The sequence below is a fragment of the Amblyomma maculatum genome, chromosome 3 (genome assembly GCF_055883805.1).
Source record: "Amblyomma maculatum isolate TAMU_Amacu chromosome 3, ASM5588380v1, whole genome shotgun sequence".
Lineage (NCBI taxonomy): Eukaryota > Metazoa > Arthropoda > Arachnida > Ixodida > Ixodidae > Amblyomma > Amblyomma maculatum.
Genome location: NC_139346.1, coordinates 71157305 through 71445662, shown reverse-complemented (window position 1 = coordinate 71445662; position 288358 = coordinate 71157305). Strand labels below are relative to the sequence as shown.

Below are 288358 nucleotides of genomic sequence, written 5' to 3'. Positions count from 1 at the left end.
TGCCGAGCGCCAGCTCGCAATCGGCGGATCACGGTGCGTGCCTCCCAAGCCGAAACGCAGAACCACATTGTCTTGACTCGCTATCGGCGTCAGCGGCATCAGTTAGTGGCTGCTATCTCTTCGCGGCGCAACATTCCTATGGGCCCACGCGCTGTATCCCGCAACCTCCCTATAGCTTGATTACACTCTTTATTTCTCCGACCACAATGCTTCTTTTATGCTAGTCAAGAACTGTTAGTGGAGTGTTTCTTGAAGGAACATGTGTGAAAAATAAAAACGTTGCCTGTAATTGTACATACACGTCTTGCAATAGGTCTCATTCTAATGAAACTGTGAAACAGCTGATGAACTGCACTCAAATTTCGCATTAGTAGGTAGCGCAGTCCTCGGCAAATTTTGTTTTAAATATTTCTTGGGTAGCGATTCGCACAGTGTGTGGCTTTACAGTGTATGCTATGAAAATCTGTGCGAGAAAAGTTAAGGGCTTGCTGAATAAGCAACATGCAAACGCGTATGTAGGCAGACGTGTACTCCAAGGAAAGCTGCAGATAGAAGCCATTACTCCTTTCCTGTGGGCTTGATATTTTACAAATTGAGTGCTGTTATGTCTGGGTGAAAGGTAAATGCTTACAAAAAACAAATAGTATTGAAAGCACATATGATCTTTGGCGGCTAAATTTTTGGAGAATACAACACAATGTGCGGTGCATTCTGATTCGATACAAACTCGCACTTGCTGCTTAAAAGCACTCATTAAGTAAACAGCTTCGATAAAAATAAAACCCCAACATACTAAATTCTAAGACAGTGTTAAGCACGTTTGAGCAGTTAGTGCTTTATTTGGCATTCAGACAGCAGAACATAGTACTATAATACATTTAGGAATGTTTCGTAACATTAAGGAAACATCGTGGATCCATAGGTGGTCTCGCATTCAAATTATATATCAAATTCAAGCCCGGTATTGTAAATTTTGTACAAGAGAAATACAATTTGAGATTTTGCAACACACTTTTACTTTGCCTCTATACGTACTGCTTTGATGCGTGGGCTTGCTACTTTATATTTCGGAGCCGCAGAGCCCGAAAATAAATCTCGGCGAAGGAGAAGTAAGATAAATTAGATTTGTTTGTCATTCTCGTACAGCGTTACTGTCGTTTAATGACGGTACTGCTTTAAAATTGTTCATAAGAGGACCCCAATAAATTCGCCAATTTGTCGTACATGAGTACCGCCGTAGTGGCTTTGTGATTAGGAAGGTCGACAGTTGAACTGAAGCATGAAGGTTCGATACCAGCTGTGGCGGCCTGTTTCTTCGTGGAGGTAAAAATCAAGACCGCCGTGTGCGGTACGAAATCAATGAAACCTAAATAACCCCAACTCGTCGAAATTTCCGGACTCTTTAAATATAACTTCCCTCACAGACTGAGTCGCTGTAAAACGCTGAGCACTACAGACTACCAGCACCAACATCATTACCATCATCATCATCGCTATACTCCAACTACCGTGGTCCTGTGCTTGTTGCATTCACTCGACCCCTCCGATTAACTCATCCGTCCACCTACCTTCTGCCTCCCTTTGCTAGGCTTTAGTTCCCTTAGCAAAGCCCTCCCTTTTCGAAACAGCCCTGCCGATCACCATTTCTTGTTTTTCACTCGAGTTATTTCTCTCATCTACTCTACATGCTTATCTCTTAACGTTACACCTACCACTTTCCGTTCCATAGCTCTCTGCATTGTGCTCAACTTAAGTAGATCAAGTTTCCCTTGCCTCTATGTTCCAGCCCCGTACGTGAGTAGAGGTAAAATGCAAATGCTATATATGATACTCTTGGGTGATACCGGTAACCTGCTAGTAATAATTTGCGAGTACTTTCCCAATGCGCTACATCCTAATCTTATTCTGGCCATTTCTTTTTTATTGCCCGGATCTGAGGGTACTACCTGTCCCAAGTAGATATATTCGCTTACCACCCCCAGTGATTAGCTACCTTTGCAAACTGATGTTCATTCCCGATGCAGTTTAGCATGATCTTTGTAATTTTTTTACTGAGTTTTATGTCTACCTGTTCGAATCTCATCCATAGGTCCTCAATTATTCTTTCCAATTCATGTCCTGAGCTATTTATCACGGCAATGTCATCAGAGAACCAGAGAATACTGAGGTATTCTCCATTAACCCTTACACCTAGCGGCTCCCATTTCAAGCCTTTGCATAGTTTTACAAATCAAGTCAAGAATACAACCCAGGAGATTGTGAGCATTGCCTAGCACCTTTCTTTATAGGGAATTTTGTTACTTCTTTATTGAGAACTGTGGATGCAGCGCAGCCGCTATAGATATCTCCTCGTACTTTCACATATGGCTCATCTATACCCTAATTTCCAAATGCCTGCATGAGGGCCGAAGTTTCGACTAAGCCAAGTGCTTTTTCGTTGTGAATAAATACCCTTTGGTTTGGTTTGGTTTGGTTTGTAGGGTTTAACATCCCAAAGCGACTCACGCTATGACAGACGCCGTAGCGGAGGCCTCCGGAAGGTTCGACCACCTGGGGTTCGTTAACGTGCACTGACATCACAAAACATATTTACCTAGCTGTTCGCCCCCCCAGAGACAAACGGCCGGCGGGGCCGGGATTTGATCCCGCATGCTTGGGCACAGTAGTCGAGCTCCCCAAGCACTGCGTCTTCCCGGCGGTGTTGAATAAATACTGCGTATAGAGGCTTGTTATATTCCTAGCAATTTTCTATCACCTGGTTGATAGTATGGACATGATCGGTTGTAGAGACTCCAAAATACTTTCTGTAGAGGACCCTCTTCGAAACTCTTTTCTTTTTTTTTTGAAATCTAAGGTCCTGATCCTATTAGCGATTATCCTTGTAAATACCTTGTACGTAACGCATAAGAAAATTATTTGTCTGCAAAATTTAAACTTCTTTGAATCCCCTTTCTTATTAGGATAATGTTTGAGATCTTCCATGACTGGTACAGCCGATGTCACCGGGCATGCGTGTTCAGGGTGGCCAGTTATTCTAGCATGATACCCCCCATCCTTCAACAAATCTCGTTACCTGATCCTCCCCAGTTGCTTACTACAGACCATACCGAACCTTGTATATGAAAACAAACCTAGCTTTCGGTAAGTTTCCAGTTTGTGTTCTTGACAGCGATGCGTTGGTGACCGGCTATCGAAACTATTATTTATGGATTTGCTGTAGATTTCCATACAAATCTCGTCTTTGTGGCAGCACCATTTTTGCTCAGCTTCCTAATATTCCGTACCGATGCTTTCATGGATCCGGTTAGAATATTCGAAAATGCTTCGCTTAAAGAGGCGAGATATTAGTTTACGCTGCGAAAAGAAGTAATCGATACACCGCTTATAGAAGTGCGTCCTAGAACGAGACGCAACTGTAGTCGCAGCGTATACAGTTTGTTCGGTCGAAAACCTGTAGGCGTAGCAGTAGTCGGCAAGACCTGTCGGCAACATTCCCGCGGAAAACGTCTAATTCGTCCACAGTGTTATGAGGTCACAACCGCATGGCCTGATACGGGAATTTCAAACACCCCACGTTCGAAACAAAGCTGTGTAACGAACATAGAAAGGGCGGAAATGAAAGCAAAATTAACGAGCTGGTTTTTCTATTTGTGGCCCTTTATAATTAAAAATAATTCAATAAAATTTCTCGACATTCTCTTTCGAACTCACTTGCTCTTACCAAACGGGCAAGCAATGCGTAGTCCAGGTATGTCTCTTCTTAACTTTATTGCCTCATTTGACAATAAAATACAGGCTGGCCTATTTTTCAAAATTGAGCCGGCATAGATGCAATGTATGTATGTATAACTTTATTAGGGAGCTGGCAAACGACTGGTTAAAGCGTCGTGACGATGGCCAAGCGTCTACCCGGGGTTAAGCCCTACTCTGCACTACCTCATTTGGCCCGTTTGTGGTGGGTTGTGAGGCTTGCGCTTTTCGAGCGCACTCCGGGCCTGCTGGACGGCCCATAGTTGCATGTCCTTGTCTGTATTCTGCACAGCACTTTGAAGTTCCGACTGGTATGTCCTGGATGCAGCTTCGGTCGGGAACCTGGCACAGTACCACATGATGTGCCATTGGGCCGCCGGACTCACTTGACATACACTGAGGTGCAAATGAACGAGTTGCCAAATAATCAATTTCTTTTCGGGCGGAAACCCTAAATTATCACAGATAAATCTGTGATCACCATGGCGAATAGCCAATAAGCGCCTAATGATGCTGTACAAAACTTATAGCACTATCATATCACACAGATATCACACCGTCATCATTTTCTGCGGCTACGAACCGAATTCGTGGGGGTTTCAAAGGAAATATTTGCGCAAAGTTTGCTGTCAGACATTTCAAAAGGAAAACGTCATCTCAGGAGTCTATAAACACATGTTTAGCAGCCTCAGTCTTTCTACACAAAATGCAGTTCACACTCCCTGGCACAATGTTTCTTTTCCGCCAAACATGTCAACACAGAGTAAACTTTTACATTCAATTTAAAAAGAAAGTTTTCACAGAAGCTACACAGGCAATATTTTTAGACGTTTCAATCGATTTTGCCGTGACCCAGAAGACTATAATGACCAGTACACTGTTAACAGGCAAGGCTACTTCAATAAGATCTTTGTAAGCTTTTTCTGGTGACATTCATTAAATCTATTATTGAGAGCAAGCGGCATAATATTGGTGCTTCTTCAACAATTTCACAAGAACACCTACGTATTCTACCAGCGGAGTTACAAGCAGTTGATACAACGAACATTGGCAAAGCTCTTGCCAAGCATAATTAACAAACAGTACGTAAAAAAATATTCTTTACATCTAATAAGTGCGGCAAAGACAATTCACCATCGCCTACGAGACGAAAAATGCTCTTTCGACATTTTTCTTATCACTTGGAGACCGGATTAAATGTACAAAGACCCTGTGTACCTTTATTTATCCTTGAACAGTGTAAAACCTACATAACATACTGCATTTTGCTGCCAAATAAAAGTCGCATGCGGTCGCGTGAGCAAATACTGGCTTGTTTTACCCGTAATGTTTCAGCTCAACAGACATTGTTACTAACATTAAAGTAGCCAAGATAATACTAGAGTACTGTGATTGTATGAGTGGAGCTGTAGCCATGCTTCGAATTGCTCTAGAGAAAGTATTTTAGCAGGTCCCAGTTTTTGCAGAGATGTACCCGCATGTAATTTAATTAATGGGTATGTACTGCAAACATGTGAAGTAGGAATCTTAGCAATATTTTGTGCAGACTTGGGAAGTGTTAGTACATCAGTGAACAGTTTTAAGGGATAAGGCGTATTGAAAGCGCTGTTATTTGGTATTCGCCGCGAGATCGACCTAGAGGTGGCGCCACAGTCACTCCGGCTGTGTGGATTGGCTGCCGGCGGCGCTCGCAGAAACGCACGCTGCGTATGTCTGCTTTCGAGTTTACGGCGGGTTTGTTGGCCATGAAAACGTGTCTTCTGCTGTATATCTGCAATACTGCAGAAACAAATCCAAGGATTTCGCCAATGCAACAGAAGAAGAGCGGATTTTAAGAAAACAAAGCACGCAACCACCAGTCTTCTAGATTTACTTTTCACGTTTCTTGCGCTGTACCGCGCTCACGCGCCTAATGCTTGGGCCTGCCTAACGACAGCTTTGTTTTTCTTATCGACTTTTAAACAGTTTGCGCGTGTCTCATGCGAGCCTGCCTAACGACAGCTTTGTTTTTCTTATCGACTTTTAAACAGTTTGCGCGTGTCTCATGCGAGTGAGACCGGCGAATTTAGTGTCAAGCCCACACAGATAGAAGGTTCGTGCTCTGACCTGCAGTAATTTAGATTGTATCGAGAAATCCTGGATCATTATATCGTACTTGACTCGAGGATTAGGCAGGGTAAATATAGCATTGGCAGTGCACTGCATGTCGAGTTGCTTTAGACTGAATGCACATCAACTCTGGCTGAGACAACCACGCACAAGTATTCACCAAAAATGAGATCACGCCGACACTGTACAGGAAACCTCGCCGCACAGGAAAGCTGATTGTTCACGTGTACAGCGCTGAAGGGACTGAATTTGCCGAGATGCTTTCGGCAAATTCTGCTTTCGGCAAAAATTCCGAGAGAAGAAAGCAGTGTGAAGCTAGTTCAAGCAGCGCTATTCGCCTCAAGAGCCGGATTCGGCTCTAGGCCGCACGTGTTCTCACACCGGAGCGCTCTAGAATCAACCACAAAAAGCTGGCGTCACCGCTCCTGGCGGCTTATCGCGGAATCTGTGTCTGCCTAAAGTGGAAAGGCGCATAAACGCTTATCGAGGGAAGCTCAGAAATAAAATACAGAACGAGGAATTCCTCTGTGGCCACCGTGCAAAAAATAACACAATACTAACCACTAGACGTATCTCCTTTATGCCTATTTTTTCCTCACAATTTGCAGCCCGCGTTCAGATTGGGTGGCCCCGACAATGTAAAGGAAATGCGCCCAGAAAACAATATGTTTTCTGCGGTTTGCCGGGTCTACCTTCCGAAAGTGACTCAGATTATGAGTGACGCTGTTGTGGAGTCTTAGGAAATTTCGAGCACTTGGGGCTCCTTAATATGCACTGACATAGCAAAGCGCATCGAGAGCAAAATATGAATGTACATGAGCTTAAGGCGCTCAACTGCTGTGCGGGATAGAATCCAGGCCGCGTGGTCCACGTGGTCTAAAGTTCTGTAGCCCTGTATTCGGTGTCTCGTCCCCTGTGTCGCTTTGGGAAGTTAAACGTCTTAAAGCCAGGTCAAGCAAGCCGAAAGTGCATGCAAAAATGACGATGGGACGATCAACATAACAAGGAACGAGAACGTTCTCGGGACAGTCCCATATGCACTCACACATCCTGCAAATAGCATATAATTTATCTAATAACAACACCTCTCGTTTATACCTAAAACAAATAAATGTGTCTCAGCATGGTCCTTTATCTGAAATTACGTGATGCGATGACACGCAAGACGCGATTCTTGCTTTTTACATGTTATCGGATCTTGTGTAGAGCAAATTTGGAGCATTCGATATGGAGTTAAAAGGGGCATGCACTTAAGGGAGAAATACAGTAAACCAGCGGATCCTTGTCCAATAAGGAATATGCGTGAAATTCTTGTCGAAAGCTATCAGGGGGATGCCGCAAACTAGAAATGTGTCCTACGATATTGTCAGTTCTAACCTAAAGGACGTTATACACGTACATATCACAGCCTATCAAAGTGGAGTCAGCCACAAGGATCCGTAATGACTGTACACCCCTACTTCGTACCTAACACGCTATAATTGGCAGTACACTCCACTGTGTTGAGCAATGGACATACAATATTATTTTCTTCGCACGAGGAGTAGAATGAAACATTATATATATATATATATATATATATATATATATATATATATATATATATATTTTAAATGTTTACTTGGATAATCACAGAAATTAGTAATGTAATCTGTTTAGGGGAAAGATAACTAAACACAAAGTAGAAGAAAAAACAACGTGCCGATGGTGGGAACCGAACCCACGACCTCCGAATATCGCGTCCGGTGCTCTTCCAACTAAGCTACATCGGCCGCTGTCCCCCCTGCTACTTGCTTGGGTATTTATGTTGTCTGTATACGAACCTTGAGAGTGTTCACCAGCGCCACCCTCAGCCATAGCGGCGGACGTGGAACGTCCTTTGTTACCACCAGCGTCACGTAAAACGTATTCAAGAGCGAAGGCGAAAGCTGTGCTAGAACCCTCTTACGCTACCTATGGCTTCAAGACTGCCAGAACCGAGACCCCCGCAAGCTACAAGCAGATCAATTGAGGGGAAATGAGGGCGCTCGTTATAATACACGAAGGAAAGAAGCCAACAGTCGGCGAGGCCAAGGAAAGCGTTGGGGATGGTACTTTATGTCTTTTTTTTTAATGTTTACTTGGATAATCACAGAAATTAGTAATGTAATCTGTTTAGGGGAAAGATAATTAAACACAAAAGTAGCAGAAAAAACAACGTGCCGATGGCGGGAACCGAACCCATGACCTCCGAATATCGCATCCGGTGCTCTTCCAACTGAGCTACATCGGCCGCTGTCACCCCTGCTGCCCAAACAAGTAGCAGGGGGGCACCCTCATTTTCCCTCTATGTGTGTGTGTGTGTGTGTGTGTGTGTGTGTGTGTGTGTGTGTGTGTGTGTGTGTGTGTGTGTGTGTGTGTGTGTGTGTGTGTGTGTGTGTGTGTGTGTGTGTGTGTGTGTGTGTGTGTGTGTGTGTGTGTGTGTGTGTGTGTGTGTGTGTGTGTGTGTGTGTGTGTGTGTGTGTGTGTGTGTGTGTGTGTGTGTGTGTGTGTGTGTGTGTGTGTGTGTGTGTGTGTGTGTGTGTGTGTGTGTGTGTGTGTGTGTGTGTGTGTGTGTGTGTGTGTGTGTGTGTGTGTGTGTGTGTGCGTGCGTGCGTGCGTGCGTGCGTGCGTGCGTGCGTGTGTGTGTGTGTGTGTGTGTGTGTGTGTGTGTGTGTGTGTGTGTGTGTGTGTGTGTGTGTGTGTGTGTGTGTGTGTGTGTGTGTGTGTGTGTGTGTGTGTGTGTGTGTGTGTGTGTGTGTGTGTGTGTGTGTGTGTGTGTGTGTGTGTGTGTGTGTGTCAATACGAGATTCCGATCATCTGGGTGTTCTGTTCTACGCGGCTGCCGTCGTTTCCATCACGCAGACTGTTCGCACGCACCTCGTCTGCCTGGCTATGTGGGCTCACTGTAATGAGAAGCCAGGGCATAGTATTGTAACGAAGCGTTCACAAGTTGGACTTCCGTGACGGCACGATGGCTCCGCCGCATTGAAGAAAGAGACCAGGCGATTCCGATTGATGACATAAGTTAACCTAATTTAATAAAGATGAGCACAAGAATAATTAAAGCGAATACAGTGGTACCAATTAAACAACCAACTCAAATTAACAACACATCAGTCACTCATACGCGACATCTTCTGAGCAGGGGTCCTGAGCAGCAGCTCGGATGGTCGTCGTTCTCCTTCACCGGCCGCCAAAACCCCTCTGTCCAACGTTATTCAGGATTCTCGAGGCAGTATTTGTTACCAGGCGGAAATGCGCTTATCGGAGCCAACGAGACGACTTTCTTTACAGCTGAGGAACCAATAGGACGCCGGTGTCCACGAGGTTGTTTCCTGGCTAGAGGCAAGAACCGCGTGAATTTCGAGAAGACGCGGCGCATCTCCGCCTGGCACCCAAACACACAAAAGGTCAACCAAACACACATGGGCAGCAATGACACAGACGGTACAGAACACAAAGCTCCGTCCGCGCTCTCAGCCGTCGCCCCCAAACCCTCTGGTGTCAACCGGCTGGGACGCGAGCTTCCAACAGCTCGCCTCCTTCAAAGCCCATTAACCATTTTCCGAACGGCGTGGATCGCGAATACCCCCCAAGAGAGGTCAAGGGAGGGTGCACCACGCCCCGGCGTGAGCAAGGCCATCCGCACAATGGCGCGCAACCCCAACAGAAAGGAGAAAGCACAGCCATGCCGCGCAGGCAAGAAAAGAGACCGCTCCCCGGCTGTGCACGGGTTAGGAAAATCGGCGCGCGAAATGGACATAGCTCGCTATGCGACAGTATGTTGAGGAGAGGAATTGACTGTATAACACTAGTGAAGCCCCCCGAGTGGTCCTGCCCTTGCGTCTCGAGGGTTCCTGCTCTTGGCGGCCAACTAGACAGGTCACTGGGCCGACGTGCTAATTTCGGTTACATAGCTCCTTCCACGTAACCCAAAAGCGGCCCATGTGTTTTAAGAGTGTGAGCGCGTTTCAAGGTTGGCGATTTCGCGTCGGTTTTTCTGGGTCTCTCATCTGACTACCAAGGGCTTGAGTTAGAATTTCTCTATTTTAAAAGCAGTGTTCACCATGGTGGATTGCCACCCTAGCCGCCCAAGATGGCCGCCACACTAAGGTCCGGGTTCTGGTAAAAACGTCCCCCAAAAAACTGTTCCCGAGTAAATGGAAAATGGCCCTGTAGAAAACGTCCCCGGAAAAGAAAGTCCTCATTTTTGAAGTAAGAGAAAATGTCCCAAGACTGGTGCAATCAAACGTACTATAACGTTAAGCTTCGCCTCAACTGCGGTCCTGCATATTAGTGCTAAATTGCTGTTACCCCCCCCCCCCCATTTATTAATTTACTTTTTCTACTTTACATCGCTAGGAGTTCTATGGCCTCAGCTTGGGCCCTGTTTGTATTTTGTTTCCTCCGTTGTTTTATTTCCACTCGCTGTAGTGTTTATAGTACTATAAAGCGAAGATTGCGTTTCCTCCAGGCGGGCTGCAGTACTGTATGACACCGTGCTTTACCCCGTGAGATTTGAAGGGACCAAACGGCGAAGCATCATACCAGGGCGGGACAATGATAACAAAAATATTGACTGCATTCGGAAGTTATCGGCCGCGGGCAAAAGTCTCTCTGAACATGAATAATTATGTGCTTCACGACATCGCTGATTGATGTGTAGTGTGATCTGCTCTGCGCTGCCGTCCTGTTAAGTAGTAGTCTGCGGCGCTGTTGGTAGCGACCTCGTTTTCGCTTGTCTTTTCACGAAATAAAGGCTGGCCTAACCACTGTTTTCTGTGAGCCGGTCGCTGCGAACAGTCGTTCAGGAGGGCATTGTCGACTGGTTAGGCTATTCCTTCCGTCTCTATTGACGTTATGCAAAACCTGCCGCGACGTTGCGCTGACTGCGGGCTTTCCGCCCTGTTGAGAGATTCTGGATACCGCTGCATATTATCGCAGTACAGCAGTAGTGACGCGCAAGTTTGCGTTTAACGTCGTCTAAGGTACCCAAATGTTGTGCAGCTTGGTGTACACAAAAACGAGTTAGATAACCAGGAAAGTAAAGAGAGGGTGGGAGCGTTTTACAGTTTATTTATTCATGCGCAGCATTTCCTGGCTCATGTGCGCATTTTATGAAATGTGCGTATAGATCTAATATAGAGGATGTTTCTGTCGTATCTCTATAGATTATGCTAAGTTTCGTGCAAGTTTTCCATCGCTCTGTCCGCCCGTATATCCGTCCAGCCATCCGTCCGCCCACCCATCCGTCCATCCATCCAAGCATCCGTCCGTCCGTCCATCCGTCCGTCCATCTATCCATCCGTCCATGCATCCGTCCGTCCATTCCATCCAATTCAGTCTCATGCCATCCAATCCAATCCAATTCCATTCCATTCCATTCCATCCCATCCCATCCCATCCCATCCCATCCATCCATCCATCCATCCATCCATCCATCCATCCATCCATCCATCCATCCATCCATCCATCAATCCATCCATCCATCAATCCATCCATGCGTCCGTCCATCCATCCGTCCGTCCATCCATCCGTCCGTCCATCCATCCATCCATCCATCCATCCGTCCGTCCGTCCGTCCATCCATCCATCCATCCATCCATCCATCCAATAAAAGGATCATGACACCAATTTTGGAATATAAACTGTTTATTGTATCTTATTCCTGACGTACCACGAAATTCAACCCTAAAGTTGCAGCTGCATCGGAGCTGCATATATATTTAAAAGTAGTACTTTCGTTTCTTCGAGAACAGCTTGCTGATATGGGAATCGGCGCAGTCGGTGAAGACAGGCCGATACCGCGTCGTCTGCTGCATCTGTGCACGAGCAGCGTCCACCGCGGCTACGCGAAGCCAAATGTCGGCCAAACAGCAGTTATTCTGCTTACTCAGGTTAGCGCAAACTGAGCTTTTTGGCGATCTCTGTTAACGCTTTTAACTTAAGGAATAGCGGCATCTGCGGGCGGGATTAAGGTGCGACGCAGCACCCGAGTACGAAAGGCGCACGAGCTGACCCACTCGAAAAGCGTACAAATTGTTCACTGAAGTACGTCCCAAAAGCAACTCATACAATGCGCAATGCATATAATGCCATCCGACGGCGCTTCTGTATGGGTGCATGCCGTAGAGCGCAGTGTCAGTGCATAGGGCGCGGCGCACTACATCGAGGAACCCGATACCCCGGACGTCCCGTCTCAGCAGCGTCGTTTACATGGCTCGTTGTCAGACCCAAGTCTGGCCCTAGCCGCATCATGACTGTAGACGATAAGCTCAGGAGGCTTGCAGCGTGCACCGGATGCCGCAAGGTTACAGCAACGGCGCCCGCGAGCGCGAAGGGCGACAGCGCTCTTGCACTACTTCTTCCTAATCGTCGCTAGGCCTACAATACTTCGATCGCATCGAAACCACAGTGGACGGCTCTTTGTAATAGATAAGTGAGGCGTTTTAGTAAATGGACCACTCGATCATGAAACTTCCTTACTCTGAACCCCACTGTTTTGAACGAAAGGAAATGAGAACTTTCGGCTACGCCTTAGCAGCGCGCTATCGCACAAGAACACGGGCACCGCACCGAGGCTGTGAGCAAAAACTCCTACCACATGATTACGCATTTCACAAGAAGTATTCATTTTTCAAAATTCTTTTTTAATGGTCTATTACTATTACGAGAAAAACAACTTTTAGCATGCTTTTCTGACGCTGACGCGAGGGATCCGCTGTATATATATCGCTGGCACGGACGACATGAGCGGAAGGCACGGCCGGCATGGCCGGCGCGGTGGTGTTAACAGCGGTGGGGGTAGTACCATGGCGGCTGTTGCGACAACGATGGGTGCCTGGGCATGGCCTGAATTGCGCTTCACTATAGTATGTGTTCTGTTTTCAGAAACATGCTGGTATAGTGAACTATGCGAGGATATTACAATGACGAGATTGAAATATGCGAGGATATCAAGAAGACGAGGATAAGAACGACGAAGTGTCGCTGCGCTGCTCGAGCTCGCTTGTGGATGCCTAGATTGGCTGTGTTCTTGTATGGTTCGCGGTGCAGCTTAGAGAGGGCTATTGTCACTGTTAAAACACAGTAAAAACCCATTACACTTGGATGAGGTGAGGATTTTCTACCGCACTGGAGTTCCGCAGCCTCACACTACCGATACCAGCAATGACCGATGCTACCGTCGCTAGTCCAACTGGCCCCTCATCCCCCGTGTTCTGCGCTGGAAATTTGCGCCAGCGTGATCCTCCTATCTTCAGCGGAACCGACGACCATTACATGGAAGACTGGCTGGCCTCATATGGGCGGGTCAGTGCTCACAACCACTGGGAAGACAGCCAAAAATTCAATAACGTCATATTGTACATAACGGACGTTGCAAACCTATGGTTCCGCAGCCATGAGGCCGATATCACATCGTGGTCTACTTTCAAGGCTAGTTTTGCCGATATTTTCGCCTGGCCTGCAGTGCGCGAGCTGCGCGCTGAGCAACGCCTGCGCGGCCGTGCACAGCTTCCTGGCGAGAATTTTACAAGCAATATTGAGGATGTCGTAGACCTGTGCAAGCGCGTGGACGCTTCAATGTCAGAGAGCACGAAGATTGGTCAAATTATGCAAGGACTTGATGATGACGCGTTCTAGATGCTTCTGGCCAGAAATCCAGCAACCGTCGTCGACGTTCGCATGCCACAACTTTGACGAATTACGCAAGCACCGTAACATCACTCGTTCTTCGCTCTCATACCCAGCCCCTCCACCAAGTGAAAGAGGGTTTTTACTGTGTGTTAACCGTGATAATAGCCCTCTCTAAACTGCACGGTTAACCATACAAGAACACAGCCAGTGTATAGGCATCCACAAGCGAGCTCAAGCAGCGCAGCAGCACTTCGTCGTTCTCATCCTCGTCTTCGTGATATCCTCGCATAGTTGATCCTCGTCTTCGTAATATCCCGCATAGTTCATCCTTGTCTTCGTAATATCCTGGCCTAGTTCACTACATTGGGTACACTTATTAGATGCCATGTTAGCTAGCGCGAACACAGTACGAATCAACAGCTTATAGAGACCGGCCGCCCGTTGTATGGCGCCACCGTCGCATGGGCGGAACAGCGCCGCCCGCGGCAGAGTGCCGAGGCAGTTGAGCGGCGCAGTCGTTTCCGTTCTGCGAGGCGTTTTTGAGCATGTCCCTACCCTTCGTTTTGCGGTGTGGCTTTGAGAGCTTTCAGCTACTTTGAGTAATCGCAAAGAGTATTTTTCGACTGGGGAATCTTGAAGAAGGAAAGGGCCCTCCACGGCAGGGCGTGCGTGTTTTTTTTTTTCGTTTTTTTGTTTTTTTTTTGAAACCGCCCGGAGCGTGGTATTTCTGTTATATACTCGAAAATGTTGCGGCGTGATTTCGCCATGCGTTAGGAACACCTTCGTTAGATGCTTGTAAAAACGACTTCGGAGACGGGAATTTCCCCTGCACTGCGCGTTCATCTTATATTAGTTCTAGTCAAAATCAAATGCCGCCGAGCCGTGTATTCGTGGCGCCTTAGTTGTGGTAGTTATAATGGTCAGCGTTCATGTAAAATTAAAAAGATGCTGCATCTCTCTCTTTTTTTCTGTAATAACTAGGCTCAAACGATTCAGAATCGAATAACAGCAAATGACATTCCAGTTTCAATCTTGCAACGAGAGCTGGAAAAGGAGAAAAATAAACATGCAAGCCGAAAGTTGGATTTTATTTATGGTTGGAAAAGCAAGCACACATACTTTCAGGACTTCCTGCAGAATTACGCTACAATAGCTCACGGAACCAGGCCTTGGGACTGTAAAACTTAATCATAATATACGTTGGTTCGATTGCGGTGTTTAACGTCCCAAAGCGACTCAGGATATGAGAGACGCCGTAGTGGAGGACTCCGGAAATTTCGACCATCTGGGGATCTTTAACGTGCGCTGACATCGCACAGCACACGGACGCCACTTTGTTTCGCCTCCATCGAAACGCATCCGCCGTGGTCGGGTTCGAACCAGGGAACGCCAGCACAGCAGTCGGGCGTCTTACCACTGCACCACCTCAGCGGGGCTTAATCATAATATAAGCCAAATGAGTAATACGACCTCAGCATCATTTTTACATATACGAAAATGCTCTTGTTGAACACGTCGGAGTTGCTACAGGTAATTGATTTCAAAAATATTATACTAAAACTACGTTTCTCTGGACATGCTCAGGAGGTTATGAAAAGAAAAAAAAAACTTTCCAGCTAACAGCGGCCCTATTTTTTTCGGAGACATGCTATACTAGATATCTGGTATTATTTGGCTTTTGCTTATTTAGGCGCTTTCTCAGCGCTGGAAGTTCAATGCGATTGACCGCAGCTGCCTTGAGCATGAGTCCATTACTATCAAACTGTTGAATACAGCCGAAACACACACACACACACACACACACACACACACACACACACACACACACACACACACACACACACACACACACACACACACACACACACACACACACACACACACACACACACACACACACACACACACACACACACACACACACACACACACACACACACACACACACACACACACACACACACACACACACACACACACACACACACACACACACACACACACACACACACACACACACACACACACACACACACACACACACACACACAGTGTGATGCGTTGTAAGATAAGCCACTGACAACTAAGAGGGCGTTCTATTGTTAAATGAATCTCTCTGATGGTTCGTTCGCTAAGGTGTTCTACTTTCTATAGCGTACAACAAACTTGCGGGGCCGCCCTACTGAAAAACGAACAGTTCTACGGGGCAATAGCCTCACACAATCTTATCAAATAACAAACTCTCATACGGCGCACATCATTATCATAAAATATCTTCCATAATTTATGTTAGTGTACAAGAAACTATGAGATCTTACGCAATTATATGCGATTTGTATGCAATTTCTTGCGTGAACTGAGTGAGAATTTGTGAGAAAATGTGAGGTTATTGCCACATACAATTTTTTCAGTAGGGCGATGCCTGACCGTGATACCTAATGAGGGCGAAGGGATACGACCATGTAGGTAATTTTCTGTTTATTTATTTCTCTATACCCTCAGGGCCGTACAAGCATTTCAGGGGGGAGTGGGCTAAAAGAAATACAAGAAAAAACTGTAAAAAGCGGGTACATAAATAATAGATCCTATATATACAATATTAGCTATGAAATCGGCAATAATTGTATTAGAAAACAAAACTAGTAGTACTTATACAATGCAGGATAAAACTTTGCGAAAGGTCTTTGTAACAGTAACAGTATTTTATTACAAACATCGTTCCATTCTTTGGAAGAACATGGAACAAATGAGCGTAAGAAAATACGTAAAGCCGTGTCAAGTGCAACGTGAATGCGAAATAAAAAAAAATATCTGCTACTCGGCCTTCGAAATCAAACAAAAAAGTGATACATTCATGCTCCTTTCCGTAAACTAAATTGTATTTTTTTCTTGTTCGGCTTTTATATGAAGCCGATAGCAGATTTGTTACCATGCGGTATTGATTGAGCTGTGAAATGAGTGATTTAATTAGGCGAGATGAACATGCCACAAACAAATGTTAAATTCTAAGAGCATCAACGCAGAGCTCTCAGCACATTTTCATTGGTTGACAAACGAAGAGAGGGAAACGTCAAGATCATGGTAATAGGAAATGTTCATGTCTCCTATCTGCGCTTTCTGTTAAGGGAAAAAAGTAAATTATCTATAACTATATGTCAGCGAAAGTAGCTGCACAAACTTTATCTCTGCCCATCACTGAAGATCGTAAAGCAGCCTGAATGACGATGGTGCCTGCCTTTTCTTTTTCCGTACTGGGGTTTTCTTGTACACAGGCGGGGAAATGCTAGCGTTGTAACTTATGCTGTTGGGTTCCTTCGATTTCCAATAGTCAATAAAGTGACAACAGATGAAGGAGTGCGGCTTCGGCTCCGATACTCTCGTGCCGTCACTCCTGAGGAACAGAAGGCACAAAGCACCCGGTTGCAACCCGAATTAAAAAAATTCGGCACTTTCCATGACCACACAGTAACCAAATACGTAGATCCGTGCCTCTATCTTTCAAAGAACCATGCTTAGGTCACCCGCAACTTATGCTTGTGCGAAAGCCCGTAGAAATGAATAGACTTAAAAGCGTCCAACGAGTTTGCGTAGCTGCCAGTGCAGCCAACAACGCACCACGTTTTCCCAGCCTTGCTTGGTCAGACTTCGTTTCACTGGACATATTCACACAACTAGCTGAACTCTCTGCTCTCTTGAGGATATATTCATGCACAACATCATCTAAACCTTAGGATTTTCAATTTCCACACAAACCAACGACAAACAGCACGCTCCAATGCGCTGGCAATGCGCCGAGAGGCAGTGCCACCCGTTCAGCTGTCCCGTCTCTATAGGCACCGGCTTAGACGCAGACAACGCGGTGGTCGGTGTCGCTCTCTGACGTCACTGATCGTCTCAACATGGCGATGGCGGTAACTGGGAGGATCTTCGTGGCGTCAACTTCAGCCACTTATCTCTAAATAAGGAATGCGCCTATGGCGCTCAAATTTTGGAAATAGAATAAGGTCCAGTATTGTGCGCATGTCAACAAAACAGAAATATATTGAATGACCTGGCGTGAGCCCTTTAAGTCGCTAACAATGAAGAAACAATATCAGACAGCATAAAGGAAAGGAGCTTACAATTGACAAATCCTAACTGGAAGAGAGCTGAGACAAAAATTCCTCTATGTACAACATATAGGGATGTCGAAATTGCAATCAAGGTAAATAATAGGCTTGGTAAAAGTATTAAGGACGCGTTAATAAAGTTCATTGGAAAATGGCATGACAAATGAAGAAATTTCGGACAGCTGGCGATTGAGTAGGATGAGTTTATTCTATAAAGGAAAAACAGATAGGAAGAAGGTTTAATTATTTAAACCGATCACGGTAACATCATTTACGCGCAGACTGGCAATGCAAGCAATGAAAAAAAAGTGCGGCATTGGTAAAACGTAATGACGTATTGGGCTATCTGAAGTCCGGTTTGAGAGTTGGTAGGCGCATAGATGGTAGCATTTTCGTAATAACCCAACGCACAGATTAAACAGCCAGTTCAGAAACAGACCGCAGTATTTAGTCGTTCAGGATATAACTGGTGAATGCGAAAATGTAAATAGGGAACTCCTATAGAACATACTCGAATCTGAAGGCTTCGTTGAAGAAGTCTTAAATTAATAAGAGAAATTAACATAGGTAATAAAGTTCAGATTACACGAAAGGGGTTAAGTATACAACTACTGTCGAGATATGCAAGGGACTAATGCAACGATGTCCTCTATCTCCGCTGTATTTCACCACTTATATGAACAAATTGAAAAAAGTTCGCAAGGCAGTCATCTTGGTTCTTACCTCTGGTATAAGCTAGGTGGAAAAGACATTGAATCAAGGTTTCCAGGATTAATCTATGCGGATGGCTTTGCTCTGTTAGTCAATAGCCAGGAAGAATTACAAGAATCGGGTAATATATGTGGATACGAGGAAGATGAAGTCGGCTTTACTCTGAGCGCAATTAAGTCGTGTGAAGTATTCAACTATTTCACTCACAAAGAGCTTAGATTTAAGCAAGCGCGATAGCATGATTGGCAGAATATAAATATCTCCTGGTATGGATAAACGAAGGACAAGCATACATGGAAAAACACGAATATTCTGCAAAAGCGAAGGGACGAAGGAATGCGGTGATAAAGAAGCACCGGAAATTGAGAGGGCATGCAGATAGATATAAAATACTTAAAGGTATTTGGAAAGGTATAATGGTTCCAGGGGTTACCGTCAGGAAAGCGGTTTTGTGTTTAAAAGCTGAAGCGCAGTCGGTGTCAGAAATAAATCGGAGATCTGTTAGAAGTTTAGCGTTTGAAGCGCGGCAAAATACAAGCGAAGCAGGAAAGAGAGACATGGGCTGGGCATGTTTCAAGGCACGACAAGCTGAGAGCAAAATATTTTACGAAGAACGCCTCAGGAAAATAGACCACAGGTGGGCAGGCAAAGTATTTAAATATTTAGACCGAAAGAGCATTGGCTCACAGTGACATAAAAAAAGCCAAGAAAACTAACCAATAAGTATGTATAAAATCAGAACGGAGAAATAAAGACCAATAAACAAAAGATGAAAAACACAGAGTCTAAAAGCAGGAATAACTCAATGAAAAACAAGCCGAATCTAGACATTTATGGAAAATGAAAAACCGGGATTAAGAACGAAGCCTATGATATAAGGAGGCAGCAGCCTTCTTTGAAGGTACATCAGGACGTCTCAAAATTCGAAGTTATAAAAGGAAGTTTCGTCAAGAAGCTGAAACTTGTGCTATTGCTGGGTAGATGTAAAGAAACAATTAAACATCTAATACTGTAGTGTGGCAGTATTCATTCAGATGTCGTTGCGAATATTGACACTCTCGCCGAGGCCTTGGGATTTAGAGATAACAAAGGAGGTGCGAACGAAAAGGCGGAGAGGGCATGTAAAAGTAACCTGTAAGGTGTGGGGAAAAGGGTATACAGGGAAAGTTTCAGTCCATAAACAGCTAAGATGCGTGCAAACCATGCTGCAATCTCATATTCTGTAACCACTAAAAAAAAAAATGAGCTAACTATCTTGCACTTAGACGATTATCAGACGGCGTCGTCAATTCTTTACCGGTGAGCTCCATTCAAAAGACGTCATAAAATCCACGACGCGCTTCGAATACACAAGACAACGTAACAATGATATGCGGCTTGCTTATTAAAGGAATCAGGCTTAAGCGCAGAAAAATTGGGGATAACGTCGTTCGATAAGCGGAATTTATCGCTCTTGCTTAATCTCTTATTTCTCTCTCTTTCATTTAACTTTGGTGCCGGGCAGCTGCACGACACCAAAGGCTGCATGCGCATTTAGGCTGCATGCGCATTCCGACGTTTTACCAGAAATGTTCTGTTCTGCAAATTTGGAATGGAAACTAACTCACAAATTCAGAATTGATACTAACACACAACTGATTTCTGCACGAATGCGTCCATCCATATTGAAGCTTAACTTGCGGTATTAAGATATAATGAGTTCAACATTAGTGCGGCGTTCTGAGCCACGCCTTATGCACTTTCACTTCCTGGTACAAGCCTTGACGTAAGCCGCCTCTTCACAGAGACTCTTACCCGCACATGAAAGTCACTTTCACTTATCGTTTGCCTATTAACGTCAAGTAGCATGCCATTTTGTCTCCTCGTTGAACAATATATATATATATATATATATATATATATATATATATATATATATATATATATATATATATACACTCTCAAGGTTCGTATACAGACAACATAAATACCCAAGCAAGTAGCAGGGGGGACAGCGGCCGATGTAGCTCAGTTGGAAGAGCACCGGACGCGATATTCGGAGGTCGTGGGTTCGGTTCCCACCATCGGCACGTTGTTTTTTCTTCTACTTTGTGTTTAATTATCTTTCCCCTAAACAAGATTACATTACTAATTTCTGTGATTATCCAAGTAAAACATTAAATAAAGACATAAAGTAACATCCCCAACGCTTTCCTAGGCCTCGCCCACTGTTGGCTTCTTTCCTTCACATATATATATATATATATATATATATATATATATATATATATATATATATATATATATATATATATATATATATATATATATATATATATATATATATATATATGTGTGCATTTGTTCAGGCTCTGACAAGGAAAATAGCCTGACTGTAAACGAGAAGACATAATGCATTACTGGATATGTTTGCATGCAGTTGTTATAGCTTTCCTTTATTTAGAGATACTACCAGCCAAAGTCAGGCAAAATAGTAGGATTTGCATACAACCTAATATCGGGAAAGGAAGAGAACTAAACAATAAAAAAACTCCGCAAGCAAAATATCAATGGGACCCGCAAGATGCTCATGAACCGAAAACCTAAGCTTGGAGTATCAAGTACAGTTTATTGACACTAGCACATAAATTCATTGATTCTAGAAATACAGCAACATATGCGGCAACGACGGGTTTCTGGTATATATATTTGTTTTTTAAAAGAATGCACAGTATGTCTAGCACATTTAGCGATACTATGTTCGCGCGTATTCGTTGGCGTGAAGTAGTTCAATGTCTATGAAGTCTGCACACAATTACTTTGTCTTCAGTTTCCAAACTTCACAATACCTGATTTTTGGTTTCTTATCACAAGAGAACGCCTCTCGAAAAGGCGGAAAGTTTAGTAGGGGTATATTTACTCTCCGCTTCGCCAAAGCCACCCCCAATCCAGTCTGTTCGGTACAATATGTGATTGCGTAGTTGTAGAAAAATAGTTCTTTTGCGGTGATATTTTTATGGGTAGTAAAGTAGTGCTTTTCTGACCAGTTATACCTCAGCAGTGCAGCCTCGTAAAGTTTGTAGAGCGGCCACAGCATGGCGTTGTCCAAGAAATCTTGCTCGAGACGAGACAATGTGGTAGCATTTGGCTGTTGAAGGGACGCCTGGTCTCCGACACTCTCCGCTGCATCATAATCTCGTCGCAGACACTGAGATATCTTCTTGTAGGAATGGAGCGACTCGACACGCCACCACTCTCGAGGCTTCATGTGCTCATCGATGCGAGAGTTGCTCAAAACAATCGCCTGTAGAGTGGAACGAACAACGTGCTGAGCAATAGCCGGGTATAGTTGCAAGGGAATTCTGTTCGATATTGCGCTCAGGTAGCCCACTACAGAGTTGGGAATGAATATGTGGTTGTTTGTCGGCTGGTACTCGCTGCCCCACTGGAATACGGACAGCGTGTAAGCGTTGTCGTACGCTGCAGGCCTCTCGCTATTGTTTACATAGGCATCCCAATATACGGCAGACGTGTAGAACATAACTGTGAGGACGGCATCTAAAACTGTTTCATTAGGTGACACGATAATATCTGAAGTTTTCCTGTATTTTTCATAATCGATGAAATTATCTTCCGTTCCGAACTCGAGTGTCATGCTGTCCAGTTTATCCTGTGCTCGCCGGGCATCCTCGGAGTGAAACCATGATTCACCAGACTGCAACAGATGTTTAATAATGGCACGTGTATCTTCAAATAGTGCTGCAAATTCTAGGTCCCACTGTCTCCTGTAGGTATTAGCGAATTCTCGGCCGGTGCTAAGCTTTGCAGCGATGCCAATGCCGTAGCGGTACATCTTTTCCAGAATCTCTGTGCAGGCAATAACGCGCTTGTCCACCTGTCCTGTGGTGGTGGCGTCTACGCCTAATCCTTCAAGGAATTCGAACGAGCTGGGCATGTAAGGCCAAATAGTGACCATCGCCTTGAAGCCAACGTAGTTCGCAATGGTAGTGGAATAGTGCTGGTCGAATAACGACGCAAACGCCGCAAAGAATGCGGGGTCTTCAACGAAAACTGAAGTCGAATTGAGGACCAAGTCCTCTGTTCCGAACAAGAGTTTTAGGTAACGCCCCCAGTCCCATCGGGAGCTTCTTCGCAACTCTCCAATGGTAATGAACTGTTTAACTGCAAATGTTGTCGAAATTGCCCGGAATGTGTTCGCTATTACAAGAGCTTCTTCGAGCTTCAACATCTGACGTGCAACCTGCGACACAAATGACGTGTTACGATACGTACTGAGAGCACGAACTATAATTTTCTCGTACTCTTTTATGCCATTTCGTATACCAGCTGGGGCGAGGTAACGTTTCAAATACGTTTTTGGCGCTCTAAGCAGGATGTGCGGTTTTCTACCTTTGTTTTTACCCCTCAGGACATGCACTTTGAAGAGAGTCTGCAGCATCAGACGTCGATCCCCGGTAGACACGACTGTGACAATGTTGCCAGTGAACCTTTTGTACGGCCAGTCGCCAATATGTAAGGTATCCAAAAGGTTTGCAAAGCCGTTGAGTATGGCTTCATCGTCGCTAAAGGTAGGACGTGCCCTGCATCTCTTGTAAAACCACCTAGCCTGAGCGAGCATATTATCATTGACCCCAGTGCCGATCTTCTGGTCAAGGAATGCTCGAAAGAAATATTCCAAGTCTAATATAAGTTGTCTGGTGCTTAGCTCGGCGTAAGAGAGGTTCATTGGCTGGACTCTGTTTCTGTTCAGCCTGAAAAGCAAGGGAAATAGAACTAACATAACTGTAGACAGTCTATGGACACTACTAATATAAAAGCTGCTATTGGCCGCTGTCACCATTATGGTACAATGAAATTCGCATCAATTTGTAATTTATCTTACGGAGGTATCTTACATCTAAACGTTCTTAATTGCGTTAAATAGCAAATCTCAGAAACTGTCGTGGATTCAAGAGGCTTATTAAACACGTTCCGCCCGGATAAAAGGTGGCCAAAAGCAAGCAAAAACGTATAGTACTGCAGAATAATTCCCACCGTACTTAAATATGGATAGCACGAGTATTCATGAGAAAGGGCAATACTGTAACAGCTGTTGTAGAAGGCATCTCGCGTTGTTGAGGTGAACTAACTGTTCCCGAAAGGCAGCTTTATTGCGTATGTGAAAGGCTTGGGCGGCTGCATTGGAGTGAAGGCATCAACTTCTACTAGTACAAATGCTATCTACATAGCAGCAAAAACGATTACATTTTCTACGCGTGTAATGAAAGTGTCACCTGCTTATATGTTTTCATTTTTATACATCGCTGTGGTTTGAAAATAGAGACTATGGATACCTGCGTTTGCTCATGCCTTACATATTCTCTTCCTTAAACAAAATCACGAGAAACATATGATCCAAGTTTTTGAATAAGGTACCATGATCTCGCATGGTAGAGTAATCTCGTTCTTTTGTTTTGTTATTAGAAAATTTGGTCTTAAGGAGCTCTCCCTCCGATGAATGGAAATGGGAAGTCTTGGTGTCGCCGTTGGTGTCACTCAAATAACATGATTAGGTTTGCATATGTGAATATATTTACTTGAAACTTCTTAGGGATTCTGGGGATTCCGAAATTGCAAGACAATCTACCCTGAGAATGCCAATATATAGGCTATGAATAAGCGGATAGACGATTATTTTCTAAACGTTCCTGTATTTTTCTAGTTGGTCACAACAACAGTCATCTATATGTGCATAACACATGGTTGACTATGCAAATATCTTGAGGCTCCGCGTGTTTGTAAAAAGCGAATCAAAGGGCGAAACAACTCACTGGATTGCTCCACAGACATGGTCGTAGAAGTCATTGCAGGGGTATCGGTTCTGCTCTCCCACGTGATGCAGGTATGCTGCATTCCAGAGGCACACTTTCGACGAACAGTTGTTGTCCCGACGGAGAGTGTACCACAGGTGGGGATCTCTGGCCAAGAACGCTACACGTCCGAGCAGCGATGCATCGAATGGCGAGGGAGTGTTGATCCTCTGCGCAGAATGCGTTCCTTTGTGTTCATAATGCGCTCACGAATGGGAGAAGCTAAGTATTCCAGCATCCTAACATAAAGATACTCGGATATGAATCTCAAATTAAGGCCCAGCAAGATATAAAAAAACGTTTTAAGGGTACAATTAATGATAGAAAGCGACATTCTCCAATAGCCAAGAGCGATAGAACAGACTTACACACACGTAGTTCCATGCTTTCAACCCTTGAGCATACAAAGGTTCCAAAAGTAATTCAAAAAGTTTACTGTGTAAGTCAAACATACAGTAAAGCCACAAATATGTGCCGTCTGAAGCCTTCTTCCAAATGAATGCTTTAGTTTGGCAGTCAGTTTGGTACCTGTGCACTGTGACTTAATTTATGTGGCGGTTTTCTCCTCACAATGAGAAAATCAATAAGATTAGGCCCCGGCGAACAAAAATAACGCAACTATTTCTTTTTCAGCTGCTCTTTCTCTTTCAATAACAATGCACCCATCTCGTCGACCAGGACATTGTGCCTGGTGCACTAAGTAGTCCCCGAACATTTGAGGCCCCAGTTGACGTTCTTTATTTTGTGTGCATCCCTGAAAGGAGACAGGCGGAGCCTGGTTCATACAACTTCGCGATGAAAACTGGCGCACTATAACTAACAGGATTCCCTGACTGCGCAGGCACCTGTAACAGCTCTACATGGACGAACAGGTTGGCGGCAGGTTGGCGACCTGTGAGCTCAGCAAGATGAACGCAGAGACGTGGAACGCAGAGAGGAAGCTGACAGTGAAATAGAAAAGAGAGAAAGAAGTGTTGCAGTGGATGGCTGCAAGTAATTTTGTCCACCTATAATAGATAATCTTAACGTGTCCTGACATCAAACAGCACATGGACGCTTCTCCTTTTCTCCCTCATCAAACGCACTGCGCAGCAGTAGTCGGGCACATAAACCAATGAGCTACCGCCAAGGGAGGGGGGAATTGAGGCGGTTTTGCGGGTGCGGTTGAGGTTGGCTGGAAATATATTTTGAATGATATTAAATATGAAGTCCCTAAAGAAAGCCCGCGAAATGCAAAACATATCGCGTGACTGGCGCACTCGTGCGCCACGATTGTGGTGCTCTCAATCGTGGTCCGAGTGAACAAAATCAGCTGCTGCCGTGACTTGATAGGCCAGTCCCAGCGCTAGGCTGATATGTTGGCGTCGGTTGCAGCCGGCGCGGTGAGCTCTTTGCGACTTGCATCGCAACGCGCGCCGACTGCGTGAAGCGGACGAAGAGCCAACGCAGATATATCGGCCTGCCGCTAAACGGGTTCGTGGAGTTAATGCCGCGGCTAATTTTGTTCAGTGAAAGCCAGGTTCAAGGCAGCACAATCGTGGCGCACGAACGCGCCGGTAACGTGATATTTTCGTATTTCGCGGGCTTTCTTTAAGTCTTGGAAAAACGATACACGTCGTGAGATCTTTCTTTAACGGAAATAGATGGAATAGGGGTTTTGGAAGATGCTCTCCAACTCTGCAAATTACATTTGTTGTCTAAAGCAATATTTAGTAAATTAGAAAAATATTTTATTTAATCATTAGTCAATTGCAAAACAAAAAACTGCCTGCGGTGCACCAGATGGCTGGCACCTGTATACAGGTGGTTTCTCTGGCCTATATTGAACGTTTCATGTTTTAATTCTTGGCTAAAGTTAGCTCGAACACCCTTTATATAGCAAACCCGCACTGATGTGGGTAAAAATGACAGCTGATATTTCCAGAGAACTTCAATTCAATTTTTTATGTAATAATGAATTTATCCTAAATATTCAATAAAAGTGATAAGTAGAGCTTTTTATTTATTTCCAGGAAAATTCGTCGCCACAAGATATGCGTGAGGTGAATGCAAAATTGAACTATTTCTTCACGTGGGCTTGAGACCAAAATAGGTTTCCGACCAATTACGATTACTTAGCTCTCCAAAGCCTTCGTTTAATAAATAAAATATGCATTATGTATCCTAAACCACTGCGCATCATGCTATGATGCATGCTATTTAATATCGTTTTTATTTGCAAATCGCCTTCTATATTCTTTTTCTTCAGGGTTTTTGAAAAATATAGATAGCTAAAAGAACTGTAAATGTTGTAGTAGATACGTAATGGCCAGGTATATTCTGCGGGATATTGATGGACATGCGCATATATCGATAAATGGTATTATCAACGTCTGTTCACATTTTGCGTGTGTTTTGTAAATCAGTTCCGTTCAGTCGTTCAGTCGTGTCCGACTCTTCGTGACTCTATTGACCATGTCACGCCACGCTTTTCGGTCTCTCACTATCTGCCTAACATCACATAACTTCATCTGCAGTGCCTCGAGGATGCCATCTAACCATCACGTTCGGTGCCTACCCCTAGCAGGAAAATATAGATGGGCACAGGTTTATGTTAATGACCCTTGAGTTCTTGAAGTCAATTAGAGAGTAGAAACTTTAGAAATCTTCCGCAATCGCACTGCACTTTGAGTGGAATTTGTCGACGTTATTCCTGTTCTGGGGAAGTCATAGCGGAAAAGTTGCCAATTTCGCCGATGTAAAACGGTGGACTTCCAATTAGGGTATTCTAAGACGAATATCGGAGCTCTTGCCTTTTATGCGCTGTCTTTAAGGAAGGCCAAAATGACGCAAGGATTGGCGACAATTTGAAAGACACATGCAATAATTCCTTCCAAACTAGATGGTCGGACTTTTCGGTCCTTCAAAATGTAGAAAGGTAAGCGAGCTGTTTCTTTGGGCTCACGGTCTACTGCTCTCTCTTCTTGCTTTCAATTTAGCAGCGCACCAAGCTTAGAAGTAAACCTTCTGCCACCGCGACAAACATAAGCCATCTAGTTTTCCTCCCACTACTCGTACCACAGTTCAATTTCAGAGCAGCAGGTTCTTTTGGCTTTCACCAGTAGAGTGAAGACTATGACAGCATTACACGCTGCAGCATAATCTCGGCTAAAATATTTTAGTTCGAAATGTGGGTTTGTGTGCAGTGCGCAAAAATGTTAATTGAGGTCCTGTTCTTTTAATCCACTTCGACAACCGTGCCCCCGTTGCATACTATGTATCCTAAGAGAAACTCTGATGGCTTGGTGAATAAACATTACGTATGTGAAAAACACTTTTAATGTGCATTTTTAGATACTTGCCGAACACTTATTCATGCAGTGGACTAATACATTGAGGTTCTTGAGGAACGATTGAAGTGAGTTTTGCATTATCATCAACAACGCGGGGTGAACCACCGCGACCTAAAATACCCGTCTTGCTGCTCTTGCCCTAGAAAAATTTCTCATTCGGAGGTAATGCAATGTTTGTTGAAGTTTTGCAAGTATTTTCCATTGCGCATGCTGGATGAGTACGCTAAATTGGATTGGTATCTGCGTTGTCTCAAAAGTTGTTTACAGAATCAGGTAAGTGGGATCTGGGCCCACCAGGAAGATGCGAACATCATTGTGCATCATCCTTCGGTGCCACCGTCAGTTACAAGTGCGTGGAGGATGCTAAGGTAGGGGGTGCTTCTAGCACGACTTCGAAGCAATACCAAAAAAAAAGCCATGATACATAGCAAAAAACGTCTGGTTTGTTTTGTGGGGATTAACGTCCCACACAGACTCAGGCTATGAGTGACGCCGTAGTGGAGGACTCCGGACATTTCGACCCCCTGGGGTTCTTTAACGTGCACTGACATCGCACAAAATGCGGGCGCCTTGCTTTTCGTCTCTATCGAAAAGCGGCCAAGACCGAGATCCGTTTCCCTATCCTTGAATTAGTAGATCGCTGTAACCACTGCGCCACCCCTACGGGGCAGAGCAAAAATGTTAGTCGAAATGTACACTGATCAGAATTATGCATCTTCCATTCCTCTAAGAGCAATGATAGATCGATTTGAGAGGGCCAGCATGCCCTCTTAGTACGAGGATTGCGACCTTGTCGGAGTAAAATATAATTTGAGTTCCTTAATAACAATAATTGGTTCACAGGAAAGGAAAGGCGCAGTAGCTGTCACACTTGCTCCGTGGACACCCGAACAGCGCCGTAAGGGAAGGGAGGAAGGTGGAAATGGCAGTGGAAAGAGAGAAAGGGGAGCCGTATGTCGACCACCTGGGGATCTTTAACGTGCGCTGACATCGCTCAGCACACGGACGCCACTTCGTTTCGCCTCCATCGAAAAGCAGCCGCCGCGTTCCTTCGTAAACAGTCTCAAGCAAAAAAAAATGCCCACGATTATGTTACTTCCTAATGCGAAATTTGAGCGCAGCTCATCAGCTGTTTCATCTTTTCGATAAATTGAGGCAAAACGAAGAGGCGTCCGTGTGCTGTGCGATGTCAGGGCACGTTAAAGATCCCCAGGGGGTCGAAATTACTCCGTAGCCTTCCACTACGGCTCCCCTTTCTTTCTTTCCACTTTCACGCCCACCTTCCTCCCTTCCCTTACGGCGCGGTTCAGGGGTCCACAGAGCAAATGTGACAAATACTGCGCCTTTCCTTTCCCGTGAACCAATATAGAAAAAAAAGAGGCAAGGATTTCGAGCAAGGCACATAAGCACAATTACATCTTTTTTTTTTTTAATTTTTCACACGTATTCCTTCAAGAAACACTCCACTAACAGTTCTTGGCTGTCATGAAAGAAGCTTTGTGGTCCGAGAAATGAAGAGAGCAATTGAGTTATCGGGAGGTTGCGGGAGGCAGCGCGTGGGTCCATGGGAACGTTACGCAACGAAAAGATAGCAGCGACTCGCTGACGCCGCTAGCGAGTGAAGCGAGCCTGGAAGCGAGTGAGAACGGCATGCACGCACCGTGATCCGCTGCTGTACGGTTGCTTTCTGCGGATGAAGGATGCGAGCGCTATTGTATCCCCCTCCGGACCGGTCGTCTCGGTGCGCCCGCATAATTGCGGAGCGGATCGGCGTTTCCGCAACCGGAGAGCACCCTCGCCTCCACTCAGGAAGAGGGGGGGGGGGGGGGTCTCCTGTTTCTGCATGGCGGCGACGGTGTTCTACGCAGCAGGTTGTGTTGACTAGCTAGCGACGTCAGTCAGTCGCTGCTAGCGCTGCCTCCGGCGACCCCCTTTTTTTTTCTCGTGTGCTCCGGTAGCTGCGCGCGCTCCTGCCCCCATCATTCGGCGCTGAGTGTACCCCCCCCCCCCCTCTCCTCCTGCGAAGCTCCGGTGGCCAAAGCGCCGGCTCGAACGGGGGGGCTGAAAAGGGGGCGCAACCGGTTACGAGGCCGACGCCGACGCCGCCGCCAAACCCAGGAACGGCCGCCAAAGAGCTGCGCTCTAAAAAAAAAATGCAATGCCTGATCACGCCGAATGGAAGTAGTACACATTACAGCAGTGCGCATGTGTTAACGCACATGGTGGCTAAGGAGATTGGGTTGTAGTATACCGAGTTGCCAGTGAGCAGGCTTGCCTATTCTGGAAATCCACTTCTTCGACATGTTTCCATACAGCAGAAATATTTACTGAGATGTCCGCGAAAACTGAAAGAATGTCTTACTGATCTTCGATCCTCGACAAATATTCATGGAAGCAGCAGTGCAACTTGTGGAAAGTATGTGCGCACATGTTTTACTATGCCATGGATGATGTTCTGGAAAGTCCACACGGTTCAGTTACTAGGTTATTGAAGCCAGCTTTTCTCCTGGAGTTATATCCGCATATACCTAAAACCGCGTGGCACCTAGAACAAGATCCAAAAGAGGCTACTGACAGGGCTCGGTCATCAATGAGAATTTTTGAACCCTTATACACAAGGGTGAAGCAGACTGTTGTCTACGTGACGACATGCGTGCTACTGCAGGTGCAGAGACGGCGTATGTCGGGTTACGGAGGTGACGCACAAACCGTCACTGAGTGCTTCCACAAGGCACACTTGCAAAACTGAACACTCAACTGAATTTATTGATCTCCGGCTATGCACAATATTTCTGTTGTCAAGGGCGCTCATCTCCCGCTTTCCGCAATTTTCCGTTTATTTCAGACGCTTTGCAGGGCTGGTACACACGCATGCCCTGACTGAACATTTTGTCTCCCTGGATGCGCGTCACCGACGGTTGTTCTTGTTGTGGCTATAGGAAGAAGGTCAAGAAAATGCACTGATGGTTGGTTGGTTGGTTCATAGGAAGGGAAAGGCGCAGTATCTGTCACACTTGCTCTGTGGACACCTGAACCGCGCCGTAAGGGAAGGGATGAAGGTGGGAGTGAAAGTGGATAGAGAGAAAGGGGGGCCGTAGTGGAGGGCTACGGAGTAATTTCGACCACCTGGGGATCTTTAACGTGCGCTGACATTGCACAGCACACGGACGCCACTTCGTTTCGCCTCCATGGAAACGCAGCCGCCGAGGCCGGGATTCGATCCCGGGAACTCCGGCACAGTAGTCGGGCGTCTTACCACTGCACCCTGCTACTGAATTTGTAGCGAACACCTAACCCTCCCCTACGGCACCCCTTTCTTTCCGCTTTCACTCCCACCTTCCTCCCTTCCCTTACGGTGCGGTCAGGTGTCCACAAAACAAGTGCGACAGATATTGCGCCTGTCCTTTCTTGTGGACCAATTGTTAACAATTAAGTGTTCCACGGGGAACCCGACCTCGGCGGCTGCGTTTCGATGGAGGCGATGGTGGTGGTGGTGAAAAACTTTATTTAGTGGAGCCGCGAAATACTCGTTACAAGGGCTGGGCCGGCTCCTGATCACGGGTGGTGGCCAGCAGGCAGTGCCTGACGGCGACCGCTTCAGCCCAGTCGACCAGTCTCCTTTGTGGAGCCGGTTCTGAGCTGGAGACCGCGATCTCCCAAGCCTCGTTGTCCGTAAGGCGCAATTCGGCCGGTGGTTGAAACTCCGGGCATCTGAACATAATATGTTCGAATGTAGCTCTCGGGGCCTCGCAGAGGGAACATTCGGACTGATGAGTAGAGGGGGAGAAGAGTGCCAGCAGTGCTGGGGAGGGAAAGGTACGGGCTTGAAGGTGTCTCCATGTTACTTGTTGTGGTTTAGTTAAGGAGGGGTGTGGGGGAGGGTAGTGAAGTCTTTCAGACCGGTAGTGTAGTGTAATGTCGTTGTAGGTGATCAGCCGATCTCTGGCACTGCCTAGGTCCTCGGTATCTGTTGCTCGGTCGACGTATGCTCGAGCAGCAGCATTGGCCGCTTCGTTACCGGGGTTGCCCGAATGGGCTGGTACCCAGACAAGGTCTATGGGTCGGGGGGTTTGAACGTTGGTAGTTAAGATTTTGTGAGAGGCAGCATGTAGCTGGCCTCGGGCGAAATTTTGTATGGCAGTTTTAGAATCGCTGAGGATAAGGGTGGCAGTGGAAGAGACTATCGCGATGGCTATAGCGGATTCTTCCGCTTCTACGGACGTTCGGGTAATGATCGAGGCTGATGTGATGTGTTCGAAGCGGTTGGATACCGCGCATATCGCATAAGCTGAGCGTTGTGGATATTCTGCGGCGTCCACGTAGACCGTGTCGGGTTCGTTCGCATGTGCTCTGTGTAGGGCACGTGCTCTCGCTTTTCGTCTGGCCTGGTTATGAAGGGGATGCATGTTTTTCGGAAGTGGGTGGACAGTGAGGTGATCGCGGACTGTCTTTGGAACTTCATAAGTTTCTACTGGAGGGGGACCTAATGGTCTAAGTTGGAGAAAGGAAAGAATGTGGCGACCAGTTGGGGTAGTGGAGAGCCGTCCTAGTTGGGCGATGCGGTGGGCTTCCACCAGTTCGCTGAGGGTGTTATGAACTCCCATGCCTAAGAGTCGATAGGTTGGGGTGCGCTTAGGTAAGCCGAGAGCTGCCTTATAAGCGTGTCTGATGAGAGCATCCACCTTGTCTGTCTCTGTTTTTGTTAGATATAAATACGGAATCGAGTAAAGAATGCGGCTTATAATAAATGCCTGTACTAAGCGTCTGAGGTCATGCTCGCGCATTCCACAGTGCTTGTTGGCTATACGTTTGATTAGGCGGGTGATCTGATGTGTTGTGTTAGTCAGTCTGGAGAGTGTATCCGTGTTAAGGCCGTTGTCTTGTATGAACATACCTAGTATTCGAAGTTTGTGAACTTGTGGTACTGGCTGACCATCTACGGTGATGAGCATAGGGGGTTGGTGGTGTTTCCGCGGGCTTGGGTGGAGTATCAGGAGCTCGGATTTGGTGGAGGAACATGCAAGGCCTATTGAAGCTGCGCATCTTGACACCATGTCTGCCCCCTCCTGAAGAGTTTCTTCCATGCTACCTACATTCCCAGTGGTGGTCCACAGGGTGATATCATCTTCATACAGAGAATGGGAGAGGTTTGGGATCTGTGACAGCTTTTTAGCCATGGGGATGAGTGTGATGTTAAATAAAAAAGGGGAAAGGACTGATCCCTGCGGGGTGCCTCTATTACCGAGGGTAAAAGTGGGGGATTTTAGGGGACCGAACCGAATTTCTGCTGTGCGATCCCGGAGAAAGGCTGAAATGTAAGCATGTGTTCGGTTTCCCACATTCAGAGTGGATAGTGCATCCAATATAGAGGAGTGATAGACATTGTCAAATGCCTTTTGCAAGTCTAGAGCCAGCAATGCTCTTGTGCGTTTGCAGTGTCGGGGATGGAGAATTTCTTCTGATATCTGTAGCATAACATCTTGGGTGCATAGGTGGCTGCGGAAACCCAGCATTGTGTGAGGAAAAAGGTCGCGGGTTTGCATGTGTGTATGTAGCCGATTCAAGACGACGTGTTCAAAAAGTTTACCAAGACATGAAGTTAGCGAAATGGGCCTAAGCTTTGAAAGAGTGAGCGGTTTGCCGGGTTTAGGTATAAAGGTAACCTGAGCGTGCGTCCACTCTGAGGGAAGCGTTCCCTCTTGCCAGTGTTTGTTAAAGAGTTCCGTTATTGCCTGGATGGAGTTTTCATCGAGGTTTCTAAGTGTTTTGTTCGTGACCTGATCGGCTCCTGGAGCAGACGTAGTGCGGAGTTGGAGCATGGCTGCTCTGACTTCATACTTTGTGATGTCTTCGTCTAGCTCATGGTTTTGGGTTCCAAGGTACTGTGGTAAGGGTGTCTTCGGTGTGGTTGTGAGGTATGTATCTTTTAAGGATTGAATAATGTTATCGTTGTCCATGTCTATGCCATGGATAAGACGCGTCACATTTTTCTGCTGTACATTCTTGGTGTGATCGGGTTCAAGAAGGCATCGTAGCAACCGCCACGTGTCCTTAAGTCCTAGGTTTCCAGCAAGGCGGTCGCATACTTGACCCCATTGCTGGTGACTGAGCTGTGCCGCGTTTGTCTCCATTTCCCTTGTGAGAGCGGAGATGCGTAGCTTCAGGGCGCGATTGTGTTTGTTTTTAAGCCATCGCTTCTGTAAGCTCGAGTGAGCTTCCCACATGTGTAGTAATCGGCTGTCAATCACCTCCGAGGTTTGTGTGCACGGCATTTCCGATGTGGCCATGTTCACGTCCTTGTTGAGGTTAGCCAGCCAATTTGTAAGGTGGTCTATCTGCTTCGGGGCCGCGGTACGAAGATCGCGAAAGCGATCCCAGTTGGTGATTTTGAGTTTCCTCTTTACACGGGGGGTTAGGGAGGATAGTGAGAAAGAGGTCTCAATTATATAGTGATCGCTACCAAGAGAGGTTTGCGTGTTTGTCCAGTAGCATTGTGTTATGTTTTTCGTGAGTGTAAGATCGGGGTTGGTGTTGTTCTGTACACTGTTGCCGATGCGCGTGTGCTGTTGTGTATCATTGACAAGGGTTATGCCCTCATTTTGGAGAAGTGTCCAGAGTCGGGCGCCTTTACTGCAAGTCGTTTTGTATCCCCATGTGATATGGCGGGCATTAAAGTCTCCTGCCACTATCAATGGTTGGTTAGCGCTGATCTGAAGGGCTTTTTTCATGGCCGCCATTAGAGGAGCAGTTTTCCCTTTCGGGGGGCTGTAGATATTCAGAATGAATAGACTCGTTCCTTTCCGCTCTTTGGGAAGCAGCTCTATCAAATGGAAGTCGATATCTGCAACGTCCATGTTGTGATCAGTTGCTGTGTAGTTGCGGTGAACCAGCGTCGCCACTCTGTACTGAGGACAGTTTGTTGGTGTATGAGGAGTGTAATTGAGCAGTTTTACAGGGGAGTTTGCTTCCTGCAGTGCGATTACCGCTGGTGTTTCATCGGCCGGAAGGGACTGAATGTAGAGCTGCAGATTACTACGCTTGGAACGAAAGCCTCTGCAGTTCCACTGCCACACCTTAATGTCCTGTCGACGTCCTGCCATTTTGGGGCTGAGATTCGGGTGGGATCATTTGAGATACTGTGGTAGAGAGTAGCTTTTCTAGAGCAGTTTGAATCTGGATCTGTTGCTGCTGCATCTGCTGCTCGAGCATCGCTATCCGCGCGTCTACTCCAGCTGCCCATGCGTTCGTGCTGGTGGTCATAGATTCAAATTTTTCCGCAAGCTTCTCTTCGAGTAAAGCTATGGAGGCGACCAGATCAGGCTTTTGGGAGTCGACCACTGTAGGAATGTCTTGGTGAGGTGCCTTCCGTTTGGCGGGTGTATGAGTTTTAGTTGTAGATTCTGTGTTGTTGCATGTGGGAGGAGGAGGCGGAAGTGGGGTGGAATGACCTGGGAGGGGAGTGGAAGAACTTTCCATTCCATCTGCGGGGGAGAGCCTGTGAATTAGCGTTTGCATTTGCTGAGTGAGCTTTGCAATATGATCATTGAGTTTTTTTATTTGATCATTCTGTTGTTGAATTTGCTTGCCCTGAGTTTCTAGCTTTTCTTTAAGTTGCTTATTTTCTCGGACAAGGGAGGAAGATCGTGGGCCCCAGCTCACCTTATTTTCCGGCGGAGGCTGGTCGGTCAGGGGCGGGAAAGATGGCGAGCGGTTCCTGGCGTTGGTCGAAGCGGCGGACGCGGCGGACCTGGAGCGGACGCGGTTAGTGGAACTCGTCCGGTGCTTACTTCGGGATTGCCGGGTTGTTTGCTCGGCGTCTGCACCAGCTGTCGAGCGTGTCAGTCTCTTGTTGCCCGGTCTGTTGAATCGCTCCGAGCAATCGCGGGAGCCCGTAAAATGGGGGCCGCCGCATAGAATGCACTGGGGTGGACACGTTGGAGGGTCGGTCGGTACATGGGTCTCCCCACATCGTTGGCATAAGTCCTTTTTGGGTGCCGTGCACACGTCGCTGCGATGTCCCGGACGACGGCAGTTGAAGCAGGCTTCTGCTTTGGCGATGAATGGATGGCAGTGGTAGACCGCTCCATAGAAGCGCAGCTGTTTAGGTACTGATTTGGTATTTATGAAGGTGACCAGAATTGATTTGGTTTGGCCGAGTCGGCGTGCATCGGTGATGAGATAGGAGGGGCTTTGGTTGAACGTTTTTAGCTCTGTAAAAATTTCTTCAGATGTCTGGTCGTAGATAGCATTATAAATGATGCCTCGAATGGCGTTGTCCGGAGGAGCGATATACGTTTTCATTGGGTAGACTTGGTCGATTATCTTTATGGATTCTAGTTGTACATATCTGCGGGCACGGTCTTCGGCTGGCGTGCTGATCGTGAATGAATTGTGCCTGGGGTTGATTCGGATGGCGTCTTGTGTTCGCACTGCGTCTATTGGTAGCTGCAGAGCGCTGGTGACTAGAGACAGCATATAGCCCCCGTTGTGTTTACTTAGGTCGAGGCCTCCACCGGGACGGAACACGATTTTAAGGTCTCGTGTCGGGAGCTTGGGCAACGGTGGCGGACGCTTTAGAACGGTGGAAGACTTGCCTTGCGTAGGCTGCGTTGGTGTGGCTGTGCCGGCCGGGGGCTGATGAGTCGAGCTCGTGGGGGCTTGCTGGGCAGAGAGGACATCGGGGTGAGCCATACGTCGAGCCTCCATGGCTCGGTCCCATCTTGATGCAGTATCAGTAGTCCCATCTTCAGTGCGTACCATGCCGCTGTTGGTGGGCCGTGAAGTCGGGGGAGTGAAGGGTTAGGCCTAGGCCTAATGTGGCGGTGGCCGGCTCCCAGAGCAATCTCAAAGTTTATCCGCAAATTCGGGAAGACGGACCCGAAGAGAGGGTGGACAGGTGCTTAACACCTTCATGCGTCGATTGCGGCTATTCGAAACATGAACAGTCAAGAATTCCGCACTCACGGTCGAAAATTGGAGGAGCTGATGCGAACACCAAGCGTCCGTGTCAAGCTCCAAGCCAAGACCCCGATGGAGGCGAAACGAATAGGCGTCGTGTGCTGTGCGATGTCAGCGCACGTTAAAGATCCCCAGGTGGTCGAAATTACTCCGTAGCCCTCCACTACGGCTCCTCTTTCTCTCTTTCCCCTTTCACTCCCATCCTCCTCCCTTCCCTTACTGCGCTCTTGCGGTGTCCACAGAAAAACAAGTGAGACAGTTACCGCGCCTTTCCCTTCCTATAAATAAATCAATCAGTCCACGGGGAAGCTGTTCACTTACCGCGGTGACAGCAAGCGCCCCTTTCCCACTGGGCGAGTTCACGCCAGGTATTCGTTCGCTATAACAGAGCGGTGCAGTGATGGCTGTTCCTTTTATAAGACACGGGACATCACTACTCTAATGCATAATTTTGTGGTATTCGCACTTTCGTTCGTAATACTAGGGCATTCATTAAAACCATGTGTATTATAAATTAAATGTATCTTACGTGTCAGAACATTGGTGATATGAAAGAGCACAGAGAGGCTGATGGGGAGCCTCAGTGCACTCGTACTATTAGGCGTCTTCTTTCGCTCGTTCCACTTTGAAAATGTGGGATAGGAATTTGTTTTTTTTCGGCTTCCTTGAGAAGTGTGCCCTCCTAAGCGACTCTGTTCAACCTCTTCCCTTCAGAAATATGCCGCTGCCATATACAAAGAATGCTCTAGAGGCTTCAAGAAAACCTGAAGCTTCTGATCGACCAACAGTTCTTCGAAACGCAAAACGCACAGAAGAGGTCTGGATTTTCACTTATTAGTTTCTTTTATAGTCATGATAGAATTGTCAGAGCGAGAATATTATTATCGCCATCTCCAAGTGAAAGTCGATGCCTTGGATACCCACCCAAAAATTTACTTCGGTAGGTGTGGAAAAGGCGAAAAGTGTGGCCGGCAAAGTATAGTCTTTGCTCTCATATTTGAGCTGTTGCTCTCTTTAATATTGCACACACTACAAAGCACACTTTTCAAAGGTGTGTTCAACCATGCCTCCCTCGCTACAATCGACTCTTGAAACAATGTCTGACATGTCAGGAGCATTTTTCTACGGGATGTGTGCCTTGCCAGGAACGAACGCTACCGAAGGCATTCGAAACCTTGGCAGCAGAGCTTCCCGTTTCATGTACGACATGTCATATGGACAAAATACTTCCACTTCTATGCCAGCTCATCATGCCTAGGAATCATTTTTGGGTGTCTTCTATATACTATAGCATATATATTCCTTCTACTTGTAGGTCTTTATTTAATCTCTATTATTGTGTCCAGTGGTAGCTGTCTTCAACTTTGGTATAGAGAATGGCTGAAGGTTTACATTTCTCCGCCATTTGGTTGTGGAATGCTAGTTGCTTGTTTTTTTTTTGTGATTATTTTTGCTTTGAGAAAATACAAGTCTTCCGTTGGGAATTGTGTTGCTGCAATATAGTTCAGCATCTCACTGTAGTTTAGACAATCGTAATGATGCGCGTTGTACAGGAAAGCATCGCCTTGCCGATCACTTACGTATTGCATCGAAAAGACTTGGATTGATATATGACCGCAAGAAATCATTTCATATGTCTGACATTTATTTGTGAAAGAAAAAGTTTCAGACTATTCTGAATTCTTATTCTGCTTTCTGCTATTCTGCTTTCCATTAGACCGTCTAGGAGTGAATGCAGTGATCTGCTAAAGTGAGTGAAAGCTGCCCCCATTCTAGTTTTTAAGAACAAAAGCCTTTTCCAGAATACATGCAAACTATTGAGCAGCTGCTCTCCATATTCGCTACTAGCACACGAAAGTGGAGTGTTATTTATCGTTTACGACAATCGTTGCCAATACAAACACTTCTTTAAAATTCATATTTATTCTAAGATTCATGTGTACACCAAATTGTGGGAGAAGTATCGCTTTATTTTCAAGTTTCCTTAAAAACTTGATAACTGAGCAAAAAAAAAAAACTTTATGGCCGCCCTCTATCAGAGGATACAGCTATGGATTAGTAGAAGGCCTTGTTAGACCCGAACAACGTGGGGACAATTCCGTGAGGACGAAGAGAAAGGCTCGCTTATGCCGCGCAATGTCAGTAAAGGTTAATGAAGCTAAGGTGGTCGAAACTTTTCGCATTTTTCGTCTACAGCGTTGGGGAAATTTTAGTCGAGGCACTGTTTCTCGAGTGTATCTCGCCAATGACGAACGCCGTCTCAGGATAATACCTGGTTGTCTTATATGCGTGTTTTATGAATTCGTTTGCAAACGATGGCTTCATTCAAAGTAAAATTTCTAATGATCTAAAAAGCGAACAATGTAAGTAAGTATAAAAAGTTAACGGCTGAAGAGACTGTTTGGGAAAGGTAACAGTGCACATGGTGACAAAGAGATCTTGACGCGGATTTGCCAGGATTGAATTTAAAAGAGATCTGTGGAGAGCTTTATATGCTCACAGCAGCAAGAAATATATGTATCAGAGATTGTTCAAAATTTTGAAATTGTGCGTGCAGACGAGCATAACTGAGGATGCTTTAATTTACTCGCAAAATAAATTTAAGGTACGCCTCGCACATTTGCAAATGATTCTGCCAACATAAACATATTTATGGCCACGCTGTTCTTGATATTATAGAAACTGGCAGGTGCGATGGAGCACACGATAGCGACAGTGAAGCGGCCCTACCGAGTAAGAGTTTTACAGATAAATATACGTGGGCTCTCCTAGTGCTCGTAGCTTACGCTTTGTGCTCATGCTTGGGATGAGCACCAAGCCTAAACTGTACTGGTAAACGACTCGTCACTATGTCGCACACAGACGGTGGCCTGCTTGCGAGAAGCTTGGATCGTGAGTTAAGTTTCTTCTAGATTTAGCTCGCACTTAGTGCATTCCTTGGAGTAGCTGGGGCTGCTTTGCAATTCGCACGAATCTCTGGGTGAAAAGTGACGCAGTGATTTACTGCTCATTTACCAAACATGAAGAACTTCGCTAAAAATTATTACTTCAACTCTGACGCTTAAACTGGTTCCTGAGTTTAAAAACGAATGTTCACTAAGAAATTCTGGGTAATACGCAGACCAGGTTTCCAGAGCGACTAAGGGTATTAGGGACGATCTAGTGGTTGGTTTCAAACATTCCGGCCAATTTGGGCCTTAAAGGTCACTGGCGTGATACAGTACACGAGCGCCTTGCTTCCACGTCCATTGAAAAGGTACCCACGCACGCGGGATGGGATCCAGCGATCTTGGGTGCGGTGATCAGGCGCAATAACCTCTGAGCCACAGCGGCGGGGCGCTAAAAACGTATCGCACTGGACTGTTACCGAAATAATAAGTACCCAATGGAGCAGTTTGATCTCGCCAATATCAGGTGGTGGTAGAAACTGGATGCTATGCTGAATATTTCCCACATGCGTCCTTTTATCTCTCAGAAACACAATCTTTCATATTTCAATGATGACTGGCACTGAATGCCTTTGCAACTACAACGACCTCGTAGGAGTTGGTAGTATGCTACATTCATCGTTTTAGTATCAAAATGCATGTTGGATCTTGGCTTTTGCTGTCGTGTTGAAACGCGTTGCTCTGCGTTCCCCCTGCATCCCGTAAATCGGGAACAGCCCCCAACGCTGTGACCTCAGAATACAGAAGATTGCTCTTTTTAAAACTAAATGTTGATTCCTCGCTGCCACTGTAGAACGGAGCGAAATCCCCGATTCTCCAAGGTACAATAGAAGATGCGAACAGTGATTCTAGTCGATTATTCGTTAAACCGTCCAGCTGAAGGCCGGGTAAGTATAATTCCGAGGATGCGAGTACGCTTCACGAATGGCCATTATTCAGAAAGGTAGGCCTACCTCTTTGGTCTCCACAGTCGTCTCTAGATCCTGTAGCCCTGGTACTTCATAAAGGCCAAAGAAGACCAGTGAAGTCAAAAGACCGACAGCGCCTAAGATGACCAAGAGCTTGCAGATAAAACCTGGAATAAATTGGGAAGGCTCTTTTCTCATGATCTGCCCAATTTCTTCATTATTCATAAGCGGAAAGGCACGCATCTCGTGAAACTGGAACGCCCTTTCGGGCCCCGAGCTGCTATGCCAAACACTCATGATGCCTATCTCGATTTTGATTTCGTCATAGCCACCTTAGACTGGTGTCCTTTATATGCCATACTGCGCCATCAAGAAGCACGCGGGTGAAACTCATAGCTGCGCAAATATTTTCCCTTACCTATGATCACATAGGCACATTTTTCGATGCTAAACAAACTTACGAAGCCGCGCATTCAAGGTTCCTTGCCGCAAACACTCAAAGCTAAATTTGACTGCACCAAAGCTCACCACGCTTGCCTGGCGAAGCATATTCTTCGTCGTTTTCGATCTTAACCTCTGGAGGGTCAGTGATCAGTGCGAAAGATTACACTTAAGCAGCTAATGAGGCACATATGTATAGGGCACATTTTACATGAACTGCAACCAAATTTGCAACGTTTCCTTAGTTTTACATCTTCCAGGTACACGTTAAGTAGGCTTAGGGCAAGCAGCAAAGGGGCCGATTAAAGGCAGGTAACGGGAGGATCGCGCGGAGGTAAATGCTAACTAAGCTTTGCAATAAACTTCCGAACCCAACTTGGTCAGTACTGAGCTACAGGGGACGATACCAGTACGCTTTTCTTCAGCTCACTGATCCCATCGCACCGCTGGCCGAGAGGCAGGGCCCATTTACTTCGTTCAGTATACTGCCCACAGGAATGCTATGTCCACGTTGTGAGCTCTTTTTATCAGCGGGCATGACAGACCATTTTTACTTTATCAAAAACATCCTTCGTCACCATCCCCCTCATGGCATTGACTACAACCGCACCAGGGCAAGTTACCAATTTACAGTTTGCTAATGAATCGGGTCGTGTAAAATCTGCGGCAATGATATCTCCATAAATCATCAAATATGGCATCCCTATCTTTCTAGTGTCCAAGGTACAGTTGCTTTCCTTTGAATCAACTCGCTAGTATCATTACATCAGTGACTTGCCTAATTGCGTTTCTTCTAACATACACTTATACGCGGATGACTGTTTTATATCGCGAAATGTACACCGAATACGACAAACACTACCTCCTGACTGATCTCAATAACATTTCTCTTTGGTGTAAAAAATGGCAAATGCAACTAAAACCTCGCAAGTGGACTTTAATGAGAGTTTCCAGACAAGATACTACTACCTCCGCTTACACTTTGGATAATATTCCGATTGCATCTCTAACATCATACCGGTACTTGGGTGTACTCATATGTTTGTCACTAAACTGGAAACCGCATATCGAACTAATTATAAGCAGCGCTAACCGCATGCTAGGGTATTTACGTCTTAACTTCATCAAAGCCCCTGTCTCTTTAAAATTACTACTTTATAAAACACTTGTTCTTCCTAAATTAGAATATGCCACCCCTATTTGTCACCCTCGTCACGTTTCGCTTTGCGCTTTACTAGAGCCTGTTTAAAATAATGCAGTTCGTTTTATACTTTCTAATTTTAAACGGACCGCGAGTGCCACAGCTATGAAATCTAATCGTTCCTTATCGTCTCTCGCACAACGTATAACATTTTGACGCCTATGCTTCTTCCATAAAATTTATCATCACCAGTTACAGCACTCTTGTTTTATCACTGCACTCATCTATCGCACTTCTCGTGTCGACCATAAACATAGGACTGGATATATTTTTTGCCGTACGGACACTTTTTTTCATTCTTTCATTCCTCGCACATCGAAAGAGTGGAACCCGCTGCCGTGGTTTGTATACGGGATTATGCTGCCTATCGTCAGTCTCTGATGAGGCCGCTTTAATCTGATGCGAATAGGTAGCTCTTTGTGCTTTGGTATTTTCGTCATTTTTTATTTTTACTGCTAGGATTGTTCACTTTCTTGCGTCGCATTTGTTACAGTCGTTGTTTCTGTACTTTTTTCCGAATTTCCTTGACTGCTTGGAATATTGAATGCTCCTACATTTTAACTACGTTGTCGTATCGTCTTTAACAAAAAAAAAAAAGAAACATTTTCTTGCGTTGTGTGCTTGCCCACTGTCCTCAGTAATACCTCAGCGCTTGAGGAGATCGAAAATAAATAATTAAATAAAGACTTCAGCCATTCTGCCTTCGCACTGTCTGCCCTGTCTGTCCCATTTTTTTTTTATTCAACATCATTCAGTCGCGTTTTCTCGTGGTCCCATTTTTGTTTTTTATTCATATTAACGTTGCACCTATCATTTCCCGCTGCATAACTCGCGGTGTTGTCTTCAAGTAAGAGTGAACTCTTTTCTTTAGCTTTTCAGTTTAGGCCTCGTAGGTGTGTACTAGTAAGGTGCAGCTTTACTTTCCACTTTTGAAGTATTGGTGAGCCACCATTCCTGACTTAATACGATATCTCTCGGCCGCCTCAATTCACCCTCACTTTTGTTATTGCACTCAGGAAGGCCGCGTCTGCGCTCAGCAGTGGAGATCAGTGGTCTTTACTTGAGGCAAACATGTGCGTTTTCCTTACCTTTGCACTGCAATGCTACTATTAATCAGGTGGGTTCCAGCCTCTGCACCCCCCCCCCTCTCCTCCGCTCATGAAGCTGGTAAACAATATTTGACTTTCAGGCTGTTTATATTGATGCCCGCATACAGGTATGCCTCTGCAGGCCATTTATCATACTTTGAAATGTAAAGTAACATTTGTTGGCCTACTTTGCAACTTCTTTGCTTAGGTTATTTAGCAAAGTTTGGCAATCAGCAAATCGACAGGTACTAAATTATTTGCTGCAAACTCTTATCTCAAAATGTTTCCAATCGAGGATTCCGAATGACTCCGAATACCATCTGAGAGCCAGGGACGGGGGGGGGAGGGGGGGGGCTGTTCCGGTCTCAGAGGGGTTGCCCTCGACTTGGAAAGCAAGCTCAGCTGGAAGTGAGCTACGTGTAGTGACAGAGGGTAGTGGCATTTTGGTGCCCAGCTTTCGCTGGCTGAAGCCAAGGAAATGGCCGTTGCCCGAGTTAACAAACTAACCAAACTGTATGCACAGCAAGAGACGATACAGAGGGACTCACACTGACACATAAAAGCACAGGTAAGGTTCACAAAAGGGCAATGCAAAGGCTACAACTTAAAGAGGCTTTCAACAACACACAGGATTGACAACAATAACCAATGAGAGAGAGTCAGAACAAATAAACACGAAGTTGTTCACCTGGTACTGTCAGCGGAACGATGCCTGAAGAGTCACGTTGTGACCGTCACGTAGACGCCATAGAAGCCTCTAACGTCACATGACGACTTTCATGCCAATGGCCCCATGAAACTCATTGAATCATTGCAACTTACATCTTCATCTGATGTTGACGGCATAAATCCTAAAATTCTAAAAATACTAAAAACATTGTAAGTGTTATATTAGGCCGCCCTTTTCAGCCGTCCATATCAACAGGTGTCCTTCCACAAGATTGGAAAGTTGGTAAGATCATTCCTGTCCCCAAAAAAGGCTCACCTGTTTCATGTAAAATTACCGCCCCATTTCCCTCACAACCGTCTGTTCGACTGGTCAAATTCCTTGTCTCCTTAAAGTTTTTTCGTACTAACCAGCATGACTTTTAAAAAGGACGTTCATCTGACTCCCAATTAGCTTTATTTATTAACGACCTAAGCTAAAACCTTGGCCGAATCGTTCCTACTGACACTCTCTTCTTTGATGTTAAAAAACCTTTCGATAAACTCCCACATGAAATGCTGCTACTAAAGCTATCGTGCCTAAATCTTAACCCGTTAGTATTGGAATGGCTGTGTAACTTTTTGACTAACAGAGAGCAATTTGTCTATGCTAACAGTATTTCTTCTCCGCGTAGCCCGCTCATTTCAGGCGTTCCCCTCTACTATCCGCTTATTTGCTGACGATTGTATAATCTACCGCCCAATCACTAACATTACTGACGTTGGCATTCACTAAAAAGATCTTAACGAAATCGAAGCTTGGTGCAAACTTTGGTTAACGTCTCTTAATATTTTCAAAACATGTTTGATTTCGTTCCTTTGTCGGCAGACGCACACTCCTCCTATATACGTTTTTTTGGTTCTGAAGTGTCGTCCATCTCTTTCTGTAAGTACTTGGGTATTACTGTAACGCAAATCCTAACATGGTCACCTCATGTCATGAACATCGTTAATGAGGCTAATTGTACCCTTGGTTGCATACGGCGCAATCTACGTTTTGAAAGCCCATCCGTCAAATTATTAGCATACCTAGCTTTCTCCGTCCCAAACTAGGATTCGTGTCAGCACTATTGGCTCCTCACCTGTCTAACCTCTCTTTATTCTTATAAAAAATAAAAAATCGTGCTATCCGTTTTATTTATTTTGATTATTCATACTACACCAGTGTGTGTGCTTTAAAATCTAGAGCCAATTTACCTATAGCCTTGAAATTCGACGGAAAATTTCTCGACTGTGCGTCTTTCATGTAGTTTATCATTCATATTTAGGAGAATCAGTCCTATCACCTGCTTATCGCCTCTCAAGCCGTATTAATCACCATAAGACCGCAAGAACTACCGCTGATTGTCGACCCTTTTTCGTCACGTCAACCCGGGAGTGGAATGATCTATCACAGGACGCCGTGCATCATATCAATGCTATCCATTTTAAGAACGCTATCAAGACCATTGTTGTTTAACGCTCATGCCATCCCTCATGTAATTCCTAATACCAGGGGCCTTTGAGGTATCAAATAAAATAAATAAATAAATAAATAAATAAAATCACTGAGCTTGCCGAACAGCGGGTTGACCCCGGGAGTAGAGCAGTCGCACTTGATTCACTGGAACAGTGACTTGCTTGCCGAATTGTGTTTGTGTGTGTGATGTTGAACGAACAAAAATTACCGTTTTAGCGGCGAGGAGGAAAATCGCCTCATGCCGGAGCGCCCACCGCCACTCCTCCTCTCTCGTATGTGGTGACGCGATGTTAGCAACGGAGGCGCCGGTACAAGTGCAGAAAGCTGACACGCTTGCAGTCTTTTGCACACAAAGCGTCTTGAAAAGCTTAATAGTGTCTAAACTGCTCAGCTGATGCGAGAGATGCGCTTTGTTTAGTCTTTTTATATTCTCTACGATGTTATACGTACTTCTCTACTTTCTTCTTTTCGCCCTTCCTTTCCCTTTCCCCCCTTATCATTTCATTTCTGCCGGCCGCAGCTTAGCTACTAACAAGTGCAGCGGCTAGCAAAATCTTTTGTTTTAACCCTTTGTTCGAATTAGCGAGATAACAGAAAATAGGGGAATTGCAGCGGTGGTATGGGCGCGTGTCGTTGTACGCTGCTACAGTTGTAACTCTTCCAAATTGGGCGACGGCGAGCGGCCTTTGAATTTCAAGCGCCAACCGAGAATGGTTCGCATTGGCAGCCTTTCGTGCAAGTTCCAAATGCTGTGTTTGTAGAGAAGGAACAGGAAAACCTTGATACCCATGAAACAGTGGTATGGTAAACAGGCGGATCACATTCTTTGCGGGAAAAATTACAATACGCCGTCTCGCGGAGAAAAACAATTTTGGAGCAGTCACCTTTCATTTATGAAAGCATGTGAAAGAACATGTCCCATTTGAAGACAACTATGCGTAATAATAAATTGGTTGCTCACTAATTGTTTAGTGCAACAGCTTTACAATGTTTTTATATTCTGAAAACATCCATCACGTAAGCTTTTTCTGCAGATAAATGTCATGAGAAAAACAGCCATTAATAACTAAGCGAATCTTGCGACAAGAAATGGAATTATAATAATTGCTCTTAAAAGCAACTTTCGCTTAGGTTATTATGGGACATTATTCTGTAAGGTCGCTGCTCCATAGTATCAATTCTCCATTTTTTGTTTCACCTGGCCAGACGTCAGCATGACGGCGGCATCAGATAAACGCAGTTAGCTGTAATTGAAATAAATTCCAGGATAACAGCTCCTGCCGCTGTCGACAGTCATCGCCACTTCCAGACCGCACGGGCAAACAGTTTGTTGAGTCTTGGAAATCAAACTAGCGCACTTCAAAACAAAGACACAGGAAGAGAACGACAACACAGCGCTGACTTCAACTGGTTTTTATTAGAGAGTGACACAATATATATGTACGAAAAGTGGGCGTGAAAGAATTGATGACTGCTGAGTTTGCACGTGCGTAAAAAACCGAACGCAAAGTTAAAAGGCGCACGATAACAATATAGGTCAAAGCAAGGCAGAACGGCAAACTCAGCAGTCATCAATTCTTTCACGCCCACTTTTCGTACATATATATTGTGTCACTCTCTAATAAATACCAGTTGGAGTCAGCGCTGTGTTGTCGTTCTCTTCCTGTGTCTTTGTTTTGAAGTGCGCTAGTTTGATTTCCAAGATGAATTACCAACTAGCCCGTTCTTCCACCCTTGCTTGTTGAGTCTTGAAGGCAATGCTGAAATTCGATCATCAGGTAGTGAACGCTTAAACGCCCCGACTTTGTTCCCGCCAACTAAAGTAAGCTAGGGTAGTATAAATTGATCTGAAATTGATAATAAATCCTTATGAATGGAACACCCGTGGCGGTGTGAGAACTATACGCCGTAGCCGGTCAAGCAGTAAACAGTATATGAATATCCGGTTTTGCTGCAGATAAATGTAAATTCAGTGATGGGAACAGAAGCCATTTTAAAGTAAGCAAATTTTGCGACACCAAATGGGGTATATATTAATTGTTCTTAAAAGCAACTTTAAAAGCGCGATAGCATTACTGAAAAAAAATAACATGAAACGGCTACATTCGCTTTCTTTCATAGTTCAAATCGTTAAGGCAACCCGGTCAATGCAAATCATTCAAGGATAAAAAGTTGATGGAAGGCTGCCCTGTATTGCTTGCACCACCGCCTCTGTGTACCACATAGAAGTTGCACACTAATTGTAATCAGGCTTGTATTCCTCGGCCGATCCGGTGAGGTCTGTAAAAGTCGGTAATTTCTGGCCGAATGGCTTGACTACTCCTGAAAAGCCTTTTTCTTTCAGCCAGGTAGTTTTAGAAAGCAAGAATTTGCATTCGACAGCTACGAAATCCTGATGTGTGCTACTTGTATCCTGTTCCACGAATCCGACAGCAGTTAATACCATGGTTCCTCCCAACGTAGCCGCTAGATGGCGCCACCTACGCAAAATTGCAGCGCCCACCATGCAGCGGTCTATATTGGCCTGTGACCGACGTTCGTTTCAGCGTCACCGCCACTGCTAGCATGTAGATGGGAGGAGAAGAAAGAGCGGAGAATAGGAAATGAAGCTTTTCGAAGCCATCCTGTCGAAGAGCCGCGATCTTAATAAATAGGACCTGCCGTGTCTGTCTGTTACACGACACCAAGGCAGGCGCACGCATAAACGTAACATTTACTGTAGAAGCATCTTTTCCTCGCATGCCGAGGTGCGTGTCGGCATTGGTCAGCTTCGGCGGATTTTTTTTGTAGGCGACTGGATGCGTCATCGTCGCCGCCGAGTAATGAAGGCGGGGGGGGGGGGGGGGTGACAGCCTAGGCAAGCAAGGTTAGAGGATCTTCACTGGTGGAACTGATAGGTTTCTCCAAATTCTGGAAACCTCTACGTGATGCCACACGCGCGCTTCTTTTGTCCCGCGTTGGCTTAGCGAAAATATGTGCCGATTTTGTGACAGCAGATGAGAGTTTCGTATTCCAGTAGAGAACAAAATATTTGATAGCTGAGGTTTCCGGCAGGAGTTCCATTACTATTACGTTTTAGATACCATAACGCCCGGGATGCTGTAGCTGTTACTTCCTGCACGTGACTGCACCACCGGAGCTTATTCGAGAAATGAGCGCCGAGGTATTTTTGCGAACTCGTGTAGAACATTAATGTAATATTGGCTGATTTGATGTGGTTTATGGGGTTTTACTTCCCAGAACTAAGGCTATGAAATATGCCGCAGTGGAGGGCTCCGGAAATTTGAACTGGTTGAAGTTCTGTAGCCTGCACTGAATTTGGGCAGCACACGGGCGCCTGCTTTTCGCTTGCACCAAAAACAGACCGCTACAGGATTAGATTCCACAAACTTAGGAAAAGTGGTCGAGCGCCCTAAGCATAGTGACTCCCGGGAGAGGTATGTATTATTGAGTAAGTAACCAAATATGTTATTAGACTTCTTTCCGTCTGAATAACATCAACCTGTATTTTCCGGCGTGTTACATTTGCCATGATGTGCACCAGGCCTTTATGCGAAAGAGGTCCCTTCGAGCTCTGAGCGATCGGTACAGAACGCATTTTCCGATAAATGATGCAGTCATCTTCGAGAAAGCGAATAGTTGAATACATTTTAGATGGTAGGTCGCTGATGCAAAGGAGGAAGAGTAATGAGCGCAGGACGCTACCTCGAGGTACACTAGATAGGAGTCGCTAAATAAATATCGGTCCCCGTTGACTACTGGAAACTGCATGGCAGTTAAAGAAAGGTTTCTTATTCATAAGGTCGTTTTTAAATGTAGGATAAGACATATGAGTTTAACTATTAAACGTGGAAGTGGGTCGCGGTTGCATATTTAGAGAAGTCTAAAAAATATGCAGTCTGTGAGGCAGTTCTTGCATATATAATGTAGCAGTTTAGTAGCAAATGCCATTAGCATAGTCCTATATAAGAAGCTTTTCCAGAACACATGCTGATTAGTAATAAAGAAATTGTTTCCCATCAATGGCCTGTACAACGCCTGAAAGAATAGTGGACGAAGGATCCTGCATGAGACAGATGCTAGTGGTTGGTAAAGGGAGGGTGGGGGGATGGGGAGCGCAATTACGCGAATGTTTTGTTCCCAGAGTTGAATAGGGGGGTAATTTTGCCAATTCTGTAATTGCGCCAGAGGACAGTGGTTGAAGTGCTATAAGAAACCGAAAAGCACTTGAATGCATAGTGGCCACTTGAATGCATAAGAGAGTTTTAGAATTATCATAATAATAGTATCTAACCCAGCGGAATCGACGGTAAATTATTGCTGCTAGTTGGTGCACCTATTTCGATGAGGCCCATCTGTTGGTAATCTACATCCGCTAAATGTGCAGCACAGGGAATGGCCTTCCTGCGTGAATACTAACCTAAAATACGTTTTAATACAAGAGGGCTATCATCTTGAAAAAGAAATTTGCAGGACGCTTAAGCTACGCCTTTAAGAAAGGAACGCGGTAGCGTTATCGCACCCCGTTCGCACCGTCTACTCATTTGCTTGTCGCGCTTTTGAGTGACACAAAGATTTAATTCACATGATACAACACCCGTTAACTTGTACAAAGCGTGACTGCTTGGTAATTACTTGTTCTGAAACGTGATTTTTGGACGTAGAAGCGCTGCCAGCCACCTTGCCGAAACGCGCGGGCCTCAAGTTGCAGTCGTAGTTCGTCGGCACATCGTTGCCGATCCGAGCCGGCGCGACGAAGATCTCGGAGGCCATGCCCTGTCTATCTTATTCCGTGCGCCACACGCATGATGGCGCTACGTGCACGCGAAGCGAGGAAGTACAGCGGAAAAGTAATTTGCCACTCGCTTAACTGCGTGTTCTGTAATTATGTAGTTTACGTGCTCATACGCAAAATACACTTCTCTAAGGGACATTTCTGAGATAACACCGCAATCAATCGACGCTCCTCTGACCATTTCAAACTATCTAGCTGGAGTGGCAGAGTGATTAGTGTGCCGGAGGCCCACGTTCGATTACTCAGGTCGGCAATTTTTCCTACTCCTTTTTATTTATTAATGCTTCTGAGATTTTTCGCTCACGGCCACCGCCGGACGACGTGGGATGACGACACCGACGTTTCTGCGACATGGGGCCCTTAACGCTACCGCGTTAAAAATCAGAGGGTGTCTTAGACGTCTCTTAAGAGGAGAATGGTGAAAGCCTACCCTTCCTCTCCTATCATTTGGCTCTCATCATCTGCCTCGTGCACCGCCGGGGTGGCGCAGTGGTTACGGAGCTCGACTACTGTTCCCAAGGACGCGGGTTCGCATCCCGGACTCGGCGGCCGCTTTTCGATGGAAGCGAAAAGCAAGGCGCCCGTGTGCTGTGCGATGTCAGTGCTCGTTAAAGAACCCCAGGTGGTCGAAATTTCCGGAGTACTCCACTACGGCGTCTCTCATAGCCTGGGTCGCTTTGGGACGTTAAACCCCGCAAGTCAACCAAGCAACCGTCATCTGCCTCGTATCGGCGTTCGTTGCAGTGCTACATAAAATCATAATTGATTTACAGGAAAGCAAAGGCTCATAATCTGTCACACTTTCTCAGGAAGGTGTGTTTGGACGGTAGACCATCGCTTCTGTCGCGTGACGTTCCTTGATGAGCGTTCAACTGTAGGATTGCTGATTACAGGAAGCTAGACGAGAAAACATCGCGCGGAATCTCGAAATCTCGCGCACAACTTTCCCGCACGAGATTTAGTTTCATCAGCCTATCAAGGCTGTCGCCAGCCACTTTCGTCCGCCGCCCCACCATGGGAGTTGATTGACTTAGTAGATGGTATACCATTACCAAAGAATATGAGTTCGGCTAATCCTCAAAGGCGCAAAGCTGCCGCCAAACGTCATAGGAAGATGTCACACAAGCTAGCCCAGGAAGGAGCTATCCAACTATACACAGACGCCGCTCAGTTTAAACACTGCGCAGCTATAGCTTGTCACGACTCTGTGTCAGATACCTCGGTAGTTCAACGGCTTTCCGAGGAACACACTGTTACCAATCTCGAACTCATTGCCATGCGACTTGCCATTACTCGAATAGTAGCAAGACAGGATCGGGCTCCTTGCACCTACCATGTTTACACAGATTCACAAGTAGCGTACACTGCATGCCGCGCAGGGGGAGCAGACTATGCCATTCAGAACACTATTCGAACACAAGCCCGTCGCCTGAGAGAGGAGGGCTACACCTTAATTGTCAAATGGATTCCTGCAAACGAAGGAATCACTCTCGGTGTCTGGTTCAATGAACACCTATCCTGGAATACACATATTTCTAAACTTGCCACAGATCTTAGCAGAACTTTTGGCTGTCTCTAAAGGACCAGTGACCTTTTACCTGTTTCATTAAAAGTATCTATGTATTATGCTCTATTTTTTTCTAAGTTATCTTATTGTGCACTGGTGTGGGGAACCACAACAAATAGCAATTGTCACAAGCTTTTGATTCTGCAAAGAAAGGCACTCCGGGCTATTGAGGGTTATCATGGAAGACCGGAACACTTACCAACATCACCTCTATACCAAAAACATAACCTACTTCAAGCTAACCAAGTCTACACATACCGCTTGTAACAACATATGCATAGCAATAGGCTTTTCTACGTCTCTCCTAATCTATTTCCTACTAAATACCCTCTCAGACAACACAGAAACCTCGTCCCAAAAACAAGGGCAAATTACGGTAAACAGAAGCTTAATTACCAGATTCCAACTATTCTCAAAAACCCATCCCTATGTTCAATGTTCAATCTCTCTAAACGCAGATTTAAAAGAGACATAAAAAAGCAGTTGATACTCTCCGAAGTGGAATAATTGTTTAGTCTGGTTTTGTATTTGACAAATGCAAATTTTCATCATGTTATGTTACTGTACAATTTCTTTTCAGTGTTTTGTGTGCCATATGCTGTTGTTTCTTTTTGAGTGTACAGTGTACACTGTTTTTTTTTTTAGGTTTTGCTCCAGTATGTCTAATTACCACGTTTGCTGTAATGTTCTGTTGTCGTTTGTTTTCCGTGTTGCGCGCCGCTGTGAACTGTATGGAGGACTGTGACCCCGTCAGGCCTAACCGCCTTTTGTCGCAGTTCCTTCTTTCATTTTTTGAAAGAGAAATAAAGAATATCTGAATATCTGAAACGAAAAGGCACACCAGGCAGCGCGCGCAGCAGCTCTTTCCGCACCTTTGCCTGGATCCACATTCGTTTCCGCTTCGTGGCCCCCTGAGGACGTTACGCATCCGTCGTCGCCTCATGTGGATAGGGCGGAGACATGGCAGCGAGCACAACGCTATCGTCGAAGCATACTTCAGCACTTGGCCAACCCTGAGCAACTATATCGCGGCTGTCGTGACGCTGGGCCTAAGTCGACCCGGCCTTCACTTGGTAGCGTGCAGAGACTCCGGGTTGATGAAGGATTCAATCTTCGAAGTTGGTAAAATATATACAAGCTGGTTTAATGGCACTTTCAGAAAACTTATTTACATGAAATAAAAGGGTATATCAGCAAAATGGCAAGCGTTAAGAGTTCATAGTGAGAAGCGTCTGGATGAGCCGTTTCGTGCTCTGCAACGTCCTTAAAACCCCCTACGTCCAGCCCCTCTCTGAAGATGCTGACCAACCAGTTCCAGGGCACGCCACTCAGATATCGGCATCCAATCGAACACATTACTGCACTGATGGTCTGATGCACTGACTGGTCCGGTATTGTTTCGTTGGACGTGGTCACTTGTTGGCGGGTAGAGCTTGGGAACGAAGAGGAGGTACATTTCTCTTCTTCAGCAAAGATCCGATATGATGGTTCCGGCAAGTGGATCTCCTTCTCAGAAACCCAAGTGCACGTGCGCGCCACATACTGCTCCCAGCATTGTTCCTTTCCGACAATTGCAACTCTTTCTTGCGTTCCCGGGAAATCCTCTAATGGCCGTATTCGTCATGCTCCTTTCTTGTCCTTGTACGTCAGCGGACGTGTCACTCTGTCGTCTCCTCTGCACAATAGGCATTTCTCACTTGACAATAGCGCTTCTCGACCGGAAGGGTGAACAATTGAACAAAAGCACATCTGGCTATTTCTCACAGGGCGACGTTTCTTTGTATTTTTATTGACGTCCCTTGACAGGGCCTATTTGGCATTTGCAGGGTCTCGACAAAGCAAAGCAGGCTCACTTAGAGCCCTTGCACCAACAGCACATATCCATGCCCCCCGGCGAAAAATAGTGCGCGCAAGTGCGGATCATGCACGGTCATAACAGCCTCCTCCCCCGCCAGAAGAGTCACGGAGGGCAGCAGTCGCAGCTGCTGCATGAAGAGATGACTTATTGGCCTGTACATGAACGCTTGAAGCTCGCTGTTGCTTGTCGCGTTGTCTTGATTTCCTTCGGCCAAATTGCTTGAGCTGTCTCTGAAACTCAACCACATGTCTAAACAAGCACTCGGCTCCCGTCTGAAGAGACCAGGTGAAAAGAAAACTGCCATCGTTGTCCGAGAAAAACCCACACTCAAGACGTTCAGGACCCACGTATGCCTAGAAAACCAAACGTGCTGCTTTACATAGTCACACATATACAAGGGCACGAAAAAAAAAGAACCTGAGTATCACTTTGGATACATGATGAGGAGCACCTCGGACCGCTTAGAAACAGCGGCTAAGCGCGTCCGCATTCCCATTTAACTTCCCCTTTTTGTATGTTATTTCAAAATTGTACTGCTGTAAAATCAAGCTCCACCTCAGAAGGTGACTGTTCTTCGATGTCGCAGTTTGCAGCCAAGCCAGGGGACAATGGTCCGTCTCTACGGTGAATTTGGCCCCTCCAAGATAGCACTGCAATTTTTGAATGGCCCATAGAATGCAAGCGCACTCTTTCTCTGACGCGCAATAAGCCCTCTCTCTAGAACTCAGTTTTCTACTCAGGTAGAGCACGGGGTGCTCATTACCGTCGTCTCTCTCTGGCAGAGAACAGCACCTAGCCCTCGATCACTTGCATCACACTGGACCGTGAATTCTCGGTCATAGTCTGGAGCTCGCAATAACGGACGGCTAATCAGCACAGCCTTCAGCTTTACGAAGGAGGCTTCCTTTTGTTCGTCCCAGACTACATTTGTCTGGTGTGTCTTGCGGAGAGCGTCGGTCAGAGGGCTAGCCAAAGCTGAATAGTTAGGGATGTAGTGATTGTAGTATCCCGTCAGCCCCAGGAATGCTCGAATTTCCGTCTTCGTGCTCGGCCGCGGGTAGTCTGCTACCACAGAAATCTTAATCTCGCTGGGTTTTCTGAAACCTTCACCTACACTGTGACCCAAGTAGTCCACGGTCGCCCTTGACAGGCAACATTTCTCGGCCTTTACGGTTAGCCCAGCTTGACGCAAAAGGCTCAGTACAGCTCTTAGATGTACCATATGGTCCGCCCATGAGTCGGAAAAAACCGCAATATCATCTAAATAAGGCACCGCGAATGTTTCACACCCCTTTAAAACCCTATCCATGAGTTGGGAAAAACAAAATGGAGCATTTTTGAGCCCGAAACTAATCATTGTTGGCTGGTAGCTGCCCGTCGGAGTGACGAAAGCCGCGTATCTGCTGGCGCGTTCAGTGAGCGGTACTTGCCAGTATCCTCGAGTAAGGTCCAACGTAGTCACATATGCCGCTCTACTGACCTGTTCTACTCTCTCCTCGATATTCGGAATAGGATACACTTAATCCCTGGTGAGAGAATGTAGCTTTCGGTAGTCTACCACAGGCCTAGGGTCGTTACCTGGAGCTTCTACTAAGATCATAGGCGAAGCATAATCGCTTTCCGAGGGTTTTATTACTCCCTATTCCAGCATGCGAGTTACGTCCCTATCCAGAATTTCTCTTTGCCTTGGAGAAAATCGGTAGCACCTTGATCGCACTGGCACGTCTGAAGTCAGCTCAATATCGTGCTCAGTCAAATCAGTCCTGCCTGGCCTGTCCACGAAGCAGGCCTCAAACTCTGTTATTATCTCGCCCAGATCGGACAGCTGGGATTTCTTTAGTTATCCTCTCTGCTCCGTCTTTTTGAGAAGCTCCTGAGCGTTGCTTTCTTTTCCGCTGAGGCAAATCAAGTTGTCCCCCATCTCCTCGGGAAGGTTTAGCGTTAGATTTACCACGGCTTCCCTCTGCACATAAGGCTCCATAAGATTGCAATGATAAATGCGCACTTCTTTACGCCTACCGAGAATTTTCACTGCGTAGTTAGTATTAGAAAGCTTTGCAACGACTTCAGCAGGTCCTTCCCACTGTACTTCGAGCTTATTCTGCCTAGAACCTCTCAGCAACATCACCTGGTCCCCGATACGAAACGTCCTTTGACGAGCTGACTTATCATAGTACACTTTGGAACGAGCCTGGGCTGACTTCATGCTGGCTTCAACGAGTTCCTTAGTGTTATGTAAGCGATTCAAGAGGTTTAGAATGAATTCTACTACTGTTGGGCCTTCTCCGCGCCCTTCCCAGGCTTCGCGCACCATTCGCAAAGGTGAGCGCAGTGACCTTCCGTACACCAACTAAGCTGGGCTAAATCCAGTGGATTCGTGCGGCACTGACCGCAAAGCGAAAAGTGCTGCAGGCAGGCAGGTATCCCATTCGCGCTTGTTTTCATAGCATAGTCCCCTCAAGACTCGTTTGAGAACAGAATGCCATCTTTCTACGCTGTTGCTCTGCGGATGGTGGATCGAGCTATGCCCTACCTTAATGCCGCATCGCTCGAGAAATGAGGTGATGAGGACACTTGTGAAGACGCTACCCTGATCACTTTGGACCTCGGAAGGGAATCCAACTCGGGCAAACACTGACAGCAGCGAATCCACTACACTCTCGGACGTCACCTCGCGCAGCGGAACAGCTTCTGGAAACTTTGTGGCGGGGCATAACATAGTGAGGATATAACGGCACCCTGACTCTGTCACAAAGTGGCCCAACTACATCTATTACTAACCGGTGAAACGGCTCGGTAATGATTGGTACTAACACCATTGGAGCTTTCCACTTATCTTGTGCCTTTCCAACCCGCTGGCACGTGTCGCATGACCGTAAAAAATTTTCCGTGTCCTTTAAACATCCAGGCCAATAGTATTCTTGCAACAGCCTCTGCTTTGTTTTCCTTATTACAAGGTGACATGACCACGAGCTGCCATGGGAACGTCGCAGTAAGCCTTCGCGGTACTTTTGGAGAACGACTAATTGCTCCCGCTCTACTCCGCGCTTATCATTGAATAAGCGATACAGCACTCTCTTTCTCATCTCAAAAGCAATATTCTTTGCTGTCGTAGTGGCGCGGTGGCGCTCACTTATCTCCTGTATCTTGCGATCATTGCCTTGCTCCATAGCTAAGTCCTATCGGGTCACACTTAAAAGTCTCGTGAGATTACTAGACACTGGCGGCAAGAGGTTACTCTCAAGAACGTCCTCATTCCGCGTCTCATCAAGCTCACTTTCAAGTTGACTTATCTGAGATGCCTCGCTCTCAAAGTTTTCTGACCTGCTATCTTCCGCATCGACCACTGTTTTAACTGCCGTTTCCTCCGCTGTGGATTTTTCTGGAATGAGCAGTGTAGCTAGTTCTCGCGCCTTTGAACGTGTTAAGGCTCGCACAACTCTTTCTCCGAAAAGGATGCCGCTCTTTCGCAGTAGCATGTCCAATTTGTTGGAAAACAAATACGGATAGCACTTAGGAAGCTTTCCTGAAACTGCAGCCTCGGTTTTTAACTCGCCGAAAGGGCCCTCGATGACCACGTTCGCGATTGGCAAGCACACACTCTCTTCCTCCACTACCTGGCGGATCCATGCACACTGTCCTGTATAGTCGGAAGGCGACACATACGCCGGATGGACATCATCCATCGTTGCGGCCGAATCGCGCAGTACCTTGCAAGGCTTCCCGTTGACTACTAGGTCATGCAGGTAGGGCTCCAAAAGCTGCATATTTTCATCGCAGTCACTGACATGCGAGAAAGCAATCCTTTCTTTCCGGCAGTTGACGGCAATGTGACCCTGCGCATTACACCTAAACCATGTGAGCGGCTTCCTAGCCTCAAGCTTATTCTTTGTGTTCTGCGCGTTGGTCACTTCCCCACTATTCTCACTGCCGTCCTTTCTAGGGAGTTAGCCTCAAGAAGCCTTCCTTTCTTCGTTTCCAACTCTAGCAAAGTGCCTTTCCTAACGGTTATTCACACTCAACTTGGGATTGCGGGGCCTATCCACTGCTGGGTTGCTGAATTGTCGGCGCGAAGCATACTCCTCAATGAGTTCGGCAGCTTCAGTTGCCGACTTAATGTCGCCTCGGTCCTGTAACCAATTTCTTTCTTTTTCTGGGAGGCAGTTATAAAACTGCTCCAAAAGAATTCGCTCAACTACAGCGTCCCTATCACTGTAGGAATCTGTGCTCTTTAGCCACTCGCCCAAATTGACTCTTAAATTGTACAGGAATTCAGGGTAACTCTCGTCCCTGGACTTAGTAGTGTTTTGAAAACGTTGTCTGAACGCCTCGGCGCTAAGCCTATACTTTCTCAGAAGGCAAGCTTTGACCTTCTCGTAGTTGTCCATGTCCTCCTTGCTAGCCGCGCGACAACCTCCGCTGCCTCGCAGGGCAGAACCGTCAATAATCTCTGAGACCAAGTGTCTCGCTGGAAGGACAGTTTTTCGCAGGTTCGTTCAAAGTTAGCCAGATACAGACCGATATCCCCTGATATCACATATGGCTGCATGTACTTTGACATCTTGAAATCTGCCTCCTTGTTGAGAAGAGGTACCGCTAGCTGGGGACAATTGCGCGACCTCTTGTTCAACTATAGTTCTAATTTCCGGAGCTTAATTTCTTGCTCCAGCCTTTTTGCTTCTCTCAGTTTCACGCCTCGTTTCCTCTTTTTCCCGCTCTTTCTGCTGTCTGAGTTGCTCCTCCTTTTTTTGTCCGATGAGGTTCCATGCTTCACTGAGCTCCTCATCAGCGGTTCCCAAATCAGTGATTGTCTTTAAAATCAAGGGTTTTCGTGCCAAACCACTTGTATCAATTCCCAATTCCTCACACAATAGCAACAGTTCCGGTTTCTGCAGCTTTTGTAGGTCCATGATCGCTCCGAGTGTCGGCTACTTCCAAACCAACTGTGCAAACTACCAAACCTAAGGCGTTTCAACACTCTTTACTAGTTCTAAAATCTAACCCTGTTCTAGAACCTGGTCCACATCAGAAGAAAAGCCAAGCACTCACCCACACATGCGATCGATGTTCCGAGCTGCTCTCTTGTTGGCCGATTGTTGCTGCTGCTTGTTGCTTGAGATGCCACCTCCGATCACCAGATGTTGTGGCTTGAAGATTTTGATCCACCTCTAATCACCAGATGTTGCGGCTTGTAGATTCAGATCCCAACGCTGGTCACCAGTTGTCGTGACGCTGGGGCTAAGTCGACCCGGCCTTCACTTGGTAGCGTGCAGAGACTCCAGGTTGATGAAGGATTGAATCTTCGAAGTTGGTAAAATATATACAAGCAGGTTTAATGGCACTTCGAGAAAACTTATTTACATGAAATAAAAGGGTATATCAGCAAAATGGCAAGCGTTAAGAGTTCGCAGCGAGAAGCGTCTGAATGAGCCGTTTACCCAGGGCTCAGAGCCTCATTTCGTGCTCTGCAACGTCCTTAAAACCCCCTATGCCCAGCCCCTCTCTGAAGATGCTAACCAACCAGTTCCAGGGCACGCCACTCAGATATCGGCATACAATCGAAGACATTACTGCACTGATGGTCTGATGCACTGACTGGTCCGGTATTGTTTCGTTGGGCGTGGTCACTTGTTGGCGGGTAGAGCTTGGGAACGGCGAAGAGGTACATTTCTTTTCTTCAGCAAAGATCCGATATGGTGCTTCCTGCAAGTGGATTTCCTTCTGAGAAACCCAAGAGCACGTGCGCGCGACATACTGCTCCCAGCATTGTCCCTTTCCGACAATTGCAAATCTTTCTTGCGTTCCCGGGAAATCCTCTAATGGCTGTATTCGTCATGCTCCTTTCTTGTCCTGTACGTCAGCGGACATGTCACTCTGTCGTCTCCTTTGGACAATAGGCATTCCTCACTTGACAATAGCGCTTCTCGACAGGAAGGGTGAACAATTGAACAAAAGCACATCCGGCTATTTCTCACAGGGCGACGTTTCTTTGTATTTTTCTTGACGTTCCCTTGACAGGGCCAATTTGGCATTTGCAGAGTCTCGACAAAGCAAAGCAGGCTGACACAAAAAGATTCATGGAAACGGGCTCACTTAGAGCCCTTGCACCAACAGCACATATCCACAGCACATATCCATGCCCACCGGCGAAAAATAGTGCGCGCAAGTGCGGACCATGCGCGGTCATAACACCGCCCAGATAGCTCATTCCGGAGAGTGGAGGCAGTACTCCTTCGCCGAGCCCAGATTGGTCAGCTTCTGTCATCCGCGAAGCTGCCCCTCATAAACCCGCAGGTATACCCTTCTCCTCAGTGCCCGACATGCCCGGCCAGAGGCACGGCCGAACATCACCTGTGGAGCTGCCCTGCTTTTGACGCAGTACGGGAGAGAGCACTCAAGTCCCTGGGCGGGCTTCGACCTGCAACCCTGCAGGCATGGGTCGATCCCCCATCGCACATCGGGCCATCAGACGCAACCCGGCTCTGGCGAACTTTACTTTCTTACTTCAAGGGAGAAGAAGGACCAGGCCCTTACTTCGCGGAGCCGACCTCGGGACGACCCTACCTCGAGGAAGAAGTGAACACCGGTCCCTCATATCTATCCCAACCTTCACCCCCACCCTCACCCTTAACCGCACCCCCACATCTACATCCATGAAGCAACCTAGTTCTGCCGCAATGTAAACGCCTACCGTAAGCAGAAGTAAAGACGTAATAAAATTAAAAAAAAAAACATTTCTCTTTTATTCTTTTTATTCTTTTTTGTGTGTTTGTGCGTGCTCATTACGGCTGCTTGATCAAGTTTATTCTGTACTGGACCGTCTGCTAGCCCCGCGGCTATCGGTCCAAATATTCGTTATGTATTTCATTGCATAAAAATAAAGATCACTTTGATTGATTGATTGATTGATTAATTGATTGATTGATTGATGAACACCAAGAATAAACAACGAACGAACAGCAGTAAAATGAGTGCTCAAAATGAAGCTAATATTGAGTATTGAAGCGAAAAGCTTCACTACGAGGGTCAGAGCCGAGCTTCGCGTATACCGCATGTCGTATGCCGTGATGTCACAGCCAAGGCCAGCTCCCTCACCAAGCTCTACCGGGGTTGCCTAGCAACGCTCAAGCAATATTTACAAGGTTTGCAGGCTGCTTGCAGACCGCGAACAATGCAGTCTTTTTTTTAGTCGATATTTATTGCCTCAGGGCATCAGTAGGTTATGAGATGAAGGATGAATAAATGATTAAATGAATGGAAAAAGGTTGGCTGATTTTATGAAGTCCAGAAGTGAGCGATGATGAGGTCCCTGCGTCCAAGTGACGTATGAGGCAGGATTGGTTGCTGAAAGGCCAGCTATGCTCAGGTGCCCGATTCGTGTTGGCTTGAGTGCTGGGCAGTCCCACAGCAAGTGGTGGATGTCGGCCTCGACATCTTCGTTGTTACAGATCGGGCATCCTGGGCGAGGATATAAGTGTTGGAAGTATGACCACGTCCTAGTTACAGCTGGTGTAAGGGCAACACCGACCCGGATCCTCCTAAGCGCTACCTCCTCTGCACGGGTGAGACCGCGGGGAAGGGATATCGCGCACGGAGGGATAAGTGCACGTGTGCGGCGCCGGAGGTGCTCCTTTCTTGACAAAAGGAGGGTAGCGTTGTCGACTTCGAGAAGCCGTGGGAATGATGCGTCTTGGTTCACGAGGCGGGTTGCAAAATCAGCTTGACTTTGGGAAGGCAGCAGATACCGTGGAACCCACTCAATGCGTATCGATTGTGGGATGCGCGCCGCAAGCTGGTGGATGTCCTGGCAAATTTTAGGGCAGCGGCTGACACGTCGGAGCAGACGTACTGCTTGAAGTGCGTCAGTGCGGATGACAACGTGGGCTGTTGGGAGCATGGTTATAGAAGTCACGGAGCAGAGCGCCTCCTGAACTGCCACAAGCTCAGCGCAGAACGATGTACGTGGTTCCGAAAGCTGAAACGTAGTTGTCTGATTCAGGCTAAGTCTCCGTGGACAGTAGATTGCCGTTTTGGCTTCACAGCCTTGCAGGCTTCCATCTACGTACACTACTATGGAATCTTGAGGCAGGTTAGTATCTTGCTCTTCAAATCTCTGGCATAGCAACGATGCAGAGTTGGCAGACGTCGGTCTGCGGATTTCCAGGGAGGGAGAACTGGCGCAGGTGGCTGAAGAATAATGTGTGACGTTGCATACGCCCTCAGTGCTTGCGTGAAATGTGACAAAGTGGCCTTGAGTCTGCGAATATCACGGCGTTGCTGCACCAGTTCATCTATGGTGTTGAGCTGCGCATTCTCCTGCAACGCTACGACCGGTGTGATTCGTGGAAGGCATGTTATGGTCCTCATAGCTTCTCGATTTACGGCTTCAAGGCGATCCCATTGTGCCCCTGTAAGATGCTGGAACTGGGCCTGATAAACAATACGGGGCTGCAGAACCGCCCTCACTAACTGGCGTGCAACAGACGAGCCAGCGCCACCTGTTTTAGGTGCAATTCTTCTTATTAAACTTATAGTTTGAAGTGCTTGCTTTTTGCCTGAGAGAGCCAAGCAGTCGCTGATCTTGATTGGTGAATTGTTAAGCCCAGAATTTTCAGGCTCGAACTTCCTTGTATTGGGGTGCCTGATAGAGAGAGACGAATTGGATTTGAGGCAAGTTTACGGTGTCCCCAGCGGTTGGCGACTGACGTGTATGACGCTTTACACACAGAAAGTTGAAGGCCAATGGAGGATGCGTAATCAGAGATTACGTCTAATGCTGACTGAAGGGCGGCCTCTTGAGTGAGAAGATCATGGTGAGTGCTCCATACCGTGATATCATCTGCTTACTGCAAAAACTTGATTTCAGGGATATCATGTAAGCGCCACGCCAATGGGATGAAAGCAATATTGAACAACTTCGGAGACAATACTGATCCCTGGGGCACGCCACGTAGTGAAACGAATGAACCAATAGTGTCACCGCTGAGGCGTATTGCAAATTTTCTTCCATCCAAAAATGATGCGACAAAAGTGCGTACTCTCGGAGGGAGATGAAGCATGTCAATTGCATTCAGGATTGCAGCATGACTGATGTTGTCATATGCCTTTTCAACATCCATTGCTAATATGGTACGTACATTGCGGCTGCGGTTGATGACAGAACTGCTGATGCCAAGACAGCCAACCCGTAGACTTTTCATTGGCGCAAGACGTCTAAACACCACCATTATAGTGATCTAGAATATCATCTAGTGGTGCGAACGGAGGCGCGCGCCAGCGGAACGGCTGAAGCAAAACGCCTCTCCTACTGCAAGGGGCGCTGCCGTGCCTTTTACTTGCAACGCACCGCTTCCTCTGTGCTGCTGAGGGAAGTCGAAACGGCTCTCGAACCACGTGCTCGGATGGTCAATCTGCGTTTCGGTGTGGCTAACGAGGACGCGGTTTGCGGACGCGATCTGCGAACAGAAATCTGTGAAGATAATGAAGTAATGCTATCGCATTAATACATCGTGTCTTGCGAGCTGTTGGTCTGATTGTAGTGTTATGTAGCTCCTTCTTGGTAGCAGACAACACAGAACGACGCAATTTATCATCGCTGCTGAACTGCTCAGAAAACCAAGGTAAGAAGAAAACTGCTTAGATAATTACACTGAAGCTAGGTAAAGCCAGCGGCATGCAGCATTATTTACTAAAGAGGCATAAATGCAGCACAACGGGACAACGGCAAGAAGGTGGTGGTGGTGAAAACGTTTATTGCATGTTTGGAGGTTTGACGCAGAGCTTTAAGGGCTTCGGCCTTACATGACTGGGTGGACACCCTAGTCAGGGACCCCATTCTCTCCCCGCTGCTTTTTAACATTGCCATGATGCGTCTGCCGGCGCAGGGCAGTGCGGGCGATATTGAAACCTGCCTGCAAACAGCGGCGAGCATAGTGGACCGCTATGCCGGCGCTGTGGTCTTCATTGTTCCCCCCAGAAATCATAGTTTGTGCATCTCCGCCCCTCTCTGAGATGCAGTATACAAATCTCGCTACCGCTTGCGAGCGGTACAATTCATGAATCAAAAGAGATCAGAGTACTCGGTCTCTTCATCCATCACCAAAGACGCCCTGACACAACACTAGCCAAGCTCCGCCAGGTGAGGAACCAGGTGAGCCGTATGGTCCGCCGGGTGTTTAGCAAACGCGGGGGGTTGCGAAGTAAGGATGCCTTGTGGCTGACAAACGCCTTCGTAACCAGTCGAATCTTGTATTCGACTAATTACCTCCACATGCGGAAGCACGAGGAGGATACCCTCAGGGTGATCCTCCGCAAAATCATGAAACGTACGGCAAGGAGAAACACGCACAAGTGTCAGAATCAGCAGCAATGCCTCCGTAGAAGAAATAGCAGTTGCGCCACTCGTGGCTTCTACGCCAAGGAGCACGCCTGAGCCTCTCCGTTCGCGTCACTAGGACAATATTCTAGTTCACTATAACCACTAATGTGCCAAGTCACGGGTCGTCAAACGGGCTTCATAATTCCGCTCGTCTACGGTTAGGATGACTGCGGTATTACGCGCGTGACAGATACTGCGATTGACGCGCAATTTTAAAGTTCAGTTCAGTTCAGTCGTTCAGTCATTTTCTACTCTTCGTGACCCTATGCACCATATCACGCCACGCTTTCCGGTTTCTCATTATCGTCCTAACATCACATAACTTCATCTGCAGCGCCTCGAGGATGCCATCTAACTATCGGTTTGCTGCCTACCCCTTCTCCGGTGACCCTAAACCTTTCCCAACATCAAATCTATCTCTAGCGACTCCTCCCTTCTCATCAGATGACCGAAGTAGCTGAGTTTTAACTTCAGAATTTGACTCTGCAATGAGCAGTCACGATTTATGGTCGACAATCTCGACTGATTTGATCTTCTGGCAGTCCAAGGAACTTTCAATAGTCTCGGCCAGCACCCCAATTCAAACACGTCCATTCTTCGGCGGTCAGTCTTCATCACAGTCCCACTCTCGCATCCATACATCACAACTGGAAAGACCATAGCACGAGTTATACAGAGTTGGCAGTCTTGGTTGGCAGTGTAACGTATCTGCTCTTTACTAGGCGGTCAAGGCAAGCCATTGCTCTCTTTTACTGAAGCAGGCGTATCCTAATTCCATGGCTGCAGTCTCCTTCCGGGGTAATCTTGGAGCCCAAGAAGAGAAAATCTGTCACAACTTCCACTTCTTGTCCATTGATGCTCCAGGACATGATAGGGCAAGATGCATGATCTTTGACTTTTTAATGTTCAGTTTAAGCTCAAACTTCTCACTCTCCTCTTATACGCGCATCAGCAGTCTCTTGAGTTCCACTTCACTTTCTGCCATAAAAGTGGTATCATCCGCATATCTAAGGTTGTTGATACGTTTTCCAGCAATCTTCACTCCAGCTGAAGATCGTCCAGACCGGCCTTTCTCATGATGCACTGAGCATATAGGTTAAATAGGCAGGGCGACAGTATGCTGCCTTGTCTCACCCCTTTCTCAATCGGAAACTAATCAGTAAGACCATGCCCAGTTCTGACTGTGGCCTCTTGCCCTTCATACAGGTTCCTGAAGAGACAGAGAAGGTTGCTTTTTCCATGATCCACCGAAGGTTGGCAATCTGGTCTCTAGTTCCTCTGCCCTTGCGAAACCCAGCTTGCACGTCCGGAAGCTCCCGATCCAAATACTGCGGCGGCTTGCCTTGGAGGATTTTCAACATCACCTTGATAGCACGCGAAATAAGCGCGATCGTACGGTAGTTCGAACAATCTTTGGCGGCCCCGCCGGGGTGGTGCAGTGGTAAGACGCCCGACTACTGTGCCGGAGTTCCCGGGTTCGAACCCGACCACGGCGGCTGCGTTTCGATGGAGGCGAAACGAAGAGGCGTCGTGTGCTGTGCGATGTCAGCGCACGTTAAAGATCCCCAGGTGGTCGAAATTACTCCGTAGCCCTCCACTACGGCTCCTCTTTCTCTCTTTTCACTTTAATTCCCACCTTCCTCCCTTCCCTTACGGCGCGGTGCGGGTGTCCACAGAGCAAGTGTGACAGTTACTGCGCCTTTCCCTTCCTGTGAACCAATTTAACAATCTTTGGCGCTGCCTTTCTTTGGAATGAGGATGTAAACAGACCTCCTCCAATCCTTTGGCCACTGCAGGATTGTCCAAATTTGCTGATATAATGTATACAGTACGTTAACAGCGTCATGGTTGAGGTTTTAAAGCAACTCAGCTGGAATGCCATCAATTCCGCTAGCTTTTTTCTGAGCAAGGCTGGCTAAGACCCTTTCAACTTCACTCTTCAGGATGCCCGGCTCGAGATCAATAATCACAACCGTCTTATGTTGGGTTTGCACATTCGGGTCCTTTATGTAAAGTTCTTATGTGTATTCCTGTCACCTCTTTTTTATCTCTGAGGCTTCAGTGAGGTCCCTGCCTCGTTTCTCCTTTATCACGCCCAGCTTAGCACAGAAGCTTCCTTTGATATCTTTGTTTGTCTTTCACAGAACTCTTGTGTTCCCCAATTGGCTGTTGTCCTCAAGTGCTTGGCACTGTAGGTTCAGGAAGGCAATCTTATATATCCTTGCTATTTTCTGAAAATCCGCGTTGAGAACCTTGTATCTTTCTCTTTCTCCCATAACTTTTACCATCCTTCTTTCCTCAGCTATTTGCAAAGCCTCTTCAGATAACCAGTTCGCTTTCTTGCATTTCTTTTGCTTTGGAACTACCTTAGTAGCAACTTCTTCTATTATATCACGAACATCAGTCCACATCTCTCGGGCTCTCTGTCGTCTAGATATAATTCTTGAAATCGATTCCTAACTTCCACAGCATATTCTGATGGAATTTGATCCAGATCATACCTGAAAGGCCTTCTAGTTTTCTGCGTTTTCCTCAACCGAAGCTTAAATTTGGCAACAAGAAGCTGATGATTGGTGCCAAAATCGGCCCCAGGCCTTGTTTTGACAGCTTGTGTAGCGCTTCGCTATCTCGGCCGGCAAAGAATATAATCAATATTATTCTTGTACAGACATTCCGGTGAAGTCTGTGTGTGCAGGCGCCTCTTGTTCTGTTGAAAATGAGTATTCGCTATGGTCAGGTTGTTTTCTTGACAAAACTCTACTAGCCTCTGTCCAGGTTCACTTGGCTCACCAAGACCAAACTTGCCTGTAACTCCGTATATTTTTCACTCCCATCATTGCATTCCAGTCTCCTATGAGAAAAAGGGCGTGTGATAATTGAGTGCTGTATAAAAGGCAATGGAATGTCAGCATAAAATCTCTCAACGTCAGCTTTTTCAGCAGTAGTGGTTGGTGCATAGACTTGGATAACTGTTATGTTGAAATGGTGACCTTGGATCCGAAGTGAAATAATTCGGTCGTTTTTGGGGTCGTACCCTAGTACTGCTTTGCCCATTCTTCTGTTTACTATGAGAGCGACCCCATTCCTTCCCCTGGATTCGTGCCCACAATAAAAGTCATAATGGTCGCCGGAAATCAATTCTCCCATTCCGGTCTACTCGAGCTCGCTGATACCCAAGATATGAATGTTCAATCTGTTCATTTCTCGCTTGACGACGTCAAGTTTACCTTGCGTCATAGATCTTACATTTCATGTTGCTATGTATATATATCTCCTTGCAACACCGGCCTTTCCGGTCGCTTCGCAACACATCCGCAACTGAGCGTCCTTTTGGCTTTAGCCTAGCCACTTCATTCGCCCTGGAGCCACTATGAATCGCCCTTTGTTCATCCCCAGTAACATGTGGGCCGCCTTCCAACCTGGGGGGCTCATCTTCCGACGCCCTATTATTAATGCTATTGTGACTGCCCATATGGCTTTCTTGGCAGGAAATACTGGAGTGGGTTGCCATTACCTTCTCCAGTGAATCACATTTTGTCATGACTCTCTGCCGTGACCTGTCTATCTTGGGTGGCCTTACACAGCAGAGCTCACGACTTCATCGAGTTTCGCAAGCCCCTCCGCTACGACAAGGCAGTGATCCATGAAGGGATACCAATTTTTAGGTCATTCAATTAGGATGACGTCAAGGAGGTGATGTCACCCCTCTGCAGTCAGCTATGAGAACCAAGAGGGAACCAACCGCCGCCGGGCGGCGCTTCTTGACTTCCGCGAGTGACAGATACCGCGCATTTGCTTTCCTGTAAAGGAATGATATAATGTCTGTGAACGTAGACACGCTCGAAATTAAAGCCAAGGAGAGTTTAGCTGCGGGCGAACGGCGTAGGTACTGGCGAAATTAACTCCTTCTTATGACGTGGTAGTCGCTGCTTTTCGCTACTAGACCAACACAGATGTGTGACATAAGCGCGATGCGGCGACGCTTCTGTCGCCAGGCTGGGCCTACTGGGGGTGAAAATAAAGGTTAGCGGCCATAGGAATATATGGAACCAAAACATTTCAAAGCAGATGTCTGCTTTCACGGGGCACCTATGATGCCGTTATCTCGCACAGAGCAACCATGAATATCCTAGAACAGATAGTGAAAGTATGAAACCTCATTACTGAGGCGAAGTATTTTTAAAACGCCGCGAAACGTAGGGGGTTGTGAGTTGCGAGGGCGACCCGTAAAAACGCTTGTAAGCACAACTTACCGCAACATTGTTCTCGTTTCGGAGAGCACCAGAAGTGGTAGCCGGTCGTTAAACGTTGAGCGGTGCTTTGAAGTGGTGTTTGACAAAGTACGCTGCGTCATTGTGGAGGCAATCTACTTTTAAAACACCTCGTTGTCTAGAATCCGAGTTAAAAATGCATTGCGGTAGCGTGGCGCATATAAAATATAGGTATAAAATGGTTCGCAAAGAAGCTGACTTTTTCGACTACGAAAGGTGTCGTTTTTAAGAGCGGATGCATTTTTTTAAAGCCATGAATATACGTATGCAACAACATTTCGCGTCTGACATTTCTGAGAAGCATATTTATCAATACATATGTGCGTCGCGTTTTCAGACGAACCCCCACGTCAAGGAAACGAGTCGCCCAAGCGGCTTTTCTTTTGCTTTTTTTTTTTGGTGAACGCCTTGTATCACGCCCCTACCTCGTGTTGTACGGCTGAAGCAAAAAAAAAAAACCTTGCAAGGGCTCGGTTTGTTCGAGCCGCGCAGTCGAGGCAAGATTCATTTTGGAAATTGAGAGGAAACAAAACGCAAAATAACAGGCACGACGTCATTGCATGATGAAAACATCGAGTGTGGCTAAGTAGACGGAAAGTATTAAAATGAAATACGTAGTTGCGTCGCGATACGTGAATGTGGTGAGCAAGTTGTAAGCAAACATTTTGACAGGCTCTATATTCCGATGCCGTGCACGCGCTGCATGGTCTGCGCCGTACGGAAAGAAATGAAAATAAGACCCGGAAAACGCGCAGAAAGCACAGACCACGACAGTCATAGCGATACCACGGGGAAAAAGAAAAATAAGCGAAAAATATTTAGCCAGAATATATGCCCGTTGATGACCTTGCGCCCACCCACCTGATTCAAAATAAGTGTATGCCTGCAGGGATTTCTATGCCTGGACGGTCTCTGAAGTTAAGCGACTCGGAAAAAAATCACATGCACTGCTATGTTTGCCATGCCATATAGTGTAAAAGCACCCGCGTCGGCCTAGAGGACTTCCCAATCTGTTTCAGACGTAACAAATAGGTCCGGGTGCCCAACGGCTTCAGTGTACAGCTTTTCATTGTAGTGCTGTTTATCCGATTCCGACAAGCTTCTCACGTAGTCCGACATTGCTGCATCACACACTGCAAGCACTGCAAGCAATGAAAGTCTGATAATTTACAGGCCTCTTCACAGCACAATAAACTGAACGCGAACAGTTGCAGACGACCGTGAACCACCGGTGCCGTCGCTAGCAGACGCCAGGAGACGCTCCAGACCTGGAGGCGGCTTCCCTGTCGTCTGCTGGAATGCGTGATTCTCGTTCGATTTCGATGGAGGCGAAACGAAGTGACGTCCGTGTGCTGTGCGATGCCAGCGCACGTTAAAGATTCCCAAGTGGTCGAAATTACTCCGTTGCCCTCCACTACAGGCTCCCCTTTCTCTGTTTCCAATTTCTTCCCTTACGCCGGTGTCCACAAAGTAAGTGTGATTGATACTGCGCCTTCTCCTTCCTGTGAACCAAGTATTTATTATTATATTATTGTATGGCGTTTGACAGCTGCTTTTTAAATTTAATTCTGGCTAGGCTGTAATCACTTGGGTGACAGTATATCAAGCTAACTTACCCATGCGGCAGCATATCAGACTAAACAAAACTGCGCGATTCGCTACACCCAGCTTTCTTTTTGGGAGTGTTCGGATTCACAATACATATTATTCGGGCAGTTTTAAAACTAGATGCCTCCAAAATGACGCTGCATACTTTGTCATACATTTCTTCGAAGCACTTGCCAACGTTTGCTCTGCAAAACGAAAAAAAAAAAAGTTGCGGTAAGCTGTGTTTACATGCGTTTTACGTGTCGCCCTCCCAACTCGCACCTCCATACGTTTCGCGGCGTTTTAAAACTACTTTGCCACGGAAATGAGATTTCGTACTTTCATGGTCTGTGTTACGATGTTCATAGTTGCTTTGCAGCGAATAAACATTTCATAGGTACCCCGTGAGATGAGAAAACTGCTTTAGAAACTTCCGATTCGATCAATGGAAAACGGCAAACATAATACTAATACCCAAACCGGGAAAACCCCCGCAATCGGAAAATTTGAGACCAATTTCCCTAACATCATGAGTAGGGAAGTTGCTGGAGCACGTAATACAGACGAGTTTAACGTCCTTCATGGAGCAAAACAACCTGTGGCCGCACGAAGGGGTCGGTTTCCGTCCACACTTGTGCACGCAGGACGTAATGCTCTGAATAAAGCATGATATCATAGACTCGCGATCGTGAGACGCCAAAGTGATCCTGGGCCTAGACCTCGCCAAGGCCTTCGACAATGTCAGACACTAGGCTATCTTCGAAGGGCTGGAAGTGCTCGGAGTAGGGGAGAGAACGTACAAATACACAAAAGACTTCTTATCGGGCTGAAAAGCCTGCATGATATTTCAAAATTTAGAATCTCCAATAATACAGCTAGGAAGCAAAGGCCTTTCCTATTCAACGTGGCGATGAGAGGCCCCCGGGTAAACTTAAACAAATCAGGGGGCTAAATTTTAGCATGTCGAATGCAACCTCTGGATTAACCATGGGAGCGATGCGAGTACGGAGGAACGCCTGCAGGCAGCGACCGACATCATTGTCGATTACGCGGCTAAAAGGGAACTTTCGTGCTCCCCGCATAAATCTGAGTTGTTCGTTTATAACCCAAAGTACCTCCGCTGCAAGAATAGCGGGGAGTTTCATATTCAGGTGGAGGGCAAACCGGTGCCAAAAGTAGATCAGATCAGGATTTTGGGGATGGTCATTCAATCCCACGGCCATAACGGAGAGGTCCTGAAAAAAATTAGAAAGTTACGCGATGCAAACCCTCGGGCTCTTGAAGAGGGTTGCCACTAAAGGAAGAGGCCTCAAGGAGAGAAATTTACTCAAACTAATTCAGAGTACGTAATAAGCAGAATTAGTTACGCCACGCCCTACCTGGACATCAAGACTGGCGAAAAAGAGAAGTTAGATTGCCTGATTCGAAGATGCGTTAAGAAGGCGCTAGGACTGCTCATGGGTACTTCGAGTGAACGACTACTCGAACTCGGGGTGCATAACAAGTGGGCACAATTGGCGGAGTCAGTGCAAGTCTCCCAATTAGAGAGACTAAGCACGACCGAGACGGGCAGGGTAATCCTTGCAAAAGTAGGCCTCAACCCAGACAGAGGAGTTCAAAAAAAGTCACAATTAATAGCGAAATCAGGAATGCCTTGGCAGTCTTCTCCTTTCCTAGAAATATGCATCCAGAATTTAATGTCGAAAGAAAGGCCAAACGAGCCGAAGCTCTACAGCGACGGTTCAAGAACATGGTAGCAAAGGAAGTAGTCTATGTTGATGCGGAAGGCGGCAGAACAGGTGCGGCGGTAGCTTCGGTAATCGATGGCCGAGGGGCACCGGTATCCGCAGCAGCCATCAGAGTTGCGAAGTTGCGATAGCGCTAGCTTGCGTAGGAACGGAAACCAAGTTCATAGTTAGCGACAGAAAAAGTGCCATTCAAAATTTTAGGAAGGGGGGGATATCGCTGGAGGCGGCTTAAATCCTCACCCAAAGAACGCTGAATAGGAAAATTCTGTTAATTTGGACACCCGCTCACGCTGCCGTCCCTGGTAACGAGGCGGCTGATCGAGCTAGCCCAAGCTCTCTACTTCCGGGTAGCCGTCGAGCCCCCCGAACACTGGGCATACGACGAGCGGCTGCAAAATTACGGGGAAATCATCGACCATTATAAATTGTGACGTAGACTGGTACCCCCGCCACATGTTAGACTAAATAATAGAGAAGCTGTCGCGTGGAGGCGGCTACAAACTAATACGTTCATGAAACCGGTCTGGGCGTTTCACGCGTTACCAGACCTTAGGTAACGCGTGGGGCAAACACTGTGGGGCGAGAGGGACCCTCGACCACATAATTTGGGAGTGCCCACAATCTCCAGGGATAGGACAAAATATTACAAGTAGAGAAGCCTGGTATACCCTGCTGCGAAGCGCGAACCCTGCGATCAAGCACCGCACCGTCCATCTGGCGGTAGAGGCCGCAACAAACCAAGGGCTACCTGCCTGCCTCTAATCCGCGGGCGCATGACTGCCCGTCTTCGCCGGCTTGCGTGCCGGAGGCGGGTAAGAGGACGTCCATTCCCGATGGAATTAAAAGTTGTACAACCAACCAAGGTGGCTGCCGCCGACTCCGTCACAAGAAGAAAAAGGCGCAGTGTCGCTCACACTTGCTCTGTGGACACATGACCGCGCCATAAGGGAAGGGAGGAAGGTAGGAGTGAAAGTTAAAAGAGAGAAAGGGGAGTCGGTAGTGAAGGACAACGGAATAATTTCGACCACCTGGCAATCTTTAACGTACTGACATTGTACAGCGCACGCTAAAGATCACGAGGTGGTCGAAATTACTCCATAGCTCTCCACTACGACTCCCCTTTCTCTCTTTCCACTTTCACAGACAAGCATCCACAGTTTTTAGGCACGAAAACATAGCGCCATGCTAGCTTTAAACATGACATTGAAATAAAAGTAGACGAGAAGCATCTTTAACATGCCGCCGATACGGGATTCCGTTCCCCCAACGGTAGGGTCCTCTGGGCAGCGTCACCTGGCGACAGATAGCGGAAATATTGGAAAAATAAATAATAGCGGGTTTAAAGCTTGCCACATTCGTTGCTTGAGTGTCACAATGTGACGAGAACCGGCGTATTCACGGTACCTACGTGCACAAAATGAGGAGGGGGTTCCATATGATTCAATGATGCTAATGGGCCTCCACAGTATATGGCGTTCACGCATGGCAGGATATCACTGCGATATGATGCGCGTCCTGCACGAATTTTTTTTCGCGAGGCTCTCCATTGGTTTATTGAGATTGTGAAGTTTGACGATGATAATGCTGAGTGGTTGCCAAAGGTAGAACCTTTGATGGATCTTAAGGAATTTTAGAAAAGCCAGCCCCTGGCAGGCTTATTATATCAATGTCTTGTGTGTGTTTGCTTTGCCTTGCAAAAGTCAGGAAATAAAGAAAAAAAAAGCTTGAGTGTCGCAATGGATTGACACTACTTACCTCACTACTAAGCGATTAAAACATCTGATCGAATCCTGTATACAAGTAACTTTTGTTCTTTTAACCGCAACAATAAAATAAGCTACCGTTGCGGAGACTGAATTACGCATCGGGGCTATACCTTAGCTAAGCCCCAGCCAATTTTTTTTTGCCATGACCGCTATGTCGTGGCAGTTCCTAAATTTGATAAGTAGCTTTTTTCTTTGTATTCTGCACGCAAAATTCGGGTAAACTACAGTTAAGTGGTGCTTTTGCAAAAGAGCGTAATGCTATAGGACAGTGTACGAATTACGGTAAGCGTTACTTTAACATATGCCTGATATGTATTCCAAAACTTATTTAGGCAATATAATTGCATTGTAGTATGCGCATGTCAATAAATAAAAATACGCTTATGCGTTAAGGGACGTGTGCATGAGAAAACAAATAGGTAATGAAAGCAGCACATGATCAATAAATTCATCAATATAGTTAAATGGCCCTGATACTATATATAAATGGCGCAAAGATAAGGTCAAACATGTTGTTTCATGGCTGAGAGAAAATCTAGAGCTAATTGAAGATAAATATTTAATGACGAATCAGTAGAGTAACGCAGTCATCGGTCTCACCCTGGCCGCCACCAAGCCTCAAGGTATTCCGGCTGATGGGTAGGGTAATGATTTCGGGTGTAAGCTAACATCTTTCCTGTCATTTTTGACGGATGGGAATAGACGTTATTTCTCTCTCTCTCTTACTGCTGAGCGATCGAAAGTTAAGGCTAGGCCTATCAGTTTTTGATGGGGTGAAGGCGCCAAGTAGACATATAGTTGTTTAGAAAATTTAGCTTTTATACCAGCAAAACTTGCATGCAAATCGTAGATGAATGATTGAAGCCTACCTGGCGGTCAATAACCGACTCCGATAAGATTTATTTTGCCGCGAAAGTTACACTAGGCTAGCAGATGTCATTTTGCGGCATCCGTCTTCAAGGTCAGGAGCTGCTGGATTCGGTGACCAGTTCTCAAGTTAAAGTTAAATTGGTTCACAGGAAGGGAAAGGCGCAGTAACTGTCACACTTGCTCTGTGGACACCCGAACCGCGCCGTAAGGGAAGGGAGGAAGGTGGGAATGAAAGTGGAAAGAGAGAAAGAGGAGCCGTAGTGGAGGGCTACGGAGTAATTTCGACCACCTGGGGATCTTTAACGTGCGCTGACATCGCACAGCACACGACGCCTCTTCGTTTCGCCTCCATCGAAACGCAGCCGCCGAGGTCGGGTTCGAACCCGGGAACTCCGGCACAGTAGTCGGGCGTCTTACCACTGCACCACCCCGGCGGGGCACCAGTTCTCAAGTGCACACTGTGTTTTCCGAAACAACATTTCTTAATGCACCCCGCTGCAGTGGTGCAGTGATAAGACGCCCGACTACTATGCCGAAGTACCCTGGTTCGATCCCGACCGCCGGCGTCTGCATTTTGATGGTTGTTGTGTTTGTGGCTGAAGGAAGATGGAAAATAAAGTGCACTCGCCTGACACTGGCTCTGTAGCTGAGCCAGTGTAATGAGGTGGCGAAGGGTGGCTGTTCCTGGCTCTACGGGGCTGGGAGGGTAGGTCAACGCCGCTTGCTGCGAGGGCTAGCCAGCCACCGAATTTTTATCTCTTGTAGGCCGTCATTGCACCCGCCATCCCTTAGGCGGTGGACGACGGCTGTTGCGGCGCGCGTCTTTTTCTCTCTCTCTTCTTTTTCTCGCCTCATTTTCTGTCTTCTGCTTGACTACTGTGCCGGAGTACCCGGGTTCAAACCCCGGCGGGTTTCGATGGAAGCGAATCGAAGAGGCGTCCGTGTGCTGTGCGATGTCAGAGCACGTTAAAGATCCCCAGGTGGTCGAAATTACTCCCGGAGTAGCCCTCCACTACGGCTCCTCTTTCTCTCTTTCCACTTTAACTCCTACCTTCCTCCCTTCCCTCACGGGGCGGTTAAGGTATCCACAGAAAACGAGTGAGACAGTTACCGCGCCCTTCCCTTCCACTGAACCAATTATTATTAAACCCCGGCGGATATCAGCGCACGTTAAAGATCCCCAGGTGGTCGAAATACTTCGTAGCCCTCCACTACGGTCCCCTCTTTCTCTCTTTCCACTTTCACTCCCAACTTCCTCTCTTCCCTTACGGCGCGGTTGAGGTGTCCACAGAAAACAAGTGAGACAGTTACCACGCCTTTCTATTCCCATAAATCAATCAATCAATCAATCAAACCTCGGCGGCTGCGTTTCGATGGAGGCGAAACGAAGAGGCGTCCTTCCTCCCTTCCCTTACGGTGCGGTTGAGGTGTCCACAGAAAACAAGTGACAGTTACCGTGCCTTTACCTTCCTATAAATAAATAAATAAATCTGCTCCTCGCACGAGGCAGCGGAGGTGGCACAGCTACGGAGCCAGTAGCAGGGCCGTGCATTTTTGTTTCCTTCTTCATACAGCCACAACCGCTGAGCCACAACCTCCGCAGCCTTTTTTTGTTGATTTATAGGAAGGGAAAGGCGCAGTAACTGTCTCACTTGTTTTCTGTGGACACCGCAACCACGCCGTAAGGGAAGGGAGGAGGGTGGGAGCGAAAGTGGAAAGACAGAAAGAGGAGCCGCAGAGGAGGGCTACGGAGTAATTTCGACCACCTGAGGATCTTTAACGTGCGCTGACATCGCACAGCCCACGGACGCCTCTTCGTTTCGCCTCCATCGAAAAGCAGCCGTCGAAGTCGGGTTCGAACCCGGGTACTCCGGCGCAGTAGTCGGGCGTCTTACCACTGCACCACCCCGGCGGGGCCCTCCGCAGCCTCGTGCGGACAGAAGAGAGAAAAGAAGAGGGAGAGAAAGGTGCGTGCCGCAATAGCCGTAATCCACCACCGATGCAATGGCGCGTGCAATGGCAGCCTATACAGATAAACATTCGGTAGAAGGCTAGCCCCCACTGCAAGCGGCGGTGACCTATCTGTCCCAGCCCCATTGATGAAGGTTGGTTGGTTGGTTGTACAACATTTAATTCCATCGGAATTGGGCGTCCTCTTCCCTAGCCCCGACACGCGAGCCGGTGAGGACGGCAAGTTGTGCGCCCGCAAGGCAGGCAAGTAGCCCTTGGCTTGCTGCGGCCTCTTCCGCCAGATGGAATGTGCGGTGCTGGGTCGCAGGGTCCGCGTTTCGCAGCAGGCTATCCCAGGCTACTCGTAATATCTTGTCCTATCCCTAGAGATTAGCGGCGCTCCCAAATTATGTGGCCGATGATCCCTCTCGCCTCACAGCGTTTGCACAGATCATTGTCCCTAAGGTCTGGTAGCGCGTAAAACCAACACCCTCTAAATACTTGTAAAACGCCCGCGGCGTCCTCGATAGTGGGTTCACCCGAAGTTTACGTCGTCCAGCATATTGGGGCCCAGTCTTTTCAAGTACCAGTGACGAGCATTTCATCCATGCCTCTAATCGTTGACGCCGGCTGCCTCGTCATTGGCGGCGAGCGTGTACCAATCGTCCCTGTTGGGCCTCAAGTTACCACCGTGGCCCTGCCTTTTCCTGCCGTCTTGCATTGCAAATGAAGCGCTCGTCCAGGTCCTGAGCCAGCATGGTAAAGTCCTGTCCGTCACTGTGGGCCAGATGAGCTCCCGTAAAGGTGTGCTCACTGGGACACGGTATGTGCGGATGGAGATGGCTGCGTCGTCACCAGTACCTAACTATCTACGCGTCGCTGGGCATCGCGTAACCTTTGACTATAAAGATATGCAGCGTTTGCCGGCGATGTGGCTCCTCGGGTCACTTTCGGGCGCAGTGTTCAGCGCTTTTCTGTGGAGGCTGTGGTATCCACGGTCATCAAGGCGAAGGCTGCACTCTACCCTGCCGACGCTGCAGTGATCACCACCCGACGGTGGCGTGCCCGGTGCGCCGTTCCTACTCGGACGCAGCGGCAAGTGCGTTTCCACCGCTTACACCCATGAAGCCTAAAGTGCCGGCTCCGTCTGCCAAGCCAGCTGAGTCGGCTAAAGGCAAGAAGGAAGTGCAAATGGACTCCGTAGAGGGCGCGACATCAAAAACGTTGACGAATATGCCTACTGGTACAATGCCAGAAGGAACGGCCAGCAGTGATGATGTGCCGTTGGACAAGCATACTACTGGTCCATCCCAGCCTGATATTTCTTTCGCGACGGCATCTGACGTCGTGGTGGCCCTTGGATTGTTGTGTGAGCCTACTGCTACCGGGGCAGCTCCTGCCACATCGTCACCGGAGCCTCCGTGCTCGGCTAAAGTTCGCGGCGTCCAGGCCAAGCATGGAGTTCGCGGAAAGAAGGTGCAGTCGGCGTCTAAGGCTTTGACTCCACCAAAACACCAAGCTGCGCTCGGAACGCAGGAGGTCGTATTATGAAGCTGGCGGCGACGCCGGCCACTACTGGCGTTTCTAAGATTCGTGGAGCTTTGGAAAAGCAAACGGGGCGCGTGAAGAAGCTGCCGGCATTACGAAAGGATTTAAAAGAGTCATCTGAGGTTGTGAGCCAAAAACAGGATGTGGACGATTCCAGCAGCTCTTTCAGCCTTGGTGTCGGACACTCCCCGTCGCTATCAACGCTCAGTGAATGTGATATGGACATAGAGCTCCAGCGAGCAGGGAATAAGGGCTGTGTTTCATCACCGACCTCAGGATCGGATGCGGCACGAGTAGGTCGCCCGGAGGAACACCATCCCAAGAAGTCCCGTGCTTCTTCAGAAGGGCCGGGAAACTCTGCCTAATGTGAGTGCAAAGCACTTTCGTCGAGCTACCTAAGGGCGCGCATCTGCCTTAGTGGCGTTGCACATTCAACACCCGATATGGCATTACGTCTGAAAATTATTTCTTTAAATGCTGAGGGGTTTCGTAATATGCGAAAACAGACAGAAATTGTAGATTTGGCTTTCAGAACAAACTATGATATCTTATGTCGTCAGGAAACAAATTTTACTACTCTTTCTGATGTATTGGCCTTTAAGCGCGATTTTCATTTGGAGTGCTTTTCTTTCGCCAGATCGCGCTAGAGTGGCGTAAGAATTGTGGTGCTAAACAGATCCCTTTTGCGCGATCATAACTTCACTTACGACGGGTTTGGGCGAGTGTTAGCGTTCGATTGCTTATTTTCGGCTGTGAGGTTGCGCATCTTGTGCATTTATGCTCGGGCGGACTCCAGCCTTAGTAATAACTTCTTTAAAGGGTTTTATGTTTACTTTTTAGACGGCCGCCAAGTAATAACAGTGGGCGATTTTAATTGTGTCATAGACACACATGTTGATTTTCAAGGCCCTGGTCGAGGGCGACCGAATTGGAAGGCCCGTGAACTGCAGCGCTTAGTTCATCATTTTGCGCTTCTTGATGCGCACGAACTAATTGCATGGGTTGCGTTTCTACTGGACATGGTGCCGTGGTTCATCTGCGAGCAGGCTAGGCCGCTCATATGTGCCGCAGTCCTTTAAACGTATGTGTCGGCTATGGATGCTGTGACCTTGCTTCAGACGCCCATTCATATTTCTGACCACCGGCCAGTCATTCCCAGCCTTCCCTTTCCTAGTGCTGGCTCATTTCGTCCGTGGCGTTTTGATGTGCGCGTACTACACGATTTGCATTCGCGTGAGAGCTTGTCGCGAGCTTTACTCGTTTCGGTTTCTGACAGTGCTGAAAATGAATGGGACACGCTAAAATAAATTTGCGCATGCACAGTTCGGTAGAGGGTCGTGCACTACGTCGTCGAGTGTCTCTGGAGCTGGTAGAGACGGCTGCGAAGATCCGCATCGCACACAGAGCGGGTTGGCATACCCCTCTGATGCGCGACTGGTGCGAGAAGTTACATAGCCGATATCAGTGCCTTATTGGAGCCTCGTCCCTTTCACCGGCAGCCTGGCGTGGAAGGCGCAGTCCATCTGCACATACTGAGGTGCTTCGAATGGCGCGAACTTACATCCATAGCTCAGCATTGAGCGGAGCGTCCCACTCTGCGTCCTATCAAACTAGGGATTGTATGCGTTTCTTGACGCACTTCCAACTAATGGCGTGCTCAGATGCTACGATTGATGTAGGAGCTGTAGAGACGCATCAAATGTTAGCTGGGTTGCCGCTGGTCAGCCCGGAGATGCATGATGTGCTTTGTGCACTTCCCTCTTTAGAAGAGGTAAAGACAGCTTTAGATTCAATGAAACGCCGGTCAGCGCCTGGGCCTGATGGCTTCCTGTGGAATTTTATTTGGTTTTCTGAGCAGTTGTCGTTCCAGCACTGAGCAATGTCCTTCGACAGTGCTTTGAGCATTTTGATTTTCCGGCCAGTGCTCGAACAGGGAGAAGAGTTTTGATCCCAAAACGGGATCCTGGGTCATCTCGTCCAGAAGAGTGGAGGCCGATCACCCTTCTAAACGCAGACTACAAAGCTCTCGCAGCCATCGTGGTTCGGCGCTTGAGGGGTGCGATGGCCTCCTTTATTGGTTGTCATCAGGTGTGCTTAGTTCCTGGCAGGAAAATACATAGGCTGTTGTATGCCACTCGAGACATTATTGATTACACACAGAGACACTTAGCTACTGGTATCCTTGTTTCTTTAGAGCAAGAAAAAGTTTTTGACAGGCTAGAACATGGCTACATATTCGGCGTTCTAAATGCTTTTCAGTTTCCGCAAAATGTCATACGTTTAATTAAAAGCATGTATGATGGCATTCAAAGCACACTGGCGATGGATAGGTGGGAAAGTGCCCATTTCCCTGTGACCCGCTGTGCCAGGCAAGGTTGTTCCCTCTCGCCTCTTTTGTTTGCTCTCAGCTTAGAGTCTTATTTGAGGGCAACAATTACAGACCAAAGAATCCGTGGCCTCCCTCTCCCAGGCTGTTAAACGCTATGTGTGACTGCTTACGCGGATGATATTACGTTGTACCTACGTGATGAAGCGAGCCTGCTGCGCTGCCTTCATCTTTTTGACAGATACGGCAAGATGTCTGGGGCTGCTCTTAAGTTTGAAAAAGTAAATATCTTTTAATTGGCAGGCCAGAAGCGCGCCTTAATGGTGCCCTACCAATTACGCACAGTGACACCATCCGCATACGTGGCATTGATTATTAGACACGTGGGATAGCAGCTCCGGTGTGGACTACCGTCTTAAACGAGGTGCGCAGCAAGGTGACCACAGCCAGTGCCTTTGAACTACCCATTTTTGAGAAACGCTAACTTGTCCATGCTGTTTTTTGCGGGCGAATATGGTACCTCGCACATGTAGCGCAATCTACCTCTAAGAATTTTACGTTCTCTTCAGTCTCTTGTAAGTTCATTTCTTTGGGCAGGTCGCACGGAACTAGTATGCCGTGCGGCACTCGGCCAGTCACGTTTGAAGGGTGGGTTTGCCTTCCCTTCTTTGTCAGCCTGCTGTCGGCTGCTGGCTCTACGCTACCTTCTTCGTTTGCTGCAGGGTGGTGAGTGCCCAGCACGGGCGCTTGCTTTCTATTTTTTAGGCACAAGTGTGAGGCAGCTTGTCCCTGACATACCACTCAACAGGGGCCCTCAGGCTTTCCGGATGCGTTTTTTATTCTTGTATAGTGGTATTTCGTCGCCACGCCCGCCACGTGAGCCCTGACTTAGACATCTCGGCGAACTGAGTAGTGGAGTCAATGAAAGCGTTACTACTTACGCTGGTGTCTGCGGAACGTAGGCGAAGGGTGGACTCCACTTGCTGGTTACCACTCACAGCGTCGTTTCTGCCAGGGCATTTACGTGGCTTTATGTGGCAGTTGCATCTTACCTGTACTCACCTATGGGGCTGAAACGTGGAGGCTAACCAAAAGAGTTCTACTTAAGTTAAGGACAACCCAGAGGGCTATGGAACGAAAAATGGTCGGAATAACATTTAGAGATTGAAAGCGTGCACAGTGGGTCAGAGAAATAACTCAAGTTACCAACATTCTAGCGGAAATTAAGAAGAAGAAATGGACATGGGCAGGACATATAGTGCGAAGAGAGGAGAACCAACGGTCGCTTAGGTTAACAAACTGGATTCCAAGGGAAGGAAAGCATAGCAGGAGGGGGCAGAAAGTTAGGTGGGTGGATGAGATAAGTTCGCAGTGGTCACGTGGATGTAGTTAGCACAGAACCGGGTTAAGTGGAGAAATATGGGAGAGGCCTTCGCCCTCCAGTGGGTATAGTCAGGCTGATGACGATGATGATGATGATGATGTGGCTTTTGGAGGGGGGGGGGGGTTGCCTACACGAGATCGGCTACAACGATGGGGCATTGTGCGGACCGCGCAGTGCCCCAACTGCCCACTTCAGAAATCCAATCGTCACATGGCCCAGCAATGCGTCGTTGCTCGTTTTTTTGGAGGGCAGTTGATGCCGGTTTCAGAAGTCTAGGTATTAACCGATTTTAGGTAAATGGTAGATGTCCTCGCGGTCGCTTTGCACGATTGCTGATTGTAGCTGGCGCTTTCGCGTTATGGTGCAATCGTTGTGAGGCTGTCGCATCGAGCCGGCACCGACATGCGATTTTCCCTGTCCTGGCGCGTCAACGAAAGGATATCGTAAGCTTTCTGGCTGAGGAACTTTTCTACCTTGGGGAGCGAGAGTTCCTTCGTGAAGGGTCATGCCCTCTTGTTTCCGTGTCGCTTGGACGTGTCCGGGTGGTTTTTGTCCCACCTTGGTACCTGTAATATAATGTAAATATTTATGTTAACATCGCAACCCCCATGTGCAATACATACTGTATATGCGATTGTTGTACATGTTTATATCCATCTTATTTGGCTAATTATTCTACACTGTTTATACCTTCATGTATATTGCAATTCATTGTTGTATATGTCATCATCACGAACTGCAAAACTTTGTTCTGAATGCAAATACTGATTTGTGATGTATTTGTTCCTTAGGATGTATCTTATGTGCACTTTCCTTTGTGGTTAATCATGTGTATTTCCTGTTTTGGTTATTTGTCGCCCCTCATGTGAATGTCTATTGTGAACGTCTAATGTCTAATAAACATTTTCTAAATAGGAAAAGTGCTGCTTCGAGGCTTGCCAGCTTCCTATATTGGGACACGTTGTTTTGAAAGATGGTGTTCGTCCAGATACTGCAAAACTGCGTGCAGTAGCTTAGGTTCCACACCCAACTTTTCTAAAGGAGCTTCATAGATTTATCGGCTGTGCTCGTTTTCGTCGCTTCGTCCGCAATTTCGCTTCGATCATCTCGCAGCGGACTGAGCTCCTTGCCGGTGACGCCATTCTTTCGTCTTGGACGTCGGACTGTGATGAGGCCTTTTCGACGCTTCAGCGCCTTCTGGTGTCGCCTGCGATTCTCCGCCATTTTAACCCTGCGGCACCTACAAAACATCACTCTGATGCCAGCGGTGTAGGTCTCGGCGCTCTTCTTGCACAACGAAAGCCCGGCTGCCCAGAGTATGTTTTTGCGTATGCCAGCCACGCCTTAATAAAGGCAAAAAAAAATATTCTTTAACCGAATAGTAGTGCTTGGGCATCATTTGGGCCATTGGGAAGTTCCGCCCATATCTCTACGGTCGTCCCTTCTCTGTTGTCACGGACCATCACGCACTCTGCTGGCTGTCCATCCTTAAAGACCCATCCGGCCGTCTTGCTCATTGGGTGCTCCGCTTAAAAACGTGCGACATTCAGGTGGCATACCTGTCTGGCCGTAAGCATTCTGATGCCGACGCCCTGTCTAGGTCACTTCTTCAATGCGGTCTGACTCGACAGCTATCATCGTAGGTGAGTCATCTTTGCTAGAAATTGCCGATATGCCCAATGAACAAAGGCAAGACCTTTGGCTCGCTTCTCTTCTCACGCTTTTATCTAGACCTTCTCTGCGCCCAGCTTCTCGAATGCTGCGTCACAAAGCGACCGCCGAAATTACCTTTCCGACGGGCGCAAGTGGCTCCTTGTCATCCTCGGCACCTCCGTTCGGAAATATGCGCCGCTTTTCACGTCAGTCTTCAGTGTGTCTACGCCGGAGTGTTGAAAACTTACACTCGTCTTCGCCTCCGCTATTACTGGCGGGGTATGTACCGCTTTGTGCGTCATTACGTCCGCGCATGCCAGGAATGCCAACGTCGCAAAAACCCTCCGCACCACTCCACCATTCCGATACAGCCCTTTTCCTGCCCTAGCCGGCCATTGGACAGTGTGGGTATTGATCTTTACGAACCACTGCCAGTCACTCCAGCTGGTAACCGTTGGGTCATCGTGGCTGTTGACCACCTTACCCGCTACGCAGAAACATCTTCTTTGCTTTGCGATGTCCTTGAATGGTTCAGTGGATTCTCAGATTATCAAACTTGCTGTTAGAGCCGTATGGTGACAATCCCACAGTTATTTGTATGCCTTCGTGATTAGCGCATTAACTTTGTTCCTTTCCGTTTTGGCTTCTATGAGATATTAGAGGCACGGCGAGGCGCAGGATGACGAGCGCTACCACTATCCGTATTGTACCATGTTTCTTGATTCCCATTCTTTTGTTTGCTATACCGCTGATCATCTTGGAGGTTTATTTGGTTATAGTGGTAAGACATTTGATCGTGTGATCGCGCTTGCCTCGTTTCTGTAACCACAGTCCCAATACTCATTTTTCCCGCCTGACGAATCGGGTGCTCATTCATGATTGTATCGATGTCCGATGTCCACTCGTTTGTATCTGGTAGAGTGTAGTCGTAGTTATTGTGACATCTCTTGTGAGCACTGCATTTCACTCGAGCGGGCGCAGTTTTCACGTTCACACACGGCGAGTTGTAGCCGTTCGTCTGTTTCCCGGTAGACGTCTTGTGAGTCTATACTATTACATCGACTGCGTATATTGGATGTTATATACATTGTATGTTCCTGGGTATTTTCGCTATTACTATTATGTCAATACTAGAGAGTATTGAAAATGAAGCTGATCCTTGTGGTGCATCCTTGTTGGCGGTTTTATCGTTTCTGACGGTATGGTATTAATCTCAATTTTCGGTGTTTTTTTGGTTAGGAAATCCTTGACATACTCGAAGGCCATTTCTTTGCAATATGTTGCTGAGAGTTGCTTGAGTATCGCTTCATGGCTGATTTTGTAAAATGCGCCCTTCATGCATATAGCCAGTATGATGCTTCATTTCTTGCAGCTATTCTGTTTATGGCAGTCTCCTTGGGCTGCACTAGGATATCTCGTGTAGAGCCTAGGCCTGAAGCCGAACATCGTGTCCTAAAACAGGTCATTGTCTTCCAGATACATACACAGTCTTGACTGGATAGCTTTTTCATAAAGCTTACCCACGCAAGAGGTTAGCAAAATGGGTCGGCGATTATCCAAGCTCGGTGGTTTTCCTGGATTGGTGTCATTATGATCTCTGCATGTATCCATTCTTCGGGAGCTGTACCGTGGTCCCAGTGTTTGTTGATTAAAGCCGTTAGCATAAGGATTTGCTTGTGATTTATGTGTCTAGTTATCGTCTTGGTAATTTGATCCTTGTCTGGGGCTGTATTCTTGATATATGGTCTGGCCACTGTGTGTTGTTTGGGCGTCTAGATTCTGCATGTACTCTCCCGTGCATTGTATCGAGTATGCAATGTGCGGGCTTGTGTTTCTCATACATCTTGACCAAAAGTAGTCAATGACTTGCTCATCTGTTGTTTGGAATTGATGCGTTATCCTTTCGTCTGTGTTGCTCTGTTCTCTGAGTTGTTTGGGTCAATAAGGTCATAGAATGCAGTTGGTTGATTTGATTTATATACACACTTTCTAACAATCCCCACCATTCGTGTGCGCAAAGCACACCCTTTGCCGCTCGTTGACATTAAAACATCTCAAATTTCCTGTCACAGAAGTTAGGCCTGCGTCATAGAAGATCGAATACCACGTGACCCCATTTGTACGTCACCATTACCCGTCCCAGGCTATTTCGACGTTTTATTGACCTAGTTGGCGCTACCTAATTACATATTGAACACGAATGCATCAAATTATTTCGACAGACATTTTTTGGTCTTCTATCTAATGCAAATCTTCTTTTTCCTATAACTCGCTGCATTCGAACGTAATGGTGATGACAATTCTGGTGACACGAAACTGCTGAATAACTGAGTGCTTGCGCAATAGTATTGTCGCAGACAACAGGTCATGATGTTACCAAATGACAGGGCGAAGCTTTAGGAGCAGGCAGAGTTCCGCACACGGCATGCGATCATTGTTGTAGCGGCGTGCATCCATGCCATGCTTTTGCTGAATGTGAATGCGGGTAAGGGGACGTGCTTCCTCAGCGTGCTGAGAAAACTGCTCAGCGTTTGGCGCGATTGGATGATCGTCAGCGCAACACGGAAGCATTGCTTCCAACATCGACGTTCGTAGGCATATGTAATGTAAGGAAGAATCTCATCACAGGTTTTATGCTGCGAGTCTATGTCCATTGCGATCATATCGGCAATTGTTTTGTTGAGTCTCTCCGTGAGGCCATTCGTCTGCTGGTGATATGCAGTGTTTTTGTGGTAGCTTTTATGACTGAGCTCGAACACTTCGTGCGTGAGCTGTGCCATAAACGTGGTGTCTCGATCGGTGATGACTAAGGACAGTGCGCCATGACGCAACACGATTTGCTGCACCAAGAACTGAGCTACCTCAAGTGATGTGCCCAGCTGCATTGCCTTGGTTTCCGCATACCGTGTGAGATAGTCGGTCGCAACTAAAATTCATTTGTTACCGGCCGATGTCAACGGAAATGGGCACAGAAGGTCGATGCCGACTTGGTCAAATCGCGCCCGAGGTGGCTTAATAGGTTGGAGCAAACCCGCGGGGCTTGAGTGGCGGCACCTTTAGACGTTGACACTCACGGCAGCCTCTGACGTAGCGATGGATGGCGTCAGAAAGTTTAGGCCAATAATACGCTTGACAAACTCGAGCGAGTGTGCGTGCGAAGCCCAAGTGGCCGGAGGTGGGCTAATCAGGGCAAGAAAAAAGGATATCGGCGCGAAGAACGGCCGGAACGACGAGGAGGTGCACTCGGTCAACAGTGCTGGAGTTTTTCTTCAATAAAATGTCATTGCGAACACAAAATGCAGAGATGTTCCTTCTAAACTGGCGAGGGACGTAGGCAGCGCGACCCTCCAGGTGGTCAATGACAGGTCGAAGGTCTGGGTCAGCTCCCTGTCGGTCATTATGTCTAAAGCATTCACTAGTCCAAGAAAATCTCTGTTGTCATCCGTAACGTTAACTAATTCGACGGGCGCCCGCCAGAACGCGTCATCATCTTTGTGCTTCTGACCAGGTTTGTACACAGTGGTGTAATTAATGTCCTGGAGGCGAAGGCTCCATCGTGCTAGGCGCCCCGATGGGTTGCAGAGATTGTCCAGCTAGCCCAAAGAATGGTGATCCGTAACCACTTTAAACTCGCGGCCACAGAGGTGAGACCTAAATTTCATAGTTGCTCACACAACTGCGAGGCATTCCTTTTCCGTAGTGGAATAATTTGTTTCAGCGCGGAGAGCGTGCGGCTGACATACGCAATGAACCTTTCCACGCCAGCTTGGTGCTGAACGAGTACAGCGCCAAGGCCGATGTTGATGTTGTCGGTGGGGACTTTAGCGGCAGCGTCTTCTCAAAGTGCGCAAGAACAGGGGTAGATTGCAGTCGTTTGCGCAGCGCCGCAAAAGCCTCCTGTTGCTCGGCGGCCCACACGAAATGTGTACCATTCCGCGTGAGGCGGGTAAGGGGTGAGGCTATTTTCTAAAATCCGGCGATGAAGCAGTGGTAGTACGCATATAGACCCGGGAAACGTTTCAAACTCCTCATCGTAGCAGAAACGGGAAAATTGGCGATAGCGGCAGTTTTGTTGGGGTCTGGCCTAACGCCTGCGGCGCTCACAATATGACCAAGCAACTTCAACACTTTGCAGCCAAAATGGTACTTCTCGGGCTTGAGCGTCAGGTCAGCTGACTAGCGGGAATCTAACACTGCGCGCATGAGCTCGAGGTGTTCTCTGAAGGTTTCAGAGAACATGACAACGTCGTCGAGATAAACTAAACAGATTTGCTATTTGAGGCCGGAGAGAACGATGTCCATTATGCGCTGAAAAGTAGTCGGCGCTGAACATAGGCCGAAAGGCAGCACTTTAAATTCGTGCAGTCTATCTGGGGTGACAAAAGCTGTTTTTTTCCCGGTCCCGCTCACTTAACTTAAACTGCCAGTGCCCGCTCTTCAAGTCGATGATGTTAGGGCGTCTTCTCGCTTCTCGTACCAAGTAGGAGCGCCACCTTTCAGGCAGAAGAAGAGGTTTCTATGCATGGCGGCGGCGTCCCACTGATTAAACGAGGCGACCCATTCAAACTGGATGAGCCAGACTTTGACGACTTCGGTCTGACTGCCATGGAAAGACTGAGGCAGTCGTAAGTTCTGTAGGGTGTAGTAACTAAAAGCTTGCATGGCAGGTCGAGAGGCAGCTGCGATGTTGACTTCCAACGGCCTATGCTCAGGGGGAGGCCTTGATTTCTCCGGCTAGTACGGCGCACAGGGGTGTCAGTTGGCACAAACGGTGAGTCCTGAGCGTGCGATGATGTGCAGGACATGTGCGGGGATCGATGCTCAGCACCTCCACCAAAATATGTCGCTGACAAGAGGGTTAGTCGTAAATAAATAACAGGGTGAATCTTTAGGAGCATGCAGAAATCCGCAGACAGCACACGAGCGGCCCCCGCCTGCCTATCCTACCAACGACCCTCAAGCCCCAGGAAGTGCGACGCTTGGAGGGCAGCGAAGAAATGACCATTATGCTTCCACTGCGATGAATCAGGCCACATTCTACGCCACTGCCCGTACCTACGAATTGGCCTCCACGGACTTGCAGTCGAGGCTCCACGGCCCCGTCCCGGTGAACGACCGCAAGAAATCGAGAACTGTCCGCGTAGCGCTGCGTTTGCGCCACCTAGCCGTCGGATCAGGTCCCCATCGCCGTACAGGGTCTGCTTTTCGTCCCAGGTTCAGCTACGATGGCAGTGTGCGAGAAATATCCCCAAGTCCCTGAAGGGAAAACTAAGTTAGCAACCTTTGGAGGGCAGGTTGCTATAAAGCTAACTAACAAAGAGTCTCCGCCGCCGACGGCGAGTAACGACGACGCCGACATTACTTGAGAAGGCATCCTCGACACGTCCAGACTTCAAATTGACATCGCCGCAACATCCAAGACGACGAGACCAGACTCCAAGCTACCACCGGCCGCGACCTCAGCAAAAGAAGAAGTAGAGATCAAACATCAAAGCCAACATACAATACGAGGACGAAAACGAGTGACCTCGAAGTTTCTGAGTACGTTCGCACGGTTACCGCCCTAGTGGACACCGGGGCTGACTCTGTATCAATGGAGTGTTCACGGCCCAGCCAAGAAGGTGACGACCGCTTCGGTAGGCCCGTACCGTACCGCTGTCGTTAACCTTAATTATTACGCCGTCGGGGCGATGCACCGCAAGGGTTATAGTAAAAGGACGTACCTACCCTACTAGCTTCTTCGTCCTACAGCAGTGTTCGCACGACATTCATTTTGAGCATTGACTTCCTAAATGATCATAGACAGATCATCGACCTCTGATCCAAGCTCATCAAGCTGTGGGCGGAAAGCCATACCTACTACGACAACATCGACACAACGCGTTTCTCTAAAGGTCCTCGATGAAGACTTGACCGTCCTGCCCCGAACAAGCTCACCACCTGTGTGGGCAACGCAGATATCAAAATCTCCGAAGGCGTCGTCGAAGGAAACACTCAGTTGCTCTTGGAGCGTGGACTGGGAATCGCAAGAGGTGCCGCTCATTTCCGTCATAAATAAGCTGAAGTGCTGGGGACGGACTTCACCGAAGAATACCGGTACCTGAACAAGGACACAAAGATCGCTTTCCTAGAAGAGCTAGAGGACACCCGTGATATTTTCGCACTCCCCAGCCAACCTGTAGATGGTGCGACCAACAGGCCACAGCTTCCTACGTTCGATATCAACGCAGCCCTACCCCAAGACAGAGAAGACCGGATTCGCATTCTGCTTGAAAGCGTCAAAAGTGCGGCAAACTACGTAAGCAACACATCACATCATTACGGCAGAAAATGCTCGAACGCTACGTCAAAGCTTATAGCGTGTATCGCTCCGAAAACACCAGGCCATACACAGTCAGGTTGAGGAAATGCTTCGTAATGACGTCATTCAGCCATCGAAGAGCCTCTGGGCGGCACTAGCCGTTTTGGTGAAGAAAGACGGGACACTTAGTTTCTGCGTCGATTACTGCGCCCTAAATTGCTTAACGAAGAAGCATGTGTACTCTCTTCCTCGCGTTGATGACACAATTCACCGGCTCTGCAAGGCAAGGTAGTTCTCATCGATGGACTTGAAGAGCGGCTATTGGCAAATAGAGGTGAACAAGAGTGATCTAGAGAAGACTGCATTCATCACATCGATTGGCCTATTTTTGCTCAAGGTGATGCCATTTGCCCTCTGCTCCGCACCAGCCACGTTTCAGCGAGTAATGGACAAAGTCCTGGCTGGCTTGAAGTGGCAAATTTGTTTGGTATACTTGAACGACGTCGTTGTCTTATCGTCAAACTTCGAAGACCACCTAAAACGGCTCCAGACAGTGCTGGATGCCATCAAGTCATCGGGACAAACGATAACATCAGAGAAGTGCCACTTTCCTACGAGGAACGGTGGTTCCTAGTTCACATCGTTAGCAAGGATGGTGTTCGCCCAGACCCGGAGAAAACAGCTACAATCGCACAGTTTCCAACGCCTGTCGACAAGAAATCTGTACGCAAATTGCTTGGGCTGTGCGCTTATTATCGACGATTTGTCAGAAACCTTTCGCGTATCGCCGAACCGTTGACGCACCTTTTAAATGGGAAGCGCCGCTAGGAGAACCCTTCGACGGACGTCGGCGCCGCCTGCAGTGCCCTCCGGTACTTCGCCACTATGTTGAAAACGCCGAGACCAAAATTCAGTAATGTGGGCTTATGAGCCGTTTTCGTTCAGAGGAGCACTGGAAGGAGAATGTAATCGCCTGCACTAGCAGGTCCCTGACAAAATCCAAAGTAAATTACTCAACGACCGAAAAAAAGTGCATCGCGATCATCTGGGCCCCTTCTAAGTTCTATCTATACGTATACGGTCGACCATTCAAGGTGGTAAGCGACCACCACGCGCTCTGCTGGCTGGCTAATTTGAAAGACCCCTTCGGCCGCCTTGCCCGATGGAGCCTACGAAGAATTTGATGTGAGTGTAGTCTATAAGTCGGGCCGCAAGCATTCCGACGCAAACTTTTTATCCCGCTCTCCCGTCGACGCGCACCAGAGGGACGATGACGACACCTTTCTGGGAACAGTAAGCGCCAGCAATTTTGCGCAACAGCAGCGATCTGATCCTCAGTTGAAAGACCTAGCCGATTACCTGTCAGGCCAGACCGCTTTCCCTCCTGGTGTGTTTACGCCTCAGTTGTCGTCGTTCGCCTTAAGCACAGACGTCCTTATAAAGAACTTCGATCCCAACAAGACCGCACAGCTTCTTGTCGTAACTAAAAGCCTCAGGCAGGAAATTCGTCATGCATTGCATGATGAGCCAACAGCAAGGCATTTCGGGTTTGCGCGCGCGTTCCATCGAATTCAGGAAAAGTACTACTGGCCACGACTGCCTGCTGACGTTACCCATTACGTGAAAACGTGCCGTGAGTGTCATCTACGCAAGAAGCTGCTGATCAGACCGGCTGGGTTACTGAATGTGATAACGCCCCCATCTCTGCCCTTTTAACAAAAAGGATGGATCTCCTTGGCCTCTTTCCATATTTATCGGCGGGTAACAAGTGAATCATCGTGGCCACTGACTATATTTCCCGCTACGCCGAAGCAAAACCACTGCCCAATAGTACTGCGGCAGACGTACGTTTTTACGTACGCGGCAGACCATAAGTATTTTGTCGAACAAATTATCTTGCGACACGGCGCCCAGAAGTGCTGATCACGGACAGGGGAACGAGATTTACGGCAGAGCTGACACAAGACATCCTAGAATACATTCATACAAGCCATCCACAAACTACTGCGTACCATACTCAGACGAATGGACTTACGGAGCGTCTTCAGAAAACGATTTCGGACAAGATTGCCACATACGTCGACGCAGAATACGAGACATAGGACGCCATTCTACCCTACGTCATCTTCGCTTATAATACCGCAGTACAGGAGTCAACGAGGTCGACCCCGTTCAGCCTTGTGTATGGCAGGGCGCCTACGACGACGCTCGACGCAATGCTGCCGCACGGAACCGACGAGGATAACCTGGACGTCGCTGCCTGCCTTCAACATGCAGAGGAAGCTCGAAGGCTCGCCCAAATGCTCATTAAAGATCAGCAAAGAGCGAGCGCGCGAAGTTACAACGTACGACGACGCGATGCTGAGTAAAAGCGGGCAGGTCACGTCTGGGTTTGGACGCCGATTCGCCGCAGCGGACTGAGTGACAAGCTTCTAAACCGATACTTCGGCCCGTACAAGCTGCTTCGCTGACTAGGACAATTAAACTACGACGTCGTTCCCGACGACGCTAATGCATATCAGCGGCACAGAGTGCACCCAGAAATTGCGCATGTTATAGGCCTTAAAGCCATATTATTCGCGCTAAAGGCTATTGATGTATTTTTTTCTTCGCAATGTTTCTGTTCATTCATGTCTGTTTATTTTGAAACATCGAGGTGATCTTTTTTAAGGGTGAAGTGACGCCGCGAACTATTTAAATCATAATTTGTTCTTCGGCAGCCGCTGGCAAGAGGCCTTATCATTATGATTCAAGCACGCTTATCGATTGTGTATTCCGTGTCTGTTCATGCTCCTTGTCGCGAAGTGACGCTTTATCATTTTCCTTGTCGCGAAAGATGCGTCGGGTAGTCGCTACGTCAAAATTCAATAGAGCGTTCCCACCCCGACATATTTCAATACTAACTTTACAGTTTCCACTCTCGCGCATTTTGTGTTTTTGCGGTTGTTTCGTATTTTAATGCTTGAGGTGATGATGTGTCCCGCATAAGTTTCACTTTTATTTTGCCTACTGTCAGTGCGATCCTCTTCATTTGGACGTTTCTCTATCTCCTGTCGAGAACACAAGCTCACACAATATGCAATAAATAAGCAGTTCACCTTGAGCTGCCGTTCTGCCTGTTCGTTCCCTCTGTCCCGACACCGGAAACCACATTTTCATTATTTCCGTTCTATGTTTATTTCTTCTTCTTTCTGTTTCATTCATTTTTGTCCTTTCTTCTTCTTTGTATGGCTGCCTTCATTGGTATGTTTTTCTGCCTGTTCTATTTTTATTGCTCAGTAGAGGCTTCATCGTTTTCTTTTTCACTTTTATTGACACAGTGGAGCGCTGACTGAAAAAGCCGCCATTCCTGCTTCCGTATGGTAGGCAGGATGATCCATTAGTACCTTTACACTGGGCCGGATAACATTAATATTTTTCCTATTTTATTTCACTTATTTCCCTTAACTTATAAGGAAAGGGGCTTGGAGAAATCGTCACAGGACAACTTTATGCACCCACCACCCAGGGTTACATACGGCAGCATTGGCAAGCAGACGTACATGAGTAGGCAGAATCTAACCAGCGATAGAAGTAATTTGCAGAAAATATTCGTAAAAGGTTTTCTACTCGAAAGGTTTAGCGAAATTTGGTAAGAAAATAACAAATGCATGTTGGCGGCATTCTTCTAATAGACTAATGACAAGATATTGGCAGCCTGCTGCTGCCTTTCTTGGTCATCAATGGCGTCTCATTTTCGCCATTTTTCTTGTGTCGAGTAAGCCTGCTTAGTAAATTATTCTCGTTTAGGGAGGACGCTCCAACGTCTCTTTAAATTGTGCGGTTAAAAATACAGGGTTCCTAAAGTTTGTTGCAGGCGGTGTTTGTTATGAAAAACATTTTGGAACCTAATAGCATCCACAGCCAACGAAATAACCTGTACGATTTCTTAAGATAAATGAATGCTCTGTATAAGGGCTAATTATATCCCGAGATCATTGATTGTCATAATCGTGATAACTACTCGTGGTACTTTCGATTCTTCAGTAACGTGCGCCACTGCAAAGAAATGGTACCATATATACGATGCTCAAAAATCGCCACAACAGCAGAAATGAATTTTGTTGGACTTGCAGCCTCATGGCTTCAATAATATATCTCAGACATATTTGTCCTAGAGTTATCGCCAACATGCCTACCCCTATAATATCCGTGATACCTGCTTGTAGCACGATTCAACTGAATAGAGATGTCACAACACAGAACGTGCACATTCTCACCGAGACGCCAAAACGAGCTGTTGAAAATCCAGAATTTGCCTGCCGCTCAAGACTTCTCGGCCATTGATGAGCCAGCCACTCTTACCTGAATGATATTCCAAACCAGTAACTTTCATTCAGATCATTTTTTTTTTCAGCTTTTATCTTGGGCCCAATACCTCCGTTAGGCTTCTCGGAATTATCAATGCGGATAATAATCAGATAACTCTTGTTTCATTGTTGTGCACAAGGTGGAGCTTATGGAAAGCTTCTTTCGTTTTCTGGACGTACTGGGCAGTCCAATCAGCCCGCCCTGCTTTGTCAAGATGATCAGTTTTTGACAGATTTTCTTGATCAAATTTTGTAACCAGGTCACTCTTCCAGACACATGCCAAGGCCGTACATTAGGCCACACGATAAGTTTTCAAACTATTGTGCTCGCCGCACCAAATACACGCCACAACTGGACTTCACTAAGGCAGATATTAGGGTATGTAGCCGCAGAAGGTTATTTATAGGTGCCAAAATACCAGCCGAAATTTATAAAGGAGGAGGAAAGCTGTAAGAAATAGGATGGAGGTTTGTCATTATCATCATCAGCCTGACTATACCCACAACGGGCGAGGGCCTCACCCATAATTATCCAATTAACCGGCCTTGTGCTAGCTGCATCCGCTTAACCCCTGCGAACTTAACCTTATTCGCCCACCTCACTTTCGGCTGCCCCCTGCTGCGCTTTCCATCCCTTCGAATCCAGTTTGTTACCCTAAGCGACCATCGGTTATCCTCTCTTTCCAGTACATGTCCTGTCCATACCCAGTTCTTCTTGATTTCCGCTAGATTATCATTGACTTCAGTATGTCTGTGAGCCACTCTGCATGTTTGCTATTCCTTAACGTTACCCGTACCATTTTTTGTTACGCATGTGCTCTGCGTTGTCAACTTACGTCGAACCCTCTTCGTTAGCCTCCCAGTTTCAGCCCCATAGGTGAGTAGGGGTAAGATGTAATTGTTGTATACTTTCCTCTTGAGCGAGACGGGTAAGCTGCTACTCATAATCTTCTAGAGCTTGGCATATACGCTCCACTACAATCTTATTTTTCTTGACATTTCCCTTTGATTGTCCGGATATGCGGGTACTACCTATCCTAAATAGACATACTCGCCGATTACTTTCAGTGCCTATCGTAAACTGCTGCTCCTTCCCGATGCTGTTGAACATTACTTTACTTTCAAGCCTACATTTCTTCTTTTCCTGTCTAGGTCATCAGTCATCCTTTGCAGTTCATCCTCAGAGTTACTTTTCAGGGAAATTCATGAGAAAATCGCAGATTACTGACGTATTCTCTATCAATCCTTATTCCTAACTGCTCCCATACCACGTCTTACCATTTTATCTAAGCAAGCTGTGAATAGTACTGGGGAGATTGTGTCTCCTTGCCTACCTACATTTTTTATAGACATTTTGTTACTTTCTTTACGCAGAACTATGGTTTTCCGTGCAGCCACTATATATAACTTCCAGTACTTTCACGTGCGGCTCGTCTACACCAGAATTTCACAATGCCTGCATGGCGGTATTTTGTTGTACTAAATCAAATACTTTGCGTAATCAATTAATGCTACTATGTGGAAGGGTTGATAATATCCGAGAATTTTTCTATCACCTGGTTTGTGGTATAGATATGATTGATAGTAAAGTTCCCTATCCGAAAACCTGCTTGATCTTTTGCATGGCTGCAGTCTAAAGTTGTCCTGATTCTATTGGCGATTACCTTGCAAAATACTTTATACGTAACAGTAAGCTGATTGCTCTAACTTTTCAGGTCCTTAACGTCACCTTTCTTATGATTTAAGATACTGTTTGCGTTCTTTCATGTCTCCGGTACCGATCACTTCATGCACTGCGTGTATAGTGTGGCGAGTTTTCCTACCACGATATATCCCCGTCCATCAATAAAACTAGTTACTTCACCCTCTATAGCTGCTTTCCCCTCTCCATAGTCTTGAACGCTTTCTTAATATCGTGTTTCGTCGCAGGTGGAACGTCTGACTGCTTTTCCCCACTGCCGATCTCAGTATTGTCCTGACTACTTTGGTACCGTAGAGATCAGTATAGACCTCCTTGGCTATTTTGGCTATCTTTTCTATATTCGTGATGACATTGCCCTCTTCTCCTTTAGCGGATACACCTAATTTTAGCCAATGCCCAATTTCTTTAAATCGACCACTTTGTGCTTATTGATAGCTTTGTTATCTCTGCCAGATCTCTCTGGTCTGTTGAATTGGAAGCTTTCATACTTTGGCGTTTCTTAATCAAATCTTTCGCCTCCTTAGACAGGTTACCAATATTCTCTCTAACTCTTATACTGCCTACTTCTGCCAGGCACTTAGTAATATCTCTGAAAGTATTGTTCATTGCTTCATGGGCTAATGTCATCCTCAGTTAGCGCTTAATATCTTCTCTGTAGCGAGATCCTGAACTCTTCTGCCGTCGTCCTTACCACTAATTCGTTGATGAACTTCTTTCTTACTGATTTGTTTAGTTCGAGGATGGAGGTAAAAGAGTAAAGTGTACGAGAGTACAAGATTGAGACGACATCCTTAGCGCAAAAAAACACACGCACACGAGAGAAAAGGCGGGACAAGGGACAAGCGCTACTACATCTGGTTTATTGCACTGAAAAGACCTGCAATATATAGGAAAGACCAAAGAGAGTACAAGAAATGGGCTGTCTATCTTCCCCTGTGAAAAGGCCTGGGACATGCAGCTATCCCTCGACGATATAGAATAAATGTGGTGTTTCTCTCGGCTCAGGATGATTCGTACTCGGTAGAAAGAAGTTAGTGGAATTCAGCAAGCCGAAAACTTCTTAGCAAGCTGTCGAATCTGCAGTACAGAAATGCTAGAGCCTAAGCGTTACTAATGCACACGGTGCATCATCTCATTATATGTCATTCAGTTTTTCCACCAAATGCACAGTCATTGTGATTGCTAATATAATCATTGTAATTATTGCTAATTGCAGCGTCATTGTCACCGCTACTCTCACCCTCACTGTAGACAAGGAGAATTGTGATGTGCGTTTCAGGATCAACAGAAGATAAACATCATTATAACACTGCACATTCCCAGCCCTCTTTATGCTTCGTTAAACTAGACGGAATCAATTCTAAACGCGCCTAGTTTGTTCCTATTTGGACAGCTGGGATTCGAACATTTTAGTAATAAAAAAACGTGCCTTTATGAACAGATTGTTGACGACCAGGCGACGGCATCTGCATAACCTCACTATCTTTCATAACCATAGTAGTGCCAAAAGGTGCTGGGAGGTGCTGGGGCCGTACCCAGCGGAGGTTCCTTTCGGGAACCGTTCTTTTTCAGGATGATGTCAATTTGATACCAGCCAGACAGCACACGCCATCTCGAGAGCAGGACAGGAAAGGGAGCGGCCAATCAGCGTTGGCGCCTAACCGTAGGCGTGTCCGCCATCAGCAGGCGGCTTTTTCTGGGACCAAATACTTGAAGTGGAAGTAAGCACGAAATAAATCTAATAAATAAATATTAACGCAAACTAGTTATTAACAGATTGATATATTGTTGGACACTTTCAGTCAATAACTGCCGAGCAAGTTTCATGGCGCGTGAGTACCTTTTTGGCCACTAGATGATGTCGCTTGCGAGGCGGCGTCGTCTGCTTCCACGCGCACAGTGAAGATTTTATAAGTTGTTTTTCGCTCATAATGGCAAATTTCCTATGACTTAGGTCTACAACACCCGTAGTGATGCAGTCAAAATAACGCTACCTTTATGACAGGAATTGCAGCCGTCGCGGGTTCGAGCGAGCTGTTTGATAAGGGTACCGGGCCGGCGCGACCGCTTGCCCAGCGGGGCAGCCTCCTCAGCCTTATCTGCCGCTCAAGCTTCGCGAATGTGTGCGAACTTACCGTGAACAGCTGGCAATGTAGGACGCAGCCGAATGACATTGGAAACTCGACCATAGAGAAAGAGATTGGTAAAGAGCGGTCACTCGGCGAAAACTGGCCCCAGGAAATGACACGCGACTTTTTGCGCTGCCGCCGATTGATGGATGGCGGCACCAACATGCGCGGACGCGCGCGCGACGGCACTCGCTGCAGCGGTAGCCCGCCGGAGCAGACGAAAAAAAGCTGTGGAAGGGAACGAACTGCTGTCTGCTCGTGCCTCGCCGCGCCTGTGCGGCACAGACGGCATATTTTATCTCTCATGGGCTGCTAAGCGGAACAACTGCGGTTTGAAACGACGTCAAGATGAGCAACGTTTTTTTTTTTTTTTGCTGAATTACGCTGCATTTGAAACAGTTTCCATGACCACGCCGGCCGGTGCCAATTAAGTTTCGTAGCTCGTGAACAAGCGAGCCGGCTGTTCAGGCATAAAGAAGTGCAGGCGCAGTTCGTGACGCTCCGGCAGATTCCAACCGCGGCGAGGATTAATATGTTGTGTTCCTGCGAAACTGAGCTGCATTTCGAACAGTTTATCTCAGCATGCTGGCCAATGTGGCATGCGAAGCCCCAAGGCACGCCGTTGCGCCAACATGGCGTAGCCGGCCGGTGCGGCCTGACGCGGTTTGCCGAACGACTAGTTTTCCGAAGTGTCGCGTTTAACAGGGCGACGGTAAGGTGAGAAATGTTGCATTCTTGACTTTCTTGTGAAACTGTGCAGAATTTCCAGCAGTTTAGCTCAGTACGGCGGCGACTGCGCTTCACAAAGTCGCGCGTGAAGCTAACAGGCATGACAAGGCGTGCTGGCCGCCGCGGGTACACGTGACATGGCGTGAGGCGGTTTTGCGAACGGCTAGTTTTGCGTGCTGTCGCGCGTTTAGCAGGGCAACCGCAAGGTGAGAAATGTTTCATTCTTGTCAAACGGCGAGGCATTTCAGGCAGTTTAGCTCAGCACGGCGCTCTGCGTTTCACAAAGACGCTTATGAAGGGCGAGCAAACATGGTGTGCTCGCCGGCCGCGGTTTTACGGACGGCTAGTTTTGCGTGGTGTCGCATTGCATTTAACGGGACAACGTTAAAGTGAGTTGTTTTTTATTATGCTGCAAGCTTTATTGCTTCAGCTGTTAAGTGCTTTTGAGAAATATTGTTAGTTTAGTGGCGGTTATTTCACTCACTGTAGAAATGCATTTTCAGATAGGTTCGGTTAGCCTGCATTTTCTGACCTCTACGTTGCAAGAGTAGCTTTTGTATCAATTTTAAGAATGATAGCTTTTCTGTTCTGGACCATAACTGCTGCTCACAAAGTCTTCAGTACGCACCCACATGCATAGATGTGTGAGCGGTGCACTGGCCTTACAGTTCATTGCAACCTTCTGCATGACGTTCATTCCTTTTCCAGCTGCACTGCGTGGACCCACGGACTGTAGCCGAAGCACGGCAGATGCGACGAGTGAACGGTGTGGCCTTCCCCCAAGCGTCAGCACTCCTCTCTTCCCTGAACAATACAAGTTACCCTTACTAAGGTAGCCGCTACTGGGACTGTGTAGTTAATGTATAATGCCTGTTTTGCTACATATCATTGGCCATAATGCGGAAATCAACGTTATGCTATTTTTTCTGTTTCTCGCCTTGGGTATTTTTATTTTTCTGTACTGTGCACATTGTCTAATGTGTGCCAAGTTTGTCAATGCATCCGTCTACATCTGTTGCATCTCTTGTGTGTTTTATATACAGCAAAATAAATGTTCATTTCACACAGCACTTCGCGTCTTTTCTGCAATACTGTTTTGCAAAGGCTGTGGCGCAGCTGCGTTGATGGCCAGTGTAGAGAACTGGGAATCTATTTTTCATGTTATTATGCATGCTGAAAATAAATAGAAACACTAGCAGACCATGTAAAACCAAAATAATGCGCCAAAATGGCAGGGAAGGGCGCAGCGCATGCTAACATTCAAATCGCGCGCCTTTCAGCAAGGCCGGAAGAAGTTGCCGCCGGCCGCTTGGTGCACTACAGTCAAATGGGCCGCTGCGCCCTATGGGAGTGTCCGCTCTTTACCAATCTCTTTCTCTATGACTCGACCGCACTCGGTCGAGTCGGCTATCTTCTGCTCGCTGTCCGCTGATGCAGAAAAGGAAAAATTAGTTGTGGTTTAACTCTGGTTACCGATCGGTGAATTCGGATAGCAACGACGGATGCTTCGTTTGCCTGCTACATTATTCCGCTTTCACGCTCTATCACTATAAGGTGGTATATTATTGGGGACACTTAATCTAATCCTTTAAGAATAGGATGCGAGAGCGTAAGCTACCATCCCACATATAAATCTAATTCAGAAGGGCTCAATGCTGCTGAACTGAATGTGGAGTGAAAGCATTACCTGCCGGTAACCGAGCGTTCTTCTTCTTACTCGCGACTGTTCAAGGTCAAACGTGGCCCTTCCCGGGATGACGCGACGGGCCGAAACCTGCCGCAGTATTGTTATCGCAATATAAAAAACCGGATGCGAATTATTTGTCTCTATCCCCGCGGTACACAAATGGTCCCACTGCTGCTGGCCGAGCGCTCACGATCACAAAGTAGTGATATAAGCGCGTAGAGCACTTTCGCACCTGACTGTAGCCCGGCCTACTCCATCATCCCCACTTCCCTTCACTATTGACTCACAGTCTTAGCTATACTCGTAGGAGGTGACTATTTTTTTTTCTTTGATGTATTTTGAGGTCTCGTAAATCCTGGCAATGAATTTATAAAATTACAGTCGGGCCTCTCTGCTTTAATTCATCCTCATAAAGTGTTGTCGCAAACCCTCCGCAGACATGTAGAAGGTGTCGTGTCTGTTTTTTTTTCTCGCGTCTGTTTACTACAACCGCAAAGAACAAAGAAGAAAAAAGGTACCGTGGCCGGACTCAAGCGGCTGCGGCGGGAGCCGCCGTTCCAGTACTGCCGTAAGGACGTATACGTGGAGCGATTTCCTCTCGAAGCAAAGCAACTCTTGGAGGCTCCTACGCCGGCCGCAAAACGGTTCCTTTTGGAGCGGTGGTTACGCCCTGTGACGTAGGCGAAATACGCGTGGCCGCCTCCCGATGTTTTGCGTCCCGGCGGACATGACGACAGGCAGCCAGCTATGAGTGGCGAAAGGAACCAATTCCTGAACGGTACCGTTGCTGTATCTAGACCCTGATTGCCATAAATCACATATAGCTTCTTTTCAGTTGATATTCCATTCAGAAATTCTGTGTGTTTGCGCCACATCGTCATCTTGTAAAAATCAGCAGTTGCCAGCTAGGTCAAGTATACTTGGCTAAAGTGGGGCAATTCCAGATTCATCGCACACAGCATACACACGTTCCTTTCTTAGTTCGGCAAAGACTCCGCGACTTGACGCCGTTGCTTAGGCAGATGCATGCTGAGCCCTCCGTGCTTCATTCGCACGCTGTCGAGCGGCTTAGCGTCATGCAATGGCTTCTAGGACCGTCGACACCCCTTTTCGCACCCTCCAATACGACCTTCAGAGTACATGCGCTCGCATACAGCCTCTGCTTCCATGGCGCATATGATAAGAGAGCGCAGAATCGGCGCTTATAGGCTCACCGGTGCGGTAATCAGGCAGTCGTGCGGACAAGGCGCGACGGCGCAGCGGGATAGGCCGGCACATATCAAGTGCCGATGTTATGCGCCGCACCCAAGGTATATGTACTATGGTAGCGAAAGCTCCATAGAAGCCCATACGCAAAAAACATGGCGGCTCATGGGCTTCAGCGACCAATAAAAATTGGGGGGCCATGACGTCAAATGACGTCACGCATACGTTCATTTTGATGCTAATTATAGTGTTTAAAAAAAAAAACGCCGCGTTGCATTGACGAGCCTGCATCTTTTGAAGGTTGTTGCCTTTCAGCGCGCGAACCTTTGCCATCTACAAGAACTCGAGTTTCTGTTGTTTACGCCCTTTTTTATAAGCAGTTGCTCCAGCACAATGAAAGTGGTTGGCAAAGGTAGCGACATTGAAAGGTAGCAATATTTCCAAATAGAGACCACGCATGCAAATTCATAATACAAATACTGCTGCAAGTCATGCAAGTACTTTCGCCATTTACTTTGTCCCTCAGCACAGTAAGGTGCGGTCCAGAAACACTGGTGCAACGGGGCAGTCGTGCCCAGTTCGCAACAGAGTGTACCAAGCGAACAATTATGGTTTTTGTATTCATGGTTTATTGCATCAACCAATAACATACAGCAACAAATCACAACAATAAAAATGCATGTCGCAAACAGCACAAACAGTAGCGCTGTTTAAGTGGGCTAATCATCTCAACGATCACAGCCGAGGCATGAAAAAGGTTTGAAGTGCCTACCACAGAACGAAACATGCATGCACAGAAAACAAAGCTATGAGAGCTGCAATTGAAATAAAAATGCCATGAATTAGTAGCTGCATCAAAACATACGTGGAGCATAGAGCACTGGGATCACTCTTCACATTTAAATGCTTCGGCAGAAAGTATACAGCAGTTTTCAAGGCAATTTCAAGGTTGCACAAGTCCAGACAGCTTTAGCATCAACAAACGTGCTTAACACAGGAGCATTAGAGCATACATTAAGTCTGTGTGCAACCTCCAGATCTGCTCACCGGTGAAAGTCAGCAGGGAAGCGGTAAGACACCGACGGTTGAGTCCACGCTGTCGCAACGTGCCACAGAGCATCGCTTCCTCACTTTGTGCGGGCTCATCTTGCGATAAAACGATAAGCGCAATACAGTGCTGCAAAAAGACTTCGAACTGCCAGCAACACGACGAGGATGAAAGCACAACACTGCTGCAGGGGATATTAAATCTCGCCAAACGGCGACAGAGCAGCGACCAGCAAGAACGTCGAAATCTTCGCAAAAGGGACAATTGCGAACTAAATTACGCTTTCCCGGGCGCACCAAGACCCGCACCACAGCAGACAAGTAGCAGACAGCGATAAGAAACCGTTTCTTGCTTCGTCACCTTCGTTACCTCCTGTCCTTGGTTACATCTGGCAGCACCTCCTTACCGATTCAACATCAAGGGGGTGGGGCGATAAGAGCGTTGCAAGATTAAAAAAAAAAATAAGAATGTATTTACAAAATACCTTCCCCAGTGAAAATATTCTACAAGTCACAATAACCTCATACAAACTTCTCATGCTAAACTCGGACGAATCTCATACCATCTCTTACAGATATCATTCAAAGTATGAGAGATATATGAGATTGTATGAGATTTGCATGAGTTTAGTACGAGAAATCTATATGAGGTTATTGTGACTCATACGGATTTTTTGCTAGGGTTACCTCATTCACAAGCGAAGTTATCAAAATGCCTATTCTTTTTATGCTGATTAATAGTTTTTAATTTGTAGTAGTATAATTTCTTAATCTGAGTGGTTGGCCCCCCGACCTGTGGCTATGCTGCGGTACCGCTGAACCGCTTTTGGGCCCAGCCTTCGCCACCATTCTACTTCCGCCATGCCGCACCGCGAAAAGACTAGATGAGGAACACCTGCGGCTCGGCGCAACAGATAGTCATAGTAACGGCGCATGCGCAGTTGTGGTCCTTTTCAGCACCTCCAATTAACATTTGCTTGCCTAATGTAGCTTTCGCTGCGGAAACCTTACTCGAGTCTGTTACAGACCGCAGGGCAGTCCGTAATCATTCGTCTCTGATCTACAGGTAACCTAGCTGGAATGCAAGCTAATGAAGTAAGTTTGGTGACTCCACCTACCCGGAAATTTATTGGCCTTTCCCAAAGTTTCAAACGCGTGTCGGCAGTGATACTAACTTTCGATTTCTTTCATGTCAACTAGTTTATCAGCTTACCCGAGGAAATAAAATGCTTCGCTTCGTCTTTTCGGGAGTTCCATAGAGTATAAGCGTTGTTTACTGCTCTGAGGAATTAAGTGATCATGTGCTAATTACGTTCACAGTTTAGCCGTCCTCTTGGACAGGTGTCTTATCACGTAATCGTAATTTTGTTTATAACCATGCTGACTATAATGCAATTCCATTACCTTACAATGTTTTAGCAATACATACCGGTCTTTTGTTTAAACAACGTTTACTACGTTACTACTATACCGCTAAATTCGCAAAAACGCTTCTACACCGTAGTTGAGCCGGATGATGTGTCCATACACAAAAAATGAAAAAGTGAGTTTTCAAATCTGCGAAACGGCTTTGCAAACCGGCATCAATGCGAACATACAAAACTGTCAATAGGGAGTATTGCAATGCTGTTCGTAATGCCGACATTAAATATTACTCCCAGAGACTTCAATCGCTAGGACGCACAGGAGCAAAATAGTTTGGAAAGCCGTATTGTCCTCTGACGTTACTGGGACAACACTGGGATTTCCTTGTTGAATGACACTCGTGTTCATATTATTCAAGATGATTACCCTGCTATATTAAAAAATAGTTTACTTCAGTATTCACATATGAAGACGATTGCGGTATTCCTCAGTTAGCAGATTTAGGTTACCAATACATGAGCCCAATAGAAATAAGTGTCCCCGGTGTAGCACCATTAATATAGAGCCTCAAGATATCAGCGTCTGCTTGTGCCCAGAGTCATCATCATCATCATCATCAGCCTGATTATACCCACTGCAGGGCGAAGGCCTCTCCCATATCTCTCCACTTAACCCGGTTCTGTGCTAGCTGCATCCACTTGACCCCTGCGAACTTCTTAATCTCATCCGCCCACCTAACTTTCTGCCGCCCCCTGCTACGCTTTCCAGGGTAGCAGTGCCCAGAGTATTACTGCGAAATATCTAAAATCAATGTAATCCATTGAAGCACTATACTGTTTTTTATAGTTCGCCAAACACTGTAGTCTGCAGCAATTTAAGAGAACTCGAAACTTTATAAAATTACCCACATTTTCAACAAGGTAGCCAAACAAATTCACCTAATTACACCCCTCCCCCTGATCACTGGCATCTGTCCTATGCAGGATCCTTGAACATATCATTCTATCAGGCCCTGCTCATCTAATGGATGGTAACAACTTATGGTTTCCTAACTGGCATATGCTAAGGAAAGACTTGACATATGGGACACAGCTATTGCAATTTACTAAACTGCTACACAATATATAGACGAGAATGGTTAAGCAGACTGGATAATGTCACACTTCTCAAAATCATTTGACCGCTTTGCGCATCCACGTTTAATAGATAAAATCATCTGAATAAATCTAAACTCAACAACGACCTCTTAGATAAGGATTTTTTTTTTATCTTGCAAGCAGATTGAAGTTATAAAGGATCACCTATCTCCTTTTAGCGACGCCCTATGTGGTGCAACTCAAGGTGTAAACTCTAGAACTGAATATTTTTGAACAGAAACTAAGGCAGCTTTGAGATGCTTTTATGACAGAACGTATATAGCACACACCTAAACGACAAAGTACTTTTTTCGTAAAGAACACCTTTGCGCTTAGCGGAGAATAGAGATGTGCTTATATGAAGGGGCGTACACACTAAACACGAATCCACTCAAACCGGAGTAATTGGCTTTTCCTCTAACGTCCTCCCTAAACAATGTCCGATTTATAACGCTGGATTAGAGTACAATTTTACCACAATAAAAACGGAGCACTTCCAGGTGACCGCGGGAGCTTATTTGGGGAAGACTTTCACTCTGCGAAAACGGAGCAGCTACGGCATGCAGCGGGAGGTGATGTGGGGTAAATTTTCACTCCCATATATGCGGAACACTTACGGTTGTTATAGGGAGCAGATTCTCACTGCGTTCATTTATGCTTATAGGAGACGTTTTTACCGCTGCCTTTACCAATGCTTTTATGTTCGATTCAATTTCGCAGTTACAGAGCGCACATCGCCGACACTTGTAGCGGTTTGTTTCTGTCGAGTAAGGGATATGCTGTGCATGCCGGCTTCATGTATGCTCACGGCGGCATGATCTCTCCCCACCGACGTCCTCAAAGGGGTAAAGGCAGCGATCTGACGCGCTTGACCTTTGGCGTTCTCATCGTGTTCGTAAATTTAGGCGAAACTGCGTTATTTGGTAAGACTTTGTTTGCACTAAAGAACCTAGAACGTGGTGCATATCAACTTGATATATTTAGCCAACATCTTTAAAAAGCAGTGGTACAAGGAACCGAGCGAAGATGTCAAAAGAAAAGCGCTTCGGATCGCTGCCTTTGCATCCTTTTGAATGGTGGCTTTTCTACATTGTGATGCCGAACATACCAACTACTTCGCAGCTACGTGCAGCCTGTCACCGTATTCAGCGGACACAAAACGAGGCCCGTGATGAAAGTTTAGGCTTTGTAATTACAAAATTCTATCAAACCAAGCAGCAGTGGCATTGGCAGCTGTCTACACATCCCATATTAACCTTCGATTCCGCTCTACCGTGTTTACTGCCCGGCTGTAAAATATACAGAAACCATACAAGGAACAGAGTAAATAACATCAGAAACCATATAAAATGGTTTTATTTAAAAAATCATTCACAAAAAAAAATGTAAAAAAAAACTACCCCACAGAATAAGTGCAGGGCCGGGCTCAGCATGAAGTTTCGCGACTTAGAAAGTTACATTAGCCTTCCATTCCAAACAGCATTCATAACACAAGAACAAAATAATGAGAATACATAAAATGAAAAAAAATATATATATATACTGAAAGCGCAGGCAAACATGAAAAGTTGTGGCGAAACGTTTAGGCACCACGCTTTGTCATTGGAAACTTTCTTGCGCATTGCGCACAGAAAATACGTTTCTTTTTTTTTTTTTTCACGCACTAATGTACAAGCCGCATGAGGTAACAAATATAAGAAGTGCTTCATAATTATTGTTCGAAAAGGCGCAACAACAGTTTGATAGCTAAAACATGTTCGCTAATGTCATGCTCGAGACTGGGGACTTGCATTTCAATAAACGAAATCAATGCCTAATGCCCAAATACAATGAGGTAAAACGGAACGACGAGTGTGAAGAAGGTACAGGGCAATAAAAATGCAATTTTGTTTGGCAGAAAACCAAGACATTGATAATTTTCATTCATGACAGTGATGTGTATTTCATAAAAGCAATTTTCAAATGGAAACAGTCAACTTGAAACTATGGTGTATAAAAAGCTAACTGAATTTGGCCACACGTGGGCATGGCAGGTTTTGTTTTAAAGCCAAAGAAAACGCTTCAGAAACATCTGGCGAAACAAAAAGCAGTTCGGGTACGCACACAGACGAAACATTTTTCCCCGAAGAATGCAGCTTAAAAAAAATTTGCAATGTTCAACGCTGCTGAACTAAATATTGAGTGAAAGCATTAGCTTCGGGTGTCCGAGCGTTCTTCTTCTCTTTTTCTTTTTCCTCAGCCCACATATAAAGCCCCGCTTTAACCAAGCCATATGAACGTGCCTTAGTAGCCTTTATGAGTACGTGAATTCCAAGGCCCTAACAGGCTGATTCTCGAATTGCCGTCCCATGCGAAACGAGAGACCCAAGCTGGCATCTCCTGCGAGCCTATCTCTCGCTTTTGTGACACGTGGGGTGTGACGTCACGCGATGCGCCACGGCTGCGACCGCGCTACGCCCACCGCTTGAGTTGGTAGTCCAGCTCTCACCCTAGTATCAAGTGGGGTGTGACGTCACAGAGTCACGTGGGTGCGGCCGCGCTACGCCGACTCGTTGAGTTGGTAGCCCAGCTCTCACCCTGGTGTCACGTGAGGGGTGACGTCACAGCTTCACGTGGGTGCAGTCGCGCCACGCTAAAGGCTCAAAACCTAGAGTAGTATTGCTTTCGCAATAAAAAAGTGATTAGTTCAAAACAATTACGTGCCCCCAGTTAGGCGATTAGGCAGAAGGTTGCGAATGGCTGCAGATTTTATGTGTATGCACAGAAACAAAAATGATAGGTATTCTTTATCTTATTTTTTTTATTATCAATACCTCAAATGCCCCAGGAATGAGGTATTACATGAGGGATGGGCTGCTATTTCATTTGAAATTAGATTAAATGGCTGCCTTGAATTGAGATGGATTGGAGTGGTGCACGATGTCGACTGGCAGATTGTTCCAGTCCCGAGCAGTTTTTACGAAGAACGAGCGAAGATGAGCTGTAGTCTGTGCTGGGGGAGGGTAGACAATTTTGGGATGGCTGGTGCGGTTTGAGAAGCGATGTGCTGGTAATATCACTGAAACATCAAGTGGTGTGTGATAAAATTTATGAAAAAGGCAAAGCCTAAAGATGCAACGTCTCAAATTGAGATTAGTAAGGTGAGCCTTAGATTTAAGAGCAGTTACGCTGGAGTGATAAGAATGGTCTGAAAAAATAAATCTTGCTGTGCGATTTTGAACTGATTCGAGGATGGTACAAAGGTTAACTTGATGAGTTTGTTAGCGTACACAAATTGCTTCCGGTTAGTCAAAAAATTACGTATCCATTCCAATACAAGAGAGTTAATGCGTAATCGTGAAAGTTTAAGTAAAAGTCGCTGATAGTGAACTTTGTCGAATGCGTTTTCGAAATCTGAAAAAAGAGCATCTACAGGTACATTTAAATCCAGGTTAGAACGTATGTCATTGATGAATAAAGCTAGTTGAGTGTCACATGACAGTCCTTTACGAAAACCATGTTGATTAGGATAAAAAAGGCTATAGAAATTAGAAATTTTACCATGTCAGAGTAAAGCAGATGCTCCATTAGTTTTGAAGAGACGCTTGTTAGTGAAATAGGACGATAAGTAGAGCATGAAGATGGAGGACCTTTTTTCGGAACTGCAACAACCTTGCCTATTTTCCAGTCTTCCGGCACCACTCCTGATGACAACGATTGCTGAAAAATATGGCATAAAATGACAATGACAACATTTTTGGTGCGTTTTAGTACTTTTGAGTTGATACCACCGACACCTGATGAAGATGCAGGTTTTAGCGAGCCTATAATTTTTGCGATACCGGAAGGATTGAAAATGGTATCAGGCATGACTGCGTGATCATAGCTAGGAAAATCTGGTAAAGTGTTGGCGGGTTCTTGCGTAAATACAGATGTGAATGTGTGGTTAAGCTCTTAAGCTATTTTATTGTCAGTAATTGGATGGTTCTGCTTATCGCATAGTTGTAACGGTTGCGAGTGTTTGGGGCAAATCGTACTCCGAAACTTTTTAGGGTTATTTTTTATCATTGTTGGCAAGACTGATGAATAAAAAGGGCGTTCCCAGTCGAAAAACAACTACAGAACTATGTCAAAAATACGACAAAATATCCTGTAGTTCTGTCGTTACCATCAGATTTTTCTGTAGTTCTGTAGTACTTTTCTGTAGTTCTGTAGATTTTCTGTACTATATTTCTGTTGTCTGTAGTTCTGTAGCACTTTTCTGTTGTAACTACAGAAATTTCTGATGTTACTACAGAATGTTCTGTTGTCACAACAGGTTTCCCGACAAAAACCGCACAGAAATTCTGTCGTAACGTCAGAAAATTTTCTGTAGTTTTTTCCGACTGGGTTTAGTTTTGCTAGCAAGTGATTTCTTAATTGAATAAAAATGCTGAAAAGGTATTTCCACTAGCAACAGCATACACCAATGCAGACATACATGAGAAGACTGGCACAGGGTGCGCGATTTGTTTCATGCAAAATTTAAAGCTGGATATTCATTTACAATGCAATTACGATGCGTCGTTAGAACGCATGCGTTAATACATGCGATTGACAAAATCAACGAGTCCTTAACACAGTATACCTGCTCTAATGCGCCCCTTCCGTGGCACCCTCAAGCTCTCTTGACTGCCGGCTCGACGCGATTAAGACGCAAGACGAAAAAAAAAAAAGATTTTCCCTCCAAACAGACAAATGTAAAATCACTTGCGATGATATTTTCAGCCCACAAAGACACAATACTGGGTTTCAAGTTCAGGCGCACGAAGTACACACGAGACCTTATATCGGTGCGCACGCAACGACGTCGAGTCAGAGCGAAGCTAAAGCCAGCACATCGTTCAAAACATCATCTCAAGTGAACAACTCGCGCAGGCGCCTTGTCATTCTCAGTTCGCACTTGAAAACCGTTGGAGACTCACGCGAAGGCGCCGCCGCTCACGTATCCATTTCAACAGCGGCCGCAGGAAATTAGGACGGTTAGCCGAGCTCGCCGTGAAGGAGCAATTTGAGGAAGTTAGGCCTGCCCCCCTACGCAGCATCCGCTTCACTTGGTGAAGCACGATTCACAGCGTCCCTTGCGCATGCGTCTTTACAATCCCAGTCTGACGTCAAACTCGGACGAAAACATGAAGGCGCCGCTCACTATACCCGTTTCAACACAGGCCGCGATCAAACCGTGCAACCCGGCCGGGCCTTATTCAGCGGCGCAATTCGAGGTGTTGGGTCTACGAGGCTTGCTGCTTGCACCGTCGCCACCGTTGGCTTCTCTCGCTGTGCAACACGATGCTTGTGCTGTCTGTTGTTGAGTCCATTTCTTGCCGAAAACAAAACTAGCCGCTTCGAAAGAGAAACTGATAAAACAAATACGCAAAAAGGCGTATACTTTCCAATGGCATATGCTTACGGAACACAGCGTCACTCCGGCCTTTCTCGATCTCATTTGCCATACCTACTTTTATTATACACCGTTAGAATTTTGGACTGAGAGCTCCGTTAAACCTCCGCCAGACCTCATCGGAAGACCAGATGGAGTTGCTTCAAGGTTGAGAAAGTTCAGTGCTCCGGTTAACCGGAGTTCGTTCCCATGACATGGACCTGAAAAGTGGATGGCATGCCGTTAGAGCTCCCTTTTCGGGTATTTCGTCTTTAGTGTGCACATCACATCGTGATAACAGTAACGATCGCCATTTTATGTGTAGTGCACCCGTACAGATACCCCCGTTCCAGTATTTGCTTTAGCGGCAAAAAGAGATAAGGTGCTGCCGTTTATACTGTTATAGAAATGCCGTGGGTCAGAAGCTAGTGCCCAGAGGTATGTCTTCTTTTACTGTGCCTGGCCGCTTGTAAACTCCGCAGAAGGCCTGGACGATAGGACGAATGAAGGGTGAAACGCCCAGATCGCGGGAGCACCTAGTTAGCTTTAGTTCGCTTCTGTCGCATTCTTGCGTTCGGGATCTCATAAGTGTATATATACCGGCAAATGGTGACGTAGTGAATTTTTACAGGCGGAAGTGCGAATAACCCCCGTTGGTTAGGCTGCATCCTGAGAAGGGAGGTCACATACCACTTCTGCAGAATGGGTAAGCTCCAATCACATGATGTCTGACTCCTTCCTTCCTTTACTTCCTTCCTTCTATACTTCGACTAAAGTCGACGAAACGCCATCTCGTCAGAATAGAACATTGTCTTGGAAGAAATGAAAGTCTATATGCTCTTCAGGATCCTCGGTTTTCCCGCAGTTATGACGAAGCGTGCGTTGATTCTTCGCTGAACATGAATGGAACGCTTCATCATGCCTATGGCTCGCTAAATGTCATTTCCACTTTTGACTTGTTCACTAACACACTTTCTATAACTTAATTATTATTCTTTATTTTCAGTGCGATAGCGTCAACGACAACATGCTCCTGAAATTATCGCGTTGCCTTGCTCTAAGTCAACTTTGTGAGGTAACACCGTCATCGCTCTGGCCGCTTATAGTTGCTCGGTGATATCGGAGTGCAGTGGCTAGTCGTCGGGTGGTGTAGGTCATCACGACACCATATGACATGGCAGAGTTCTTAGGCGCTGTAGACTCGCGCTTAGCATTTCAGATGGGATGCTGTGGTCGGAAGCCAGATTTACGAGATGCTTCAATCACAAGTTAGACAATTCGTGACTCGCGGTAAGGTTCATACCATTTGGTGAAAGAGAATCGGCACTTTAACTTGTTCGAACTCAAAATTGTAGAGCTATTGTACATATTAGAGTTTCACTGGGCAAATGAAACCCCGTTTGAGTTGGTAGCTCTTTAGGCATTTTTTACGCTAACCAAAACAGTTGCATTTTAGCGCTCATCAGCACAAGTAGTATTGGTACCGCGTTTTAGAAAGGCATCTTCAGTCACGTGAGCCATAGTCATCCTAATATGGGCAATTTAATGTGACTACTATTTATGTTTATGCGTTTGTGCCACTCACGAATCGATGATATAAGGAGGAAAACAGCTCAAAATATTAGGTAATTGCCAGTGATAAAAAAAAAAAACAGCACATCAGCCCAGTGCTGTATTTCACATATATTAAGCTCTCCATCCCGTTCAGTTCAAATATGGCAGTGCATGCTGCGCGAAGGCTAGAGGGCGTTCTTGTCTGTCCACACTAGCTACCGGAACTTTTTTAAGTTAATGCATGACATATAGCTAATACAAGATATTGTGGCCTTCCTCGGATAAGATTTGTTTAATCCTTCAATGAAAATAAAGACTACTGTGCAAATGTGTGACAACAAAACTGTTACACGTTGAGGCTAGCGCGAAATCACCGACAAAACGTGAGGGGTGTAGTCAAAACGTTGCCTTACTAATTTGTAGGGTTTTCCACCTAATATCATTAGTTTTATAAAAAAGAACACCGAATGTCATAGCCGTGTGATACCCCTTTTACGTTGTTTTTAGGGTTAAAAGTGATATTTTCTCATACGTTAACTTTTCATTGAGCGCAACGATATTTAAAATCGAAATACAGCAAGCAGTCTTGATACGTTGCTCGAATACCTACTCCCCATATTGGGTATTGTAATAATATGATTACAAAATGTGAACTTTCATTTTGCCATTCAGAGGCTTGATGAAATATGTTCAGGGCGGAACATACGAGTATAACAAGAAAAAATTACACCTGAGTACCCTTCTGAACCGCGATATTCGGCGGGGCTTTAAGCTTTGCATGGACCCAGTAATACAAGTAAAGGTCCGGTGATGCTTGGCTCTGCATGATTCAGCAAAGTTGCATACGGCTTGATGATTTGAATTTAGGGGGCTAAGCTGACTGGGGTGAAGGTTTTCTTAACCCAACGAGGCGAGATCCGGAGATCCGCTCGAAGAGTTAAAACTGTGCTTTGAAAAAGATCGTTCTTTCGTTTCTTATCTTTCCTCAGTGTTATAGAGTTATCACTGATGGCTCACCTCGAGCTAAAAAAGAAATATTTTCTGCTTCAGAAAAAGGTCCTGTTTTATCGAGGCCTTTACACTTAAACAAAATACTAACCATTTGGCAAATAAACTTCTCTCTCTGTCCATAATCAAACATTTTACTTAATTGCAAGAAGTCTCAATCATACATACAAACGTTAGTGTTGTGCTGAACGGAAGGTACTTGGGAGCAAATACGAAATTGCCATATAGTACGAGATATTTGTAGGTGATCTCACGTTCAGACGCGCCATTTCTCTGTCCGATTTACTAAATTACCTTTTGCTATTTCAACTTATTGTGTGTCATTTGGTCTTAAACATGTCAAATATTGTTCTGATTTATTTCACGAGCTACTCGTTGTACAGGGTTTGGCTGTCGCTTTGTGCTGAAGAGAGCGTAGGACATTTACGGGGTCGCAGCAGAGCACCAGTACAAATTGACCAGCGTGGCAGGCTTTTGCAACCATGGTGGTCGCGCCGTGCGCACGACGTTCAGCTTTATTTTCTTCTTTCACCGGCTTGAAACGCCCATCTAAGCGCCTCCGCTTTGGAGAGTCGATGTGCGCTACAGGCCCCCCGCCCAGACGGAACGGCGAAATTTAAGCGCTGACGAGACTTGGAGGGGGGTTTCACGGTGGCAGGAAGGTCGGCAGATAAGCCAGCAACATCCGAGGGAAGGTCCTGGGGAGGTGTCTCAATACATACGGGTTTGAGGCGGTCTAGGGAGATTATCCCTTCACGACCATCCAGCAGGTTAGTCGCCGACGTTGTTGTATGGCGAGGGGGGGGGGGGGGGTGTTAAACGGCGCTTTTACAGCGTCTCGCCGTACAAAAACATGCGTCGAGGACGCAAGGTCAGGGTGCATGAAGACCCGACGGCTAGGCGCTCGAGGCGGGACTGGGCGCAGGTTTTGAATGCAGTCCTGAAAGCGTTTAAGATATTGCAATGGCTAAGACGAGGGAGACGAAGGTACGAACATGTCTCCTGGAAGCCGCAGGGGTGCACCGAATTCGAGTTGCCACCGAACATCCAAGGTCACTACGACGAACGGCGCTTAAGCCAAGAAGTGCCACAGAAAGGTGGTCAGCTCAGTGCTCACGATCAAGCGGAGCAGTGAGAGGAGCCTTGAAGTGACGAGAGAGCTGCTCGCCCATGCTTTTGGCACAGGGATGTTAGCTGGTTAGAGCCTAGCAGACGGATGAGGGCAGTGAAGAGCATTAAAACTGGTGGCCGCGATCCGTTATAGCAATGCCGGTTCAGCCGAAGCGGGAAACCTATGCTGAAAAGAATGCTTTGGCAACTCTTTTCCGCAGTTATGTCAGGATTGGGCACTGCTTCGGGCCAACGAGTGAAACAGTAGATTGTCCCCACAAAGCAGAAAGCCAATAGAGGGAGGTAACGGTCCACCCAAGTCCAAATGAACATGGCGAAAGCGACAACCAGGTGGCAGGCTTCTCTAAAGGTGACATTCATGACTTGTGCACCATGCACGTGCTGTTGAGCCGAACGTAGCGCCTCTGCTTTACAGCGTCGCTGTGTGCTACAAGAGTCTCACAGTAGTCTAATCTGCTTTGAATAAAGATGTATAATTTTGTCGCTCGATGAAGCTTTCCCAAAGATATGCCTGAATTGAGAAATGTTCAAATAGCCATTTACCATGCAATTAACGCCAGAGCAGCAAAGTCTAAGTAAGGGTCAAAGCATGCATCTGTAATGACACAGCGTTCAGAATGGCCCCCGTCGAGGACGAATTTAATGCTTCCGCACTCGGCACTGTCGCTGCTGGTCCTATCTATCACGCAGCTCCGGTACATTCATTGCGTCCCACCGTGGTGGATCAGTGGTTGGGACGCTCGACTACTGAACCCAAAAACGTGTGTTCGCGTTTTGCTGGAGGCGAAAAGCAAGACTCCCGTGTGTGTGCGATGTCAGTGCACGCTAAAGAAAGCCAGGGAATTACGCTTCAGACGACTTCCACAGATCCGTTTCTCACAGCCTGAGTTCATTTGAGGCGCTAAAACCTACAGACCAATTTCTACCAAACAAATACACATATATACAAATAGGCTTTTGCAGCCAGCGGCGCTCGGAAGTCAACTAAGCCCTTCAGAATCTGAAGTGCGTAGTAACCAAATAGACCACCACGGCATTTTTTATTTCGGAGATCTATCTTAAGCTGATTAAAATCCTGTACAGATTTGGTTAGGCTGGCACGCCTGGCTTTTACGACTTCAGGTGCTCGAAATGCGGGCATTCTGCATCGCAGGCGTCACGTGGCCTTATTCAAGGAAGCTAAACACAATACCAATGGTCACATGGTTTCTAGGAGAGATTTACACTTTCTTTTTGAGCGGATTCTAGCCATAATTTCTCTGTTCACAGCACATGTTTCTCTTTCTCCTCTTTACCGGTTATGCGCTCTGAATATTTAAGCGCAAAAAATATAAAATAATCGACCGAAAATAAATAAAAGGAAATGTTTTGTTTTCGACCTTATATTTGAGGTTACCGGCATTTGCTCAATGCTTTTTCGCTCAGATTGGGTATCCGCACACACTTAATCTTGTCTACTAAATTCTTAGTGCATTTAGTTAGAAGCGTGGTTCCGCAATGCCGCTTCATCAGTTATTGATGCGATTGGTTTCAATGCGCCCACAAAAGCAAAGCAAAGGACATGGAAGGCGAGAGGTGCGATGTACTTGAAGTGATTCTTATGGTCTCTGAATTGGTGTAGTACACAAACTGTTTGGATGCGGTGGTCAGTTTTGAAAGGAGGCGAAAAGCCTCGCGCCCGTTCACTGTGCGATTCCCATGAAAGCCAAAGAATAGCTGATTGGCCAAAATTTCCAGGGCAGTCCGATGGGGCTTTTTCATTAGCTAAGTTGTTTGGTAATGTCAGACTTCATCACATAAAGCCAACATGCGTAAAAAACGGCGGTATTGCTCTCCTCCACTGCATTCCTGCTTTTGGTGTCCAACCGTAAATAAAACAAGTCCCGCGATGGGAGACGGTTGACAGTTTCGGCCACGATAATGAAGTGGTTATGTCGAAAACCATAACCCGGGTAATGAACGTCACTCTGAGGCTCGTTCCTAGTACTAGTCGACAAGACAATTAGGTCAAAAATAAAAGTTATGAAATCACCGAGCAGTTTTTAACACAGTCATACCTGACAGTTTGCTACGTTCCCTGAGAAAGGTTTCGCACTGATCTTTAGTACATATATTATGGTGAGGCTACCAAAAAAAAAATAAAATAATTTGCCTCTGACCGTGTCACTAGATATACGGGCTGGATCTTTAGTAGTCTCGCACCTTCATCCTGTGTTTCTTTATAAAGGTTCTTATTTCTCAATGCTTAAAAAAGCGGCTCATTGTACATGTCGGCCAGCACAGCTGTAGCTTTGAAACAGCTCTCGATGTGTACGGTCACAGCTGGCCCATGAAATACAGATTGATTGAAAGCGAGTTCACCATTTATGACATTATAGAGATATGAATATACGAAAATAAAGTAAAGCACTGCATTTTCTTGTCTTCCATGCATTTTAGCTCCACCGGACGTCTCTTTATATGCTGAAAGCAAGTCAAGAATTATTGCTAATATTGGCAATTTCAAACAGCTTGGGTGACGGACAATTGTTAAATCGGTCTCACAGCAGTTCCGCGATATTGTGGCGTCAACCCATCGGGTGAACACGGCACTCAACAAAAACAAAACTGTAAACGAAGCAGATCACGCAACCACTATGCTATAAAGGAGGTCGGAGAGGCGCCCACACACTCACTGATCATAATCTCTACTTCACTAAGTCTGAACAATGCCTTAACTTAAGCAACCACTTTACAGCCAGTGGCCTAGACATGGATTCACCTGCGTAAGCTTCAGGACATGATGCTTTACCCACTTGTGAGTATCGGCTTGAATATTGGATGCTGAGCAGCACACGTCTTCTTTGGAAATGGTTTGGAACACGCAATCAACGACGGTTTCTGTCGGAGGAGACGTAAGTACCGGAATAAGTTGATCATATAGATATTTCAGGGAACTCTTGTATTAAAATGATGAGCTGGTATATGATTCTTCCACGTTTACTTCCTCGTTTCTTTTGTATAGTTAAACAAGGAAGCCGGCATCATTGAGAGGAGTGTTAAAGCTGAGCATCAGAAAGCTCCTCAAGACAGGTCCTGGCATGTGGCCGTCATCGCCTGCCTGCTTATCTGCCTTGCCGCTGCTCCTACGCGGTCATCAGGATTTCTTTACGTCGGTATCATGGACCAGTACGGCGCAGGACACCAAGAAGCGTCCTGGCCCATTTGCCTATCAGCCGTGTTGAATAATATGGCAGGTGAGAAGGACAACAGTTCTAAAATATGAGACTACTACAAGAATGTGTGCAAGGCGAATAGCAGTGAATACTTGGTGAATGAACAGAGAGATTCCACTGGGTTAGACTAAGCAGAATTATTTGTTATCATCCAAAACAGAGCAGAATAATATCTGTTGGATGGTGAGTTTATCATGAACACATAAATGATTTCTTTGAATATCGACATACTGAAACTGTCTTGCACCTTCCTTTCAGATCATTATGACAGAGTGAAATGAAGTATGAAATTATTTCTCATCGACAAAAAGTTGTTTGGTCGTTGTGATCTGAAATAGCGAGGGAGAAAGAGCAGAGTTGCTTCAGCAGGTATTTTTATGTCGCTTTGCAAGACCTTCGCATTAATGGAACCTCTATATAGACCGTGCAACTTTTTCCGCCGCAAGCACAGAACAAGGAAGGAGGTAACAGTGTGATGGTAAGAATGGGCACAGGCACTTTGTACCACCATGGGAGAAAAATAACAGGAAGGTAGTTCTGGATACACACACACACACACATATATATATATATATATATATATATATATATATATATATATATATATATATTGTCACGTACACGGTGACTAAGGATACCAATGATAGCAGGGGGTAGCCCAGACACAAGAACACAGCAGCACAGACGCAAACGTGCAAGCGACACTTTGTTGTCCTCTTCAACTTCGTCCTCCTTTCACACCTCAGTCATGCGCCACCTGGCAACGCTAGGTGGCATTACCCCCTGCCTCCGAAAAAAAATGAGAAGGGCCGGTAAAAATGGTGTGAAAAGCAAGAGAGTGGTCACAGCGGGTGGCCATACGCTATCGGTGGTAGTACGGCTTCAGTCGCACAATGTGCACAATGTCCGAGCTGTGCTTTCGACGTTTTGGTTGTGTGGCACCGTCTGGGATAACTTCATAACTAAGGTCACTCACACGGCGCAACACTTTGTACGGCCCGAAGTAGCGGGAAAGGAGTTTCTCTGACAAGCCTGGACGGCGAACTGGTGTCCATACCCAGACTTGATCTCCAGGCTTGTAGTCAACCTGGCGGTGCCGGAGGTTGTAACGGTGCGCGTCAGTGGTCTGCTGCTGCCCAATGTGCACACGGGCGAGCTGGCGGGCTTCCTCAGCGCGGATGGCATATTGCTGGGCATCTGAGGATAGCTGGTCATCATCTGGGCACGGGAGCATGGAATCGAGCATGCTCTGAACTTCGCGTCCGTAAACAAGTCGAAATGGTGTAAAGCGCGTTGTCTCTTGTAAGGCTGTATTATACGCAAATGTAACGTACGGCAGCACCTCGTCCCAGGTCTTGTGCTGCACATCGACGTACATTGCCAACATGTCCGCAATCGTCTTATTCAATCTTTCTGTAAGGCCATTGCTTTGTGGATGGTACGCTGTGGTTTTGCGATGGGTCGTGCAACTCAGCTCAAATATGCGGTCGATCAGCTGTGATGTGAAAGCTGTCCCTCTGTCGGTAATGACGTAGGAAGGGGCGCCATGCCGCAAGACTATGTTGTGCATGAAAAACTCTGCTACTTCGGAAGCTTTGGCATGAGGGATTGCCTTTGTCTCAGCGTATCGAGTCAAGTAGTCAGTAGCGACTACTATCCATTTGTTTCCGGCCTGCGACAAAGGGAAAGGGCCAAGGAGATCCATTCCAATTTGGTCGAACGGAATGCGGGGTACTTTAACGGGCTTGAGAAATCCGGCTGGCTTCTGGGGCGGTGTTTTACGGCGCTGGCATTCGCGACAGCTTCGTACATAGCGTTTCACTGCTGCGGAAAGTCCTGGCCAGTAATACATGTTGCGCACTCGAGCAAGAGTCCGTGAGCAACCCAAATGACCAGACGTTGGTTCATCATGGCAAGCAAGGAGAATATCCTCACGGAGCTCGCATGGCACTACCAGAAGGTAAGTTCTGTCTTGGCTCTGGGAGTTTCTTTTATACAATACGCCTTGCCGTATGCAGAAGGAACCAAGGTGCCGAGATAGGTGTCGAGGCGGAATCGTATCACGCCCTTCCAGATAATCGATGAGTGGAAGGATGTCTGGATCAGCTCTTTGTCGATCCCTGAGCTCAGAAGCGCTGAGGGCTCCTAGAAAACCGCTATCGTCATCGGCTGTAGTATCGCCAGTGTCAACGGGTGCTCGTGACAGCGTGTCGGCGTCTTCGTGTTTGCGGCCGGACTTGTAAACAATGGTTATGTCAAACTCCTGAAGACGTAAACTCCAGCGTGCAAGTCGTCCAGATGGGTCTCGCAGATTTGCCAGCCAGCGCAAACAATGATGGTCGGTGACGACTTTAAATGGCCGGCCGTAAAGATAGGGACGAAACTTCATAGTAGCCCATACGACCGCCAGGCATTCCTTTTCTGAGGTGGAATAGTTCATTTCGGCACGAGAGAGAGTGCGGCTGGCATAGGCTATTACTCGCTCAAACCCGTCTTGATGCTGAACAAGGACCGCGCCAAGACCGATACTACTGGCGTCAGTGTGTACCTCAGTGTCAGCCGCTTCATCGAAGTGCGCCAGAACAGGGGATGTTTGAAGGCGCTCACGAAGCAAAGAGAAGGCCATCTGCTGCTCAGAGTTCCACACAAAGGAGGTGTCCTTCCTTGTAAGGCGCGTCAGAGGTTCTGCGATCTGAGAAAAGTCCGCAATGAAACGCCGATAATATGCGCACAGGCCGAGGAAGCGCTGAACAGCCTTCTTATTAGCTGGAACGGGAAATCGTGCGACGGCAGCAGTCTTATCGGGATCCGGGCGCACCCCATCAGCGCTCACAACATGGCCGAGGAACTTGAGTTCTGTATACCCGAAGTGGCATTTCTGGGGCTTCAGCGTGAGATCAGCAGAACGGAGGGCTTCCAGGACAGCTCGAAGGCGTTCGAGGTGTTGATCAAATGTTTCGGAAAAAACAACTACATCTTCCAAGTACACAAGACAGATCTGCCACTTGAGGCCAGTGAGGACGGTGTCCATCATCCTTTGGAATGTAGCTGGGGCAGAGCACAATCCAAATGGGAGTACTTTGAATTCATATAGGCCATCTGGAGTGACAAATGCGGTTTTTTCTCGGTCTCTTTCGTCTACTTCGATTTGCCAATAGCCGCTTTTTAAATCAATAGATGAAAAATACTTCGCACGTCGCAATCTGTCCAGTGAGTCATCGATGCGCGGCAACGGGTATACATCTTTCTTTGTCACATTATTCAATTTCCGATAGTCGACGCAAAATCGAAGAGTGCCGTCTTTCTTTTTGACAAGGACTACTGGTGAAGACCACGGACTTTGTGAAGGCTGCACAACACCATCATCCAGCATCTCCTGAACTTGCGTCTGGATCACTTCTCGTTCTTTGGCAGACACACGATAAGGCTGCTGTCGTATTGGGCGAGCGTCGTCATAAGTAATGATGCGATGTTGTGTGATGGGCGTTTGACGAACCTTCGAGGAAGAAGCAAAGCAGTGCTTGAAGTCTAGCAGCAGTTGCTCTAAAGCCCGCCGTTTCTCCTTTGACAAGTGACAGTTAATGTCGATGTTGTCAAGAGATGGCTCGTTAGTTTCTACTGCCGTGGATGCAAAACAGACCGGATCATGCGCAACATGGTCAGCAAAAGCGATAGCAGTCCCCGGGAACAAGTGTCGGTACTCATTAGAAAAATTTGTAACAAGGAGTGCAGCCCGGCCATTGTGAAACGACAATAAACTTCGGGGAGCGCAAATGCCATGAGCAAGCAGGAGTGTATGGTTCGCCTCCGCTACAGCATCACCGGTACGGAAATCGTCACAGGTAACTTCCACAAGAGCACTGCTTCGCGGCGGCAGCGAGACGCTCTCAGCGGAAACACGAAGTGCGTTATTGCAAGGACTGCTACTATCTTGTTCGGTAGATTGTCCCATCGAAAACGTGACGAGTCTATTTCGCAGGTCGATAACTGCTCCGTACTCCCGCAGAAAGTCAATGCCGAGGATAAGGTCACGGGAGCAGTCACTTAAAACAACGCAACTAACGACGAACGTACGTCCGTTAATCTGAATGCGAGACGTGCACATCCCCTTTGGAGTAACTATATGACCGCCGGCGGTTCGAAGGTACACACCTGGCCAAGCAGTGAGCACCTTCCTCAAAACAGTCGCCATGCGACCACTCAAAATTGAATAATCGGCACCGGTGTCCACTAAAGCATTGACCGTAGTGCGACCGTCTAAAATAACCGGAATGTCCAGAGAAACGCTTTTTGCTTCCCTAGGTGACGGTACCAGCAGCTCGCGGTCGGATCGAAGCGGCGACGACGGGAGGTCTTCAACGCAGCGACTACCAGCGGCCTCGCCCCCGAAGGTCGCTGTTTTCAGTTTTCCCGACCAGGGCTAGACGAGCGGCCTTGGTCCTCTCGCGAGGAACCGTGAGTGAACGAGGAGGAGCGCCTTGGCGAAGGGGAGCGGGGCTGACGCTGCGAACGAGATGAACGCTGCTCCGCCAGGTACTCCTCAATAACTCGAGGCCGTTGACCAAACCGGGGAGGAGGCGAGTCGATGCGGAAGCCGTGGAGACCGAGGCGTCGATACGGACAATCCCGGTAGAGATGTCCTGGTTCACCGCAGTGGAAGCAAAGCGGACGGCGGTCAGGCGTGCGCCAAATGTCGGCTTTGTGTCGGGGCAGCGGGCGATTGTCGAAGTTCTGCACTGGCTGCACCGAGGGCAGCGGAACTGTAGGTGACGTGAGAATGGGCGGTGGTGAAGGGGGAGCCTGACTCTGCAGAACTTCCGCATATGTGGGACGATTGTCGGTCCCCGACAGCAATGGCGGGCTCGGAACTATAGGCGAAAGAGGGCTCTTGAGTGCCTGCCGCACCTCCTCCCGCACTATAGCAGAAACGGAAGATGGCGATTGCTGCAGAGGGCTCCAGAACTTGCTTAGTTCTTCGCGCACGACGCTGCGAATCAGTTCGCGCAATGCATCGGGATGCCGCTCTGAAGATGCAAATGATTCCGCGGTTATGCGTGTATGAAAAGGTCGGTCATAAGCCACGGCACGTTGGTGTAGCACCTTTTCCATTGTGGTGGCCTCCGCAAGGAATCCGTTTACAGTCGAGGGTGGGTTTCGCACAAGGCCTGCGAACAACTGCTCTTTCAAACCCTGCATCAAGTGCCTGACCTTTTTGTCCTCGGACATGGCGGGATCGGCTCGCCTGAAGAGGCGCGTCATGTCCTCGACGTATGCTTGGACACTCTCATTCGGCCTTTGGATGCGAGAGTGAATGGCACGTTCTGCATGCTCGCGACGATCTGCGCTAGTGTAAGCCTCGAGCAGTTGACGACGGAATTCCCGCCACGAAGTTAAAGCTTGCTCTCGCTTCTCGTACCAGATACGGGCGCCGTCCTCAAGGCTGAAGTAGACGTTCCTTAGTTTGGCAGCATCGTCCCACTGGTTGAATGCAGCGACACGTTCAAACTGAAGGAACCAATCCTCCACATCCTCAAAGAGGTCCCCATGGAAAGTCTTCGGTACCCGAGGGGCCTGCAAGGTGTAGTTACAGGCCGGTGCGAGGCCCGTCACCTGCTGCGCAGGAGCACTAGATGTCATGGCGGCGGGTGCTGGCTGAAACTCCGGAGACAGTCCCTGGAGCCGTCGACTGGAGCGATGCACGGGGGTTTCCAATGGTACAGGGCTGGCGCGACGTATTGTAGATGGAGATTCTTGCATAGGCGATCGTTTTTACCCAGCAGCTCCACCAGAATGTCACGTACACGGTGACTAAGGATACCAATGATAGCAGGGGGTAGCCCAGACACAAGAACACAGCAGCACAGACGCAAACGTGCAAGCGACACTTTGTCGTCCTCTTCAACTTCGTCCTCCTTTCACACCTCAGTCATGCGCCACCTGGCAACGCTAGGTGGCAATATATATATATATATATATATATATATATATATATATATATATATATATATATATATATATATATGAAGGAAAGAAGCCAACAGTCGGCGAGGCCAAGGAAAGCGTTGGGGATTATGTTTTATGTCGTTTTTTTAATTTTATTTTTTACTTGGATAATCGCAGAAATTAGTAATGTAATCTGCTTAGGGGAAAGATAATACACAAAGTATAGAAAAAACAACGTGCTGATGTTGGGGACCGAACCCACGACCTCCAAATATCGCGTCTGGTGCTCTACCAACTGAGCTACATCGGCCGCTGTCCCCCCTGCTACTTTCTTGGGTGTTTATGTTGTCTGTATACGAACTTTGAGAGTGTTCACCAGCGCCACCTTTGTGTATTATCTTTCCCCTAAGCAGATTACATTACTCCTTTCTGTGATTATCCAAGTAAAAAAAAAAATTAAAAAAAAGACATAAAACATAATCCCCAATGCTTTCCTTGGCCTCGCCGACTGTTGGCTTCTTTCCTTCCTGTATTATAACGAGCACCCTCATTTCCCCTTCATTTATCTGCTTGTAGCTTACGGGGGTCTCGGTTCTGGCAGTCTTGAAGCCATAGGTAGCGTAACAGGGTTCTAGCACAGCTTTCGCCCTCGCTCCTGATCACGTTCTACGTGGCGCTGGCGGTAACACAGGACGTTCCACGTCCGCCGCAATGGTTGAGGGTGGCGCTGGTGAACACTCTCAAAGAGTTTATACAGACAACATAAATACCCAAGAAAGTAGCAGGGGGGACAGCGGCCGATGTAACTTAGTTGGTAGAGCACCGGACTCGATATTCGGAGGTCGTGGGTTCGGTCCCCACCATCGGCACGTTGTTTTTTCTTCTACTTTGTGTATTATCTTTCCCCTAAGCAGATTACATTACTCATTTCTGCGATTATCCAAGTAAAAAAAATAAAAAAAGACATAAAACATAATCCCCATATATATATATATATATATATATATATATATATATATATATATATATATATATATATATGTAAACACATTACATTACTAATTTTTGTGATTATTCAAGTAAACATTAAAAAAAAGACATCAATACTATTCCTAACGCTTTCCTTGGCCTCGCCGACTGTTGGCTTCTTTCCTTCATATATATATATTTTTATTTATTTTATTTACAGAAGACTGCTGGCTTTATTGCAAAGCCTTAAGCAGGAGTGGGTGTAAAATACACTTTGACAAAAAGAAAACCTCCCTGAGGTACACGCAACTCAGCACACAATACCGAAAAAAATGAACGACGAAAAGAAACAACATTATACAATATTAGACGACGCCTGGCGTCAAAATGAGCACCGGGGAAAAAAAATGAAAATGTTGAATGCTGCAAAATTGTTACGAATTCCTAAGCGACTCCGTAAATGACTCCACAGTAGAAGCCTCTGCAATATTCGCTTTGAGGAGATTCCATTCCCGCACAGTACGGGGGAAGAAAGAATTGTTGTATGTTTCAGTGCGGCATGAGTATTCCTTCACTTTTAAAGAATGGTAGGATCGTGTCGAACGACCCGGGACAAGCTCAATGTACTTGCTGCTGTTAATTCCTAATTTGTTGTGAACAATCATGAACATATATTTAAGCCTCTCGCGGTATCTCCTGAGCTGCAACGAATCCAAATTTGCTTTCTCAAGTAGCATGGTAGGGGACGTCTGCCAGGTTTATGAATTATAAATAAATCGCACTAGCTTTCTTTGAATATTTTCGAGTGTATTAATGTTTTATTTAGTATAAGGGTCCCACACAACAGAGGCATATTCTAAAACAGGTCGGATAAAAGTTTTGTAAGCTAGTAACCTAATTTCCTGCGTAGAGTACCGGAGAGATCTTCTTAAAAAGCCAAGTTTTTCAAAGCTTTATTTTTAATATTAGAAATGTGTTTGTTCCACCGTAGGTCAGAGCTAATCGTTAATCCCAAGTACTTGTAGCTGTCCACGGTAGACAGGGGATGGTTATTAATTGTATAGGCAAAACTTAATGGCCGCTTCTTCCGCGTAATAGACATTGAAACTGTTTTTTTAGTATTAATACTCATCTGCCACGTTGAGCACCAATCATGAATTTTAGCCAAGGCGTCATTAAGAAGAAGCTGGTCAGCAGGAGTTCGTATTTCATGATATAATACACAATCGTCGGCAAACAGCTTGATTTTGACAGGAATTTCTTTAACAATGTCATTTATAAAAATTAAAAAGAACAATGGTCCAAGTACTGAGCCTTGTGGGATACCGGAGCTTACCAAAGCTGGGCTCGAACATGCATTGCCGATTGATATGTACTGATATCGAGACGATAGATATGTTTGTATCCCCGTCAACAGTACATAATTTTTAAAGATAGTGTTTAGTTTTAGCAAGAACTTTCTGTGTGAGACCCGGTCAAATGCTTTTTCGAAATCTAAAAAAATGACATCAATTTGGCACTGGTTATCAATGGCTGCGGCAACATCCTGCATCGTCTCTAGAAGTTGGGTCACTGTAGAGAAGCCTTTGCGAAAACCGTGTTGCCGGTCGTCAATTACGTGATTGGTTTCCAGGAAGGCTAATATATGCCCAAAAAGTTTATGTTCAAGTATTTTTGAAGAAGTACACAGTAAAGATATTGGCCTATATGAGCTAAGTAGAGATGAATTTTCAGTTTTGGGAATAGGAATAATTTTTCCGTGCTTCCAGTCCTCCGGGAGCTCGGCGTTTAACAGAGACTTCTTAAATATGAGCGTTAAGTACTTGGAACACCATTCGGAATATCTCACAAGAAATGTATTTGGTATGTCATCAATTCCCGGCGTCTTTTTTGCGTCACAACTGAGAAGCAGACAGAAAACACCTTCTTCAGTTACAGAAACATCAGTAATAGGCGGACAAGTTGAGTTAAAATGAGGCTTTCTACCATCATCGTGCGTAAACACAGTACAAAAGAAACGGTTGAAAGACGAAGCAATCTGTGTCGCATCAGTAATCAGTTCGCCGTCAACGACAACGCTATACACAGGTTTCTTTTCCTTTGATAACTGCCGCCAGAACTTTGCAGGGGACGAAACAAAAAAGTTTTTCATAGATACGCTAAAGTGATACTCTTTTGCTTTTTTGATACTGTGTTTTAAGTTCAAGCGCATATCAGACAGTTTAGCAGCATCAACTGCCGACTGGCTTCGTCGAAGTTTTTTGCGAACTTTCTTAATCTTTCGTCCCACGCGTACAAGTTCCCTCGTCATCCAAGGGCTGCTGGCGCGTAGCGTAATTACCCGAGTAGGCACAAAACGCGAAATGCAATTCAGAGCAAGGTTCTTAAAAAAAAACCAGAGATTTTCTACTGAGCAGTCGCAGGATTCGTAAAGAACCACAAAATCTGAGAATGAAATATCAAGTAAGTCTAAAACTGCAACATCATCAGCACGCAAGAAGTTTGGCACAACACGCACCTCTTTCTTTTTATTTTTTGGAAGAAGCAATGGAATGTTTAAAGATACCATAACATGGTCAGATATGCCTTCGAAATATTGAAGTTGAGGACCGCGACGAAAGACACTGTTACTAACGAAGAAAAGATCAAGAATGGATTTCTTATCCTTTTGTATACGCGTTGCTTGCTTTACTAATTGAGTTAAATCGTGATCAAGTACGATGTCTGCAAGAAGTTCGGCTGATGTGCAGAGCGGCTCTGGAAACTGTTTGTCCCAGTTGACGAGCGGCATGTTAAAGTCTCCAGCCAATAGTACATTACTTGATTGTGTTTTCGTAGTACATAAGAACTCATTTAGTTTCTCAAAGAAAACAATGTCACCTCGTGGTGGGCGGTAAAACGCGCCAATAACAAGACTAAGTTCATTTAGAATTAGTTTACAAATGACGCATTCAATTCCTTGCACGTCAGGTAGCCTGATTACTTGGAAAGATTCTTGAAAAAGAATTGCAACACCACCGCGAGAAGTCCTGTCTTTGCGCATAATTCTGTATCCTGGTGGTGTAATTCCTTCATCAGTGATATCAGAGTGCAGCCAGGTTTCGGTGATTATAATGATATGCGGTTTATGCGCCACTACTATACTTTCCAAATCCTCAGACTTATTTTGTTCACAATGCTCCGGGCGTTAAACTGAATACATTTTAGCCATTTAATTTGACTGTTCTCGATTCATTGGTCACTTTGTTTCCGATTCCGGCTGCCATGCTCTAGGACTCTTTCTTTGCTAGTGTCATCCCAAACAGATCGTCACCAATTTTTATCTTGTTGTAGATTAGCTTAACCTTCTGACCGGCTTTTCGAATTTCTGCGGTGATTTCCCAGAGATTCTTCCGTATCTGCCGCGTGGTATACGAAAAGTCTTCTGAAATAGAGTAATCGGTGTCTTTTAGTTTCGAGCAGTTTTTCAGTATGTTAACTTTCTCACGATGATCCGTCAGCTTGATAATAACAGGTCGATGCTTGTTAGGTTGCTTGCGACCGATTCTATGAATTCTCTCGGCTGAAACAACTTTCGTGTCAATTTTGTCACAGACCACGCCTTTCAACACACTCTGTGACAGTTCTTCTTAAGTTTCATTCAATTTTTCAGGAATTCCGAACACGATTACATTATTTCGTCTGCCCCGGTCTTCTAGGTCGACAAGCTTCCTTTCTAAGCCTTTAACTCGTGATTCTAGCTCCCGGCTTAAATCTCTGAATTCATTTATAGCTGATGTGAATTCTTCCACTTTGTGCAATTTGGCCTCAATTTCGCCCAGTCTCCGCTGAATATCTTTCTGGCCTTCAAGGAGCTGGGTCAGTAGCTGTTCAGTGGGTGGCCCAGGGTTGGACTCAATGTCGCCACACACCATAAGTAGAGACAATACGAAGTCACGACCAATAAAATAAACTTCAAGCACTCTATGTGGGCATGTCAGCAGGATAAGGCACATATTATTGGATTTGATTGTAGAAACATTTCTACTAACCTGCATGAAAAACAAGAATGGATTTGGCATGGTGTCGACTGGATGCCAGCTGACATGCCCACAGAAGAAGGATGATGGCAAGAGGGCTTTTATATCGTGGTTCGTCGATGACGTCGATGAGGTAGCACGTGGCGATCCCCAGCAGTCCCTCAGATTCGGAAATTCTTTTTCTTTTGCGCAGTCTCCATGCTGGCGCAGGCGTTCAGCGAGGATGAATTCCGTGTTCACAGCGCCGGCTTCCGCAGTCGAGACGATTAGGGCAAACTGCATGAAAACAGGAATGGATTTGACATGGTGTCGACAGGATACCAGCTGACATGCCCACTGAAGAAGGATGATGGCAGGAGGGCTTTTATATCGTGGTTCGTCGATGACGTCGATGAGGTAGCACGTGGCGATCCCCAGCAGTCACTCAGATTCGGAAATTCTTCTTTTGCGCAGTATCCGTGCTGGCGTAGGCGTTCAGCGAGGATGAATTCCGTGTTCACAGCGCCGGCTTCCGCAGTCGAGACGATTAGGGCAAACTGCACTATATATATATATATATATATATATATATATATATATATATATATATATATTGTCACGTAGCCGTTTAGGCCCGTAACCAGAAGGTTGGTTTTAATAGGGGGGGTTGACCTAGAAGGCACAGAAGAGTAGGTCCAGAGAGAGCACTGAGCGACAGCAGCCGACTTCAGCTTCTTCTCGAACGCCACGAGACCACTTCTTCCAGTCCGCGCACGAGACTCGATGAGCTGCCGCCTAGCGGCTGCTGTTGCACACGCTACATTACCCCCCTCTCTAAAAAAAATAAATGCGAGTTTGATGAATTCAAAAGCAGAAAGAAAAAAAATTAAGCAAGAAACATGCGGTAGGCGGTGCACTAATTTTCTCGCGAAAAGTACGGTTTCATGCGCACGACATGAGCAACCTCGGATTTCTGCTGACGACGAGTAGAAGAAAAGCCGTCCGGAAGCACTTCGTAAGTCACGTCGCTCAGCTGACGGAGCACTTTGTATGGGCCAAAGTACTGTTTCAGAAGTTTTTCGGATAGTCCCCGACGTCGAATCGGAGTCCAGAGCCACACTCTGTCGCCCGGTTCGAAAGTCACTACACGATGGCGGTGATCGTACCGCTGGGCGTCTCGACCTTGCTGGTTCCGGATGCGTGCCCTCGCCAGCTGTCGCGCTTGTTCTGCGCGTTGAGTGAACTCCTCGGCGCCAACTTCGAGGTCACGGCCGTCGTGGGGCAACATGGCTTCGAGCATTGTCGAAACTTCACGGCCATACAATAAGGAGAAAGGCGTCATTTGCGTTGTTTCCTGCTGCGCCGTGTTGTACGCGAACGTGACGTACGGGAGGACGTCATCCCAAGACCGATGTTCAACATCCACGTACATGGACATCATGTCGGCGAGAGTTTTGTTCAGACGTTCTGTCAAGCCATTAGTTTGTGGATGGTAGGCTGTTGACCTGCGATGGGTAGTGCCGCTTAGCTGCATGACAGATTCCAGTAGCTTGGCAGTGAAAGCAGTGCCTCGGTTCGTTATTATAACTCTCGGGGCGCCGTGCCTGAGGACTATGCGTTCGATGAAAAATTTCGCTGCTTCGATTGCCGTACCACGCTGGAGGGCCTTCGTTTCAGCGTAACGCGTAAGGTAATCTGTAGCGACAATTATCCACCTGTTGCCGGAATCAGAAATTGGAAAAGGACCCAACAAATCCATGCCAACTTGTTCGAATGGGTATCTTGGCACTTGAACAGGATGTAGTAAACCGGCCGGTTTCACAGGCGGTGTTTTTCGTCGCTGGCAATCATGGCATGTTCTCACGTAATGGCGTACTGCGGCCGCAAGGTTTGGCCAATAATAACTCTTCTTAATTCGGGCCAGAGTTCGAGCATACCCCAGGTGACCCGCGGTGGGCTCGTCATGACATGCCTGTAAGATTTCTTCGCGAAGAGACTCTGGTACGACGAGGAGATAATCTCTTCCCGTCGGAGCGAAGTTGATTTTGTATAAAACATTGTTTTGCATGCAAAACGACGAATGCGTTCTGGCGAAGAGACGGGGAATTTCTGTAGTGCGCTCTTCTAGAAAATCAATAAGTGGTGCGAGACCCGGATCATTACGTTGCTGCTGCGAAACAGTGAGCGCGTCGACGGCTGCGATAAGGGGAAAGTCTGGTTCTTCGTCTTCCCGCGCAGCCTCGACAGGTGAACGGGACAAGCAGTCAGCGTCGTTGTGCTGACGTCCAGACTTATACACGATGGTCATGTCGAACTCCTGTAGCCGTAAGCTCCATCGTGCAAGGCGTCCGGAGGGGTCTCGCAAGTTTGTTAACCAGCACAGAGAGTGGTGGTCACTCACAACCCGAAAGTGCCGGCCATAAAGATAGGGTCGAAATTTCATCACCGCCCATACAACGGCCAGACATTCTTTTTCGGTGGTTGAATAGTTTGATTCGGCACGGGACAAAGTCCGGCTTGCGTATGCGATAACTCGCTCGGCACCGTCTTGCCACTGGACGAGTACAGCGCCTAGACCCACGTTGCTGGCATCTGTGTGGACCAGAGTCTCGGCATTCGCATCGAAATGGGCAAGTACAGGTGTTGTCTGCAAGCGGTGCCGTAACTCGTCGAATGCCTTTTGCTGTTCGTCCGTCCAGGTGAAGGTGACATCATCCCGGGTGAGACGTGTCAACGGAGCGGCAATGCGTGAAAAGTTTTCAATAAATCTGCGGTAATAGGCGCAGAGGCCCAAGAAACGGCGAACTGTCTTCTTGTTACATGGAGTAGGGAATTTGGTGACGGCAGCTGTTTTAGCGGGATCGGGACGAACTCCTCGATGGCTGACGACGTGGCCCAAGAACATGAGCTCTTCATAGCCAAAGTGACACTTTTGTGGTTTTAACGTGAGGCCGGCAGATCTGATAGCCCGTAGCACAGCGGAGAGACGTTGGAGGTGTTCCTCGAACGTTGGTGAAAACACAACAACGTCGTCCAGGTAGACTAGACACATCTGCCATTTAAGACCAGATAGAACTGCGTCCATCATTCGCTGAAATGTCGCTGGAGCGGAGCACAATCCGAAAGGTAGGACTTTGAATTCATAAAGTCCATCGGGCGTGACAAACGCTGTCTTCTCGCGATCACGTTCATCGACTTCGATCTGCCAGTAACCGCTCTTGAGATCAAGCGATGAAAAGTAGCGCACGTGGCGCAACCGGTCTAATGAGTCATCAATACGTGGCAGCGGGTAGACGTCTTTTTTTGTGACCTGATTGAGCTTACGGTAGTCCACACAGAACCTTAAACTTCCGTCTTTCTTCTTAACGAGGACAACAGGCGAAGCCCAGGGACTCCTCGATGGCTGGATGACACCGTCATTTAACATCTCGTCGACCTGTTGAGCAATGACTTCGCGTTCCCGCGGTGACACTCGGTAGGGGTTCTGCCTGACTGGTCGGGTGCGGTCGTCGGTTATTATGCGGTGCTTGGTCAAGGGCGTCTGTTTAACCGCGGAGGCGGATGAGAAGCAGTCTTGAAACTGAAAGAGTAGCCCAACGAGTCTGTCCTTCTCTGCCGGTGATAGAGCGGGATTCACATCAGGGTCGAAGTTGGGCGTTTGGCTGGCAGACGTGTTGGTCTCAAGAACAAAGCAGCCGTGGGCTGCTTCTGCGACACCTTCAAAGTAAGCTACCGTGGTGCCTTTAGCGATGCGTTGCCGTTCGTTCCCGAAGTTTGTAATCAGTACGTGAGCTAGACCATTAGTCAGATGAACTATACCGCGTGCAACACAGACTCCATGACGTAACAGAAGCTCTATGTTCTGTTCGGCAACACCGGCAGCACAGGACTGATCGTCGCACCTGACTGCGACGAGAGCAGACGAACGCGGCGGCATGAATACATCCGCGTCAACGATGCGTAAAGGTGCGTGGCGTCTTTCTGAGTCAGCGGTCATCGTTTCAGGCGTCGAAAACGTTACAGTACGGCGAGGAACATTAATAATCGCCCCATGCTCACGTAAAAAGTCCATGCCGAGTATGAGATCCTTGCAGCAGTGTGGCAGGATAACAAAAACGGCTACAAAGGCTGAATCGGCGATGGTTACTCGGGCAGTGCATCGTCCGATCGGCGTCATAAGGTGACCGCCAGCAGTACGAATTTGCGGCCCCAGCCATTCAGTTTTCACCTTAGAGAGCCGATCTGCGAAATTTTTGCTTATTATTGAGAAGTCTGCTCCGGTGTCTACCAAAGCTGTTACTGGGTGTCCGTCGACGAGAACGGAAAGGTCGGCGCTAACAACTTGATCGGCTTGAGGTCGATTGGGAGTTTCGGATTCATGTGGCGGCGGCGGCATCCTAGTCACAGCATCGGACTGAGTCGTCACGGGGGGGTCTTCGGGATATCGGTTCCGTTCGTCAGCAACCTGCCCCCCTGAGGTCGCCGCCTTCAGTTTCCCCGGTGTGGGCTTGGCGACCGGCGCCTCGGCGCATCATTAAAATCACGGCGGCTAGGTGACGAGTAGCGCGCGGGAGAAGACTGTGTACGGTTGCCTGAAGGGGTTGCACGGGTTGCGAGGTACTCCTCGATTTCTGGAGGGCGTTCGCCGACCCGGGGACGCGGGGAATCCCGAGAAAAACCCCGAAGACCGAGCTCACGGTATGGACAACGACGGTACAAGTGGCCGGGTTCTCCACAGTGGTAGCACAGCGGCCATTGGCGAGGAGTGCGCCAGACGTCTGCCTTCCGAACCGGTGGCTGCATGACGGGGCTCTGCTGGGGCGGTGGCTGGTAGGAAGGCTGGTAGTATAGTGGCTGAGGAGCGGACGGCTGTATGACGAGGCTCTGCTGGTATGGCGGCTGGAAGGACGGTTGGTAGAACGGTGGCTGCAAAGTGGGTGGCGGCTGTGCTTCGAATCGAAGCTGTTGCGCAGGAGGCACTGCAGGCCGACGAAGAGCCGCTGCGTAGTTCATAGAACGTGGCTCCGACGGTGACTCAGGCGGGGACAATGTCTGACGTATTTCTTCCCGCACTACTTCGGTGACAGCCACGGCAGTCGGGTTAGGCGATCCAAGGTTGAACTTGAGGAGCTCCTCGCGAACTACCTCGCGGATCAGCTCACGCAGAGAGTGATCGTCAGTGGATCCGTTCAATGTGGCCACACTGCTGAAGGGCTGACCACAGGCAGACTCCGTGCGCCGGTATCTTTGCTGCAGGGCTCGCTCAATGAGGGTAGCTTCATTGATGAAGTCCGCGACGGTTTGAGGTGGACTCCGAACCAGACCAGCGAAGAGGGGTTCTTTTACGCCCTGCATCAGGTGGCGCAACTTCGCTGATTCCGTCATGTCGGGATCAGCCCGTCGGCAAAGACGCGTCACGTCCTCAGCGAACATGGCCACGCTCTCGTTTGGTAGTTGGACACGAGCTTCTAGGAGGCGGCGTGCGCGATCACGGCGGTCATGGCTGGAAAAAGTGTCCCGCAGCTGCTGGCGAAAGGAATCCCAGCTTTGAAGACTGGCTTCCCTATTCTCATACCATGTTTTGGCGCAGTCCTCAAGGGCGAAGTACACATTGTGCAGCTTCTGAGCAGGGCTCCACTGATTGAACTGCGCCACTCGCTCGAACTGGTCGATCCAGTCGTCGACATCTTCCCCAGTAGCGCCATGGAAACTGGGGGGCGTACGAGGCTGCTGAAGCAGCAACTGGTGCTGACTTGCCTGTGCCATTACAGAAGTCTCGAACTGCTGATCAGCTGGCGTCGGTTCAGGTAGAGGGGCAAATTCCGGCGCCAGACCTCGGAGGCGACGGCTGCAGCGATGAACGGGTGTCGACACGAGCGGAAGCCGGTTGGGACTCGATGAGCGGCTGCGAGAGGCCCGAGACATGTAATTCAAGGCCTCACCTCCACCAGTGTCACGTAGCCGTTTAGGCCCGTAACCAGAAGGTTGGTTTTAATAGGGGGGGTTGACCTAGAAGGCACAGAAGAGTAGGTCCAGAGAGAGCACTGAGCGACAGCAGCCGACTTCAGCTTCTTCTCGAACGCCACGAGACCACTTCTTCCAGTCCGCGCACGAGACTCGATGAGCTGCCGCCTAGCGGCTGCTGTTGCACACGCTACAATATATATATATATATATATATATATATATATATATATATATATATATATATATATATATATATAGGGGAAATGAGGGTGCTCGTTATAATACATGAAGGAAAGAAGCCAACAGTCGGCGAGGCCAAGGAAAGCATTGGGGATGGAACTTTTGTCTTTTTTTTTAATGTTTGCCTAGATAATCACAGAAATTGTAATGTAATCTGTTTAGGGGAAAGATAATTAAACACACAGTAGAAGAAAAAACAACGTTCCGATGGTGGGAACCGAACCCCCGACCTCCGAATATCGCGTCGAGTGCTCTTCCAACTGAGCTACATCGGCCGCTGTCCCCCCTGCTACTTGCTTGGGTATTTATGTTGTCTGTATACGAACCTTGAGAGTGTTCACCAGCGCCACCCTCAGCCATAGCGGCGGACGTAGAACGTCTTTTGTTACCGCCAGCGTCACGTAGAACGTGATCAAGAGCGAGGGCGAAAGCTGTGCTAGAACCCTCTTACGCTACCTTTGGCTTCAAGACGGCCAGAACCGAGACCCCCGTAAGCTAAAAGCAGATCAATTAAGGGGAAAAGAGTGTGCTCGTTTAATACATGAAGGAAAGAAGCCAACAGTCGGCGAGGCCAAGGAAAGCGTTGGGGATGGTACTTTGTCGCTTTTTTTTAATGTTTACTTGGATAATCACAAACTTTAGTAATGTAATCTGTTAGGGGAAATATAATTAAACACAGAGTAGAAGAAAAAACAACGTGCCGATGGAGGGAACCGAACCCACGACCTCCGAATATCGCTTCCGGTGCTCTTCCAAGTGAGCTACATCGGCCGCTGTCCCCCCTGCTACTTGCTTGGGTATTTATGTTGTCTGTATACGAACCTTGAGAGTGTTCACCAGCGCCACCCTCAGCCATAGCGGCGGACGTAGAACGTCCTTTGTTTCCGCCAGCGTCACGTAGAACGTGATCAAGAGCTAGGTCGAAAGCTGTGCTAGAACCCTCTTACGCTACCTATGGCTTCAAGACTGCCAGAACCGAGACCCCCGTAAGCTACAAGCAGATCAATTAAGGGGAAATGAGGGTGCTCGTTATAATACATGACGGAAAGAAGCCAACAGTCGGCGAGGCCAAGGAAAGCATTGGGGATGGAACTTTTATGTCTTTTTTTAATGTTTGCTTAGATAATCACAGAAATTAGTAATGTAACCTGTTTAGGGGAAAGATAATTAAACACAAAGTAGAAGAAAAAACGTGCCGATGGTGGGAACCGTACCCACGACCTCCGAATATCGCGTCCGGTGCTCTTCCAACTCAGCTACATCGGCCGCTGTCCCCCCTGCTACTTGCTTGAGTATTTATGTTTTCTGTATACGAAACCTTGAGAGTGTTCACCAGCGCCACCCTCAGCCATAGCGGCGGACGTAGAACGTCCTTTGTTACCACCAGCGTCACGTAGAACCTGATCAAGAGCGAGGGCGAAAGCTGTGCTAGAACCCTCTTACGCTACCTTTGGCTTCAAGACTGCCAGAACCGAGACCCCCGTAAGCTACAAGCAGATCAATTAAAGGGAAATGAGGGTGCTCTTTTTAATACATGAAGGAAAGAAGCCAACAGTCGGCGAGGCCAAGGAAAGCATTGGGTATGGAACTTTTATGTCTTTTTTTAATGTTTGCTTAGATAATCACAGAAATTAGTAATGTAATCTGTTTAGGGGAAGGATAATTAAACACAAAGAAGAAGAAAAAACAACGTGCCGATGGTGGGAACCGAACCCACGACCTCCGAATATCGCGTCCGGTGCTCTTCCAACTGAGCTACATCGGCCGCTGTCCCCCCTGCTACTTGCTTGGGTATTTATGTTGTCTATATACGAACCTTGAGAGTGTTCACCAGCGCCACACTCAGCCATAGCGGCGGACGTAGGACGTCCTTTGTTACCGCCAGCGTCACGTAGAACGTGATCAAAAGCGAGGGCGAAAGCTGTGCTAGAACCCTCTTACGCTACCTATGGCTTCAAGACTGCCAGAACCGAGACCCCCGTAAGCTACAAGCAGATCAATTAAGGGGAAATGAGGGTGCTCGTTATAATACATGAAGGAAAGAAGCCAACAGTCGGCGAGGCCAAGGAAAGCATTGGGGATGGAACTTTTATGTCTTTTTTTTAATGTTTGCTTAGATAATCACAGAAATTAGTAATGTAATCTGTTTAGGGGAAAGATAAATAAACACAAGGTAGAAGAAAAAACAACGTGCCGATGGTGGGAACCGAACCCACGACCTCCGAATATCGCGTCCTGTGCTCTTCCAGCTGAGCTACATCGGCCGCTGTCCCGACTGCTACTTGCTTGAGTATTTATGTTGTCTGTAAACGAACATTGAGAGTGTTCACCAGCGCCACCCTCAGCCATAGCGGCGGACGTAGAACGTCCTTTGTTACTGCCAGCGGCACATAGAACGTGATCAAGAGCGAGGGCGAAAGCTTTGCTAGAACCCTCTTACGCTACCTATGGCTTCAAGACTGCCAGAACCGAGACCCCCGTAAGCTACAAGCAGATCAATTAAGGGGAAATGAGGGTGCTCGTTATAATCTATGAAGGAAAGAAGCCAACAGTCGGCGAGGCCAAGGAAAGCATTGGGGATGGAACTTTTATGTCTTTTTTTTTAATGTTTGCTTAGATAATCACAGAAATTAGTAATGTAATCTGTTTAGGGGAAAGATAAATAAACAAAAGGTAGAAGAAAAAACAACGTGCCGATGGTGGGAACCGAACCCACGACCTCCGAATATCGCGTCCGGTGCTCTTCCAACTCAGCTACATCGGCCGCTGTACCCCCTGCTGCTTGCTTGAGTATTTATGTTGTCTGTATACGAACCTTGAGAGTGTTCACCAGCGCCACCCTCAGCCATAGCGGCGGACGTAGAACGTCCTTTGTTACGGCCAGCGTCACGTAAAACGTGATCAAGAGCGAGGGCGAAAGCTGTGCTAGAACCCTCTTACGCTACCTATGGCTTCAAGACTGCCAGAACCGAGACCCCCGTAAGCTACAAGCAGATCAATTAGGGGGAATGAGGGGACTCGTTATAATACATAAGGAAATAAGCCAACAGTCGGCGAGGCCAAGGAAAGCATTGGGGATGGAACTTTTGTCTTTTTTTAATGTTTGCTTAGATGATCACAGAAATTAGTAACGTAATCTGTTTAGGGGAAGGATAATTAAACACAAAGTAGAAGAAAAAACAACGTGCCGATGGTAGGAACCGAACCCACGACCTCCGAATATCGAGTCCTGTGCTCTTCCAACTGAGCTATATCGGCCGCTGTCCCCCCTGCTACTTGCTTGGGTATTTATGTTGTCTGTATACGAACCTTGAGAGTGTTCACCAGCGCCACACTCAGCCATAGCGGCAAACGTAGAACGTCCTTTGTTACCGCCAGCGTCACGTAGAACGTGATCAAGAGCAAGGGCGAAAGCTGTGCTAGAACCCTCTTACGCTACCTATGGCTTCAAGACTGCCAGAACCGAGACCCCCGTAAGCTACAAGCGGATCAATTAAGGGGAAATGAGGGTGCTTGTTATAATACATGAAGGAAAGAAGCCAACAGTCGGCGAGGCCAAGGAAAGCGTTGAGGATGGTACTTTGTCTCTTTTTTTTTAAATGTTTACTTGGATAATCTCAGAAATTAATAATGTAATCTTTTTAGGGGAAAGATAATTAAACACAAAATAGAAGAAAAAACAACGTGCCGATGGTGGGAACCGAACCCACGTCCTCCGAATATCGCGTCCCGTGCTCTTGCAACTGAGCTACATCGGCCGCTGTCCCCCCTGCTACTTGCTTGGGAATTTATGTTGTCTATACTAACCTTGAGAGTGTTCACCAGCGCCACCCTCAGCCATAGCGGTGGACGTGGAACGTCCTTTTTGTTACCGCCAGCGTCACGTCGAACGTGATCAAGAGCGAGGGTGAAAGCTGTGCTAGAACCCTCTTACGCTACCTATGGCTTCAAGACTGCGAGAACCGAGACCCCCGTAAGCTACAAGCAGATCAATTAAGGGGAAATGAGGGTGCTCGTTATAATATATGAAGGAAAGAAGCCAACAGTCGGCGAGGCCAAGGGAAGCGTTGGGGGATGGTACTTTGTCTCCTTTTTTAAATGTTTACTTGGATAATCTCAAAAATTATTATTGTAATCCCTTTAGGGGAAAGATAATTAAACACAAAGTAGAAGAAAAAACAACGTGCCGATGGTGGGAAACGAACCCACGACCTCCGAATATCGGGCCCGGTGCTCTTCCAACTGAGCTACATCGGCCGCTGTCCCCCCCCCTGCTACTTGCTTGGGAATTTATGTTGTCTATACCAACCTTGAGAGTGTTCCCACCATCGGCACGTTGTTTTATTTATGTTGTCTATACCAACCTTGAGAGTGTTCCCACCATCGGCACGTTGTTTTTTCTTCTTCTTTGTGTTTAATTATCTTTCCACTAAAGAGATTACATTATTAATTGCTGAGATTATCCAAGTAAACATTTAAAAAAAAAGAGACAAAGTACCATGCCCAACGGTTTCCTTGGTCTCGCCGACTGTTGGCTTCTTTCCTTGATGTATTATAACGAGCACCCTCATTTCCCCTTAATTTATCTGCTTGTAGCTTACGGGGGTTTCGGTTCTGGCAGTCTTGAAGCCATAGGTAGCATAAGAGGGTTCTAGCACAGCTTTCGCCCTCGCTCTTGATCACGTTCTACGTGACTCTGGCGGTAACAAAAAGGACGTTCCACGTCCGCCGCTATGGCTGAGGGTGGCGCTGGTGAACACTCTCAAGGTTGGTATAGACAACATAAATTCCCAAGCGAGTAGCAGGGGGGACAGCGGCCGATGCAGCTCAGTTGGAAGAGCTCCGGACGCGATATTCGGAGGTCGTGGGTTCGGTTCCCACCATCGGCGCGTTGTTGTTTCTTCTACTTTGTGTTTAATTATCTTTCCCCTAAAGAAATTACATTAATAATTTCTGAGATTATCCAAGTAAACATTTAAAAAAAAAAGAGACAAAGTACCAACTCCAACGCTTTCCTTGGCCTCGCCGACTGTTGGCTTCTTTCCTTCATGTATTATAACGAGCACCCTCATTCCCCCTTAATTGATCTGCTTGTAGCTTACGGGGGTCTCGGTTCTGGCAGTCTTTAAGCCATAGGTAGCGTAAGAGGGTTCTAGCACAGCTTTCGCCCTCGCTCTTGATCACGTTGTACGTGACGCTGGCGGTAACAAAAAGGACGTTCCACGTCCGCCGCTATGGCTGAGGGTGGCGCTGGTGAACACTCTCAAGGTTGGTATAGACAACATAAATTCCCAAGCAAGTAGCAGGGGGGACAGCGGCCGATGTAGCTCAGTTGGAAGAGCACCGGACGCGATATTCGGAGGTCGTGGGTTCGGTTGCAACCATCGGCACGTTGTTTTTATTTCTACTTTGTGTTTAATTATCTCTCCCCTAAAGAGATTACATTAATAATTTCTGAGATTATCCAAGTAAACATTTAAAAAAAAGAGACAAAGTACCATCCCCAACGCTTTCCTTGGCCTCGCCGACTGTTGGCTTCTTTCCTTCATGTATTATAACGAGCACCCTCATTTCCCCTTAATTTATCTGCTTGTAGCTTACAGGGGTCTTGGTTCTGGCAGTCTTTCTTTCTTTCCTTCTTTCTTTCTTTCTTTCTTTCTTTCTTTCTTTCTTTCTTTCTTTCTTTCTTTCTTTCTTTATTGATTCCTTAGACACTGTCTAAGAGGGGGCCGAGGCTAAAGGCGACAACGCACCTGACAAGCGCCTCGGCCCCCTTACACAATGTACACAAACAAAAATATTAAAACAAATTTCGGTCAAGCAGTCTATGTGGGTACTAAACGGGACTCGTCACTGCGAGATTGACATGCAGTCACAAACACTTTGATATGCAAAACAACGATAAGTACAAAATGACAATAAATTAATGATGTATCGCGAACATGATGTCTATAACAATAGGCCAGTGGACAACAAACCGGTTTCCAATCAGCAATCAGCAAATCATCACACATAACCATGACATGCATCGTGTAACCAATACGCTACAGTACAGTTTCACAGAAGTACACTAAAATTGTAAGAAATGACAAGGACATGGCGAGAGATCATAGAACGCATGAACACATTTTGCAATAATTTACGCCAATCAGAACTGAATATTACTGTTCGCAAGAAAATTCCTACAGTACTTTTTAAAATTTTTGAGACCCATATTAAAGTTTACCTGCATATCGTTGCTGTTCAATGCATTAGTTATTTGAAAATCCAGTGCTTGCCTTCCGTAATTGGTTCTAACTTGCGGCATTTTTCGTTTTGGGTTCCGAATGTTGTATGAGCTTGAAGTATGTGCTGGGGAAATATGTAGCTTGTGTTTATGGATCCATTGCAATAGTTTGAAGAAGTACACCTGGTCAGCCTTCAACATATTATATTTGACAAACAATGGTTGTGTTCTCAAAGACTGTTTATTACCTGCGTAATCTTCCAATATACGTAATATTTGTCTTTGTAATACATTAAGTTTATTGTAGTTAGAGTTTGTTGTCGCTCCCCAAACCAAAACACCATAGCTTATTTTGGAGTAGACTAGAGAATAGTACAGTGCTTGTTATATCGTCTGGGTATCAAATGTTGAACTTTATAAATACACCCAATGGTACGAGACAAGGTTGATTTAAGTTTACTAACATGGGTATTCCATGAGAGGTCGTGGCTGAACCAAACACCAAGAAACTTTTGTTCTGTAACTTGTTCCAACAAGCGTCCTTCAAACCTAATGCTCACCGAGTTGCAGCCTTGTTTATTCATTGGTCTAAATATTATGTACTTCATTTTATTTATATTTAGACTCCAGCGGTTTCTTTGAAGCCATTTAGATAACTCTATTAAGTAATCGTTTGCAGAGTTCTGTATATCCTGCGCATTTTCTCCGGTGAAAAAAACATTAGTATCGTCTGCATACATTATTATTTGTGGGGATCCAGTTATTGCGGTAATGTCATTTATATAAACAAGAAAAAGCAGGGGTCCCAAAATGGAGCCCTGTGGAACGCCATGTTGCACTTCTAGTTTGCTTGAGGACCAATTATTGATGCACACATATTGATATCGTTTCTCCAAATAACTACGAATCAGTTTTAGCGCCACTCCTCTGATGCCATATTTTTCCAGCTTTCTTAGCAAAATATCATGTTGACAAGTGTCGAAGGCTTTGCTCAAATCTAGAAATAAGCCAAGAGTAAGCATTTTTTTTCTATATTTTCAATTATCTTATCCTTGATGACAATAAGTGCTTGCTCTGCTGATTTGTTCGCTTGAAAACCATACTGAGATTCTGTTATTACTCGGTGTTTCTTAAAAAAATCGCTTAGCCTGATGTTGATGACGTTTTCAAATACCTTCGAAAAAACAGTCAGAACCGAAACTGGCCTATAGTTACTTAAGTTAGTCTCACTACCGCCTTTATAGATAGGTGTAACTTTTGCAATTTTCAAATCGTCGGGGAAATCTCCGCTACGAAGCATATGGTTTATTACGTGCGATCATATAGGACTTATTAAGAACGACACATGCTTAATAGGCAATGCCTTTAATCCGTCATCACCGCAGGCGACAGGATTTTTTAGATTTCCTATTATTTTTTCAATTTCATCAGGTGATGTAGGAGTGAGCATAATGGAGCCTAGCCCACTGTTTACACGTATGCAGTCATCTGCACTGCCATAGGTAGCCATAGGAAGCCATAGGTAGCGTAAGAGGGTTCTAGCGCAGCTTTCGCCCTCGCTCTTGATCACGTTCTACGTGACGCTGGCGGTAACAAAAAGGACGTTCCACGTCCGCCGCTATGGCTGAGGGTGGCACTGGTGAACACTCTCAAGGTTGGTATAGACAACATAAATTCCCAAGCAAGTACAGGGGGGACAGCGGCCGATGTGAGCTCAGTTGGAAGAGCACCGGACGCGATATTCGGAGGTCGTGGGTCCGGTTCCCACCATCGGCACGTTGTTTTCTCTTCTACTTAGTGTTTAATTATCTTTCCCCTAAAGAGATTACATTAATAATTTCTGAGATTATCCAAGTAAACATTTAAAAAAAAAGAGACAAAGTACCATCCCCAACACTTTCCTTGGCCTCGCCGACTATTGGCTTCTTTCCTTCATGTATTATAACGAGCACCCTAATTTCCCCTTAATTGATCTGCTTGTAGCTTATGGGGGTCTCGGTTCTGGCAGTCTTGAAGCCATAGGTAGCGTAAGAGGGTTCTAGCACAGCTTTCGCCCTCGCTCTTGATCACGTTCTACGTGACGCTGGCGGTAACAAAAAGGACGTTCCACGTCCGCCGCTATGGCTGAGGGTGGCGCTGGTGAACACTCTCAAGGTTGGTATAGACAACATAAATTCCCAAGCAAGTAGCAGGGGGGACAGCGGCCGAAGTAGCTCAGTTGGAAGAGCACCGGACGCGATATTCGGAGGTCGCGGGTTCGGTTCCCACCATCGGCACGTTGTTTTTTCTTCTACTTTGTGTTTAATTATCTTTCCCCTAAAGAGATTACATTAACAATTTGTGAGACTATCCAAGTAAACATTTAAAAAAAAGAGACAAATTACCATCCCCAACGCTTTCCTTGGCTTCGCCGACTGTTGGCTTCTTTCCTTCATGTATTATAACGAGCACCCTCATTTCCCCTCAATTGATCTGCTTGTAACTTACGGGGGTCTCGGTTCTGGCAGTCTTGAAGCCATAGGTAGCGTAAGAGGGTTCTAGCACAGCTTTCGCCCTCGCTCTTGATCACGTTCTACGTGACGCTGGCGGTAACAAAAAGGACGTTCCACGTCCGCCGCTATGGCTGAGGGTGGCGGTGGTGAAAACTCTCAAGGTTGGTATAGACAACATAAATTCCCAAGCAAGCAGCAGGGGGGACAGCGGCCGATGTAGCTCAGTTGGAAGAGCACCGGACGCGATATTCGGAGGACGTGGGTTCGGTTCCCACCATCGGCACGTTGTTTTTTCTTCTACTTTGTGTTTAATTATCCTTCCCCTAAAGAGATTACATTAATAATTTCTGAGATTATCCAAGTAAACATTTAAAAATAGAAACAAAGTACCATCCCCAACGCTTTCCTTGGCCTCGCCGACTGTTGGCTTCTTTCCTTCATGTATTATAACGAGCGCCCTCATTTCCCCTTAATTGATCTGCTTGTACCTTACGGGGGTATCGGTTCTGGCAGTCTTGAAGCCATAGGTAGCGTAAGAGGGTTCTAGCACAGTTTTCGCCCTCGCTCTTGATCACGTTCTACGTAAAGCTGGCGGTAACAAAAAGGACGTTCCACGTCCGCCGCTATGGCTGAGAGTGGCGCTGGTGAACACTCTCAAGGTTTGTATAGACAACATAAATTCCCAAGCAAGTAGCAGGGGGGACAGCGGCCGATGTAGCTCAGTTGGAAGAGCACCGGACGCGATATTCGGAGGTCGTGGGTTCGGTTGCCACCGTCGGCACGTTGTTTTTATTTCTACTTTGTGTTTAATTATCTCTCCCCTAAAGAGATTACATTAATAATTTCTGAGATTATCCAAGTAAACATTTTAAAAAAAAGAGACAAAGTACCATCCCCAACGCTTTCCTTGGCCTCGCCGACTGTTGGCTTCTTTCCTTCATGTATTATAACGAGCACCCTCATTTCCCCTTAATTTATCTGCTTGTAGCTTACGGGGGTCTCGGTTCTGGCAGTCTTTCTTTCTTTCCTTCTTTCTTTATTTCTTTCTTTCTTTCTTTATTGATTCCTTAGACACTGTCTAAGAGGGGGCCGAGGCTAAAGGCGACAACGCACCTGACAAGCGCCTCGGCCCCCTTACACAATGTACACAAACAAAAATATTAAAACAAATTTCGGTCAAGCAGTCTATGTGGGTACTAAACGGGACTCGTCACTGCGAGATTGACATGCAGTCACAAACACTTTGATATGCAAAACAACGATAAGTACAAAATAACAATAAATTAATGATGTATCGCGAACATGATGTCTATAACAATAGGCCATTGGACAACAAACCGGTTTCCAATCAGCAATCAGCAAATCATCACACATAACCATGACATGCATCGTGTAACCAATACGCTACAGTACAGTTTCACAGAAGTACACTAAAATTGTAAGAAATGACAAGGACATGGCGAGAGATCATAGAACGCATGAACACATTTTGCAATAATTTACGCCAATCAGAACTGAATATTACTGTTCACAAGAAAATTCCTACAGTACTTTTTAAAATTTTTGAGACCCATATTAAAGTTTACCTGCATATCGTTGCTGTTCAATGCATTAGTTATTTGAAAATCCAGTGCTTGCCTTGCGTAATTGGTTCTAACTTGCGGCATTTTTCGTTTTGGGTTCCGAATGTTGTATGAGCTTGAAGTATGTGCTGGGGAAATATGTAGCTTGTGTTTATGGATCCATTGCAATAGTTTGAAGAAGTACACCTGGTCAGCCTTCAACATATTATATTTGACAAACAATGGTTGTGTTCTCAAAGATTGTTTATTACCTGCGTAATCTTCCAATATACGTAATATTTGTCTTTGTAATACATTAAGTTTATTGTAGTTAGAGTTTGTTGTCGCTCCCCAAACCAAAACACCATAGCTTATTTTGGAGTAGACTAGAGAATAGTACAGTGCTTGTTATGGCGTCTGGGTATCAAATGTTGAACATTATAAATACACCCAATGGTACGAGACAAGGTTGATTTAAGTTTACTAACATGGGTATTCCATGAGAGGTCGTGGCTGAACCAAACACCAAGAAACTTTTGTTCTGTAACTTGTTCCAACAAGCGTCCTTCAAACCCAATGCTCACCGAGTTGCAGCCTTGTTTATTTATTGGTCTAAATATTATGTACTTCCTTTTATTTATATTTAGACTCCAGCGGTTTCTTTGAAGCCATTTAGATAACTCGATTAAGTAATCGTTTGCAGAGTTCTGTATATCCTGCGCATTTTCTCCGGTGAAAAAAACATTAGTATCGTCTGCATACATTATTATTTGTGGGGATCCAGTTATTGCGGTAATGTCATTTATATAAACAAGAAAAAGCAGGGGTCCCAAAATGGAGCCCTGTGGAACGCCATGTTGCACTTCTAGTTTGCTTGAGGACCAATTATTGATACACACATATTGATATCGTTTCTCCAAATAACTACGAATCAGTTTTAGCGCCACTCCTCTGATGCCATATTTTTCCAGCTTTCTTAGCAAAATATCATGTTGAACAGTGTCGAAGGCTTTGCTCAAATCTAGAAATAAGTCAAGAGTAAGCATTTTTTTTCTATATTTTCAATTATCTTATCCTTGATGACAATAAGTGCTTGCTCTGCTGATTTGTTCGCTTGAAAACCATACTGAGATTCTGTTATTACTCGGTGTTTCTTAAAAAAATCGCTTAGCCTGATGTTGATGACGTTTTCAAATACCTTCGAAAAAACAGTCAGAACCAAAACTGGCCTATAGTTACTTAAGTTAGTCTCACTACCGCCTTTATAGATAGGTGTAGCTTTTGCAATTTTCAAATCGTCGGGGAAATCTCCGCTAAGAAGCATATGGTTTATTACGTGCGATCAGATATGACTTATTAAGAACGACACATGCTTAATAGGCAATGCCTTTAATCCGTCATCACCGCAGGCGACAGGATTTTTTAGATTTCCTATTATTTTTTCAATTTCATCAGGTGATGTAGGAGTGAGCATAATGGAGCCTGGCCAACTGTTTACACGTATGCAGTCATCTGCACTGCCATAGGTAGCCATAGGAAGCCATAGGTAGCGTAAGAGGGTTCTAGCGCAGCTTTCGCCGTCGCTCTTGATCACGTTCTACGTGACGCTGGCGGTAACAAAAAGGACGTTCCACGTCCGCCGCTATGGCTGAGGGTGGCGCTGGTGAACACTCTCAAGGTTGGTATAGACAACATAAATTCCCAAGCAAGTAGCAGGGGGGACAGCGGCCGATGTGAGCTCAGTTGGAAGAGCACCGGACGCAATATTCGGAGGTCGTGTGTTCGGTTCCCACCATCGGCACGTTGTTTTCTCTTCTACTTAGTGTTTAATTATCTTTCCCCTAAAGAGATTACATTAATAATTTCTGAGATTATCTAAGTAAACATTTAAAAAAAAAGAGACAAAGTACCATCCCCAACACTTTCCTTGGCCTCGCCGACTATTGGCTTCTTTCCTTCATGTATTATAACGAGCACCCTCATTTCCCCTTAATTGATCTGCTTGTAGCTTACGGGGGTCTCGGTTCTGGCAGTCTTGAAGCCATAGGTAGCGTAAGAGGGTTCTAGCACAGCTTTCGCCCTCGCTCTTGATCACGTTCTACGTGACGCTGGCGGTAACAAAAAGGACGTTCCACGTCCGCCGCTATGGCTGAGGGTGGCGCTGGTGAACACTCTCAAGGGTGGTATAGACAACAAAAATTCCCAAGCAAGTAGCAGGGGGGACAGCAGCCGATGTAGCTCAGTTGGAAGAAAACCGGACGCGATATTCGGAGGTCGTGGGTTCGGTTCCCACCAGTGGCACGTTGTTTTTCTTCTACTTTGTGTTTAAATATCCTTCCCCTAAAGAGATTACATTAATAATTTCTGAGATTATCCAAGTAAACATTAAAAAAAGAGACAAAGTACCATCCCCCAACGCTTTCCTTGGCCTCGCCGACTGTTGGCTTCTTTCCTTCATGTATTATAACGAGCACCCTCATTTCCCCTTAATTTATCTGCTTGTAGCTTACGGGGGTCTCGGTTCTGGCAGTCTTTCTTTCTTTCCTTCTTTCTTTCCTTCTTTCTTTATTTCTTTCTTTCTTTCTTTATTGATTCCTTAGACACTGTCTAAGAGGGGGCCGAGGCTAAAGGCGACAACGCACCTGACAAGCGCCTCGGCCCCCTTACACAATGTACACAAACAAAAATATTAAAACAAAGTTCGGTCAAGCAGTCTATGTGGGTACTAAACGGGACTCGTCACTGCGAGATTGACATGCAGTCACAAACACTTTGATATGCAAAACAACGATAAGTACAAAATAACAATAAATTAATGATGTATCGCGAACATGATGTCTATAACAATAGGCCATTGGACAACAAACCGGTTTCCAATCAGCAATCAGCAAATCATCACACATAACCATGACATGCATCGTGTAACCAATACGCTACAGTACAGTTTCACAGAAGTACACTAAAATTGTAAGAAATGACAAGGACATGGCGAGAGATCATAGAACGCATGAACACATTTTGCAATAATTTACGCCAATCAGAACTGAATATTACTGTTCACAAGAAAATTCCTACAGTACTTTTTAAAATTTTTGAGACCCATATTAAAGTTTACCTGCATATCGTTGCTGTTCAATGCATTAGTTATTTGAAAATCCAGTGCTTGCCTTCCGTAATTGGTTCTAACTTGCGGCATTTTTCGTTTTGGGTTCCGAATGTTGTATGAGCTTGAAGTATGTGCTGGGGAAATATGTAGCTTGTGTTTATGGATCCATTGCAATAGTTTGAAGAAGTACACCTGGTCAGCCTTCAACATATTATATTTGACAAACAATGGTTGTGTTCTCAAAGACTGTTTATTACCTGCGTAATCTTCCAATATACGTAATATTTGTCTTTGTAATACATTAAGTTTATTGTAGTTAGAGTTTGTTGTCGTTCCCCAAACAAAAACACCATAGCTTATTTTGGAGTAGACTAGAGAATAGTACAGTGCTTGTTATGGCGTCTGGGTATCAAATGTTGAACATTATAAATACACCCAATGGTACGAGACAAGGTTGATTTAAGTTTACTAACATGGGTATTCCATGAGAGGTCGTGGCTGAACCAAACACCAAGAAACTTTTGTTCTGTAACTTGTTCCAACAAGCGTCCTTCAAACCTAATGCTCACCGAGTTGCAGCCTTGTTTATTTATTGGTCTAAATATTATGTACTTCCTTTTATTTATATTTAGACTCCAGCGGTTTCTTTGAAGCCATTTAGATAACTCTATTAAGTAATCGTTTGCAGAGTTCTGTATATCCTGCGCATTTTCTCCGGTGAAAAAAACATTAGTATCGTCTGCATACATTATTATTTGTGGGGATCCAGTTATTGCGGTAATGTCATTTATATAAACAAGAAAAAGCAGGGGTCCCAAAATGGAGCCCTGTGGAACGCCATGTTGCACTTCTAGTTTGCTTGAGCACTAATTATTGATACACACATATTGATATCGTTTCTCCAAATAACTACGAATCAGTTTTAGCGCCACTCCTCTGATGCCATATTTTTCCAGCTTTCTTAGCAAAATATCATGTTGAACAGTGTCGAAGGCTTTGCTCAAATCTAGAAATAAGCCAAGAGTAAGCATTTTTTTTCTATATTTTCAATTATCTTATCCTTGATGACAATAAGTGCTTGCTCTGCTGATTTGTTCGCTTGAAAACCATACTGAGATTCTGTTATTACTCGGTGTTTCTTAAAAAAATCGCTTAGCCTGATGTTGATGACGTTTTCAAATACCTTCGAAAAAACAGTCAGAACCGAAACTGGCCTATAGTTTCTTAAGTTAGTCTCACTACCGCCTTTATAGATAGGTGTAACTTTTGCAATTTTCAAATCGTCGGGGAAATCTCCGCTAAGAAGCATATGGTTTATTACGTGCGATCATATAGGACTTATTAAGAACGACACATGCTTAATAGGCAATGCCTTTAATCCGTCATCACCGCAGGCGACAGGATTTTTTAGATTTCCTATTATTTTTTCAATTTCATCAGGTGATGTAGGAGTGAGCATAATGGAGCCTAGCCTACTGTTTACACGTATGCAGTCATCTGCACTGCCATAGGTAGCCATAGGAAGCCATAGGTAGCGTAAGAGGGTTCTAGCGCAGCTTTCGCCCTCGCTCTTGATCACGTTCTACGTGACGCTGGCGGTAACAAAAAGGACGTTCCACGTCCGCCGCTATGGCTGTGGGTGGCACTGGTGAACACTCTCAAGGTTGGTATAGACAACATAAATTCCCCAGCAAGTACAGGGGGGACAGCGGCCGATGTGAGCTCAGTTGGAAGAGCACAGGACGCGATATTCGGAGGTCGTGTGTTCGGTTCCCACCATCGGCACGTTGTTTTCTCTTCTACTTAGTGTTTAATTATCTTTCCCCTAAAGAGATTACATTAATAATTTCTGAGACTATCCAAGTAAACATTTAAAAAAAAAGAGGCAAAGTACCATCCCCAACACTTTCCTTGGCCTCGCCGACTATTGGCTTCTTTCCTTCATGTATTATAACGAGCACCCTCATTTCCCCTTAATTGATCTGCTTGTAGCTTACGGGGGTCTCGGTTCTGGCAGTCTTGAAGCCATAGGTAGCGTAAGAGGGTTCTAGCACAGCTTTCGCCCTCGCTCTTGATCACGTTCTACGTGACGCTGGCGGTAACAAAAAGGACGTTCCACGTCCGCCGCTATGGCTGAGGGTGGCGCTGGTGAACACTCTCAAGGGTGGTATAGACAACAAAAATTCCCAAGCAAGTAGCAGGGGGGACAGCGGCCGAATAGCTCAGTTGGAAGAGCACCGGACGCGATATTCGGAGGTCGTGGGTTCGGTTCCCACCATCGGCACGTTGTTTTTTCTTCTACTTTGTGTTTAATTATATTTCCCCTAACAGATTACATTACTAAAGTTTGTGATTATCCAAGTAAACATAAAAAAGGAGACAAAGTACCATCCCCAACGCTTTCCTTGGCCTCGCCGACTGTTGGCTTCTTTCCTTCATGTATTATAACGAGCACCCTCATTTCCCCTTAATTGATCTGCTTGTAGCTTACGGGGGTCTCGGTTCTGGCAGTCTTGAAGCTATAGGTAGCGTAAGATTGTTCTAGCACAGCTTTCGCCCTCGCTCTTGATCACGTTCTACGTGAGGCTGGCGGTAACAAAAAGGACGTTCCACGTCCGCCGCTATGGCTGAGGGTGGCGCTGGTGAACACTCTCAAGGTTGGTATAGACAACATAAATTCCCAAGCAAGTAGCAGGGGGGACAGCGGCCGATGTAGCTAAGTTGGAAGAGCACCGGACGCGATATTCGGAGGTCGTGGGTTCGGTTCCCACCATCGGCACGTTGTTTTTTTCTCTACTTTGTGTTTATTATCTTTCCCCTGAAGAGATTACAATAATAATTTCTGAGATTATCCAAGTAAACATTTAAAAAAAAGAGACAAATTACCATCCCCAACGCTTTCCTTGGCTTCGCCGACTGTTGGCTACTTTCCTTCATGTATTATAACGAGCACCCTCATTTCCCCTTATTTGATCTGCTTGTAGCTCACGGGGGTCTCGGTTCTGGCAGTCTTGAAGCCATAGGTAGCGTAAGAGTGTTCTAGCACAGCTTTCGCCTTCGCTCTTGATCACGTTCTACGTGACGCTGGCGGTAACAAAAAGGACGTTCCACGTCCGCCGCTATGGCTGAGGGTGGAGCTGGTGAACACTCTCAAGGTTGGTATAGACAACATAAATTCCCAAGGAAGTAGCAGGGGGGACAGCGGCCGATGTAGCTCAGTTGGAAGAAAACCGGACGCGATATTCGGAGGTCGTGGGTTCGGTTCCCACCATTGGCACGTTGTTTTTTCTTCTACTTTGCGTTTAAATATCCTTCCCCTAAAGAGAACATTAATAATTTCTGAGATTATCCAAGTAAACATTTAAAAAAAAAGAGACAAAGTACCATCCCCAACGCTTTCCTTGGCCTCGCCGACGGTTGGCTTCTTTCCTTCATGTATTATAACGAGCACCCTCATTTCCCCTTAATTGATCTGCTTGTAGCTTACGGGGGTCTCGGTTCTGGCAGTCTTGAAGCTATAGGTAGCGTAAGATTGTTCTAGCATAGCTTTCGCCCTCGCTCTTGATCACGTTCTACGTGAGGCTGGCGGTAACAAAAAGGACGTTCCACGTCCGCCGCTATGGCTGAGGGTGGCGCTGGTGAACACTCTCAAGGTTGGTATAGACAACATAAATTCCCAAGCAAGTAGCAGGGGGGACAGCGGCCGATGTAGCTAAGTTGGAAGAGCACCGGACGCGATATTCGGAGGTCGTGGGTTCGGTTCCCACCATCGGCACGTTGTTTTTTTCTCTACTTTGTGTTTATTATCTTTCCCCTGAAGAGATTACAATAATAATTTCTGAGATTATCCAAGTAAACATTTAAAAAAAAAGAGACAAATTACCATCCCCAACGCTTTCCTTGGCTTCGCCGACTGTTGGCTTCTTTCCTTCATGTATTATAACGAGCACCCTCATTTCCCCTTATTTGATCTGCTTGTAGCTCACGGGGGTCTCGGTTCTGGCAGTCTTGAAGCCATAGGTAGCGTAAGAGGGTTCTAGCACAGCTTTCGCCTTCGCTCTTGATCACGTTCTACGTGACGCTGGCGGTAACAAAAAGGACGTTCCACGTCCGCCGCTATGGCTGAGGGTGGCGCTGGTGAACACACTCAAGGTTGGTATAGACAACATAAATTCCCAAGCAAGTAGCAGGGGGGACAGCGGCCGATGTAGCTCAGTTGGAAGAAAACCGGACGCGATATTCGGAGGTCGTGGGTTCGGTTCCCACCATTGGCACGTTGTTTTTTCTTCTACTTTGTGTTTAAATATCCTTCCCCTAAAGAGATTACATTAATAATTTCATGAGATTATCCAAGTAAACATTTAAAAAAAAAGAGACAAAGTACCATCCCCAACGCTTTCCTTGGCCTCGCCGACGGTTGGCTTCTTTCCTTCATGTATTATAACGAGCACCCTCATTTCCCCTTAATTGATCTGCTTGTAGCTTACGGGGGTCTCGGTTCTGGAAGTCTTGAAGCCATAGGTAGCAGAAGGAGGTTCTAGCACAGCTTTCGCCCTCGCTCTTGATCACGTTCTACGTGACGCTGGCGGTAACAAAAAGGACGTTCCACGTCCGCCGCTATGGCTGAGGGTGGCGCTGGTGAACACTCTCAAGGTTGGTATAGACAACATAAATTCCCAAGCAAGTAGCAGGGGGGACAGCGACCGATGTAGCTCAGTTGGAAGAGCACCGGACGCGATATTCGGAGGTCGTGGGTTCGGTTCCCACCATCGGCACGTTGTTTTTTCTTCTACTTTGTGTTTAATTATCTTTCCCCTAAAAAGATTACATTATTTATTTCTGAGATTATCCAAGTAAACATTTAAAAAAAAGAGACAAAGTACCATCCCCAACGCTTTCCTTGGCCTCGCCGACTGTTGGCTTCTTTCCTTCATGTATTATAACGAGCACCCTCATTGCCCCTTAATTGATCTGCTTGTAACTTACGGGGGTCTCGGTTCAGGCAGTCTTGAAGCCATAGGTAGTGTAAGGGGGTTCTAGCACAGCTTTCGCCCTCATTCTTGATCACGTTCTACGTGATGCTGGCGGTAACAAAAAGGACGTTCCACCTCCGCCGCTATGGCTGAGGGTGGCGCTGGTGAACACTCTCAAGGTTGGTATAGACAACATAAATTCCCAAGCAAGTAGCAGGGGGGACAGCGGCCGATGTAGCTCAGTTGGAAGAGCACCGGACGCGATATTCGGAGGTCGTGGGTTCGGTTCCCACCATCGGCACGTTGTTTTTTCTTCTACTTTGTGTTTAATTATCTTTCCCCTAAAGAGATTACATTAATAATTTCTGAGATTATCCAAGTAAACATTTAAAACAAAAACAAAGAGACAAACTACCATCCCCAACGCTTTTCTTGGCCTCGCCGACTGTTGGCTTCTTTCCTTCATGTATAAAAACGAGCACCCTCATTTCCCCTTAATTGATCTGCTTGTAACTTACGGGGGTCTCGGTTCTGGCAGTCTTGAAGCTATAGGTAGCGTAAGATTGTTCTAGCATAGCTTTCGCCCTCGCTCTTGATCACGTTCTACGTGAGGCTGGCGGTAACAAAAAGGACGTTCCACGTCCGCCGCTATGGCTGAGGGTGGCGCTGGTGAACACTCTCAAGGTTGGTATAGACAACATAAATTCCCAAGCAAGTAGCAGGGGGGACAGCGGCCGATGTAGCTAAGTTGGAAGAGCACCGGACGCGATATTCGGAGGTCGTGGGTTCGGTTCCCACCATCGGCACGTTGTTTTTTTCTCTACTTTGTGTTTATTATCTTTCCCCTGAAGAGATTACAATAATAATTTCTGAGATTATCCAAGTAAACATTTAAAAAAAAAAAGAGACAAATTACCATCCCCAACGCTTTCCTTGGCTTCGCCGACTGTTGGCTTCTTTCCTTCATGTATTATAACGAGCACCCTCATTTCCCCTTATTTGATCTGCTTGTAGCTCACGGGGGTCTCGGTTCTGGCAGTCTTGAAGCCATAGGTAGCGTAAGAGGGTTCTAGCACAGCTTTCGCCTTCGCTCTTGATCACGTTCTACGTGACGCTGGCGGTAACAAAAAGGACGTTCCACGTCCGCCGCTATGGCTGAGGGTGGCGCTGGTGAACACACTCAAGGTTGGTATAGACAACATAAATTCCCAAGCAAGTAGCAGGGGGGACAGCGGCCGATGTAGCTCAGTTGGAAGAAAACCGGACGCGATATTCGGAGGTCGTGGGTTCGGTTCCCACCATTGGCACGTTGTTTTTTCTTCTACTTTGTGTTTAAATATCCTTCCCCTAAAGAGATTACATTAATAATTTCATGAGATTATCCAAGTAAACATTTAAAAAAAAAGAGACAAAGTACCATCCCCAACGCTTTCCTTGGCCTCGCCGACGGTTGGCTTCTTTCCTTCATGTATTATAACGAGCACCCTCATTTCCCCTTAATTGATCTGCTTGTAGCTTACGGGGGTCTCGGTTCTGGCAGTCTTGAAGCCATAGGTAGCGTAAGAGGGTTCTAGCACAGCTTTCGCCCTCGCTCTTGATCACGTTCTACATGACGCTGGCGGTAACAAAAAGGACGTTCCACGTCCGCCGCTATGGCTGAGGGTGGCGGTGGTGAAAACTCTCAAGGTTGGTATAGACAACATAAATTCCCAAGCAAGTAGCAGGGGGGACAGCGACCGATGTAGCTCAGTTGGAAGAGCACCGGACGCGATATTCGGAGGTCGTGGGTTCGGTTCCCACCATCGGCACGTTGTTTTTTCTTCTACTTTGTGTTTAATTATATTTCCCCTAACAGATTACATTACTAAAGTTTGTGATTATCCAAGTAAACATAAAAAAGGAGACAAAGTACCATCCCCAACGCTTTCCTTGGCCTCGCCGACTGTTGGCTTTTTTCCTTCATGTATTATAACGAGCACCCTCATTTGCCCTTAATTGATCTGCTTGTAGCTTACAGGGGTCTCGGTTCTGGAAGTCTTGAAGCCATAGGTAGCAGAAGGAGGTTCTAGCACAGCTTTCGCCCTCGCTCTTGATCACGTTCTACGTGACGCTGGCGGTAACAAAAAGGACGTTCCACGTCCGCCGCTATGGCTGAGGGTGGCGCTGGTGAACACTCTCAAGGGTGGTATAGACAACATAAATTCCCAAGCAAGTAGCAGGGGGGACAGCGGCCGATGTATCTAAGTTGGAAGAGCACCGGACGCGATATTCGGAGGTCGTGGGTTCGGTCCCCACCATCGGCACGTCGTTTTTTTCTCTACTTTGTGTTTATTATCTTTCCCCTGAAGAGATTACAATAATAATTTCTGAGATTATCCAAGTAAACATTAAAAAAAGAGACAAAGTACCATCCCCCAACGCTTTCCTTGGCCTCGCCGACTGTGGCTTCTTTCCTTCATGCATTATAACGAGCACCCTCATTTCCCCTTAATTGATCTGCTTGTAGCTTACGGGGGTCTCGGTTCTGGCAGTCTTGCCATAGGTAGCGTAAGAGGGTTCTAGCACAGCTTTCGCCTTCGCTCTTGATCACGTTCTACGTTACGCTGGCGGTAACAAAAAGGACGTTCCACGTCCGCCGCTATGGCTGAGGGTGGCGCTGGTGAACACTCTCAAGGTTGGTATAGACAACATAAATTCCCAAGCATGTAGCAGGGGGGACAGCGGCCGATTTAGCTCAGTTGGAAGAGCACCGGACGCAATATTCGGAGGTTGTGGGTTCGGTTCCCACCATCGGCACGTTGTTTTTTCTTCTACTTTGCGTTTAATTATATTTCCCCTAACAGATTACATTACTAAAGTTTGTGATTATCCAAGTAAACATAAAAAAGGAGACAAAGTACCATCCCCAACGCTTTCCTTGGCCTGGCCGACTGTTGGCTTCTTTCCTTCATGTATTATAACGAGCACCCTCATTTCCCCTTAATTGATCTGCTTGTAGCTTACGGGGGTCTCGGTTCTGGAAGTCTTGAAGCCATAGGTAGCGGAAGGAGGTTCTAGCACAGCTTTTGCCCTCGCTCTTGATCACGTTCTACGTGACGCTGGCGGTAACAAAAAGGACGTTCCACGTCCGCCGCTACGGCTGAGGGTGGCGCTGGTGAACACTCTCAAGGTTGGTATAGACAACATAAATTCCCAAGCAAGTAGCAGGGGGGACAGCGGCCGATGTAGCTCAGTTGGAAGAGCACCGGACGCGATATTCGGAGGTCGTGGGTTCAGTTCCCACCATCGGCACGTTGTTTTTTCTTCTACTTTGTGTTTAATTATCTTTCCCCTAAAGAGATTACATTATTAATTTCTGAGATTATCCAAGTAAACATTTAAAAAAAAGAGAGACAAAGTACCATCCCCAACGCTTTCCTTGGCCTCGCCGACTGTTGGCTTCTTTCCTTCATGTATTATAACGAGCACCCTCATTCCCCCTTAATTGATCTGCTTGTAGCTTATGGGGGTCTCGGTTCTGGCAGTCTTGAAGCCATAGGTAGTGTAAGAGGGTTCTAGCACAGCTTTGGCCCTCACTCTTGATTACGTTCTACGTGATGCTGGCGGTAACAAAAAGGACGTTCCACCTCCGCCGCTATGGCTGAGGGTGGCGCTGGTGAACACTCTCAAGGTTGGTATAGACAACATAAATTCCCAAGCAAGTAGCAGGGGGGACAGCGGCCGATGTAGCTCAGTTGGAAGAAAACCGGACGCGATATTCGGAGGTCGTGGGTTCGGTTCCCACCATTGGCACGTTGTTTTTTCTTCTACTTTGTGTTTAAATATCCTTCCCCTAAAGAGATTACATTAATAATTTCATGAGATTATCCAAGTAAACATTTAAAAAAAAAGATACAAAGTACCATCCCCAACGCTTTCCTTGGCCTCACCGACGGTTGGCTTCTTTCCTTCATGTATTATAACGAGCACCCTCATTTCCCCTTAATTGATCTGCTTGTAGCTTACGGGGGTCTCGGTTCTGGCAGTCTTGAAGCCATAGGTAGCGTAAGAGGGTTCTAGCACAGCTTTCGCCCTCGCTCTTGATCACGTTCTACATGACGCTGGCGGTAACAAAAAGGACGTTCCACGTCCGCCGCTATGGCTGAGGGTGGCGGTGGTGAAAACTCTCAAGGTTGGTATAGACAACATAAATTCCCAAGCAAGTAGCAGGGGGGACAGCGACCGATGTAGCTCAGTTGGAAGAGCACCGGACGCGATATTCGGAGGTCGTGGGTTCGGTTCCCACCATCGGCACGTTGTTTTTTCTTCTACTTTGTGTTTAATTATATTTCCCCTAACAGATTACATTACTAAAGTTTGTGATTATCCAAGTAAACATAAAAAAGGAGACAAAGTACCATCCCCAGCGCTTTCCTTGGCCTCGCCGACTGTTGGCTTTTTTCCTTCATGTATTATAACGAGCACCCTCATTTGCCCTTAATTGATCTGCTTGTAGCTTACAGGGGTCTCGGTTCTGGAAGTCTTGAAGCCATAGGTAGCAGAAGGAGGTTCTAGCACAGCTTTCGCCCTCGCTCTTGATCACGTTCTACGTGACGCTGGCGGTAACAAAAAGGACGTTCCACGTCCGCCGCTATGGCTGAGGGTGGCGCTGGTGAACACTCTCAAGGTTGGTATAGACAACATAAATTCCCAAGCAAGTAGCAGGGGGGACAGCGGCCGATGTATCTAAGTTGGAAGAGCACCGGACGCGATATTCGGAGGTCGTGGGTTCGGTCCCCACCATCGGCACGTCGTTTTTTTCTCTACTTTGTGTTTATTATCTTTCCCCTGAAGAGATTACAATAATAATTTCTGAGATTATCCAAGTAAACATTAAAAAAAGAGACAAAGTACCATCCCCCAACGCTTTCCTTGGCCTCGCCGACTGTGGCTTCTTTCCTTCATGCATTATAACGAGCACCCTCATTTCCCCTTAATTGATCTGCTTGTAGCTTACGGGGGTCTCGGTTCTGGCAGTCTTGCCATAGGTAGCGTAAGAGGGTTCTAGCACAGCTTTCGCCTTCGCTCTTGATCACGTTCTACGTTACGCTGGCGGTAACAAAAAGGACGTTCCACGTCCGCCGCTATGGCTGAGGGTGGCGCTGGTGAACACTCTCAAGGTTGGTATAGACAACATAAATTCCCAAGCATGTAGCAGGGGGGACAGCGGCCGATTTAGCTCAGTTGGAAGAGCACCGGACGCAATATTCGGAGGTTGTGGGTTCGGTTCCCACCATCGGCACGTTGTTTTTTCTTCTACTTTGCGTTTAATTATATTTCCCCTAACAGATTACATTACTAAAGTTTGTGATTATCCAAGTAAACATAAAAAAGGAGACAAAGTACCATCCCCAACGCTTTCCTTGGCCTGGCCGACTGTTGGCTTCTTTCCTTCATGTATTATAACGAGCACCCTCATTTCCCCTTAATTGATCTGCTTGTAGCTTACGGGGGTCTCGGTTCTGGAAGTCTTGAAGCCATAGGTAGCGGAAGGAGGTTCTAGCACAGCTTTTGCCCTCGCTCTTGATCACGTTCTACGTGACGCTGGCGGTAACAAAAAGGACGTTCCACGTCCGCCGCTATGGCTGAGGGTGGCGCTGGTGAACACTCTCAAGGTTGGTATAGACAACATAAATTCCCAAGCAAGTAGCAGGGGGGACAGCGGCCGATGTAGCTCAGTTGGAAGAGCACCGGACGCGATATTCGGAGGTCGTGGGTTCAGTTCCCACCATCGGCACGTTGTTTTTTCTTCTACTTTGTGTTTAATTATCTTTCCCCTAAAGAGATTACATTATTAATTTCTGAGATTATCCAAGTAAACATTTAAAAAAAAGAGAGACAAAGTACCATCCCCAACGCTTTCCTTGGCCTCGCCGACTGTTGGCTTCTTTCCTTCATGTATTATAACGAGCACCCTCATTCCCCCTTAATTGATCTGCTTGTAGCTTATGGGGGTCTCGGTTCTGGCAGTCTTGAAGCCATAGGTAGTGTAAGAGGGTTCTAGCACAGCTTTGGCCCTCACTCTTGATTACGTTCTACGTGATGCTGGCGGTAACAAAAAGGACGTTCCACCTCCGCCGCTATGGCTGAGGGTGGCGCTGGTGAACACTCTCAAGGTTGGTATAGACAACATAAATTCCCAAGCAAGTAGCAGGGGGGACAGCGGCCGATGTAGCTCAGTTGGAAGAGCACCGGACGCAATATTCGGAGGTCGTGGGTTCGGTTCCCACCATCGGCACGTTGTTTTTTCTTCTACTTTGTGTTTAATTATCTTCCCCCTAAAGAGATTACATTAATAATTTCTGAGATTACCCAAGTAAACATTTAAAACAAAAAAAGAGACAAAGTACCATCCCCAACGCTTTCCTTGGCCTCGCCGACTGTTGGCTTCTTTCCTTCATGTATTATAACGAGCACCCTCATTTCCCCTTAATTGATCTGCTTGTAACTTACGGGGGTCTCGGTTCTGGCAGTCTTGAAGCTATAGGTAGCGTAAGAGGGTTCTAGCACAGCTTTCGCCCTCGCTCTTGATCACGTTCTACGTGAGGCTGGCGGTAACAAAAAGGACGTTCCACGTCCGCCGCTATGGCTGAGGGTGGCGCTGGTGAACACTCTCAAGGTTGGTATAGACAACATAAATTCCCAAGCAAGTAGCAGGGGGGACAGCGGCCGATGTAGCTCAGTTGGAAGAGCACCGGACGCGATATTCGGAGGTCGTGGGTTAGGTTCCCACCATCGGCATGTTGTTTTTTTTTCTTCTACTTTGTGTTTATTATCTTTCCCCTAAAGAGATTACAATAATAATTTCTGAGATTATCCAAGTAAACATTTAAAAAAAAAGAGACAATATCCAAGTAAACATTTAAAAAAAAAGAGACAAATTACCATTCCCAACGCTTTCCTTGGCTTCGCCGACTGTTGGCTTCTTTCCTTCATGTATTATAACGAGCACCCTCATTTCCCCTTAATTGATCTGCTTGTAGCTTACGGGGGTCTCGGTTCTGGCAGTCTTGAAGCCATAGGTAGCGTAAGAGGGTTCTAGCACAGCTTTCGCCTTCGCTCTTGATCACGTTCTACGTGACGCTGGCGGTAACAAAAAGGACGTTCCACGTCCGCCGCTATGGCTGAGGGTAGCGCTGGTGAACACTCTCAAGGTTGGTATAGACAACATAAATTCCCAAGCAAGTAGCAGGGGGGACAGCGGCCGATGAAGCTCAGTTGGAAGAAAACCGGACGCGATATTCGGAGGTCGTGGGTTCGGTTCCCACCATTGGCACGTTGTTTTTTCTTCTACTTTGTGTTTAAATATCCTTCCCCTAAAGAGATTACATTAATAATTTCTGAGATTATCCAAGTAAACATTTAAAAAAAAAGAGACAAAGTACCATCCCCAACGCTTTCCTTGGCCTCGCCGACTGTTGGCTTCTTTCCTTCATGTATTATAACGAGCACCCTCATTTCCCCTTAATTGATCTGCTTGTAGCTTACGGGGGTCTCGGTTCTGGCAGTCTTGAAGCCATAGGTAGCGTAAGAGGGTTCTAGCGCAGCTTTCGCCCTCTCTATTGATCACGGTCTACGTGACGCTGGCGGTAACAAAAAGGACATTCCACGTCCGCCGCTATGGCTGAGGGTGGCGGTGGTGAAAACTCTCAAGGTTGCTATAGACAACATAAATTCTCAAGCAAGTAGCAGGGGGGACAGCGGCCGATGTAGCTCAGTTGGAAGAGCACCGGACGCGATATTCGGAGGTCGTGGGTTCGGTTCCCACCATCGGCACGTTGTTTTTTCTTCTACTTTGTGTTTAATTGTCTTTCCCCTAGAGATTACATTAATAATTTCTGAGATTATCCAAGTAAACATTTAAAAAAAAAAGAGAGACAAAGTACCATCCCCAACGCTTTCCTTGGCCTCGCCGACTGTTGGCTTCTTTCCTTCACATATATATATATATGTATATATATATATATATATATATATATATATATATATATATATATATATATATATATATATATATATATATATATATATATATATACATATAAGGGTCGTGATAAATACCGTAGTTTTAAATTTTACAACTGCTTCAACCAAACCAAACCACTGCTATCATGATGAGAAAATGGGAAAATGCGCTTAATTTCGTCTACTTATAGATGTCAAAATGCGTGCATTTCTTTTGCAACAGGGCTGAAAAAACTGATATAAAATGATCCAGCCTTCTTTAGGTGAGAAAACGATAATGTTCTTGAGTTTGATGCTAGAAATACTCGCCTGGTTCCTTTTTTGTCCTTGACATGAAGCTCCAGGTGCGTATAGGGAGATTGCACTGACCCTGAACGTGTTATGCACTCTGCATATTTTAGGCATGTCCGCCATTTTCCTACACAGTGCATTTTCCTACACATTTTCCTACACATGGAGTGGGCTGGGCAAATAGTGCCAAAGCAATGGTTTACCGTGCGGTCGTCGGCTGAAACTGCCGAACGCAGACTAAAGCGCGAATGGTGAATTCGGGACAAGACAACTGTGGATTTTTCGAAATACCAAAGGTACGCTTGCAGAAAGCGACAGCCAGAAGTGAGCGTAATGTCGCAGACCAAAGTGGCTTTTACGCTTTAAATGACGTTGCATTCACCACAGTGCGGACAAACACCAAGTGTGTGCATGCCATTTCGTGTCAGGTATGTAAACGAATATCGATGTTCGCCGCACTGTTCAATTTGTTTATTTCTTCGCAGCCGCCCGTCTTGCGGTGTAAGTCTGGAGCGGCTCCGCGGTTGCTTTGCTTTTATGCGTGCTCCCTGAATATTGTACATATGAGGCATGAATTGCCACAGGAGCTCACCATTCTAGCCTCACGTGTTCATTTTGCAGGCCGGCCGTATACAATTTTCGATTACTGCAATCCTGATTAGGCCCCATCATTGTAACTGGGGTGCACGCATAAAAACAAAACAGCCATCCGCTGATGCCTGCAAGTCAGTCTAGTCTACGACATTCCGATCCTGGTCTTGTCTCGTTCGTGCAAGCTTACCTTTAGGTTTTTTAAAAAACGCACAGTCGTCTTGTCCGGACTTCACCTTTTGCGTTAATACAGCCCACGACCGCGCAGTGACCATCGTTTTGGCAATATTTGCGCGGCCCGCTACACACTTGACTGCTGTACTCTACAGAAAAATGGAGCTCTCAGCGTTTCATGCAAGCTCCCTATAGAACAGAACGCATGCCATGTATAGTGCCTTAAAAAGCACCTTCCGCCATTTATCAACGCAGGCCTCATGGCGGGCCCCTTGTGCCAAGCCTTCGGTGTCGTTCCCCTATTGCACGCTGGAAGCATCACCATGTGGACGGCGCTCATAGCGAGCAGCTTTGCCCCGAGCATCACTTGGATAGCCCTGACAATGGGTGCCTTGTTTGGTGAGCGTCCATTTGATACCAACTGGAATCAATGAGACAGCAGATTATACTTCTTGTATTACCTCGAACCACAGAAGGGTAATTTATCATCATGAGTCTAAGTTTCAAAGTCCTAAAAGGCAATTTGTATCGGACTTATAATGAATTTTATACCGTGAGTTTAAAAATGATTCAACAATAAATTGTCCATTCGTCAAAAGATTTCATGGTAATCTGTGTTTGCTTTCATTAATAGATGCCTGAATAATTTCGTAAGATTTTCCTGCACTACTTTGTCCAAATTCCTAGTTGCACCATCTGGCCTATAATAAGACTTTAAAGAACGAATAAAACCATCGCTTTTGATGCACAGCTTTGCATGCGCAATCAATATCACGCCTCAAAAGCTCTCCCAAAAGAAAAACGTTTTCCACTTATTTTATCCTTTTCCTCTAACAATCTACAGCAATTTTGAGAAACTAAAATCCGTTTGCGAAACGAAGATCTTCTCGCTTCTCCAATTAAGCTCTCTTTTTTCCTTCTTAGGATTTGGTTCTGGAACCATCTTCATGATGCTACACATCTTCATAAACCAGCACTTCGAGAAGTACAAGGGACTAGCGCTGGGTATTATGTATAGCGGGTGCACTGCGTCTGCCTTCATCTTCCCAAGACTGTTGCTACTCCTCGCAAATAACTACGGCTTCCGTGGAAGCCTCCTCATATTTGGCGCCATCACAATGCATAGCACTGCCCTGACCTGGATTCTCAAGATATCGAATTTAAACCACAGAAACGTGCTACATCCCAACGACTCAAGCGAGGAAAACACTGTACGTTCAAGTGAAAAGAAAGCGCCGATTACTGGTCGATCTTTTTACGGGCAAGCTTGTAGTAATATGCGGCCGCTTGTGCGAACGATGTGCTCATATGGCCTAACGGTACTCAGGAGTCCCATGTTTTATGTTATTTTGGTGACATACCTGATTTTGAACTTTACATTTGGTGTCTTTATGACAACTGTGGTGGACTTCGCAGTTGACCGGAGAACTACAGTACCCGACGCTGTGAGTCTTGTGCCGCTTTTCTCTATCACAGACACAGTAGGCCGACTGGGCTTGCCTGTTCTAGCAGATAGGGGATACCTGAGGCGCAGTACGCTAATGATGCTCAACTACTTGGCGATGGGCTTGTGCTTGTTCGCACTGCCCTTCTCTTCGTCTTATGGAGCAATATTGGTTGTGTGTCTACTGGTGGCCCTCTGTCTGGGCTGCGGACTTCCCATGTATCCAGCACTCATGGCGGAGTATATCGGATTGGAGAGGCTGCCCATCGCCTACGGCTTCGTCGGTGCCACAGCGGGTCCAGTATTTCTTCTGAATCCTCTCTTTATTGGTATAAAAATTTCAGTTACTTTAGCTATTCTTAAGAATCTGTCTATACTTGCCCATGTACACCTTTTAGAAAAGCACCGCGGACGCAAGTTTCAATGGGGAAGCGGAGGGAATTGACATTGTTGGTAAACGATTTTTGAAGGGATTTGACACAAAATTTGCAAAAAGGATGTCACAAAAAATGCAGACAAAAAAATTACTGCTGAAGGCAAAAACTTCCAATATTTATCAGATCGTCTGCTTTAAAGTTCTATTTTTGCATACCTATATTTGGCGGGTTGTAAGCGCTGCTTAAATGAAATGTAAATACTCACTCACGCTGTATGGTTATCGGTTTTAAGGAAGCGTAAAAAATTTTAGAGAATGTGCAGAAACATACCGACAATAGCTGAATTTCTTGACGTAGGTGAGCACAACTTAGAAACCTCACCCTACTGAAAAAAAAAATTAAAATTACACAATAAAAATAGCTACTTTTCAGGCAACTATAAAGGTTCATAAAAGTTGAAAGCCAAGTAAGGAAACATTTGTGCCATTGTTGCGGAAATATCACTCCTTCTTCCGCTATTTTATAATACCTTTCTTCACGTTAGTGCTTAAAATATTTGTGTCTTTCGAAACAAAATTTCGAAAATATGCAAAAAATGCCAAAATAGTTTTTCCAACAAAACCGTATAGTCCGCTAAACGTATGCTTAAATTAGTATTTCTGTTCAAATTGTAATGCACGATTTTGGGTCGTGGTTTTCCCAAGTATTAGAGTAATATTTAAATATTGTACGGGGAGCTTACTTAGAAAATGAAATATAAGTTGTTCTCAAAACCGCTTGAAGCTAATTACTGCGAACACTGACCCCGTGTTCTCAGCCACCCTAACCAACTGACGTCAAGTTGCTAATCTAGACATTTCTCTATGGAACACGCAAGTGACGCGTGCGGGACGGGGCTCGGCGGATTACAGTAGCCACGTGTGCGTTTTTTCTTCCTTTATTCGTAGGCATGTATTTAATATAGCGGGAAGAGGAGGGCATCATTTTTTATCAATGACGTCGATGTGATTGAAGCCAGCCTAGAATGTTTACGCACCAGGGATCACTACTGAATACTAATATTTTCTCTTTCTACCCGTCACATATTATTACGTGGAAACTCGATGTATTTACGGTATACTTACAACAGCCTCAAGTAGCCTAGCAGCGAGCAGCAACACGGAAACAGTCCCACTTCTTTGTCAGTACCTTGTCCCCTACGCGAGGCAAGAGAAGGAATCACTTCGTCGTCGTCATCGCGTAACATGGCCCCCCGGCTGTGTAAGCGTCGTCCCGGCGCTAAAGTGGCAACGAAGGTATGAGTTCGAATGGCTTCAGGCGCGAAACATGGACAATGTCAGTAGTAGGGCGAGAGGAGGAGGAAGCGGTCACAAAAGGGGCAAGTTCATACGCCACATCCGTGACTTGGTGCACCATGCGTGAAGGGCGACTATAGGGGGCCAAAAGTTTCTCCGAGAAACCAGTGAGGCGTGCAGGAGACCATAAAAGAACCAAGAACTCATAGTCATAGCCTACGTGGCGATTCCGACCATCGTAGGTAGATTTCTGAGAAGTCTGAGAGGCGAGGAGCCGATTACGGGCTACTCGGCGTGCTTCAGTGGCTTGCGCAATGGCGTCACGTGCGTAAGTAGTTAAGGGACGGTCAGCAGGCGGAACCAGCGTGTCCAAAGGTAAAGCGCGGTGCGTGCCGAAGAGCAGGAAGAAGGGTGAATAACCCATCGTGTCCTGCTTGGAAGAATTGTAAGCAAAGGCCACATGATAGCGCGAGGTTCCAGTCTTGGTGATCAGGTGACACATGCATAGATAACATATCCGTAAGTATGCGGTTTGAGCGCTCGGTAAGACCATTGGTATGGGGATGGTACGCGGTTGCGAGCGTATGCTTTGTAGAACATGTACGCAGGATGTCTTAAACAACTCGGGACAAAAAGTAGCGACCAAGGTCGGTGATTAATTGACGAGGAGCTCCGTGATGGAGAATGACGCTGTGTAGAAGGAAGTCAGCGACATCTGTAGCGCAACTCGTGGGTAAAGCTCGAGTGATGCCCTAGCATGTTGAATGATCGGTTGCGACTGCGATCCATTTGTTACCCTGCCCTGGCGTAAGGAAGGGGCCAAGAAGGTCAGGCCCAACATAATAAAATGGTTCCAGGGGCACGTCACTAGGTTGCAGAAGGCCAGCTGGTTACCGCAATGGTTTTTTACTACGCTCACACGTGTCGCAGGCTACGATGTAGTGCCGGATGCTGCAGTATAGTCCCGGCAAAAAAACAACGACGCCGTACCCTGCCGTAAGTGCGAAACACACCGAGAAGGCCAGGTGTGGGCAAACAACCGCGAAGAGCAGCGTAGCTTTTTTGAATCACCAACAGGAGTTGAGGACCGTCATTACAAAAGTTACGGCGGTAGAGGACACTGTCCTGTACAACAAAAATCTGCAGAGAAGAATCCGTTCTTCCAGATATCAGGCCTTCAATGATGGATCTTAAAGTTGGGTCGTTGCGCTGCTCGCCTGCTATGTTGGCGAGATTGGAGAGGGCGAAGACAGAGGAAAGTGCCTCTGTGTCACCGAGATTGGGGGGCTCTACAAGATAGCGAGACAAACAATCGGCATCTTGGTGAAGGCGTCTCGACTTTTTGACGACGTTGTAGGCGTATTGAAGGCGCAAAGCCTAGCGACCACGACGGCCGGAGGGATCTCTCAGAGATGACAACCAACACAGCGCGTGATGGTCAGTTACAACTGAGAAAGAACAGCCGAATGAGTAAAGTCAGATATTAGCGACAGCCGGCTGTCGCTATAATCTGACCTTACTTGTATGGGCCCATACAAGGGCGAGAGACTCGCGCTCAGTAATCGAATAATTTCGTTCGGCGCTGGAGAGAAGGCGGCTAGCATATGCGATGGCGCGGTCATTGCCATGTTGGCGTTGATCCAACACTGCACCGCTTCCATATCCGCAGGCCTCGGTTAGAACTTCAGTGGAAGCTGAGGGATCGAAATGAGCCAAGACGTCAGTAAGCTTATAAGCGTTGAAAACGCACCTTGCTCGTCAGGGCCCCACGTGAAAGCGATGTCTTTTTTAAGGAGGTCGGTGAGAGGACGAGCGACATTGGCAATATCATTGATAAAGCGGCGAAAGTATGAAAAGAGGCCGACAAAGCTGTGCACATCGTTCGAAAACTGGGGACGTGAAAAGTCTTTGACGGCTTAAATTTTAGCCGGATCAGGTCGCACTCCGAAGGCGTCAACCATATGTCCGATAATGGTGAGTTGGCCGCGACCAAACTGGCATTTCGATGAAGTGAGCTGGAGACCGGCTGTACGGAATACATTGAGAATACTGGTGAGGCGTTTAAGGTGCAATGAAAAGGTCGGCGAGAAAACGACGTCGTCGTCGTCCAGGTAGCGCAGGCAGGTTTTCCATTTAAATCCCCGCAGAAGGGAGTCCATCATTCATTCAAAGGCCGCCGGTATATTGCAGAGACTGAATGGCATGACTTTAAAGTGGTACAAGTCATCTGGTGTAACGAAAGCTGTTTTTTTTTACAGTCCTGCTCATCAACAGCGATCTGCCAATACCCGGACTGTAAATCGATGGAAGAAAAGTATTTAGCTCCATGGAGTTATTCTAGTGCATCTTCAATTCTGGGAAGTGGGTACACGTCTTTTTTAGTGATATTGCTGAAATTGCGATAATCGACGCAAAAGCGCCAGCTGTCGTCTTTCGTTTTAACCAGTACGACTGGGGACGCCCACGGACTCGTCGAGGGTTCGATGACGTCTTGAGCGAGCGTCTTGTCAACCTCCTTTTGGATTACTTGACGTTCAGCATCGGATGCGCGATAATGACTGCGATGAATAGGAGCAGCGTCGCCGGTGTGTATGCGATGTTGTACGAAAGCGGTTAGAGACAATGGGCCCTGATCAAAATCAAAAATGTGTCTGAAATATGCCAGCAGACGACAGAGTGCATGAGCTTGTGGAGGAGAAAGGTCCAGAGCGATCATCTTGACGTAGTCTTGGACACTGGAAACTTCAGATAAAGATCAATCAGAGGAGGGCGGTAAACCGGTGGTCACAAGAGAGAGTGATCACATTATTTACTGGACACAGTGTGGCGGGCGAGATGCATTGCGGGAGGGGCTGGATTTGCGATGCAAACTTCAGAGTAGGGAGGCATGTTTCGTTCGCGGTCATTGTCACGACGGTATGAGCAAGGGCAGCGCTTCGGGTTGGGGAAGCATCAAGAGTTGGGGTAACGATATGGTGTACATCGGGAAACGAGGGTACAAAGCACACCGTAACGTAAGTTGCGGCTTCAGGTGGCAGGCGGACAAAGTCGACACTACAAAGGCGGTGCAGAACAGGAGAAGGTGGGTTGAAAGGAGATATGAGGTTAAGTTCAACGACGCTTGTAGCACAGTCTATGATGGCTGCATGGTAAAAAACAAAGTCGACCCCGAGAATGATGTCAGGAGGACAATGCTGCAGAACTGTGAAGTGGACGGTAGTATGGCGGCCAGAAATCGTTATACGGGCAGAGCACAAGCCCTTTGAAATCGTTACACGGGCAGAGTACAAGTGACCTTTCACTATGGTCCATCTGCAACACGCACAACCTGTATAGGGGCAGGGGTCAGCACTTTTCGCAAGCGAGAATGGAGTTCATGGCTCATGACAGAAACGTGCGCACCGGGATCAATGAGGCTTGAACGGCCGTGCCATCCACGGCCGTGCTCGTGGATGGCACAGTCGTTCAAGCCAAATTGATACCGGTGCGCAAGTTTCTGTCATGAGCCATCTGTCATGAGCAAGCTTCTGTCATCAGTTCTGTCATATCTTAATGGCCTATTTATATGCTCCGCTTTTTATCACACATACTATTCTAGTAAAGGAGGTTGGCCATCCGTGCGATTTCCTTTCACACAATTTGCTGTTCTTGGTCAAAATTAGACAATATCTCTTAGCGCCCCCAAACTAACGCCTCTAAAGTTCGTTTAAATGAAGAGCATCACTACATACTGTATGGATCTTTCCGCTAAAATATGATTATAACCGTTTCAACGAATGCAAAGAGTTTCAACGCGTGTTTCAGATGCCATGACATTCTCTACTAAGCGAAACTAGCCCCTTCTATCTCAAAAGCGTGGGCTCCTTTTGTACCAAATTAGTCACAATCATAGAAAACTGCTGTACCTATGCGCAGGTTTGCACCCCGTAATCGTATTAAAATATAAATTCAGAAAACATATATTGTAATGTCTTGCCGTTATGCTTGCCTCGGGATATGTCTCGCCTAATTTTGCAAATTTAGTTGTGGTTATTTAATATTTCTAAAAAGAAAGCTGATGTGCTTCAAGAAGACCAAGCGGGACCAGTTATATTTTTTCTTCCTCCGCTCTATGCTAAGCAGTAGAGGTGTGTAAATATTTATAAAATTCTAATTGAGAATCATGTATAATTCTGTCTGATATGCTTAACGAAGCCAATGTTGCCGGTCAAATTGTTCCAAGCAATTTAAATCGGCTTTAAAGCTTCCCTGTAGACCAACGCCGTGTTTTCAAACAAAGGGGGCGGGGCGCTCGCGGCACCGCAGCTGACAGGTGGTGGGGTGGGGGAAATCAACATACAAAAACTAACAACAATGTACTCGAAATAATTCAATGCAAGGCTGTTCGGTTTATATTTTCTAAATATCGCAGCACTGACTCACTATCTACCCTAATGCTTAAACATAACATACAGTCCCTTGAATCTCGGCGCAGAATACACAGGCAAAAATTCCTCTTTCTACTAAAAAATAATAAATTATCAATGGCTCATGATTTGTATCTTAAACCGGCATCGTCCAGAGCAACAAGAAATACGCGCACCGAATCACTAACACCTTACGTTGCCAGAACTAACATCTTCAAATTTTCTTTCTTCCCGCCCACCATAACCGAATGGAATAACCTGCCATTATCATCACTTCAGGACTTTGATATTTTAGAACAGGTCGTGCTTTGATTTGCTGTTTTTCTACATCTTGCTTGTATTTGTGTAAATTTCATGTTCATGTTTTTGCACTTTATGCTTTTTTGTTTTCTTTTGGAATTGTTGCCCTTCCTTCCAGGACCCTTCACTGGGTCTGCAGTATGATCAAATAAATAAATAAATAAATAGGGTTAGCGTCCATAGGAATACATAGAATCGAAATATTTGAAAGCATTTTTCTCATTGCACCGGTCACCTATTTATGTATTTATTTATTTATTTTGTAAGAGAAAGTTTAATCTATACGTCGAGGACGGCGTCGAGGTCGGCAAGGAAGCGCACGATGATCAAACCAGCACGATTATCTGCGCGATCGCAATTCCACAGACTGCTTCCTCTTCATCAGCGTCCAGCAAAAAGGGCTCATCTTCTTGTTCACAATTTATTCATACTGTTAAACCTTACTGAGGGTCATGATAGGGAGGGAATCACCAATATATATAAAATCAATACCACAACTAAAGTTTCAAATGACAAAACACAATAGCAAACACTTTAAATTACAATTATACGAACACCATCTCAGAAAGCTGCTGAGCTGGAACAAATGACGCAGAAAACGAAAACGCAGTTACAAAGTAATAGGACGCGATGCACAGGGGACGACATGTTAGCGTTCAGTAAGGTATTGATCGAGACTTTTCTGAAATGCTGTTTTACTGGCACTGTTTACAACATTAGTAGGCAAGTTATTCCAGAGCTCTATCGTGTCAGGAAAAAAAAGAAAAGCGAAGTACGATAGTGCGAGCGACGTACGGCCGTGTGTTTGCATTATGATGTCGTTATTCGGCACAGAGTAACCTTTAACATCCTAGAACAGATCTCAAAAGTATGGAATCTCATTACCGTGGCGAAGTGTTTGTAAAACCCTGCGAAACGTATGACGGTGCGAGTTGGGAGGCGGCCCTTAAAAACACATGTGAACACAACTTACCGCAACATTTTTCTCGCTTCGCAGAGCATCAGAAGTGATGGCCGGTCGGTAAACGGCGAGCAGCGCTTTGAAGATCTGTATGACGAAATGTGCTGCGTCATTGCGGGAACAGTGTACTTTTAAAGCTCCCCAAATAATCTGTGCTGTGAATCCGGACACCCCCAAAAGGCTCATGTAGCGAATCACACAGTTTTGTATACAGCCTGATATGCTGCCGCATGAGGTAAATTACTTTGATAATACTGTCGCTCGAGTGATACATCCTACATAGAATTAACATTTAAAAGCAATCATCAAACACCGTACGACAATATGGACCGAACGGGAGTCGAGCATTGCAGCAGATGACAGAGCAACTGGCGATACCCACCGCAGCCGCCTCCAGCTCCGGAGCGTCTGATAGCGACGGCGCCGATGGTACATGGTCGTCTGCAACTGTGTGCGGCCAGTTTATCGTGCTGTGAACAGTCCAGTAAATTATCAGAGATGCAGTACTTTCCAGGGGATGCAGTGTGCACTGGAGCAATTTTGGACTACGTGAAAAGCTTCTCGGAACCGGATAAACAGCGCTACAATTAAAAGCTGTACATTGAAGGCGTTGAGCACCCGGATTCATTTGCTATACCTGAAATGCATAGGGAAGTCATCTGGACTGACGCCGGCGCTCTGCCACCTGTGGGCAAGGCAAACATTGTAGTGTGTTTGATTTTGTCGCTTAATCGCTTCACTGCAGATACTTTCCAGGCATACAAGTCCCTGAAGGAATACAGTTATGTTTAGTCAGGTGTGTGCGCGCAAGGTCACCAACGGGCATATATGCTAGCTAGGTATTTTTTCGTTTATTTTCTTTTTCGCCGTGGTATCACTGTGGTTCTCATATATCGTTCTGCGCTTTCTCGGCGGTTTCCTCGTCTGTTTTTTTTTCGACGCCTGTGCACCATGCAGTGCGTGCACAGACGTCGAATATATAGCCTCTCAAATGTTTGCTTACGACTTGCTCACTACATGCATGTATGCACTTGGTGAGCACATGCATACATGCATGTTCATGTACTTAGCCACGATCGATGTTTTCAGGACGGATTGACGTCATGCTCGTTATTTTGCGTTTTATTCCTCTCAATTTAAAAACAAATGAACCGTGTCTCGACGGCATTATTATACTGCTTACGCGGCTCATGCGCGTCGCCGCACTTGAATGTTTGTTTTTACTTCCACCGTGCAGCATGATGTCGGAGCATGGTACAAGACGTTAATCAAAAGAAAAAATGCTTGGGCGACTCGCCTTCTAGACGTGGGGGTTCGTCTGCAGATACGTACCGTACGTATTTATTGATAAATATGCTTTACAGAGATGTAAGGCGCGAAATCTGTTGCATACATATATTTGCGGTCTCAAAATAATGCACCAGCTCTTAACAAACGAGTGCTTTCATAGGCGGACATTCAGCTTCTTTGCGAAACGTTCTATACATATACTTTGTATAGGCTGCGCTACCTCAATGGAATTCTAACTCATATTCTACACAACCAAGTATTTTAAAAGTAGATTGCCTACACATTGATGAAGCCTACTTTGTCACACACTTCTTCAAAAAGGTGGTCAACGTTTAGCGATTGGCCACAACGTCTGGCGCTCCTCGAAACGTTGATGTAAGTTGTGTTTGCAATACTGTTCCCAAGGACGCGGGATCGAATCCCGGCCTCGGCGGCAGCTTTTCGATGGAGGCGAAAAGCAAGGCGCCCATGTGCTGTGCGATGTCAGTGCACGTTAAAGAACCCCAGGTGGTCGAAATTTCCGGAGTCCTCCACTACGGCGTCTCTCATAGCCTGAGTTGCTTTGGGACGTAAAAGCCCACAAACCAAACCAATCCAAAACAATATTTTTAAGGTTCACCCTCCCAAATCGCACCGTCATACGTTTCCCGGTTTTTAAAAAAATACTTTGCCTCGGTAATGATATTACATACTTTCACCATGTGCTCTGGGATGTTCATGTTTCCTCTGTGCCGAAAAACAAATCTTTTGCTTTCATTTATTTTTATGGGCGCTAACCATAGTTTTCACCCCCAGTCGCTCCAGCCTAGTGAGAGAAGCGCCACCGCATCATGCTTACATCACAGATCAGTGTTGGTCTATGTATTCCTAATATTTCTAGGCAGTTAGAATGGGGCTGCTCGTATATTGCTTGAACTATTGAGAGAAACTAGACGTACAAACTGACGTCATTAAGCATACTCCTCAACCAGACTCTCGAAATCGAGGGTCAAGCGTCGTTTTTTGCGTCGTTTGGTCTAATCTCGCGGTAGTTTTTGTAGTGCTTATACATGGCCAGCAATATCTTGCAAATTACAGGCCAGCGGCAGGTTTAGCAGACCTTGCCTTGACGCCTAGTAGCGCAGGCCATCTCACACACCTGGCTGTCGCGTCTCTCGTTTGCTAAAATATAGCTAACTGAAATAATTGAATTCATAATAAATAATGCCTGATTACCCCGTATAGGTTTGCATTGCTTATGAGAACACTAACATGGTGTTGCGCAAACCCACTAAATAAATGCATGCGCGTTTTTACTTTTATAAGACACAGCGTTGTAACGGCCCCGTTAGTGACATGATGGCGCACACTATTGATAATTTTCAACCAAGATAACAATAGCAGTTCAAACCTCGTGCGCAATTGATTTGTATTCAATTTTGCATTAATTATTGGTGCGAAATTTGTAATTTATTCCCTTTAGAAACAAGCACTCTTCGTGCATCCCTACCAATGATAACAGCTGTCTCCACGATCAGCCATAACTTCGTGATTAGTAACTCCGCAGCATAGAATAAGCAGTGCCAATTAGTGGTTTTGCACAACTGACCCTTCCTTGTCCGCACTCGTAACAAATATTTCAAATGATAATCAGCTTGTACTCAATACGGGTCACTAACCCTTTGAATCGTTCTCTTTTCGAATTCGATGTGGCGTTTAAAAAGTGCTACTCGCACTTCCTTTTACGCAGTTGTTACGGCAGTTAAAACTGAAAGCGAATAAAACCAAAAGAATCAAGAAAGCAAGAGCAGAATCTTTCAAAAGTTCCTGTCATGAACTATATTTATTTGAAGCATCCCTTGTGTAGACGCTTCTCCTGTGCTGTCAGTATGTGCCATCATGAACAGATTCAAATCGGTAACTTCACACATTTCAAAGTTATCCCTAAAGTTTTTAGGTGATGGCTTTTAAAACTCAACCACAATTAGAAATGTAGAGAATACAAATTTTCACTTGAATTCAGGACGGCGAAGTCTGAATAGACTATGTATATTTATAGCGCTCTTATTTACCCCGTCAGAATGTACCAAGTAGCTCAATGCTTAACTCGTCATTTTGTTACAGTTGTAGATCGACTTGAAAAATGAGCAATGTCCATCTAATAACAACGTAGATCAAGTCACCTTCAGAACGTTGTCACGTGACCAGCTTGTGGCTCGCATCTCTCGCGCAGTGCGCCAGGATGGCACGGCAGAGGAGACTCGAATATTTTGATTATAAAAAAGTTTGGAGAACAAAATATTGCACTGTAGGGAGCGCGGCGCACAAGAGGCCTCAGGTGGCTTCCCTGTGTGAGGGCACAAAGCCTTTTTTAAAACCTTAGTTGCAATTATCTCGGAGAAGCGCTCAAAAATTGCGTTCAGCACATACGTTGTTCGCACACAACCCACTCTAACTATATATTCTAAAACAAACATTAGGCCACATTTAGCCCGTGTTGCTAGTTTTACAACAATCACATTATGTAGATTACCCAACAGGAATTCAAGCCACGTTTTCCCTGTTCCTAAATACTTGCCTAATCTTTTGCCTAGCAGCAAGGCATTTGATTTAATTTTGACAGTTTAAGACACCGTGGGAAACTCCTGCTTTAGCGCGGCTATCATGGCGCGATATTCGTCTGTGCTGCAAAACCTGCATACAAAACACTCCCTGCGCTGTAGTCTCTCCTCCAAATACGAGTAATATACGATTATCTAATTTAGCAATTTATTGGCATATAATTTAGATGGAGAGCCTAAAGTCGATTTTTTTAACGCAACGAAGCGTATATTGCGGCAATATATTCTAAAATTGTTTTCGCGCACCTTCTCTAATCAGGGAAGACGACGGGGAGGGGAAGGGATGCTCCTCCAAATATATGTGCAAGAAAGGCAACTATTTTATATCGAAGAACAGATGTGGCTTCCCCTTGACGCAGAAACTTTTGCAATACTACCTCTTCCATTGTTTTTCACAAATAAGTGAGACGAGATAAAGAATTATCAGCGTCAGGGATGCCAGTTTTTGGGTTAACGATGATTGTTGAGGAAAGCCATTATGATCAAAATTTCCATCCGACCAGTGATGACTCATTAAGGAAATCAGTTGGAATTTCTTGTGTTCACGAATCTTTCGGAGCAGCGTATGTGCGATTTGACCGTCAGCGGAAGATGTTTCTTACAAGAGCCAAGCCAAAGTCAGCGAGCTTCTATGCCGCGTCGCGCTCTTTAAATATCTGTCTTGGAGTCAGATGGCTACGAGTGGGATAGATTTGGGATATGAGGTTCTGCTGTGTGTTGGTGAGCTGTTGAGCTATTGTGGGCCACGTACGTTGAAGTAGTTATCTACGATGACTTTGCGTGGGTGGTTGAGGTATAAGCGAAACATAAATTTGCAGACATGCATAACTTAAATAGCTTTCGCAATCTCATCACATTTTAAGGCAGAAGCCTAAAATTCCTCATTGTTGAGAGCAGGAGCTTCCACGCTTTCCAGAGCACACTGTATAAAATAAATAAACCCTGTCTCCACCGGGAATCCAACCTCTATCTATTGGATCCCCAGCCGAGCGTTTTACGAACTGTTCCATGCCTCGGATTTTTTTTGCCTCGCTTCGGCACATGAGATAACAAGAAACTCCGATCAAAACATCACGACATAAAAAAAATGTCGTGATCAGTCAGTGTTAGACTGGCTTTGCCGAATTAAAACTCTTGCAGCGACACCAAAGGCTTTACCCTTTAGGGCCATTCTCGTGGTTCTGTAGCCACTTTGGGGATGGCAATAAACCACTCAATACTCTCCTGAAAATACATTCAGACAGGTGTGGCATTCCTATCACAGTTATAGCCAGCCATTCTGGAGCGCCATATACACTGGAGCCCCATAAGCATAATTACGTCAAATGGAACCCTATCCTCATTCTCTATGCCTAAATTTCGAATGCCGAGCGAGTCAAGTGGAAAATCCTTCTTTGTGGTTCGTTGTAATACATCCCAGATATATAACCCTGCCCAATAATATAAGAACATGATCTATTGTTTCCGGCTGCTTACAGATTAAATAATGTGCTCCCCACAATAAAAAAGCCCCTTCCGTCCAAAAACTTCTTTCCTGGTAATGTTCTGCTATGTAATTAAAAAAAAGTCAACTCCTGGCGGAACTTGCATTTTCTTTACTCTCTTTATTACATCTCTGCCAGGACCTCTAGTGTATATGGCCCTGTACAAGGGTTCTGGGAAAATAATATCACACCGATAGCGGTACAACGTTTTCCTCTTTACATCAAACAAATATTCATAGAGAAACGCGCTGAAAGAAATCTAACACTCTCGATGACCTCCCTGTAATATCCATAAATCCGACAGGCTACTTCATCGATAGAAGCAACAAACTAAGGCAGCAGGCGCCGCAGCCTAACTTTGCGCGAGTGACAGATACGGCGCCTTTATTTCCTGTAAAGGAATTATAGAACGCCGGTAAACATTGATACGTTCAATTTAATGCCACTTGTTTTCGACAAGGGATGCACCATTTGCCATCAGGACTGGTCATGACGTCACCAGGCGATTTGTACAAAGACGAAGCTTACCCCGCCGGGCGTCCGATTCAGGAGTCAGTGCGGCGCCTGTCATTTGGCGTTTCCTCGAACGCCGCACCAAACACCAAACAGAAGCAGACAAGATGTCTAGGAGGCGTTAGTATAGCAGGCATCAGCGGCATTTCAAATTTATAAACGGGATATAAAAGACGCAGTGTCTGTCAGAATACTTCGCGGGCACACGTATAACAACATAAATGATGGGATGAAGGAGGTAGTGAAAGAAGATAAGATATAGAAATGCTGAAATGGAGGGATAGGATCCATCGCGCTAGAATGGCTTTCGCCTCATCGCACTTTGGTGGTCCAAAGTGCCCTCTGGACTTCGTTTCACCTCCAACGAAACACGCTGCCGAGGTCGGGTTTGAACCCGGGTACTCCGGCACAGTAGTCGGGCGTCTTACCACTGCACCACTCTGGCGGGGCTATACTCATCGAAAACATACATCTGTTTTGCATATGCATTACATCATATTACTGACCACTCATCACACTGGAGGCCGCTTTCCGATGGAGGCGAAAAGCAAGTCTCGTGTGCTGTGTGATGTCAGTGCATGTTAAAGAACCCCAGGTGGTCGAAATTTCCGCCGTCCTCCACTACGGCGTCTCTCATAGCCTGAGTTGCTTTGGGACGTTAAGCCCCACAAACCAACCAACCAACACCGACTGTCTCTATATTCCTAGATGTTATAAAGTTTTCGACAATGTACGTCACAGACTCCTATTATTGAAACTAACCTTGATATTGACCATTTTCTTCTGAATTGGAATTAGTGTTTTCTCATTAAATGTTCATATTTTGTTACCGCTAATGATTTTATTTCCAGGTTTATAGAAGTTCATTCAAGTGTTCTTAAAGGCTGAATCCTTGGGCCCCTCTTATTCCTAATGTACATCAATCATCTTGTGTCTCTTCCTAGCTCTCATATTCTTATTTTCGAAGATGATTGCCTTATGTTTACAGAGTTAACTGATAGTAGTCACAGCAGCTTCAGATTGATCTTACCACTATAGCTAACTGGTGCAAGGAATGGTCAATGCAACAAAATGTTAACAAAGGCGCAGTCATACGCGTTTCAATAAAGCTTCTGCCCACTTTCGTATATTACTGTTAACATTTGTTAAGGCGCTCCAACTTCATACAAGATACTCTAAATAATATCAGTACTAACCTGAGTTGGTATTTTCATATTGAGCACGTAACGGTGCTAATTACATGCTAGGTTACTTACGTCACAGCCTTTTCAACTTTCCCGCGTCCGTGAAAGAATTGCAACAAAACGTTATAAATCACTACAAACTGCAGTGTGCAACTTAGCTGCTGTTCTGGATCCTCATTGTAACCAGCAGGTTACTACTGTTCATATAATTCAAAATAAATCCTGCGTTTCATTCTTGCTAAATATAAGCACAATGCAAGCATTATTAGTAAGAAATCTAGTCTTTCTCTTCCATCGCGATCACTTCGTAAAATATGTGTCGTATTCCATACTTTCATAAGTTGCATCAGCACCCCGTACCACGCGATCACTTTCCCTGAAGATAAGTTATTAACTTTACCCTACTGACCATCCTCATAGGTCGTTTTCGATTCATGTAACACCAAATATTTGCTTCAGTCGTTCTTGCGGCATAGCTCAAACGACTTAATTCGACTTCCCGATGATTCTGCCGGCATTAAGAATTACGAAATATTTCCTGAAGCTTTAGTTATTATGTTATACTCGTGTGTTTGAACTTTTACTTATGTTGTAATTTCCCGTGCTATGTTTGAGGTTTTGCCACTCACCCTCTGCAGTGCCGCTGGCTCTGATGGGTAGAAAAATAAATCAGCCAGGTCAACTTTCGTGCGAGCTAGTCGAATGATTTTAATTGCGACAGTTTTGCCGTACATTTGGAAATGGTGCTATTGAACTCCGTTTTGCGCTTCTGAAAGCGTATCTCTGCGGAGATTACAAGACTGTTGTGATTGATAAAAGTTGCTCCTGATTGTAGGTCCAATGCGTGGGTGAGAATCCGCGGAATACTGAAAGCTAACAGCATGAAGATTACGAGGGACAGAAGCCCTCAGGGTTTCGCATTTTAGGATTGTAACAGCAGTGTAATTTATGTGCCTTTCAGTGAGGCTCCGCTCTTGTTCACATCGATGCGGGGGGAGCTGCGGTGAGGGCCCCGCCTTCCCTCCACGCATACACAGCGCTTAGAAATATTCATTTCCTATTGATATCGTTGCCTCTTCAATAAACACTATTTGCCTTAAATAATTACAGCCTCTAGAAAGCACACACTTTTCAAAGCATAATTAGCTTCTCTGGTTACATAGCCCCGAAGCGCGAAATACTATTTGCCTTAAATAATTACAGCCCTTGAAAGCAAATACTTTTCAAAGCATAATTAGCTGGACTGGTTACATAGCCCCTAAGCGCGAAATAAGTTCGTACATTGATGTGAATTCTTATGTAGAGAGCGGATACCAGCCCATTTTACGCCTAGATTGAGTTCTGGAAACTTAAATGGCGCTGCTGCTTTTGGTAGCGTTAGGAAATACATTCTATGTGACACACATGTAAAATTCGCACTATTATTTTAAATCTTCAGGGCAGCATGAAGCTTTGGGGCAGCTTGCAATCTAAATATGGTCGCAAAGGTTTTTACCTTCATCTGCAATTACTTTGCTTTGTTTTTAGGTTACTTCAGAGACAGCGCTGGGACCTACGACAGCATGTACAAGACTCTAGCACTAGCGCTTATGCTACTTGGATTGACCTGGATGGCCGTGGTGTGTGCAGAAAGTAAAAAGAAAGAGAAGGGGAGCCTGAAGCCGCCGAAACCCAACGTCAACGCATGCAAGAGTCTACGTCTCTGGATATGTCAGAAGCAACAACCGCAAGTTTTAGGCGGGAACATCGCTTAAGTGCTCAGGTATCACAGCTGTTCTTTGGTAAGAAATCCATCATGCCAAAAGAGATACCATTATGCAGTGGAGCTAAAACTCCTTTTCTCCGGCAAATAGAAAAGTTTTACGGAGGAGCGAAGACGATGTAATGGAACAACAGGGTGTTTGTGGTCGGAGAAGTGGAAGTGAGCTGCCGAAACACAATGGTTGGAAAAGTGTTCCACGACAGAACGATACGTGACCACGGAGCGCCAGCGCAGTGCAGGCAGCGCAGGCACGCAGTGTCATCGTCATACTGCCCTAACTCTACTCATCCTTGAGTACTTTATACTCTTGTGCCTCGCGGCAGTCCGTTCGAACAGGTCGGAACTGATCTGCTTGGACCTGTTCCCAAATCTTCTCACGGCAATCGGTAGATTGTGATACGCGCAGACCACCTTACTACCTATTGTGAAACAGGTGCTCTACAATCAACAACCGCACATGAATTGTAACTGTTCCATCTGAACTCCGTCCTCTTGCGACATGAACCACCACGAGTAGTAAATATAGTGACCGAGGTCGACATTTCTTTGTCGATATCGTTGAGGAGCTGCTAGGTCTATGTGCAGTCACCTATACACGCTAAAAACCATATTGTTCCACCACATAGAAACGGTTTGACGGAACGCGTAAGCAGGACACTGACCAACATGCCGCCCATATATGTGTCCTCGGACCATCAAACCTGGGATACTATACTGCTTTACGTGTAATACGCTTTTAATACCTCTACTCATGAAAATACCGGATATAGTCCATTCTACCTCTTGTGCTCTCGCCAGCCGCGCTACACCATCGACACAATCCTGCCGTTTTCTACCAGAAAAAAATCTGGATGTCACCTAGATCCTGCCCCCGGCACAAGAAGCTAGTCGAACTCCCCGCTAGCGAACATTTGCAACACAAGCGGGCTTCAAGGACCACAAAGATGGCCACGGCCGGCACTTTATCTACTCTCTGGGTTATATGGTCTGGCGTTTTCGCCCAGTCCGTCACCGCGGCTAACATCAAAAGCTATTGGCCCTCTATGATGGCCTTTATGTGGTAGTGGACAGAGTTAACGACCTCCTGTAGGAAATCGCATGCGTTATCACAACTGGTCACCGTTCTGAGAAAATAGAGCTGTCGTAATTCGCTTGCCTTTAAGCCATGCCACTGTCGAGCGACCACATAGCTCGCTCGGCGCGCTTCGGAAGCGCGGGGGAAAATATCGCTGAAGAGCGAAGACGACGTAGTGGACAAGCAGGGTGTTAGTGGTGGAGAACAAGGAAATGGGCTGCAGATCACGATCAAATTCTGACTTCGCTCTTCTAGCACGACTCCACAGCGAAGGTTTCATGCCGTTACGATAGCAGGACCTTAGGTACATGATAATTGTTAACAGGTGCAGTGAAACAGGTACAGTGAACTAGAAATGGACGTTGGCATTGTTTAACGCTAGAACCCTAGCTAGTGAAGGCAGTTTAGCCGTGCTGTTATAGAAACTAGAGGGTAAGAACTGAGATGTCATAGTCCTTGGTGAGGTAAGAAGGCCGAATGAGGCATATACTTCACTTAAGTACGGGAATGTACTGTGTTATCGAGGTTTATAGGAGACACGAAAACTAGGAGTAGGATTCCTTGTCAATAAGTATATATAGCTGGTATTATAGAAGAATTCTATAGGATTAATGAGAGGGTGCAGGCATCATTATTAAGCTTAATAAGCGATATTAAATGAAAGTTGTAGAGGCCTATGCACATATATGTTGCTATGATGACCAGGTGGTTGAAAACTTCTACGAATATGTAGAATTTGCAATGCATAAAGGAAACCGAGATACTTTGTTGGGCTGGTACTGTGGCTTCCTTTTATCTTGTCCTTTGTCTTCTTGTTCGCGCTGTTTAAATAAATAATGAATACGTAAAAGGAAAGCGCAGCATCCTATACTAATGGGTGACTTTAATGCCAAGGTAGGAAAAAAAGCAGGCAGGAGACCAGGCAGTGGGTTACTATGGCACTGCTTCTAGGAATATAGCAGGGGGGAGTTACTAGTTGAGTTTACTTAGCGCAATAATTCAAGAAGCATGAATACCTTCTTCAGGAAACGGAAGAACCGGAAGCGGACATGGAAAGGCCCTTACGGGAAGACTAGAATGAAATGAACTTTATACTGTGTTCTAACCCCGCCATTATGCAGGATATATAGGAAATAGGGAAACTGCGTAGCAGTGACCACAGGATGGTAAGTTTTCAAATCAGTCTAAATCTGAGGAGGGAACGAAACAGATTATTAAGAAAGAAGTCCATCAAAGAATTAGCGGGGAAGGGGAGGACAGAATGGTTCAGGATCAGACTACAAAACAGATATTCAGCTCTAACCGAGGATGACGACATTTCCCCAGAAGCTATGGACAATAAATTCACAGATATCATTACTGAGCGTAAGTAGGCGGTAGGATGGTTAGAGAGGATACCGACAAGCTGTCTAAGGAGACAAGAGATTTGACTAAGAAACACCAAAGCATGAATGATTCAAATCCATAAATAATTCATAATTAATCAATAAGCGCAAAGTGGCCGATAAAAGGAAGTATAATATAGAGAAAATTGAGCATGCCGTAAAGACCAGGGAAGCCTTAGAGCGGTGAGGATGAAATTGGGCATAGGCGAAAATCAGATATGTACGCTGAAGTACAAGGCGGGCAATGTCATCACGAATATGGACAAGATAGTCATAGTAGCAGCGGAGGTCTCTTCCGATCTCTACAGTAGCCAAAGTAGTCAGGACAGTAATGAGATTCACGGTAGGGAAAAGTAGGCAGACGTTCCGCCAGTGACGAAGGACGAGTTCAAGAAATCATTAGAAACTATGCAAAGGTTGAAAGCAGCTAGAGAGGATCAGATATCAATAGATATGTTAAAGGACAGGCGGATAATGTGCTAGGAAAACTGGCCACCCTGTATCGCAGCGCCTGGTATCATCGATGGTACCAGAATCATGAAAGAACGCAAATATTATCACATTTTATACAAAAGATGATTCTAAGAACCTGAAACATTAGACCAATAAGCTTTCTGTCTGGTACTTGTAAAATATGTAGAAGGTAATCACTAATTGGATCAGGACAATCTCAGACTGCAATCAAGTAAAATATCAAGCAGGTTCTCGGTTAGGCTACTCTATTATCGATCATATCCATATCATCAAGCAGGTGATAGAAAATTTCTCGGAATATAACCAGGCTTATACATAGTATTCATCAATAACGAAAAAGCATTTCACCCAGTAGAAACTTCGGCTGCAGACCAGCCGTACATAAAAGTACTGGAAGATACATATAGTGGATGCACAGCAATCATATTCTGCACGAAGAAAAAAAATTTCTATAACCCCTTCAGAGGCTGCGTCCATACTGCGAATTTCCGCCTTTGAATTTGGCACCCGCAGCATTTGCACCCGCGCTGTGGAGTAAGTGGGGCCATCTCTTGTTTCTTCTGCGAAATTCGCTTGTAATTGGGAAGTAAATATTTACGTCGCAGCGTTTTATTGCGGAGTGAATCAGCAGCTCTCGTTCTTGCCTGCTTCTTTCTAAACGAATAACTAATAATAATATTGTCATAGATGAAGGAGGAAGAAGAGGGCAATGGCGCGGGAAGCAGCGCGCGCGCTAGGCCCGCACACAAATTCAATAAACGTCATCTCTGGACCATCGAGCCTCTTCTTTCTGTCATCTGTTCTGTTGTCATCGCTTTCCACCACGTAATATTTGGCTGGAGGTGCGGCGTACGTCATCCCTATCCTCTCCTTGGAGCATCGACGCTATCTGTATGCCGGGACCATCGACCGAAGGCCCAGGGACATCGCCGAGCAGCTTCGCCCCAGCCCTTCAAGCCCAGACCTGACCAACTACCACCGCCTAGTCCTTAGCCCGGACCTGAAGGCAAGAAGAACAGACAGACCAATCAGAACCGAGACGAAGGACCCGAAATGCCCGAATGACCCGAAGCAACCGATGGACACGAACACGCAACCCCCGCCCAAGCTGCCCGACGTGACCTCGAGCCATCGGTCCCATGGTTGACAGCTCCAGGGGAGGCGGATCACCCACGCATCACACATCGTAACGGCAAGCCGTTCTATTCCTACTTCTTCCTCTTCTTCAAGAATCCAGACACGCCCATCATCATGACATGGAATAATCATCGGTAAACTTCCTCCTCTACAATCGGGACGACCACTCGGTGGCCCCGGGTCATGTTACGGATCAAGGATGAAGAAGAGGGCAGTGGCGCGGGCAGGAGCGCGCGGGCTAGGCCCGCACACAGGTTCATTAAATGTCACCTCACGACCATCGAGCATCTTCTCCCTGTCCTCTGTTCTTCTGTTGTCATCGCATGCCGCCACGTAAAAATATATATTATATTGAGTGTGTCAGTGAGAGAATATAGATGTTGCATGCCAGAATTCGTTATCTTAGACATAAAAAAGTGCTTCACTGGACTTTCAGAGTTTCGCGTTCACAAATGTGGACACGATACCTTAATGCTGAAATTGTTAAAGTGCCAGCGGCGCTTCGTAATTTCGTGCTACTGCAGTACGTATTACGCTGAATTGCGTACAGGCGTCATAGTCTTGAAGGTGCCAATGTGTTCTCAAAAGAAAACATTTATTCTTTCTTAATAATTAGGCAGGAAATGCAGCAACTGTTGCAATGTTTTCATTAATGAAGCAGCTTTGAGGCAGCATGCGGACTGATGTGGACGCGAATAAAATATTGTGAAAGAAGGCCAGGTCGAGACGCCAAAGTCGTGACGGCAAGGCAAGGTACGCCGTGTCAGCGTTTTAATCTGATGGTGAACCCAGGCGCGTGCTGGAGCCGGCGCCGCGGGACGATGACAATGATATGTACAAAAGAAAGAAGAAGATCATGGTATGTACAAATGAAAGAAGACCCGTGGAAGACTCACACAATCTTCCCGGGGGGTCGGAAGCGGCCAGCCTGGCCGCTCCTAACCAACCGATGCACCGCGGCGCACAAACGGCTTCAAGCGGGAGACATGAACAATTTCAGTTCCACGGTGGCGTCGATCGCCTGGGGGACCAACAGGTGTGACTTGGTAGTTCACGGGGGAAGTTTGGTTTATGATCTTGTAGGGACCAAGATAGCGACGCTGAAATTTATCACTAAGGCCCGGGGCGCGCAGTGGTGTGTAAAGCAGGACTTCGTCACCGGGATGAAAAGAGACCGCACGATGCGTAGAATCGTAGCGACTCTTGCGGTCTTCCTGGCGCGCTTCTGTGTTGAGGCGGGCAAGATGACGGCATCTGGCCACACGGGATAAGAACTGGGCTGACGAGGAGTAGTCGGGCGTAGAGAAGAAGAAAGTGTCGAGCATTGTAGTGGGAGGACGGCCAAAAACGAGAAAAAACGGAGAGTAACCGGTAGTCCGCTGTACTGCTGTATTGTAGGCGAATGTGACGAATGGTAGAATAGTGTCCCAACTTCGGTGATCCGGTGTGATGTACATGGATATCATATCGGATAGAGTGCGATGAAATCGCTCAGTCAGACCGTTAGTCTGGGGATGGTAGCTAGAGGTTGTCTTATGAAGAGTGGATGACGCATGAAGAACTTCGGCAACGACTGTCGATAAGAAGGCCGCCCCGCGGTCACTTAGAAGCACCCAAGGAGCGCCATGACGCAGGACAATTGATCGGAAAAAAGATTAGCTACCTCTTCGGCAGAACCAGTCAGTACAGGGGCTGTTTCAGCATAGCGTGTGAGGTGGTCAACGGCTGTTATAATCCAATGGTTACCCCCATCGGAGAGAGGTAGGGGACCATATAAGTCGATGCCGACTGCGTCGAATGGCGTGGCGGGACATGGAAGAGGCTGTAGGAGGCCAGCGGGCGAAGAAGTCGGCCGCTTGCGGCGTTGGCACAGATGGCAGGAAGCGACGCATTTTGCTACGGTGGAAGATAGGCCAGGCCAAAGGAATCGTCTTTTCACGCGGTCATATGTTTTGTCAAAACCAAGGTGACCTGCAGTAGCGTCATCGTGGAAAGCCGCCAGTATACGTGGGCGAAGCGCAAGCGGCACGAGAGGGAGCCAACGAGTTCCATCAGGGCAATACACGTACGGCGTAGTATGCCATCTTCGAGTTTGAAATTGCGAAGCTGTCGGCGAAGCCTAGCATTGGGCGGGTTCGAAGCGCCGTTAAGGCGGTCGATGATGGGCCGACAGTAGGCATCAGCTAATTGCTGCGAGCGGAGTGCGTGTTTGTGCTCAGAATCGTCAAAAGAAACTGTTGTGATATGCGTCGGGGGAAGAGATGGTCGGCTGTGGTCAGAGGTGGAAATTCGTTGCGAAGAAAAACAGCAGGCTGATTCCGTAAGTGGGCAGCGAGAAAGAGCGTCGGCTTCTTGGTGTTGGCGACCCGATTTATAAATGACGTGGAAAATATATTCTTGCAGGCGTAGAATCCAGCGGCCAAGTCGGCCTGTCAAATGTTTCAGTGAAGACAACCAGCAAAGAGCATGGTGATCGGTCACAACTGCGAAGTGCCGACCATAGAGGTAGGGGCGAAACTTTTGAACAGCCCAAACGACGGCAAGACATTCCTGCTAAAGTAATGGTGTAGTTTTTCTCAGCTGGAGTCAAGGTCCGACTGGCGAAGGCAATGGCTTTCTCACGCGAAGTTGCATCGCGCTGCAGAAGGACAGCGCAAAGACCGTGACCACTGGCATCAGTGTGCAGGATGGTAGGAGCGCTGTCGCTGAAGTGGCCAAGAACGGGATCTGATGTGAGGGCGTGCTTTAGGTCGGTAAAAGCAGTGTTGCACTGTTCAGTCCACACGAAAGAGCTGCGCGCTTTAAGTAGTTCATGAAGTGGCGCAGCAATAGTTGCAAAATGCCTTATGAAACGCCGGAAATATGACGCCAGGCCGAGGAAACTGCGCAAATCTGCTGTCCGTTGCGGACGAGGAAAGTTCAAGACCGCGCTGATTTTATCTGGGTCTGGACGAATGCCGTCACTGCTAACCAGATGTCCCAATATTTTAATTTCCTTTTGTGCAAAGTGGCACTTCTTGGTGTTGAGCTGAAGGCCCGCTGAAGAAAGACACGTCAGGACTTCATTCAGGCGCGTGAGATGGTCGTTAAAAGTTGCCGAAAAGATAACAATGTCGTCCAAGTAACATAAACAGGTTCTCCATTTTAGGCCACGAGGTACCGTATCAATCATTCTTTCAAATGTCGCTGGTGCGTTACACAGGCCGAAGGGCATAACGTTAAACTCGTAAAGTCCATTGGGAGCTGCGAAAGCGGTTTTCTCTTTGTCGCCCTCATGCATTGGTATTTGCCAATAACCTGAACGGAGATCCAAGGTTGAGAAATATTCGGCGCCTTGGAGAGAGTCAAGGGCGTCATCTATTCGCGGCATCGGGTAGGCATCTTTACGGGTAATTTTGTTTAGTGCGTGATAATCAACACAAAATCGTACCGATCCGTCCTTTTTTTAACTAATACTAATGGGGAAGACCATGGGCTTGTTGATGGACGAATAATATCGCGACGGAGCATGTCATTCGCATTTTCTTCGATTACTTTTCGTTCCGAGAGAGAAACGCGATAAGGTCGTCGGCGTACGATCGAGTTACCTTCAGTAATGATGCGGTGGTGTGCAACGCTAGTCCGTCCCAGTGGAGGGGAAGTGGCATCAAAAATGGCTTGATGGGCTTGAAGCAATTTCAGTTCTTTGCCTTGGTGCGGCGTGAGGTCCGGACTGATTGTCTTCGACAGCATCGGAAGAGAGACGTGCGATGAATCACGTTGCTGAGGTAGTGGGGCGGAGAGCACCATAATGGACTTAGGGTGAGCATCCACTATGCATGGCAGGGAAGTTCCTTCAGTCAGCACGATGGATTCACGGGATGTGTTCGTGGCAGCTACTATCCCTGAGCCGCTGCGGAATCGTACAAGACTTGATGGGAAGGCGATTCCACGTGCAAGATGACGATGAGATGGTGCGATAAGTACATCCCCGTCAGTGATGTGTTCCGAAACAACGGTAACAACTTTTTCGCGCTGTGGAGGCAATACAGTGTCAACTGCGGCAATCTGGGAATGACGTCCTTCAGACATGCCAGATGAAAAATCACTGTCTGTCATATGAATGACACGTCGCCACAAGAAATTAACGCTGAGGCGGTCGACAAAAAATCCCAACCAAAAATCATCTGATGCGCACATGGTGAGAGCACAGTTATGGTGGCGGACGCCGTCTATAACAATTCGAACTGTACACTTTGCTGAAGGATGTAGAGGGACGTCATTTGCTCCACGGAGTTCAGGTCCATCATATGGTGTCGTTACGTTCCGCAAATGGTGGCATAAATCAGCGCAAATAACAGAAATTGTAGCCCCTGTGTCAATCAAAGCTTCGACCGGTAATCCTTCAGCTAAAACGGAAATCATATTGTACGGGCAATAAGGAGGACTTTTGGTAAGTTCGCAGAGTGCAGTTTCACCTCCGGAAACTGCATCGCTTAGTTTTCCGAATGGCGGACAGGAACAGTTGTTGCTGATCGAAGTGGAGAAAGAGCGGCGGTATGGGGAAAGGGACCGGTGTCGGGAAACATGGGCGCCACTTGGTTCAGACGAGGATACCGGTGGTGGAGAGGATCGACGAGGTGGGCTGTGAATAGATCGTCGCTGATAATATGAGGGTACGTCACTTTCGAAGGCGTAGTAACCACGCCGCTCGTTCTGAATGCGTCGACGACAGAAGCGGGAAATATGTCCTCTGATTCCACAGTAGTAGCACATTGGGCGAGAGGGGCGCCAAGGTGCGTATTAGGGCGGCGTAGGCTGAGCCGTCGTCACGGCGTTGATGTGGTTGTAGGGCGGTGCTTGTCTTGGGGGGGGGGAAACAAAAGGAGGAGGGGATGCAGCAACGTGAGCATAAGTCGGCGCTGTACGAGGCGCAGGAGGGTCAGGTGCGACAGGGTGGGTGATAGTTGCCAATTCTTCTTTAATGATGGTGCGGAGGCTGGCGTCATTAGAAGAAGAGTGATCACACCCGTGCCGACAGAAAGGGCTCAAGGCTTGGAGTTCTTCGCGGATTATCGCTCGAATTAGGGCTCGTAGATCAAAGTCAGTAGAGGGGGGCCAGTAGAGAAGTCGGGCTGCAATCGGGAGGGCTGCAGCTGTTCGAGTCTTTGACAGGTCGTAATAATGGAATCAAGACTTGATGGATTCTGGGCAAGTAGGGTGTTATAAGCCATAGAATTGATTCCTTTTATGACATGGTGCACGCGTTCAGGTTCAGGCATGGTGGGGCTAATACGCCGGCAAAGTGCAAGTATGGCCTCTATGTAAGACGCATACGACTCATCGGGACCTTGACGACGGGAAGCGAGCTTGTTCCTCGCGATCTCAGTCCGAACTGCGGGGTCGGCGAAGTATTGGCGGAACTGCTGTTTGAAGGTGGGCAGTTAGTGGTGTGGGGCTCGCGGTTTATAAACCAATTCCTGGCGACCTCAATCAGGTAGAATAAAACGTTGAGGAATTTTAAAACGTCATCCCACCGGTTGTAGGCACTGCAGCGTTCATAAGTGTCAAGCCAGTCATCCACGTCCTCGTCGCGATGACCGGCGAACAGCGGCGGGTCGCGTTGTCGTGTGGGCACAGTGGGCACAGTGGGAGGCGGCGGTGTAGCCGAGGTAGAGGGTCCGGCCGGGTCGGGACTGCTCTCGGTTGACATAACGATGGTGGTTGTTGCCAAACGGCGACCGGAACGTAGCTCCAGAGAAGGGTAGGGCACAAGACAGTAAGGGGATCAAATTTCACCTCCACCACTTGTGAAAGAAGGCCAGGTCGAGACGCCAAAGTCGTGACGGCAAGGCAAGGTACGCCGTGTCAGCGTTTTAATCTGATGGTGAACCCAGGCGCGTGCTGGAGCCGGCGCCGCGGGACGATGACGATGGTATGTACAAAAGAAAGAAGAAGATTATGGTATGTACAAATGAAAGAAGATCTGTGGAAGGCTCACAATATAAATATTTTTGCATAATCTTTTATTTTCGAATTCTGCCTGGTCCACTGACCATGCATGGTGAAAAAAACATTTTCATTTCAGAAAATTTATTTGGCGCCTCAAGGGGATAAAGAAAGGTGTTCGGCAAGAGACACGTTCTCCCCAGTACTATTCACAGAAAGTATTCACAGTACTTTGAGAAAGTATTCAATGGCTTGGAATTGGAGCAGTTAGCGATAAGAGTAGACGTGAGAATGCCTCCGTAATCCACCATTTGCTGATGACATTGCCTTGCTAAGTGACTCAGGGGATGAAGTGCAAACAATAATATGATCGAGACAGGAAAAGTAGAGAGGTGGGCTTGAAAATCAATATGCACAAGACTAAGGTAATGTTCAAGAGCATCGGGAAGGAACAGCAGCTTACGTTAGGTAGCGAAGCACATAAAGTAGTAGGCCAATATGTCTACTTGGGACAGGCGCACGTTAAAGATCCCCAGGTGGTCGAAATTACTCCGTAGCCCTCCACTACGGCCCCCCTTTCTCTCTATCCAATTTCACTCCCACCTTCATCCCTTCCCTTACGGCGCGGTTCAGGTGTCCACAGAGCAAGTGTGACAGATACTGCGCCTTTCCCTTCCTGTGAACCAACCAACCAACCAACCAACCAACAGGCAGTAATCGCAGACCCGGACCATGAAAACAAAATAATAAGGAGAATAAGATTGGGATGGAGGGCATTTAGCAAGCGCTCGCAGTGTGTGACTAGCAGCTTGCCGGTATCTCTCAAGGGGAAATTATACAACAGTTGCATCTTACCTGTACTCACCTATGGGGCTGAAACGTGGAGGCTAACTGTTGTACGTATGTTGGGTACAACGCAGAGGGCTGTGGAAGGAAAAATGGTGGGGGTAACGTACGTTAAGAGATAGGAAGCGTGCAGAGTGGGCCAGAGAAATACTCAAGTTACTGACATTCTAGTATAAATCACAGATAAGAAATGGACATGGGGAGGACATATTGTGCGAAGAGAGGATAACCGATGTTCGCTTAGACTGACAAACGTGATTCAAATAGGAGGAGGGTGGATGAGGCTAAGAAGTAAGTAGGGGTCAAGTGGATACAGCTAGCACTGGATTGGGTTAGTTGTAGGAATTTGGGAGAGGCTGTCGCCCTTCTGTGGGTATAATCAGGTTAATGATGAGGATGATGCTGATGACTGTGAACACAAATGCAACACCAAGCTGCTTTAGATAGTGTAGAATGTTTCCAATTTATAAGATTAAAAACGTTTGAACAGCTCACGAAAAGCTTAACAAGGGGGCGATAGTATTACTCGGTAAAACGAAAAAGCATGTTTTATCATAGCCAGGTAGAATTGCTGTCATTTTAGTACAGCCAATGGTAAACTTTATACTTCGGGATTCCACGTTTATGCTCTGAGAATGTTACAGGATTTAGAGACAGGGAAGTGGAAAATAGAGACCATGTCTTAAAGAGCAACGCACGCTTACCTTGTTCCAACTTTGCTGATTCTCGTCATGACAGGATACCACACTAAACATTTGTTTTTGTCAATGGTGAAATCCGAAAATGGCTTCAACTACTGCCGATGCGCTTGGCCATGGCCTTCATTTTCAACATCATATTTGCTCATGAGCGCACGATTTCGGGAAAAAGACCGAAACTTCACTGCACAGGTACTAAAAATGTCCTAAAATTTCGATAGCGCAATGCAATGATACGAGGGTTGTCAATTAGCTTAAGCCACAGGTTGCCATGTGGTTTCTTTATTAGCTAAAAGTGAAAATTTGAAGTGTCCCTTATATAGCGGAAATGCAATGCCTTTTTTTCATGTCAAGCCTCAGCCAAAAGAAATATGTTTCCCGCAAACATATCCAATAATTATTTTTGGTAAGTGTACTTACAGCCGAGACCGGCCGAGATGACACAGTTGTTAGGGCTCTCTACTGCTCTACAGAACAATACCTAATTGTTTATTCAACCATTACCCCTCATTTTTCGAAGGCGATATAGTAGGAGTGATATTGTTTGCAAAGAAACACATTTTTGTTTGCCGACACCCGAAGCCAGTTCGCATTGGAGCAATGCTTTCCTATCGTTAGTATTGCGAACACTGTTTTCGCTAATATCTGTTGTCAGATATGAAAAGTACCCTTGAAGAGATTGAACCTTTTGTTGAATATTTAAACGCACAGCACAAATCAATAATCTTCTCTTTTTCAACTAACGGAGGGGTCACAAAACAGAACCTGTACTGGAGAAATACGAACGTCTGTGCTTTGCTACTGCTCTTTCGACACAAGACACTGTCGCCAGTATTAACAGTTTACATATTTCAATGATTTATGTTCATTCGCTTTCTACTTGTTTTTGCTATTTTATTTTGTTTATTTTTCTCAACGCAATATAGGGTCCTTACGCAGGTAAGCAGAATGCGGACAAAAATGAAGCACGGCTTCAGAGGGAACAGCGGACCAGCAAGTTCCGAAGATAACGTAGCTGATGGGCGGCCTTTCCAGTCCCACATACTCAGCCATAATTTTCAGGTCTGAGCATCGAAGAACTGTGCGGCGTTCACGAAACAACAAAGAGTGTTTATTCCTGCAACTTAGCAGGGTGCCACCTGTTTACATTCTGGGGGTGAAGCGTTCACGCCAGCGTCTTTACAGCCTGCACGGACTATCGGAAAACCAATAGCCGCACACTAGCGCATCCTTATGTAGCACGTGATAGCCCCACGTTTTTATTGCAAAGACCAGTGCCGCTGAGTTCCAGCGCCCCAGCGCCATACCTTGAATATGGGCCCAGTATGACGCTGGAGACTGGGCGCACTGGGATGCGGCTTACTGGCACGCATGAGGACTGGTGACATTGCTCGCCCGGGGAAAAAAGGCCTGAGATAAAAGCTTAAAACTCCAAAGTAATGAAGCCCCTCAAGTACACAAAAAGCTAAAAGTTAAAAAAAAAAACAATTCTAGGAGAAAAAAAAAAACGACAACGCTGGCGTGATTAGAGCTCACTACCTCCAGGGCCGTATCGCGCTATTTTTTCGGCGTTTTTCTCTCCTCACGATACCGGCGTGACCCTGATTCAGCTACTCAAGCAAGAAATCACGGTGATTTGGAGGCACGACTACTCTCATACCGTACACACCCTTGAAGGACCGTGAGCTCCAAACGCCTGTCAATTAAAGGTTTCAAATCATTTTCCGAGACGTGCGCCGGCCAGCCAGCGCTTTTAAGGTCGAGTGCTTTGGATAATACAGAGTCTGCCTGGTTTCACGAGCGATATCTTGGCCTGTGACGAGTAGCGCTTCCAAACACAGTAAAAAGAACGTCTCGCTTCTGCCGATTTCTGCTTACTGCTGGCGAGAGGCAATCGAGATAAGCAATCTATTTCCGCGTTATAGCATGATTTCTTGAACTCAAGAGTGCAGTTGTAGGCTGACAACTTCACTGCCTACCGCTGCACGTGCGCAGCTGCATCGCGGGACTTCTAGTTTTCTGCCCGAAAATTGCTTGTGGCTGTTTTTGGTCAGTGCGTGAAGAAGCATCCGTAGACGTAAACATGGAACTTCTTTACGTCGAATAGTAGGACAAGGGCTTCTTTTCCAATATCTGGCTGTAGTTCTTATAGGCACTTGATTGTATGCGGGTTGCGAGCGCAATGGTCGAACAGGTCCATTTGCCATTTCCTGTGAATGAGCTGCACCTATGCCGTATTGGGATGCGTCGCAGGCGAGGTGCAGGGATCGCATCTGATCCTAATGGGCGTTTACTGAAGGAAACGACATAACTGCGTTTATCTGCTTAAAGTCGAGCTGGCAGGAATCATCCCACATCCACTGCGCGTTTAGCTTAAGTAGTTTGTAGAACGGGTGTGCCAATGCCGACGCTTTGAACAAGCTTGCGGTAGTAGTTCACCATCCCAAGGAAAGACTGCAGTTGCTGCTTGTCCTTTGACGCAGGCGCATTTATCAGTACAGATACCTTATCAGGGGATGCACAAACGCAATTTGTGTTTATGATATGGCCCAGATAACAGAGCTGTAGTTGAAAAAACATTCACTTATCACGTTGGATGACACACCACGTTTCTAGTATTCTTGACAAGACGACTTCCAAATTGCGGAAGGGCTCTTTCTCGGTACAGCCCCTAAGCAGCATTCCTTCAAGACAGCAGCTCACTCCCTTCAATCCTTTCAGCATCTCATCCATAATTCGTTGAAATATGCTTGGCGCCGACGAAATCCCAAAGTCAAACGATTCTAGTTGAGCAAATCCTTGCGCGTGTGCGGTTGTGTTTGTGCGTTCGTGTGAACTTCGTTCACATCTTACCCCGCGGGCACGCTGTTACGCGGAAACGCAGGGCTTTTTGCTGCATTTCCATGGCATGAGCTTTATCTACAGCTTTCTGGGTGGTTAACTTTTTATCTTCCATGAACAAAATACGCTGAATGTCTTCGCGGAGCAGGCCGCGAACGAAACAGTCGAGAAGCGCTTCATCCATGAAACTTCCCAATTCGCAATTCAGCGCCAGGCTTAGAAGCTCAGCGAGAAATTGGTCAATTGACTCACGCTTTGCTGTGATCGCTTGTAAAACTTTGCGCGCTTTGCAATGACGAAAGTTTGCGGCGCCAAATGATCCCTCAGGAGTTTCAGAAGAACGTCAAACTTTATTGAGGACGGTGCGTCTAGTGCCGTCGATGCCTTGAGCACGCGTAAGACTTTGCGCCGATGACATTTAGCAAGGCAGGAACTTTGTTTTTATCGGGAACCTCATTGACCAAACAGTAAGCCTTTGGCTTTTCCGCATACGAGCACCAATCGTTTGTAGACTCATTAAATGCTTCAATATGATCAATATGGCTCGTGATTCACTTGAAGTTTCAACCGCCATGATGCTGCGTTCGGAAATTCTACCGCCGGGAAATTATCGACGCAGAAATCTCTGGACACAGGAGGTAGTTTCTTTACGCTGCGAATTTCGTACAAGAGCCCCATCCTCACCGCCAATATGCTTCTGAGCATCGAAGAACTCGGCGGCATTCACGAAACAACAGCGAGCGTTTATTCCTGCTGTTTGGCAGGCTGCTAGCTGGTTACATTATGGAGGTGAAGCGTTCGCGCTTGTGTCTTTTGCAACAATTAAGCGCGTACTATCGGACAACCAATAGCCGTCACAGCGCATGGTAATGTGGCACGCGACAGTGTGACGTGAGCCTCAGTTGGCGTGCAAAACAATGATTGCAGGGTACATTGTCATTCCACACCCGACAAAAATAGCCACACACAAACACTCCATCAGGGTTGTTGCATAGAACGTAGACCACAGCAAGGTGAAGAAGCACACTACCGTGAGCAGGTAGTTGAATACCACGAGTGTGCTGCGCCATAGGTAGCTTGATCAGCTAGCGCAGGTCCGCCAAGCCGAGCCATGGAATCCGTGATCGAAAACAGTGGCACAAGGCCCACAGCATCAGCCCCCGAAGTACCGCGGTCGATTGAAAAATATGGCACCATTGTTATGAAAATATCAAAGTTGTAGTTGTAGATTATGTAGGCCAACATGATGACATAGAACCTGGGGCACCTCAGAAGCGTCAATCTGTAGCGCAAGCTTCTAGGGTTTTTCTCGGTGTTCTTAGCTGCCGACGCTTTCTCGGCGATGATCTTCACATCTCCGCTCTTAATTGTGAACATTGGAGCCTGGCTCTCTGAGTGGCGAGTTTATCTAAATTTCGTTTTCGCCACATGCTGGTTCATTAAGTACGAGGTAATGGCAGCGGCATGCATGATAATCGCACTGAATATCATCCCACTGCACCGGAATTTGTATGTCTCCTTGAGGAAGGGCAGCAGGCGGGGAAATACAAAATCTGAACATGTAGAATCGGTATACATGATGCCTAGGGAAACGCCTTTGTACTTGTCGAAGCTAATTAATGAAGAAGAATAGCATCATCAAGACTTTACCAGAGCCAAAGTGTACGAAAGAGCACAAGGTAAGTTATGTGCTTGCAGCAACACATTCTCTCGGGTAAATATTTAGCTTCCGTTACAGGTTATATAAGTAATACAGTTTTACCATTTGTCTAGTAATGCTAATTTAAGGAAGCAATGTGCCGTTTACAAAACGATTATTGCTTTCCGTAAGGCCATATTGACGTGCGACAGATTATACAGGCACAGTTGCTTTTACAAGATCTTGGCAATTTATGGAGAACGACTGGCTAAGATCTGCCATTGGTTTGAGACTTAGCTTGTGTGAAATATGTGTGTTTTTGTGCTGTCCAGTAAAATTTCGAGACAACGTCTAAACCATGTCACCGCATCTCATGGTTGCATATCGGTAGTGGTGTCTACCTTTTTTTTATTCGACAGCGTTCCCTACTGCACATCACTCGACTACCCCTCTTAGCCTCCACATATAAACAAAGGGCTGCATTTCATCCTGAACCCATTGAACGAGCTGTTATCGCACAATCATAAATCACAGCGAGTCTATAATGGCACCTACTTTCTACTAATATATTTATCTGGTTGATAGCTAACCCGCGACAATCTTATAAACAGCAGACATCGTAGTCGTTCATCAATGCGGGATGCCCCATTGCACACGGAATGATTAGCTCCATGCAGAAAACCCCAATAAACTATACTCCTATCGTTTTCGCTATTCGTGAGAGCGGTCAAACTCGGTAAGAGGATTCCCATACATCTACTGCATCGACGGAATGTTGTGTCAGTTATGTTAAGGGAAGTATAAAAGCCTGTCGGGCCGAAAAGATGTCATTTTTGCTGTCGCCACTAGCAAATTGAGAAAAAAAGAGTGCAGGAGAAAACGTGCACGGGACTTCGTGCACAGTTGTGTCGCAACCGTGCACGACCTCTGACAAGTGGAGGTGTCTACTTAGAACCGAGATAGTGCGCCTTCGTTCCTTCGCAAACCAAATTCTAAAATGGTAGAGAAACGAGCTAAAGCACTCGTCGCGGTAGCTTAGTGGTTACGACGCTCGACTACTCATCCTGACGGCCATGGTTCGAACGCGACCGGATTTATTATGCGGCAGCTTCTATGTGTGAAAGGTCTATTGGCGGACAAGCTAAATCACCACCGGAAGGACTGTCCTAAGTTGACCTCTAATCATCGAGCAGTCACGCAAATGGCTTGTCACGCAAATGTCATGCTCACCAATTAGGATCCCCTGCGTGGCAATTATCCACATGACGTTGGGCGAGAAGCTGGACGTGATAAGGCATATCCACATGGTCACACTCCCGGCGTACATTACTGCTACTTGACCCCGCCGAGGTGGCGCAGTGGTTAGGACGCTCGCCTACTGTTCCCAGGGACGCGAGACCAAATATTGGCCTCGCAGGCCGCTTTTCGGGGCAGGCGAAAAGCTAGGCGCCCGTGTGCTGTGCGATGTCAGTGCACGTTAAAAAGCCAAAGGTGGTCGAAATTTCCGAGCTCGAGTCGCTTTGGGACATTAAATCCCACATTACTGGTACTTGCCGAACTTGTGGCGCAGCGGGCCAGCCACAATACCTGCAGGAATGAGCAGTAATTTTAATACCCACCAAGAGCTCACAATGAGAGTTTGATACGAATGACACACTTATACTTGTACAGAATGGTTGATTTTCAAAATTTGGTCAGTGCCCCGCCTAGACATCCCGTGCATGTGAGACAAGCGTCATTTGTTGGTTGCTGTATCCATACCCTTATTTTTCATTAGAAGCATTTTAGTCTTAAAGCTTTCAAAGAAATCGCAGTTGTTTTACATGAACATGGTGGTTACACAAGCAAATTTCTAACTCTCAGCCTAAGGCAACGCAATGCAACAAAATTAGCGAAAGGCAGCAAAGCGGAAGCACCGAACAAGAAATCACAAGCCTACTGATTCCGATGCTGTTCGCCGCCATCAAGGCACTTGTCCGCGCTAACCCTACGTCACAAGCACTCCCAGAAGTAGAAGCTGTTCTAGCAATGGAGCCGTTGCTGTTGGTCTCTTACGCTCCGCAGAGGCGTAATATCACACATCTGTAATCATGGCTTCGACAGGAAGAGCTTCAATAAAGCTGACCATCCACAACATCTATCGCACATGCACCCCTTCCCAGTAGAACGTTCCTGGTTTACGCTCAAAACTCTCTGATTTTCGGCAACTTGTGCGAGCGTACCACTTAACTTTCATAGTCATCTCTAATCGCGTGTGGAGGAAACTTTCAGACTACGCAGATACTATTTTCATCATTCACAACGACTAGGTGACGATAGCAAATTGCTGATAGGCTTTCGCAAGGATATCTTGGCCTCTTCGGTTGAAGTTCCGCCTCAAAATGATAAAGAATATGTGTGCGCCACACCAGTAATTGGGAGACACGAGTACACTCATATTGGGGTATATCTTGAGCCAGGCAGGCCATTCGATGCTTCGAGGCTTGAAAATTTGATAACAAGGACGCCCACTCCACATATAATTTGCGGAGACTTCAAAGCTCACAATAAAATTTGGGGAAGCTAACACACATGTGCCCGAGATGCCAAGCTTGTAGAAAGTCTTGCAAAACATTTTTTGAACCGCTAAATGACGGCAGCCTAACATATCTCCGAGACCTGATGACTTCCAGCAGCATTGACGTGACCTTTGTGACAAGTTCAGCTGCCCACAACTTTGGCTGGCGCGCCGATCTGGAAACACGTGGAAGTGACCATTACTATATTCTCATATCGGCTGTCAGTGCGCCGATGGCGTCAAATAAATTTATTATGAAATCTACAGACTGGGATATGTACAAAGACGCTGCAAGCAGAGAAACTACTGCCACAACCCGAAATGAGGAACTAATATCGGCAATTGCTTATTGCCTGAGCGAAAGCACGCGAATCACAGCTAAAAGCGATAGCTTACCCGAAAATGATGAGACATTTTAAAGGCTGTGTGTTATTCGCAGACGAGCTGAAAGGAAAGCTTTGCGCACAAAAAACATTAAAGACCTCCATGCCTGCCGACGCACACAACGTCACATTCGACGCTACCTGGATAAGCTTAGTCGGCAAAGATGGCGTGACTTTTGTTCTACACTGGACGTGCGCCAATCAGTAGCCAAAATTTGGCGGATAGTTCGCAGTATGCGCACGCCCCTCCAACAGCTTCACCCTTTAACAGCACTATCGCCTCATGAACGAAAATCCAATAAAGAAGTCTCAGAAGAATACTGCAGACCACTGTCTGCAGAGTCAGTGACATCCACACACTCCACAGATGGTGTGTCAAACATCCTCCCGGCGACAGCGTCAGCGATGGACCTACCTTTCACTATTGAGGAGTTAACCACAGCTATCGCAGAAATAAACAGATGAACATCTCCGGGTCATGATGAGGTGACCTATGATGCAATCGCAAAGCTACCTCACAATTCCCGCCTTCGACTCCTGGAATAATGCAATTCTTTCTGGAGGTTTAGTGAAGTCCGGACGGAATGGAGGTTGGCAAAAATTGTGCCCGTTTTGAAACCTTCTAAACAGCCAACAAGTTATGCATCCTTCCGACCGATCGCCTTACTGAGCTGCATTGGTACGCTTAAGGAGAGAATGATCTCAAAACGCGCCACCTGGTTCCTCGAGAGCAGAAATGAATATCCTCAAGAAATGAACGAGTTTCGCCAGAATAGGTCTACGACTGATAATGGTATTACCTTTGTTTCATCACTTGAAGAGTACCTTCGCGCTGGATACATCCCGAAAGCCGTTTTCCTTCACATCAAGGCTGCTTTTCACTCTGTATTTCATAATGCAATTCTCGCAGCCTTGGCCAGCCTTGGCCTCGGAGGAAAGCTTTACAACTGGATTCGACGCTATTTACAAGAGCGGCACATTTTTATGAGCACTCCACATGGTCAAACTCCCTTTGATGCAGTAAAGAGGGGCGTACATCAGAGAGCTGTGCTCAGCCCTCTCCGGTTCAATAAGGCCCTTATACATATAACAAGAAGCCTTCCCCGTGGAGTATGTATAACAATTTTTGCAGATGATATTTGCATCTGGAGTGCATCACGTTCACGCAGCAATGAATTCACAGAGCGTTAGTGCATATATCAATGTCCCCGGGGTCTTCGCCTCTCACCAGAAAAGAGCGTTGCTATGGCTTTTACAAGGAAAAGAATGACTCGATACCCGCTCCTTCTGGGTGGACGGTCACTGTCCTATGTAGGATCACACCGGTTCTTAGGGGTTATTATTGACAGTAACCTCTCTCGGGCCCCTCAGATTAAAAAAAAAAACTCCGTGAGATAATCACTGCAGCCTCAGAGGATTTTAGATTCATGGCGGGAACACGATGGGTCAACAACTGCCGATCGATGGTTCTGCTCGAAAAGGCCTACGTTGAAGGAGCGCTACGCTACTATTTACCGGTGCTTCAAAGATTATCTCCAAAAAGCAAGAATATTCTTGAAGCTGCACGGAACAACTGCTTGCGGATATGCCTTGGACTCCGAAAGGGATCCTCTGCATCAGGAACACTTGCAGAAGCAAGATGCCTCGCGCTAGATGTGATTGCCGCCGAAGTAACTATGCGCACCCATCTCCGACATACCCTCCACGGGAATAAGCATTTCTTGATCGTGTCCACCACACTCATAGCAACACTGGCTTTGGTCAAACAACACAGTTTCTGCCCCTCTCTACTATTATTCAGCCACGTAGTTTACTACCAGTCACCTTTCCTTCATGGACACTATCGTCTTTAAAGGTGAATGTGTCTGTTCCTGGCGCGGATGCGAAGAGCCGCATGCCACAGGCAGCACTTATGGAAACCGCTCTCGCCTACATAGTAGAGGAATATAAGCAGCACACCCACATACTCACTGACGGTTCAACTGCTCAAGACACTTCATCCTGTGGCCTTTATGTACCCTCAGCAAACCATGCCCTGTCTTACCGGCTGCAGCGGAAGACATCATCTATGACAGCTGAGCTCCATGGCATTAAAGAAGCTCTTTCCTATATCCTGTGCCAAACTTCCTGAAGATGAGTTATCTTCACTGATTCCAGAACATCTCTGCAAATCCTGCATAACCTGCTGAAGAAAACCAATCATCATCCTGTTTCCCTTGACATCGGATATCTTCATCATTTGGCGATTGCTGCAGGCCACTGCATAACATTTCAGCGGATACCAGCTCACTGTGGCATTAAAGTCAATGAAAAAGCAGATGAAGCGGCTCTCAAAGGCCACCAACATCAAAGATACATTAGGACCTTCTTCACAAAATCTGATGCATCCCAACTGGCTAAAAAATTTACTTCCGAAACAAAGTATCTATTTTGGAGCTTGCCGACAGATCACTAACAATCTCCTTATTCGATTGACCCACATCTAAAATCAAGACAATTCCCCTTAAATATCCTCGCCAACTAAAAACTCTTTGCCACCGACTTCGTGTCAACTAGCTGGGCATATACAAATGGCTTGTGTTACCGTTTAGGTGAAAATAAGAGCCCGTAGTTTGACAACTGTGGCTCGATTGAAACTGTGGAACATGTCCTACTTGAGAGCACTGCGTACGCTGACAAGCGTGCCAACTATGAACATAGCATGGAGAAGCTTTCTACAGTGCCTTTAAAAATGAACAGTGTTTTAGGTTCCTTAGCCTGCCCTAGACGACAGAGACTCGCAATGAACTTTTTATTTACACATTTGAAATACATTGGACTCCTTGACAAACTCTAAATTCACCTCGCATGCTTCCCAAAGACATTTTGCAATCTGTGAACTCTATAAGCACATTTGTCGGATCATGCACTTCATTATTTGATTTTATATCATTACTCCACGAAGCACCTTAAGACGCATTAATTGGCCGTGTTTTATCTTCCCCTTCAATTCTATTATTTCCCTCACCATTATTTTTCAATCTTGCCCTCCCGAATTCCCCTTTTTACACAAAGTAGCATGCCAGCGAAATCTAAACGCCGGCAAAATTCCCTGTTTTTCTAATAAAGAGTCTCTCTCTCTCTCAAATAATTTATGTTCAATAGTGAACTTGAGACATGAAATGTTGCTCTTGCTCGCATCAAGTAGAAGGCAAAATAAATATCTCAGATGTACAGAACACTTAAAGTACGCCTCAATAGTATTGAGAGCACGGGGCCATATGCCTCAAGACAAAAGCTGCAAAACGGAGAAGTGTATTTCTTTGAGTTGATGATACAATAGGGCATTGATGTAATAGTAAAAATAAATCATACAAAGATAGTAATGTGGTATTCACCGCATGCAAAAGGTATACATGAGCAGGCCCAACAGGGGTGTGAAACATTTAGAATAATCTTAATGACAAAATTCGCTTTCACATACACATGAAACATTACTGTTTTTGTTATTCTCAAGCAGTTGATGCCGGCTGCTGGAGGCGAGATAATTTGGATTTCTACAAGGTGTTAAGCAGTGTGCACTAGGTGAGATGATCCAAGTTTAAAAAAAATTTTCGGGCCTTTGCGCGAATAGGTTTTATTAATGCGAAAGCTATAATTCGCTATGTTCTCAGATTTATGTACGCTGACTGCGTTCGGAGGCCGCGTCCACACGCGGCGTCCACAGACCGCGTCAGCAAGCTCGTGTTCGTAGCAGTTGTAATTGAGAACTGGTAGAGGTTATTGCGTGCTTCCAATCGAGAGGGGATGACGTAATGCTGTTGCAGAAAAATAATTAGGTCAATAAGTTAGGCAAATATTTACAGACAAAAATTGTAAAAGTATTCCACAGAGCTGTAATTGAGAAGTGGTAGAGGTTAATGAGTGGGCTAATCGATAGAGAAGGGCGCAATGTTGTTTCCGAAAAAAGTATTAGTCCAATAAGTTAATTTGGTTTATAATTAGATGCAAAACAAGCGAAATTCTGTTTACAGCAGTTGTGAGTAATTGAGAATTGGTAGAGGTTAATGAGTGGTGTGAATTGATAGAGGGTGAGGTAATGTTAGGTCTGAAAAAATGATTAGATCAATAAGTTAATTAGGGTACTATTGAGAGGAAAAAATGTAAAACTAAAGGCGAAAGTAGCCCCGCATTAGCCAATGGCTAGGCGTCACATTTGAATGTATCAAATACCCAAATAGTTAATAAAATCAGACAGTTATGGTTATGTCAAGGATGTGACGTTACGCAATCTGATGTCGAGCCAAGAATGGGCTTAGGAAGGGATTGACGCGAAATTTGAAAGCAGCAAGACTAAATTAGTTAATTAGGCAGTTAGTTAGGGTGACGTCAAGAACGTGACGTCACGCAACTGGAAGTAGAACTGAAGAAGGGCATATGAAGGGATTGGCGTGCTATTTGAAAGTACAGGAGAAGACGGAAATAGGTAAACAAGAAGTGATACTATGTGACGTCACGAAACCGTAAGTAGAACCGGAAAAGGGCCTAGGAAGAGACTGGCGCACAATTCAAAAGCATTAAAGAATTTGAGAATAGTCAATATCAGCGATGGTTGAGCCGTTTTCATCTAAACGTCTAACTGACTGATTTCTATCTAGATTACTGGTACACCAAAATTTTTTGGAATCATTTGTAAGCATGTTTGGCAAACTGTGCGGCACGAATCGAGCCTTTGAGTTTTTTTTTTTTTTTGTTGTTGCTGATACATACTTGCTATTTGCCGCTTGATAATTTTCCCATTTAGAAACAGAATTGGGTTTTCTAGCAATGCCGAAAGCGAGCTTTTTTTGTATTTGCATTGTACCACAATGCATTTTATGAGTGCTAATGGTGCATAGCAGGTGTATCTTTCTGTTACTTCAATAATTTTAGCAATGAATATGCTCCACTTCATTTCTGTCTGCTGGCTATCGAAATCGGTTAAATTTACATCTTCCTTGACGGCCTGAAATTCAGCTCAGCTATAATCAGGGATGCGCTTGATTTTCTTATCAGCATTTTAGATGGAATGCGGAAACAAAGAGAGTAGAGAGTTGTAAACTGAAAAATAGAATGAATCGTCAAATATCTCGCTGTCGAGTATCTTATGATGAAGCCACGCTTCTGTTATTAAGATAATTTGAGACTCACACGTGTCGAGAGCGGAAATTAACAATTCGTATTTATTGGAACGCTTATATTCAGAATGACAGAAGAACATTGAGAAGGGTAGGATTTTCCACAGAATTACAAAGAGTCACTCAGAACGACTGGTGGCCGGAAAAGACTGTGATGAATTTGATGGACCAGCTGTTGGCGATGATAAATGCAAGCTTTTCACACAAAGGGTAATTGCAGGCTGGGTAACAGGCTTGTCTGGGGAACAAGAAAGCTAACCAAGGAATTTTAAACGTGATCCCATCTATAAACAAATGGTCAAAATGCAGCCGTACATGAGAACCGTTGCTGCGAAAAGAAGCAGAGGTTTTCCGGAGTTTCTGTCGAACAGAGCGCACCCTAAGCAAAAAGTCCTCCGTAATGTAAATCTCAGATCCTTAAAGTTTTGAAACATTCTTGATTACAATGATCTTATCGCGATAATCAAGAAGTTTCAGAAAAACTGGACGAACCCGAGCACTGCACCTTTTGCCTATCCTGTGGCAACATTCGATTTGAGCACATTTATTTCTTAGTTTTTATGGAGAAAGTAATACTACGGCAGCCAAAGCGAGACCTCGGGTGGGCGCAGCTACGTCGTGAAGAGGCGTAACTATGGTCTCCCCATAAAAACAAAAAATAAGCCTGCCATGACACTTGAATTCACGCCAGCTCGAGTCACTCCTTTCACACGGGAGGGTGTCACAAGCTGCCTCACATATAACGAGGAAGGTATGGAATCCCCAGCCTCACATATAGAGCGGAACGTACGGGATCTCCCCGCTCCTCTGAGCATGCTTCGACATGATGTTCGCGGCAGCAACCACGCTTCTTTGACGCGGCCACAGCGCGGCCAGCCGAGATTATAAAAACGCATACTCTGGGAAGATTCAGTCTTCCAGACCTCTCTTGCGGCTGCTCTGGGAAAGCGTCTTGTGTTTCACCGAGCCCGCGGTCAACGCATTATTCTCCTCATCTGTACCTCCGCAGCTACCGATCAACTCAGCCTTCGATGTCTCATCTAACAAGAAATTCGCAAGAATTTTTTCGTTTTCGCAGACTGTTGGTTAATCGCGTACTCTTTCGCCTTTGTTTAACCTTGATCCAACTTAGTTTTTGCGCCGTGTTTTCTAAGTAACCCTTGCCCATACTTATTATATCTGGAATACTTCTTTGTACCTATAGTCTTCATTATCGCAGTGTATTGTTCGTTGTCGGGTTTTTCCTCTTGTCATTCACCGAGTCGTTTTTTTTTTATCACGTTCGTGTTGTGGCGTTTCATTTTTTTATTGTATGGTATTATTCTGCAGTGTAATTTGGACTATACTATCTATAAATATTCATTGGTTTGTAAAAAGGCAGTGGTTTTCTTGAACTCATTCCTTAATTACACCCCGATACACGTACTTCACAGGTTGACTGGCTACTATTTAAGTGTTCTCAAACTTCATGGGGGGACGACGGGTAACCGTAAAGGCGATCCCGCGCCTCCGCTGACCGTAAAGTTAGGGGTTGCATTCTCGCTACCCCTGCGACATCCCATACGTTGCCCCATACAGGCTTGGTCGAAGCGTGATTTTATATGTGGGTTCGTAGCTTATGCTCTCGCGTCATACCCTCAAAACGATGAGCTTAAAGGGGCCCACAAACACCTCCCGAGCATTGCTCGCAAACTATCTCTGTCGCTAGGTTATGCTGCGATACACATCTGAACGTGATAAAACACGTCTACGCGCAGCACAGGTCCCGCAATCCTATTCGAAAGTTGGCGCTCTCTTTCCTTCCACTTTTGCGGTCCCCCGCCTCCTCCGTGCAACGCGTCTACGTACACGAGTTTTCGAATGACTATTGGTCTGCTTCTTTGCGACGTCACGCATCCATAAAACTACCACTCATGCCAAAATAATTGTAATACGCTTAACTTTTAGTTGTCAGGAAAGAAAAGTAGAATGTTTTGTAGACAAAAACATTTTTTGAAAGGTTTTGCCTTGCACTTCCGGTGTCACGCGGGCACCGCGGTTACCACGATAACCACGGCGCGGTCGCGTGTGGCGACTGACCTCATTTCAGTTCCCTGCGGGGCGCTTTCCGCCTGTGTATTCTCTCGTTTCTTGTGTCTCCCATGCGAAATGGACTTCGAAATCGGCTTACCGGTCTCCAGCATTAGGTCGGTGTCTTAAATGCCGTGCCCCAGTGCACCGCGCCGTACGTAGTGCAGCAAAGTTTCAGGGGCAACCGCTCCGTTCCCGTGTCCACCAAACCGAAATACGCACCTCGGATCGAGTCAAGGCGACAACATACGCTGGTAAGTAATGTGTTTACTAGCCTGAATATAGCGCACAGATAAACGACGGTTTCACGGGGGCAGTGAGTTAGTCATTGTTGTGATGTATCAATATTATCATCATCATCAGCTGATTATACCCACTGCAGGGCGAAGGCCTCTCCCATAATTCTCCACTTAACCCGGTTCTGTGCTAGCTGCATCCACTTGACCCCTGCGAACTTCTTATTCTCATCCGCCCACCTAACTTTCTGCCGCCCCCTGCTACGCTTTCCTTCCCTTGGAATTTAGTTTGTTACCCTCAGCGACCATCGGTTATCCTTTCTTCGCACTACATGTCCTGCCCATGTCCATGTCTTCTTAATTTCCACTAGAATGTCGGTAACTTGAGTTATTTCTCTGACCCACTCTGCACGCTTTCTATCTCCTAATGTTACACCTACCATTTTTCGTTCCATAGCCCTCTGGGTTGTCCTCAACTTAAGTAGAACTCTCTTGGTTAGCCTCCACGTTTCAGCCCCATATGTGAGTAAAGGCAAGATGCAACTGTTGTATACTTTCCTCTTGAGCGATACCGGTAAGCTGCTAGTCATAATCTGCGAGTGCTTGCCAAATGCGCTCCATCCCAATCTTATTCTTCTTGTTATTTTCTTTTCATGGTCCGGATCTGTGGTTACTACCTGTCCTAAGTAGACATATTCACCTACTACTTCCAGTATTTCGCTACCTAATGTAAACTGCTGTTCCTTCCCGAGGCTGTTGAACATTACCTTAGTCTTCTGCATATTGATTTTTCAAGCCCACCTTTCTACTTTTTCTGTCTACGTCATCAATCATTATTTGCAGTTCATCCCCCGAGTTGCTTAGCAAGGCAATTTCATCAGCAAATCGCAGATTACTGAGGTATTCTCCATCTACCCTTATTCCTAACTGCTCCCATTCCAAGTCTCTAAATACTTCCTCTAAACAAGCTGTGAATAGTACTGGGGAGATTGTGTCTCCTTGCCTAACACCTTTCTTTATGGGAATTTTGTTACTTTCCTTATGCAGAACCACGGCCGCTCGATGGAAGCGCGCACTAGGTGCGGCCTGCTACGTCGCCCGAAACCGGCGGGAGGCGCCTACTTCCCGTCGCCACCGCCGCGGCGCCACCGTTCGGGGGCAGCCGCGCGCGGACAGCTGCGCCTGGCTGCGCTTTCAGGGAGGCGCCGGCGTGGTAGAAGCCTTTTATTTTAAGGATATAAGAGCTCCGCTTCACCCAATTTGCCAACACGAATTAGTATATTATCATGTCTAGTGTGACCATGTCAGCACTTAGCGCTTGCTCGGTAACGATGTATACGGTGGGTCAAGGCCACCCGATTGGAGAGCTCGCATTACCGTGATGTTGCATTCGGATCAAGTTGTTTGTCACATGAAAATCTCACCCGGCTGTAAACAACTTCAAGCTGTTCAGCTGCCATGGTAGCCTAATGCATAACCACTTAACTATGTCGCGAATTCCGTGTGTCATTTTCATACCATTTACTCATTCCTGCATACAACTTTTATGCACAAATTGATGTCAACCTCTTCTAAGCTGACAGCGCTATCCAATAAAAATATATTGTCCTACTGTGAACAACCTCTGTGAAAATGCGACATGTAACCAACCTTTCTGTCTCATTCTTACAAATGTTACTTGGGAAATATGAAGATGTTTATTAGGTTAAATCTACATGATAACCTGGGCTCTTCGACTCAGTTGGAGACCTTAAACGTTTTACGCCAGAAGGCTATCCGCCATGGCTTCCCGCATTTTGCATGACCGAACTAAGCGCGCTTCATAGAGCCGGTCTGCCTCAAGCTTGCTACGTATATGCGCCGAAAGTTTTTATTACTATTTTTATTGGCTTCTCGCAAACCCGTACAATTTTTGCTGGTTTGTAATTTTCATTGGAAGAACGCGCATCGAGTGTTCCTGTTGTGAAACTCTTAGCAGCGATCTCAACAATGTTCACGCTTCAGAGGGCAACTGCAGCCGAGATTCAGCGAGCAGCCGAGTACGCTTATTAAATGGCCACACAAACAAGCAAGAAAATTACCAATCACAGATGGAAAAACCTTTCATGAGAGCGGTTTATGCCATAGCCATAAATGTCGCTTGACTGTTGAGTTGACATTTCCAGCTCCGCTCGTTATCAGTGGGTGCCGCAACTTAACAATATCTTGCATAGCGCCTCAGCATGAGCACGATCATTGTTTTCAAAGATTAGCTGCGGGTGCTGTGTACAGTGAGAAAACAATGACGAAATCAAAAGTTTACCCACCTTGCTACTTTGCGGACCTCTTAAGACTTCATCATCCTGTTAATGAAGGTGCTCGTAAGCTGACAAAGCTTGATTACTTCCTTTGCGGGGTACATCAAGCCTCCATTCTCCTTGGTTTTCATCAACCTGTAACTGGTACAGTTGACTCATATTTCCTGCAACAGGCTTTTGCACAACTGACATGTCCCCTCAAAACCATTACCAAATATCGCATAAATTAAGCAACAACCTGGTAGTGATAAACAAAACTTGGGGTTCCTAAATCTCCTGGCAGAGCCTAGTTAGAGTACCCGCTCTTTGCTACCTGCTTATTCACCGTATCCCGTAATTGCTGCCTCTGTCGCATATGATTAGAATGCAGCCTTAAGCAACCGCATTATATGAAATAGCACCCTACACATAGCTATATAAAGCCCCTCTTTACTGAAGCCGTACGAACGTGCCCCATAGGAGTATAGTGTGCCTGACTTGGGATCTAAAGGGTCCCACATTCAATAATTCCCATTTCACCCTTACATCTTATTGACTCTCTCTGATTTGGCAGCTCCTGCCAAATTGAACATGTCATGTGTTCTCATTGCGCCAAAGCTGTCTGGCCATATCACCAACGAACGTGCCTCTTACCAGAGAGGTATTTTTCTGACTTTCCGCCGACAGAGCGGGCGGTGGATTTTCTGTGGAAAGCGGCTTTTCAGTTTATCGTATCGACTCAAACAGTCTCAAGAGCATAAACAGATGTTGTATGCAGAGGCTCCTTTGCTTGCAAGGCAAACTCAGACTAGCGCGGCAAAATTTAGAACAAAGTGTATGCTTATATTAAAAAAAAAACGCTTCATACCGTTTTCTGATATGTCCTCGCAACATAACCGGCGACAAAAGCTTCTGGTGCTACTTCATCGTGTTCACCTGCTTCACAACACATCGTTAAAAATCCTAGTTCACTGGCCAGCTCCATGGTAACCAAATAGGTTAAACAACGTGACGGGAACACAGGAAAAGAGGACGACACAACTAGCGCGGTTGTGCCGTCCTCTTCTCCTGTGTTCCCGTCACGTTGTTTGCTCTGTTAACCTATAATTAATCACCAACAAGTCCAATCTGCTGTCCCTTCTAGCAAATTCAATTGCAGCTGATAGCGTATTATGCTTCAGCATCTGGTCTTTTTAACCTCAGCACCACTTTCATTTCAGAGGAAGCGAGTGCATTTACACTCCTCGCTACTGCCTTTGTCTGAAGCGAGCTCAGCAAATAAAATTTGAGGGTCGCTTAGATGTCTCTTAAGCGGAGGACGGCGAAAGCCTACTTTTATCCTATTATTTGCCTCTCATCGTTTGTCACACTTCGTCATTTCAAGTCGTCGTTTGATATATTGGTCATTTCCCAGTCATGATGAGTCTGCCTGCGTAGTCATTGTAGCCCTTACCACTCATAACTAAGCAGGTTACTCATTTAGAATCAGCAGTGGTCATTACATGTCATCCTTTCACATTACATGTCATTTCGCAGTCATTAGCAGTAATGATGAGTCATGGTTAGTTATTATAGTCATTACCACGCATCGCTAAGCACTTGTACTCATTTCTAATCAATTGCGGTCATTACAAAACATTTTAGTCATTATTGACCATTATTAGTCATTAGCATTAGTCATTACCTCTATCAATGTCTATTTATAACTTTTATTGATTACCTATCACCATCAATCATTTTCATTCTTAATATCCCTCCTTGCACGCCCGCTTTTGCGACTGACACACCAGTGCACAGATGCAACGCACAGATTACAGCCACAGCTTCTGCGCACAGATTTTCGCTGCGCGAGCCTAGAGCTGCTTTCGCCTTAAAAACAAACGCATCCCGTCTCAACGTTAACGTGCTTGCACAGACGCACACTAAAGCGTTTGCGTTTACCACGCAGACACGAGGCGAACGCGTCCAGAAAGGAAGCAAACCGCGCGCTCGGAGCCGGCGACCCCGGCGACGACGTGTCCCCGAACAGTGGCGCCCTCAGGAGAATTAGCGGGCGCATCTGTAAACTCCCCAAGGACGCGCCTGCCCATTGACGGCGGCGCGACGCAGCAGGCCGCACCCAGTGCGCTTCCATCGAGCGGCCGTGGCAGAACTATGGTTGCTGTGCAACCACTATATATATCTTCCAGCACTTTCACGTAAGGCTTGTCTACCCCCTGATTTCGCAATGCCTGCATCACCGCCGAGGTTTCAACTGAGTCAAAAGCTTTTTAGTAATCAATGAATGCTATGTATAAGGGCTGGTTATATTCCGAGCATTTTTCTATCACCTGATTGATGGTATGGATATGATCGATAGTAGAGTACCGTTTCCGAAACCCTGCTTGATCCTTTGCTTGATTGTAGTCTAAGGTTGTCCTGATTCTATTAGCGATTACCTTAGTAAATACCTTATACGTAACAGACAGTAAGCTGATTGGTCTGTAATTTTTAAGGTCCTTAGAGTCCCCTTTCTTGTGAATGAGGATAATGTTTGCATTCTTCCATGGTTCCGGTACCGTCGATGACACCAGGCACATCGTATACAGGGTGGCCAGTTTTTCTAGCGCGATATCCCCCCCGTCCTTCAGCAAATCTGTAGTTATCTGACCTTCTCCAGCTGATTTCCCCCTTTTCATAGTTTCTAGTGCTTTCTTGACCTCGTCCTTCGTCACTGGTGGAACGTCTGACTGTTTTTCCCTACCGCCAATCTCATTACGGTCCTGACTGCTTTGGCTACTGTAGAGATCTGTATAGAACTCCTCGGCTACTTTGACTATCTTGTCCATATTAGGCATGACGTTGCCCGCCTTGTCCCTTATCGCACACATCTGGTTTTTGCCCAAGCCCAATTTATTCTTTACCGCTTTAAGGCTTCCCCCATTCATTAGAGCATGCTCAATTTTCTCCATGTTGTACTTCCTTATATCGGGCACCTTGCGCTTATTGATTAGTTTTGATATTTTGGCCACTTCGATCTGGTCTGTTGGATTGGAAGCTTTCATACACTGGCGTTTCTTAATCAAATATTTTGTGTCCTTAAACAGCTTACCGGTATCCTCTCTAACTAAAATACTGCCTACTTCTACCGCGCACTCAGTAATGATATCTCTGAAATTATTGTTCCTTGCCTCTAGGGTAATGTCGCCATCCTCAGTTAGAGCTGAATACCTATTCTGTAGCGAGATCCTGAACTCTTCTGCCCTCCCCCGCACCGCTAATTCGTTGATGGGTTTCTTTCTTACTAATCTATTGCGTTCCTTCTTCGCATTTAGGCTAATTCGGGACCTCACCATCCTGTGGTCACTGCATCGCACTTTCCCGATTACCTCTACATCCTGCACAATGGCGGGGGTTGAACACATTATGAAGTCGATTTCATTTTTAGTCTCTCCATTAGGACTTGTCCATGTCCATTTCCGGTTCTTCCGTTTGCTAAAGAAGCTATTCATGATTCTTAAGTTACTGCGTTCTGCAAAATCAACTAGTAACTCCCCCCTGCTATTCCTAGAACCAATGCCATAGTCACCTACTGCCTTGTCTCTTGCCTCTTTTTTCCCTACCTTGGCATTGAAGTCACCCATTATACAGTATACTGCGTCTTTACTTTTCGCATTGCCGATTCTACATCTTCATAGAAGCTTTCAACTGCCTGGTCATCATAACTACATATAAGTGCATAGGCCTGTACAACCTTCAGTTTATACCGCCTATTAAGCCTAATTACGATGCCTGCAACCCTCTCATTAATACTATAGAATTCATCTACATTACCCGCTATATACTTATTGACAAGGAAACCTACTCCTAGTTGTCGCCTCTTTGGTAAACCTCGATAACACAGTACATGCCCATCCTTCAGTACAGTATATGCCTCATTCGGCCTCCTAACCTTACTAAGCCCTATGACATCCCATTTCATGCCCTCTAGTTCCTCTAACAGCACTGCTAAACTAGCTTCACTAGCTAGGGTTCTAGCATTAAACGTTGCCAAGGTCAGTTTCCAATGGCGGCCTGTCCAGCGGAGCCAGGCTTTCTTAGCACCCCCTGCTGCGTCACAGGTCTGACCGCCGCCGTGGTCAGTTGTTCCGCAGCCGCTGGTGAGTGAGGGCCGGGGTTTTTTGGAGCTTATCATAGGAGGTTGCGGCCCATTACTGCACCAGGGTGGCCAACTGCTGTTCTGGTGAGGGAGTGCGTTGCCGGAGGTGTTCGCCGGCATCAGGTTGCACCCCAAACCTGTGTATGCAATTCCATCGACACGCGGACTTTCTTTCTCCTTCGGTGGAGAATTGCGCGGCACCGGGATTTGAACACCGGTCCTCTCGCAATACTATGGCGGCTTGTAAAATCCTACCGCTTCAACTGTTGACTTGATTGCATCAAACTTGTTTTGTCACGTAGTAAGTTTGTAGCGTATGAACTTTTGTCTTATAGTAAATTAGCTAAGACAACTGTACCTACCTGGCTCGGCCGTGCGCGATGCGCAAACCCGTGGTATCATGTGCCGGCGTTGGAAGCTTTCGGCTCCTGATACTGGCGCAGATTGCGGGTTCGCATTGTACGCAGCAGCAACGAATTAAGCACCCTTACCTAACTTACTGCGAGCAAATAAAAGTTACCGCAATATGAAAGCTCCGTGTGAAGTTTCACCATAAACTACTGAGCGGTTAGGCCGGAGAGATACAAGACGCCGCGGTAAACACGTATTAGGATTCGCATGCTGTATCTGCTCCTTGCCAGGTTTCACATGACGTGCAGTGATGAGGCACCGAAGAAACAAAGAAAACAACTTTATTTCGAGAGAAGGCCTACAGCATTTCTCTAGATGATTCCTAAAGCATATTCCATTATGTCCTGAGGCAGTAAACAATTGACGTTATTAAAAAAAACTTTTCTCCGCAGCTAAGCGTTGTGCTTTCTTAGTCGCTCAGCAGTATAAATTACCGCTAAGAACACAGTATTATATCGCGCACATAATAATAATAAGCACAATTACACTTTTGTCTTGTAAAATGTGGACCTTAACGGATGGGGAACAGCGAGCTTGTGAAAAGAGAGATGCGACATGGTCACTTGTGAAGTCGGCTCACTTTAATTACTTCCATTTACTTCCAGCTTGACCTCAAGAAGCTCAACAACTCTGATCGGCATAATTATTCGCTATCTAGTTTTACACACACCCTGAACACACCCACAGTTCCTCTGTCTTTCCTACTTTTTGTTTCAAGCGGCAGCTTTGATGCAATACTTGAAGGGCCTGCGAGTGGTCGCACACCATGTGGAGTTGCCGCGATAAGTAAGCAGCAACATGTTTTGCGTGCACGTTTGCTTGGCCGCAGCCAGAAGCGAAACACAGAGACATGGGTACAAGACCGCACTCACTACGACAAAAAAAGACATATGAAACTGCGCTCCAGCTATTGTTATTCACAGCAAACATATTGAAACAATTGTTTTGGCTCCAGCGGCCAATGCGCTCCCTCGCTGGTGCCGGCCTGTTGAGCATTTGGATTAAGTATACTGACAGTTGTGCTGTGCAGTTGAATAGTCATGATGAAGCACAAATCTGTGCCTGTGTGCAGCAATTACTTCTTTTGCGGTCTTTCATAGGCATTAGTCATACTTTGGCGCTCTGAAGCTATGCTTGCAGCTGTGTCTCTGTGTAAAGAGCCCTGAGACCGTTTCTCCGCATCCTGGAGGAGCCTCTGGACGTACGCTGCGTGAAATAGTCATCGTGATTACAACAGTTCACTTAGTTTTTTGTGTAATAATATAAGTGAAAATAAAGTTTTAACTTACAAAAAGTATTCTCCGTTTTCACTGGAGTGGCACTGAAATGTCCTTTTCTTGATTTTGCCATTTTCACTTTCCAGCCGTCCTCTCTTTTCTTTTTCTGTGCCTGGAGCTTAGAAGAATTTTCATTGAAGTGAATAACAGCCAGATGTGACCTAAAAAGAAGGTAAGTATGAATGAATTTCTCATACTTTGGAAAAAAAAGTGTTTCTCGTTGCCTACTAGCAAAATTATGCCAAGTAGAGGGTACTATAAGAAACCATTATGCATTATATTCACATCACTGCAGCAGAGATTGCTTCTGTTTTGGCTTCTCTATCCAGCGGCTTTATATCAAATCAAGAATGTGATGCAATGATCTTCAAGCAGAAAATGAATGTATGACATGGGCTATACAACTTCATATTGTGGATCACCCGTGTTCTCCCTGCTGTTATATTCTAGCGATCATCATTAGTCCAAGTGATCAAGTGAACATTGAGCATTCATTCAGTTTCAATGCATTAGCTTCGGGACATTCGAGATCGTTCTAGAGGGGTCGGAAACTTGCGCTGGTAACTTCCAGTTCGTTAAAAACTACCTTTGTCTTGGGACTGCACTAAGATGAGGAGCACAAAAGAGAGACGAGGTGTTTTTCCAGCAGCCCTCCATGCTTGCCCTCAACTTTGTGTCATTGCAGTGTCTCAGCTCATGTCATTTCTGTCTGTATGTATTCCTGTAGCAGTGTTCTTTATCTCATCCCATCTGCCTATTCTAATATAGCAGCAATGAGTCAATGAGGAGCCTTGGTGGCCTGTGCAGTACGTCTATAGCCTCCTGTCTCACTTTTTTCATGGAAGGGGATTACAGAATGGCTAGTGCTACCATTCTACCAAATAGGTTTTTACCATATTATATGAAGCATCCTTGAATGTCAGAAGTGTGCACTGCAGTCTCCTCCAAATATATGATAACTACCTTTAACATGGCAGTGTTCCAAGTTTCGAAAAGAAAGACACAAGATAAGTTCAGCTAATTTAACAGCAAAGTATTTACTATCAGGATGGAAGGATTGTGGCAGCTGGCTCATAAGGTGCATTGAGTGCCTACTTTATGCAGGTGTTGGGATTGAGTTACGTGGTGGGCACTTTTTTTGGCAGATGTCAGGGTCGACTCCTGTGAATCGCAATTGTAGGGTCTAATTTTACCTGGCCTGATAACATGAGAGCTCCAGATCAAGTACTGCACTAAGGAGACTGAAGTCAAGCACAACTTCCATAAAAAGAAGGCGCCAAATGCGTCCAGTAACACAGCAGCTTCCCCCTCCTCACATAAAAAAAAGAAACCTTTGAACTCTTCTTCTCAAACCTCAGCCCTAGACCATGAGAAAGGCTGTTTTGAGGTGCTTGAAATTGGTCATAAAACAATGTTTCAGCCCTCCAGGGCTATTACATAGCACGAACTAAAAGCGATCTGCTTAGTTGCAAGTTCCAGTGGGCTGCATAGCAAGTTGAAGAATCAAAAGGAGCAAAAGGAAATGGAGCAAATGATATGAACTTCTTTTTTTCTTTTTCGCACTGTGTTCTATTTCCTATGGTCTCTGTTCCTTTTATAATGACAATATTATTTATTTATCTCAGATACTGTCAATCCCCATTGGGATTTTTACAGGATGGGCATATAATTGAACAATGACTACAATAATGGCAATACAAAGGTTACAAATACATGAATATAGAAAAACAAAACAGTTATCAGGTGATAAACAATGTCATACACAGCATATCTAGGTAATAATGCAGTTAAACAAGGTAAATAATGCAATAATGCAATAGCTTTCATGTAGAGTATTGTAATTGGCTTGTTATATTTGGTTCGAAATGATTTACGTGTTGTGTAGTAGTTCTTCTAGAAGGGTTACAAATTTCGGCAATGATGTGCTGTTAGTGATGTGTGGATCCAAACTGTTCCATTCGGTAGTTGTACGTGGAAAAAATGAATATCTAAAACACTCGGTACGAAAAGAATATTCTTTGAGAGTTTGTGGGTGTTTATGGCGGGAAGGTCTGCATTCATCTAAGGATATATACAACGAGCTATATATGTTTAGCGCATTGTGTAATAACTGGTGGAGTAATATTAGTCGTGCAAGTTTGCCGCGGTTTTGTAAAGTAAGAATAGGGGCTTTTTTAAGCAATTTGGATGGCAAATCAGTGATACTATATTTGTTAATTATAAATCTAACTGCCTTTCGCTGTACTCCTTCGATTTTGTTAATAAGCTGCTGTGTATAAGGGAACCAAACTGTGTTACCGTATTCGAGAACTGGTCGTATAAATGTATTATATGCTAATAGTGTGGAGCGGCGGTGAAACGGTTGTGCCGTCGTTAGTGGTCGCCGGCGGCGGAGGATGTTCGTTCGTTTTTTCGCCATTAAGCAACCTCAACTCCAAAGGGTGCTATATTTAGTTTCCCCTGCGCTGGCTTGGAGACCCCCAGTGCACATTCTCATCTTAGTTACGGCCTGGCGACGCAAAGCAGGCCCTGTACGGCGATGGAGACCTGAACCGACGGCTTGGTGGCGCAATCTCACCGCTACGCAGATAAATGTTGATTTCTTGCGGTCGTTCACCTGGGCGTGGTCGTGGAGCGTCGACTGCAAATCCGCGGAGACCGATTAGTCGGTACGGGCAGTGGCGCAGAATGTGGCCGGCCTCACCGCAGTGGAAGCATAATGGGTTGTTGCGATGAAGACATCAATCGGCGGAGCTCTTCTCGCACGATCTCCCGGATGAGGTACCGAAGGTTCGCTCCGCTTGCAGATGCGCTGGGGTAGTGGCTTGAGTAGTCCGGCTGAAGTGGTAGCTCGTAGTGGTGCATCCGGATGTCTAATGCCTTCTCGATGGTAGACGCTTCCGTTTCAAATTCCGCCGCAGTTTTTGGAGGATTTCGAACAAGACCTGCAAAACGTGATTCTTTAACGCCTCGCAATAAAATTTGACTCACCTTCGGTCATGTTGGGGTCGGCGCGGCGAAAGAGGCGCTTCATCTCCTCAATATATACGCCTGGACTGGCTCGTTAGGGAGTTGAACTCTTGATTGGAGGAAATGCCTGAGCTCTTTCCCTTCGGACAGAGCTTGCAAAGGCAGTCAAAAACGCTCTCTTGAAAATCTCCCAATCCTTCATAGCTTACACATAATTTTCGAACCAAACTCGGGCATGTCCTTGAAGAACAAAGTAGACTTGCCGGAGTTTCGCGGCGTCATTCCAGCCGTTGAATTATGCCGCACGGTTGAAAAGGTTCATCCAGTCTTCCACATCTTCACTGGGAAATCCTTGGAATATGGGGGGCTCCCTGGGCTACACGAAGACGACTGGTGCAGTTGACTCGACCAATTCCAAAGTTGATGCCTTCCGGAGTCGAACGGGTCAGGCAGCAGACCGTGTAACAGGTTGTAGGCCTCGGAGTCGGCGGCTGGCTCGGTGACCTGCAAGCTGGTCCTCCAGGGCGAATGAAAAAGGCTGAGATCTTCGCTTGAAGGATCAAGGACCGCACATCCGCCAGATGTCACGTGGTGGTGACAAGGTCGATGACACAAATGAAGAGTCGATGATGGCACTGAAGAAACTCTTTACTGGGCTGGCTTGCGCCCGCAAAAGAACTAAGCAACTCCGCGAAGGCGATAGAAACAAACGTGCTCGTCGATCATCGAACAAAGAATGCCCGCTGCACTAGTCAACGCTCAATTTAAAGGCTGCTCAGAACAACCTAGATAACGTCGCAAACTGCTACCAGCCGAAGCTGGAGCATTGTAGAAAGACACACGAGTGGCCGGAATCTTCGAGACAGATCTCGGTGCGTCTTGCGCTACAACGGAACTGATAAAGGTGCGACTGCCGACATCGAGCATTAACAAACAAAGAATACAGAACTGATACGCGATCCAGAATCAGAGTGATAAGGCCGTATGCCGGCGGCTGTTAAAAACAACAAATACAGTTTGGAAGGTTTCGCGGCAATATCATCATGCCAAGGATAAAAGTGTCTACATGCAGGTGGCGCGTTTGCATGCGGCGGGCAATCCTAAACATTTTATTGTTTCCGTCGCTGAAAGCCTGCATCACAGAAAGAAAATTGTGGCACGCATGAGGATGAACAGCAAGCGAAAGAGATGAAAAAGGAGGAGGATAGGAGGAAAAAGAAGGAAAAAGTACTTGTCATTCCCAACTGCATAAGGTTTCTCATAACCTAAGGAAGGAGGGACAACATTCTGGCGTAAAGGTCTTATACAGCGCTAAAACAGCTTTTTAGTTTGTGCATGCAGAAAGACCTGTCCTATGCGAACGCGGAAACCTAGGTGTCCGATTAAGCACAGAGAACCTTATGTGTCTTGCAGAGGGGGGGCTGTTTAAACAATTCCACTTTCGTGTGGAAAGCACTAAGTTTGCCGAACTGGCAGATGTTTAAACGCGAGTCTTCCGGAGCGCAATAAAAAAAGTTGGCATCATTGCGAAAGACAGCCTTCTGACTTCGCACGGCAGAAAATGTGATGCGGAACCACCTTGCCACCCCTGTTTGATAAAACAATCATCGTGTATCGACGTGGCGACGAGCTGACAAGGGAGATAATGGAAGCACTGGAAATAGCTCGGGCAGGGTATAAATGTGTCTTTAAGGCGTCTGTTGCACTGTCAAGCAAAGAGCTTGAATTCTGCAAGGTTTCGAGCCGTCGCGTATCTCCGGCGGACGCAATGCTTGACCTTAAACAGCCGAGGAGGAGGAGAAGAATAAGATGAAGAAGCCTGATAACTTACGCTCCCGTGTCATACTCGTAAAGGGTGAGCCTTAGTGTCCCCAATAATGTAGCACCTGACACTGATAGGGCGTAATACGGGAATAATATAGCAGGCAAAAGAAGCTTCCGCCGTTGCTATAACAATTCAACTAGGGTTAACCAGAGTTAAACCACAACTAATTTTTTATTTTCCATTCCTTGCTGATTTAGCGCTTATCCTGTCTTGTCGTCGTCGCTGTTTTTTGTTCCTGCCGTATTCTCTTTGATTTGCAATGTGTAACCAACACGCTCAGTCCTATTCACGTCTAAAATTTATTCTTTTCTCAAATATACCCCTATTACTACATCATAACAATAGTAATTATTGACTATTAAACTTTCGCTATTAAACAAATTGAATAAATAATTCCGCCAGGTTTTATATTGATTGATGGGAATGTTTTTTTTTTTCGAGCACCAGCTCTAACCGGCCAACGCCAAATAATCATGACAACAGTGAAGCCTGTGGAATCACACAAGTTCCCCTTAGCCTGCACGTTACCCATACCCCCGACAAAACCACACCCTACTCTTTAACTACACCTGCATCAAGCATGGCAAGACACATTCAAAAAGTAAAAAAAAAAAATGTAATATGAACTGGCTGGCGCTAATTTCCCCCAAATAACACTGGCTTACTTGTTAGTATGTTTAAGGGGCAGAATTCACTCTTATTAAGAAACCGGCGCAAACACGCACGAGTACAAGATTGAAAGACAAGCTGTTTTACAAGCCGCTATTGCGAATTTTATTAAATTAGGCAAGAGATTGTAGCATAATCATAAATGCAGTCGAAGGGCTTTACCTTCCCAAATACCGTTGACAGCAGAAATCATGACTCTACAGTGTTGTACTTCAGACTGTATAAATGTCGACGTGCCGAAATGATGGAACACCGCAGTATATTCAGCATGCTGAGGAATACCACAATTTTATGCAACGCACATATTGCTACAGCAACAGCGTTAAAGAGCAAGCAAGAATAAAAAAACGCATCATCAGGTGACGCTTTATTACGAGTAGTGATAGAGATGCCCAACGCGCTGCTATTTTTGGAAGAATGTTTTTTTGACGAATTATGGGAAGCCATTGCTTCTTGCGCAAGCCGTCAAACTTTTCTTAAGGTATCATGAAAACCACATAGCCAACTTCAGGTCATTTGCTTCAGTTATACGCGCCACAGACCGACATACTGCTTGTGCGAATTATGGCACGATGCAAAAGGAAAAACGGAAGCAAAACGCCGGATTCACTTGTTTACAAGGACAATGGCAGGGGGAAAAATTTTCGCGCAGGAAAACAGGCGGAGAACCACCTCTCACCTATGGGGTATACATGGTTAGAGGAGGAGGCGAGGAGGCCACGCCCAAGCGACAAACTTCAAAGGTTATCATAACTTTTAAATGATCAAGGGTTTTGATTTGCCACATGTACGCAGCCCTAAACTGCGGCAGGTGAGCTAACGTTCACAAAGCACTCCCATTAGGTTTAGAGCCATATGTCTTGCGTTAAAACAGTAGAGGCGCTCTCTGGTAAGATTGCCATAAAATATCGATACCGAGATAAAAAAAAAAAACTAAATAAATGGCGCTTAAGGACCGTTACGATAATTTGATATTTGTGCATGAACAAAAGGAAATCAAAGTAGTTATATAGCCTTTGCATAGACTAATAAAAGACATAATTACGGGTGCTTCAGAAATAGTCTTTAGATACAGCACTGATTGTGTCCAATAGAAACTAATACGTCATTAGACGCCGTCTATATATGGTCAATACATTACCTACAAAAAAAATCGAAATGAGGAAAGTTATAGACCGTTGTTTGAAGATAGTTAATAGACAGTCATTAGACAAAACGAAGTGTACATTTATTTCTGAAGCAAAAAGAAAAATTTAAAGGCTCGCTGTGTGTCTCCAGAAAGTTGGTATAGATTTTATATACCATTTCTACCAAAGCACAAATATACTTGTCCAAACAAAAAAATAAGGAATTGAAAAAAAACACAATCGGTGTTTAAAACGTGATCACATGAAACTTGATTATGGCAGTGAAGTCTTTTTGTTTTAACGCTTGACATGAGTATAAAGCTGCAAAGCCAGAACTCAAAAAATGCATTGCAGTTTTGGCTAGCTCATGGAGAGCAATGACGCAATTTGACGAATCAAGCGTTTTAAAATGGGCTTGTTTGACACCTTTTAATACCGCCACGTGTTTTCATACAGAGCGTCTTTAAATAATATGCAGATAATTTCATGGTCCGTTCCTTTTATGGATAGAGATCAAAACGATCAAGGTTATTGATACGTCTAAAAACAAACCCAATATTTTATTAAAGCGTTCCGATTGTCGATGCAGTTGTCATTTTCTACCAATCTTTTAGCCCCTATTCATTGACGTAAACGTAATTTTTGAATGAAGACCTCAAACTTGTCCAATAAGTTTTGCTTTTACTCAAGGTGCGCGTAGAGACATCTCACAGCTGCGACGCTGTTTAGAGCGTATCGTATAAGATACTGAACCTGCTGTTTCCTCTTAGTATACGTCAATAACAGCTTCCTCGCGGCTTCATCGCTTATCAGATAACAAAGTTTACAACTGCTAGCCCTTTACGGCCGAGTGTTGCGCGCCGTCATCAGTCGAGCTGCTTTGCGGTCATCACTTTACCCTGCAGCCATATGAAAGGTAGGCATGCTGCTTCACGTGCTCCTTTACTGATGAAAACTTTAAATGTTGACAACGGACTGCTTAAAGAGACATTTATATAGCACCCGTCAATAAACACTGCCAGGAATTCGGTCATAAACCTCAACAAAATCAAAAGTATTGTGTGTACGGGGGTCAAGCTAACTTGCGCGTGAAAAGCTTAGATCTGAGAAAAATTGAGATCCAAAATAAAGCGTTTTCATTCTCGTTTGTGCTTTTTGATTGGCTAACCAAATTGATTTTTGATTACCAATTTTGATTGGCTTACCAAATAAGTCGGAAAGCTTCCGCTTGCAGAGGTCCCAACTGCTTAGCCTCTCCTCGTGTGTCTCGAACCAGACCCATGCAGTGCCCGTCAGGTAGAAAATGAGGTTAACCAACTTAGTCGTGTCCCACCTGTTGTGTATGCTCACGCGTCCCTACATAACAAAGCAGTCCCCTGCATCAGCACCGTCCACTCCATTGAAGGTTCCGGGATCATTCGGGTGGGCAATGATCAAAGCCGGAGTGAGGGACGCCAATGGTGCGGCTGCGTCGCTTGGCATGGCTAAAGAGCCGGGAAGTCGGAGACCGCTGCGGAGTTCCGTGCTTGCTGTAGGCAACCCAGTACCTCCACCAGTAATGTAACGTAGATACATGGATGTATTTAGAGATATTTACAGAGGGTAGCTGACCAGACGAACAACTTCATGCCAGCGGCGAAACAGCACGAATCACACACACTTCGCCGTTCTCCACCTTCCATACGCGAGCACAGCACTTCGTCGTCGTCGTCCCTTTACAATACTATGAACAACAAAGACCAACATTAGACTTATGAATTATTGGAATCGAAAGACAAGGCAGTAGGATTGTAAGATAAAGTATCTTAGCGCTAGCAAGAATGCGCATGAATACCTGCCTTCTTTATCTCTCCGCGCGAACTATGCTGGTGGCAGCCGCTGCCGTGTGCACACGTTTTACGTATTGTAACAGATGGAAGCCCTATAGTATATTAAAGGAGGTAAAGAACTGGGTCCAACAACACTTTCCCTGAAAGGCGGCACCCATTAAATGTCGAATTGCTCATTCGTACAGTTTACTGCCAGGTACATTTGAAACGGGACATCTACTAGCAACTGTATATAATGTTCCTTGGTGTGAAGTGTGTTCTCTACATACCGTTGTCTGTTCATGTCATTGCTTCATTATACGTGCCAAAACCTAGCAGTTTAAATTGCCCTTGCTAACGGTTGCGCAATTCAACGACAAACCCTTTTTAATAAAGATGTTTTGTTGCTCCTTGTCAACCTTGCAAATCAAACACTATCTTCATGTTTGCCAATATTCGATCACATGTCACCAGAGTTCCTGCCTTTCTAAACCTTTTGTGTAAAATCCTTCCTCGCTGTAAGCTAAAATGCGCATCTCCATTTGCGGCTCTTAGCTTGATCACCATGGTTATTGCCCCAAGCTAAGGCCAGTGCAAGGTATCTCCATCCATTTCATGTTTTTTGTTTACAGTTGTACTCGAAATGCCAAAGACGTTAAACACGGCCTCAAATAAAAACTTAGATGATAAATATACTAATGTATATGGTTATTACCAGGATTTTCACAGCTACCATAATTTATCAGATTGAATCGTAGTTCTTCATTTTGTAAATCTAATCACTGCTACTTATGCAAACAGAGTCGCCAAATCTCTATCCCGCCCGTAATACTTCACAGCCCTCACTAAGAATGTCGTCAGAAATGCAAGTTTGCAACTCAAAATTAAAATATGAAAAGGATAGAACTATGCTCAATAAATGATCATTTCTGGCTGAATGTTTCTAAAAAGGTTTTGCACAAAGTTGTAACATAGTTATATATTTGGTACTAGCATAAAGAGTTGGCAGGTTCATGTTGTTTAAGGTTCAGGCGGCTAAAGCGTGGTTAAACGAAGGGGAGTAAAAATAGCTTTATCTTCTCATTGAGATTTGGACACGGAATGCCGTCATGTCGTTGCCAGCGCCGGCATGTTTCTGTGCCCAGTGCACCTCAATAACATGAAACCTTGTAGTCCTGACTGAACTTTCAAAGAGCAAACTCTTCTTCTCTAGACCAAAATAAGTTTCTTTAGATAATGCTCATATGACAGCCAATCGTCACGAGACATGAGCACTAGTATTGCCTGGACAATAAAGGAGACAGTATGCGGACAAGTTACTGGTATTTGACTGACAGCCTTTTTGAATCAAAGCCTCTCTTGCCTGAAACCTGTTTGCGGAAAGAACAGCTACATGATAAGGTCCTCTAATTATGTCCATAAAGATGCCACAAGTAATATGCTTATTTTCAGATAAACAAAATTGGTGCAGCTCCCAGCTCATGCTGGCATTGCTCCCTCAGTAAAAGGTCGCTGCCTTACTCCAAAGGTCGTCCACTGGGTTACTTTACTTGCGAATAGTCTCCTTTTCCACATTGTATTTAAGAGAGCCAATCAGCGTCTTTTATAAAATAAATATTACACATTCTAGAAAAGCCGTTTGTGTAGATATACAGCACGGCGACACAGACAAAATTTTAGATCATTGTGCCATCAAAATATATCAGATACTTTGACTAAAACCTGTTTATATAAGGGACGTATAGCCTGGCTACATTCGAGGCTAACATCACTCACAGGTTGCCCATAGAACACAGGACACTTCGACGGTTTTGACGCTTTAACTCGATATGTGCAGTTGTGCAAAGATGTCAAAAACACATGGCATGAGACGCTTCAACAGGTTTTTAGGTCAGGGATCATTGTCATTTCCACAAACAATGCGAAGTTTAGATATTCACTTGAAATTATATTTTAGATAAGAATTTAGAGTCTTGCATTTCATATCGAATCGGCAGGTACAAGCATAGCATTTTTTTTTTCAAGAACATGAACCGAAATCTAATGCCAAGAAAGTTGCACCACGGCTGCATTTACCAGCGGTGTATGTTGCCATATAAAAAAAAAAAATAAAAATTTAGATTCAGAAAGTAAATGCGACCGAGAAAACAAACAGCGACAATAACGGCACATCACGCAGCAGAAGAAAGCGGCGCCACCCAGAAAAGCTATAGGATAAGAAAGGGTGGATATCGCTATCTTCTAGTACGCGACAACCTTTACTATCAATGTTTCTTCCGGGCTGCCTTTCTTGGCATGACGAGAATTATACTTAGATAACCACCTCTGTTCTCTTCCAAGAAGCCCCTCATTTACTGTTCAAGATAAGCTTGACAGCACACATGTCTTTCTTCTCGAATTGCTTCGTAAGTGACTCCACCAGAAAGGGTAAAAACCGGTATCCTTTTGGTCTCGGAGATTAGTTTTTTAAATAGAGTTAGGTGCATCCTACTGACACACATTATAGGCTTGCAATTTGCCTGGAAGAGTAATGCCAGATGGAAATATTCTTCGAAACAATCCGTCTACCACACAATTTTATTTCACCTTTCTATATTTGCGATGTGCCTATTGTTAAGGCCCAAAAATAATAAATTCTCTTCGACAAGTTTTCGGGTGAAATGTGCAATAGGATGTATATGTGCCTTGCTTCACAAGCATAGCTTGGTAAATAGATACGCGCATCGTATTGCGCTTGGGCGTTTTTACCTTGAGCTCATGCGTTCATTAGAAGCAACAATAGCTGCAGCTCGTCCTATTTAGCGTGTACCTTACTATCTGCGACTGAAGTCTGCAACGTGAAACAGCAAAGAAGAACGTAGCGTTTCGTTAGCGACAACAGACATGCTCGAGCATACTTGAGACACAACGCTGAAGATCGAATAGGGAGCCTAGATGTTGTGTTGCGGCGCCCTTCTTAGGGTGGTGATATCTCATATCAGGGTTGCCTATTTTGGCCACAAACGACCGTCAAACTTGACGGACCAACATTTTTGTCCTCAGCCTACGACTGGCACGCTTTGTATATATAGAACCAGGCTGATGTAAAAGGAGAATTCGGCCGTATTAGCAGATTGGGAACCTTATGTGCCTTTTTTGGCAGTGTCACAGCTTTCTAATTAAATTAAAATGACGTTTCTTAGCAGGCAGTATCGTTTGCCGACACATTGCTTTAATGCCTAGCGTTACTTGGCTGATAAGCATCGTGTGCAGAACGTGTACAGAGTGACCGCAGTAGCAGTGTTTTATTTTAAGTGCAATAACACGCCTCTATGATCAATTAAAAATTTATATTGAGTATAATTGCACTAACATTATTGTAAGTACTAACTATTCAATAATTGGTAATTGCGAACAGATTGAGTTTTACGCTGCAACATCAAGTCATCTATTGCTGGATAGCTTAGGTCGAGTGCAATTGCGCCTGACTATTTTAAACTCCTAATTAATTGCCGTTATTTAATTATCTGGGATCAAACATTCAACTTCAGGCTATAGCATACCAAGTCACATATCATTAATAACTTATACCGAGTACGATTGCACTTCACTAATTGCCGTAGTTAATAACAATCAGTTATTTATGATTAAGAATTGAACTTTAAGCTAAAATGTCGTCATATATCAAAGGATAGGTTATATCGAGTTCGATGGCAATACACTAATTTGCATGCTTTGATGACGCTTGTTAAATAGTTATATGTGAATAACTCTAGAACATTTAGACTAATGTCAAGTCACATATCGCAAGACAGCATATGTTGAAGAAAATTCCAGTATACTAATTACCGGTCTTAAATACCATCCGTTACTTAGTTATTTATAATTAACATTGTTATTTCAGGCTACATCGTGTAGTTGTATTTCACAGGATAGCATATATAAAGCATGATTGCAATACTCTAGCTACTATTGCTAATTAATAGCGCTTATTTACTGAATTGTGAGCGACTATTGAACTTCAGGCTCCAATGACAAGTAATATCATGGGATGGCTTATGTCAAGTACGATTCCAGTACGCAAGTTGTTGGTCTTAATAGCCGTTAATTAGTTAAATGTGATCTGCATTTAAAGTTTGGATTGCGTCAAGTCATATAATGAGATAGCTATTCTGGAGAGCGATTGCAACACACTCGTCAGCTTTTGTATATAACCGTATTTATAATCGTGGTTTACAAAAATACGATTCATGAGTCATGCTTAGAGGTGAGTTGTGACGGCACAATTTTTTAGACTCCCCTCTTTAGAGTATGCTACTTTTTCAATGCTGTGAAATGCAGGGGGCGGCAGAAATTTAGGTGGGCGGATGAGATTAAGAAGTTCGCAGGGGTCAAGTGGTTGCAGCTAGCACAGAACCGGGTTAAGTGGAGAAATATGGGAGAGGCCTTCGCCCTGCAGTGGGTATAATGAGGCTGCTGATGATGATGATTTATGCTATGTTCTATGTGACTAAGAGTCATGAATTATGATTATGACTACCAGTCATGATTAGAGATAATGGTTTTGCAGTCTGCACACTTGCAGTATATGCTGCTACGCAAAACGCTTTGTTAGGCTACTCGCATTATGACTCGAGTCAAGAGCTATGTCTGAATCCTCCTTTTTCCAAGTTTTCATTTTTACAAATAATTCAAGTTTTTGATCAATTAACACTTGAAGTTTAATAATGTGCAACACCAGACATCCACTTTTCACCTGAGCGTTTTGACACCTTTGAAACCCAATTTACAAATTTCCATTTTCTTCAAATTGTTGGAATTACTTAATTGATCAATTACGCTCTCTACATTTTCTTAATTATCTTCACCAAGCGTTGTTTTTCATTCAGAGCATTTTAACACCTTTGAATCTATTTTCATATTTTTATATTTTATTTATTTCAGGAAATTGATAGAGCAAATATATGTTCTAACTTTAATTAATTAGCATCATCAAGCATTGGATTTACATTGATCATATTATACTTTTGAATCCATTTTTGCCAATTTTCATTTTTTTCAAATATTTTATTTATTAATTGATGAATGAAGCATTCTATTTTTTATTAGCATCATCAAGCATTGGCATTACTTCATGAGCATTTTCACACCTTTGAACCCTATTTTTCAAATTTTGTTTTTCGTTCATTGCCTAATTCATCAAATAATTTCTTAGCGCCTCATCGATTGTCACACACAAATCATCGGTCTCTAGAACCACAAATTACCATGGTAAAATGTTTACACAGCCCCCAGTTATTTCCGACACGCGGTGCAGACACTACTACTGCTGCTGCTAATACTGGTATTACTATTACATCAATGGCTTTTCTACCAAACCAGTGAGCAGGGTAGGAAATGTAGACCGCCGCACTGTACAATTGCAACTCTCCCTTGCATACACAGGGCCCAGCTGCGCTGGATCAGTTAGAGACCAAAATGGCGCCACACTGGGTTTTAGCGAGCGGCGGCAAGTGCCCCTTCAAAAGATGGCAGCACCCTAAGCCGGGCGCCGCGGCGCAGCCTGTAGGCTCTCTAATCGAAACATACACAGACAGGCGCACATTGGGCGACGCTTCCTTGAGTGTTTATACATACAGAAAACGTTCAGTCTGAAGTGCATTCAATGACGTCGCTGCTCTTCAAGCTGCAGGTAAAGCTAAAACATTAAATGTATCAAGCGGTATCGCTCCGGATGTGTACCAAACATTGCATGCGTTGGAATACGACGAGACAACACTTAGAATTACTAAATTAAGATATTCTGACATTTACCGGCAAGAAACGTATGCGCTGTAAAGATACGAGCCATTGGTGATCCCTCGTAAAAGCCATGAAAAAGGCTCGTTGTGTTAAAGGATGATCGGTGATATCCGTCCACAAATTCTTCTTCCAAGAACTACGTACAAAGTGCCAAATACGAAGAGAAAGACTTCTTGTGCTAAAGGACGATCGGTCATATACGGCCACAATTTCTACCCCTGAGAACAGCGTAAAAAGTACCAAATGCGAAGTTTGCTAGATGAGGAGTAATAAACCATTTAAAGGGAAAAGTCGTTTAGTTTGGAAAAAATAATTCGACAGTTTGCAGCTGATTCTATAAGGGGACCTAAATAAGTTCAACATCAACAATGTTTTAACAGCCATCTCGATGAGCCGTGAGTGATGAAAGAGAGACTACTCTTGCCAAGAAAATATTATAAATTCCATATGACCTTTTCAGCTACACTGCCTTACACGGGAATCATTCTTTCTTTGCTTATCAGAACCTCTTAGGTGTAGGGGCCATAATGGAAGATCCCATTACAGTCGCTTGCTTGAAACTTTACTCCAACTTAACGATGTGACGTGTGCTTTCTTGGAGGAACCTGTCATTCTAGACGGGGTAAATCTGCTAATTATGAGTTGTAGTGTCAAATCCCCTGGACCGGATGGTATTACTTTCGACTTTTATAAAATATTTTTGTCATGCCTTGCGCTTACTTTTCAGGAACATCCAAGCAATGTATGATGCTGTTTTCGGCCTCACGAATTCTATCCTGGGCATACTATATTCATACCAAAAACCAAAGACGCTAATCGCTTGACGACAGTTGAAGGCTATCGTCCTATTTGGCTGCTCAATATAGCTACTTGGGTATGCAACTAGTGGCCACAAAACAAAACGTGATACAGCAGGTCTGCGGTAATACAGGCCATAGTATAAACAAACCCATATCCTTATTGCCGATTTGCAATTGGAACAGTATCAGATGAGACTGATGAAGTTGGTTTATTTAGACTGATCTAGCGAAATCTTGTGACAAGCTGCGTTACGATTTCTTGTTCCCGAACTTACAGAATGAAAACATTAGTGATATTTTGTTCGAGGGCATATGGGGGCTGCGCTATAAGGACTCCTATACAGGTTCAGTTGTTAACCAAGAGCTAACAAAACCGATTGTACAGATAAAACTGTTGGCAATGGTGTCAATTGTCTCTTTTTTTTCGTACATCTTGAACCCCATTGTCTCAAAATTATAAGAGCGCTGCTACTTGATGTTTTTACATGACTCAATGTGACATTAGTATTTTGGCCCAAGCTGATGACGTCACCCATTTTTACTCTGACAATAAATGTGCTTGAAGCTTTCATTTAAGTGAGCAGTTTTGTGCGGTGTAAGGTATGGTTATTAATTTTGATGCAATGCCAAATGGTGTTGGTCGGGTTAATGGGATACGAGCCCGAATGTTTTTGGTGGCATAAGCTTCCCTCGCATCAGGTTCGCAGCAGTGTAGTATACTGGGATTCAAAAATTGTGGCTCTTATGCGAAACCTCAGTCGAGGATGGTTTGGGAAGTTTCGATGTTGGCTTCGCGCTCAGATCTGCAAAACATTCTTGCTTGCAAAGCTGAACTAAGTCCTAAAGGTTCTATACTATGCGAGAAAGAAGATGCAGCCATGACATAAAATATTCCCAACTTTCCAATGTTGCTTTCAGTGGGATCCTATGATCAGTGACAGCCTGCACCGTCTATAAAGTTTGATGTAGTAGGCCGTGTTCATATGTGCGTAGTGTTGCGTTTTTTGTTTTTACTACCTGAGCTTATTCGGCATCTTACTTCTCACTTGTCACTTCTATTCGCCCCTACTATACTCCGTGTCATGCACAGAGTGCAACACTGCCAAAGCTAGAGCTCTTGTTAGCGCTCCCCGCATCCGCGAATAAAAATAGTCCTGCTCTTGACGAGAGGAAATAATAGTTGCTTTATCTGCAAGGTTAATACAGCTTGCATTTGCCATCAACTTCATAAAAAGCACCTTTTTTGGGAGAAAAAATCGGACTCGGTTAATTTGTATATTTTATTTGTCGTTTGCGTTCGTGTCGCATTTTCGCTGCCCCGCAAACCTGCAAGCGATGCCCTCCACGCTGCGCAACGCAGTGACCTGGGCAACCTATTCGGAGTGGAATTTTTTATATGATCCGCTCTGCGAAGATGTCCAGGCACGCGAAACAAGTTATTGCAAGCGTGTATGCCTGGAATAGAGCCCATTTCCAAAGAAACCACTCGGCCACGATATGGGCGCGTAGTGACACGCCTCCTTATTTTCTTGCGGACTACTTGCGTAGCTTTCGCTGCGTTGCACCCGATGCATGAAACAGACTATAGAAAGGCACGTGAAGGAAATCTATGGGTATGCCTTAATGAACTTGCGTACACCTTAAATTTCCTCACTGCACGCTTTCTTTTAGATTACTTGCATCGCCTATCCAGAAGGCAAATATTAGATGATAGTACCAAGTCCTTGTTCCGTATACCTCTATTTTGTCAATCTTATAAGGAGGTTCTTAATGCTGGCGCTTTAAATCCAAATAAGCGAATGTGCATTCAATTCACCGCAAAGTCATTCTTTTTAAATTGCACACATCAACACTCGCTCTTAGAGCTTGGCTTCACGCCAAGTAGTTGTTTGTGCCATTGCCGCAAAATTGCCGCCGACGCAACACACCAGAGACCATACACCACTACGTTCTTGAGAGCGGTGATGCTGTGGTTAGGGACATATTGCAGCGGATGGCAAAAAAGAATTAAATAGGGAGATGAGATGGCAATACTTCGGAGTAACTTGTACGTAGCATATACATAACGGGGATCAGGGATAGGGTGAGGGCTAGGAAAGAGGCATTTGCCAGCAGCGGACACAATCCAGCTAATGAGGATGATTTCGAAAAACGTGACAAAGAGTTCGCATATCACCACTGTATTAATACCAACTGTACCGTTCCTCCATTATGATTACTTGATGCTATTGAAGTGTGCGCTTTCGCACGCAAAGAAGAGGATGCTAGAAATCAACTGACATTTCTTTTATTGGCAGCATGACTGTCTCGGAAGAACGCCGAGATTCCGATAGGAAAGCGGCGATACAAAGAACGCGAGGCATCGACCAGTGCTGGCACGTGGCCGTCATCTGCGCCATGACAACGTTCTTCACCTCAGCCACCATCCGGTCTTCGGGATTTCTGTACGTTGGCATAATGAAGGAATTCAATGTGGACCGGGGTCAAGCAGCCTGGCCGATATGCCTTATGGGAGCTATGGGAGACATGGTCGGTGAGTGAACAAGTCAATATTGCAGCCTCATTGCCTTTCTATGTGCTGCGTAACACCTGATTTAGAAGTGGGACTACGATTGAAGGAAAACTGACCTCAGTTTAAACTAACCTCACCTCTTAGCCTAATACTTCGCCCAGTTTAGCCCTGGGTATAAAAAGGCGGCAAAGTCAGGTGAAACGCCATGTCAGGTAGTTGGCGGAATTAGGGTAGTAAGCTTGTATAAGACAGCCTTACAAAGATATGGGGCCGCAATATGCAGCCGAAGACAAAGTTCAAATTTTGATGCACGATGATGATCATCATCATAATCAACAGCAGGACTATACCCACTACAAGGCGAAGGCCTCTCCCATACTCTTCCAAATAATTCGTACCTGTGCTAGCAGGATCCACCTGCTCCCGTGAACTTACCCTCGTCAGCCCACCTTACTTTCTGCCAAAATGTGCTACGCTTTCCTTCCCTTAGAATCCAATTTGTTACTCTTAGCTACTATATGTTTTCGCTCTACGCATGACATGCCAGCATATGTTCGTTTCTTCTTCTTGATTCCGACTGGAATATAAGAAACGAGTTATTTCTCTGACCCACTCTGTACGCTCCCTATCTCTTAACGTTACCCCTACAATTTTTTTTTCCATAGCCCTCTGCATTGTCCTCAACATATGTAGAACTTTCTTCGTTAGCCTCCACGTTTGAACTCCTTAGGCGATTACAGGTAATGTGCAACAGTTGTATACTTTCCTCTCGAGCGATACGGGAAATGTTGCTAGTCATAATTTGCGAGTGCTTGCTAATTGCGCTTCATCCCAATCTTATCTCACATTTAATTCTCTTTTATGGACATCACAAATCAAATCCATTTATTTTTTCGTGCTCATGACAGGTTAGAATTGGCTCCATTATGAACGAAAAACTGTTATTATAAATACACTGAGAACGCATTACGAAAGTGGTGCTATTTTTTCTACATAGCAATTCGCTCACACCTCTATATCTATCAAGCCTTGCGATAAATGCAGTAATCGAAAATCTCTTCAAACGTGACCCGAAATTGCTAGCTGTGTGTATACACCAGAGGTATCGGGGAATCCGAGAAACATTTTTCATATTTAGTTTGCTTGAATTTATTACAACTATTAAACTACAAAATTTTGCTAGAAATAAACCTACATAAGAACACAAGTGAAAACTTTTAGCACACCGCTTCAGCGCAAGATGCATCACTTCTACGATTTTTCATTGACGCTCCAGCATCACAACATATTATCAGAACAAACTGCGCTAGTAAAAACTAATCGTTGGTATGCTTCACTGATATACTACAAGACTGAATGAGTGAAACTCGTGCGTATGTGGCCACATCATCTTTATGACAGATTCGAGATTGATCGTGGAGAGATAAATAGCGAGAATATACAAATAAAGCCTTGGGAATCGTCTGATGGTCAAATGGCTGATCTCCTCATTCCCGTATCCTTATTGCCGTAGCTTCGAGACGTACCTTCTTGAGGAGCTTTACCTCCTCTTCAGAGGACATTATGGTCAGTTGATTCTCCAAAACGTCTGAGCCCTGGGTGTCGTGTTTAATGATTAAGATTGTACGTGCGCCTCACGATATACGGATATATGAAAATGTTCAGGTCTTACGTCCCACGAAGGGTAGATGCCAGGGTACAGAGCAGAAAGCATTACACTGTATTGTGTAACCATCGAAATTATACCACCTGTTTTTGATGGCACGTTGCAGATTATATACTGTGACAAGCTTTTTGAACCATGGAGGTCGTTTCTTATCTTACAACGCTGCTTCTAGTTGTTTGGTGTACGTGGATCAAAATGGCCTATGAGACAGAATAAAGCACACGGTTATGAGGTTATAGTGCGCTCTGTTCTGGCGCACGTATTGTCTATGTAATTCGATGTTGATATATATGGCTCTAGCACACAGTTCACAAGGTCGCCTGCGGCTCTAACAACCTTTTTTTAATCACGCAAGGCTTAACTTGGGATTTCGATGGCGTGAACCGTTTTACCAAGTCTATTCTAGAGTCTATAGCTGAGGTCAAACCTCTAATTCTGCTGTGGCTGGTGGTTGTACCTACTTCCAATTTACGCGATTAATAATAGGTTGCATCGGTGGTCAACCGCCGCTTGCTACTAATCTGATTTTAGGATACTCTGCATCATTCATTTATTTTGAGGAAAGGTATGTCTGTAATGGTACGTTCAAGCTCAGGTCGGTGTTTCGGTCGACCGTTTAACTAGCGCGTCAGTCTCTTGCGTCTTCTTATTTTTCTGCCGTCTTCTTTGTAGCACGCACCTTTCGACATACGCTCATCGTCTTTGTCACCGTCGACAGTCACCGAGCGTTCGTGTGACACTACGTGTCAAAAGGGTTTCTGGTAAATACTCCACACGAGCCTTATACTATCCTACGCGTCGTTCGTAATGTTAGGTTAATAGACCTTTTACAGAGAGAAATTCCACTCTCCATAACAGGTGGTACACTAGGACTACCGTCATTTCTGGCCTTCGGAATGCATCTGCGCTTACTGCGGACCGCTGCTGTGCAGCCTGTGTAAGAATGCCGGCTGACTATTTAAAAACCGCTGCTATGATCCTGGTGTCATCTGTTTTGTCAAAGTAATCTGTGTGGAAGTATAGTTATGACCATGTGGTTAATTGGGTGAAGAACAGACAAATATTTCTACATAAGGCGCACATCATCGCTTAGGTCGCCGTTTTTGTCGGATGTGTATCACGACTTCATGTTTCTTTCTAGGAGAAGAAAGTGCCTGTGAGGCGTAGGGAAAAAAGGTACCTCGCGCACCAGCTCATTTTAGCGCTGGTACTATAGCTATTGGAATGCGAGAACGACCCTGACGTTTTCACAAGATTGTATGCATTTTGTACTGCTGCAGCGACTTTCTCGCAGGGTGTTAAGAAGTACCGATGTGATTATTCATGTGAACGCATTCATAAGAACTGATTATGCACAGAGGCAAAGTCAATGTGGTAATGTCAGTGAACCGGCTTACTTTAAACAAGCATTGATGCACTATAGTTATAATTTCCCTTCATGAATTACTGCCATGTCGTGGCGGAGGGGCTCGCGAAACTCGATGAAGTCGTGAGCCCTGTTTTGTAGGGCCATCCAAGATAGACAGGTCACGGCAGAGAGTTCTGACAAAATGTGATTCACTGGAGAAGGTAATGGCAACCCACTCCAGTATTTCCTGCCAAGAAAACCCTATGGCCAGTAAAAATAGCATTATGATATGGCGCCGGAAGATGAACCCCCAGGTTGGAAGGCGTCCCGCATGTTACTGGGGATGAACAAAGGGCGATTACTAGTAGCTCCAGGACGAATGAAGCGGCCGGGCTAAAGCCAAAAGGACGCTGAGTTGTGGATTTGTCGGGAAGCGACCGGAAAGTCCGATGTTGCAAGGAGATATATGACATAGCAACATGGAATGTAAGCTCAATGACGCAAGGAAAACTGGATGTCGTCAAGCGAGAAATGGACAGATTGAACATTGATATTTTGGGTATATAGCGAGCTCAAGTGGACCGGAATGGAATAATTTAATTCTGGCGACCATTATGTCTTTTATTGTGGGCACGAATCCAAGAGAAGGAATGGGATCGCTCTCATAGTAAACAGAAGGGTGGGCAAAGCAGTGCAAGGGTACAACCCCAAAAACGGCCGAATGATTGCACTTCGGATCCAAGATCACCCTTTCAACATAACAGTTATCCAAGTCTCTAAACCAACCAGTTTTTCTGAAGAAGCTGACATTGAGAGATTTTATGCGGACCTGCAATGCCTTTTAGACCGCAATCTATCATCAGACGTCCTTTTTCTCATAGGAGACTGGAATGCTAAGGCGAGGAGTGAATAAATATCCGGAATTACAGGCAAATTCGGTCTTGGTGAGCCAAGTGAAGCTGTGCAGAGGCTAGTAGAGTTTTGTCAAGAAAACAACCTGACCATAGCGAATACTCATTTTCAACACCACAAGAGGCGCCTGTACACACGGACTTCACCAAACGGTCTGTACAGGTATCAGATCGATTATATTCTTTGCCGGCAGAGATGGAGAACCGCTATAAAAGCAGTAAAAACAAGGCCTGGGACCGATTATGGCACCGATCATAAGCTTCCTGTTGTCAAATTTAAGCTTCGATTGAGAAAAACGCAGAAAACTAGAAGGCCTTTCAGGTATTATCTGGATCAAATTTCATCATACTGTGCTGTGGAAGTGAGGAATCGATTTCAAGAATTAGATCTGGAAGACAGAGAGCCTGACGAGATGTGGACTGACGTTCGTGATATAATACAAGTTGCTGCTAAGGTAGTTCCAAAGCAAAAAAAATGCAAGAAAGTAAACTGGTTATCTGAAGAAGCTTTGCAAATAGCTGAGGAAAGGAGGATGGCAAAAGGTATGGGGGAAAGAGAAAGATACAAGGATACAAGGTTCTCAATGCCGATTTTCAGAAAATAGCAAGATGAATGCCTTCCTGAGCGTACAGTGTCAAGCAGTTGAGGACAACAGCCAATTAAGCAACACAAGAGCTCTGTATAAGACAATCAAAGATATCAAAGGAAGCTTCTGTGCTAAGCTGGGCGTGATAAAGCACAAACGAGGCAAGGACCTCACTGAAGCCTCAGAGATAAAGAAGAGGTGGCGGGAATACACAGAAAAACTGTAAAAGAAGGACCCGGATGTGCAAACCCAACATAAGACGGTTGTGATTACTGATCTCGAGCCGGGCATCCTGAAGAGTGAAGTTGAATGGGCCTTATCCAGCCTTGCTAAGAACAAAGCTTGTGGAATTGAGGGCATTCTAGTTGAGTTGCTTCAAAACCTCAACCATGACGCTGTTAACATTCTGCACACACTATGTCAGAAGATTTTGACAACCCTGCAGTGGCCACAGGATTGGAGGAGGTCAGTTTACATCTGCATTCTAAAGAAAGGCTGTGCCAAAGATTGTTCCAACTACCGCAAGATCGCGCTTATTTCGCATGCTAGCAATGTGATGTTGAAAATCCTCCAAGGTAGGCTGCAGCAGTATGTGGATTGGGAGCTTCCGGAGGTGTTAACTGGGTTTCGCAAGGGCAAAGGAACTAGGGACCAGATTTCCAACCTTCGGTGGATCATGGAAAAATCAAGAGTTCTAGAAACCCATATACTTTTGCTTTATTGATTATGCGAAAGCGTTTGACTGCGTATATTACAGCAGATTGTGGCAATTGCTCTCCAAGAGATGGGAATTCCAATCCACCTCATCTGTCTCCTCAGGAACCATTATGAAGGGCAAGAGGCCACAGTGAGAACTGGGCATGGTCTTACTGATTGGTTTCCGATTGCGAAAGGAGTGAGACAAGGCTTCATACTTTCGTCCTGCCTATGTAAACTATGTGCAGAGTGCATCATGAGGAAGGCCGGTCTGGACGAGTCTTCAGCTGGAATGAAGTTTGCTGGGAAACGTATCAACAACCTTAGATATGCGGATGATACCCCTTTAATGGCAGAAAGTGAAGTGGAACTCAAGAGACTTCTGATGCGCATACAGGAAGAGAGTGAGAAGGTTGGTCTTAAACTGAACATTAAAAAGACAAAGATCATGGCGTCTTGCCCAATCAAGTCCTGGAGCATCAAGGGACAAGAAGTCGAAGCTGTGACAGATTTTATCTTCTTGGGCTCCAAGATTACCCCTGAAGGAGACTACAGCCATGAAATTGGGAGATGCCTGCTTCTGGGAAAGAGAGCCATGGTTAGCCTTGACCGCCTAGTTAAGAGCAGATACATTAGTCTGCCAAACAAAATCCGTATACCTCGTGCTATGGTCTTTCCAATTGTTATGTATGGATGCGAGAGTTGGACTGTGAAGAAGGCTGACCACCGAAGAATTGACGCGTTTCAATTGTGGTGCTGGCGGAGACTCTTGAGAGTTCCTTGGACTGCCAGAAGATCAAATCAGTCGATATTGTCGACCATAAACCCTGAGTGCTCATTGGAGGGTCAAATTCTAAAGTTAACGCTCAGCTACTTTGGTCATCTGATGAGAAGAGAGGAGTCGCTGGAGAAAGATTGGATGTTGGGAAATGTTGTGTGTCGCCGGAGAAGGGGTAGGCAGCGAACGGGATGGTTAGATGGCATCCTCGTGGCGCTGCAGATAAAGTTATGTGATGTTAGGAAGATAGTGAGAGACCAGAAAGCGTGGCGTGACATGGTCCATAGGATCACGAAGAGTCGGACACGACTGAACAACTGAACTGAACTGAAGTTATAATTGCTGCTTTGATCAAACTAATACATGAGTCAATGATGATGTCTACAATGACATGATTTTTTCATGTCCCCGTTTGTTCGGGCTGCCTACTGTTAGTCCTGAATTCGGGTGCAGTTTACAGTCTATTTTACCAATGCGCAGGCGAAAGCTGCTAAGCGCCTGATGCGGCCTTCGAACAGCTTAGTACTCTTATGAAGTCAGGAAGTCTAAAGCAGATAAAATTATATTTTACCAATTTTCGGAAAGTACATGCGCGTCCATACTGAGCGTCTTAAACATTGTACACAATGCTAAATGGTGAACATTCATAATATGTCTTAGCCAGCACAGCCTGAACATGCTTTCCCCCTTTGCGCAAGAAAATTGATAATGAAAAAGGCTTGAGGTGATAATCGGCTTGTAATCTATTCGGTTATATGCTAAACTATATCTTGCAGAAAAGTGCTGGGTAGGAAATGGAGAAAAAAAATAAACGCGCAGACGGCTGACGGGTTTGTCGACACGTTCTAACCAATAACGCAGACCATCAGCAGAACGCACTAAATGAACTACATGGTTAAATGAAACATTTGGTGGCACCTAAACATACTATGAGCATTCACATGAAGTTTTTGAGCTGTCTACAAGCTCGTTGTACCGAGCGATAGCGGTTACGCAGTACCGTGCAGCCGAGAGCCAGCGGGCCGGAAGCAGTCAAGCCAGAAGGCCCGAAGGCCGGTGATGGCGCAAGTCTCGCATGATCGAATATGCCAGCGCCCAGGCGCTCGTGCTGTAATGGGTATATAGGTTCTGGCGCATTTCATAGGCGATCCCCAATGATATAGGCTAATCCGCGCATGTATCAGAATATGAAATAATCAGTGACTGCGAATCGCGTGCAATGAAGGGTTGAGATTCGGCGTACTCTTATGCGTGAGAAGAGGTGCTGGTGACGGCATACTTCCGACATAGGTGTCGCGAAAAAGCCTCGAACTTCCCCGCCTTTTGAATGTAGCATATGTATGGGAGATCGGCAAGCTTGTGCAAAACTATCTCATCTACCTGCATCCTTTCGCAATTCTCAGATGGTTAACGGAAAGTGCGCTTAGTAAACCTGTACGCTGGAATGAACATCCTGTTACGAAATGCGAAGACCAGTATCTATGGTGCTTTTCGGAGGGCATTTCGCCTAATTCACCGATTTTCTAAATGTTACCGATAAAAAAAGGGCGAATGAAGGGCTGACAAGAAGCAAACAGTACAGGTTCGAAAAAAAAGGATAAAAAAAAAGCACTCGCACCATTCAACAGATAGCGCCGGTCTCTAAAAAAATGCTCCTGGCACCAAATAAGAAAGCGTGTCCAGGCTATGCACAGAAACGATATATTTCATTGAACTCCATAGTGCTTTCAAAGTAGTCAATGAATAGGCAACGGCACTACCTGCATTAAGCACAACATTAAACCGTGTGTTCGGAGCTCTAATTTTTTCTAGTTCACCATATCGGCTAGACAATACGATAAAAACAGCCATGTCATATGAAGCTGAAGAGACTTGCCACGTGAGTTTCATATATAATAGACGCTGATGAAGTGCTGCGTAAAGATGCAGTGCGCACAGAAATATAACGCGGGTGAATAAGTTATAAGCGATGGCGGCTGCTTCTCGTTACTTTTCGCTGTGTGAACAATGTTAGTGTCCCACCACTACGAGGGGTATTGTAGTATATAGTGCGAATATTTTAAATCACTTGGTTGTTTTGGCGATTTTCAACCCGTTTCCTATCATTGATTTGTGCCACTTTGAATTCATTTATTACAGAAAAAACAGTAGAGAAAAAATTATATAAATGCGTCGAATAAACAAAAAAATCTGCACACCATTTTATCTCCTATTTGTTTTTCTGGACAACGATAGCTCTGAATGGAGTCCTGATATAATTGGTATAGTGTCCACATATAGCTTTCTATGGCTTTACGAGGCACCAGAGCCGGCTTCACGACATACCTGATGTAGGGTTTTTTTAGCGCAATCAAAGACAAAGGCAAGAAAGGCGAGACGTACACACACAAGTGTGTATGTACGTGTGTGTGTGTGTGTGTGTGTGTGTGTGTGTGTGTGTGTGTGTGTGTGTGTGTGTGTGTGTGTGTGTGTGTGTGTGTGTGTGTGTGTGTGTGTGTGTGTGTGTGTGTGTGTGTGTGTGTGTGTGTGTGTGTGTGTGTGTGTGTGTGTGTGTGTGTGTGTGTGTGTGTGTGTGTGTGTGTGTGTGTGTGTGTGTGTGTGTGTGTGTGTGTGTGTGTGTGTGTGTGTGTGTGTGTGTGTGTGTGTGTGTGTGTGTGTGTGTGTGTGTGTGTGTGTGTGTGTGTGTGTGTGTGTGTGTGTGTGTGTGTGTGTGTGTGTGTACGTCTCGCCTTTCTTGTCTTTGTCTTCGTTTGCGCTAAAAAAAACCCTACATCAAGATGAATTACCAACTCGCCCGGCAAGATGCTTTAATCACGACATACGGTGTCCACACCTGGGCGCTGAATAATATATGGTTCATAGCACTGACATATAGACATTGTAATTCGCTCGCGTTAATAAAATTACCTCTCGGTGCAGTAGAACATCAGAACTGCAAGGAGTTATTCAAATCCTCAGCAACCCTTAAGTCGATGGCAAACTGGAACAGAAGTGGATTGTCACAAACGCCTTTGACACACAGAAGAGAGGACACCCGACACACGTTTTTAGGATCGGCGAAGCATGTAACGTTTTCAATAACCACTAAATAATAGCGATTGGCTTTTCTTACAGGCATCGTGTCCGGCCCGCTGTGCCAGAAGTACACGGCACCACCCCTCATGTTCGCCGGGAGCATATTGATGTCAGGTGGCATCATAGCGTCTAGCTTCGCCCCAAGCATCAGCTGGATTGCCGTAACTCAAGGAATAATATTCGGTGAGTCGTAACGTAATCAGCTAATACCATCAACAGAACGTAAAGTATTCTCCTGTGGAATATCAGGGACTGTGTCATGCAAATAAAAAGCGAGTAGTTAAGAGTAGTTTTATTTAAATTGCATAAACCTATCCAACGGCCTAGAAATATCTGTGAACTAAATATTGGGTTTAACTGTACGTACAGAGTAAACTACTGCAGTATTTTGACACGGGCCTTTAATTCTTTTTTTTTTCGCTGTAGTTCATGCCAGTTAAATCATAGTTTAAAAGTGACCATGTACGGACTGTTTTATAAATACTCAAATACTATATTCCGGGTGGCCACAATATACCATCTTCAATTGATTATCTCTACATTGAAAAGGAAATCGGCAAATATTTAAGCAAAACTTTGAAGTTCTTGTTTTTCAATCAAATACAATTTTTCGCTCAACCACTACTTTGTGCCATGTTGTTGACGACCGAGCGAAATGTAGTAGGTATCATCTGCCTCCTAGAACGTTTGGACTAACAATACTGATTTGCACAGAGCACCCATCAATAGGTCGTGCTTGCCTTTTTAATCACTATTCCCCGCTGCTGCACTTTTCGACTTGTGTGACTGTTCCAAAGTTGCTATCAAATGCGTGTGCTCGCCTGGACACTAGACGGGGAACAGTCTCGCAGGAGCCACCTGAATGGGTTAGCCGATTTGCGCCTGTGTTATCAAATTGTGAGGATACTAAGAAGTGTATGGCTTCCTACTTCCTTACGTTACATGCCGAATTTACCACGCCTAAGCAGGAAGACACATGTGTGTCCAGGTGCAGGATATTTTAACTGCCTTTGAGTCAGCGCAGTATGTAGCTATGCTGCCATAATAACTTCTGTGGCAGCGCACTATGCTTTTGTAAGCACCCCTTTGCGTGACACGTTTCAATGACCATAAACAGGGGCACGTCCGGATGCAAATGAAAACTTCTGGTAGAGCAGTGCAGCCTCAACTGTACACGACAAGAAAGCAATTTCTTGTGCAAGCTAGTGGGCATCAAAAGTGAGACAATCTATTATGGAGAAGCGTCTTGAAGGAATTGTGGCGCCAGAACCTAATTTTGATATCTGTAGCTCTGTTCCTAACGAATCTCAAGGGCTGTTTTGGGGGCAGCGTTCTTCAAACCATACATCACCCTGGTAGAATGCAACAAAATTGTTTTTCTGTTGATGATTCAGTGTTCATTAAGCAAATTGCGCAGCATATTGCTCAGGCTCCAAGCTGGAAAGAACTTAATAAACAAATGCAACGCTGCATGTGCCAATGATTTAGTAAGACTTAGTAATGCACGTTGTGTTATCAGTCGCTCTTACATGCTTAAGAAAAGGGAATGCGCAAATAATGGTACGGACACGCACCCGTCCTTGTGCTCTTCTTGTTCGTGTATTTATCTGCGCATTACTTTTGCTTAATCAAGACTTAGTAAGAGGTGTTAAGCCGCATATGCGTTCTACACATGATATATGAGGTTACATGAAGCTGTTGTAAAGAGTATTACGGGTTAAAAATAAAACAATCAGCGTAGTTGACAAATCAGCGGTATTTTCTGCCATAGCAAACTAGCGGTATTTGCTGCCGTAAGGTTATTTCTGGAACAAGCTCGTGCCCCTGCATTTTACTGCGTGAGTAGATTCCTAAGAACTTTCGATGGCTAACCCCTTTTAGTCAGCTACTAGAGCCAAAACAAATATTTCCATTGTTAGCTAGAGTTATGTCCTTTGCTATAAAAACAATATGTCATATTTTAGCGGATATGGCCAGCCGTCCTAAATAAAAAAGAAATATTGGAAAATGTTTTACACGAATATAAGCAACTCTTATCAGAACATAGGTTCTACTTAGGAAGCGCGCTGGCAGCTGCCAGCGCGCTTGATAATTAGAGCCGGAGTCGCTGTATACCCCGGATTGTGAGGTGTCCTCGGTGCGAGCTCCAGCTTCCTCCGCTGCTTCGGTCTGCCTACTACATGAAGCTGGCGGCACAGGTCAGAAAACGCCGGCCGAAAGCGATCCAGATTACTCTGTCATAGTGTTGTCATGTGTACACGGAATCGGAAGCCATTCGGCGGATCCAAGCAAGATTCATAGCCATCGAGGGCTAGCGTTGCGTTGTTTGATATCAGCTGTTTGGAATGCCTAACAAAAGTAGGAATGAGATTTAAGAGGGTTGGCACAGCTTGAACTTCAATCTCACAGCAACTGCGTTTCCAGAAGTTGTTTGGAAAAAAAAAACGCTATTTCGCGCCCCCATCTTCTGAAGATATCGACGCCAGAGCAGAAGGCAGGGGCCGTATTTAATTTTTTCCTATCTAAACACCCCCGCTCCTCTAAATGCGGCAAATGCATTTGGGCAAGATTGCTAGAAGAATGTGCGTCTATAAAACCACATTCAAAGCTCAGCCACAACATAATTGCTTTCACTAAAGGTCTTCAAAACTGGAGAAGTTGCGTATATAATATGCAGTGTTTCAATAAGAATGTGGATAGATCTTATAGTGTAACACAAAAATAATAAACGATCAAGTGAGGATGCATGGAGACTCACAATTTGAAATTACCTGACAAGTAAATTTGACGAAATGTTTGCGTTGTAAAGCAATACACACTAGGCACCATTCATCTTGGAATGACATTGAGCCAGCATTAAACGCGATAAAATCACATAATGCACCTTGCTGCTTTTAGGAAAAAGAGAAGTGAATGAGATTAGGTTGCGTGCCACTGTTGCGGCCCATCTACGTCGATATAGTGCAGTGCACTGTGAGACTCATAGGCATTCTGGCGCTCCAATCCGGTAAAATTTACATGACTTCTCGTCATTTACTATGTATATTCACCTCATCTCTCACTAAAAGTTTATACAGCAGCTGATTGCAGAAAACGTTTCAGAAGTACTGCTTATTTGTAGTTATATTAGAACACAAAATAATATCTATCGTTGGTTTTGTTAGCAACTGCCGTTTACGGTATGGTTCTCCAGAAGGTGGCTTGTGCTCATATTGTTGAGAACGCACCGATGAGGAAAAAAAATAAGATGTGCAATTCCAATGGCAGCAATCGAAACAAATAAAAGCGTGTTTTTTTAACTCAGGAATCGCCAGTAGCAGGTCCTTCCTGCGCATATTTTGGTTGAAACAATTTCATTTGGTGCAGGTAATTAGACAGTCCTACAAGAGCAGACTATAAATGGCGCTGTACAAGGGTAGACACATTCGCTTAAGTATCCCTTCTATACAAAATCGACACCGCGCCACATTTAGGTATTCGTTCCTGTGTTCATGCACTTAGCACATTTAAGGGGAGATGCGTAACAGGCGTAGCGCGGTGAGTGCGGTTAGGTTTTGGTTGCGTTTGTCCATCTCCACGCAAGCGCGTCAAATAATCTGCCTGACTGGTTGAAAAACATTTCTTTAATAACCGCTTGTCTTCCTTCTTTTTTTTTAAAGGTTTGGGATCCGGCCTGGTGTTTATGACACTCCCCATATTCATCAACCAGTATTTCGACAAGTACCGAGGCTTTGCCGTGGGCATCATGTACTCAGGGTCTACCAGTTCAGCATTTGTCTTCCCTCGCCTGTTGCTTTTTCTGGAGCAGACGTACAACTTCCGCAGCAGTGTTATGATTTTTGGCGCTCTGATAGCCCATATAACTGCCATCAGCCTCCTCTTGAAGGAACCTCCATGGATAAGTCAGAAGCGAGCGGAAGACGGCCGGGCAATGAAACACGCCAAAATGGCCTTCACTATCCAGAGAGAAAACAGGAGAGCAGTGCCTCAATTACCGCTGGAAGATCCTGCTGAGGGGGATGTGAAGAAAAGAAATTCAAAAGAGAAAGAAACGAAACCAGTGAACCCTTGGGGCCTCCGGCATGCCCTAACTGTGTTCAATTCCCCAATGTTTTATGTGGGTATGCTCACCTATCTTGTATTTTATTACAATTTCGATGTCTTCATGGCCACTGTGGTCGACTACGCAATAGACAAAGGCACGGAGCTGGACGCAGCAGTGGGCCTAATACCTTTATTTTCCGTGACTGACATGTTCGGCCGTCTTTGCATTCCGCTGCTTTCTGACAAAGGGTACGTTACACGTAGCTGCCTGGCCATGATGACGTATTTTTGGATGGCCATTGTGCTGCAAACCTTCCCGCTTGTCAGCGGCTACTACCAGGCTCTGGCTGCCTGTTTGTGCTTTTCAATGGGAATCGGCTGCGGTGTCACCCTGTATCCCACTCTCATGGCAGACTACATGGGCATCCAGAGGCTACCACTCAGTTACGGCATCGTCGGGGCGGTGGCTGGCCCCTTATTTATACTCAAGCCATTTTTCATAGGTAAGTTTTTCAGAAAATGTATCTTAAATTCGATGACGCAGTCTGAATGTTGTTAGCTTGTTCTATTTCAGAGAATTTTGTTCCGCTAAAAGAGCTGTTTAGCTGTTAGTCAGTGCAAATTTTATTTGCAAAAGTACATTGTACTAAGCTAGAAGAACTCTAGAGTGGAATAGTCTTACTCAGGCCTATAAGCCTTTTGCTAAACCTAATCAAAGTAAATTAAACTTAGCCATGCGTCATTACGACTACTCCGTTCATTAAGAATGTGCTGCTGTAAGCTACTCACAAATACCATGAGGTTTATCTAGGAGTGATAGGCCTAACTATGCCTAACATGGTGAATTAGGTTTGCGCAGGTGCCACTTCACCAATGTACCTTGAGACACGTTTAGACTTCCTTTATACCATGTTCTTAGACCGCGTTATTTAACGTAGCCTTAATTAGTTTTGTGCTGGACCTTGGCCTTGGTCATACTCACCGTCGTGGTACTCACTCACTCCTTCCGTACCACAGTATACCTATGTAAAGCAAAATCGGGCTTGGTAGTTGTTGCATAAAAGCTCGTTTAAAAGTTTAAGCGAATTCTAACCGCAATTCGGAAAGCAATGAACTGAAGATTGCTAGGCTAGGCTCGCTTTCACAGTAAAACAAGAACGCTGGAGACAGCGCGTAGTTTCCGGATAAAATGGATTTCGGCTCTACAGTTCAACTAAATTCGTAAGGCAGCAGGCTGTGCTTAGATCCCTATTATGCAGTACTCAAAGGCGCATATTAGATAAGTTGTGATTTCATCAGGTCTAGAAAAACTGGACCTGTTTTTAATACTTTGATACTTCAGGATACATTCAGTGCTGCACTGCACGTCACTAATGCAGTCAGTGGCCCACGACGATGTTATTCCCCATTATGAGATATTCCAGTATGAGTTATTCACGCTTCATTTTTCACACAGTCGGGACAAAAAGTTCAGTGGCGTTTACAATCATACGCCCTATAAATACTGAAACTTTAATTTTAGATACTGTATACGCCTACTTTTAGCTGTACTGTCATATTTATACAGATAATTATCGATGGCGCCCACTCAAAGCAGTTGGCATTAGAAGTGAGGGGACATTGATAACTTACAAAATATCCGTTTCAAGACGTTTGTATCGGATGTAATGATTGTGAAAGTAGCGTTCATGCGTCATATTTTGACTCCACCTAAGAAATGATTGCTTCTTTTGCAATCTAAGGAATTGTTCAACGCACTTACCAATCGAAACGATTGCTTTTTCCATGTTACGAAAACTGCACGGTTGAAATAAAAAAAAATTGTTTGAGTATAGCGTTCATAAGAGTGACCAGCCGATACACAGGCATTTTACAGTTTTGTGTACAATCCCTCACCCTGTACTTTTCACAATAGCTCATAAAGATCGAAGCTTTTTTAACATTGTGAACATATTGTTACTTAGCTGTATTCGCTGTTCGTGATGAGGATGAAGAAGTGCAACAGACTCGGAGAAGACGACGACGCTGAGTGTTGTGAAATCGGTGCCCTCATCAACGTTAGTTGTGCGGACAGCTTTGGGATTGTAAATCTTCCACGTAACATCTCTTGGTGGAGGTTAATCTATTCGATCCCCTGTCACAAGCTGGATCTCCGCAGCGGCCGCCACATCGGAACCACCACAATGACTACCGACGCCTCCACCTCTACAGCCGCCGCACCCGCTGTTGTAATGGCCCACCCCCGTGACCCCGGAACCTTCTGCGGGACCGACGATGTCGATGTAGACGACTGGCTAGCCCTATATGAGCGCGTGAGCAAGCACAACAGGTGGGATGCCATTCGCATGCTCGCGAATGTAGTATTTTACTCGGCTGGGACCGCGCGAGTGTGGTTTGAAACCCACGAAGACGAGCTAACATCTTGGGATATTAGCAAACAGAAGCTGCACGACCTATTCGGAAAGCCTATTGGCCGCCACATTGCCGCCACAAAAGCGCTCGCCTCTCGCGCCCAAACGTCTACGGAGTATTATCTCACTTACATCCAAGACGCTTACATCCAAGACTGTCTCTATGCCGCAAAGTCGACCAAAGCATGCCTGAGGAGGATAAAGTCGGCCATATAGTAAAAGGCATTGCTGACGATGCCTTCAACCGCCTGTTGTGCAGGGATTGCTCCACCGTGGTCTCTGTGCTACAGGTGTGCCGACGTTGCGAGCAGGCGAAACAGAGGCGCATATCTCACCGTTTAGACCGGCTGCCGAACACGGCAGCTAGCTCCTCCTGTATCGATATTCCGACTCCTCGACCGCCTGCTAACGACAGCACTTTGACACGCATTGTCCGCCAAGCGCTTGAGGCAATGACTCCCGCGGCCTCGCTGTTGCATACACCCGACAACACCCTGGCTACCATACCACTTATTAAGGCTGTTGTTCGCCAAGAGGTTGCGAATATGGGCCTCCCTTCTACCAGCACCACCGACACCACGGATTCAGGACCTGCCCCTCCAGTAATTGCTGCCACCTCAACCAACGCCGGTTTCTCGCCCCGATGTCGTTACCGCAACCCAAATGAATGGCGTACCCACGACAATCGCCCCATCTGTTTTACTTATTCTCGCGTTGGCCATATTTCCCGCCACTGCCGTAGTCGCTGATACACGCCATCTCGTCAGTACACCTCCGTCGACCGCCGCAGAGACTCGCTATTCCCCACCTCGCCCAGACCAGACCCTTGCAGACCCCAGTTTTACTGTCGTGCTGCCAACCGTTCACCATCCCCGCAAGCACCACGTTCGCGTTCTCCTCTTCCTCGCCGCAGTTCGCCACCGTCATATTCTGGCCACGTACCGGATAACTAGCCAATGCAGCTCTCGGAGGTGACACTGCATTTATGACCCGGACCGAAAAACCTCTGTTGACCCGTGCCCTACAAAATAACCGTATCGATGTCCTTGTGGATAGAGTTCCCGTTTCTGCTCTAATTGATACAGGCGCCCAACTGTCCGTTCTCAGCTTCTCATTTCGCCGTCGCCTCAAGAAAGTCCTTACGCCAGCCGTCTCGTCCACAGTTAGCGTCGCCAATGGCAGCCCTGCTGCCGTGGTTGGCATGTGTACGGCGCGAGTTACAATTGCTGACCGTCATGCCCCAGTGTTGTTCACCGTCCTACATGAATGCACCCATGACGTTATCCTTGGCGTTGACTTCTTAACAGCCCACTCTGCCCTTATTGACTGCCCTAGCGGCCTACGTCGCTTGGACCTTCCGCTCTGCTCTGAAGACCCCTCCTGCTCACCGCGCCTTCGATCAGCACAATTTAGCCGCCTTCTTCCTGAAACTGCCGTTTACATCCCTATTTCGCCATTTCCACCCGTCCCAGATGGCGATTATCTCGCTTGTCCCATTGCTGATGTCGTGCTGCAGCGGTACGTCACCCTTCCTCATCTAATTGTGCACATCTCCCAGAACCGCACCAGTCTCTCTGTCCTTAACTTCAGGTTTTCAAGTCAAGTTCTGCCCGAGGGAATTTCATTAGCTGCGCTGTCCCCGATTACCGATTGTGCCATTTCAGTTCTGTCTACAGATCATACAACTGCCGTCCCTGCAAACAACCCCTCGTCGTCCACATCACACCCTGATCCGCTTAACAGCATGATTGCAGCTGATCTGCACACACACAAGCTCTGTGTGTGTGCAGATCTGTGTTACACAAGCTTTTGTTTACCTACAGTGACCTTTTCGACTTCGGTACCCGCCCATTGGGTCAAACGACAGTTGTCACCAACCGCATTGACACCGGTGAGGCCAGTCCTATTCACGGGCGGCCCTATCGCGTTTCGCTTGCCGAGCGGCGCGTCATTAAAACTGAGGTCGAAAAGATGTTAGCGAACGACATAATCGAGCCTTCCAGTAGCCCGTGGGCATCCCCTGTCGTGCTGGTCAAGAAGAAGGATAACAGTAGGAGATTCTGCGTTGACTACCATCATTTGAATAAGATAACCAAAAAAGATGTATATCCTCTTCCGCGCATCGATGACGCGCTTGATAGTTTGCACAGAGCCAGTTACTTTTCATCCATCGACCTTCGTTCCGGCTACTGGCAGATTTCTGTCGACGAGAGAGACCGTGAAAAAACAGCGTTCATTACCCCTGACGGCCTTTATCAATTCGAAGTCAAGCATTTGGCCTATGTAACGCCCCTGCAACTTTCGAACGGATGATGAACTCCTTGCTGCGCGGCTTCAAGTGGACGACTTGTCTTTGTTACTTAGACGACGTCATTGTTTTCTCGTCCACTTTTGACAGCCACCTCTCTCGCCTTTCTACCATGATCGAGCTATGCCGCCGCGCCGGCCTTCAACTCAACTCAAAGAAATGCAGTTTCGGCCAACGCCAAATCAAAGTGCTTGGTCACTTGGTTAATGCTTCCGGTGTTCAGCCTGACCCGGACAAGATACGTGCCGTCAGAGATTTTCCCACTCCGCGTTCATCCAGCGATGTCCGAAGCTTTATTGCCCTATGTTCTTATTTCCGACAATTCGTCCCGAACTTCGCAGTCCTAGCTCGTCCGCTCACCCAACTCCTCAAGAAAGACGTTTCATTCTATTGGGGGCCTGAACAAGTTGCAGCTTTCTGAGAGCTTATTGCTGCTCTAACTACGATACCAGCCTTGGCCCACTTCAACCTTTCCGCCAATACTGAACTCCGTACCGACGCAAGTGGCCATGGAATAGGAGCTATACTCGCTCAGCGACAACACGGCCGCACAAGGATGATTGCGTATGCCAGCCGCCTCCTCTGAACACCCGAACAAAATTATTCTATTATAGAGCGAGAGTGCCTGGCGCTTGTCCGGGCTATTACGAAATTCCGCCCTTATTTGACTGGCCGCCAGTTTACTGTGATAACAGACCATCATGTCTTGTGCTGGCTTTCCTCTCTCAAAGATCCTACTGGCCGTTTGGGGCGCTGGGCACTGCGATTACAAGAATACACCTTTTCCGTCTATACAAGTCCGGCCGGCTTCACCAAAATACAGACTGTGTGTCACGTCATCCCGTCGACTCCCCTAGTCCTACAGACTCTGACGATGATGCATATGTCTTGTCTGACTCCGCCTTTGCCAACATTGCCAAGGAACAGCACTTAGATCCTTCTCTACATTTCATTATCCTCCGTCTTACCTCCCACCGCCCTGACCCATCTCTCGTCTTATTTGTTCTCCACGAGAACACCCTATAGGCACCGTGCAGAAACCCAGGGGGCAGCACTTGCGGCGAACAGGCAGCGCCACGAGTGAGCGCCGGAACAGTTTGATAGGGAGACGCGCGGCCGCCTGGGAAGGGCGCGCGCTTCAAAAAGGCGGCCTACACACCGAAATGGTAGCAGTTTCAGCCAGCTCGAGCGACGTAGCGAAGCACGAACAATGCGAGAGCCACACGACACAAGACGCAGAGACAGGGACGAGCCCTGGCCGTCCACTGAGCGTTTATTTCTAGGCTGGAAACACGCGAAACGGAAGACGACAGGAGAAGCGCGCGCAGTTGGAAAAGGCCGAGCAAAAAACAAAGGAGGTGGGAGGGTGGGGGGGGGGGGGCGTAAAAACACGGTAAAAATGCAGAAAACTACAAAAAACATTTGTGGCGAACGCCCTTCCTCCCAAGTATGGTACAGCTTCACAAAGGCCAGCTCGAACGCCCCAAGCTGGAGGGCTGAGAAAAAAAAAAGAAAGCTGCGGGGAATCTAGTGGCCGAGAAGGATGGAATGAGTGTGGGAGAAGAATAGGAACGAATGAAGCTGTAGTCGAAGAAGAGAAAAAAAACCTTAAAAAAAAGCGACAAGCCTGAAAACTGTCATCTGTCAGAATTGTAGCATGCTTAATTTTCTTTTTCGTTGAAAGAACGTCCTGCTTCATCCCGACTTGAATGCTAGTTTTCTTTCGTTTTTTTTTAACGATCCTTAATGCCTCTTTAACGGTACTTTCAAGTCCTCTGCCACAAAATTAAGTTTTGACAGGGGAAGGTAACAGGGCAGCCAGCAGCTCGACAACTTGTTTGGAGCAGGATGGCATGTAAGGAATGCAAGTTCTGTTCAGAGCGTCCACGAATAAGTAGTAAAAAAATAATATTTATATTTTTACTTATCTTTTACTATATTCTCGATTAAACAGTATCGCATGAGAAACAGCTTATCATTCGAGGTTCAACAGCTCAGTAGACATAATGTAATTAACAAAACTAAATGAATAAACCGTATGGAATGGCAGACAGGGGCTTTATGAACCAATCTACAGAGGAGGGCGAAGCGGACCGCAAAGGATGGCGAGGAAAAAAAAAACAAAAACGTCAGGCTGCAGGGAGGAAGCCGCCCAAGAGGAGAAGGAAAGTAGCGGCATAAGCGCGAAAGGAAAGTGTGTGGAAAGAAAAAAAAGGAACGAGCTGAGAGGGAGGGAATAAAATGAAAGCAAGCAAGCAAAAAAAAAAAGAAAAAGTTGCCAAGGTAAATTTGCGAAACTAATGCGCAAGACATAGTAAATGCGCCCTTAAAACTCTTCATTCCTGTTGATTACTCTGCATTGTACTGGTGCTTATGCAAGCTACCGTATACAGAGAAATATAAACCACAGGACAGCATAAATAAGAATTATGCAATGAACAACTGCATTCACGAGCGTGGCCCACTGGGCGCACACGGCGGTCACAGTAGCGCTGATATGCCTATTAGTTGCCCAATTTCTTTAAATATTATTTTTTTTTTGCAGGTTGAGAAAGGATGCTAATGCAGGTGAAGGTATAGTGTGTCCTCTTTCGGGAAAAATGCTTTGCGGTAAATCTGGACGCGGCAATACCCAGGCATGATTGCCAGCTCACTGCTCGTTGGAAGGCAGCGATTCGCACTTAGCAATAAGCACTTCGTAAAGCTTATTCGGGGACGCGAAAAATATTTTATCAGGCCAGTGAAAATGTGTACAACAGCAGCAATTCAAGGACTGCAACCTATAGCAATTTATTTGTGACCATAGAATGCCGCGAATCGAACGAACGAACGGCGAATGCGCCCCACGCACAGAAGATCCGCCGCGTCTCCGCTGCACGGCCGGGCGCACGTCTCCCTACCAAACTGTTCTTCCCGCCGCGAGGGGCGCGCGCGCCGCACCGCGAGTTACTTCTGCACGGTGCCTATACCGACGTAATATGCGACGAGATGGCACAGACCTTTTGCTCGTCGTTCCCCAACACCTGTGTTCCACCATCCTTGAAGAGTTCCATGTTGCTCCCACGGCTGGCCACTTGGGTGTCTCTCGCAATTACGACAGTAGAAACGTCGGCGCAGGCCGACGTTTCTACTGGCCGGGGCTCTACCGCTCTGTCCAGCAGCACACTGCCGCATGTGAACTACGTCAGCGGCGGAAGAAGCCCACAATTTCGCCTTCAGGTCATATGCAGCCGATATCCATACCAACTGACCCGTTTTCCTGTATAGGCGTTGACCTCCTTGGCCCCTTCCCAATTTCCACCTCGGGGAACAAATAGATCGCCGTCGCCACCGATTACGCTACTCGGTACGCTATTACCCAAGCATTCCCGACCAGCTGCGCCAAAGACGTCGCTGACTTCCTTCTAGAAAACGTAATTCTTCATCATGGTGCTCATCGCGAACTACTAACTTACCGTGGCCGCTGTTTCCTGTCGCGAGTGGTTGACGAAATTCTCCGTTCGTGCTCCGTCCGCCACAAATTCACCACCGCATATCACCCCCGGATCAACGGCCTCACGGAACGTCTAAACCGTACCCTCACAGACATGCTGGCCATGTATGTGTCTGACGACCATCGAGATTGGGACGTTCATCTCCCCTTTGTCACATTCGCCTACAATTCATCTGTCCATTCCACCGCTGGATACTCCCCATTTTATTTATTATTTGGCCGACACCAGTTACTACCCTTCGACACCTCTCTACCCGCGGCAGACGCCACCAGTACTTACACCAGTGATGCCGTCACCCGCGCTCACGATGCCCGCCGGATAGCTCATGCCAGGCTCTCTGCATCCCAAGACTCTCAAAAGATCCGGTACGACAGCCGCCATCGTGTTGTCCGCTACACTCCTGGATCTCTCGTTTTGCTGTGGCTCCCGTGCCGTCGAGTCGGCTTGTGTGAAAAAAATTTTCCCCATTGGTTTGGTTTGGCAAAACTTTATTTCCCACAGTAGGGGTCCTCGTCCACAGCTCCAACCTCCGAAATAGTGCATGTGTCCCGTCTAAAGCCCAATCATCAACATTCTATTTCGCTCACATAGACCGCACCGGGACTGTGCTTTTCCCGCGGGGGGGGGGGGGGGGGGGGGGGGTTGTGTTACTTAGCTGTATTCGCTGTTCGTGATGAGGATGAAGAAGTGCATCAGACTCGGAGAAGACGACGACGCCGAGTGTTGTGAAATCGGTGCCCTCATCAACATTAGTTGTGCGGACAGCTTTGGGACTGTAAATGTTCCACGTAACTATATTAACGTATTTATGCCAATTATGTTTTATGCGGAAGGTGAAATGTCTATGGAGTGCAAAAATCTTTAGTTGTGATAGCAAGGCATAGCCTTCGTTGCCTTGATTCTATACAGCACAATTCTAGATGCTAAAAACAAATCTTGGGCATTTTAGGCATCGCCTTTAAAACCACCAGCACCTTTCTGTTTTATTCAGAGTTTTTCAATACATTGCACAATTTCAAAGTGTATAGAATCGTCACGTAGTTCATTATGCACTCCTTCGCCCCGTTTGTCTTGCTTGGCAATTGTATTTAACGATCGATGGTTTATAAGACAACTTTGGCCACTGAAGTTACAATGCTTAAATTATGGTCTAAGAAAATTAATTTCAGTTGTAATAAATGAGAAGGATTTTCTTATTCAAACAATACAAGAACAACTGTACTGGCTATTATAAACTCAGAACAAGTACGTGAATTTTGTACGCCGTGCTAATGTTAGCTCAAGATAACTGCCAGATTCACTTCACACGCTTTCTATCATGAAACAACAAACGTAATATTTTGAGAGAAATCTAGGTGGCCCAGAAAAAGCTGTGTCTCAGTGAGCTGCGAATAAAGCTTCAAACACAAGTATATCTCTTTTTGTGGCGTAGTAGAGCAGCTGCCTATCATCTAATGCGCTTTACCCAAGTTCCTTAGATGTGCACTGCATTCGAAAATGGAACAAATACCGTAATATTCCGTTATGTTCGACGGGAAATACGGACGCCCGGTGTGTCAGCACAGGCGTAAATGTATAGTAACTACGATGAGAATGAATGCGATGAGCCTGGAATGCAGTGGCAACAACAGATTGCACAAGCGCCGATGTGAGAGTCAGGACCCAGTTGCTTCGCAAAAGCAACTTCTAATTACATACATACATACATACATACATACATACATACATACATACATACATACATACATACATACATACATACATACATACATACATACATACATACATACATACATACATACATACATACATACATACATACATACATAATTTTATTTCTATTCATAAATACAGATTATATTCTCGTGCCCGCAGAAGCGCAGGAGCGCTTGTGGGCGGGCCACGGCAATCGACGGGCGCGTGCTCCACGCCAAAATAAACAGTAATAAACAAAAGGTACATCATACAATATTCAGTTCAGTTCAGGCGTTCAGTCGTGTCGAACTATTCGTGACCCTATGGACCATGTCACGCCACGCTTTCCGGTCTCTCACTATCTTCTTAACATCACATAGCTTCATCTGCAATGCCTCGAGAATGCCATCTAACCATCGCGTTCGCTGCCTACCCCTTCTCCGGCGACCCTCAACCTTTCCCAACATCAAATCTTTCTCCAGCGACTCCTCTCTTCTCATCAGATGACCAAAGTAGCTGAGCTTTAACTTTAGAATTTGACCCTCCAATGAGCAGTCAGGGTTTATGGTCGACAATATCGACTGATTTGATCTTCTGGCAGTCCAAGGAACTCTTAAGAGTCTTCGCCAGCACCACAATTCAAACGCGTCAATTCTTCGGCGATCAGCCTTTTTCACAGTCCAACTCTCGCATCCATACATCACAACTGGAAAGACCATAGCACGGGTTATACGGATCTTTGTTGGCAGACTAATGTCTCTGCTCTTTACTAGGCGGTCAAGGCTAACCATTGCTCTCTTTCCCAAAAGCAGGCGTCTCCTAATTTCATGGCTGCAGTCTCCTTCCGAGGTAATCTTGGCGCCCAAGAACAGAAAATCTGTCACAGCTTCCACTTGTCTATTGATGCTCCAGGACTTGATACGGCAAGACGCCATGATCTTCGTCTTTTTAATGTTCAGTTTAAGCCCAAACTTCACACTCTCTTCTTGTACGCGCATCAGAAGTCTCTTGAGATCCAATTCACTTTCTGCCATTAAAGTGGTATCATCCGCATATCTAAGGTTGTTGATGCGTTTTCCAGCGATCTTCACTACAGCTGAAGACTCGTCCAGACCGGCCTTCCTCATGATGCACTCTGCATATAGGTTAAATAGGCAGGGCGACAGTATGCAGCCTTGCCTCACCCCTTTCTCAATCGGAAACCAATCAGTAAGACCATGCCCAGATTTGACTGTGGCCTCTTGCCCTTCATAAAGGTTCCTGAGGAGACAGATGAGGTGAATTGGAACTCCCATCTCTTGGAGAGCTTGCCACAATCTGCTGTGATCTACGCAGTCAAACGCTTTCGCATAATCAATAAAGCAGAAGTAAATGGGTTTCTGGAACTCTCTTGCTTTTTCCATGATCCAGCGAAGGTTGGCAATTTGGTCTCTAGTTCCTCTGCCCTTGCGAAACCCAGCTTGTACGTCCGGAAGCTCCCGATCCACATACTGCTGCAGCCTACCTTGGAGGATTTTCAACATCACCTTGCTAGCATGCGAAATAAGCGCGATCGTGCGGTAGTTGGAACAATCTTTGGCACTGCCTTTCTTTGGAATGGGGATGTAAACTGGCCTCCTCCAATCCTGTGGCCACTGCAGGGTTGTCCAAATCTTTTGACATAATGTATGCAGTGTGTTAACAGCGTCGTGGTTGAGGTTTTGAAGCAACTCAGCTGGAATACCATCAATTACGCTAGCTTTGTTCTTAGCAAGGCTGGCTAAGGCCCATTCAACTTCACTCTTCAGGATGCCCGGCTCGAGATCAGTAATCACAACCGTCCTATGTTGGGTTTGCACATCCGGGTCCTTCTTGTACAGTTCTTCTGTGTATTCCTGCCACCTCTTCTTTATCTCTGAGGCTTCAGTGAGGTCCTTGCCTCGTTTGTCCTTTATCACGCCCAGCTTAGCACAGAAGCTTCCTTTGATATCTTTGATTGTCTTATACAGAGCTCTTGTGTTCCTTAATTGGCTGTTGTCCTCAACTGCTTGACACTGTATGTTCAGGAAGGCATTCTTATCTCTCCTTGCTATTTTCTGAAAATCTGCATTGAGAACCTTGTATCTTTCTCTTTCCCCCATACCTTTTGCCATCCTCCTTTTCTCAGCTATTTGCAAAGCCTCTTCAGATAACCAGTTTGCTTTTTTGCATTTCTTTTGCTTTGGAACTACCTTAGTAGCAACTTCTTGTATTATATCACGAACATCAGTCCACATCTCTTCGGGCTCTTTGTCTTCTAGTTCTAATTCTTGAAATCGATTCCTCACTTCCACAGCATATTCTAATGGAATCTGATCCAGATCATACCTGAAAGGCCTTCTAGTTTTCTGCGTTTTCCTCAATCGAAGCTTAATTTTGGCAGCAAGAAGCTGATGATCGGTGCCACAATCGGCCCCAGGCCTTGTTTTTACTGCTTGTATAGCGCTTCTCCACCTCTGCCGGCAAATAATATAATCGATCTGATTCCTGTACAGACCGTCCGGTGAAATCCATGTGTACAGGCGTCTCTTGTGCTGTTGAAAATGAGTATTCGCTATGGTCAGGTTGTTTTCTTGACAGAACTCTACTAGCCTCTGCCCAGCTTCATTTGGCTCACCAAGACCGAACTTGCCTGTAATTCCGGATATTTCTTCACTCCCGACCTTAGCATTCCAGTCTGCTATGAGAAAAACGACGTCTCATGATGGGGTGCGGTCTAAAAGGCATTGTAGGTCCGCATAAAATCTCTCAACGCCAGCTTCTTCAGCAGCAGTGGTTGGTGCATAGACTTGGATAACTGTTATGTTGAAAGGGTGACCTTGGATCCGAAGTGAAATCATTCGGTTGTTTTTGGGGTTGTACCCTAGCACTGCTTTGCCCATTCTTCTGTTTACTATGAGAGCGACCCCATTCCTTCTCTTGGATTCGTGCCCACAATAAAAGACATAATGGTCGCCGGAGTTAAATTCTCCCATTCCGGTCCACTTGAGCTCGCTGATACCCAAGATATCAATGTTCAATCTGTCTATTTCTCGCTTGGCGATATCCAGTTTACCTTGCGTCATAGATCTTACATTCCATGTTGCTATGTGATATATCTCCTTGCATCATCGGACTTTCCGGTCGCTTCCCGACACATCCACAACTGAGCGTCCTTTTGGCTTTAGCCCAGCCGCTTCAATCGTCCTGGAGCTACTAGGAATCGCCCTTTGTTCATCCCCAGTAACATGTGGGACGCCTTCCAACCTGGGGGGCTCATTTTCCGGCGCCATATCGATAATGGTATTGTGACTGGCCATAGGGTTTTCTTGGCAGGAAATACTGGAGTGGGTTGCCATTACCTTCTCCAGTGAATCACATTTTGTCAGAACTCTCTGCCGTGACCTTTCTATCTTGGGTGGCGCTACACAGCAGAGCTCACGACTTCATCGAGTTTCGCAAGCCCCTCCGCCACGACAAGGCAGTGATCCATGAAGGGGATCATACAATATAGTACATGGCAAAAACACTTTCACGTAGCATGCTGTGTAGAATTAGTAAACAACCTTTTTTGTGCTTCTCGCTTAACTTGAACAAGAGACGTCAACTGTAAATTTCTTTTGGCAATCCATTAAAGTGATAGGGAACGGAATAGGCACGACACCTTTTTCCGTAATTAGTGTACACCCTTGGCAGTTTAAAACGTTCATTCCTGCAAAACACTCTAGGTCTATCTTGATGGAGTTTGAATTTATTCGAAAAAAAATTTCTTGTGATAACTACTAAAGAAAAAAGATCTGATAGAGGACAGATTTCTGCATTGATTAGTTTAGCATTCTCATCTAAGTTTTCAGGAACAGTCCAATACATAATATTCTTTGCAATTCGGTACAGCAGTTTATTCACCTGAAAAATTCTGAAATTCGAACAAGAGCCATACACTGTGACACCATACCGTAATACAGATTCACCCAAAGCTCTAAGAACCATTTTACGGTGCATGATTGGGCACGTGAACCTTAGCTTGTACAGTTGGGCTGAAACAGCTCGAAGACGATTGACAACATGTTGGATATGCGTAGCCCATGACAAGTGCTGATCGAAGTAAAGGCCAAGGTATTTTACTGTAGACGAGAATGGCAAAGGCTCACATTGACATTCACTACACCCAGCATCATGCAGAACAATCGTTTCACTCTAGTCTACCTTGAAAGGATTGGAAAGTGCGCGTGAAGCCTTTCCTTAGTAATTGTGGGAGCAACGGATGTATTTGAGGAGTTTCGAACGTAAACTCAACTAACATATGAACCAACAGGTATCGATGACATCACTTTCTTCTTTTTTTTTGGTTTCTGAGTTTGAAGCCCGATACGCATTCAGCGTTCCCTGTGAGGTTTCTCAACAAAATTGCCTCTTAATGTCCTTTGAAATCACTCCCCAATTTTTAAAGTGTTGAAAACATATTGGAATGTGCTCTGCGCTCTAGGCTCTATTCCTCAGAGATATACTGCCCTTCCCTCCCCCCCCCCCCAGAAAAAAAACAATGCTGATGAAACTCTAGCGCTAAAATTATTCTGAACGGAAGCTTCATTGACACTTCGTCTACTTCATGCCGCCTGCTCTCCCCCTGTATTCAAACTTGTTTCCTGAGCAGACATCTGAAAAACATTTCTTTTCGAGCTACACACGGTACTTGAAGGGTAATAATAATGTTTTTTTTTTTTCACCTGCATTAGTATTACGCTAGTAGTATGCTTTGCGAAAGAAGCAGTCTTTTTGTTTAAGTGAGCGAAGGCTCTCTTATTGCAAGGAATAAAATAAATGGGCTAACGGCGCCTTGACCCCGCACCGAATCAGTACCACCGCAAATATACCAGCTTCGCGGGCGACAGAAAAAGAATACTATGCTCATGCCTGTTGATTGAATATCTCAAAACAGCCTATGCTGCATTCAAGTATGCTATCTCACAGCCGATCACCCCGAGTTCTTAACTGCCATTCTCTCAGGTGGAGCGTGGCATGGTGTCATGTTCCTAAACTGCCATCTGTGGATAAGCAGCTGCATGAACCGTTATTTTATTACCTTCTTAAAGTGGGTTTATTAGTTTAAAACAATATAATAGCTTGCACTAAGGTACTCCATCAAAGTTTTAGCCTATCTTTGCCTCTGCCCGTGAAAACGTTGTGACGAACAGAAAGCGAATTTGGAGGAGACTTGTTAGTGCACATATATCGCAGTTACCAGGTGCGATAACTATCATGCACCTTTTTGTCGCAGGTTACTTCAGAGACTACGTTGGTTCTTACGACAACATGTATCGATTTCTGTCTGGCGCTGTCTTCGTTCTGGCAATTGTGTGGTTCGTCGTATTCCTGAACGAGAGGCGCGGAAAACGTGCCTGGAGACCAACCTCGGTCGGAACAACTGAAACTGTGCTTCCTGCTGATGTCGCCGTTTACACTAACCCAGGCTTCGCCGTGGCGGAGTCGTCAGGCAGTATCGACAGTGTCCGTGGTAGTTAAACGAAGGGCATGTTTATATTTCAATGTGGCGCCATGTGTAAATAAAAAAAAATGCACAGTGGTTTGTCTGAGTGTGATTTCGGTTGAGCTGGAGGGGACATACCAAAGTGGTCAGGCCATGAATCCGTGGGATTTATTATAAATTTAATTATTATTTTTGAAACACTCCAAGCTGCGAAAAAATGAAATTTTAGTTATTTTTGTAGAAGGAATACTTTGAACAGTTAAACTATTTCCACAACGAGAATGCTGCCTTGCTGTTTACACGCATTCCTGCTTTTCCGAAGGTATTTGCTCTTGCGAATAAATGATAGTACACACTAGAATACACTGCAAAGGCTTTATCTAAAACATAAACATGTCATAACTTGGACGCAGCCCCTTGTGAACGGTACAAACAATATGTTTTTCGCAAAGATTTGAACATCGGTGATCGGAAAGAAATTTTAAGTATAAAGAAAAAGACAACCAGAGTTGAAATTTGTGCCTTTTTTATCCAAAACAGTCATGAAACATCATGCCAAACAGTGCTTTCGTTTGTCGTAATTGGTACATATGCGGAGTCAGACACCAACTATTTGTTAAATGAACAGGAAACGAATCACAATGTGTGAAACAATTCCGGTTATGAAGGACAAAGTTTGGTGAATGGCCCAGCGACTGCATATTTTCATGAAATAAAGAAATGTGCAGGGAAGTCTTCTGAGTGTCTTGGTCAGCACAGGTTCAACGTGCACGACTAGCATTCCGATTTACTACCTCCTTGCCGTAGTTTCTGAGTCTTTACTTTAGAATATTGGCTATCAAAATTTTTATGCATTTCAAACATTCATCCGGAAAGGCAGCAAAGTAATCGATGTCACCAGGCCGCATTCCGTGGAGGCTTACAAGCCTGTGGGAGGTGTTGACATCATTAATTCCTTCATTGCAAGAAAAAACGTCCGAAATACGATGGGTTGAGCAAGAATGCTCCTCTGGCGACTAGCCTGCGGCAGTTGTGATCTACTCTGCAGCATACGGTGCCGCAAATGCAACGAACAGTTTATAGCCAAACCAAATACCGGAGTTGCATTGTAAAGGCACTCATAAACCACGTTGAAGCACCACAAAGCGTTGTGTATAGGCTACCCATTCAATGATAATAGTGCGCTACAATGTGTCTGAAAAAATAGTAAATGGCTGTTAGTATTCCCTAAATAGGAGAAACAGGAAGTGAAGCAACTGTCATAGTACCTCTGCTGTCGCTGCTGCGTCCCTCTCTGTACCGAGTGCTGCGAGTCCTTCCACAGCGCATAAGCCGAGTGTGCATGGCTCCTCATCAACATATCACTTTTAATTGTTTGTTAAGCTGTTCTGGCATGTATGTCCTGCATTTTGTGAGTGGAATATCTAGTTTTGTACTTACGTCAATTACTTTGACCACCTAACAATATGTTGTCCTCGTATGGGGACACACTGCAAATATTATAAGAATGCTGTTGATTACATTTTTTGGCCAGAAATAATTTGTTCAATCATTGTGTCTAATGTGTGCACAAAAACGTTGCCCCCCTGTTTCAGAAGGCTTACTCCCGGCCGCAGCACGCCAAATCCACTTTCGCTCGCGAGAGAACATGCACTGTTTCTGACTAGTAAATAAACTGCTGCGCTCTGAAGCATGGCACACTCCGATGTTGCAAGCTGGAGGCTGCATCGGTGGTTAGCGCAGCGCAACCTCCTTTATTTGTCCTTCGTGCAACCGGCACACGTGAGCCAGCACAGGCAGTGACGGGACGCTAAAGCTCTATGAGGTGAAAGATGAGCACATTTTAGAGCACAGGTCTTCTGCGACCCTTCGACGAATGAGCCACGTCGTGATTTCTGTCCATTGAACCAAGCGAAAAAGATCCACGAGCCAAATGGCATTTTTCCGAAGACATCAAACAAAACAATCAGATCTGCGCCGCCCTCTCGTGTCTCTTTCTTCTCACCTCAGAAATTTTCTTTTTCTCGAAAAAAAAATAAGGGCTGCTTTGCAACTTGCACATAGATACATACAGGGACATCTCAACTTTTTGTGCTCCATTTATCGCAAAACCCCCAAATAGCTTAGCTGAAATTTTGCATAAGGGACGATTCCGACACTAATATAGCAATTGTCCTTGTATGTTTTCGCTGTATGTATTAGCGCTTAGTAATCGATGCCGTGAATGTGAGCCGTAGTGTGTATTAAATATAAAAGATAACTGAGAAGCAGTGCCAGAGGCGATTTTGTGCTGGCGATTTGTTTCCTCTTATGGTCCCGCATGCTTTTGCACCACTTCACGTTTACTCTTGTGCTCTTTTAAAACGTTGGTAATGGGATCATGAGGCACAGATGCAGGGCATTTCTGAGCTCATTAACCGCTAGCCGGCGGCTTTTTAACCGGAAATTCATCGCCATCCCCAGAATAGTTTCTACACCTTTCATGAGGGTGACGCGCGTTTTTTGCGGTAGCAGCTGCAAACAAATGCATGGTGTCCCGTTTAAGCTTGTCACAAAACCACATGCTAGCATACACTTGCCAAAAGCAATTGTTTACTTTAAGTGATAGGTATCCGAACTCAATATGCCATCGCAGCTGCCAGGTGGCTAAGCGGCTTAAAAAAATAAATGAAATCCGCCTTACCTCAAACGGTTGTCATTAAAACGAGTAGTTGTAAGAATCATTTAGGATAAACTACATTTTAAACATGACGGAACTTAACTTCTTTCGCAGTTGAATAATTGAAATAAACATGAGCATAGAGGCCTAGCGTACCGAAGGCAGATTTGGTCTACCCAAGCGAATAGGAGTCATTCTTTCCTTCGAGAACCAAAGCGCACCTGTTCACATCTTCCCTTGCCGCTCTTTGATTCCCTTTGATTATCATTCTGCACTTACGAAAGTCTAGGTAGCAGCACTAACACTATTGTGGAACAGACGCAATCTGCGCTGGACGGGCACGCATGCTCTCATCACTGCAATCTATAAGCATTGACAGTAGATCTATGTCACAGCCTATAATTTTGTTTTGACTACTCAATCATCTTAAGATATAATACGATCTAATACCTAGAGAGCTGGCATCAGCTCCTGCCTGTGAGTGGAGTTTGGCGTATGTGCGATGGTCCGTTGGAAAGGCAAATTGGCTGTTCCGGAATGTGCATTGTGATGGTGGCCGCATTTTAACTTTTTAGTCAGCGCATGGTAATAAAAACAAAATCTTATTTACCCGACCTCAGGAGATGAGAATGATACAGGTTGTTTTTTGTTATTTATTCTGGACAAGGAGACGGGCTTTGTTGCAGTTTGCGAACATCTGTGCAGCCCTCTCTTCTTGCACTAGGCGAAAACTGCACTGATGCACATCAAGCTCTCAAAGACATACAACTGACTGTGACACAAACGTTGAAAATGCTGCCCCCAGGACGCGAGGGACTACGATATAGTTTCCTCTCACTCGCCCTTAAAAGGTGTTACTTCACTCACACCACCAATATTCGTTCCTTGTGTTATCTTTGGTTGAGAACAACTACGTCCGGGTTCGAGTCCTACTTCTGAAACTGTTATGTTTGGTCCCTGTTGGGGAGAGACGACAAGGACCAGTCCAGGTGAAAACAGAAAAAGAACAGAACAGTTTTTAGAATTGCGTTTGCGTTGCTCTTACGTAAATGGCGGTGGTTGCGAAGCCTTGCTAGCTGATGAGGCGACATCAGAGAGATGATGCGACAGAAATAGATGCGAGTTGACGTTATGCGTATACATAACACCCTTCAAGGATTTTTCCTGTTCGGTACTCTCTCTTGCATCTTCGTGACGTTATTAGGTAAAATAAAGACCTCTAAGGCAAGCGAAGAGAGCTATCCATTTCGGAAGCATAAGAGAAGTGCATTACAGCTGATGTCACCTTTGCTGAAGTTTTTGTGAAGAGGTCGTATCGCGAACTGAAACCAACTCCTACGACCATTTTTGACTGCGGGAAGCAACAGCGCCCTACGCGGTACTTGATGGCAGTGCAAATGAAAGAACAGGGGATCCCAAGTGCTGGCATCTAGTGAAGCAAACAGAGTAGTCGCGGTAACCAAACATATGAGCTGCTGCCGCAGCATGGTGCTATATGAAACCGGTATTCCAGCCCCCCCCCCCCCTCTTTGTCGAGCGTAGTGATAAGGTAGGAATGACGCCAGCCAAGCAGTGAACAGTACAGGCCGAGAATAGTTTGGCTCCTAGTACTGTAGAGGTAATAGCCTCAAGGCGTGTTGTTGAACTGGGTAGGGAGCGCTAATGCACCTCATGGTTTTCTAAGCATTCAAAAAGAAATTACAATATATACGGTAAGTGTCCTACTTTGGTGATGCCGGCGTGATTTTAAGGCCGGTCGAGTTATCTAAAAAATGTTTTACTTCCTTGCTCACGCATATAGCCCATACTCACGTTCATTCATTGCAGCATGGTGGATTCCCCTACTAAAAATTCCTGTTTGAATCTCATGTCGGATTCTATATACCTGTTAATTGTACAGGCTGAACGGGTATGAAACCACGCGGATCTCTCATTTCGGAATTTCAGGCGTTGTCAGTGGCCCTTGCCTCAGTGCCCCTTTAAAATAATATGACTATATGTCAAAAATAAACAATACAAAAAAAACTTGCGCAAACAAGAAACAATTCAAACTTCGGTCCTTAAACTTCACATACAGGTGCTTCAAATATTATTCCAACTCTAGTTATGGTTACGACGGTTATATGTCTGGTTATATAGTTACCTTTTCTCTTTCGTACTTGTATATTCTTCTGGGATGAAGAATTTGTGGTTGTAATTCAACGATCGTCCTTTAAACAAGCTGAATCATTTTTCTGGCTATCATGGTGGTCACCAATGTCCCGCATGTTTGTAATGCATCGCTTTCGGGCAGGCATACCTCAGATAATCGTAATTTACTAGTACTAATGGTTATTAAATCGTCTTGGAACACATGTTATTTTAGCTACATATTGAGATATCCGGTGCACTAATGCTTGAAACACTGAGCATTATGGCTTCACGTGCTAGCAGCGGGCAGTGACGTCAATGAATATACTTCGGACTAAGTGTTTCGCATATGTTGACACTCGACGATGCGTCGGCCGATATGCGGCTATCTGCGCATACTTCGATAATTAGCGGTATATGTTTCATTTATTCTCGAGCGTATTTTCGTCCTCGCTAACGAAAGGCCATGTTCTTCCTTGCACGTTTGCGTTGAATGCAGCAGATCTCCAGTCGCAGATAAGACGATGCACCATAAGATCGGAGGAGCTGCTGTGACTGTTGCACGCATAAAAGCAACGCGATGCGATTACGTAATTGCTAGCGCACAATTCAACAGCTTCATATTTTCGAGGTGTTTTTGAAACAACGCGCACCCCACACATATACAGAGAAGTTGTAACGTATAATATATGTACGGTTTCATTCTCATTTAGCGCCGTGTTGCAGTGATATGGTCATTCTGGTCGAGCTTCATCGATCGTCCTGGCCTTAGTTGCGAAGCGGAAACCCTGTCTGTTATCAGTGCATACATAACGGTTAAACCGGTCCCGGTTAAAACAGACATGGTCTGTCCGATATATGAGCTACATATAGGACCGGTACATCTGGTTTCAGATCCATACCGGACTGGTATGTTCGTTTGAGATGTATCAGGAAATTGTCTGTACGGTATAAGCTCTATACAGGATCAGTCCGTCTGGATTGAGGTTGATACCGGAATGGCCTGCTGTATAAACCTATTAGGCTTCATATAGATATAGTCACACCGGTATGGGATTTATACGGAATAACATAGGACCGGTGAAAACCGGTTTGGCATGTTTGTTTGTTTTTTTCATGGGGTCTCTATACTCATCAAAGCACAATAGGTCCCTTGTATGAGCATACAAGCCTCTTATTTTGGTTGCACATATTTGAATGCAGTACTTGAATTTATAGATTAGGGACAATATTATTGTAGAGAGTAATGCTCGCGTGCGTAACGAACCCTTGCCCATTGCCTTAAGTCTGAGGTTGACTAGTTTAATTCTGCTCAGCGCAGGCACATTTAAGACTCACAAGCTAAGGCCCAGCAAACACATATAACGAAAGCTTGCACTATAAACAACCCGTTTTGTATCGCCACAATGTGGTCTCATTTCCAATGTCGAGCTCCCTCTAAAAAAACGAAAGGAACGTTTGTTTTACATTTACTTTCTCACTGCTATTCTGTGTATTTTATTAAACAACACTTTACGTTCTGTATGTCCCTTTGGCTCTTCCGTGGCTAAGTAATCTGAATGCGAGATCTACCCTCTTCTGGACTAGAAAGGCCTCAGGGACAGGTATTTAAACAGAGTTTCTCTAATCCATGAAAGATGCTTGAGATTTCCCTTCCTATTGTTCGGCATCTTTATGTGGAAGAGATTGAGAGAATGAATGAAAACTGTTTGAATGGAGGGATGGCCCTCAGCCGCTGTTTGGGTAATCAGGGAGTTAGAAGTCATGGGAGTATAGCTTCTTCATGGGTGTACAAGCTGTTTCTTGTTGCTTGCCATGCTGTCAATTTGCGCGCTGAAAGTAGACATCTCTCACACTACTCGAAGTAGGCAGTTTTCACTGCCATAGGTGCCAATGGAATGTTGTATTACGGTGCTTGATAGAATCTTATCCGCTAGGGTGGGCATATCATCATCTGGAATATGCATAATTTTGTTTCTTCGTCGTGTAAACGGTGCGTATTGCCCTATAATATGTTTGAGGTCTGCTGTACACTGTTCTTGGCTGTGGGTGGTTTTGGTGTGTTTTATTGTTTCGTGTCTGCCAAGAAACCACTTGTCAAGTATGTGTGGTGTGTAGGCTGCGTTTTGTATTATTTTGGTAAGAAATAGGTCTTTTGGTCGAGTGAGCCCTTTCGTGTTGTGAAAGACCGGCGTAGGTGTTGCTTCATTTAACCTAAGCCTGCTGTCGTGTTTTATTTTGGTGCGTACATACTGCATCATCACTCTGTCAGGGGAGCCTTCAGTGAACATTGTTTGGCAGCGATTTAAGTGTATTGGGTTAGGCATGGAGTTGGGGTATGGAGAGTTGTACCTGTCATCAAGACCACCCGCTTGCGTGGCGCCGTGTGCGCGGCTGCGTTTCCCCCGTCCGTGCCAGCAGGCCCCGGTGGCTATATAATTTAGATTTCATTTCCAACTTCCCGCATTCACGTCAGCCTCTATCTGATGTCGTTGGCCACTGCGTCTTCTGTAGTTTGTACCATCAGCTCCGCAGTGCTACGTGTGAGTCGATTAAAATTCGATATCCATTGAAAGTGTCTCTTGTGGCTGCAGCTTCTCGCCATATGGCGAGCAACTCGCTCTGTAAATTTGTTCCTCCAGGTAGGTAGCACGTGTGTTGTCCGTTGTGTTGGGGCGGTGACACAGACACCCGTCCCACACTCACCCTTTCATTTCTAATTGCAGCGTCAGTGTAGATGTCTATTGTATTGAGTGGTCTTGTGAGGGCAGTTCTCTGTTCTAAAAAGTGATAAACCACCCCGTTCCTCCTACTAATATGTCGTTGTGGCCGTAGTACTATTACCGGTGCCTCCCACGTTGGTGAATTGTCTGTCCGCACAGTTATATTTCCTGCTATCACCCCTATATTTCACCACATTGAATTATTTGGCAAACTCTCCACTTTACAGTGTATCTTCCACTATGAGTATACCAAGCTTTGTTGGTACCGTCTCGACAACACAGTGGTCCTTCTGCATTTGTTTCCAGTTTCGCTCATAGCGTAAATATCACCCTAAAGAAAACAACACGCTTATTCACCTCACACATTTCTCAGCTCGTTGCAAGCAGGCAGCTCAAGACCATAAAGAACCTGTTTCTAGACCATGTACGTAAATTACCCCACTGTCGCCATAAGATAACGCCGTTCCCAACTGCTTGCCAGTTTACACACGAGTGTGAGTTTGTCTCAAGGAAGAACCCTTCAGCAGCCATCACTCGACCGGAAGAGCCCTAAGAAAGGTACGACGACCGCTTGAATGTCGCAATTCTTGTCGTAGAATTAGTTGCATTCTGGCTGTAGAAAGTTTCTGTTCAGGTGTCAATGACCTCTGTTGCCACAGTAATCTCAAAATGAACCCCCCCCCCCCCCCCCCCCCTCCAGTACGCTGTCATTTGGCGGGGGCGCTTTGTAACCTTGCTGCATATATAGCTTTTTTTGCGCCGCCTAATTAATTTATTGTGATGTTTTCGTCCCCTGACGGGATCTAAGTGTCCATTCAAAATAAACCTAATTTATCGCTTCTAATGCTGTAAGAACGAGAAGATATGAAGGGGAAGCAGGATAGAAGCTATCAATTGTTTCTACCACTGGCCAATATCTACACGCTCGAATTGTGAACAAGGAAGTCAAGCGGTCAAGTGGACATTTTTTTTTTTAGAGACAGTAAATGTACAATAACGCAGTGCCAGCGTTGCTGATTTCTTAGCGTGGTAATGAAGCACCTGAAATAGAGTTTGAATGTTTCAGCCCTAAGAATCCATGAAACTAATGATTGCAAGTACCGCGCAGGCGGAGGTCTGTGTAAATAATGAAAACTATTCATAAGGTATTGAATGAGGCATACATTACTCAATACAAAGATTATGTCAATAAAACCACACCCTCCCAGGGAGTATTAATACAACACCGACCTGCGCCGCAGATCTGAAGTTGAATTCTTTATAAAGTTAGTTTCAATTCACGCACTAGTTCAGACAAATAAATGAACATCTCAGCACATATAACCCCGAAACGTAACCTCTAATCTATCGCAATCTATGGCCCAAACATTCATCAAATGCTTATTGAACTGTTAAAATATATTCGAGTAAAATAGCGACAAAATCGCCTTTTCTTGAAAAAAAAAACTCTGCCTAAAAAAAAAAAAAGAACTGCCCGCTCATTTTTCTGAATAACAACGAGTAGAATATCATTCCGCCGTTTTATATTCAATACGTTGACGGAGCTGTGTAACATATCAGTATTCTCACTAGAGTACTCAAATAGCAAAGTGGTGGACAGGCCTCTAGTTCAGATACCCTAAATGTAAAGCTTTACTAAACCTTTCCGTAGTTTGGTCGGCATGCGTATTAATGGTCTTGAACGAGGTGCTCCACTCAGCGCTCCGCTACGCTACGTACACAAAGAAGTGCACTGCCGTGCAAAACCAAAATATGTGAAACCCTACCCTCTTACGCCCCACCCCCCACATGCATAAATGTCCACTTTAACCGACCGCACTAACGCACCTGCGTTACCATAAGTCGCTTGTATAAAGCAAATTCCAAGACTCTGAGCTTAGATTTCAATCTCACTGTCTGTGAAGATGTCCTCTCAACTCGCTACTGTCACGTACTCTCATTATAGGCCGACCCTCGTCGACCAATAAGTCCTAGCTGTGTTTCTAGCCGACTAATACATCTGAGTTTTCACTCACATCGTAGACCACCACATCGACGACGACGAAGAGTTCTCTTCCGGCGTTGGAGGCTTCACCATATCGCGTTAAGTACATGTGCGACAGCTGTTTCAGAGCATTGGGTGTCACAGTTGCCTCTATTAAATATTTCTTTTCCTGCATACACGTTACCGTATTTCGAAATGAGATATCAGCATCTTTTTCAATTGCAGCAACATATACAGAAGCGTATTGATATCAAATCGAACACCCCCCCCCCCCCGCCCTCCCCCCCCCCCCCCCCCCCCTTTAAAATATAAGCAGCAAGATGTGCTTGCGTCACAGCTCATGTCGCGCCTAAACCTTAGCATTACCTGTAACGGAATGCATTGACTTGTTAAGAGAGGCCACGTTGCTTAGTGACCTTATCCACCTGTCATCAAATTAGAGCTCAGATTCTCCCAGTAAAAAAATATTTGGTATTAACCGAAGTGTGTTACCCTTGTGTATAATTAACGATATAAGAGATATCACTACAGAATACGCTGTAGAAGTATCCGATACATTAGTTAGGCAGGAGATAGGTGAAGTAATAAACATAAATCTAATTAGGAAAGTCACAATATTAAAGCCTTTTACTTAGGAGATGAGACAGAATTGTCATAGCTATCACATTTGAACAATACGCGTAAAGTAACATATACACACGTGGAATAAAAATATGAACACGCTCTAAAATAGGCCGGAAGACTGAAAGTGGACACAAGGAAGATACGACTATGCAGAACACAGATGCTTGGTTTGAGTTAGAAAAAACTCGAGTGATAATTCTACCAGTAATAATGAGATAATCAAAACAACGGGACGTTTGTGCTAATCACTGGCAAACAATGAGACGAGGCGCCGCTAAAGAACAGCGAGGTAGAGACAGCATTGGAAGCAATGTAAAGTGCACAAGTATGGGCGGGACCAGGCAATTACCCATCTATTGGAACACAGCGGGGATTTTAAATTCAGTTCAATTCAATTTATTTAGCAGATATTTCGCGATAATTAATTGAATAAAAGCTGCTGCCACCAGTTGACGATGTCGAGGAAAGTACACAAAGCCTGTGTACCCCATGGAGAAACTAATTGCGAACAAACAATGACTTCTGGGGATGTTAAACAAAATAAACTGCGAAAGAAGGGACAAAAGCGAGACAAAGGAGAACCACGGACGTAAGCAAGTTTTTAATTATAACGAATCGTTTCACAAGTAACCACATATCACATGAATTTGAGGAAAGAAGAGAAACAATTTTAAATTAGCGCGCAGCGACAAAGAACAAACCAAACAAGCAGATTTATGCTGAGGGTGATATAACTGCAGATTAATATTCAAAAATTTCACAGAAAAATAATAGTGTCTTTCGCTTGACAAGGGTAGAAATTTGGGCAAGTCGGTAATGATCCACGTCGTAGAAGGGAGCGCGTAACCAACACATCGCGCAAGTGACCGAAATACACACAACAAGCGCTATGGTACGACAGGAGAAATCGGGAAGGAAAATGCACGAGGTATCATAGTATATTAACGCGAGCATGTGCTAATCTGTCCTCTCGGATCTCGTTCGCCCTCGTCGTTTTGGATTTCTTTCGGTAGCTTCTGACATATGTTTCTATTCCTTGTCCGTCGCATTGGTTTTGCGTTCTCTTTTACGTTATGGCAGTTTACGTATAGCCAGTGGTGTTTCCAAGCGAACTTAATGCACGGAAAGTAAGAAGCTATAGACACTTCATATTTAATGGGAAAAATGGTATTGCCCAAACATTGGTTCCTTGTGTGGATCGAATCCTGACGCAACACTAAGTATTCTGACGCTAATAGATTATTTCTTAACACGGCCGAGCAAAAAATACATCCGTTACAAAATTTTCGGTTTGCATAGATTATGTAGGCAGATGAAATAGCCTTGCAAAGCCGTCTCTATAGGATTGGGTCGTTCTAGTTTTGCAGTATACTCAAAATTATTTTTGTAGTATTAATAATTTATTCATATATGTATTTGCTGTTTTAGCCTGCAATAAATGAATAAAATAATGGTATTGGAACAACGTGTAATAAACTGGGATATTGCACTTAGCAGGACCAGCTTCATGGTATCATAAAAGAGTGCCCGTAAATAAATAGGTCTTTTCATAGGTGTTGATTGCGGGTATAAAAATCAAGTTAGATGAAAAATATATAAGAAATATATTTGCTGCTAAAATTTTAATATTTCTGTCTTAATGTTTAACACAGAGTTTTGGCTTAGAAATTTATTCCTGTCGCAAAACATTATTTGTGTGGGTTGTGCTGCATATAAATTAGGTAGGTTTAACCGGCCCAGGATAATAACTTTTCTAGAGAAAGACACTCTGTAAGACACGAGATAATCTGCAGGGTTAGGGCCAGATAGCAGTTCAGTAGTGTCTTCGGCATATATTATAAACTGAATGGTGCTGTCTATGTTAGTAATATCAATGATGAATACCCTAAAGAGTACTGGTACAAGTAATATTGTTACAGACTAGATGGATGAAGAAGGCGAGTTTAGTGTAGGAGGACGAAGAAGAAGTATGTGGGAGTTCAGGGGCTGGTCGCTGTGTTGCTCTAAACGGAACGTGCGAAAATCGGAAAGCTCGTAGATAAAGCAGCGATGTAATGCTCGAAGTTTTCTGCATCACATACTGTTGTGGTAAGTGGCAACCGCGCGAGGCAGTCAGCATCTGCATGCTGTTGGCCACTCTCGTATGAAATAGTATAGTAGTATTCTTGTAATCGTAGAGCCCGACGGGCCAGGCGACCCAACGGATCGCGGATATTGAGTAACAAACATAGGGAATGGTGATATGTTACCACTATGAAAGGCTGTCCATACTGGCACAAGCGAAGCCGCTGCACGGCGAAAACAATCGCGAGAGGCTCCTGCTCGGTGATGGTGTAGTTGCATCCAGCCTTACTTAGAGTCCGACTGGCATAAGCAATGACATGTTCGCGTTCATCATAGCGCTGAACAAGGACAGCAACGATGCCTATAACACTTGCGTCAGTATGCACTTCCGTTGGAGCCGAAAGGTTGAAGTGCAGTAAAATAGGATGCGATGTTAAGAGGAAGTTCAGTTGCCGGAAAGACGAGTCACACTCAAATGTCCACTCGAATGAAGCGTCGTTATGCAGTGGGCACGTGAGTGAGTAGGCGAGGTCTGCAAAACGAGGAAAGCAGCATCGGAAATTGGAGCAGAGCCCCAGAACACTGCGGAGCTCCTTCACATTACGAGGTTGTTGAAACGTGGCAACAGCTACGTTCTTCTGAGGATAAGGCCGGACGTCATCACCATCGACGAGGTGACCAAGCACCAACGCCTGTTGCTCACCTAAACGGCACTTCTTTGAATTCAGCACGAGGCCAGCTTGGCGCAAGTAGTTCAGCACGACCACTAGGCGGCCGTTGTGCTCTTTGAATGTCCGGCCAAAGATGACTACGTCGTCAAGATAGCATGTACCTCCATTTCAGTCCACGTAGTTTAGAATCCATGAATCTTTCAAATGTCGCAGATGCATTGCATAAACCGAAGGGCATAACGTTAAATTCGGACAGTCGATTGGGAGTGATGAAGGCGGTCTCCTCCTTATCTTCTGGGTGCATCGGAATGTGCCAGTATCCAGACCGAAGGTCTACCGATGAAAAGTATGAGGCAGAGTACAAGCAGTCAGTGGCGTCATCAATGTGGTGTAGCAAGTAGACGTCTTTTTTGGTGACCGAATCCGATCGGCGGTAATCTACACAAAATCGCCATGTACCATCTTTCCTTCGCACAAGACTTACTGGAGCCGCCCAGGACTGCACGACTCTTGAATAACACTACGCTTCAATATTTCACGAACTTGCTCATTGATTACCTTGCGCTCAGAAGGCGCCAAACCGTACGGCTTTTTGGCGAATTGGGTGCGCATGTCCGTTGTCAATGCGATGATTGGTGCGTGACTCAGGAAAAAAGCGGGGGCTCATGGTTTTCGAGAAGTCAAAAACTGATGAATACTTCGATAAAAGATCTTCCAAAGCATCACGCTCTGTGGAATTGGGGGACTTACTAATCATACCACGAAGCTGAGCATTCACTGGGGATGCTGCGACATGCCTATGTGGTACGACCGTAACCAAGGCCACTGATATTGGCACGTCTTCTGTACAAGAGGCAAGCTTCATGCTAGCTGCTAAAAGGATTCGCTGCGTGGAGCAATTAATGATCTACAATCGCGTGCAGCCCTGGTTTACGGACACCAAGCAATGAGGGACCAGGAGAGATGTCGTCACGCAGTTATAATTATTAGGCGTCGCGATCGCATCAAAAGCTTTGGTCGCCCGACGAGAATACAAAACTGAAAGACTCTGCACAGACACCGGGGATACAACAGCATCGTCGCACACGCAAAGCACGTCATCACAAATACGAGGGTCCTCAAAGAACTCAGGCGGAAGGCAGCCTTCAACAATGATCTCGCCCGTGCGACAGTCTATGGTTGCGCCACAGATGCGCAGAAAATCAGTACATAGAATTATACAATCTGTATAACGGGGCAGTATTACTAATTCCGCCCAAAACACGGTTCGTCCAAAACACCTTGGCACTACACACTCCAATAGAGTACAACAAATCGTCGCTAACCCCATAAAAATTTGCATTTCCAACCCACGAAAACATTACTTTGAGTCCCAGCTGATTTTAAAACGATAAGTTTATAACCGAAATAGTTGCTCCCGTGTCCACTAACGCCATTGTGGAAATACCGTCAACAGACGTACGAACCTTTATTGAGCATAGCCACAGAATAAGGTTTTTCAGCGAGTAGTAATCGTTCTCCAGCGGCCTCATCTCCATCGGCCGCGAAACCTAGTTTTCCGGCGGGTGGTGACCGGGAGCGACGTCGCGGGGACGGCGAACGGCGGGCACGAAACGCGGGTGGTGGAGCCAGACTCCGGTCGGAAGCCGGAGAGTGGTTACGCGCGCCACTGGGCTGAAAATGGCTCTGTGGAGAAGGTAGCCAGTACATAGGGGAGTCCACTGGGTAATCACTCATTGTGCCTGGGTGCGTTGGTCGGTCATACAGTGAAGGTGAACGACGACGGCAATGTCTTGATATATGGCCTGGGATGCCTCACCGGTAACCGCCAGGAGTACTGTGGAGAATTGTTTGGTCCTGAAAGACCTCAATGTCAGGATGGCGATAATAGCCTAGGTCTCGCTGATCTGCAAGCCTGAGTGGAGGTCTTCGTGAGCGAAGGTCGTTAAGCTAATCAGGACGCCTGGAAGACACAGGGTTGGCTAAATGTTGGCGCGACCATTCGTTGGAAGAGGCAGGGTGCGCTCTTCGGACAGAACAGTACTGGGGCTGCGATTGGAGCGTGTAGGCAGGGTCGTTTGGAAAAGATGAGCGGCAGGACACTGGTGAGGTGTGCCGGTCGTGTAAATCGAGCCAAAGTAGTTCTTCACGAATGATCTGCCGAATAGTTAAGTTAGGTCCGTGGAGACATTGTCGTCAACGCTGGCGACAGTTGTCACATTGGCCAGTCTTCCGAACTTGGGCGTTATTCGATGGGTCTTCAGCGCTTCAAATGTGCGGATGTGACGAAGGACAACAGAGACAGTCGAGATATCATCTTTGGTAATGAGAAAGTTGTAAACTTCCCGTACAATGCTCTTCAAAAGATGTCCTACTTTGTCCTCATCCGACATACGAGAATCGATGGTCTTGCACAGTTTGAAGACATCTTCGGTGTAGGTAGTACACGTCTGGCCGGGCACTTGGGCACGATGGGCGAGAGTTTGCTCGGCCTGTTTCTTGCGCGCTAACGAGTCGCCGAAATACTAAGTTGAGTAACAAAACGCTCCCATGTCAGCGTGTCCTCGTGATTTTCAAACCAGGTAAGGGCAGTGCTGATCAGGAAAAACACTACTTTGTCAAGCCGAGTGGCGAAGTTCCAACGGTTGTAACGGCTCACCCATTGGTAATGACAGAGCCAGCCTTCGACGTCTTCTTCTGCCGCGCCAGAGAAAGGACGGGGCTCCCGGTATTGTGGAAAAGGGCCGGAAGTCGCCTGACTTGAAGTGGAAAAAAGCACAGAGGTAGACTCAGTTGGCGGCGGCATGGTATCGAGCAGTGGCAGAAGTGCAGCGAGGCGGCAGCTATGACGAGGCTCCAGGGGAGCGTCAATGGCGGGGTGATAGCGGGGGCATAATATTGTAACTGTGTTACAATGTTATTGCTGTACACTGAGACGCAGTGATAGTGAGCCAGAAATTTTATTATAGCAGATACAGCTTGGTGTATTTCTGCTATAGATAGCTTTTTATTAAGGAGAAAGTCTTTAATGGTTCATGCTGTCGTGGACAAAATGTGTCTCGCTTTCGTGGTGGCTCTGATTGGCCTAGGCGGGATGACATCATATAGGTCTCGGCCAATCACAGAGAACCACCACACTATGCGCTAATGCGTGCCATATATGGCAATCATTGAGCAATGACTAATCAGGTAATTCAATACCAAATAATTAACTACTAATCAATTACGTAACAATTAAAATATCTGCTTAATGCCTAATTTAACTATTTATTTACTAATTGTCAATTTAGTGCCAATTGCTTACGCAGAATGCGGCGCTCAGGCTTTTCCCTTTCACTACTTAGTCGCTAAAGTCCCTCGTAATTTTCTTAGTAATAATGGCTCTGCGCGAATTTCATATAAATACAACTTCTTGAATTAGAATATGGTGGTCTAAAGATGCAGATGTCTTGCTAATATAAAAAACACGGCAGGTGTAAAAACGTTTCCTCTATATTCTGTCAAATTACTTCTTTTAACTTTGAACAATGTAGTCTGAAATGACCTGTGATCTCTAAAACCGAATTTAGGTTACACTGAATAGTCTTTTATAAAAATATTTAAAATTTGCGAACAAGTTTACTTTTCTAATCTTTGTGAAAAACTGTCAGTGGGGAAATTGATGGGTTGTTTGAAGGAGGCAACATTACGATTATACGTATTGATTTTCATGGTGAGGGAATCTATTACTATAATAAAAATGTAGGAAAGCCCTGCAAAAAGCAACATTATTACGTAATTTACTACTTTTATTCGTAAATTATCCATATCTGGAACCGTATTGTTTCATAAGCTCATGAATAGATTGTAAATTTTTGTTTCATTAAAATGGCAATTTTCCATACTTTGGTCGCACTTCCCTCATCCCTTATTATAGCCCACGTATATTTCGATGAAGCGCAAAGCAATGGGGTTAAAATGTGGTTATTAAAGTAACCAGCGGGAGGTTCACCTGTTATTTCAATTTGATTTGTGTTGATGTTTTAGGAGTTACACTTATAACACTCACAACCTCATGAATTCCCTATTGCAAAAACCAGCGTCTCCAGTGCGAAACCAGTAAGATTTTCGCACTGGTTTTGCACTGGAAAATGCTGGGCACGCTGGAGGTCTGCAATATTTACTGGAGCAGTAACGGGAAGACACTGGCTGCACTGGTGCGTTGGGAGAAAAACGCTGGGATTAGCCTTTTGACGCTGGGTGTGTCGCTGGCATCCGCAGTGCACTGGGAGAAGCGCTGTATGTGCGCTGGGGCCGCACTGGTCCCAGTGCCCCAGTATAGCCGGTGCGGCCTGCGGCGTCAGCCGGAGTAGCATCCCTCAGGGGGCAACAGGGCAACAGCGTACTCGCAATCGACCATCGGGGCGCATATGAGAAATATGGATCAAGCAGGCGCTTTTTACTGCGAAGTCGTTGCGCATTTGTAAGAAAACAAATGCAGTGTCTTTTTTCTAGAGTTTCCATGTTTCGATAGGTCGTTTCGAGGGAGACCACGACAGCCGCGCCTCTATCTCATGACACACTGACGATTAACTCACAACTAAAGCTGGAATTCAATAATGTGGGCTACCATGCATAACCAATTTCACAGCTGATCTTAAGTGCACCTTAACACAACGATTGCTGCCAAAATGTTCAATGCGGGCTCAATCGCAGGCGAGCGTATCCTGCACCACAGCCCAGTATAAACAGCACAAAGAAAAACTAAAACGAGGAAGAGAGTAGTTTACCGAACAATGGGTCCATGAGAGAAAAAACAACAACACACAGCGCTTGTAATGCATAATATTTTGCGTGTTTCTCAAGCTTTTGCGCTCCTTCTTACTTTGCGTATGAAGCAGCCGAGCCCTCGGTCATCGCAACGCTTCCCGAAATGTTTACATACAAATAAGGTTTAGTTACACACAATATAGGGTCATCGCTGTGGCGCTTGCCGGTATTGAAGCTTGGTCGCATGTTTTTACTTGAAGATTTGTACTAAAGCTCAGTGTTCAGCGAAAATTACGCCCACGGTAGCAGAGAACCACCGAAGAGCCGGCGTTGGTAAATTTGCCAGCGATGTCAAACTCCACATGTTAAAATGATTCCAGTGCACAAAATAGCCCGCATAGGCACCCAGAATATTAGGCGCAAGTCGTGAGAGCAGACAGCAAGCTCCAATGACCAAGAAGTTGTAATTGTTAGAGTGGTAGCAATGGCCTGTAGACTGCGAAACATGAAGTCCCAACCTTATAAATGCAGGTCATGACTTAAAACGCATAAACGTTTCGAACACAACCCGTTCTCGGCGTGGCCGAGGGGTTAGCGTGCTAAGCTAGTGATTGATATGTGCCTAGAAGCTGAGTTCGAACCGCGCTGGGTGCACTTTTTTTTGTTTTCTTTCTTTTTTTTTACTTTTTCAGGTTTTTTTATTTACATTAGTTGTATCGCTACTTTTTATTTTTTTAATTTTTATCCCATGCATTTTTTTTCTCCGGGCGAACAGTGCCGCCTGTGCGGAGCGTCCCAGTGCGCCTAGTTTCCAGCGTCATACTGGGGCCATAATCAGGCATAGCGCTGGGGCGCTGGGATCCAGTGGCACTGGTTTTTGCTATAGGGTTGCTTTACGTGCAACATTAGGTGCGGCCGCATAACCCTGAAAAATTGTCGTTCAGAGTACGCGGTATTTCCCGCACGAACCTGGGCGATTTGTCCCAAGTCATGAAACGTTTCTTAGTGTCTGTTCTGAGTAAATGTGGAAAAATAAGGGGTAATGTTCATATTTGTTTTTATCATGTTTCTTTGTTGAGGGGTAACCCTGCTCGTTCCCTTTTTTACAAAGCGGTTTATTAACAAAATGGAAATTCCTAACGCAGATCTGCAAGAACTGCATGCGTACTAAAGAAATTATCCTGTCTTTATACGAAATACGTCATAACTTTGAGTATTTCAAACTTGGTATACCATAAAGCCATTTATTCTATAAGAAAGCGAAATACAAGAATTTGAATAATATCTACTATTCAGGTAACTTTCTGCTATCTACACGGCAGTTATAATGTAATGGCTGTTATAATTAAGTCAACTTTAGACTGAAATCATGGAAACAACCAGACTTGCTTTTGTCCGACCTAATCGACAAATTATTATATCCTAACTGCATGCCTGTCAACACAAAAATTTGTTGTATAAAACCAGCCACAATATTTTGCCTTCAAGATTACAATATAGCAGCTCACTCATTGAAATCTCAGTAGTCCTATAGGTGCTGTGGAACCAGCATGCGGGAGACTTGTGTAGGAAAGTACTGAACGAAATCTATGAATAATTTTTTTACTATTTACAGGTTCTTTCTTAAAAATTGTGGCAGATACATTTGTGTTGACTATGCTGCTGGTTTTCACGTATGCACAGCAATGCGGACATTATGTGTGTCACAAGCACCTTATTGATCGCACGAATCGTTACAACTATACGCCCTAATCAACTCCTTTTACTTTAGAGTTAACATTATTCAATAAATCAAATCGACATTCTTTCAAATGCTTCCATGTTTATATAATTTTTCCACAGAGCATCAAAATGCACATATGAAACCTCAATGGTGTGTCTTTCCCTAATCCTACCTTCACAAATTGACGTCGCTGCATATTGTATGCACGTTTTTGACACCACAAAACACGCAGAGAGCGCCTGTATTAAATACGTAAAGAGTTGGAATCGATGTCACTTTCTATATATACCGGCGCGGACAAAAGTAGAGAAAGCACGCTGTTGCCTTTTAAATGTTTTTCAGTCCTTGCATAATCGAAACTGGTAGCACTGGTATGCGTATACCGGTAGAAGACACCAGTGGTTTTTCAACTGTACAAATATTGCTTTTTTTATCTCTAGGGCAAATGTTGCGATTTTATTTCGAACAGAAAAGCGTGCTCGGTTTCCTTATGTACGCAACTGTAGAATGCATGAAAGCTGACTCTACGAGATTTGAGAGCTTGTCTTTTTCAAATTCCTCGCCACGGTGGTGCAATGGCAAGGCACCCGACTGAGTGAGTGAGTGAGTGAGACTTTATTTACACTGACATGGACCTCGGGGCAGGGGCTCAGCCACGGCGAGGGTCTCCTTGCCGGCTCTCCTGCGCCGTGGTCGTAGAGAAGGTCTTGGAGTAAGCCTCCTCCGCCAGGCGTGGGACGATCTGTTGTTCACCAGCATTTGGGCTGCAGATATAGAACTTCCAGGTAATTTGATCAAGGGGATCAGTTTCTTTAGTTCCCGGAGAATCTGGTCATAGCCCGATTACTGTGCCGGATTACCAGGGTTTGATCCCGACCGCCGGCGGCTTTTTGATGGAGGCAAAACGAGGTGGCGTTCGTGTGCTGTGCGATGTCAGTGATTGATTGAATGTCCTTTATTGAATTGGAAGGCTCATGGCCATGGATGGGGATAAAGGGGAGTAGACATAATCTTCATTGTTTAGGTCGTCACTCGAATCACATTGATCTAACCAGGCCACTAAGCCAGCCATACTTGGCAAATATCATCTGTGTGTTAGCATCAGTTTCTAGAACGGAACGGTAGTTCAGGCGGTAGGGTTCGATCTCGGGGCGTCCAGTAGAAAAAGGAGGGCAATCCCAAAGTAAATGAGATATGCCGCCGCAGGTTAGAGTCGTACAGTGGGGGCACGTAATCATTTTCTCCGTATACTGACGCCAGCGGGCCATAATACGTGACGTGTAAGCCACATGGGCACTGAGCTTATTCAAAAATACTTCTCGACTTCGGGTTAGGTGGGTTCTTCTCGTAAAAGGTGGGTCTGGTGTGGCCACCTGCATGCGATGCTGACTGAGGCTACGAAGACTGGTCCGAGTATAGTGCATAAGGGCAAGAGAAGGGGTGAGTTGCCCGCCCAAAGTCGAATAAGGATGAAGCAAGGGGGATGGGGAAGTAAATGTGGACATCCCACCTGCCAAGGCAGCCGCGGCGTGTGCCGCCGCATTGCCCCCTGATTCGTCCGAGTGACCTGGGGTCCAGTGAATAGCGACAGTTCTGGTCGCGATTTGGTGGCGTTTACGGAGGCGCTGTATAGCCGTAGCTGTTGCATCTTGTGAACCCGGAGTAGCGATTTCCTTGTAAGCTTCAAAGGAATCAGTAAGAATACGTATTGACCCAGTTCCGGCGCAAGGCACTCCTGACAAGGCTCCCCAAATCGCGAAGAGTTAGCGTGAAGAGGGGTACCTTGAGGTAGATGACAGGCATAAGCGCCAGAAAGGGAAGGGTTGTCATCGCATAACCAGGCCATAGGTGCGAATTCGCTTGTAATCGATGCGTCGGCGTATATGTCAGTTGTATCAGGAATTCGCTCTTGTCGGTGATGGGCAGCGAGGAGCTCCCGGGGAATGACAAAATCGCGGTTTATAGGTCGGCGATGGACGCGTGTGACTACTGCCATCTCCCAAGGGGGAAGTGATGCATATAGGCCTGGTGTTTTGTCGTTACGCTGTTCATCCCAGGCCAGCAGGCGACGCCCTTGGACAGTGTTCTCTAGACGTATTCGATGACGCGTCTGTGACCCGGTAACGATGGTAGTGAGCGGTGAAAGAGCGGCCAAACGCTCAAGTTCGGCTATAGGAGTGTGCTTAGGTAGACCGGTAATAGTGCGTAGTGTTGCGCGATGAAGGCGTTCGACCTTAGCGTGGTCAGTCTTCGACAGTTGAAGGACGGGTGTGCTATAGAGGATTTTTCCGACCGCCGCTTCTCTGGCCATCGCACGGCAGGCATATGCTGCCGCGCACCGCCGTGCCGGTTGGACAGGCGACGAATAGTATGTAGCGGTGCTGGCCAAAGGCGTTGTAACTGAGGAACCCATTTCTGGGGGCTGTTGCAGCTTGATATGCGCAGGCCAAGAATGCGGATTTGCCCATTTGAGGAGTTCATGGTGTTGCCTCCGATGTGAAGATGGATCTGCATACTGGGGTTGGTTTTATGTTTTCCATCGATACTAATCAATTCTGTTTTATGTGGTGCGAGTTCGAGGCCAATTTTGGTTAGTGTATCTTCAAGACAAAGAAGGGCCGCCTGAAGTTCAGTCTCCATAGAATATTTGTCTACGTAATCCGTTGCCTCAGTCCAGACGGTAATATCATCGGCATATATAGCGAATCTGGCGCTTGTGCTGCTTTCCAGATTCTTGGCGAAGCGTGTCATGGCCAAGTTGAACAATATGGGTCCGAGAATGGAGCCCTGAGGTACACCCCTATCCAAGTAATAGGTTTTGGGCAGCCATCCCGGAGCTTTACCATGTAGCTGAATGGGTCTAGATGTCAAAAAATTGCGGATCCAAATTTGGGCACGAGTACTAGGAAAGCGTTTGGCGAGTTCCTCCAGGATAACTTCATGGCGAACATTGTCAAAAGCTTTGTGTATATCGGCAGCCAGGAGATAGTCAGGTAGCGTTTTACGATGAGCTCTATTCAGAACTCTTCGCAAAAGCCAAAGGCAGTCATGCGTTCCGAGGTTAGGGCGGAAGCCGGCTTGAGCTGGATGAAATCCAGGACTGACGTATTCAATGTAGTGAGTAATCCGGGTATGCAGCAGGCGCTCGATGAGTTTACAGAGATGTGAAGTCAGTGCAATTGGACGCAAATTACTAGGAAGTCGAGGGTTTTTGCCAGTTTTAGGGATAGGAAGAATAAGAGAAAGCTTGAGGTTATCCGGTACCGTTCCCGTCTCCCAGTAAGAATTAATGATGTCGAGAAGGGCATCCTGGGCTGCCGAGTCGAGATTGCGAAGCTCCTGCCAACTGACTCGGTCATGCCCGGGTGTGGCGCGAGCTCGGCCTCTTCCGAGGGCTGCTTGCAGTTCTCCCTTTGAGAATGGGTGATCGAGGTCTGGATCAGGGTTTCCGACTGGGAAAATGGAAACTGCTGGTGGAGGCGTTAGGCTGGCGTGTGGGAAAAAGGTGCGTATAACTTCAAAATCAGCCGGGTTGCCATTGAGAAGGAGATCGGCGAGAGGTGGTGCCCCGCGTGCCTTGCCATTTAGGCCACGAAAGATGCGCCAAAGTTGTGATAGGCCCGGTACTTGTCCAAGACGGTCGCATGTAGAGTGCCAAGCCTCACTTTGCAGGTGAAGCTGGTATGCCCGGATAAGCTTGAATTGTCGTCAAAGAAGCACGAGATCTTTGTGACGTTTTCCGCGTGTCCGAAAACGTTGCGTGAGGTGATCTGCGCGACGCCAAAGGTTAGCCAGGTGAGCATCCGTGCCAACTGTGGAATCGTCACAGGGGATATATTCGAGAGCTTGAGTGCGGGCATCTCGGAGTGCAGACAGGAAGGAGTCAATATCCGAGAAAGGGGTCGTAGTATTAGCACGAAACTTTTCCCAGTTGAAAAACGAACGTGTTGTCCGAACGCGAAGACATTTACGATTGAGAGTGAGCAAGATGGGCAAGTGATCACTACCCCAAGAATTAGGACTTCCCAGCGCCGAAGAAGACGCGGTGATGAGAATGTAAGGTCCAGTGTAGTGTCTGCTTGAGAGACATGGAGACCGATACGGGTCGGCGCGTTAGGTTCGTTGCACAGGGTAAGAAGAGTTTGATCAAGGGCGTCATATAGGTGTTTACCACGTTGATTAGGCTGAGATGAGCTCCAGGCTGCATGATGTGCGTTGAAATCTCCGCCAATAAGAATAGGATAAGGGTGTGCTGCGTTTTCAAGGTCAGGGAGCCAGGTACAGGGTTCTGCCATGACGTTACCTGGCCGGAAATAGGCCGATGCTACGACGAAAGGTTTTTGGCCAGGGGGGGAAGATTTTTACTGCAACAATCTCACGAGTGGAAGAGCAAAGGGACTGAAGCGAGAGCTGAGTGGAAGGACAATCGTTTCGGATTAAGACGGCCGCCTGTCCCTCTGAACGGCCGTTTTTATTTTGGATAGTAGGTGTCTGGTAAGTGCAGTAACCAGGAATTTTACAAGGACCGCGCGTTTCTTGAAGAAGTATGAAAAGAGGACGGAGCTGAGGCACAAATGTACGAAGGGTAGGACCGTTCTGATTGAAGCTTCTGCAGTTCCATTGAATACCAGGAGCCATAGTACTCATTAAAGGGGCACAGATTTACGGCGCTTACTATCGTCTGTGAGTGTGGTATGTTGGAACTCCTCAAACATAGTCTGCAGATGGCTCTGCATGGAAGTGAGGGCAGCAGTAAGAGTTGCATTAACTTCCTTTCGCAGAGTTTCTTCCAGCTTCTGTGTCTCTTGGGCGCGTTCCTGTCGGCTTAGCCCGAGCATGTGGGTATAGGCGGAATCAGACGCTGTGACCGGTTGCGGTCGGCGGGTAGGCGAACGGCTTTTGCGGCCCTTCTGTGAGCGGCTGCGTTGCGGAGTCTGGGAACGATTTCGGGTGTCCATTGTTATCTTGTCCTTAGTTATCATCTCCCGGAGACGCTGATTTTCGTGGCGTAGTTCAGATATTTCTGCTCTGAGGCTCTCGATGACCTCGGCTAAACCTGGAGAAGAGGTCTTTTCAGCATATGATACATGTTTGGAGACAGTATGTGAGGATGTCACCTGATGCGTATTCGGATCATCCGACTCCTTAGGTGCCGATTTGTCGACAGGCTTTGCATAAGCTCGAGCCGGGCAGTGGGCGCTCAGGGCGATATGCGTGGAAGCGCCGCAGGCTACGCAATGAGGAAACTGCTTGCAGCCGGGGTCCTCAGGGTGCGGGTTCTTACCGCAATCCCGACAAACGGCGGGAAACGAGCAGTATTTGGCTATATGGCCGATGCGGTGACAGTTATAACATGCGACTGGGCGCGGGCGGTATTCACGGATTCGTGTAATCTCGTAGTCGAATACTAGCCGAGAAGGTAATGCGTCTGATGCGAAAGTCAGAAGTAGCAAATTTGTCTTTCCGAGCATGCGTGTCTGTGATTTCAGCTGTCTCGCAGCGCAGATCTGCCATGATAGAGTCCATCGTGAGGCCTTCTCTAATTCTGATCACACCTCGCGTGCTGCCAACCGCAGGCTGCTTCAGTGGAGACGTGTCCACATCGAACGCTTGGACAGAATCCCGAGTTCGCGCAATTAAACGGGTCAATGTACACAGCTTCTTGAAATGCTCAGCGTCCCTGACAGTTATGCGGATGCAGTTAGCAGCAGAATCACAGCGGAGAATGGCCATATCCGAAAAATACTGAGACAGAGCACTTTGCTCTATTGCGTTGGTATTAGCCTGTTTCGGGATGTTTGTGACATGCACTTTGTTAAGTGGTCTGATCAGAACAGTGAAATGAGGACGACTCACCCGTTCTGTGTGCAGACGTTGCGGGGACACTTGACGCTTGCGATACGTTGAAGTCATGCTGCATCCTGTAGCTGTCTTAACCTGAGCAGGAGGGCTTGCAGAGACAGTCAGAGCTGCGGCATCCATTTCCTCGTGTACCGTCGGCAATAGCGGGTAATCAACGCTCCCTGTAGGGGCCGAATCCACGAAAGAGTTCGCTTTGGAACGCGTTCGCTTTGCCGTGACGTCAATTTGACGTAGGCATCGGGGGGAGAAGGGTGGGATGAACGCTGGGGGCAGAGAACAGCCAATCGGCTTTGCTGGGCGGTCCCATCTCGGTTGCTTTGCCTTGTCACGGGCCTTTTCCTCGGTAGTCGAAGGAAGCGACACCCAGTTTTTCTCTGTGCCGACACGCACGATTGCCTGAGCGACGGCCAAAATCGTACGGCTCACCGACGACTGCGGGAGCCGTATAGTTGCCTCGCTGCCGACGGCCGCCTGGAAGCCTCCGGGGGCGAAGAACCGCAGCGCGCAGAGTACTTTACGCTCTGTTGTGAGCGCGCTTTTCCTCGTTGGGCCAAGGTGGGGTTTTAAATCTTCGCATATCCGGCGTACAAGCCCCTTCGACAGTCTGAAGTGCCTTCGGAAGGCATCGTCAGGCATGTGGAAAGGATCGTCATGTACGCGCAACTGCCGAAAACGCCGATCACATCCGCTGAGCACTGCGATCAACAGCGGAGCGACGGAGGGCACGTACGGCATGATTCTCGCGCTGAAGCGAACGCCACTTTCCGAGTTCCACACACAGCGACCGAACGCGTTCGCTTTCATTTGATTGACATGTCTTGTGACGTCAACGAAATTCGTGGCCCCGCCTTCGGGAAAGGACGTCACCGCCAGCGGTGGCGACGCGCAGCCAATGGAGCGAGGCGGGGAGAGAGAAAGCGAACGCGTTCCAAAGCGAACTCGTTCGTGGATTCGGCCCTAGCTTGTGGCGTTTGTGGCGTCGGAGGCAGCGTTCGGCTGTATGCGAAGTACGGCGCCGCGTCCATCTGCTCATGCCCCGCCGGTAAGAGCGGGTAATCACAACTTCTCGTAACTTGGCTTGACTGTGGGGTTGTAATCGGTGTAACCTGTGGCGTTTGTGGTGTCGGAGTCAGGGTTCGGCTGGATACGTAGTATGGCGCAGCATCCATCTGCTCGTGACCCGCCGGTAATGGCGGATAATCGGAACGCCTCGTAACTTGGCTTGACTGCGGGGTCGTATCGGTGGTTGGCACGGAGTGAAAGTCGCCGGGCGTAAAATTTTGAAGGTCACATCTTCCGGATGCGCTGTGGCGGCAGCGCCGCCCGGATGTGGCCCGGGAGCAGCCGTAGTCGTGGTGGGCCCTGAGGGCGTCGATTAGGCTTAGCCAGTCAGAAACGCTAGTCCTTGAAAGCTTCAAATCGAACAGCGAGCCGAAAATAAAATTGTTGCAAACAGGTGCCGAACACCTTCACTGAGCGTTTCGAGTGAGTTCAGGCCATATCGAGTCTAAAATCCGCATACACAATTCGAAAAACACGGAGCCGAGGTGAACCGCGTCAGCTCGCTCTCAAGGCTGACGACTGTCCGATGTCAGTGCACGTTAAAGATCCCCAGGTTGTCGAAATAACTGCGGAGCCCTCCCCTACGGCTCCTCTTCTTTTCTTTCAACTTACTACCTTCCTTTACGGCGCGGTGCAGGTGTCCATAGAACAAGTGTCACAGATGCTGCGCCTTATCCTTCCTGTAAACCAATTAATATTATTGTTATTATTATTATTGCTGTTGTTGAAGTTTGATATCTCCAGCCAAATTGACATATAGAAATTTTTGAAAAAGAAAATCATTTTACGGCCTACACTTTCTCTTATAACAAAAAAAAAGAATTGATTGTCTAAACAGTTTTTCCGAATTATGTAATGATAAAGCTCTATGAAGTACGCAGTGCTATCCTTGCAGCCTAACCGCAAAGTCCGCACCAAATTACCTCTCATGGTTGTCAAAATAGATATTTGTAAACAATATAGATAGTATAAACTTCAAATTAATTATCATCTGGCCCAGCCCTTGCACTGTGCGTGCAGCACCTCTCATTGCACTTATATATATATACATATAACAAAATTAAAATTATCTGTGGTTTACCTTTTTATTACACCTGGACTTGTGGGAGGGCAATCTGCCTGGCTACACTTGGGTTTGGCTTGAAACTAAAGACGTGGCTTCTGCACATGGTAGTCTACTCTATGGTTTCAGCTTTATTTATGCCATAAGGAATCACTTCACGTATGATCACCCCTTGAACCTCATTGTTGATCATTCCCTATCGGGTGTAGAAGACTTCTGTAGTATCGTCTCTACGTCAACTCCGCGGTACACCGCCGTCACAAAGTTCGAACGAACTTTCTGTCCTAGCAACTCGTTGTTGTCGTTAATCTCTATCCACTGCCGAGTTCTTGACCTCCTCCTTCGTTTTGTTTCTTGGCTCAAGGTCAGTGCGATCACGGCCAAGGTGCAAATACGAAGAAAGTGCGATCACGGCGGAGAGGCGTGATCGCACTTCCGCAAAATTTAAGCCCAGAGATGGCGCCAAGAAAAATCTCTTAAAAAGTTTTTCCGACTCTCGCGCTCCATAAGGATCTCAACCTACGCGACCCTGTCACCTGCTTCGTCAAGTACCTCTCGGTATGACCATTCATTACTCAGGCATCAGGACAGAGTATTGAATGAGGCATGTATTGTACTAAAGGCCGGGCATGTGTTTTATTACCAAGGTTTACCGTAGAAATGAGAACTAGGAATACGTTTCCTTATGAATAAAGATATAGCTGGTTGTAGTAGCGGCGGCAGCCTAGCTGGACGCAATGATTTCAGCTCAGTACTATTGGGGGGCTCAGGCGCGTCAGTTACTGCCCTTACTTTGGACCGCAGTGGCTTTATTCCCTCCGCTGAAACTTTTTACCCGGGTAGCGGACTTCACTGCAAAAGAACCTGCACTTTTCCATGCGCAGTGTCACATTGTGATCCTGTAATAGTCTCAACACTTCTAGCTTTTGGCGACATTCAGTGATACTCGAACCGCCAAAGATGACATCATCAATGTAACATCCTACTTGGGGAATATTTTGAGAATATCGTCCAAGACCGACTGGAATATGGCAGGAGCACTTGCGATGCCGTAAGGCAGTCGCTGAAATTTATAAAGACCTTGCTGTGTGTTTACAGTTAAAACAGCCTTCGAGTCTTCGTCTAGTTCCACTTCCTGGTAAGCGGCAGCCAGGTCTAGCACGCAGAATACCCTTGAGCCTGCCAACGTTGCGAACAAATCCTCTGGTACGGGGACAGGCTAATGTTCACTCAACAGTACGGGGTTTACTGTGACCTTGTAGTCACCACAGAGCCGTACTTTTACTCCTCCATACTTTGGTACTACTACTAAAGATGTCGCCCAATCGCTTCTAATGACCCGTTTTAATACGCCAGTCCGTTCCAAGAAGTCAAGTTCCTCGGACACAGCTTGTTTCAAAGCAAAAGGCACTGGACGGGCATTACAAAACACTGCTTTACTGTTCGGCTTCAAAAGAACATGTGCCCTGTAGCCCGTTATCAGCCCCATT

At 46.0% G+C, this 288358-nt stretch overlaps 2 protein-coding genes, 1 non-coding gene and 1 pseudogene across 3 annotated transcripts; 3 read left to right on the top strand and 1 right to left on the bottom strand.

The window, feature by feature from the left end:
- Positions 1-77265: 77265 nt before the first annotated feature.
- LOC146194960 (monocarboxylate transporter 9-like) lies at positions 77266-179029 on the top strand. The gene is made up of 5 exons (XM_084596684.1): positions 77266-77493; positions 116675-116906; positions 161677-161820; positions 162346-163194; positions 178803-179029. Exons 1-5 carry the CDS (start codon positions 77266-77268, stop codon positions 179027-179029), a joined length of 1680 nt encoding a protein of 559 aa, XP_084452810.1.
- On the top strand, positions 158566-158638 carry TRNAL-CAA (transfer RNA leucine (anticodon CAA)). The gene has a single exon. It is a non-coding gene; the product is annotated as a tRNA-Leu (tRNA).
- Positions 179030-182953: 3924 nt separating the features above from the next.
- LOC146194959 (uncharacterized) lies at positions 182954-196387 on the bottom strand (annotated as a pseudogene).
- Positions 196388-221001: 24614 nt separating this feature from the next.
- LOC146194958 (monocarboxylate transporter 9-like) lies at positions 221002-259629 on the top strand. Its single transcript, XM_084596164.1, has 5 exons — positions 221002-221071; positions 230842-231077; positions 240157-240300; positions 243777-244664; positions 259345-259629. The coding sequence occupies exons 2-5, from the start codon at positions 230843-230845 to the stop codon at positions 259587-259589; spliced, it is 1512 nt and encodes a 503-aa protein (XP_084452290.1). The 5' UTR covers positions 221002-221071; position 230842; the 3' UTR covers positions 259590-259629.
- The last annotated feature ends 28729 nt before the right edge of the window (positions 259630-288358 follow it).

Coding starts and splice junctions, on each gene's coding strand:
- LOC146194960 (XM_084596684.1), top strand. CDS start 77,266: ATGCCAGAAGGAACGGCCAGCAGTGATGATGTGCCGTTGGACAAGCAT. Junction 116,907..161,676: donor CGTGTTGAATAATATGGCAG/GTGAGAAGGACA, acceptor TTATCAACGCAG/GCCTCATGGCGGGCCCCTTG. Junction 161,821..162,345: donor GACAATGGGTGCCTTGTTTG/GTGAGCGTCCAT, acceptor TTTCCTTCTTAG/GATTTGGTTCTGGAACCATC.
- LOC146194958 (XM_084596164.1), top strand. CDS start 230,843: ATGACTGTCTCGGAAGAACGCCGAGATTCCGATAGGAAAGCGGCGATA. Junction 231,078..240,156: donor AGCTATGGGAGACATGGTCG/GTGAGTGAACAA, acceptor CTTTTCTTACAG/GCATCGTGTCCGGCCCGCTG. Junction 240,301..243,776: donor AACTCAAGGAATAATATTCG/GTGAGTCGTAAC, acceptor TTTTTTTTAAAG/GTTTGGGATCCGGCCTGGTG.